This window comes from Pelophylax lessonae (genome assembly GCF_965119305.1).
Source record: "Pelophylax lessonae genome assembly, chromosome: 11".
NCBI classification, from domain to species: Eukaryota; Metazoa; Chordata; class Amphibia; order Anura; family Ranidae; genus Pelophylax; species Pelophylax lessonae.
Genome location: NC_138778.1, coordinates 146,304,428 through 146,592,785, shown reverse-complemented (window position 1 = coordinate 146,592,785; position 288,358 = coordinate 146,304,428). Strand labels below are relative to the sequence as shown.

General features: G+C 44.8%; 1 protein-coding gene and 1 pseudogene across 2 annotated transcripts; one reads left to right on the top strand and one right to left on the bottom strand.

Annotated features, from left to right (window-relative positions):
• Nucleotides 1–71,910: 71,910 nt before the first annotated feature.
• Nucleotides 71,911–216,445, bottom strand: LOC309567444 (proton channel OTOP2-like; the record flags this gene model as incomplete). The annotated part of the gene is made up of 6 exons (XM_082272836.1): nucleotides 71,911–72,180; nucleotides 90,336–91,198; nucleotides 108,082–108,230; nucleotides 121,571–121,629; nucleotides 200,525–200,661; nucleotides 216,115–216,445. 6 exons carry the CDS (start codon nucleotides 216,443–216,445, stop codon nucleotides 72,010–72,012), a joined length of 1,710 nt encoding a protein of 569 aa, XP_082128962.1. The 3' UTR covers nucleotides 71,911–72,009.
• LOC309566925 (deleted in azoospermia-like-B) lies at nucleotides 169,740–170,512 on the top strand (annotated as a pseudogene). The gene has a single exon. The product of its transcript is annotated as a deleted in azoospermia-like-B (transcript).
• Nucleotides 216,446–288,358: the final 71,913 nt, after the last annotated feature.

Genomic DNA, 288,358 nt, shown 5'->3' with positions numbered 1-288,358 from the left:
ATTTTAGTGCCTGAAAGTTCGGGTCCCCATTGACTTCAATGGGGTTCGGTGTCCGGGAAAAGTTCGGCAAAAGTCCGGGACATGGACCCGGACTTTTTTTTAAAGTTCGGCCGAACCCGCCGAACACGGACATCCAGGTGTCCGCTCAACTCTAATCGCTATATTTCACCTTGCACAGGTTCTGTAGTGAGAGACTGAACCAGAATCCGGCCCGGGTTTTTCCAATCTCCGTCACAGGCTGGGTTCCAGTCCGCAGGTTGTGGTTCACTTGAGTCCATGCTCAGGTGGACTTTAAATGAACAGGAAGAGAGCCCAGAATTGCTCTGGCCTGAGACTCAGAAGGGAATCGGAGAAAGGAGCTCTGTTTGGACTTTTAGGCCCCATGCACACAGGGCGTTAATGCAGCTGCTGTTAGCAGCGTCAGGCGTTTTTTCTGCAGTTGCTAAATGCCCATCCATGTTATTCTATGGCCTCATGCGCACACAGAGCTTTTAGGAGCTCCAAGTGGCATAGGCATTTTATAGCACCAAAAAAAACCCAGGACCAGTGCGTTCTGTAGCTCCAGCGTCAAGCTGCAAAAATGCCTGACGCTACCAAACGCGCCTAAATGCGGCATGATGCGCGTCAAGCGTTTTTTTTTTTAAATGTAATTGGTCACTGTAATGACCTGGAAACCAGGAAATACAGAAAAAATTTGATTTCCATGTGATTACAGTCACCAAACTGGAAATACATGCCCACATTACCCAAGAGACCTTTGCCCCTGTTGAGAAGTGTGGAAGAGAAGCATGGTTACTGATGTTCCTCAGGCAGAGCTGATTTCAGCCATTGAAGCAAATCCAGAACTGTGAGATTTAGCGCATCCGTTATCCAGAACTGTGGGATTTGGCGCATCCGTCATATAACGACCGCCTGCGTAAAACCAAGATTTGGAATGAAATTTCCATGGCGCTCACATCAGACTGGGCCCGGCTGAGCAATGCAGCCAAAAAGGACAGAAGTACGTTTTTTTTTTTCCAAGATATGTTTGCTATGTTTTTTTTAGAAAGCATATTAACCCTTTTTTCAATTTTCTGTAGACAAAACATTACAACGTCGGGGGAAATCCCTACGCGACAGAGTCAGGAGAGATCTAACCGAACTTGAGGAGTCTCAGCGGAGAGGAGCAGCAGCTCTGGCTAAAAAACAGCATTTGTTCTATAATCATCTTGCATTCCTGCGCCGATCCATGATAGAGAATGCAAGAGAGTAAGATTTTTTTTTTCTTTTTATTTTTTATGTTACTTATACCCTTTTGTGTATTGCTCTAATGTACCAAAAATTTAAAAAAATTAACCGTTTTCTCTGTAGCACAACATCAAACATTTCGGACAGCAGGGAGCATATTGAGGAGGAGGTGGATGCTCCAGATGCTGCTTGTGTCGAAACTGGCAGTGTGACAGATGCGGAGTGCTTCACCTAATCTATCGATTCTCCAAAGCCAATCCCCAGTACAGGTAATTATCCGTCCATTATGTCTCTTTCTGTCTGTCAGTCTATGTACCAATCTGAACATGTCCATTTCTGTTCACAGGAATCTCGGAGCCAGGTTACATTGGCCAGCAGCCTCCACCAGGAACCCGAATACCAAGGGGAAGTTCGTGGCCATGGCAATGGGAGTGCACGCGGTAGAGGCTGCAATCAGCGCCAGAGGGGTGGCATTTTCACACCTGAAGCTGAGGACAGGGTGGTAGCCTTGCTGCAGGAAGTGTGGCAGGAGAGGCGCAGCGTGGACCCATTTTTGGATCCTTTGAATCCGCGCACCTCATTCCTGCGAAACCTGTACCACATCCTGGAGGACATTGGTGGAGCCAAGGAGAAGCACTGTATGGATCGAATGTACGGTATTGCTGTGCAATACCGTAATGCAAAATTAAGTGGTGGGCCACCACATAGCGATCCATACAGTGCTTTTCAGGATCTCACAATGTCCCCCAGGACTGCAGCAACGCTACCACCTCCCTCATATCAGCAACCTAGACGGCAGCCACCACCCAGCCATTCCTATTCTTCCTATTACCCCCCACATTTCTCCACGGAATTTCCTCCTCCCCCTCCTCCTCCTCCAGGACATTCAACGTTCTCCAATGTTCCCACACCGGGACCCAAGGACCCTACTATCCGCAGGACATTGGATTCGGGGTGGGAATGGGTAGGTTGGGGCAGGCGCTCGTTCCCACTTTCCCCCGTTCCCAATCACCTCATCCAAGCCCTGCTGACCAATCTGCTCAATATCAGCAGTTATAAGTTGAGCTTTTTTGTTTTGTTACTCCAATTTGTTAATTTAATAAATCATTGTGAATTTAAAACATGAATTTGTATGTTTTTTTTTTGGGTTATGATACACTTCAGCAGTATGTTAGCATACGGGTATCATATACTTGCTTCAAGCAGAAGAAATGGACTCTTTTTTCCTCTGCCTGGGGCAAGCGTATGTGCAGCCCAAAAAGGGGTATCATACGCTTGCCTCAAGCAGAAGAAAAGGACTGTTTTTCTTCTGCCTGGGGCAAGCGTATGTGCAGCCCAAAAAGGGGTATCATACGCTTGCCTCAAGCAGAAGAAAAGGACTATTTTTCTTCTGCCTGGGCCAAGCGTATGTGCAGCCCAAAAAGGGGTATAATACACTTGCCTCAAGCAGAAGAAAAGGACTCTTTTTCCTCCTCCTGGGGAAGGCGTATGTGCAGCCCAAAAAGGGGATCATACGCTTGCCTCAAGCAGAAGAAAAGGACTGTTTTTCTTTTGCCTGGGGCAAGCGTATGTGAAGCCCAAAAAGGGGTATCATATGCTTGCCTCAAGCAGAAGTAAAGGACTCCTTTTCTTCTGTCTGGGGCAAGCGTATGTGCAGCCCAAAAAGGGGTATCATACGCTTGCCTCAAGCAGAAGTAAAGGACTCTTTTTCTTCTGCCTGGGGCAAGCGTATGTGCAGCCCAAAAAGGGGTATCATACGCTTGCCTCAAGCAGAAGTAAAGGACTCTTTTTCTTCTGCCTGGGCCAAGCGTATGTGCAGCCCAAAAAGGGGTATAATATGCTTGCCTCAAGCAGAAGAAAAGGACTCTTTTTCCTCCTCCTGGGGAAGGCGTATGTGCAGCCCAAAAAAGGGGATCATACACTTGCCTCAAGCAGAAGAAAAGGACTGTTTTTCTTTTGCCTGGGGCAAGCGTATGTGCAACCCAAAAAGGGGTATCATACGCTTGCCTCAAGCAGAAGTAAAAGACTCTTTTTCTTCTGTCTGGGGCAAGCGTATGTGCAGCCCAAAAAGGGGTATCATACGCTTGCCTCAAGCAGAAGTAAAAGACTCTTTTTCTTCTGTCTGAGGCAAGCGTATGTGCAGCCCAAAAAGGGGTATCATACGCTTGCCTCAAGCAGAAGTAAAGGACTCTTTTTCCTCTGCCTGGGGCAAGCGTATATGCAGCCCAAAAAGGGGTATCATACGCTTGCCTCAAGCTGAAGTAAAGGACTCTTTTTCCTCTGCCTGGGCCAAGCGTATGTGCAGCCCAAAAAGGGGTTTCATACGCTTACCTCAAGCAGAAGTAAAGGACTCTTTTTCCTCTGCCTGGGGCAAGTGTATGTGCAGCCCAAAAAGGGGTATCATGCGCTTGCCTCAAGCAGAAGAAAAGGACTCTTTCTACTGCCTGGGGCAAGCGTATGTGCAGCCCAAAAAGGGGTATCATACGCTTGCCTCAAGCAGAAGAAAAGGACTCCTTTTCCTCTACCTGGGGCAAGCGTAAGGGCAGCCCAACAAGGTAAAAGGCACAGCTGAACTAAAGAAATGGGAGACATGAAAAGAACTGCCAAATTTTAAAATGCTTTCTTTAAAAAAAAAAACAAGAAAGCTGAGCTTAGAAAGATACAACATTTTTTTTTAAATATAATCATTTTGCCATCAGGTGATAAGAAGAAATCGGCAAACTGATTATGAATGGCCATCACCCGTGCCGTTGACCACCAGTCCAAAAATTACACTCGTTGATTTGGGTTTCGGGGTTCCGGTTCAACGGTGCTCCTCTTCTTCTCCCGCAGGAAGTTGTGGAGAACACAGCATGCCAGGACCACCTTAATGGCATTCTCCACATCAAGCTGCATGCAGGTGAGTAACACTCTCCATTTTGCTGTGCAGACTCCAAAGGCACACTCAACAACGCGGCGTGCACGGTGTTGTGGAAATTGCATATTTATTACAGTGGCTCACTAATGCATTGTAATCTCTGGTCAAGAAGCCATATAAGGTCATACCTTTCTTTGTAAAGGCTTGGCTTGGAATGCAGTATAACAAAGCCTACCTCCCCCCTTTTAAGGTGAAGTCAAACAATGGATAAGTGAGCCCTTTTCTCCTCAGGATAAAGGTTGTTGTGTATAAGTAATATACCATCCCCCCAAAACAAGTCTAAATACTACTGCCCAAAGCTGCAAGAGCCAGTCTCACAGAAACATCCATGAGGCAAGAACTTGATGCTGATTTCCCTGAGCCATGTGCATGATAGGAAACGGGACTCCATGGCTACAAACTTCTTTTAGTTAAGTATTATATATTTGCTCTATCTTTATCTGTATCTGCCAGTCTTGTATTATGCTCCTAAATATTGTAATAGTCTTGTATGTACAGATTGCTTTTGCATAGTAAAAGCACATTTATACACCGCAAAGGTCTAAGTTTCCTTGTTTGTACCGCAAAGGAACCTTGCTAGATAGTCGCAAGCAAAACAGTTGGGGGCTCATGCCAGGATTGCGCTATAAATTCAACTGAAGCAGACCTGTTTTCTGTGGTGTGTTGTGTAGCTTGTGCTAGGTAAAAATGCTGTGTAAGCTGTTTAGGAAAAGCAAGGCTGCAGAGATTTCAGGTGTCCAGAAGGGAGTGTGCAGCTTACCTATCTGGGCCAGAGACAATGAGTGGGAGCCTGTTGCTAAAGTATTTGTTAAGTATGCTTCTCCCTTGAATAAGACTTGGGGTGAGAAAGTCTCAGATCATTTTGTAGATTTTAGCTTTAAGGGGTTGGATTTAAGTAAAGCAGAGAAGAGGACAGTGTCCACAGTGGGTTGGTACTTTCTACATGCTCTCTATACAGAATCACAGAGAAGGGAGAAGGCAGAGGCAGAAGTTAAGGTATTAAAAGGCCAACTAGCAGTTGCTTCAGAGTGTGTGCGGTCAACTGCTAGTCGGTCTGATGATTTGCAAAAGCGGTGTGCAGCCCTCATGACCAAATCAATTAATGCCTTAAGGAAAAGAAAGGGCTGTAAACCTGTTAGTAAAGCCAGGGTACGTGCCATTGTCACATCCCAAAACTGGGATTGTGAGGATGTCTCCTCCAATGATAGTGAGGATGAGGAGATAGAGTTTGAGGTTTCTGATGATGATCATCCAATGGGAAAGAAAAAGTGTGCCAGACCTCTCATTACTAAGCATAGGAAAAGGCAACATGATAGAGAGGATATGGCAGATAGGGAGGTGCACTATCGCAAACCCCAGAGATGTTGAATTTGAAGAAGTCAGGGAGTTTACACAAACTGAACTCCATGAGCTGGCAAAACAATACAAACAAAGGTCCGGGGAACCCCTATTGAGTTGGCTCTTACGTTTGTGGGATGAAGGGGCGCACAGTGTTGTTTTGTAAGGCAAGAAAGCAGTGGCTTTGGGAGTGTTAACCCATGATCCACAATTGCTTCAGGCCATGCGAAAAGCCAGAGAGTTTAGTGTGAATTTTTCACTCTTAGACCTCGTGAGAGATGGTATAGTCCGAGTATACGCTAATCCTAGTGACCTGGAAAATACCTACTCGTGGAGAACATTAGGAGAGGTTATTTCCAGGTTACGTGAGATGGGTTGTATAACCGGATTAAATACATTTCCAGAATGGATGGGTCCAGATATGGAACCCTTCACGTCTGCTCTGCGCTCTAAGCTAATGAAGTCTGCACCATTTAATCTCAGGGCTCCTTTATTGTCCTTGCTGGGAGGCCTGGGTTTAAACAGCAAGATTCATGAAGCAACAACCCTTTTAAGCCAGTTGGGGGAGCTAGAGGAGACTAAAACAAAACCTGTCAGGGCAGTAGATAAGGTCAGACAGGCAGAGAACAGGCTGAAAAGGACTTTTAAAGAGAAGAAAGGGAAGGTGGGAGAGAAGACAGGAGGTGAAAAGAAAACCAGGTTAGTTATCTCTAGGAAACAAATGTGGGTGGACCTATTAAAAGCAGGAATACCTAAAAGTGAGATGGATGGGATCGCTACTGCAGAAATGTTAAAGAGGTGGAATCATTTAGTGGGGAAAACTGTCAGGGTTAGAAACACTACTCCTAGTGAAGATAACATCAGCCTAGATTTAGAGACAACAGAACAGACCCCTCCTGTTAGCCCCAAACCCATTCCCAAAACTGCACATGGACCCAAACCCAAATCCCTTTATCCTGGGGAGGAGTTAGAGAGAATCAGAAAAGGGGATTGGGAGGTTCCTTATCCTTTATGAAGGGAAGGTGGGTCTCCTGTAATAGCAGTAAGAACAGTGACAGCAGGAGACCGACGCCCATATGCACCTGTCACTGTATGGTGGGGGAAGTCGTCTCCTCCTACACATGTCATGGCTTTAGTGGATACTGGAGCTGAAGTTACACTTTTGCAAGGAGATCCTTCCCATCCTTCCCATCACAAAGGAGAAGTGATTTATGTAGAAGGTTTGGGACGGCAAACCACACCAGCAGTTAGGACACGGGTGGAATTGGCTATTGGCAAGGGACCAGGATTTTGGACAAATGTTTTGGTATCAGAGTTACCTGAAAATATTCTTGGGATGGATGTACTTCAAGGTCAGTCTATTCAGACTGAACAAGGTACATTCACATTCAGGTATCCTGATAAAACGTATCTGGTCAGGGCGGTGAAGGCTGTGGTCAGAGGTCATGCAAAATGGACCCCTGTCTTTATTCCTCCACCAGAGAAGCCAGTCTGTCTCAAGTAATACAGACTTCCTGGAGGCCACAAAGAAATTGGGGAGACTATTCATGAACTGTTAAGAGTAGGGATCCTTAGACCTGCTGTAAGTCCATTCTCATCTCCGGTGTTCCCAGTAAAGAAACCTGATGGGACATATAGAATGACTGTGGATTACAGAGGTCTAAACAAAGTGGCACCTCCATTAAAGTCAGCTGTACCTGATATGATCTCAATCATTGAGAAAATTGCTAAAGAGGCAGGAGAATATCATGCTGTGATAGACCTGGCTAATGCTTTATTTTCGATTTCAATAGACCCAGTGTCAGAACCAGTTTTCCTTTGTGTGGGATGGCCGCCAGTACACTTTCACTGTCCTTCCTCAAGGCTACCTTCATTCTCCAACGATTTGTCATGGACTGATTGCCCGAGATTTAAGCACCCTGTATCTGAAAGTCACTGTGTTTCACTACGTTGATGACATCATGATCTCTGGAACAAAGGAAGATGTAACTGAAGCACTGCACCTGCTGATACAGCACATGGAGAACAGAGGGTGGGCTATCAACAGAGACAAAGTCCAAGGACCTGCCACAGAGGTGAAATTCCTGGGAATGATGTGGACTGGGCCACAGAGGAAAATTCCAGAGACTGTTGTGCAAACTATCCAGGCATTGTTACCACCTAGTACCAAAAAGGAGGCTCAGAAGTTCATTGGAGTTGTTGGATTCTGGAGATCGTTCATCCCACATATTGGACTGATTCTGAGGCCTATATACAATGTCACAAGGTAAAAGACTGAGTTCACATGGGGTTCAGAGCAGCGTACCGCATGCCTGGCTGCTAAAGAATAGTGATGTCGCGAGCCTAAATTTCGCCGTTCGCGAACGGCGAACGCGAACATCGGCAAATGTTCACGAACCGACGAACCGGGCGAACCGCCATAGACTTCAATAGGCAGGCGAATTTTAAAACACACAGGGACTCTTTCTGGCCACAATAGTGATGGAAAAGTTGTTTCAAGGGGACTAACACCTGGACTGTGGCATGCCGGAGGGGGATCCATGGCAAAACTCCCATGGAAAATTACGTAGTTGACGCAGAGTCGGGTTTTGATCCATAAAGGGCATAAATCACCTAACATTCCTAAATTGTTTGGAATAACGTGCTTTAAAACATCCAGTGTGTGAATACGATCAGGTATGATGTTGTATCGGTCAAGTAGTGTAAGGGTTACGCCCGCTTCACAGTGACAGACCAAACTCTGACAGACCAAACTCCCCATTTAACAGTCAGTCTGTCAGTCCATTTGCACAACCGCAAACTCCCCATTTGCACAAGGTTGGATACCAAGCTAGCCATGTCCCGTTCCTTGTCCTCACTGACATCATTGAAGGTCTCTTCCTCCACCCAGCCACGTACAACACCAAGGGTCCCCGAAAGCTGACAACAAGCCCCCTGGGATGCCTGCTGTGGCTGGTATTCCACCTCCTCAAAGCCACCTTCCTCCTCTGACTTCTCTTCTTCAGACTCCTCTCTCTGCGTTGCCACAGGTCCAGCAAATGACAACGACAAGGCTGCTTCTGGTGGTGATGGGGACCACAACTCTTCCTCTTCATGCTCATCTACAGCCTGATCCAGTACTCTTCGCAGGGCACGCTCCAGAAAAAACGCATATGGGATGAGGTCGATGATGTTGCCTTGGGTTCGACTGACCACCAGGTTTGTCACCTCCGCAAAAGGACGCATGAGCCTACAGCCATTGTTCATGAGCATTCAGTAACGCGGCCAAAAAATACCCAGCTCCGCAGAAAGAATGAAAGAAAATGAATGTTTTTTCTATGAAAAATTATCCCGCGGATCGCTTTTGGTCTGTTCACAATGAAGCAACGACCTTATCATCTGGGGTGTGCCAACACACTCCTAGAGGTGATCGCTTCATTGTGATACGCAAGCCCCTTCACCACGACAAGGTAACGATCACAAAGGGGAATTGACACATGTATGTGCCTTTTTTTTTGTTTTTTTGCAGCCACAGTGTAGCACCAGAGGCCAGAAAAATTAGGCATGTACACATGCATGAAAAAGCAGTTTTTTTGTGCAGCCGCTGCTTTAGCAGCGGCCTGAAAAATGGAGGTTTTCAAGGCAGAAAGTGCACTAAAACATTGCGGCTTGAACCGTAGTTGGTGGCGGAGACGTCACGTAAGTCATTTGGCATGCAGAGAATGAATAAATACAGCAGCGTGTGGACCATTTTTAGCCCAAGGCATATCAGTCATCACCAGGCCTTTTTTAGTCAAATGCATCCCCCACTGTCAGTCCCTTCGGGATCCATGCCTCATTCATCTTAATAAACGTGAGGTAATCAAGACTTTTTTGACCTAGGCGACTTCTCTTCTCAGTGACAATACCTCCTGCTGCACTGAAGGTCCTTTGTGACAGCACACTTGAAGCGGGGCAGGCCAGAAGTTCAATGGCAAATTGGGATAGCTCAGGCCACAGGTCAAGCCTGCACACCCAGTAGTCAAGGGGTTCATCGCTCCTCAGAGTGTCGATATCTGCAGTTAAGGCAAGGTAGTCTGCTACCTGTCGGTCGAGTCGTTCTCTGAGGGTGGACCACGAAGGGCTGTGGCAATGCGTAGGACTAAAAAAGCTCTGCATGTCCTCCATCAACAAGACGTCTGTAAAGCGTCCTGTCCTTGCCGGCGTGGTTGTGGTGGTAGGAGGAGGATTACTTTCACCTCTTCCCCTGTTGGATTCCCGTTGTGCTGTGACATAACCCTTATATGCTGTGTAAAGCATACTTTTCAACTTATTTTGTAGCTGCTGCATCCTTTGCGCCTGCCGGTAATTAGGTAACATATCAGAGACTTTCTGCTTATACCGGGGGTCTAGTAGCGTGGCCACCCAGTACAGGTCGTTCTCCTTCAGCCTTTTTATACGAGGGTCCCTCAACAGGCATGACAGCATGAAAGACCCCATTTGCACAAGGTTGGATGCCGAGCTACTCATGTCCAATTCCTCGTCCTCACTGATGTCATTGAAGGTGTGTTCTTCCCCCCAGCCACGTACAACACCACGGGTACCAGAAAGGTGACAACGAGCACCCTGGGATGCCTGCTGTGGTTGGTGTTCCTCCTCCTCAAAGCCACATTCCTCCTCTGACTCCTCTTCCTCAGACTCCTCTTCCAGTGTTGCCGCAGGTCCAGCAAGCGATGGTAAGGCTGTTTCTGGTGGTGGTGATGGTGACCACAACTCTTCCTCTTCCTCTTCACGCTCATCTACGGCCTGATCCAGCACTCTTCGCAGGGCACGCTCCAGGAAAAAAACATATGGGATGATGTCGCTGATGGTGCCTTCGGTGCGACTGACTAGGTTTGTCACCTCCTCAAAAGGACGCATGAGCCTACAGGCATTGCGCATGAGCGTCCAGTAACATGGCAAAAAAATACCCAGCTCCACAGAGGCTGTCCTAGCACCCCGGTCATTCAAATACTCGTTGACCGCTTTTTCTTGTTGGAGCAGGCGGTCGAACATTAGCAGTGTTGAATTCCAACGTGTCGGGCTGTCGCAAATCAAGCGCCTCACTGGCATGTTGTTTCACCGCTGAATATCTGCAAAGTGCGCCATGGCCGTGTAGGAACGCCTGAAATGGCCACACACCTTCCTGGCCTGCTTGAGGACGTCCTGTAAGCCTGGGTACTTCTGCACAAAGCGTTGTACAATCAGATTCAACACATGTGCCATGCACGGCACATGTGTCAACTTGCCCAAATTCAATGCCGCCAACAAATTGCTTCCGTTGTCACACACCACTTTGCCGATCTCCAGTTGGTGCGGGGTCAGCCACTGATCCACCTGTGCGTTCAGGGTGGACAGTAGTGCTGGTCCGGTGTGACTCTCTGCTTTCAGGCAAGTCAACCCCAAGACAGCGTGACACTGTCGTATCCGGCATGTGGAATAGCCCCTGGGGAGCTGGGGGGGTGCAGTTGGTGTGGAGCAAGACGCAACAGCAGAAGAGGACTAAGCCGAGGAGGTTAGCAAAGAGGATGGAGTAGGAGGAGTAGAGGAGGTGGCAGCAGGCCTGCCTGCAAGTTGTGGCGGTGTCACCAACTCCTCTGCAGCAGAGCCAAGCATTCCATGCTTGGCAGCCGCCAGCAGGTTTACCCAATGCGCAGTGTAAGTGATATACCTGCCCTGACTGTGCTTTGCAGACCAGCTATCAGTGGTCAGATGGACCCTTGCCCCAACACTGTGTGCCAGACGTGACATGATTTCATTTTCCACAATAGAGTACAGGTTGGGGATTGCCTTTTGTGAAAAATAATTTCGGCCGGGTACCTTCCACTGCGGTGTCCCAATAGCGACAAATTTTTTGAAGGCCTCAGACTCCACCAGCTTGTATGGTAAAAGCTAGCGGGCTAAGAGTTCCGACAAGCCAGCTGTCAGACGCCGGGCAAGGGGGTGACTCTGTGAGATTGGCTTCTTACGCTCAAACATTTCCTTGACAGACACCTGACTGTGGGCAGGTGAGCAGGAACTGCTGAAGGTGAGAGGCGGAGGGGCGGGTTGTTGATAGGGGGCATGGAGGACAGCAGTGGTTGACGTGGCTGAAGATGCTGGACCAGGAGGAGGATGGTGGCTTTCAGTTTGTGTGCTGCTTTTACTCATTTGTTGATCCCATAGGCGTTTGTGATGTGAGATCATGTGCCTTCGCAAAGCAGTTGTACCTAGGTGGGTGTTGGACTTCCCACGACTCAGTTTCTTTTGGCACAGGTTACAAATAGCTGATATCAGAGGCAGACACACAAAAAAAATGCCACACTGCTGAGCTTTGCAAGGACGCCATTCTGGTGGTGGCAACAGCTTGCGTTGATTGGCGTGCTGTCTGGCTGACCCCGGGTGCCGAATCTACATGCTGTCTGACTGCGCCACTAGCTCCTTGCGATGACCTCCTCCCCCTGCTTCCAACTCGTCTCCTCCTCCTCCTCTCTGTCTCCCCATCTGAACTTTCCCCCTCTTCTTCTGCTCTTCGAGCAGGCACCCAGGTGACATCCACAGACACATCGTCATCATCAGCCGCTTCACTTGACAACTCAGCAAAGGCAGCAGCAGCAGGTACAACATCATCATCATCATCACAATGTACGTCCATGTGTATAATGCTGCCTGACTGAGACATATCCCCGTTATCTACATCCTCTGGCACTAATAGTTGCGCATCCCTTATTTCTTCCAACTGATGTGAAAATAACTCCTCTGACGGATCAAGTGAAGCGGCTGTGGTGCTAGTGTTGGTGGTGGTGCCGGCGGGCTGGCGAGTGGTAAATTGAGAGGTGCCCGAAGCTGAGCTGGAGGAGGATGGTGCATTAGGGTTCCGAGCGGAAGCTGTAGACGATTGGGTGTCCTGTGTAAGCCAGTCAACTATGTCCTCAGAATTTTTTGAGTTCAGGGTCTGTGGTGGCCTCTGAACACTGGGCATTATTCTAGGGCCTAAGGAAATCACAGCACCACGACCACGACGGCCCTTGCGGGGTGGCCTGCCTCTGCCTGTCATTTTTTTTTTTTAATGTGTTGTACTATGAGTGCAAGGTGCTGTGCCACCCTATAGGAGTGTTGGGCAGTGGGTACAGTACACTCTGTGGACCTGACAGTCACTGGCACCCAGGCAACTGCAATTATAAAAAAAATATATATTTTTTTACTTTGCAAGCTGCTGTGCCACCTTATATATCAGTGGTGGGTGGGCAGTGGCACAGTACACTCTCTGTGGACCTGACAGTCACTGGCACCCAGGCAACTGCAATTATAAAAAAATATATATTTTTTTACTTTGCAAGCTGCTGTGCCACCGTATATATCAGTGGTGGGTGGGCACGCAGTGGCACTGCAGTGGGCACAGTACACTCTGTGGACCTGACAGTCACTGGCAGCCCAGGCAACTGCAATAATAAAAAATATATTTTTTTTTCAATTTGCAACAAGATGCTGTGCCACCGTATATATATCAGTGGTGGGCAGTGCACTGCAGTGGGTACAGTGCACTCTGTGGACCTGACACAGCACTCACTGCAATTATGACAGAGGAAAAAAAAAATATTTTTTAAAATGCAAGGTACTGTGCCTGTGCCACTCGAAATGAGTGTGGTGTGCACACAGTACAGTCTGTGATAGGTCTGTGGCCTCTCACACACAGCGGGCAGGCAACTGCAGTGTACAATAGATATATATATAAAGAAAAAACTCAATTACCAGCCCTTAAAAGGGCTTTTGGGGACACTATATATATATATATATATATATATATATATATATATATATATATATATATATATATATATATATATATATGTATATATATATATATATATATATATATATATATATATATATATAAATTAAAAAAAAATCCTCAATTACCAGCCCTTAAAAGGGCTTTTGGGGACACTAGATATATATATATATATATATATAAGAAGAAAAAACTAAATTACCAGCCCTTAAAAGGGCTTTTGGGGACACTATATATATATATATATCTATATATATAAAAAATTACACAAATACCAGCCCTTAGAAGGGCTTTTTGGGGTGCTGTCCTTACAGCAGTAGTGGACCAAGAACACTGCAAGACCAGGAACACTGACTAACTGTCCCTAGCTTAACAGCAGCAGCAGCTCTCCCTACTCTCACTACACACACTGCTTCAGAATGATCTAAGATGGATGCTGCCCTTGCTTATTTATAGGAGGTAGGAGGGTGTGGGAGGGAGGTATGCTGATTGGCTGGAAATGTGCCTGCTGACTGTGAAGTTCAGGGTCAAAGTTTGCTTCAATGATGTATTATAGGGGGCGGACCGAACATCGCATATGTTCGCCCGCAGCGGCGAACGCGAACATGCTAAGTTCGCCGGGAACTGTCCGCCGGCGAACAGTTCGGTACACCTCTACTAAAGAAGCCATTTTGCAGCATCAAGGATTGGGACCTGTGAGTACCATTTCAGTTGGATGTAGTTGAGCAGGATGGTACAATATCTTGGAGTCTGTGGCAGCCAAATGAAAAGAAGGGACTGAGAGCAATACCCATTGGATTTTGGTCCAAACAACTTACAGGGGCACAGAAGAGATACACGCCCCTAGAGAAGTACCTGTTTGGGGCCTACACAGCACTTAATTATGTAGAGACCATTACAGGAAAGGACACAGTCACCATCCATACTGCATTGCCAATAGCAGGATGGGTGAGAGATAATGGACTGGCCACTAGGGCAGCTGTAGCCCAGAACCAAACACTGATGAAATGGAAGTGGTACCTTCAAGAAATAGGGGGTATTGCAGCTGGGGATGTCAGAGACATTTCAAAGCAATTGGCTGGGCTTGTCACTTTTACCAGCACCCATACAGAAGAAGAAATTCATGTGCTGCAGTCATCCCCCATTCAGGAGGCTCCACCCTTTGAGTCTCTGTCAGATAAGATGAAGGAGTCAGCATGGTTCACTGATGGTTCAGCCATAGTCACCTCGTCTGGGCGTAAATGGACAGCAGCAGCCTACAACCCGAGTACAGACACAGTCCTGCAGGAGACCGGAATTGGAGGGTCCAGTCAGTATGCAGAGTTGAAAGCTGTAGTGATCTGCACAGGTTAGAGTAAATGGGGTTCTTTCTGACCCCTTTTCCATCAATAATGGGACGCGACAGGGATGTCCCCTGTCCCCTCTCATTTTTGCACTCACATTAGAGCCACTTCTGAACAGAATCCATTTGAATCCGGATATACAAGGCTTTCGGGTGGACATTATTGAACATAAACTGTCAGCGTACGCAAACGACGTATTGTTCTATGTGTCTAACCCTCAAATTTTGTTACCTAATATAATGGCTGAGCTAAAGGGGTTTCAATCTGTGTCCAATTTTAAAATAAACTATAGTAAATCTGAAATTCTCCCCCTCATTATATCTGATGACCTTCGAATTCAGCTGCAGAGATCGTTCCCTTTTGAATGGTGCCTTTCTTCCCTGAAATACCAAGGGATTAAATTGACCTCCCATATTCCTCTGTTCTACTCTCATAATTTTACATCTTTGGTCTCTTAGGTTAGGAAAGATTTACAGCAAGGGGACCGTACAACTTTTTCTTGGATGGGCCGAGTCAGTATAATAAAGATGAATGTGTTGCCGAGAGTGTTGATCTATATGCAGATGGTCCCGATCTCTCTTCCCAGGTCCTTTTTCTCAACCTTCAACAGCTTGTACTTGAAGTTTATTTGGCAGGGGAAACACCCACGCATAGCTCTTCGGGTGCTGCAGCGTTCTAAGGGGACAGGAGGTCTAGGGGTACCTTCGTTGCGGTGATATTATGAAGCTATTTCACTGCAACGGATTTTGGACTGGCATCATCATGTCAGATCCAAGGCATGGGTGCCCCTTGAAAAATCTTTGGCAGGTAGGAACATTCCCATGCCCCCTGGCTACCCCGTGACTCTCGAGGTTTTTCTAGTCTAGTATCTCCTACCACCCTCCATGCACTTAGACTATGGGATAGACTGTGCGAACGCGAGGAGCTGTCTCCATCAGTGTTCCCACTCACGCCTCTAGGTGGCTTCCTGTGGTTCCCTCCTGGAGAGCAGGTATCCTATTTCAGATCTTGGATGGAAGATGGTGAGGTGCGCTGTAGGAGGTTTGTGAAAGGTCGGGGCCTGGTGCCCCTGAATTGGCTTCGCGATCAATTTGGTCAGTTTCCAATGGATGAATGGCGCTATAGATAGCTGCACCATTTCATTACTAGCCTTCCTCAACTGGTTAGGCCCGCGTCCTCTATGACCCCATTCAAGAAATTGTGTGTATCAGCTGAACTGATTCCCCGTTCTATCTCGCTGCTCTATGGGCTTTTGCAGGCTTCAGATGCAGATGATAGATAGAGGTGTACCGAACTGTTCGCCGGCGGACAGTTCCCGGCGAACTTAGCATGTTCGCGTTCGCCGCTGTGGGCGAACATATGCGATGTTTGGTCCGCCCCCTATAATACATCATTGAGGCAAACTTTGACCCTGAACTTCACAGTCAGCAGGCACATTTCCAGCCAATCAGCATACCTCCCTCCCACACCCTCCCACCTCCTATAAATAAGCAAGGGCAGCATCCATCTTAGATCATTCTGAAGCAGTGTGTTAGTGAGAGCAGGGAGAGCTGCTGCTGCTGTTAAGCTAGGGACAGTTGTTAGTCAGTGTTCCTGGTCTTGCAGTGTTCTTGGTCCACTACTGCTGTAAGGACAGCATCCTGATAGCACCCCAAAAAGCCCTTCTATAATTTTTTTTATATATATATATATATATATATATATATATATATATATATATATATATCTAGTGTCCCCAAAAGCCCTTTTAAGGGCTGGTAATTGAGGATTTTTTTATTTATATATATATATATATATATATATATATATATATATATATATTTAGTGTCCCCAAAAGCCCTTATAAGGGATGGTAATTGAGTTTTTTCTTTATATATATATATATATATATATATATATATATATATATATATATATATATATTGTACACTGCAGTTGCCTGCCCGCTGTGTGTGAGAGGCCACAGACCCACCACAGACTGTACTGTGTGCACACCACACTCATTTCGGGTGGCACAGGCACAGTACCTTGCATTTTAAAAAATATTTTTTTTTCCTCTGTCATAATTGCAGTGAGTGCTGTGTCAGGTCCACAGAGTGCACTGTACCCACTGCAGTGCACTGCCCATCACTGATATATATACGGTGGCACAGCATCTTGTTGCAAATTGAAAAAAAAAACAAATATTTTTTATTATTGCAGTTGCCTGGGCTGCCAGTGACTGTCAGGTCCACAGAGTGTACTGTGCCAACTGCAGTGCCACTGCGTGCCCACCCACCACTGATATATACGGTGGCACAGCAGCTTGCAAAGTAAAAATATATATCTTTTTTTTATAATTGCAGTTGCCTGGGTGCCAGTGACTGTCAGGTCCACAGAGAGTGTACTGTGCCACTGCCCACCCACCACTGATATATAAGGTGGCACAGCAGCTTGCAAAGTAAAAAAATATATATTTTGTTTATAATTGCAGTTGCCTGGGTGCCAGTGACTGTCAGGTCCACAGAGAGTGTACTGTGCCACTGCCCACCCACCCACTGATATATAAGGTGGCACAGCAGCTTGCAAAGTAAAAAAAAATATATTTTTTTTATAATTGCAGTTGCCTGGGTGCCAGTGACTGTCAGGTCCACAGAGTGTACTGTACCTACTGCCCAACACTCCTATAGGGTGGCACAGCACCTTGCACTCATAGTACAACACATTAAAAAAAAAAATGACAGGCAGAGGCAGGCCACCCCGCAAGGGCCGTCGTGGTCGTGGTGCTGTGATTTCCTTAGGCCCTAGAATAATGCCCAGTGTTCAGAGGCCACCACAGACCCTGAACTCAAAAAATTCTGAGGCCATAGTTGACTGGCTTACACAAGACACCCAATCGTCTACAGCTTCCACTCAGAACCTTAATGCACCATCCTCCTCCAGCTCAGCTTCGGGCACCTCTCAATTTACCACTCGCCAGCCCGCCGGCACCACCACCAACACTAGCACCACAGCCGCTTCACTTGATCCGTCAGAGGAGTTATTTTCACATCAGTTGGAAGAAATAAGTGATGCGCAACTATTAGTGCCAGAGGATGTAGATAACGGGGATATGTCTCAGTCACAGCTAAAATCGCAGATAAAACACAAAAGCAAAGTCCATCTATAAGAGCCAGATCAAAGGTCGGGTAAGAAGAATCAAAAAAGGTAGTGGGTGTATTAGTCCTTATAAGGTGCAAAGATTCCTAATGAGTTCCCGAGGAGCCAGGTGCAGATAGCAGAAGACACACACACTCCCTCCACCTTCCAGAGTGGCCTCTCACCTTATTAAGGTATTACATGGGCATTGTAAACATAGACACATCACCAACTCCAACCTCTCGACGATCCTTCCAGTTATCAATGAAGGAAAACAATCTGTAGTAAGCATGAACCTACACAGCTTCGTACTGCACACTCCTGGATGTGTCTCCGATGACAGGGTATTAAAAGGAAAAAAACGCCAGGATAGTGTAATACTGATTTTTAATATGATTAAAATATCACAAAGTGGCCTCTTACTTGTAAAAGATGGACATCAGGCATATAACAATAGAAAGACCGGGACAGCGGGGCTCGCTCGGTGTCACTCGGTCTCCTCTGTGCCAGCGGGTGACGTCAGACGCTCGACTCCTCTTCCCTCCGCACGCGTATCGCTTTTTTTCCTTTTAATACCCTGTCATCGGAGAGACATCCAGGAGTGTGCAGTACGAAGCTGTGTAGGTTCATGCTTACTACAGATTGTTTTCCTTCATTGATAACTGGAAGGATCGTCGAGAGGTTGGAGTTGGTGATGTGTCTATGTTTACAATGCCCGTGTAATACCTTAATAAGGTGAGAGGCCACTCTGGAAGGTGGAGGGAGTGTGTGTGTCTTCTGCTATCTGCACCTGGCTCCTCGGGAACTCATTAGGAATCTTTGCACCTTATAAGGACTAATACACCCACTACCTTTTTTGATTCTTCTTACCCGACCTTTGATCTGGCTCTTATAGATGGACTTTGCTTTTGTGTTTTATCTGCGATTTTAGCTGCGATTTTATTCCATTGTGTTTTATTATTTTTAGAGCGCTGCACTGTTCTACTGTTTATACTTTTGCTACCCAGGTTTTGTTTCTGTGCCTGTTTTTAGTGTCCAGCTGCTATCTGATAGGGTTGAGCGCTGATATTTCTTACCATTTGTATATGTCTCAGTCAGGCAGCATTATACACATGGACGTACATTGTGATGATGATGATGTTGTACCTGCTGCTGCTGCCTTTGCTGAGTTGTCAAGTGAAGCGGCTGATGATGACGATGTGTCTGTGGATGTCACCTGGGTGCCTGCTCGAAGAGCAGAAGAAGAGGGGGAAAGTTCAGATGGGGAGACAGAGAGGAGGAGGAGACGAGTTGGAAGCAGGGGGAGGAGGTCATCGCAAGGAGCTAGTGGCGCAGTCAGACAGCATGTAGATTCGGCACCCGGGGTCAGCCAGACAGCACGCCAATCAACGCAAGCTGTTGCCACCACCAGAATGCCGTCCTTGCAAAGCTCAGCAGTGTGGCATTTTTTTTGTGTGTCTGCCTCTGATATCAGCAATGCCATTTGTAACCTGTGCCAAAAGAAACTGAGTCGTGGGAAGTCCAACACCCACCTAGGTACAACTGCTTTGCGAAGGCACATGATCTCACATCACAAACGCCTATGGGATCAACACATGAGTAAAAGCAGCACACAAACTGAAAGCCACCATCCTCCTCCTGGTCCAGCATCTTCAGCCACGTCTACCACTGCTGTCCTCCATGCCCTCTATCAACAACCCGCCCCTCCGCCTCTCACCTTCAGCAGTTCCTGCTCATCTGCCCACAGTCAGGTGTCTGTCAAGGAAATGTTTGAGCGTAAGAAGCCAATCTCACAGAGTCACCCCCTTGCCCGGCATCTGACAGCTGGCTTGTCGGAACTCTTAGCCCGCCAGCTTTTACCATACAAGCTGGTGGAGTCTGAGGCCTTCAAAAAATTTGTCGCTATTGGGACACCGCAGTGGAAGGTACCCGGCCGAAATTATTTTTCACAAAAGGCAATCCCCAACCTGTACTCCATTGTGGAAAATGAAATCATGTCACGTCTGGCACACAGTGTTGGGGCAAGGGTCCATCTGACCACTGATAGCTGGTCTGCAAAGCACGGTCAGGGCAGGTATATCACTTACACTGCGCATTGGGTAAACCTGCTGGCGGCTGCCAAGCATGGAATGCGTGGCTCTGCTGCAGAGGAGTTGGTGACACCGCCACGACTTGCAGGCAGGCCTGCTGCCACCTCCTCTACTCCTCCTACTCCATCCTCTTTGCTAACCTCCTCGGCTGAGTCCTCTTCTGCTGTTGCGTCTTGCTCCACACCAACTGCACCCCCCCAGCTCCCCAGGGGCTATTCCACATGCCGGATACGACAGTGTCACGCTGTCTTGGGGTTGACTTGCCTGAAAGCAGAGAGTCACACCGGACCAGCACTACTGTCCGCCCTGAACGCACAGGTGGATCAGTGGCTGACCCCGCACCAACTGGAGATCGGCAAAGTGGTGTGTGACAACGGAAGCAATTTGTTGGCGGCATTGAATTTGGGCAAGTTGACACATGTGCCGTGCATGGCACATGTGTTGAATCTGATTGTACAACGCTTTGTGCAGAAGTACCCAGGCTTACAGGACGTCCTCAAGCAGGCCAGGAAGGTGTGTGGCCATTTCAGGCGTTCCTACACGGCCATGGCGCACTTTGCAGATATTCAGCGGCGAAACAACATGCCAGTGAGGCGCTTGATTTGCGACAGCCCGACACGTTGGAATTCAACACTGCTAATGTTCGACCGCCTGCTCCAACAAGAAAAAGCGGTCAACGAGTATTTGTATGACCGGGGTGCTAGGACAGCCTCTGCGGAGCTGGGTATTTTTTTGCCACGTTACTGGACGCTCATGCGCAATGCCTGTAGGCTCATGCGTCCTTTTGAGGAGGTGACAAACCTAGTCAGTCGCACCGAAGGCACCATCAGCGACATCATCCCATATGTTTTCCTCCTGGAGCGTGCCCTGCGAAGAGTGCTGGATCAGGCCGTAGATGAGCGTGAAGAGGAAGAGGAAGAGTTGTGGTCACCATCACCACCAGAAACAGCCTTACCATCGTTTGCTGGACCTGCGGCAACACTGGAAGAGGAGTCTGAGGAAGAGGAGTCAGAGGAGGAATGTGGCTCTGAGGAGGAGAAACACCAACCACAGCAAGCATCCCAGGGTGCTCGTTGTCACCTATCTGGTACCCGTGGTGTTGTACGTGGCTGGGGGGAAGAACACACCTTCAATGACATCAGTGAGGACGAGGAATTGGACATGAGTAGCTCGGCATCCAACCTTGTGCAAATGGGGGTCTTTCATGCTGTCATGCCTGTTGAGGGACCCTCGTATAAAAAGGCTGAAGGAGAACGACCTGTACTGGTTGGCCACGCTACTAGACCCCCGGTATAAGCAGAAAGTCTCTGATATGTTACCTAATTACCGGCAGGCGCAAAGGATGCAGCAGCTACAAAATAAGTTGAAAAGTATGCTTTACACAGCATATAAGGGTGATGTCACAGCACAATGGGAATCCAACAGGGGAAGAGGTGAAAGTAATCCTCCTCCTACCACCACAACCACGCTGGCAAGGACAGGACGCTTTACAGACGTCTTGCTGATGGAGGACATGCGGAGCTTTTTTAGTCCTACGCATCGCCACAGCCCTTCGGGGTCCACCCTCAGAGAACGACTCGACCGACAGGTAGCAGACTACCTTGCCTTAACTGCAGATATCGACACTCTGAGGAGCGATGAACCCCTTGACTACTGGGTGTGCAGGCTTGACCTGTGGCCTGAGCTATCCCAATTTGCCATTGAACTTCTGGCCTGCCCCGCTTCAAGTGTGCTGTCACAAAGGACCTTCAGTGCAGCAGGAGGTATTGTCACTGAGAAGAGAAGTCGCCTAGGTCAAAAAAGTCTTGATTACCTCACGTTTATTAAGATGAATGAGGCATGGATCCCGAAGGGACTGACAGTGGGGGATGCATTTGACTAAAAAAGGCCTGGTGATGACTGATATGCCTTGGGCTAAAAATGGTCCACAGGCTGCTGTATTTAATCATTCTCTGCATGCCAAATGACTTACGTGACGTCTCCGCCACCAACTACGGTTCAAGCCGCAATGTTTTAGTGCACTTTCTGCCTTGAAAACCTCAATTTTTCAGGCCGCTGCTAAAGCAGCGGCTGCAACAATACCTACTTTTTAATGCATGTGTACATGCCTAATTTTTCTGGCCTCTGGTGCTACACTGTGGCTGCAAAAAAACAAAAAAAAAGGCACATACATGTGTCAATTCCCCTTTGTGATCGTTACCTTGTCATGGTGAAGGGGCTTGCGTATCACAATGAAGCGATCACCTCTAGGAGTGTGTTGGCACACCCCAGATGATAAGGTCGTTGCTTCATTGTGAACAGACCAAAAGCGATCCGCGGGATAATTTTTCATAGAAAAACATTCATTTTCTTTCATTCTTTCTGCGGAGCTGGGTATTTTTTGGCCGCGTTACTGAATGCTCATGAACAATGGCTGTAGGCTCATGCGTCCTTTTGCGGAGGTGACAAACCTGGTGGTCAGTCGAACCCAAGGCAACATCATCGACCTCATCCCATATGCGTTTTTTCTGGAGGGTGCCCTGCGAAGAGTACTAGATCAGGCTGTAGATGAGCATGAAGAGGAAGAGTTGTGGTCCCCATCACCACCAGAAGCAGCCTTGTCGTTGTCAATTGCTGGACCTGTGGCAACGCAGAGAGAGGAGTCTGAAGAAGAGAAGTCAGAGGAGGAAGGTGGCTTTGAGGAGGTGGAATACCAGCCACAGCAGGTGTCCCAGGGGGCTTGTTGTCACCTTTCGGGGACCCTTGGTGTTGTACGTGGCTGGGTGGAGGAAGAGACCTTCAATGACGTCAGTGAGGACAAGGAACGGGACATGGCTAGCTTGGTATCCAACCTTGTGCAAATGGGGAGTTTGCGGTTGTGCAAATGGACTGACTGACTGACTGTTAAATGGGGAGTTTGGTCTGTCAGAGTTTGGTCTGTCACTGTGAAGCGGGCGTAACCCTTACACTACTTGACCGATACAACATCATACCTGATCGTATTCACACACTGGATGTTTTAAAGCACGTTATTCCAAACAATTTAGGAATGTTAGGTGATTTCTGCCCTTTATGGATCAAAACCCGACTCTGTGTCAACTACGTAATTTTCCATGGGAGTTTTGCCATGGATCCCCCTCCGGCATGCCACAGTCCAGGTGTTTGTCCCCTTGAAACAACTTTTCCATCACTATTGTGGCCAGAAAGAGTCCCTGTGTGTTTTAAAATTCGCCTGCCTATTGAAGTCTATGGCGGTTCGCCCGGTTCGCCGGTTCGAGAACATTTGCAGATGTTCGCGTTCGCCGTTCGCGAACGGCGAAATTTAGGTTCGCGACATCACTAATGATAGACCCGTGTACATTCGGGAGTGGGAGAGAGACCTGCAGCATACATTCACAGAGGCTCAGTTGCGCCATTTATACGCTTCTACCCATAAAAGCTCAATGGATACCAAGATGCAAGAGAACAGCTGTAAGTTGTTAACAAGATGGTATAGGGTACCGACTGCCCTGACTAGAATTTTTCCGGCACTCTCGGACTCTTGCTGGCGGGGGTGTGGGCTTAGGGGCTCCTTCCTCCATATTTGGTGGGAGTGCCCTGGGCTCCGCCCCTTCTGGCAAGATATTAGAGAACAAATTAAGGTCATCTTGGATATAGAAATAGAGGACTCCCCGCTGTTTTTCTTGTTACATGTGCCACCCATTCCTCTGTGCCACTATCGAAAGTCGGTTCTACCTTACCTGCTAAATGCGGCCAGGCGCTTGATCCCTGTGTACTGGAAGTCAGCTCGGGTCACGGTACGATCCGAGTGGATTCGCCTGGTCAACAGCATTATGACAGCGGAAGAATGGGTTGTGAAAAGCAGGGACCGCTATGAGCAATTTCATAGTATTTGGAACACCTGGATTCACTACACCTCAGCCAAGGTATCCGAGCAGTCGCGTAGATGCGCTCCGGAAATGCCATTTACTTCCAATTAGTGGACCCTAGGCCTATACTGGACCAGTCCTTATAGTCTAAGTAAAATTTAATATCATTACGTCCCATATTACTATCTTTGTATCTTAGTGTATAGTAGACCTATAGGGGGGAAAATTTGGTATACTCTGCTGTTTCCTGCTGGTGACGTTCTATGACGTTCTATTATCGTTTTTTTTTTTTCTGTTTTTTTTTCTTTTTTTTTGTGTGTGTGTGTGTTCTCAAGTAGTACTCTTTTATTTGGTTGGTTTGTCTAACTTAGAGGAACCGAGCTATATTAAAGTGGAGGTTACCTTAGGTGGGCCATTGTATTCCTCTCTATATGCTTAGTATGTGGGCTTATATTTAATGGCTACCCTATGCACCGTTTTCCTAATGTGATTAAACTGGTTTGTGTCTTAGGTACCTTGTTGGTAGGGCCATGGGTTTAATTTTTTTTTTTTTTTCTCTCTGCCCTGCACGCCCAGCTTATTTGGTTGTATTAATAGAGATTTATGTTTTGTCCTTTTTTTTGTAATCTGTGTTATTTGTTTCTATTTAGGAAAAGAATAAAAAAAATAAATAAATAAAGATTAAAAAAAAAAAAGAAAGCTGTAGTGATGACTCTTCAGGAGGATTTTTTTTCCCATGTAACTATCTACACTGACAGCTGGGCGGTCTTTAAAGGACTGACAACTTGGATGCCCACGTGGAAGTCCAATGAATGGTTGATTCATGGAAAGGTGGTGTGGGGAGGCAAGGAAGTCCGGGACTTCATCTGGAAGGAAGCTCACTCCCGCACCATAAAAGTGGGGCATGTTGATGCACATGTGCCCCTGGTCCCAGACTTTGAGAACTATAACAGAGTGGCAGACGAAATTGCCAAGATGAATGCAGTTGTGCCAATCGATCCTGTCTTGATGAACTTGGCCAACTGGGCCCACAAGCAATCTGGACATTTGGGGCAGAAAGCAACATATGAATGGGCACAGCAAAGAGGATTGCCCATATCAATGGACATGATAAGGACTGTAATAGGGAACTGTACAGTGTGTGGAGAAGTGCGACAATTGCCATTGCAAAAGTACTCCACCGGGTCGATTAAGAGGGGAGAGAGGCCTGCAGAGATTTGGCAGATTGACTTCATCGGTCCCCTGGCCCGGGGAAACAATGGACTGAGGTATTGTTGCACTGCAGTGGACACCTATTCAGGACTTTTGTTTGTTCAATCTTGTAAACGTGCAGATCAAGCCGCAACACTTCAACTGCTACAGAAAATTGTTGTTGCACATGGCTGTGCTACAGAAAATTGTTGTTGCATATGGCTGTCCAAAACAAGTCCAAAGTGATAATGGCTCACACTTCACCGGATCGACAGTACAGCAATGGGCCAAAGATTCTGGAGTGTACTGGTTGTGCCACATCCCATACCATCCACAGGCAGCTGGTTTGATTGAAAGATACAATGGGCTATTGAAGGACCAGATACGCAAACTTACACCCACACGTACACTAAGGGGGTGGGATCGGGTCCTCACACAGGCAGTCATATTGTTAAAATCTAGGCCACTAGCCAAAAGCACACCATATGAAAGGATGGTTGGGGCTGGGCAGATTCCACAGCTAGAGTGCAGAGTTCAGTATTTACACAAGGTTCCTGAAAGAACAGGGTTTAACAGGTAGCAAGTTATTGCTTCCAATGACATAGGCTTCAGCTTCAGATACGTCACTCTTGGTTTCTATCTAGGAATGAGAGGGAATCTGGCAGGAAGGTTTGAAGTTGTATTTGCATTGGCAGATGAGCTTCAGGACAGTGGCTGGGACTCTAATTGGTTAGTGGATACTTCCCAGCAAGAGTGGAAGGTGAGGCTCTATAATATCAAACCTTCCAAAATAAACAGCAGTGTTCTTCTAGGAAATATCAGTATATTTCCTCTCCTCCCTATTGATGTTCTTTGGGAGGGTCAGAAGTGGATACAGGCAGGTGGAAAAGTGTTGGTCAGAGATCCGGGCAAGAAGTCAGTTAGAGGAGAGATTGTAGCTGAAGGGCCGGGGTCTACTGTATATGTATTATTAGAAGGAACAGATAATCCGCTTTGTTTTCCACTCCACAGGCTGTCTCCGATTTGATCCATAGGAAGACCAGAGAAAGTGGTTACATGATGGACAGAATGATGGAAGACTGCAAGAGCTATGGAGAGCAAGGCCTTTTTATGCATTACAAGCCTGGACTTGTTTTCTAAAGAACGTTAGATTGGACTTTTCTAATGAACTTTTAGCCAAAGACTGAAACACCTTCCCAGTTACAGGAGGGGGTTGTATTCAAGGCAAATTATTGTTTAGTTAGTTCCCCCATTGTTTTTTTTTTTTTTTAATTTAAGATAAACCAGGGGGTGGGAGAATTATTAGATGTTGTCTTTATGTAAAGTTGGAGGCATTATATGACATTTGTGAGCCAGGGGGTGGAGTGTTGTGGAAATTGTATATTTAATACAGTGGCTCACTAATGCATTGTAATCTCTGGTCAAGAAGCCATATAAGGTCATACCTTTCTTTGTAAAGGCTTGTCTTGGAATGCAGTATAACAAAGCCTACCCCCCCCCCCCTTTAAGGTGAAGTCAAACAATGGATAAGCAAGCCCTTTTCTCCTCAGGATAAAGGGTGTTGGTTTGGGGGGATGGTATATTCCTTATACACAAGTCTAAATACTACTGTCCAAAGCTGCAAGAGTCAGTCTCACAGAAACATACATGAAGCAAGAACTTGATGCTGATTTCTCTGAGACATGTGCATGATAGGAAATGGGACTCCATGGCTACAAACTTCTTTTAGTTAAGTATTATATATTTGCTCTATCTTTATCTGTATCTGCCAGTCTTGTATTATGCTCCTAAATATTGTAATAGTTTTGTATGTACAGATTGCTTTTGCATAGTAAAAGCACATTTATACACCGCAAAGGTCTAAGTTTCCTTGTTTGTACCGCAAAGTAACATTGCTAGATAGACGCAAGCAAAACACACGGCTGAGACGATAATTGAAAATCTTTTGGCCATCACTGAGACAATAGCCACTGTATGGCCTCATTAGATTTTCAGCCAGTCCAAAGGCCTCGTCTGCTACCATGACCAATGGTAAGCTTGGTTCCTCGGTACAAGGTAGAGGCCTGCTTTCTGGAATGTTGAGCCTTCCTTCATGTAGCCGACGTCCGAAGGCTGACTCGCGAAATATGCGGGCATCACTCTGGCTGCCATATGCTCCAACATCAACCACAATGAAGCGCAGATTGGCATCAGCCAATGCCAGGAGGACCACCGAGAAGTATTTTTTATAGTTATAATATGACTAACCTGAGTGCATGTAAGATTCTGGTACCTTCGGTACCCTTCCAGCCCATTTCTTCTGCATTGCGTCCCACCTTTTCAGCTAGGTGGAACGCATATAGCTACCTGTCCCTTTAAATCTCATGACGTCATCACTAGGCGCCGCTCTGAGCGGCTATTTCAATCGCCGGCTTTCACTCACAAGGTGTTCGTGCAAACCGCTTGTTACACAGCCTTGTCTGACGCTGCCGAAGCCTCCAGCTATTTCCTGTATCTCGCTACTGATCCTGTATCTCGCTACCTGATCCTTATCTCATTACCGGACCCCTCATCTCTCTAAACCAACTAGTGATAAGTACCCCACAGGGGATTCCTTCCTATCAACTTACACTATCTACTCTTGCATACTAAAGACTGTTGCTATCTATGCATTACTATTTCTATCATCTGCACTGTTACATAGATTGCTAGCTCTTGAGTCTACTACCATCTATATCCTTGCACTGAGTTAGTAATTCCTGTACACTTCATCTGCTGTCCCCTACCACCTGTTATTGTACATGATTGCTAACCTATCTGCATACTATCTATCACCATCTGCTAACACTCCAGAACATTACTATTGAGTGCCTATCATTGCTATCACTACTCACGCCTGTCCTTTCAGCACATCACCTCTATACTATCGTATACAACCTATCACTCCAGGAACATCTTATCTGAGTGTCTGTATATTTGCATGGTGAGGCAGGCTGGGCCACAATGATGAGTCTGGAGAGTTGGATATGGTAATTCAACACATCTGTACACGACTACTGAGTGGAAATTCTGCAGCTGCAAATCCAGTTCACTAAACAAACGCCGGAGCGTTACAGTGCAGAGCCTTCTTCACCCTGATGTGTTTGCCATCCAGGGCACCCAGACAATTGGGAAACTGAGTTTTTCCCAAAATTCGTCCACCACTGCTTCCCAGGGGTCTTCTGTTGGCTCCGGCATTACAACTTGATTCAGCTCCTTCCATATTGCCACACAGCTTTCTCTGACTATCTTGCCAACCGTCGAGACGCCAAGAAGAAAGTGGTGGTGCAAGGACACGAAAATCAATCCTGTAGCAAGGAACCTAAAAGAACAAATTGGGAGTGTAAAATCAATACAATACAATACATTTTGTACACATGCAATGCGACATAAGCCATGCAATCGGTTTGGATGAAATCGCAATGAACAAACATCGCTTGCGATTTGCTTAGCAGTGCGGTGCAAATTGCATGCAATATCATGCAATGTGTGACATTGCATATGTGTGAACAGGCCCTAACTCCCCCCTTCAAAACAAATATCACTTACCGGAGTGTCACAAGCAGTTGTTCCTCTGGTGACACACTGCTTCTCATCAAGGTGTCCATCCGTTCCAGCCTTGGCCTGAGCCTCTCCAGCAGGTCATCGAAGACAGGCACTAACATTCTTGTAAAATTATAGAATTTTTCAGGATGCATGCGAAGATGGGCGTACATGCTCTGAAAGTACCCCAACCAGACTTGTATAAAGTACTCGAAATTTCTACTTGAGTAAAAGTACAAGTGCTCGATCAAAAAGTGACTTGAGTAGAGGTGGAAGTGCTCGCAGAAAAAGTTACTTAAGTAGAAGTACTAAAGTATTCAACATTTTTTTTTACTTAAGTATTGCAAGTAGTTTTTTCAAAAAATTTGCTACTTAAGTACTAAAAGTAAAAAGTACCAGTAGTTTTGAAAAAAAAAATTCTACTCAAGTACTGAAAGTAGAAGTAGAAGTACTGTGTTATGTAGTTGTTAAAGAAAGAAGTCAAAAGTTTGAACATCATATTGTTTTTTATTATTTCAAATGATTTTTTCAAATGATTAACCTAAAGGACAATCACAATTCCTTAGGCTGTAACTTTTTGTAAACAAAAAACAGATAAAGTCCCTCCCTTCCCCTTTTAAAGCATCCACCTTTTAAAGCCAGGGGTGGTCTCCTTCCTGAGCTTCGTCACTCTCACAGCCAGGCAGATCACTTGAAGTTGAAGGGCCAGGGGTGGAAGGTGGTGTTTTTGGTTCATCCATCTTTTCAGCTGATCAAAAGGCAGAACAGGAGCATGCGCAGTCTTCTTAATTTGATTTGATTTGCTCAATTGATGATGATGTGCCAGGCCAGCTTCATCAAACCTACAACGCTTAAAGTGAAAAATGCATCAGAAACTACTAACAAAGTGGCTGTGCTAAAAATGCTAATAAAGTGCCTGCAATTATATATATTCTTCTTGTATTCAAAATCATCGCCCACAGTATCAAAAATAAAGTGACATGTCTGTGCTAAATGCAGTACAAATTATTCCCACAATGTAAATGTAATTCATATAAAATATATATGACAATACCACAATAAAATAAGTTGTGATTGTGAATAAGTTAGGTGCAAGTTTAAGTGTGTAAACTAAACTTTATAAGGAAAAGTCCATAACTGAATTCCAGTGTGCAATCTAAGAAGTGCTGTCACTTGCTGTCAGATGCTTCCACCTTTCTTCTGTGATCTGCTCAAGTAAAGTGGTGGACTGGATAGCCTCTCTCTCTCTCTCTCTGCCTCTCACCTTAGTAGCACTGGCACTGCACTGGTTCAAAAAGCTGTATATATTATTTTCATTATAAGAACTTGTCAGAACATGCTTCCACCACCTGTCCTTCACACTAGTAGTGCTCATTTGCTTTGCTCAAGTCAAGTGCCACTGCCAGTGGCCACTGCAGTGCAGGCACAGCCGCACAGGCAGAGGCAGGCCGCAGGAAGCACAGGCACCACCACAACACAACACTTATGGTCCATGGACCATGGATGGTCGGATAATCATCATAGCCGTCAGTCTCACTCTTCTTGGTTCAAAAAAGCCACCCATGACCCGTGTGTATATAATATATTAATATTTTATATTAATTATTTGATTCTCAAGATTCTCAAAGCGGTATTGTTGAGCACTACTAGCCACTAGATCTCCTGGCTGTCACTTTGTCACATGTTGGGGAATCACAGCGGCTCCCCTTAGAAGTGGCGGGTGTCCCCGTCATCCTGCCAGGGCCGCCAAGAAGTTCATCATCTAATTTTAAGTTATTAATATCTTATGAGGAGAGGACCTATGAGATTGAGAATTGAAATAATTAAATATATATGCCTTTTTGAACCAGTGCAGTCTGTGCCAGTGCCACAGTGCCACCCAGACACTATCCACCAGTGCCACCACCATTAAGTGTGTTGGTCGGTCACTCGAGCACTGAAGGAGGTGGAAGCATCTGACAAGTGAAGTGACACTTTAGATTTGCACACTGGAATTAATTTATGGACTTTTCGTTATAGATAGGTTTACACACTTCAACTTGTTGCACGCACCTGACCTAACTTATTTCATAACTTATTTTATTGTGATTTATTGTCATATTTTATATGAATTGAATTTACTGTTACATTGTGGGAATAATTATTTTCACTGCATTTAGGCTTTAGCACATTCATGTCACTTTATTTTTGATACTGTGTGGAGTGTGGGCAGGGCACTGGGGGCAATGATGATATTATATCGATTGCACAGGCACTTTATTCGCACAGCCAAGTTGTGTTTGTTAGTAGTTTCTTGATGCACTTTAAGCGCTGTAGCACCATTTATTTGTTTGTTTCATATTTTCTTTTTATTGGAAAGATTTGGTATAGCAGCTTTTATTATACACAGCCTTTATTTTCGTATGCGCTGATTTACAAATGACATTATACACATTTTTTTGAGCTTTATGTAACCTGCCATCTACTGTTCTGGCAGTGGTAATTTTTTTAAAAGTAACGAGTAACTATGCAGCACAAAAAAAAAAATATTGGAGTAGAAGTATCGAAATCATCGGAAAAATGTAATGAAGTAAAAGTAGAAGTAGGAGAAAAAAATTATACTCTAGGTGTTATGTTCCTGGTCCGTCAGGCCCGTGATGAGCATGTCATCTAACAGGCACTGTGTGAAAGGAATGTCCGCCAAAATCTCATCCATTTTGCGTTGCCAAATGGCTGGGGCGGAGGCTACACCAAACACCATCCGATTGTATTCATACAGTCCCTTGTGAGTGTTGATTGTTAGAAACTTGCGGGACGAAGGGTGGACCTCAAACTGTAAATAAGCTTGCCTGAGATCAAGCTTGGTGAACTTTTGACCTCCTGCAAGAGAGGCAAAAATGTCATCTACTCTGGGTAGGGGATACTGGTCTATCTCCAGTTGAGAATTTAGTGCCATGCGGAAATCGCCACAAATGCGTAAGTCCCCATTCGCTTTCTTTACTGGTACAACTGGTGATGCCCACTCGCTGTGCTCTACCTTTGAGATGACACCTTGTTCCTCCAGCCGGCTTAGTTCAGCTTCCACACCTGCTCGGAGTGCGAAAGGTACCGTCCGAGCTTTGAAGAACCTAGGCTGGGCATTGGGTTTCAGCCTGAGTCTCACACAGTCATGCTTTATTTTTCCCAAATGGTTATCAAAGACTTGCGGGAATCGCTGTTTCAGGGACTTCACCCATCCCTCTTCATCCCCTGATGGGATGGTCACGGTGTTGCAGGGGTTAATGGCGATGTCTGGCATGCCAAAGTGAGCAATCCAGTCTCTCCCAAAAAGAGGGGGTCCCCCATGTTCTAGGATATATAATGGCATTCTCTTTGTCTGACCCTTGTAGGATACCTGTACTTTCACGTACCCCAGTGGGTGGAGTATCTGCTTTGAATATGTCTGCAGTTTGATTGGTGTTGGACGGACAGTTGTTCGGATCAGAAGTTTTCTCCATTGTTTCTGGGTGATAACTGAAACTGCTGCTCCTGTGTCTACATCCATCTTGAGTTTCTTTCCTTCCACGGTTACCTCTACAGTCATTGCTGAGGGTGCTGAATGCATATGATGTATGTCCAATCTGTGGAGCACTTCCTCATCCTCTGATTCAGATGACGATGTATATCTTCCCACCATATATGCCTTTGTCCTGGGGTTCAGAGGTTGTTTATTTCGCACCTTCTTACTACGGCAGACTCGTTTCAGATGGCCTGCCTTTCCACAATTATGACAGAGCTGATCCTTAAACCGGCAGACTTTGTGATCATGGTCTGTATTCCCACAACGGTAGCAAGCTGACGTCCTGGTTGGTGAGGTTCTATATTTACAGTTAGCTGCAGTTTGCTTGACTGCTGTTCTGAAAACTTCCTCTTTAACCTCTTCCCTTCTGCTCTGGGGGTTCAAAGCTTCTGTATCTTTCACAGCCATTTCCATCACTGAAGCTATCTCAATTGCCTTTGTAAGGGTAAGGTCTTTCTCTGTTAACAGTCTCTTTTGGCTAGACTCACTATTCAGTCCCATGACAAACTTATCCCTCAGTGCAGTTGGTAAATACTCCCCAAAAGAACAGGTTGAGGCTAGTCTGCGAAGGGCGAGCACGTAAGCCTTAATATCTTCACCTGGCTGCTGCTGCCGCTGATAGAACCGGAATCTTTCTGCAATCTCTAGTGGTTTAGGCTGGAAGTGATTTCCTAACAGTGTCAGGAGCTCTGCCAAAGTCTTAGTTGCTGGTTTTTCAGGGAAAAGGAGATCCCTAAGAGTGTCATATGTCCTAGCACCAACCACTGTCAGAAACACTGCTACTTGCCTGTCGTCTGGGATGGCATTTGCACAGAAATATTGTTCTAATCTTTCAATCCAAGAAATCCACGTTGTCTGTTCGCCATCAAATTCACTTAATGTCCCGATCAATGACATTTTCCTGCTGGGCTCTGTGGGTGTTTGTATTCCTGACAATCCAGAGTTTTTTTTTCTTCCTTTCCTTTCTCACACGGATAGTAACCTTGTAAATCCCACCCTCGTCGCCACTGTTATATTCTCCGTGTTGTGAGAGACACAGGACTCTGGTCTGGAACAACGGTGGTTTATTCAGGACTCACTGTACAGCATTACAGGACAGCTCTGCATATCAATACATCTCTGCATGTGTCTAAAGATGGCCACTCTGCCCCTTGACCCTTGTCATCACTCCTGGGTGGAGCCAGCCTTAAAGTGACAGTACATGTGAAACCCTTCAGGTATAACACTAGGAAAGTACAGATACCGAATTTCGGTACTTAAGTACAGTACTTAAGTAGTTCTACTTTGTTACTATACATCTCTGACCCCAACGTAGGACGCTAGGATACAATGGGATGTATCCAGAATCTACACCGTCTGCTGCTTCTCTCCTCCTCCTCCATCTGTCTCCTTCGCCACATCCTACGCAGAACAATCAGCAGGATTGCCTCGTCGATTTTTTTAATCACAGGATCCATTTTCCTCAAAACAATCTCCCAAAACTCAGAACAATGCTCTCTCCTCAGTTTCTCCTCACAAAATGGCATAGTCATGTGATATTTCACACATTTTATGGAATTCTGGGTAATATGGGATCCTCAGTTTCTCCTCACAAAATGGCATAGTCATGTGATATTTCCCATATTTTATGGAATTTTGGGTAATATGGGATCCTCAGTTTCTCCTCACAAAATGGCATAGTCATGTGATATTTCACACATTTTATGGAATTGTGGATAATATGGGAGTGAATATATGTAAAAAGTTGTGTTTAGTTAAAAAACGCTGGTTAGCGCTGACGCGCCCGAACGTGCCTAAATGCGCTATGACGCCAATGCAAAACCCGGCTTGAGGTGCGTTTTTGACGCAGCTTTTTCCTGGCATCAAGAAACAGCTTTGGAGCTTGTTTTTATGACGCCCTGTGTGCATGGGGGCTAAAAGAAAAGGTTTGCTTTACCATGTGTTTTTGTGGGTGATGGGGACCAGCCCCACACTGTATAGTGAGAAAAACTGCTCTTTAGTTTAGCACCGGACGGGAAGGATTTATTTTACTGTTTTGTTGTTTTTGCATATTTGCAAACCTCTGCTAAATAAAGGTGGCAACCCACCAGACTTTAAAGAAATTACCTGCATGCTGGCCTTACTTTCCTGGAAAAGGTGATCCATGTGAGCTAATCTCCCACACTATATATATATATATATATATATATATATATATATATATATATATATATTGTGACAGGAAGTCAGGTAAATCTGGGAGTGTAGTCACAGAGAGGAGACACATTCCCACCTGGATTGGAAAGTTCACTAATTACTATAGGGTGTCGGTTGCAAAGGTAGCCAGAACTGTCTAAGGAAGTTGAAAGGCCTTCAGCTGTTCGGAATGAGGAAATGAAGGCCTCTATAATTTGTCCAAAGGAAGTCATATTGATTGCTGCCTCCTGTCGCTGTGTGAGCTGGGAAGAGAGAGGACAGTCAGACGTGTGCCTCCCAACGCCGTGTGGGCATGGGAGAAGGACTGCTGCCTCCTGTCGCCATGTGGGCTGGGAGAAGGAGGACAGTCAGATGTGTGCCTCCCGACAAGCTGGTGAGCATGGGAAAAGACCCCCTGAAGTGATGTGCGCTAAGGAGGGTAAACAAGTGTGAAGACTTCTCAAAGGTGAGGACATGGACTGTTTTTCTATGTGGAAAGAAAACAAAGGGACATGTTCTATATGAAGAGGAAAAGGGACATGTTAAATGAACTGTTTGCCGTGTGAAGAGATAAAACATGGACTATTGAGAGTCTGCTGTATGACCAGCCAAGTCTGCCTAACAGTAGGTTGGGGACAGACTTCATTAGTTAGGTTCCAGTGAGAAGGTAGCCGCCCACAGTGGCAAGGATTTATTTTGTTTTATTTTATTTTGGCTGTTTTGAGGCTTGCAATTGTGTGAAGTAAATTGCATGAATAAATCAGTGTTGTTTGCAACCACTGCTCGGCTATCTCTCTGTGAAAACGCACCCCCAAAGGGGTCATCCACGCCTACCACCGAGCTAATCCCTCACATATGGTGGAGGTATGCAGTGGGCAGAAGCAGAGATCCCTGCAAAGAAGTGCATATGTTTGATGAACTTTGTCTGGTGCATGAGATTGCACAATCTATGTGTGCAGGAGAGAAGATCCTGAAAGAAAAAAAAAAAAATATAACGTGTTTTAAAGAGACAGCGGTCTAAAAAATGTTTTGATGAATTGTGTCTGGTGCAAGGGACTGCACAAACTGTGTGTACAGGAAAGGAGATCCTGCAAGAGAGAGAAAAAAACTACTAAGTTTTAAAGAGACAGTGGTCTTAAAAGTTTTGCTGGACTGTGGAAAATTTATTGTGGAGTGACCGAAGATGGGGCGGTCAAAGCGCCTGAAAAATGCAAGGATCACTGAAATGAGAGACCGGATTCTATGGATGGAGGGGATGCAACCGTCTGAACCAACCCCATCCATGCCTAAAGAGAGTCTGCTAAAGAGGAAGGTTGTTGTCCCTAGCAACACTGATGAAACTGCTATGGAGACGCAGTGTGCTCAGATGAAAAGTAAACTCAAAATGGGGGAGATGCTGAAACAGCGGAGCTTTGCAGCTCAACAAAAGGCTCACCAAGAGAGCATGGCAGGCTGGAAACAGAGACGCCAGCAGCCAATGGAGGCCATCGGTTTGGAGGAAACCGAGTATGTGTGCAGGGCTGAGTTGGATGCCGTGCAACGGAAAATGGAAGAAAAGGAACAAGCCTTGGAATTGCTTAGGATGGAGCATAGAAACGTGCAGGCTCAGGTGTTCCAGTGGGAAGAATCCACTGCTCTTCTTTTTTCTGAGTTGCACAAACGCAGAGAGACTATAATGGAGAAAGATACCATCCTTATGGAAAAGGAAAGTGAAATTCAGACTTTGCAGAAGCAAAGTATGTGTGAAATGTTGGAGTTGCGTAATCAGCTGGAAAAAAGTCTTCAGTGTTTGGAGGCTACAAAAATAGACCTGCAGGGGGCGCAGGAACAGAATGTCGCTCTGAAAACAACATTGTCTCTCAGCGACAACGAGAAAAATGAAAGAGAGGCTAAATTACTGAGTACTGTGTATGAGCTCACCACTTTGAGCAATGTGGTAGATGAATTACGTGCAGACTGTGAAAGTTGGAAAGGTGAAACCCAACGTTTCCAGCAGCAGTTAAAGGAGAAAGAAGCCTGTGTGGCAGAATTACAGTCTCATTCCCAGAAGCTAGCCAATGAGGTGAAAGCTCTTATGCAGGGAAAAGGAGATTGTGAACATAAGAGGGAAAAAGTAGAGGCACAGCTTCTGGAATCGCAAGTCAAGGTGTCAGAAGGTGACCGAGTGTGTGCTAAGCTGTCAGAGAAGGCAAACCGATTGCAGGTTGAGTTGGACAATGTTACAAATCAGCTTTCTCAAGCAGACAGCAAATCTAGAGAAATTGCGGAAGATTTTTCTATTTTGGAATCGCAGCTGCAAGACACGCAGGAACTCTTACAGGAAGAGAGGTGTCAAAGGCTGAGTTTTAGCACAAAGCTCAAACAAATGGAAGATGAGAAAAATGGTGTCCTGGAACAATTAAAAGAGGAGGAGGAAGCAAAGAAAAACCCATCAGAGCAAGTCGCAACATTGCAAGCTCAGATAGCGGATATGAAAAAACGCATGGAAGAAAGCGTTGGTTCATTAGAGTGTGTTGAAGATGTGAAAAAGAAGTTTGATCAGATGCTTGGTGAGGAGAAGACTGTGTCTGCAAAATATGCAGAAGAACGCGACCGTGCAAAAACGGAGGCGCGTAATAACGAGAGCAAAGCCCTGTTCTTGGCTCGCTCCTTGGAGGAAGCTCTAGAGTGTAAGGTTGAACTAGAAAGAGTTAACCAACAGCTGCGTACAGAAATGGAAGAATTGGTCAGCTCCAAGGATGATGTTGTGAAAAGCGTTCAGGAGCTAGAAGAGTCTAAGCGAGCCTTAGAACAGCAAGTAAAAGAGATGAAGATTCCATTGCAGGAACTGGAAGAGGAAATACAGGCAACAGAGGATCTGTCCCAAAGAGGGGATAGTGTGCCTGATGTAGTTTTTAAAAGGATCAGTGTTTTGAGGTCTGTCCTGAGTGAGCCTCAGAAATGTGATGACATGTGGCTTGAATCACCCCTTTGGAATAAACTGTTCCTTCAAAAACTTCAAGCATTGGAAAATGTATCATTAGAGCTTCAGCAAACAAAAGAGTTGTGTAAGAAATGTGATGATTTCTCAGTTCAGGCTGAAAACCTAGTGGAGAAAACTAAAGCGGAGAAAACTAAAGCAAGTGATATAAATCTGGGAGAAAAAAGCAAACGCCACCTAGTGGAGAAAACTAAGGCTGTTGGTGAAAACGTGAAGCAAATGAATTTCAAGTGCCTTTCAGGGAATATTTCCAAAATGGAACTGGTGAAAGACAGGTGGCAAAAGTTTGATCGTGATCTTGAGATGCATTCCATGGGGAGTTCAGATAAAGAAAAGGAACTAGGTGACCTTGAGCGGTCAAATAGTTCAGCCGAAAGTGCATTGAAGAAACCTGTAATAGACTGTGTTGTTGCCTTTGACCCATGTGTTGGTGGAAGGAAAGTTGATGATGTCGCTGGAAAAATGAACAGGGGTCACTTTGAAGAAATGTGTGACCGCCTGTTGTCGCAAACGAAAGGCCCTCTGCACAGCATCTTAGAGCAAGCTAAGCTCAAGAAACAAAGAGTCAATGATTGTGTACAGCTGTATGGAGAGGCAACTCAAGTCACAGAGGGATGTCAAGAGTCCCTACTTGGAACAAAGCCAAGTGAAGCAGAGGTTCTCAAAGTGTTGTGGAAATAATTTGTTGATTGCAGAGAGAGGCGGCTCAAGAATGTTGAAGACATTAAGACTAGCCCAATTGAGTTGCCTATGGATCACGGTCCTCTATGGTGGATTGGACAGACGGTTATGAGGGACAAGCTGTCTGACATTTATGAGAAATCTGTCAATGAAGATGACAGAAACAGTTTCATCCGGAAGCTTGAGGATACTAAGAGGCGTATCAGTGAGTGTCAAGAGCAGTGCCTGACACATGCGTGTCTGGAAATATGTGTCCCAACCCTAGGGTTGAAACAAGAGGGGGGGGGGGGTATGTGACAGGAAGTCAGGTAAATCTGGGAGTGTAGTCACAGAGAGGAGACACATTCCCACCTGGATTGGAAAGTTCACTAATTACTATAGGGTGTCGGCTGCAAAGGTAGCCAGAACTGTCTAAGGAAGTTGAAAGGCCTTCAGCTGTTTGGAATGAGGAAATGAAGGCCTCTATAATTTGTCCAAAGGAAGTCCTATTGATTGCTGCCTCCTGTCGCTGTGTGAGCTGGGAAGAGAGAGGACAGTCAGACGTGGCCTCCCGACGCCGTGTGGGCATGGGAGAAGGACTGCTGCCTCCTGTCGCCGTGTGGGCTGGGAGAAGGAGGACAGTCAGATGTGTGCCTCCCGACAAGCTGGTGAGCATGGGAGAAGACCCCCTGAAGTGATGTGCGCTAAGGAGGGTAACCAAGTGTGAAGACTTCTCAAAGGTGAGGACATGGACTGTTTTTCTATGTGGAAAGAAAACAAAGGGACATGTTCTATATGAAGAGGAAAAGGGACATGTTAAATAAACTGTTTGCCGTGTGAAGAGATAAAACATGGACTATTGAGATTCTGCTGTATGACCAGCCAAGTCTGCCCAACAGTAGGTTGGGGACAGACTTCATTAGTTAGGTTCCAGTGTGTGAGAAGGTAGCCGCCCACAGTGGCAAGGATTTATTTTGTTTTATTTTATTTTGGCTGTTTTGAGGCTTGCAATTGTGTGAAGTAAATTGCATGAATAAATCAGTGTTGTTTGCAACCACTGCTCGGCTATCTCTCTGTGAAAACGCACCCCCAAAGGGGTCATCCACGCCTACCACCGAGCTAATCCCTCACAATATATATATATATATATATATATATACAATTTTTTTATAATATTATATATATACAGTGGGTAAGGAAAGTATTCAGACCCCCTTAATTTTTTCACTCTTTGTTATATTGCAGCCATTTGCTAAAATCATTTAAGTTCATTCTTCTTCCTCATGAATGTACACATAGCACCCCATACTGACAGAAAAACACAGAATTGTTGACATTGTTGCATATTTATTAAAAAAGAAAAACTGAAATATCACATGGTCCTAAGTATTCAGACCCTTTTCTCAGTATTTAGTAGAAGCCCCCTTTTGATCTAATACAGCCAGGAGTCTTTTTGGGAAAGATGCAACAAGTCTTTCACACCTGGATTTGGGGATCCTCTGCCATTCCTCCTTGCAGATCCTCTCCAGTTCTGTCAGGTTGGATGGTAAACGTTGGTGGACAGCCATTTTTAGGTCTCTCCAGAGATGCTCAATTGGGTTTAAGTCAGGGCTCTGGCTGGGCCATTCAAGAACAGTCACGGAGTTGTTGTGAAGCCACTCCTTCGTTATTTTAGCTGTGTGCTTAGGGTCATTGTCTTGTTGGAAGGTAAACCTTCGGCCCAGTCTGAGGTCCAGAGCACTCTGGAGAAGGTTTTTGTCCAGGATATCCCTGTACTTGGCCGCATTCATCACCACCATGCTTCACTGTTGGGACTGTATTGGACAGGTGATGAGCAGTGCCTGGTTTTCTCCACACATACCGCTTAGAATTAAGGCCAAAAAGTTCTATTTTGGTCTCATCAGACCAGAGAATCTTATTTCTCACCATCTTGGAGTCCTTCAGGTGTTTTTTTAGCAAACTCCATGCGGGCTTTCATGTGTCTTACACTGAGGAGAGGCTTCCGTCGGGCCACTCTGCCATAAAGCCCCGACTGGTGGAGGGCTGCAGTGATGGTTGACTTTCTACAACTTTCTCCCATCTCCTGACTGCATCTCTGGAGCTCAGCCACAGTGATCTTTGGGTTCTTCTTTACCTCTCTCACCAAGGCTCTTCTCCCCCGATAGCTCAGTTTGGCCGGACGGCCAGCTCTAGGAAGGGTTCTGGTCATCCCAAACGTCTTCCATTTGAGGATTATGGAGGCCACTGTGCTCTTAGGAACCTTAAGTGCAGCAGAAATCTTTTTGTAACCTTGGCCAGATCTGTGCCTTGCCACAATTCTGTCTCTGAGCTCTTCAGGCAGTTCCTTTGACCTCATGATTCTCATTTGCTCTGACATGCATTGTGATCTGGAAGGTCTTATATAGACAGGTGTGTGGCTTTCCTAATCAAGTCCAATCAGTATAATCAAACACAGCTGGACTCAAATGAAGGTGTAGAACCATCTCAAGGATGATCAGAAGAAATGGAAAGCACCTGAGGTAAATATATGAGTGTCACAGCAAAGGGTCTGAATACTTAGGACCATGTGATATTTCAGTTTTTCTTTTTTAATAAATATGCAACAATGTCAACAATTCTGTGTTTTTCTGTCAGTATGGGGTGCTATGTGTACATTCATGAGGAAGAAGAATGAACCTAAATGATTTTAGCAAATGGCTGCAATATAACAAAGAGTGAAAAATTTAAGGGGGTCTGAATACTTTCCGTACCCACTGTATATATATATATATATATATATATATATATATATATATATATATATATATTTGTATTATTATAATAAACTAAAATAAAAAATGTAATAAAAAAGCACTCTCGTTGCCAGTGGGCCTTTTCCCAAGACTGGCCATAGAGCTCGGCAAAAAAAGTGCAGCAATCTAAGGGCAATATGTGACTTGCATTACATTTGCTATTTTCAGTAGAGCCATGGCAATAGTACACAAGAAGAAGTTTAAAGCTAAGGCATTGCAAGAAAATATGAAAGGCTTGACGAATTTGCGTGTCATCCTTGCTCCTTCGCCATGCTGATCTTCTCTTTATCGTTCCAATTTTAGTGTATATCCTGCCGAAGTGAAGACACTTTAACCACTTACGGACCGCCCACCGTGTATTTACGTCGGTACTTTGGTGTTAAATACCGGGCTTATGGCATAACCCCCGGTATTAGAAAAAGTTGTCCCAGATGGTGAGTGACCCATAGTTGCCATCATCCCATAGAACATTGAAGATACACATGGTTTTTCTCCTCTTAAAGTGGGATGTTTGAGGCAATCAAAGAAAAAAAGAAGCAAAAAAATATATAATAAAATTCAAGTATTTATTGAGAACTGGTTAAAATAGTATTTAGCGCAAACATTGAATAACAACATTAACTAATCCTGATCATATGGTCAAGCTAGAGTAGAAACATAGTTGACCATATGAAGGTGGAACCACATACAAATGCTCTATTGAAGAAAAAATTGTGACAAAAAAGGAAAGAAGGGGAAAACATGACTCCCACCATGGGGAAAGGACCCCCAAGGGGGGAGAATGGTGAATCCGACGCGTTTCAAATAACTTGCGAACTTTAAGTTCAAATCTTCATCAGGGATATGTGCATGTTGTAATCCCCTTTCTATAGAGAAAAAAGAAAGAACAAACAAACAAAAAAAGAAAAACACATCACTGATTGACAAAAAATGGCTATAGACGTGAATCCTCCACATATTAGCACATGAACTGTTACCCACCACATTTCTTGTCTTGGTCATTAAAAATAGTTAGTATAATTCATCCATATTTTCTTCCAAGAGAATGTCATTCTCCAATACCATAATCATCTCAAACGAGGGAAGGGGAGGGAGAAGCCAAATGCCAATCCACAACGGATATGATGGATGAGCCCTTAATCCCAGTAGGACCATGAGGTACGAGGTTAAAAAGACCCCATATGTTGCGGTGCCTTAAAACAGAGAAAAAATATATATAATATTGGTATTTTGTCAGATAAGAAGGAGGGTTGGCTACTAGTCTTGGAGGGGTCAAAATGGCCTCTCCTTGCAAAGTCTGCACAACACCCAAGGATATACAGTAAAAAGCCAGACCAATGATTTTAAGATACTCACAGAAAAAGTGTACGCCTGTATCCTGGGTTGTTAAGTGCAGAAGTTGCCTTCATGAAATGGCCGTGAATCCACTCCCAAACTGCTTATTGACCTGAGGTATAGATATCCACCTCCTTCCATGGAGGAGAGTGGGAGAAAATGGCGCCAACGATGATCCATGGCGTCTCCTTTTGTTTGCCCATGCGCGGTGGGAAGACGAGCGCAGGGTGCCTCCCCCTTCTCGGCGAGACCCGGAAGTCATCGCCTCGAAGGCAACGGAGCGGAAGCACAACAACCAGCGCTCTGGAAATGACGCCGGAGGCTGTTCCGTTCCGTCATGAAAGGAGGGCAGAGCCGGAGACTAACAGCCACTGACACAGGATGAGCGATCGCTGAACAGGCCGGGGCCAAAGGTCCCAGCTGCTGTATCAGATGCATCGCTAATAGCCCGCCACACAGCTGCATATGCGGGCTTACCTGTGCCGGACCGGGAAAGGAGATCAAACATCATAAAAGGTTCCCCTATGGTTGAGTGGAATATATGTATAATGAATAATAATAAAAGGTTAACCCACTGTGGGGAGTCAAACACGAAGGGACTGAAGGACGTCAGTGAGTGCTGGCGCACGTGCGGGACACCCCACATAGGCGCACTGCACAAACCAACCGTCATGGCACCCATATCCTGTCCAAAATCCCCCAGTGGTAAATAAGAGGGATTAAAAAATAGAACATTTGTTAAATTTGTTTTGTAAAATCAAGAATCAAAAAATATATATACAGTAATGAACCTAACCTGAATGGTGGTCAATATCCCATGTGCATCCATACGGAGGATTCCTCACAGTTTCCAAGCCACAAAAATCAAACAATTGAATTACAATATAATTTTTATGTAAATAAACATAACAAGTTTGACAAATGAAACGCATTTGCGTGGCCATAAAGCACCACTCCAGATCAGGAACAATCCCAAAAAGGGGTGTTTCCTACCGGAGGGTCTAGCAGCCATAGCCTCACATGTGCTTTGTTCCAACAACAGAACATAGCATATACATACAAATTTGCAAATAGTATACAAAAAGGCCCTGCTTAAAAATAACATGTACAGAAAAAAGGGGAAAGAAAAAAAAATATGTGTATAAATAGGCGAAATAAAAATAAAACAAAAGTTGTAGAAAAACAAATATAGATTGAGATAAGTGATGGTTGAATGGGAAGACAAACAGGGGAGTTGTGAACAACACTCAATCTGTCTTCCCAGAACTAAACCCCTCTAGGAACGGTCTAAAGCTCTCAGCCTCATTGAGACTCGGCCGTACCGTGGCATTCAAGTTCCGGATCCACCGAGCCTCTTTTTGAAGCCAAAGCTTGTTCCAGTCGCCGCCCCTTGGTGGAATGTGAATGCGGTCCAAGACAGTGAAGTTGACCAGAGGCATGCAAAAGTGGTGGTCCCAGGCAACATGCCTGCCCAAGGGCAGGTAGAGGTTGCCTATTCTCATACTTGCTAGATATTTGTTAGCCCGTGCCTGAAATTCTTGCTTGGTCTTCCCCACATAAAAAGAACCGCGTTCACACTCCACCAAGTAGACGACCCCCCTCGTTTTGCAGTTGGCAAAATGGCGTAATCTTAATATGTCACCATTGGGAAGAGTGAAGGATAATCTTTTCTGTACATAAGGACAGAAGGAACACGTACCACAAGGGTACGTGCCCCAGGTTTTGCATGGATCATTTCTGAGATCCCCCTGGAACTCCCTTTTACTAACCTTTCTCCAATTGACCCTGCCCTTCTGAACATTACCGATGGCTTATTGGAGATGAATTTTGATAGGGTTTGGTCACACGTCAAAATATCCCAATGTTTGGTTAAGATTTTGGTAATGGCTTCATGTTCCTTGGAGTACCAGGTAATCATCCTGACCGTATGATCTTACCGTTGTTTCCCAGGTTTGAAAATTAAATCCCTTCTTTCTAGATTTTTAACTTTATTGAAAGATTTCCTAAGACAGGATTTAGTGTATCCTCTAGCTAAAAATCTTGTTGTGAGGTTGTCAGCCTCCATCTGGAAATCGTCAAAGGTCGAGCAGTTTCGTCTGGCTCTGAGAAACAGGCTGAATGGTATCGACCTCTTGAGCGATTCCGGATGGAAGCTGTCCGCGTGTAAAATGTTGTTTCCGGCCGTCTCCTTCCTGTATAGGCTTGATGAATTTGCGTGTCATCCTTGCTCCTTCGGCCATGCTGATCTTCTCTGTATCATTCCAATTTTAGTGTATATCCTGCCGAAGTGAACTTTAACCACTTACGGACCGCCCACCGTGTATTTACGTCAGTACTTTGATGTTTAATACCGGGCTTATGGCAGCAGATAGCTGCCATAACCCCCGGTATTATTTTTAAACAGCGGGCGGGTCCGCTTTAACATAAGGGTGGTCCAAGTAGCGGATTCACCGCTGTATCACCCTTATGGGAGGCGGGAGAGGTGTTCCTCATCCCCTCCTGACGCTTCCCGGTCCGCTCTCCTGTCAGGCCTCCCAAACAGGGTTCTAGAGGAGATCATTTTTCTCTGAGAACTTCCGAGAAGTGAACTGAGAGAAAACTTCTCAGTTTATTAAATGTACACCTCACTGAGGTATTACTCCCAGTCGCTACAGTACTCCTCCCAGTTGCTAAGGTATTTTTCCCCATTGCTGAGGTATTTTTCCCCATTGATAAGGTATTTTAACCGGTTGTTAAGGTATTTTTCCTGGTTACTAAGGTATTTCACCTGGTTGCTAGGGTATTTCACCTTATTGCTAAGGTATTTTAACCGGTTACTAAGGTATTTCACCTGGTTGCTAGGGTATTTCACCTTATTGCTAAGGTATTTCACCTGATTGCTAAGGTATTTTTCCCAGTTGCTAAGGTATTTCCCCTGATTGCTAAGGTATTTTTCCCAGTTGCAAAGGTATTTTTCCCCGGTTGCTAAGGTATTTCACCTGATTGCTAAGATATTTTTCCCCGGTTGCTAAGGTATTTCACCTGATTGCTAAGATATTTTTCCCTAAGGTATTTCACCTGATTGCTAAGATATTTTTGCCAGTTGCTAAGGTATTTTTCCCCGGTAGCAACCAGGTGAAATACCGTAGCAAAGGTATGTCACCTGGTTGCTAAGGTATTTTTCCCAATTGCTAGGGTATTTTTCCCGGTTGCTAAGGTATTTTCCCGGTTTCTAAGGTATTTCACCCGGTTGCTAGGGTATTTCCCCCCGGTTTCTAAGGTATTTTTCCCTGGTTGCTATGGTATTTCACCTGGTTGCTAAGGTATTTTTCCCAATTGCTAGGGTACTTTTCCCAGTTGCTAAGGTATTTCCCCCAGTTGCTAAGGTATTTTTCCCCGGTTGCAAAGGTATTTCACCTGGTTGCTAAGGTATTTTTCTCGGTTGCTAAGGTATTTCACCTGGTTGCTAGGGTATTTCACCTGGTTGCTAAGGTATTCTTCCCAGTTGCTAAGGTATTTTTCCCGGTTGCTAAGGTATTTTCCCGGTTGCTAGGGTATTTTTCCCGGTTGCTAAGGTATTTTTCCCGGTGGCTAAGGTATTTTCCCTGGTTGCTAAGGTATTTTTCCCGGTTGCTAAGGTATTTCACCTGGTTGCTACGGTATTTCACCTGATTGCTAAGGTATTTTTCCCCCGGTTGCTAAGGTATTTCACCTGATTGCTAAGGTATTTTTCCCAGTTGCAAAGGTATTTTTCCCGATTTGCTAAGGTATTTCACCTGATTGCTAATATATTTTTCCTAGTTGCTAAGGTATTTTCCCCGGTAGCAACCAGGTGAAATACCGTAGCAAAGGTATGTCACCTGGTTGCTAAGGTATTTTTCCCAACTGCTAGGGTATTTTTCCCGGTTGCTAAGATATTTTCCCGGTTGCTAAGGTATTTCACCCGGTTGCTAGGGTATTTTCCCCCCGGTTTCTAAGGTATTTTTCCCCCGGTTGCTACAGTATTTCACCTGGTTGCTAAGGTATTTTTCCCAATCGCTAGGGTATTTTTCCCAGTTGCTAAGGTATTTCCCCCAGTTGCTAAGGTATTTTTCCCCAGTTGCAAATGTATTTCACCTGGTTGCTAAGGTATTTTTCCTAGTTAAAGTATTTTTCTCGGTTGCTAAGGTATTTCACCTGGTTGCTAGGGTATTTCACCTGGTTGCTAGGGTATTCTTCCCAGTTGCTAAGGTATTTCACCTGGTTGCTAAGGTACTTTTCCCAGTTGCTAAGGTATTTTCCCGGTTGCTAGGGTATTTTCCCTGGTTGCTAGGGTATTTCCCCCCAGTTGCTAAGGTACTTCTCCCAGTACCAAGGTACTAGGTACTCTCAGATGAACTGCTTGTCTGCCCTGGTTACTTTCACTCGGGGTAACATTATCTTTCACATTATAGAAAAAAATTGGGCTAACTTTTTACCGTTTTCTTATTTTTTTAATTCAAAAAAGCGTATTTTTTCCCCAAAAAAATAGTGTGGTAAGACCGCTGTGCAAATACGGTGTGATAAACAAATATTGCAACCATCTCCATTTTATTCTCTGGGGTCTCTGCTAAGAAAAGAATAAATCAGAAAAAGGCCCGGTCCGGAAGTGGGGAAAAAAGGGGCTTTTCAATATTTTCCAATCTAAATCTCCAAAGAATAAAATAGTGAATTTAGGGAGAAATGGGAAATTTTTATATTTTCAGCTATAAATTCTATAAATGACTTTGTTCCTGAGGATTGAAGACCCCACCCACCAGCCAATCAGAAGTCGAAGGTCTCTGAAGGCGTGGTGCTGGTTGGTGGGCAGGGTCTGTTCTCCCACAATTCTTTCTGATTGGCTGGTGGGCGGGGTTTGTGGCGGCTCATTTGCATACAGTGATTTGCCTCACACGATATGCTGTATTCTTATTTTCTCTATGCTGTATTCTTATTTTCTCAATTTTAATCAACTTTTCATTTCACAGACATCATTCCTCAGGAAGAAGGTCATTTATACAATCAGTTTGGGATGAAAATATTAAAATATTAGAATTGTACGCTCTCCCTAAGTTTGTGATTATGTGATTTGAGAGCACATAAATAGCACTTAGAGTTCCTGTTATATTGTCTAGGTCGGGACATCAGCGGAAGCTGCGGCCAAAGACATACATAAAGTGGTAACAATACAGAGAAGTTTAGCGTGGCCCCTGCGTAAGGATGACACTTAATCGTGATGCGATACCACTCTTTTTATTTACACCAAATCAATTCTACCCAATCTTTCTTCATCCATTTTACTCTCATTATCAACTATTGCAAGAAATCTACAAATATCACAGGGGCCTGTGAGTGGTATTAGGTCTCCCGCACCCAGGGGGGCAATGTTCTCCATGTATAAATACATAGGGGGGGGGGGGTATTATCTCCATGTATAAATACATAGGGGGGGGGGGTATGTTCTCCATGTATAAATACATAGGGGGGGTATGTTCTCCATGTATAAATACATAGGGGGGGTATGATCTCCATGTATAAATACATAGGGGGGGTATGATCTCCATGTATAAATACATAGGGGGGGTATGATCTCCATGTATAAATACATAAGGGGGGTATGATCTCCATGTATAAATACATAGGGGGGGGTATGATCTCCATGTATAAATACATAGGGGGGTATGATCTCCATGTATAAATACATAAAGGGGAGGGGTATGATCTCCATGTATAAATACATGGGGGGGTATGATCTCCATGTATAAATACATGGGGGGGGGGTATGATCTCCATGTATAAATACATGGGGGGTGTATGATCTCCATGTATAAATACATAGGGGGGTATGATCTCCATGTATAAATACATAGGGGGGGGTATGATCTCCATGTATAAATACATAGGGGGGTATGATCTCCATGTATAAATACATAAAGGGGAGGGGTATGATCTCCATGTATAAATACATGGGGGGGTATGATCTCCATGTATAAATACATGGGGGGGGGGTATGATCTCCATGTATAAATACATGGGGGGTGTATGATCTCCATGTATAAATACATAGGGGGGTATGATCTCCATGTATAAATACATAGGGGGGGGTATGATCTCCATGTATAAATACATGGGGGGGGTATGATCTCCATGTATAAATACATAGGGGGGGTATGATCTCCATGTATAAATACATAGGGGGGGTATGATCTCCATGTATAAATACATAGGGGGGGTATGATCTCCATGTATAAATACATAGGGGGGTATGATCTCCATGTATAAATACATAGGGGGGGGTATGATCTCCATGTATAAATACATAGGGGGGGGGGTATGATCTACATGTATAAATACATGGAGGGGGGGGGGTTATGATCTACATGTATAAATACATAGGGGGGAATGTATTAGTGTCTGAAGTTGATATAACAGCAGAAATGTAGAACATAAATCAATGTGTCACACTGTTTATTAATACATTGTTTCATATTTTCTACTGTCACGATCGCCGCTCGGGGGCGCGCGAGAGAGGCTGTTCTGGTGCGCCGTCATATGACGGCGTCCCAGGATAATAGGTATACCGCTCCGCCGTCATTCGACGGCGGGCGGGTAGTAAGCGGTTAATCTTGGAAGGACTCTTCCAAAGTCCCATGGGCATTTTCTTTTTGCATAATTATAATAATAAACATCATTTATTATCATTGTCACATGACCTTATTATCATTATCACATGACCTTATTATCATTATCACATGACCTTATTATCATTGTCACATGACCTTATTATCATTGTCACATGACCTTATTATCATTATCACATGACCTTATTATCATTATCACATGACCTTATTATCATTGTCACATGACCTGTGTTGTCTGCATCAGTAAAAGTAATAATACTTTTTTTGCTTGTTTCAATCAATGACCGCCCCAAACCGTGATTATAAATACTAAAAACTATTTTTATTTTTTTTATTTTTGAAAAAAAAAAGTTATACTTACCTGCTCTGTGCAATTATATTGCACAGAGCAGTCCCTTACCTCGTATTCTGGTGTCCCCCACCAACACTGGCTGCTTTGCCCTGCTATGGGATGCCCTCCTCAGCAAGCTATGCATTATGGGGGCGCACTCTTGAGCAGGACTGTGTGCGTTCATGGACACACGTAGCACCGGTAAGCTGTGTCCATGTTTGACTGACAGCAGCAGGAGCCGATATCTCCCACCGCTCTCAGTGTCTCCTTTGATAGCAGGGAGTGAGGAGAGCCGCACTGGAGCTTAAACAACACTGGATGGGTGAGGAGGCGGCAGGTAAGTGTTTATAGATTTGGGGGCAGTTAATGGGGCGTTTTTTTTTTTTACCGTAATGCAAGGTAAGAAACAATTTACCTTATAAGCACACATACCCACTTTAATATATATATATATATTTTATATCAGTGCCTGTTGGAACAGTTTTGTTTTATTTTTTAGTTGATTTTTGTTTTTTTGAGTTTGACATTGGTTGACACGATCAAAGAAAGATTTTTACTTTTATATCTTACTGATGCAGACAGCACAGATCATGGGATAATATTAATGTTATATATATATATGTTAGGGATAGACCGATTATGGGCGTGGCCGATATGCACTTTCCCTGATATATCGATATCGGCCCCGCAACTGGCCGATATTTTTGTGACGTCATTTTGCCTTCTTAGGCCGCCTCCCTCGCCTTGGACAGCCTCATCTGGAGTCAGGACTAATCTCATGGGAGTGTATCACAGCCATACACCCACCCACAGCAGCCCGGTGCCAGCCACCCACATCCACAGGCAGACCAATGATTTTAAGATACTCACAGAAAACGTGTATGCCTGTATCCTGGGCTGTTAAGTGCAGTATTTATTAAATGTACACCTCACTGAGGTATTAATCCCAGTCGCTACAGTACTCCTCCCAGTTGCTGAGGTATTTTTCCCCATTGCTAAGGTATTTTAACCGGTTGCTAAGGTATTTTTCCTGGTTACTAAGGTATTTCACCTGGTTGCTAGGGTATTTCACCTTATTGCTAAGGTATTTTTCCCCTGATTGCTAAGGTATTTTTCCCAGTTGCAAAGGTATTTTTCCCCGGTTGCTAAGGTATTTCACCTGATTGCTAAGATATTTTTCCCCGGTTGCTAAGGCATTTCACCTGATTGCTAAGATATTTTTCCCAGTTGCTAAGGTATTTTTCCCCGGTAGCAACCAGGTGAAATACCGTAGCAAAGGTATGTCACCTGGTTGCTAAGGTATTTTTCCCAATTGCTAGGGTATTTTTCCTGGTTGCTAAGATATTTTCCCGGTTGCTAAGGTATTTCACCCGGTTGCTAGGGTATTTCCCCCCCCCCCGGTTTCTAAGGTATTTCACCTGGTTGCTAGGGTATTCTTCCCAGTTGCTAAGGTATTTTTCCCGGTGGCTAAGGTATTTTCCCTGGTTGCTAAGGTATTTTTCCCGGTTGCTAAGGTATTTCACCTGATTGCTAAGGTATTTTTCCCAGTTGCAAAGGTATTTTTCTCCGGTTGCTAAGGTATTTCACCTGATTGCTAAGATATTTTTCCCTAAGGTATTTCACCTGATTGCTAAGATATTTTTCCCAGTTGCTAAGGTATTTTTCCCCGGTAGCAACCAGGTGAAATACCATAGCAAAGGTAAGTCACCTGGTTGCTAAGGTATTTTTCCCAATTGCTAGGGTATTTTTCCTGGTTGCTAAGATATTTTCCCGGTTGCTAAGGTATTTCACCCGGTTGCTAGGGTATTCCCCCCCCCGGTTTCTAAGGTATTTTTCCCCCGGTTGCTACGGTATTTCCCCTGGTTGCTAAGGTATTTTTCCCAATTGCTAGGGTATTTTTCCCAGTTGCTAAGGTATTTCCCCCAGTTGCTAAGGTATTTTTCCCCAGTTGCAAATGTATTCACCTGGTTGCTAAGGTATTTTTCCTAGTTGTTAAAGTATTTTTCTCGGTTGCTAAGGTATTTCACCTGGTTGCTAGGGTATTTCACCTGGTTGCTAGGGTATTCTTCCCAGTTGCTAAGGTATTTTTCCCGGTGGCTAAGGTATTTTCCCTGGTTGCTAAGGTATTTCACCTGGTTGCTAAGGTATTTTTCCAGTTGCTAGGGTATTTTCCCCCCAGTTGCTAAGGTACTTCTCCCAGTACCAAGGTACTAGGTACTCTCAGATGAACTGCTTGTCTGCCCTGGTTACTTTTACTCGGGGTAACATTATCTTTCACATTATAGAAAAAAATTGGGCTAACTTTTTACCGTTTTCTTATTTTTTTAATTCAAAAAAGCGTATTTTTTCCCCAAAAAAATAGTGTGGTAAACAAATATTGCAACCATCTCCATTTTATTCTCTGGGGTCTCTGCTAAGAAAAGAATAAATCAGAAAAAGGCCCGGTCCGGAAGTGGGGAAAAAAGGGGCTTTTCAATATTTTCCAATCTAAATCTCCAAAGAATAAAATAGTGAATTTAGGGAGAAATGGGAAATTTTTATATTTTCAGCTATAAATTCTATAAATGACTTTCTTCCTGAGGATTGAAGACCCCACCCACCAGCCAATCAGAAGTCGAAGGTCTCTGAAGGCGTGGTGCTGGTTGGTGGGCAGGGTCTGTGCTCCCACAATTCTTTCTGATTGGCTGGTGGGCGGGGTTTGTGGCGGCTCATTTGCATACAGTGATTTGCCTCACACGATATGCTGTATTCTTATTTTCTCTATGCTGTATTCTTATTTTCTCAATTTTAATCAACTTTTCATTTCACAGACATCATTCCTCAGGAAGAAGGTCATTTATAGAATCAGTTTGGGATGAAAATATTAAAATATTAAAATTGTACGCTCTCCCTAAGTTTGTGATTATGTGATTTGAGAGCACATAAATAGCACTTAGGGTTCCTGTTATATTGTCTAGGTCGGGACATCAGCGGAAGCTGCGGCCAAAGACATACATAAAGTGGTAACAATACAGAGAAGTTTAGCGTGGCCCCTGCGTAAGGATGACACTTAATCGTGATGCGATACCACTCTTTTTATTTACACCAAATCAATTCTACCCAATCTTTCTTCATCCATTTTACTCTCATTATCAACTATTGCAAGAAATCTACAAATACCACAGGGTGCCTGTGAGTGGTATTAGGTTTCCTGCACCCAGGGGGGCATGTTCTCCATGTATAAATACATAGGGGGGGGTATGATCTCCATGTATAAATACATAGGGGGGGGTATGTTCTCCATGTATAAATACATAGGGGGGGGGGGGGTATGATCTCCATGTATAAATACATAGGGGGGGTATGATCTCCATGTATAAATACATAGGGGGGGGGGGTATGATCTCCATGTATAAATACATAGGGGGGGGGGTATGATCTCCATGTATAAATACATAGGGGGGGGGGTGTATGATCTCCATGTATAAATACATAGGGGGGGTATGATCTCCATGTATAAATACATAGGGGGGGTGGGGTATGATCTCCATGTATAAATACATAGGGGGGGTATGATCTCCATGTATAAATACATAGGGGGGGTATGATCTCCATGTATAAATACATAAGGGGGGGGTATGATCTCCATGTATAAATACATAGGGGGGGTGGGGTATGATCTCCATGTATAAATACATAGGGGGGGTATGATCTCCATGTATAAATACATAGGGGGGGGGAGGTATGATCTCCATGTATAAATACATAGGGGGGGTTATGATCTCCATGTATAAATACATAGGGGGAGGGGTATGATCTCCATGTATAAATACATAGGGGGGGGTATGATCTCCATGTATAAATACATGGGGGGGTATGATCTCCATGTATAAATACATAGGGGGGGGGGAGGTATGATCTCCATGTATAAATACATAGGGGGGGTATGATCTCCATGTATAAATACATAGGGGGGGGTATGATCTCCATGTATAAATACATAGGGGGGGGAGGTATGATCTCCATGTATAAATACATAGGGGGGGTATGATCTCCATGTATAAATACATAAGGGGGGGGGTATGATCTCCATGTATAAATACATAGGGGGGGTATGATCTCCATGTATAAATATATAGGGGGGGGGAGGTATGATCTCCATGTATAAATACATAGGGGGGGTTATGATCTCCATGTATAAATACATAGGGGGGGGGGGTATGATCTCCATGTATAAATACATAGGGGGGGGGGTATGTTCTCCATGTATAAATACATAGGGGGGGTTATGATCTCCATGTATAAATACATAGGGGGGGGGGGGGTATGATCTCCATGTATAAATACATATCGGTCAATTCATATATATATATATACCGTATATACAGTCAGGTCCATAAATATTGGGACATCGACACAATTCTAATCTTTTTGGCTCTATACACCACCACAATGGATTTGAAATGAAACAAACAAGATGTGCTTTAACTGCAGACTTTCAGCTTTAATTTGAGGGTATTTACATCCAAATCAGGTGAACGGTGTAGGAATTAAAAAGTGGGAGGCACATATACAAACTATTGTAAGGGACCAAAAGTAATGGGACAGATTAACAATAATAAATCAAACTTTCACTTTTTAATACTTGGTTGCAAATCCTTTGCAGTCAATTACAGCCTGAAGTCTGGAAAGCATAGATATCGCCAGACGCTGGGTTTCATCCCTGGTGATGCTCTGCCAGGCCTCTACTGCAACTGTCTTCAGTTCCTGCTTGTTCTTGGGGCATTTTCCCTTCAGTTTTGTCTTCAGTAAGTGAAATGCATGCTCAATCGGATTCAGGTCAGGTGATTGACTTGGCCATTGCATAACATTCCACTTCTTTCCCTTAACCACTTAACCCCCGGAAGATTTTATCCCCTACCTGACCAAGGGGTATTTTGCGATTCGGCACTGCGTGAATTTAACGGACATTGAATTTTGCGCGGTCGTGCGACGCTGTATCCAAATGAAATTGACGTCCTTTTTTCCCACAAACAGAGCTTTCTTTTGGTGGTATTTGATCACCTGTGCGATCTTTTGATCATGCACTATAAACAAAAAAAGAGCGACAATTTTGCAAAAATAACAATATTTTTCACTTTTTTTCACATGAAATTCCCCAAAAAAAAAATGTAAAAATCACAATTTTTTAACATTTTAGGCCAATTCGTTTTCTGCTACATATGTTTTGTAAAAAAAATCCCAATAAGCGTATTTTGATTGGTTTGCGCAAAAGTTATTGCGTCTATTAACTAAGGGAAAGATTTTTGTTATTTTTATTGTTTTATTTTTTTAACGAGTAATGGCGGCGATCTGTAATTTTTTTTGCAGGGACTGCGACATTGCGGCGGACAGATCGGACCCTTGATTGACATTTTTGACACTTTTGGGGGTACCAGTGACATTACTACAGTAATCAGTGCTATACATATGCACTGTTACTGTAAAAATGACACTGGCAGGGAAGGGGTTAACTTTATTGGAGAAGGAGGGGTTAAGTGTGTCCCTAGGGGCATGCTTCTAACTGTAAAGGGGCGTGGCTTTTCATGTAACAGCAGAGATCTACGGTCCTACATAGCAGGATCGTATGATCTGTGCTGTTACACGGGAGAGAATGACAGTCGGCTTTGTTTACATTAGCCGCCTGCCTTTCTCCCTCTGTAACCGACGATCGCGAGTGACCGGCAGACATCGGGTCCGCCGGTCACACGCGCGGGGATCCCAGTGAGCGAGCGGGGGCAGGAGCGCGCCTCTGGCGGCGTGCGCTCGCCCCCTATTGGCTCCCAGGCGAGTGACGTACCGTTGCGTCACTTTGCCTGCACGGGGCTGACCGCCACAGTACATGTACTTGCGGCGGTCGGCAATCGGTTAAAAAACTCTTTGGTTGCTTTCGCAGTATGCTTCGGGTCATTGTCCATCTGCACTGTGAAGCACCGTCCAATGAGTTCTGAAGAATTTGGCTGAATATGAGCAGATAATATTGCCCAAAACACTTCAGAATTCATCCTGCTGCTTTTGTCAGCAGTCACATCATCAATAAATACAAGAGAACCAGTTCCATTGGCAGCCATACATGCCCACGCCATGATACTACCACCACCATGCTTCACTGATGAGGTGGTATGCTTTGGATCATGAGCAGTTCCTTTCCTTCTCCATACTCTTCTCTTCCCATCACTCTGGTACAAGTTGATCTTGGTCTCATCTGTCCATAGGATGTTGTTCCAGAACTGTGAAGGATTTTTAGATGTTGTTTGGCAAACTCTAATCTGGCATTCCTGTTTTTGAGGCTCACCAATGGTTTACATCTTGTGGTGAACCCTCTGTATTCACTCTGGTGACTTACCCCCGGTGTCCTTAGGTGTGCCTGTGCCTCGTGCGGAACGCTGAGGCAGAGGGGCGCGGGCGCCATCTTAGGAGGCCGGGGCCGTGGCTGAAGCGGCGCCTTTATTCCCCTTCTTGGTCATCATGGGGCAAACCGGAGGGCAATTGTAAGTGCAGGCACTGCAGGGGGGCTCGAGGCAGCAGCAGTGGTTAGTACCGAGTAAGGTAAGAGGTGAGGAAAGGATCAATTGAGGAGATACAGCGGGAGCTCTGTGAAGTGCGACTACTCACATGCCAGTGCAGGCCACGCCCCCACTGGAGAGTGTTCTTGATCTGGCCAACTGTTGTGAAGGGTGTTTTCTTCACCAGGGAATTCTTCGGCCATCCACCACAGTTGTTTTCCGTGGTCTTCCGGGTCTTTTGGTGTTGCTGAGCTCACCTGTGCGTTCTTTCTTTTTAAGGATGTTCCAAACAGTTGATTTGGCCACATCTAATGTTTTTGCTATCTCTCTGATGGGTTTGTTTTGTTTTTTCAGCCTAATGATAGCTTGCTTCACTGATAATGACAGCTCTTTGGATCTCATATTGAGAGTTGACAGCAACAGATTCCAAATGCAAATAGCCCACTTGAAATGAACTCTGGACCTTTTATCTGCTCCTTGTAAAGGGATAATGAGGGAATAACACACACCTGGCAATGGAACGGCTGAGCAGCCAATTGTCCCATTACTTTTGGTCCCTTAAAAAGTGGGAGGAACATATACAAACCGTTGTAATTCCTACACCTTTCACTTGATTTGAATGTAAATACCTTTGTGTAGATGTCCCAATGTTTATGGACCTGACTAAATATATATATATATATATATATATATATGTATATATGGATATAGGTATATCTATGTATATATATATATAGATATACCTATCCTCGCAGTATGCTTCGGGTCATTGTCCATCTGCACTGTGAAGCGCCGTCCAATGAGTTCTGAAGCATTTGGCTGAATATGAGCAGATAATATTGCCCGAAACACTTCAGAATTCATCCTGCTGCTTTTGTCAGCAGTCACATCATCAATAAAAACAAAGAACCAAATCCATTGGCAGCCATACATGCCCACGCCACGACACTACCACCACCATGCTTCACTGATGAGGTGGTATGCTTTGGATCCTGAGCAGTTCCTTTCCTTCTCCATACTCTTCTCTTCCCATCACTCTGGTACAAGTTGATCTTGGTCTCATCTGTCCATAGGATGTTGTTCCAGAACTGTGGAGGCTTTTTTAGATGTTGTTTGGCAAACTCTAATCTGGCCTTCCTGTTTTTGAGGCTCACCAATGGTTTATATCTTGTGGTGAAACCTCTGTATTCACTCGGAGGATGGATCCCCCACAGCAGCTGCCGAAACAGAGAGTTGATTATGCAGAATAGTTTTAGTTACATAGTTACATAGTTAGTGAGGTTGAAAAAAGACATCAGTCCATCCAGTTCAACCTATAAGTTTAAGGGGAACCACCACCGAGGAGTTATGTAGTATGTATAGAAGTTGAGGCATCAGTATCATTTTAATAAGATTCCTTCTCCCTGCCAGGGACAATTTAAGTTTACTCCAAATATTAATCCGCAGTCGGGAGCGTTGCAACAGTGGTTGAAGGTTGAGGTGACGGTAATCCTGAACCACAGGGGAAACGTAAATACCCAGGTATTTAAAAGAAGGAACCAGAGGGATGGGACAATCTATTGCGACTGGCCTCCCCGGTGCGGGATCCAGCAGCATCAATGCGGACTTGGACCAGTTGATCGTAAGAATGGAAAAGAGTCTAAATTCAGAAATGATGTACATCAAACGGGACAGTGAGGACGAAGTGTCACCCAAAAACAGTAACATGTCGTCCGCATATAGCATGATTTTCTCATGGAGGTTCCCATATTGGAAGCCGGTTATGGGCTGCTCGGAGCGCACCAGAGCCGCCAGAGTCTCTATCGCAAGGGCAAATAGGAGCGGAGAAAGGAGGCAGCCCTGTCTCGTGCCCCGTCCCAAAGGGAAAGTGGCAGACAATCTGTCTGAAGCCCGGATGGCCGCCCAAGGAGAGTCATACAGCAGGCGTACCCAAGCGATGAATCGCTCCCCGAACCCAAATTTAGTCAGCACGGCCCAAAGATACCTCCAGCTGACACAATCAAAGGCCTTAAGTTAATAGCTGTCGACTTCTGCAGCATGAACCCAGCCTGTTAAGGATGAATTACGGACAGGATATACTGATTCACTCGCAGTGCTAACACCTTGGCCAAAACTTTGATATCCCTCTGCAGGATGGAAATTGGGCGATATGAGCCCGGGTCCAGAGGATCCTTACCAGGCTTCAGAAGGAGAACTACATTCGCCATAGTCATGGAATTGGGGAGGACACCCCGTTCAAGTGAAGCATTGAGGACCTCCAACAGTTTATGCAAAATGGACTCCCCAAAGGCCGTGTAGACCTCCATGGGCAACCCATCCCTACCCAGAACCTTAAAGTCTTGAAGGAATCGGCCGCCGTCCGGAGCTCGTCCAGAGTGATAGGCGCGTCCAGGGCTCGCGTAGCCCCCTGTGACAGAGTGGGCAGAGATACCGACTCTAGGTAGGCATCCAGCTCACCATCAGGGTAGTCATCCATGTTCCTATATAATGCAGAGTAGAAGGAAGCCAATTCCATAACAATCAAATCGGGGTCATTGACCACACGACCCTCTTGGGTACGAATGGCCCCAATCGCCGGAGATGACTGCTGTGCATTAGCAATTTTAGCCAATAGGCAGCCTGTCTTCTCCCCCTCCTCATAGTATGCCATTTTAGTAAAAAAGCGCTTACGTTCCACGGCGGAGGATCTCAACCGGTCAAGCGAAGCCTGAGCAGATATCCATGCCTCCCTCGCAGAATCAGAAGGGTCCAAAACATATGACAGTTCGAGCTGGCGCACCTGATCCTCCACACGTTCCAGAAGGAGAGAGGATTTGTTTTTAACCTCAGTTATTTCGGATATAAATACGCCGCAAAGGAAGGCCTTAAAGGCCTCCCATCGCAGCAAGACATCATCACAATGGTCATGGTAAGAAAAAAGTCCCCAATTGGGGAGGCTATGCACTCGTGGGAGGGAAACAATTTAAGCCAGAAGGCGTTCAATTTCCAGTGGGCCCTGGGCAAAGTGGAGGGGGGCCGAGTAACCAATTGAATAGACAATGGGGAATGATCCAATATCCCCCAAGGATGATATCGGACCTCCAGGATATGGGGAACATCCTGGGTGGAACCCACACAAAGGTCAATGCGGGATAGGGAGCCATGGGTTTTGGAAAAGCAGGAGAATTGATAAGTAGTGGGGTTCCGGTGGCGCCAGACATCCAGCAAACCCACCTGCAAGAAAAATTGGCTGAGAATGGTGCCCCTACCAGGAGGGAAGGAGAGGGGCGGGGGATGCCTGTCGAGGCTCCGATCCAGGGGACAGTTGAAGTCTCCCATAAGGAGAACCGGGAGGTCAGGCTTGCCAGCTACGAAGGACAACAGCAACTGTAGAACTTCCCTAGAAAAAGGAGGAGGGATGTAAACACATGCTATAATCAAAGTCAAAGTATGCAATTTGCAGTGCAAAAAAATATACAGACCACTATGGTCTACTAAGGAGTCCAGTTCCAGGTAGGCAATGGCCTTGTGAATCAAAATGCTCACCCCATGAGAGTACACGGATTGAGTAGAGTGGTAAGCCACCCCTATCCAGGGGTAATGAAAGGAGGACAGTTTGTCATGGGTCAGGTGGGTCTCCTGTAGGCCTATAATGGCTGGGTGAAATTTCTTAAGACAGGTGTTGATCATGGTCCTCTTCAGGGGGTCGCTCACTCCTCGAACATTCCACGATCCTCTTCAGGGGGTCGCTCACCCCCTCGAACATTCCACGAGATCAAAGTTGTCCCTACCATGGAGACAAAGGGTATGCATCAGCAAAAACAGGACCAAGAGGAGAGGGCCAGCCAGATGGAGATATCCGCAGCAAAAGTCCAGGTGGGAAGAGTGTGAACGGAGATGTCAGGCGGTTCTTCTGAAAGCTAGATTGGGGCAAATGGATAGACAACTTGCGCAACTGCGCTGCAGGTAGGTGGAGAAACAACTGGAGGAGTAGTGGGGGCTCCGCGGTAACAACCGCCGTACACTGCAGCCCTCCTGTCCCCTGGTAGAGGGATAGGGTACACAGGAGCATGAAGTGTAGGTGCCAACAGGGTACACCGAACTGAACAAGGTAAATAGGAAGTCCTGGCACTCTATGCAGATCCTTCACGGCCGAAGCCCTAACAGAAGGTGGCATGTTGGGCACTGGACAGCAAAAGCAAAGGCAAGTCAGTATTGTACGCTGAATGTAGAATAGGAGTAACAGTCCTCAAAGCACGGAACCCAGGCAGATAGCAACCGCCTCACTGTGAGAGTACCACAGGCTCAGGTGGTGAAGGATCAGTTACGACATGAAATTCCTGTTCATGCACATCCAGCCAGTCAGCAGCATCTGCAGCCGTTTCAAAGAATTCTTTCTTCTCTCTTTCGCTTGTTCTTTTTTTCTCCCCCATCCCTCTCTCTCTTTCCATCTGTCTCTTTATATCGCTCTATTTCCATCTCTCTGTTTCTTTCTCATCTCTCTCTCTCTCTCTCTCTGCCTGCCTACCTCTCTTTCTTTCCTCTGTCTCTTTCTCATCTCTCTCCTTCCCTCATCTCTCTCTCTCTCTCTGTCTCTCTCTCTCTCTCTCTCTCTACCTCTCCTTCCCTTCTTTCTCTATTTCTCTCTCTCTCTCTCTTACCTCCCTGTTAGGGTGCTGGTGGTAACCTGGCGACAGAGATAGGCCCCGATGTCCGCTAGAGGGCGGAGCTTGGATGGAACCCCCAAGGTAAGTGACACAGGCTAGCCTGAGGTGCGGAGTCTAAGTATCCACCGGTTTTCGCCAGAGCCTCTAGTGGTGAGGATGGAGTTCGCTGCGTGTGGATACCAGGTCGCGGTCCTCAGGGTCGCCCCACCAAGGGTGAACCGATCAAGGTCCGAAGGCGGGTAAACAGACAAGGGAGATCCGAGAGAATGGTCAAACAAGCCGGGGTCAGGACGGGCAGCAGACGAGCGGAGTCAGGAACAAGCCAAAATGTCAACAGGAAATCAGCAGCAAACAGGTCACAGGTTCAGGAACAACGGCAGGAGCTGAAGACAAGACAGCACTGAACCTGTGTGCTGATCCAGCTTAAATAGAGCTCTTTCTAGATGAGAGGGGTGGAGCCGGAATAGCCTGTGAGTCTTAACTCATCATCTGCTAGAGCCTTCCTGACAGGTTCCTAACATTGCCCCCCCCTTAAGGGCAACCTCCGGGTGCCCAACAAGCTCCTTTTTTGTGGATGAGCACGAAAAAATGCTTGGATTAGGTCCGCAGCATGGACGTTCCGTTCAGGCTCCCAGGAGTTCTCTTCCGGACCATAACCCTTCCATTTGATGAGAAACTGTAGCTGGTTGCCTCTCTTTCGACAGTCCACCACAGCCTCAACCTCATACTCCACATCTCCATCCATGAACACAGGTTCTGGGGTACCTGAACTTCTACCAGGGAAGTTATCGGGGATCACGGGCTTCAGTAAGGAAACATGAAATATTGGATGGATCCGAAGGGTATCGGGTAGGGATAGTTCATAGGAGACATCATTGAGTTTCCTTTTAACTGGAAATGGACCAATAAATCTGGGAGCCAGTTTCTTGGACGGACAGGCTAGGCGGAGATTAGCCGTGGAAAGCCAGACCCGATTGTCAGGTTGAAGAATCAACTCTCCCTTCTTTCTCTTGTCAAAGATCCTTTTGGACGCAGTTTGGGCCTTGGCTAAGGTCTCCCGCAGAAGGTTATTATTCCGGGAAAAGAAGTTGACGGTGTCTTGGACTGCAGGAACTCCGGATTCACATGGAATATCTGGTAAGAAGGAGGGATGAAATCCGTAATTAGCGAAGAAGGGAGATTGGCCAGTAACAGAGTGCTTGGAATTGTTGTAGGAGAATTCTGCAAATGGTAACAGGGCTACCCAGTCGTCCTGGACAAAGGTGGTAAAGCACCGCAGGTACTGCTCCAAGGTTTGGTTTGTCCTCTCAGTTTGTCCGTTGGTCTGTGGGTGGTAGGCTGAGGACATAGACAGCTCGATCTTTAACATAAACATAAAGCCTTCCAGAAGCGGGACGTAAATTGTACCCCTCTGTCAGAGATGATGTTCCTGGGAATCCCATGGAGTCTTATGATCTCCCTAATGAAGATCTCTGCAGTTTCCCTTGCAGAGGGAGTACCCTTGAGGGGCAAAAAATGGGCCATTTTAGAGAGTCGATCTACCACCACAAAAATGGCAGAGCACCCTGCAGAGGGTGGAAGTTCCACGATAAAATCCATGGCAATTGTTTGCCAGGGCCGATCAGGGATGGGAAGAGGTCTGAGAAGGCCCCATGCCTTACTTCTGGCGCTTTTACACCGGGAACAGGTGGTACAGGAGAGTACATAACTCCTGCAGCTCTCTTCCATGTCAGGCCACCAAAAAGAACGCTGCAGGAGGTCAAGGGTTCTATGGACGCCAAAATGACCAGCCAGAGGGTGATCATGACAGGCAGCCAGAATTGCCGTTCTGACCTCTTCCGGGACAAAGATCTTGTCTTTAACCCATAACAAGCCATTCTTGTGCACCAGGGGTATTCCGGGTGGACCAGGAAAGTGGGCAGAGGCTTGCTCAAGACGGGCCTTCAGATTTGTGAATAAAAGTAGGAAGTTCTTTTCGGATAGGATGGTGTCAGGTACTGAAGTTTTCTTCGGGCTATCAAACATCCGGGACAGGGCATCCGGTTTAACATTTTTAGACCCAGGCCGATAGGTGATATGAAATGAAAACCTTGAAAAAAAAAGTGCCCACCGTGACTGACGGGGTCTCAAACGTTTTGCAGATCTCAGATACTCAAGGTTTTTGTGATCCGTAAAAATAAGAATAGTGTGTACAGCCCCCTCAAGCAAATACCGCCACTCTTCAAGTGCGGCTTTGATCGCCAGAAGTTCCCGGTCCCCAACATCATAATTCCTCTCTGCAGAGCAGAGTTTCCGGAAAAGAAGGCTATCGGGTGTATCAAGTCCTTGGTTCCCTGTCTTTGGGAGAGGACTGCCCCGACAGCAACTTCAGAAGCGTCAACCTCGAGGAGGTAGGGTAAGGTGGGATCCGGGTGACTCAACACAGGGGCTGACATGAAGAGCTTCTTAAGGACCAAGAAGGCGGACTGGGCTTCGGGGGTCCATTGAAAGCGAACACTCTTCTTGGTGAGCTGAATAATGGGAGTGATGATATGAGAGAAACCCTTAATGAACTTTCTATAGAAGTTGGCGAAGCCAACGAATCGCTGCACTCCCTTTTTGTCAGATGGAGGTGGCCAATCCAGGATGGCAGAGACTTTTTGGGGATCCATCTCTATACCCTCTGTAGAAATTATTAACCCCAGAAACGGGATGCTGCTCCGCTCGAATTCACACTTCTCGGCCTTAACATAGAGACCATGCTGACGGAGGCGGCCGAGGACATTTCGAACATGCTCGCGATGTTGCTCCAGGGATGTAGAGAAGATTAGGATGTCATCTAGGTAAACTATGACAAAGATATCCAGCCAATCCCGGAAAATATCATTCACAAAGTGTTGGAATGTAGCTGGGGCGTTGCAGAGGCCAAAAGGCATCACAAGATATTCGAAATGCCCGAACCTGGTACGAAAAGCTGTCTTCCACTCATTGCCTTCTCTAATACGGACTAAGTTGTAGGCCCCGCGGAGATCCAACTTAGTGAACAGGACAGCAGATCTGAGCCGCTGAAAGAGCTCGGGAACCAGAGGGAGAGGGTAGCGGTTCTTAATGGTAACTTTATTCAAGTCTCTGTAATCGATACAAGGTCGAAGGGAGTGATCCTTCTTTTCTACAAAAAAGATACCTGCCCCTGCCGGAGAGGTGGAAGGACGGATAAACCCCTTCTTCAGACTTTCGTCCACATAGTCCTTTAAAACGTCCAGCTCACGTTCAGATAGTGGGTAAATTCGGCCAAATGGGATCTCGGCTCCCGGGAGCAAGTCGATGGGGCAATCATATGAACGGTGAGGAGGTAAGGTCTCAGCTCCCCGCTTACTGAAAACATCCAGGAAGTCGTGATATGCCTTGGGTACAACAGAACATAAATCAGGCTCAGATTCGAGACAGAACAGAGTTTGGGGGGACTTGGATGGAGCGGGTAGACAGGAGTTCCTGCAGTAAGGAGACGGGAACTGGACGGCTCCTGTGATCCAGTTGATTTGCGGGTTGTGTGCCTGCAACCATGGCAATCCCAGGATAATGGGAAATAAGGGAGATGCGATGACATCCAAACGTATCAATTCCTTATGGCCAGATGGAGAGACCATTGGAAGAGGAAGGGTTTCTTGGGTCACGGGTCCAGACTTGATGTGGGAGCCATCGGCCAGGAAGATAGTGAGGTCCTGGGTCTTGGTCTGGAGAGGTATGCCTTGCTTCCCCGCAAAAGAACGGTCAATGAAACAACTGCAGGCTCCCGAGTCAATGATTGCTGTAACCTGGACGGGTCCTTCTGGGAGTTGCAAAGACACAGGAAAGGCTAAGTGGGAGGTAGAGGTAACTGATGCCACACAACTGGAGGGCGAGACTGGCAAAGACTTATGGTGTTTCGCTGCGCAGGAGCACACATAATGGCCAGCTTCTCCGAAATACAGGCAAAGATTACCCAACTGGCGGCGACGTCTCTCCTCCGGAGACAAGACAGGCCGCATAACCCCAAGTTGCGTGGGTTCAGGAGCATCAGGTATGGCTCCGGCGGGAGCAGGGCTGGGAGAGACTGCCCCAGCGGAAGGGAAGTGTACAGGAGGTGCTACTCGTGGCAACATCCAGGCTGGCCGAAACTGCTGCGTTGATCGTTCCGCCCGGCGTTCTCGGAGCCGACGGTCGATTTGAATGGCCTGGGAGATCAAATCCTCTATTGCCCACCCGGGCCAATTCGTCCTTCAGTGCTTCGGACAAGCCTAGAAGGAACTGGTACCGGAGTGCAGCCTCGTTCCAGGAAGTGTCGGAACTCAGGCGACGGAAGTCCGTGACATAGTCTTCTATGGGTCTGCTCCCCTGCTGGAGAACGTGTAGCGCAGCTTCTGCGGTGGAAGATCGCTGTGGATCGTCATAGAGTTGGGCCATAGCCTCAAAAAATGACAATAGAGAGTTCAAATGGGGGCTACCCTCTTCAAGGAGCCGATGGGCCCAGGACGGGGGTCCGCATAGTAGCAATGAGATAACAAACCCCACCTTGGTGGCCTCCAGGGAGAAGGTCCGGGGTTGCAAGGAGAAGTAGAGCTGGCAGGCATTGCGAAACGCTCGGAATTTACCCCGATCTCCGGAATATATTTCAGGGGTAGGGACCCGAGGTTCCGGTGGCAGCATCACTACTGTGGGGCTGGAGGCTGGTGCTGCGGTTGCGGCTGCGGCTGCGGCAGCGGAGGAGGGAGCAGATGGCGCAGTGGAATCTGCTGTGAGGGTTACAGAGCGTAATCGTCCCTCTAACTGTGTATAGCCATCCTGAAGCGTCCTCACAGCTTGAGACAGGGCTGCTAGGTGTTGGCAGATCTCCTCTAACGGTGAAGCCTCTCTTGCAGGTTCCGACATGGCTGTCTTGTACTGTTAGGGTGCTGGTGGTAACCTGGCGACAGAGATAGGCCCCGATGTCCGCTAGAGGGCGGAGCTTGGACGGAACCCCCAAGGTAAGTGACACAGGCTAGCCTGAGGTGCGGAGTCTAAGTATCCACCGGTTTTCGCCAGAGCCTCTAGTGGTGAGGATGGAGTTTGCTGCGTGTGGATACCAGGTCGCGGTCCTCAGGGTCGCCCCACCAAGGGTGAACCGATCAAGGTCCGAAGGCGGGTAAACAGACAAGGGAGATCCGAGAGAATGGTCAAACAAGCCGGGGTCAGGACGGGCAGCAGACGAGCGGAGTCAGGAACAAGCCAAAAGGTCAACAGGAAATCAGCAGCAAATAGGTCACAGGTTCAGGAACAATGGCAGGAGCTGAAGACAAGACAGCACTGAACCTGTGTGCTGATCCAGCTTAAATAGAGCTCTTTCTAGATGAGAGGGGTGGAGCCGGAATAGCCTGTGAGTCTTAACTCATCATCTGCCAGAGCCTTCCTGACAGGTTCCTAACACTCCCTCTCATCTGCAGAGCTGATGTTTCCTGTATGGCTCCTGTGTCCTGTCACAGGCGGAGGCGGAGTACATTTGATATCACTCCGCCTGTGACAGAAGGCGGCGCTATACAGGAAGCATCGGCTCTGCTTCCTGTAGTGCCGGCTCAGTTTACAGTGATGCTCAGAGATGGCAGGTCAGGAACCCACAATCTGGGCTTACAGACCCGCCATCCCAGAGCAGGAGGTGGCGCTGGGTTTGTGTCAGGGCCCGGGGAGGAATGGCAACAGCGTTCCTGTTGTAGAATAAGTACAGGAACTCCGTTCCCATGCGTTCCCACAGGACTCGAGCCCTGGTGTCGAGGCACAGATCTGGGAAAGGATACATTTCTGCAGCATTGAAGGTCCCAATGAGCACAGTGGCCTCCATCATCTATAAATGGAAGAAGTTTTGAACCACCAGGACTCTTCCTAGAGTAGGCCGCCTGGCCAAACTGAGGAATCAGGGGAGAATCCCAGAAGAACGACACGCGTTGGGCAGCTGACTTCTCTAGGGCCACTTACACACGCCAGGAGCAGAGAGGATACCGGCGTCTACTGACTACTACCGTGACCCCTGGGAAATATCTTGGTATGAACAACAGGATCCAGACACAGCGGAGTTGTCATCCCTCTGGCTTTCCATGCTGTTACCTTACAGCTGTGAGGTAAGGATTTAGCACAGCCAGAATCACCAAGGATCATCTACTTATAGAGTACCTATTGATATAGCTTTCTGCTCTCTCCCATCCCCTGCATGGCTGAGGCTCTTCTATTTTGACAGAGACTATATATGTTTCTATTTTTCTACATCTAAACCGAACAGAGCCCTGTGAGGCTCTCCACCAGATAGGGACTTTATTTACCCATACTGACTGTTTTTGGTGATACAGTAAAGAGTTTCTGTGCTTTGCTGGCACTCATTATTCACTCAGGCACTGGGGTTTTATCACACATATTATTTATTTTCACAGATGAGGATTTGAGAAAATATTTATTGGTTATTTTTATTTATGCTTTACGCACTTGTTTTTATTATACTCAATTTACTCAACATTGGATGAGTCTTTTACCTTGTTATTTAGATCTATTTATTGGATGCTACAGCATTGTGCCATCTTGATAGATGTATTTATATATTTATTGGATGCTACAGCACTTTGCCACTTTGATAGTGTTTTTTTTTATATATTTATTTATTACTTCAAAATAGCGCAGCACCTCTATTTTTACATTACTTAGTCAGGGAGGTGACAAAGAACCCAATGGTCACTCTGACAGAGCTCCAGCGTTTCTCTGTGGAGAGAGGAGAACATTCCAGAAGAACAACCATCTCTGCAGCACTCCACCAATCAGGCCTGTATGGTAGAGTGGTCAGATGGAAGCCACTCCTCAGTAAAAGGCACATGACTGCCCACCTGGAGTTTGCCAAAAGGCACCTGAAGGACTCTCAGACCATGAGAAACAAAATGATCTGGTCTGATGAAACAAAGATTGAACTCTTTGGCCTGAATGGCAAGCCTCATGTCTGGAGGAAATCAGGCACCACTCATCACCTGGCCAATATTATCCCTACAGTGAAGCATGGTGGTGGCAGCATCATGCAGTGGGATGTTTTTCAGTGGTAGGAACTGGTAGACTAGCCAGGATCGAGGGAAAGATGAATGCAGCAATGTACAGAAACATCCTTGATGAAAACCTGCTCCAGAGCACTCTGGACCTCAGACTGGGGTGAAGGTTCATCTTCCAACAGAACAATGACCCTAAGCACACAGCCAAGATAACAAAGGAGTGGCTACGGGACAACTCTCTGAATGTCTTTGAGTGGCTCAGCCAGAGCCCAGACTTGAACCGGATTGAACATCTCTGGAGAGATCTGAAAATGGCTGTGCGCCGATGCTCCCCATCCAACCCGATGGAGCTTGAGAGGTCCTGCAAGGAAAAATGGGAGAATCTGCTCAAAAATAGGTTTGCCAAGCTTTTAGCATCATACTCAAAAAGACTTGAGGCTGTAATTGGTGCCAAATGTGCTTCAACAAAGTATTGGGAAAAGGCTGTGAAGACTTATGTACATGGGATTTTTTGTTTTTTTATTTTTGATAAATTTGCAAAGATTTCAAATAAACTTCTTTTACATCATTATGGGGTATTTTGTAAAATTCGAGGAAAATAATAAATGTAATCCATTTTAGTATAAGGCTGTAACATAACAAAATGTGGAAAAAGAGCTGTGAATACTTTTCAGAGGCACTGTAAATTATTATATAAAAAAACAAATAATACATTAACACCAAAACCTGAACAAAAAATTAATTAATAATAATATTAATAATATTAATAATAATAATAATAATTATTATTAGTAGTAGTATTATTATGTATTTATTTATTTTGTGTTATAGTTAGGGTGATTAGTTATTTATTATATATATATATTTTTTTTTTTTAAGAGTTAGGGGTTTAAGGTTAGGGGTTCATTATTTATTTACTATTACTTAGTATTCATTTATTACATTTATTTATTATTTATTTGATTATTTTTATTTATTTGTGTATTATTTTACATGTATTTATTAATGTATTATTATTATTAGTAGTAGTAGTAGTAGTAATAATAGTAGTAGTTGTAGGAGTATTAACACCCTAAAAAAAATTACACCCTAAAAAAATAAATAAAGAAATAATCCTATCTCCATACAACTGCCTATCAAATGCTGTCTGAAGAGCAATCCGACCATGAACTTAATCACCAGGCCATTTTTTGCGAGACGGCACTGCGTTACTTTAACTGACAACTGCGCGGTTGTGAGATGCTGTACCCAATCAATATTGATGTCCCTTTTTTTTCCACAAATAGAGCTTTCTTTTGTGCGGTTTTTATTTTTTGCGCTATGAACAAAAAATGAGCGACAATCCTGAAAATAAAAAAAAAGTAATGACGGCGATCAGCCAATTTTTGGCGGGACTGCGACATTGTGGTGGACAGACAAAACCTAACTGACACTTTTGGGGGGACCAGTGACATTACTACAGTAATCAGTGCTAAAAATATGCACTGTTACTGTACTAATGACACTGGCAGGGAGAGGGTTAACACCAGGGGCGATGAAAGGGTTAAGTGTGTCCCTAGGGGGAGCTTTCTGACTGTGTGGGGGATGTACTTACTAGATGAACATAGAGATCTGTGTTCCTGAATAGCAGGAACACAGGATCCCTGTGTTCATCTGTGACAGAACGGTGGTCCGCCTTGTTTACATAGGTAGACCGCCATTCTGTCTCTGTGGGAAGTGATCACGGGTGGCTGGCGGACATCGTGTCCACAAGGCCTGCTGATTGGTTCCCCCTCTGACCAATCGGTGCACACGTGTACAGGTACGTTGTTTCACGTAATAGAGCCAACCTGTCACAGTATAAGTGCGGCAGCTGGTCTGCAAGTGGTTAATGACTAACTGTTTGTGTTTTTTCAAAGTTTGCTTTGTGTGAAGTCATGACTCTGTCTGTCACTTAACTTTTCCACATTTATTGGGTACTAGGGGCATAGAGGAAGCCAGCTTGTGTTTATATACTCGCTTTAGTCAATGAAAATGTATACATTTTGGCTTTTTGAACGTCGCCTTTGTTTATGGAAGGAAAGAACGCTTTAAAAAAATAAAGGAAGAAAAAAAAACAAGAAAAACAGAGAATAGACAAATTTTAAGTGTCGAAACTGGAAGTGACGTGGGAGTCGCAACCCCGCTGTTCCGTCATACATGCTATTGCTTTTTTATCTTATGTAAGTGCTATTTTTATTAATAAAAGCATTTTACAAAGAAATATTACACTATGGGAACCCCTTTATTACATAAGTCAAAGCAGGAAGAAATTGCAATCTTTTAAAGGACCATATACCCATATATGTGGAATTGTGGCAACAGGAGGAGGTAATACAAGTGAGGCCTTAAAGCGGAGTTCCACTTGTTTTTTGAAGGTCCAATTATTCTCATGCCCATCCTGATTGCTGTAATTAATGGCAATTATTTTTTAAAATGTTTTATTTGTACATACCTTTTTTAACTTTTCTTCTGCAGTACTGCCGGCTGCGGCCGCCTAGGTGATTTGCAAGGGCTCCTGGGATAGTGGCATCATGTATCCCAGGAGTCCTTGCGGATTGGCTAAATCTTGCATTATTTCCAGACTGGAAATGATGCAAATGGGAGGATCAGGATGTCATGATTGACAGGTTGCTATAGCAATGGGGTGGGAACTTCCGCCGAAAATGTTACGCAAACCTGTCGGGAAGACAGAGAGCCGCTCAGTGCACAGGTGTGAGATCAGGAAGTGCATGCTGGGTAGCCAGCTGCAACAAATCACGGAAAAATTAATAGAAGAGGGCTTCAGATGCCCACAGATAACATGGAACCTGCCTGCTTCTGAGATCTGGTCAGTCTCCAAATATTTTAAAGCGGTAGTATGCTCTGCTTTTTAACTTTTACCTACAGGTAAGCCTATAATAAGTCTTACCTGTAGGTAAAATTAATATCTCCTAAACCTGCATGGTTTAGGAGATATTCACCCTGCATGTAGCCGCTTACACCAGCAATGCATGCACTCTGAAGGTCCGGAGGACCTTCAGAGCTCCTTGCCGGCTCCTTGGAAAGTGACATCATCGTGGCTCCGGCCACTCACACTCCGAACCCGGAGGAGACGCTGAGGGATGATGTCAGCTGCCTCAGCGGTGCCCTTGTGACCATGTCGGGGCTTTGTTCTAAGGTAAGTATTTCATAATGAGCTAGTATGCGATGCATACTACTGTAGCTCATTATGCTTTTGTCCTGCAGGGTTTGTTTGTTTTTTTGGAGGATACAACCGATTTAACACAAACCACAGGGACTACACATAGGACATGTTCTAAATGTTGCTAGATATGTTTAAACAATTACAGAGGAGTGTTTAAAAAAAAAAAAGGATTTGGGGGACTGGAACTCCGCTTTAACCAAGTGGAACCAAAAAACAGCCCCAAGGTGGGGAAAGCATTATTTGACCTGACGCATAGCAGGTCCACTGTTATGAATGCCCATTTGCTGGGACGTTCGCCACGGGCTACTGGAGGTGTGTGGAGGCCAGACTCCTGCCCACAAACTATGGGCCCTGTCTTGTAGGGGAGTGCACCTCTGTGTGGGGGGTATATGCTGGAGGACCATGGGAGTAGTGATACTTTGGACTCAAATCCATGTCACCCCAAGATACAGACTCTGAGACTAAGATCCATGTTACAGGCCTAAAACTGCCTGTTGCAGCAGAGGACTTCTCCACACAATGAGAGACTAAAGAGATGCTAACGACGTCAAACTCAGCTATTATCTACTGTGGGGATGTGTATTGACACTTATCATAAGGTATTTTGAAAACGGAGATAGGCAGTCTGCAAGTCTATGTCTTCTACTTTCATCTGTTTAGAGGTGGTTGTGTATTTACACTTCTAGGAATACGTATTTGGCTTTGTTTTGGGGGCTTGTTGTTAGTTGAGTTAATTATGATAATGTTGCAGTCTCATTCACCTATTGTCTCTTTCCAGGTGGCCAAAGTATGTTAACTATGTTCTGTATACCATTAGATTTGCATATGATAATGAAATCAAACACATGAGACTGTATATATTGGAAGTGAATTGTTGAATAAAGTGTCTTTTGTTTTACCCTTCATCGAGCTTAGGCTGATGTTTGGGGGGGAATTGAGAGGCCAGGTCACTGCATCACTTGAGATTCTGGAGACCTAAGACAGAAATACTTGGTCCAAGTATTGGGGATCTGTTACATCCACCATTTGAAGTGAACAGTGGTGGGAATCACTGTGTACCAAATTAATACAACGCAAGAGGTGGAATTTAAGAAGAAACATTGGATGCAAAGAATTTATTTATTTTCTGAAAAAATGTTATCAAGAGACTGTGAGATACACAAGGGGACAATTAAACACAGATATGCATTGGTGCAATTGCATGTTGTGATATTTGTAAATTGACACAATATTTATGGTTCATTGTGATATTTTGTATATAGACACACAATTCATGTTTTTATGTGTTTTGTTCTTTTATGTATTTTCCACGATACAGAGTTGGAGTACACATTTTTATGATCGTAGTTCAGGTCCACATATTGATGGTATACAGTTTATTGTATTTGGAGATATAAGTTGGTAATGAAGTAGGCACAGCAGTTTCTTTTTATAGAGTTTGCGGGAACACAATTTATTGCTTGCAGCCACGTATATCTATTAAATAACTTTGAATATACATGAGTATTTATAGGTAGTGCGAGATTGACATTTATGGAGTCAGGCAGGGATTCATATTGAGAGCAGATAAAAATGCAGGTATTTTTGTATTATAATATACACTCACTGGCCACTTTATTAGGTACACCTTGCTAATACCGGGTTAGACTTGCCTTCAGAACTGCCTTAATTCTCTTTTCATCTAAGCAGAATCTTCTCCTTTGAAACTTCAAGGTCTTTTGACATCTTAGCCATTCAAGTTGATGTTGGTACAGAAAAGACTTGTATTCCAGGCTCAAGGAAATATTGTAGACCTTCTAGGCCATGCTATATAGTTCCAGCAGACTGGCAGCAGCGTGCATCCGGTAAAAAATTCCAAAGGGAAGGCAAATATTGGTAATTATAGCCCACATAGAAAATCCATAAAATTTCACCTCCAGTCCTGTGTCAAACATGACTCGAGCTCCAAAGGCTGGCAAAATCCAGAACTGTGGGAATAAGATAGGCAAGTCAATAAATAACTCAGCTCTATAAGCAATGACCGACCAGTACAAAAAGTCATATATAGTAATATTAGTATGATTGCAGATTTGTTCTTATAGAATATTACAAATTCATTTAATGCAAACTAGGTGGATACAAAATGTAAGTATTACTAATTAACCCTTTATATCCTTCTTATCGCTTTATCCTCTCTTGAAAGGAATGAATTTCTGTCTTTTGGGATGGTGGAGCAGTTAGTAGGATTAAAGAGATTGTAAATAACAAACATCTTATACTCACCTCCTCTCTGCAGTTGGTTTTGTACAGGGCAAAAGGGAACTAAAAGTGCCAATCTAAGTGTAGTATGAAGACATTTTTAATGCAGGGTAAAAACAATGTTACTCCCAAGAGTAGCGTGTATTGAGCATGAGATAATAAAATCAAATGGTCCTGGGCATCAGGCATCTAGGGGGTCCCTCTGGTACTGGACACAGCTTGTGCTAAAGAATGGAGGCCTACTTTGTGCTAGCAGGAGGCTTTCCTAGTCCATAGGCTGCCGAAGCTCTGTTTATCCGTGCGTCCAAGGGCCATGAGGTCACTTCCTGGATGCCGAGCTGTAGACTAAGAGTGACGCGTTGAGGCGCATGCACTCCTTCAGGCCACAACACGTCGCCATTAGTCTACAGCTCGGCATCCAGGAAGTGAGGTCACAGCCCTCGGACGCATGGAGCTTCGGCAGCCTATGGACTAGGAAAGCCTCCTGCCAGCTCACAGGAGACCTCCATTCCTTAGCACAAGCTGTGTCCGGTACCAGAAGGACCCACTAGATGCATGATGCCCAGGACCATTCAACTTTATTATCTCACGTTCTATACACGCTACTCTTGTGAGTAACATTTTTTTTTTTATCCTGCATTAAAAATGTCTTCATACTACTTAGATTGGCGCTTGTGGTTCTCTCCCCTTTTGTTTTGATGACAGAGCCGCTTCTCTCTTCACTGCCAGCAGCCATCACAGTGTACAGATTCCCCATGGAACCCCATTGGAACCTTCTTGCCCTTCCCATTCCCTCCTTCTTAATTATTTATCATGGACTGCCTGAGTAATACTGGCTATCTGTCTTGTGCCAATAACCTCTTGTTTGTCATATTGCACAGGACAGCCTGGACCCTCCCCTTCTCGGGTCTCTGGCTGGAGCTCCTGGACCCTCCTTCCTGTTGAGTGCCCCCACAGCAAGCTGCTTGCTATGGGGGCACCCGAGCCAAGCTGCAGCTCCATGTGTCCATTCAGACATGGAGCTGCCATTTGGCCCTGCCCCCCCCCCCCCATCTCCTGATTAGCTAACTAACTTTGATTGACAGCAGCGGGAGCCAATGAAGCAGCGACTGTGTCTGAGCCAATCAAGAGGGAGAGTCCTGGAGGGCTGAGGGACTTGTGGATATGGCTGGATAAAGATGGGGCTCACGTACAGTAAGTATTAGGGGGTGCTGGGGGGGTTGCTACACACAGAAGTGTTTTTATCTTAATGCATTGAATGCATTACAATAAAAAAAAAAACCTTCTAACTTTACAACTCCTTTAAGTAAGAAAACCTTCCTAGAATACTTTCATCAGTGTTTTACCTTCCCCGTAATATGGATTTAGAGCCCAGCCTAAGCCAAAGATGTTTTTTACCTAGAGTAGGGAAAATTTTTTTCAGGTTTTTGTTTCCTTTTTTTGTAACCTTGCTGGAGTTATTTTCTCTTGCCTTCATCACACCAGTTCAAGAAATGGGACGACACAAGGACAGGAAGGCACAGACAGTAATAAAACATTATCTGAAGTTCTGATCCTTTTCCACTCTACTATTAGTGTCATAGGTGTGCACAGGGGGTGTGTCTGGCCACACCCTAACCACCACGCTTCAGGGTGGGGAAGGGGCTAGTAAATATGTAATTTACTGGCGCCTTCCTTTTCTAAATGAACAATGTAAACGAACAAATGAACAATGTAAACATATTGTGCTCAAGTGTAACTGAAGCATTATAACCTGTGTTTACTATGCTTCAGTTGTGGCTGAGTGCCCCTTTATCCACAGTCAGGTGCAGTCAGGTGCAGGTCCCTTTATTTCAAACCCCCACAATCCTCTGGACTCCCAGCATCCCCTGAGCTCTTGGATACGCCCAGGGGATAAAAAATTCCGGCTCCTCCCAGCTTCCTGTGCTCAGTGAGACCCTGCCTGATGGGACAGCAGTGACTGGGCAAGTGAACTGTCACCAGGTGCTGGGTTCTCCCCCATCAAGTCTGGTGTGCGGGTCACCAGCAGTGAGCACAAGAGCATGCAGCATCTATCTAAGCCCCAGTCACTGGAGAGGACTTTGCTACAGTCCAAGTGGAGAGGCTGTCCATGCAGTGAGGTGGCCCTACCTTCAGCCACCAAAACCTCCCGAGCAAAGACAACATATAGCATAAGGTTATTGCAAGGAGCATAGATTTCACAATTGTTATTATTAGAGGTCCCTGTATTTAGATAATACATTTTTGACCTAACCTAAAAATGCATATAAAGAGGTGTTCTGTGCAGCGGTCAGAACTAAAGTTGGTTAAATGGTCAAAACAGATATAGGGACACGGGTATTCTATATTTTTTTAAATAATAACAAGTTTATTAATGAAAAATTTGACTTATAATCATAACCGTACAGCATATAATTCTTTATGTACCAGTATATTCATGAGGAACAAGACATACAACATAAAACGATAAACATATAACATAGTACCGGCCGGTGCATATTAATTCGATCACAGGGCTAATTTTCACTGTTTTTGGTCAAATACCGGGAGTATATCTTCCTGCGATTCGTGTCTGTGGATAAACGGAGTGTAGTTCAAAAAAAGGGGGGGTGTTTTCAAAATTAAGATGTTCTGAAAAAATTGCGGTTTTGGAAGGTAGGTCTGATGGGATGGCTATTTTCCATTTAGCATCATTGGAAAGTAAGTTCTGGGGTGCCAGTGTGCAGTCCGGAGTCTGCCCTGATACTTTTGACTCCTGTGGTAATTACCATTGCTTCACCTTTTTAAATTTCCTCCCTTTTACTTTTCCAAATGCTGGTTGGATAATTGATTTCTCAGCAGTTTGTAGGTAGGAAGAAATAGGGATTTCCTGTGATTTGTTGTCACATATGGGTCCCTTTATTGCGGGTGTATAGAGTGGTGTCAGGGGTATTTAGCTGGTGGTTAATAGTACCGTATGTCTTTTGGGGACTATTCAGAGTGTATTTTGTAGGGCGGATAGGTGTTGGGTCTTTCAAAGTTATTTCTTATAGTGCATCTTTAATCCCTTCTCCCCACTCTGTCAGCTGTTGGCCGATACTTCACCCCTCTACTGATGTGTATCAGTGCGTTTGGGGACTATGCAGAGTGTGCTTTTATAGGGCGGGTAGGTAATGGTTACTTCAATATAATTCCTTCGGTACCCATCTATTCGAATGCACCGCTCACCTATTGTTTTTTCCCACTCTGTCAGCCATTGGCTGATTCTTCACCCCTTCTTCCAATGTGTTCCAGTACAGTCTTGCACTTACCTGACCTTCACTCTATAGCCGCTCGTTCCGTTTTCTACCTTCCGCTGCTTCCTTGTTGCGGTCGCCGAAGCTACGCCACTTGGAAGCGAAACGCGTTGACGTCATCATCACCGCCGGCACGCCCACCAGTGTCTCAGACACAGACAACGGAGAAAGCAAACGGAAGCAAGAGGTCGGGGATCGGCGACCGCAACAAGGAAGCAGCGGAAGGTAGAAAACGGAACGAGCGGCTATAGAGTGAAGGTCAGGTAAGTGCAAGACTGTACTGGAACACAATGGAAGAAGGGGTGAAGAATCAGCCAATGGCTGACAGAGTGGGAAAAAACAATAGGTGAGCGGTGCATTCGAATAGATGGGTACCGAAGGAATTATATTGAAGTAACCATTACCTACCCGCCCTATAAAAGCACACTCTGCATAGTCCCCAAACGCACTGATACACATCAGTAGAGGGGTGAAGTATCGGCCAACAGCTGACAGAGTGGGGAGAAGGGATTAAAGATGCACTATAAGAAATAACTTTGAAAGACCCAACACCTATCCGCCCTACAAAATACACTCTGCATAGTCCCCAAAAGACATACGGTACTATTAACCACCAGCTAAATACCCCTGACACCACTCTATACACCCGCAATAAAGGGACCCATATGTGACAACAAATCACAGGAAATCCCTATTTCTTCCTACCTACAAACCGCTGAGAAATCAATTATCCAACCAGCATTTGGAAAAGTAAAAGGGAGGAAATGTAAAAAGGTGAAGCAATGGTAATTACCACAGGAGTCAAAAGTATCAGGACAGACTCCGGACTGCACACTGGCACCCCAGAATTTACTTTCCAATGATGCTAAATGGAAAATAGCCATCCCATCAGACCTACCTTCCAAAACCGCAATTTTTTCAGAACATCTTAATTTTGAAAACACCCCCCCTTTTTTTGAACTACACTCCGTTTATCCACAGACACGAATCGCAGGAAGATATACTCCCGGTATTTGACCAAAAACAGTGAAAATTAGCCCTGTGATCGAATTAATATGCACCGGCCGGTACTATGTTATATGTTTATCGTTTTATGTTGTATGTCTTGTTCCTCATGAATATACTGGTACATAAAGAATTATATGCTGTACGGTTATGATTATAAGTCAAATTTTTCATTAATAAACTTGTTATTATTTAAAAAAAATATAGAATACCCGTGTCCCTATATCTGTTTTGACCATTTAACCAACTTTAGTTCTGACCGCTGCACAGAACACCTCTTTATACGAGCAAAGACAACAGCAGCAGTGCCAGTGTGAAGCCTGTGCCAGCCACATTAGCTTTCCTGAACCTTCCTTTGTCAATTGGACATGTAAGAAGAAACATTGAATTCTTTCTCTTACAGAAGCTGAACTGAACCCAGGAACTCTACTGCCATCTAGTGGCCATTTGTAAAATTGTTCTCATTTCTTCTGGTTCTTTTTTCCCTACTGTTAATATTAATGTTTTATGCTGCACCCTCCTGCTTAAATGATATATCCCCTATGCAATGTTATGTTGACCTCAATTGTTTAGTAAAGTAGAAACTGCATATCACCACTGGTCTGATCATATGGCTGATACCATTAAACAACACAGTTTGTGAATGAACAGGAAGCCGCTCAGTACAGAGCACTTCCCATTCATTCACTGTCCATTGCAGCTGAGGCTGCAAAGAAAGGCATGTGTGTTTGAGCTTTGGGGTGCACACCTATGAATAAGGTATTTTTGTCAATGTCCTTTTTTCCCTGATAGAAAGTAAGGAGATATCTCCCTAAACCGGTACAGACCGTAAGACTTTAAAGCAGAACTCAAGCCAAAAATGTGAAAAAAAAAAAAAAATTATACGCTATAAAAAAGATAAAAAACCTAATCCAGGTATGGTGTTCAATCCAGGGATTCAGACTCAGTCCAAGGATTTCTACCACAGTAGTTTTTTTTCTGCCACTAGATATCCTAAGTCTTTTTTTGAGCCCAGGTTACCCTGAACCTGCCCCAGCATATAACCAGACAGTGAAAGGAGAAGTAGCACAGTTATTAGCTCATCTCTCTGTCATTTTGCATTCTCTTCCTATCGGCATGTTTTTGTCAGCAAATAAACTGATTGGCTCCTTGTACTGCTTTTTTCATCTCACACTCCAACCTTGCTTTTCAGGTAATGCAAGAGGCTGATACCATATCAAATGTAGGTACTTCCGCTGCTTGTATATAAAAAACATTTTTTAATGGCAAATTAGTAATTATAGAGCTTCATCAATTTGTGTCTGCCTGATGTCCAGCTTTATCACTAAAATAAAATACATTTGGCTGGAGCTGGTCTTTAACACAATGTTTTTTGCCATTACAGCTCAATTGCATGTTCTGGAATAGGAATACTTGTCCATGAAATTATCATTTCATAAATTATTTTTGTTGGTATCTTTTAAGTGAACTCCCCGAGCAGAGAGCTGCTGGCTGTCAGTCAGCAGCTCTCTGCTCTGCCCCTACCCCCTGCTTTATCTCATGACCTCTCTGCAGCCTCCACTGACAGGGATGATGGTATAGGGAAGGGTGTCACAGGTCCTTGCAACACGTTTGATAGCAGCACACCACCAACTGAAGACTATAGGAGGCAAATTTCTCTGCTCCTGCCTTTCTGTCTGGTGGATTCTGCCCCTTCTGGGAATTTGCAGAATGTGCTGTACCACAATGGCAGGTTCCCAGTCACCATTTCTTTTCACGGAAGGCCATTACAGCTCTCTACCATCACATGGAAGGCAATGTTGTGGCATCGTTGGGCAAGGCAGTCAGCTGCAATGTCCACATTACTGCTGACACGTGGTCCAGCAAGCATGGTAACGGATGATATATTTTGTTCACAGCACACTGGGTTAACTCTGCATGTAACTCGGAAGGATACAGGACAGGGTTCAGTGCTGCAGCTTGTTTTGCCACCATATCTCCATACAGCTGGTGGTAATGATGCAAAATTTTTCAGCTTCAGCCCCTGCTCCTCCTTCTCCTTATTATTGTCCTACTATCACGTACCTGGTAGTAGACCCTGATATGATGAGGAAGGCTTCTCTTACACCTCTGGGCCCCTGATAGTGTAGAAAGGAGGCGCAGAAGTACAGAGTGGCACGAGTGCCTGTAAGTCTTGCTAGAAGCAGGGCAGGTGTCCATGCTGGGCAGGAGAAGTCACCAGAAGGCTTTAACAAGCAGGTAAGTAGGCAGACAGCAGGTCCTGGTGACAGCAGGCAGAGTAGCAAAGTCAGACTGGTAGGGTCATACACATAGAAGGTATAGACAGGAACGTGGTCAGGAGACAGGCCGGATATGGAACCAATCTGTGGTATAGGAGCCAAAGGAGCAGGCAGAACCAGAAGTCAGGGGTCAAGCCAAGGTCGATGCAGGTGGAGTTCAGAGGAAGGTCAAGACAAGCCGGGTCAGCAACTGGAAGCATGTTTATTAGCAAGTGCTGAATTCTTATGTGCACGAAAAGGTATAAGTGCTCAAGGGGCTATTCAATGAGTCAGGCTAAAGATGCTATGAAGTGCTTCAGCTGGTCTGTCTAAGGGACAGGGGCCACACAGGAGCAGAGATTCTTTCAACTCTGAAGAGGCAGGCCCAGAGATGGTTCACGTCATGCCAGCTGGAGCTAGGAATGGTTAGACAGTGAAAGTTGACACGTGCCATGCCTGGCACATGTCCTCAATTTGGTGGTGCAGTGTTTCCTTAACAGGTACCCAGGGTTGGAAGATATTCTGAAGCAAGGCAGAAGAGTCTGTAGCCATTTCAGGTGGTCATACACAGCCAGTGCTCTGGTGGGATGAAATTCAGTGGGAATTCCACCTGCCCATAAACTGCCTGGTTTGTGACATGCCTACCAGGTGGAACTCGACTTTTGCAATGCTGCAGCAGCTGCACATGCATCAGAGGGCTGTCAATGAGTACCTGTGTGAGTATGGCACGACAGGCTCAGACAAGCTCAGACAAGCTCGGGTTTTTTTTCCCCACACCAATGGCTGTTGATAAAGACTGTACTGTCACCATTTGAGGAGGCCACAAGGATGGTGAGCCTTGACAATAAATGTTGGGGTTTAACTGCGCTTAGAAATTTTCAAAACTTTATGATTGAATAATGTATGCTCTATACTAGCTCAGTGAGCTTGCAGGCTGCTGGTAATAAAAAGGACATAGATTCCTTACTCGATACATATAAATAAATATATCAGCGGTGCTCCCTATGTGAAATAAATAGTGCTCAATTTATAATAGAAATTGTAAATAATGTCTACTATGTGACTATAAATATGCTAATCCCATTATTTCATAACACAAACTTGATCAAGCATATACAATATGAAGTGCTCTTAAATGTGTAGTGTACACAATTACTAAGTAAATATAAAGTCCTAAGTGCAATCTATTCCTAAATAAATACCATGAATATTAATTAAAGTGCTCTTCAGAATAAATATATAATGCAAGCAATAGTTAAATAAATACAAAGTGACAGGTGCAATCCAATGAATATCAAGTGCCAACTTATGACATTAACTTGTACTGGTACTGACTAATAAACCAGTATTGTGCTACGTGGCAAATCAGTGTATATATTCTGGTTATGTCTTGATCCACATCAGCAAACAGTCCTGCAAAGTCTTTCAAATTATAACAATCTTGCAATGAACAGCGTGCTCAAAGTGCTCCACTCCGTGCTCCCCTCTCTCTTCCCCACTTACCGGACAGTAGAGAGATGGAGGCACAAATAATAAGCCACCATACAGCAATGCGCAAGGATTCCTCTATTTCTTCTGGGCCCCAATATCTCTAATCATTGAACTCCCACATGGGTGATACCAGAAAAGGAAAAGTGCTCCATAGTGTAGTATTTTACTCAAACATTTATTGGTTAAAAGATATATTGCACTTACAAAAGATAACCGCGTAATCTGGCTTCTTCCTGATCGTGCTGGACGCCGCACTCGGCTTGCGTTCCAACTACCGGATGCGGAAATGACGTCAGACGTATGAATGACAGCTTGTAAGCATTCAGTGCTGCTAGAGGTTTTGTGACAGATAAAAGTGCATATCTGTCCATTGACCGGCTGACATTTATCAAAATGAATCAATCCTGGATTAGCAGCAACTATCAAGTCCCTGATACCAATATCGCCAATTAAGTGTTTCTTGGATCTGGAAACTCTGCAAGACTGTCCATGTTTCCTATTTTTGTGGGTATTGATTTTTATCTGGAAGACATTTTGTTTGGTATGGGTTTCATAGGCACAATTACCACCCGAGGACCAATTTTCCGCACCTGTCTCACACATGCATATCATTTCAATTTTTAACAGCAAAGCCAATTCTTGCTTTCATTAAGAGTATATAGGTTATGCTGTAAAGGCAACTCCAACACCCAAAGCCCAATTCTTCAGCACCTGTTACTTCTATCCAAAGTCTGCGAAATAGACACCATAATTTATCCAAAAAAATCTATAATCTTGGTCCGAGTGCACTAAATTGTGGCCTCATCATACAGACAGGCTCCCCAAGCCATTGTTTATAAAATGAAGAAAGATTGAAGAAAGATGTTCGGACCATCTCTAATCATAACTTTAAAATATTAAAAGTACATAAGGAAGGCAGCGCATGAACCACACCGGGATGCAATGGATAAGAAAGTCAGGTGAACATCCAGTATAGAAAAGGTTAACAGTTTATTGGTATTGATAACCGAAAAACAAAGTACATAAAATGCTTACATCCCCCTGGGCTGGAGTGGATAAGGGCACCTGGCAGCAAGCAACCCAAGTGCGAGGAGGTCAGTCTCCCAGGACTGCTGAGCAGTGTGTGCACTAAGCCGAAAACCAGCGGGCGCGAGAATGAAAGGACTCTGCTGTAAGTTCCGTAGCGGTGACATCAGCCGGACAGGCGCCACTTGCGGGGAAGTACCAGGAACCAGGGTGGACCACAAGCTATATGGTTGCCATGACTACATGTTTCGCGCTATGCGCTTTATCAAGTCATGGAAAGGAATGGCAACAGGGAAATTTAAAGATAGGGGAAGGGGCGGGACTGTGATTACAAACCAGGAAAAGGTTTGATTGCATTTTTAACCTCTCGGTGCCCTTACCTCCCTCCTTGGTAATATAAACGTTTAAAATACGCACAAAATCTCTCAATTAAAAAAATATATAACAATATGACAATAATAATAATAACTGGAGGATGCATTATAGAAAGTATTGAATATAAAATATAAACACACAGTTGAAACATTAGAAATTAAATAGCACTAGAAATAGCAATACCAATAAACTGTTAACCTTTTCTATACTGGATGTTCACCTGACTTTCTTATCCATTGCATCCCGGTGTGGTTCATGCGCTGCCTTCCTCATGTACTTTTATCCATATCAGCACCCTTCCTATGCTCGTTGGCTAGCAGCAGAAAAAACGCTGGGGAGCCTCACAGGCTTATTTCTATCCCTCCACCCTAAAGGCACCCCAGGAGCGCCAGATTTGTGATTATTTCTTTGACTTCTGGACTGGAATTTTTCCTATGGCTGCCCTGGGTGCGAATCTCTTTACTGAGCCATTAGTTGGCTAACAGCAGAACAACCGCTGGGGAGCCTCACAGGCTTACTTCTATCCCTCCACCCTACAAGCATCCCAGGAGCGCCTGGTTTGTAAATATTGCTTTAAAATATTAAAACACTTTTTAATTGATGTATATATTAGGCATCATACTACGTAAAAGGACTCAATCACAATAAAAAATAATATTACCATGTCTATGTTTTACTGTAATACTTATAATAAGAAATAAGTATGTTTTATATTCTATATGTTTTCAGAAGTAAGATGGAGTATGGTACAAACTGTATACAAACATCTTTTAAAGAGTAGTAATCAATTCCTTAACATGAATTGCTGATAAAAGTACACACTTTCAGTCAATGTTACATCGACCACAGCGTCAGCCACTTGCTGCTTGAGGATGCACAGCCATTACTTGATTCTGATGTTGGTTCTGAGGTGGAAGAAGGTAGGAACATGAGCCTACAGTGAGGGGAGATTGGCAGTCATATTCCCCCAGCTGCAGCGTATTGCTAAGTTGGCTCCAGTGGTGAAGATGGAGGGGATGATGATGATGATGTCACTGACTTGACTTGGGTGCCTGATAGAACAGAAGAGGAAAGTGAGGGGGAAGAACAACCCCAACGAGGCAGGATGTCCTCCAAAGGGAGCCATCATGGAACAGTAGGGAGCAGCCACCCCATTCCAACAGATTGTTGGGTTCTTTGTCCCGACCCACTTCCCAGTGCTCAGCTGTGTGACATAATATTTTAGAACAGAGTCTAATCCTGCTTTTGTCAAGGATAACTGTTAAGGGTTATGGTGTGAAACCCAACACCAACACCCAAGGCCCAATTTTTCCGCACCTGTTACTTCTATCTAAAGTCTGCAAAAGAGACACCAGATTTTATCTAAAAAAAATCATTAATCTTGGCCAGGAGTATACTATAATTTGGCTTCTTCACATAAGGCTTGCTCACTGTGGTGCAAAACTTTGTTATTTATATCCAAAGTCTGCCAAAGAGACACCAGAATTTATCAAAAAATGTCTAATCTTGTTCTGAGTGCAATAAAATGTGGCCTCATACAGACTGGCTCCCCAAGCCATTGTTTACAAAATGAAGGAAGCTTGCAGCGAAAATCAATTTAACGCCCCTTCACACTTGTGCGACTTGTCCTGCGACTTGGGACTGCACAGTCCCATTACAAATCGGAAAGTCGCATTACATGATTTTCAATGAGTACCATTCATATCTGTGTGGCATCAAGTTGCAGTGACTTCAAAGTAGTCCCTGCACTACTTTGGTTCCGACTTGAGGTCCATAGACCTCAAGATTACACAGGCATTCCTTTAAGTCGCTTTGAAGTCACGTCAAAGTCGCGCAACTTTCAGGTCGTACGAGCAAGTTCTATACATGGTACAGATGTGTAATTTTACAGGCAGACCAAGGAGACCCCAGGCACTATATTTACAGGAATTTTTCATTTTTATTGTTTCACTTTAACCACTTCTGGACCGGAAGGATTTGCCCTCTTAATGACCAGGCCATTTTTTGCGATTCTGCACTGCGTTACTTTAATGGACAATTGTGCGGTCATGCGACGCTGTACCCAAATACAATTTATGTCCCTTTTTTCCCCACAAATAGAGCTTTCTTTTCATGGTATTTGATCACCTTTGCGCTATAAACAAAAAAACAGACAATTCTGAAAAAAAAAATACAATATTTTTCACATTCTGCTATATAACATTCCCAAAAACAAAAAATGTAAAAATAAAATTTTTCATCCTTTTAGGCCAATTTGTATTCTGATACATATTTTTGTAAAAAAAAAAATCCAAATAAGCGGATTTTGATTGGTTTACGCAAAAGTTATCACATCTACAAACTAGGGGAAAGATTTATGTCATTTTTATTCATTTATTTATTTTTTACTAGTAATGGAGGCAATCTGTGATTTTTAGCGGGACTGCAACCCCTAACTGACTTTTTTGACACTTTTGGGGGGACCAGTGATATTACTACAGTAATCAGTGCTAATAATTTGCACTGTTACTGTAATAATGACATTGGCAGGGAAGGGGTTAACACAGTGGTGATCAAAGGGTTAAGTGTGAGCCTAGGGGAGTGTTTTCTAACTTATGGGGAGGGGCTTGTGAAATGACCATAGAGACATGTGATCCTATATAGAAGGATCACAGGCGCTCTGTGATCATTTCAGAGAGAACAACGATCCGCTATGCTTACAACAGTTGACTGTCCTTCTCTCTCAGTGGGTAGTGATCACGGGTGCTCGCCCCACAGCACCACGCCTGCGACCGACATACCCCTACGTCGATTCATGCAGCCAAGCCAGCCTGCCGCAGTATATCTGCAGCGGGAGGTCGGTAAGTGGTTGACCCGCAAACCGACGTACCTGTACGTCGGCTTGAAGAAGTGGTTGCACCGGGATGATGCCTGCAGCTGCAGGTATCAACCCGCTACCATTTTTAGAGCCGGCGGTCGGCTTTCAGGAGATAACAACCGATGTGGTTCAGCAGCCGCTCGGCCGTTATCCCAGCGAGCCAGAGGGGACATCCCCCCCCCTCCCACCGCCTTCCACGGCTCTGCCCAGGTCTCCCGTCCCACTGGTTGAAGTCCCGAACGAAGCCAGATTCGGCTTCGATCAGGTCTCCGATCATGTGACCCGGAAGCGATATCACAACTTTCCTTCCGGTTTACTCGGCTGCCAATGGAGCTGATTTTAAAAAAATGTCAGTATTCAAAAATGCAGATTTGGGCATCTTTTAGACCTCCGATCACTCCATAAAGAGTACCTTTCACTACCTATTACTGTCACATGTTTACATTCCTTGTGACAGCAATAAAAGTGATCAGATTTATTTATTTATTTATTTATTTATTAAAAACAGTTTTAAAATAAAAAATAAAATAAAAATAAATAGAAAAAAAATAATTTTAAAGCACCCCCGTCCCCATGAACTTGCGCAGCAAGAAAATTGGCGGAGCCAGAGAGAGTAACATCAGCCCGCCTCTCTGACTCTGCCAATGTGAGCAGGCTTTGCATTTAATAATAGAATACATCGCTCACCATAATTGGCTCAGCGTGGTACACTGTATGTAGCCAAAGCTACGGTACACCGGTACAGGATTCCCGCACAGCCAGCACCTTGAGAGATTACATCTACCGGTAATACTTACACTTACTTACAGTACCTTGAATCTATACGATGGATTACATTTGCAGTACTTAAGGTAACTTGGAGATATATCAGAGATTACATTTACAGTACTTACAATACCTTGGAGATTAATAGGGCACAGACAGCCAGCGCTTTGAGAGATTACATCAAATACTTTCTTACAGTACCTTGGAGATATATGAGAGATCTGAGAAATCTGATGTTTTTCAATGGTGTTGCCTTGCTTCGGTAGTCTTATACAGTGAGTATAGCCCAAAACCTATGTTTTAACTTGAAAATGAGGGGGGTCGTCTTATACGCCCAGTTGTCTTATATGCCAGAAAATACGGTACATGTCCCCCAGGGCAGAACCCAGGTCCCCATACACTTTTTATGACCAATAACTTGCATAAAAGCCTTCAAAATGGGGACTTCTGATTTTTCACATTCAGGCCCTATAGACTTTAATGGGGTTCGGTTACGAACTTTTGCAATGTTCGAGAGTTCAGCCCGACTCTACTCCTGACAGTGGGTCTCACAGGGGCATGCATTGGAGGGGAGAGAGTACAGGCATGTACAGGAGACGCCTTGCGTACTGTGTAGGGGTTTTTATGTCTAACGCGCCTAAATTAGGCAACTGATTAATAATTTATTTTATATTGGAGGCACCGTCATATATTAATTGATATCACTGACTTTATTATTTGTTCAAACTTCCTGACAATATGTATATTCAACGATAATGCAAAAAGTGGTCACCGCCTCCACCTATAACTGGTCTTAATGGTAAGGAGCACTGGAAGGGCGGACGCGGATCAAAAAAACAAAGAGATTTCCAGTCACAACTTACCAACCAGCCAGCGACCAACCGAATTAAACTGTCTAACAGTATGCGTTAAAAACAGGGGTTTGGTGGCACACATTTGCAAATACATGCGTAAGCTGCAGGCCCCAGCAAGGCATCCTGTAGTCTGCAGTCTCTAACTCTACAATTTAAAGAGTCTCTACAATGAGAGCGCATGCATTCAATGGGATAGATGTAGGATAGGTGACTAGAGGGAGCCCACCCCTCCTTAAAGGCACAGGGTCACACTGAACACCCAGCACATCGCACAATGGCGGCAAAGGTGTCAGTGCGTTGCCTGGCTCAATATGTAGATATCATCGATAATGCAAGTTGATCTGCGTCCGCCCTTCCAGTGCTCCTTATCATTAAGACCAGTTATAGGTGGAGGCAGTGACCACTTTTTGAATTATCATTGATATCTATATTGAGCCAGGGAACGCACTGACACCTTTGCCGCCATTGTGCAAAGTGCTGGGTGTTCAGTGTGACCCTGTGCCTTTAAGGAGGGCTGGGCTCCCTCTAATCACCTGTCCTCCATCTATCCCATTAAATGCATGTGCTCCCATTGTAGAGACTCTTTAAATTGTAGAGTTAGGGACTGCAGATTACAGGGTGCCTTGCCGGGGCCTGCAGTTTACGCATGTATTTGCAAATGTGTGCAACCAAACCCCTGTTTTTAACGCATACTGTTAGACAGTTTAATTCGGTTGGTCGCTGGCTGGTTGGTAAGTTGGGACTGGAAATCTCTTCGTTTTTTTGAATATGTATATTCACCATCTTAGCAATAATAAAAATAAAGCTGCGCTAAAAGTGATGCATGTAATTGCAACAAATGTGTCTCATAAGATAGCAGTGAGCTATCAAACAAAATAAGAAATAAACATACAAGGAATATATATATATATAATGTGCTATCAAGCAATAAAGGATCACCCCCTAACAGCAATAAAAAATAATGTGACTCCAAATGCAGAGATAAAAAGTCCAAATATAGTGTATTAATGTGCAAAGAGACAGAAATCCTCCACCTCTAAAGTGAATTCTTGGATTGGATTGCCCGGACTGTCTCTATACACACCGTTGTGCATATCATCTAGCGGACCTGCAGTGGAGGTACGAAAGGGTTCTTAAATAAATGTATTTGTTCTGTGTTTAGCGCGGTTATTTTGGTTATATTCACCATCTTGTTTTGATTTACTTACTCACAACTTTGGAGCTAAAAATCAGAACTGTGAAGTACTCCAAGTCTGTTCTGCCCCCTATACTGAAAGGTGTGAACTCTCTGCTGAGTGTATGCCCCCTATACTGAAAGGTGCGAACTCTCTGCTGAGTGTATGCCCCCTATACTGAAAGGTGCGGACTCTCTGCTGAGTGTATGCCCCCTATACTGAAAGGTGCGAACTCTCTGCTGAGTGTATGCCCCCTATACTGAAAGGTGCGAACTCTCTGTTGAGTGTATGCCCCCTATACTGAAAGGTGCGAACTCTCTGTTGAGTGTATGCCCCCTATACTGAAAGGTGCGGACTCTCTGCTGAGTGTATGCCCCCTATACTGAAAGGTGTGAACTCTCTGATGAGTGTATGCCCCCTATACTGAAAGGTGTGAACTCTCTGATGAGTGTATGCCCCCTATACTGAAAGTGCAGACTCTCTGTTGAGTGTATGCCCCCTATACTGAAAGGTGTGAACTCTCTGTTGAGTGTATGCCCCCTATACTGAAAGGTGTGAACTCTCTGATGAGTGTATGCCCCCTATACTGAAAGGTGCAGACTCTCTGCTGAGTGTATGCCCCCTATACTGAAAGGTGCAGACTCTCTGCTGAGTGTATGCCCCCTATACTGAAAGTGCAGACTCTCTGCTGAGTGTATGCCCCCCATACTGAAAGGTGCAGACTCTCTGCTGAGTGTATGCTCCCTATACTGAAAGGTGCAGACTCTCTAATGAGTGTATTCCCCCTATACTGAAAGGTGCGGACTCTCTGCTGAGTGTATTCCCCCTATACTGAATGGTGCAGACTCTCTGCTGAGTGTATGCCCCCTATACTGAAAGGTGCGGACTCTCTGCTGAGTGTATGCCCCCTATACTGAAAGGTGCGGACTCTCTGCTGAGTGTATGCCCCCTATACTGAAAGGTGCGGACTCTCTGCTGAGTGTATGCCCCCTATACTGAAAGGTGCGGACTCTCTGCTGAGTGTATGCCCCCTATACTGAAAGGTGCGAACTCTCTGCTGAGTGTATGCCCCCTATACTGAAAGGTGCGGACTCTCTGCTAAGTGTATGCCCCCTATACTGAAAGGTGCGGACTCTCTGCTGAGTGTATGCCCCCTATACTGAAAGGTGCGGACTCTCTGCTGAGTGTATGCCCCCTATACTGAAAGGTGCGGACTCTCTGCTGAGTGTATGCCCCCTATACTGAAAGGTGCGGACTCTCTGCTGAGTGTATGCCCCCTATACTGAAAGGTGCGGACTCTCTGCTGAGTGTATTCCCCATATACTGAAAGGTACAGACTCTCTGCTGAGTGTATATAACAAATTCCCACAGTTAGGAGGAATGTAAATTAACGACCTATTAGTATTAAATATTCTACTGACAGCACTGATCATTTGTATGCAGAATACCCTAACAGGGGCAATACACAATTGATATCATCATGCTGAGTTTTGGACACTCTCTGGAGATTGCAACATTTAGAGACTCCATGCATGTATGTGTGTACTCCTTCCAATTCTAACAGCTTCTATATATTCATAAGCTGATCAGCCATACCATTGACACATGACTGCTGACAGGCAAACTGAATAACATTGATTATCTTGTTACAGTGGCATCTGAAGGTGAATGGGATGTATTAACCACTTGACCTCCGGATGATTTGCCCCCCTTCATGACCATTTTTTGTGATACGACACTGACAATTGCATGGTCATGCAAAGTTGTACCCAAATAAAATGTATTATACTTTTGTAAAAAAGATCCCAATAAGTGTATATTGATTGGTTTATGCGAATGTTATAGCGTCTACAAACTAGGGGATATATACTGGAACTTTTACTTGCTGCTCACTGTCCCAGAGATCTCTTGCTGGAGCTTCAGGTGGCTGTGGGGGGCGGGAACTACATCTCTGGAGGGGGCAGGGAGCTGATGTGATTAACCGGAGCCCCCAGAAGGAAAGGAAATCTGTCATTCCTGTGAAAGAGAGATATGTGATTCTAAGGTGAGTTCTGTGAATTAAGGGAGGATGGGAGTTAGAACAGCCTAGGGGGGACTTGTAAAGACTGGGGGGGACTTGTAAAGACTGGGGGGACTTGTAAACACTAGGGGGGACTTGTAAAGACTGGGGGGGGGGTACTCATACAGACTGGGGGACTTGTAAAGACTGGGGGGACTTGTAAAGACTGGGGGGGTCTCATACAGACTGGGGGGACTTGTGCAGACTGGGAGGACTTGTGGAACTTGTGCAGACTTGGGGGACTTGTACAGACTGGGGGAGGCTTGTGCAGATGGGGGAACTTGTAAAGACTGGGGGGGATTTGTAAAGACTGGGGGGGACTCATACAGACTGGGGGAACTTGTGCAGAGTGGGAGGACTTGTGGAACTTGTACAGACTTGGGGGGTACTTGGGGGAATTATACAGACTGTTGGGACTTGTGCAGAGTGGGAGGACTTGTGGAACTTATACAGACTCGGGGGGTACTTGGGGGACTTATACAGACTGGGGGAGGCTTGTGCAGATGGGGGGAACAAGTTGAACTTATGAACAAACTCCTGGAATGGAACTCGTTCGTAAGTAGGGGAACTACTGTATAGCATTGCACTTAATTTTAATCACCAACTTAAGTGAAGATTTTCTTTGCAGAGTGGAAGTTCTATATTCCTTTACTAAATCAGCAGGAAACAATTTCTAATTATATTTGTACTATTGAACTAAATGAGCCTGTTGTTTACTAGGATACAAAGACATAAATGACTTACTGTAATGTTACAGAGGAAGAGAAACAAGTAAATGTCCTTCAATGTTTTCCTTTTCTTCAGATGGCTCTTAATGCTTCCCTTCAGAGTCGATCTTCTTGACATTCTCAGATTTCCTGGAAGGCTCGTTATGGACAATCTGTTTTCTTTTTCTGGCACACTTCTATGCCGTATAAAATCATGTTGTTCCACAGGAATGGGGAAACTTGTTTCTGAATGAGCATTAAGTAAGTTGGGTGGGGGAAGACGGTGTAGGCCTTCAATTATAAAAGCATTTTGAAGAAAGTGTTGAAGAATCATCAGTACAGAATAGGAAAATGTTAAACCACACATGAGGCCAAAAGGAACTATGGATACCATGGCTATAATCGAATAATAAGAAATTTCATATTGACCTAATGTTGCCAACACGAGTAGTACCGTATCTAAGGTCCGACTTGGGTTCTTCTGATTGCACATGTTTCTCTTATCTACCTTGAAAATTGCAATTCCCACCACATTGGCCAGACACATAAAATAAAGACTGATCAAATGAAAGAAGTAAAAAGCAGTCAAAGATATCCAAAGTTTTTGAGGATTCTCTCTACCCAGTTCATACAAGACAAACATTACTAGGCCTGTAATTACAATGGCCAAACCCGAAAAAAGGCCCAGAAGTGGAATGTGTTGACGAACACCTGGCCCCAGTCCATGATGGAAAAAAGCATTTTCATCAATCTTGCGTCCAACATTCTTCCACATGATATAGATCATTGCTGCAGCAAAGAGGTTGTACTCAATATTAAATGGGTACAAGTAAATATACATTTTTTTGTTAATGCCACATTTATATGAGCATTCACATTTGTTTAAATCTTCATCACCATCTGTTGAGAAAAGTAATGTAGAATTGTAAGACAATATATTACGTCCAATTTCTTGTTAAAAACAGTTTTCAAAAATGAGGCAAAATTAACCCATAGGAAATGTACTTTCCTTTCTAACCCTATGACAGAAATAAATCAGTGGTTGTCCCTAGGACGGGAAGACAGAGAGAAAAAAATCACTAACTAGAGCTTCTAATCTCTACCCGATTTTACGGAAAAAAAAGTGTTGCAGTCTGTTTCCCCTACTGGAGGGATTTGCCATCATTCTCTGTTCTGACAAGAAAATAAGAGAAATCTCCCCAGTGGGGGCTACAAATTAAACCTTACAGATATACTAAACTTTTCCCACTCTGCCTAAATGTTCTTTACCTTCTAATGCCAAAATCATAATTCCACAACAACGGCAGTTCCACATACAATATACCATATAAATGTCATTAGAGCATATAGCATTGGACATAAACTCAAGTGGTAAGTAGGGATGATCGAACTTTTCAAAAGTTCGGTTCGGCCAGAACATCCGAACTTCCCGAAAGTTCGGCCCGGATTTCAGAACCCCATTGAAATCAATGGGACCCGAACTTCGGTAATCAAAAAACACCATTTTGAAGCCCTAAAACCCAATAAATGCCCCTAAAAAGTGCCCAGGGTTCTGGGTCATACCCCAGGGACTATTAATCACACAAAAAAAAGTTCTTAAAAATTGTCATTTTTGATAGAGAGCCAATTATTGAAAAAATAAAAAAAAAAATAAAAAATGTCTTTGGATTTAGTATCTGGAGGGTCTAAAAAGTGTACCTGTGAAGTTTCAGCTCTGTAGCATGTCCAGAACCAGAAAAAAAAGATTGTTTGTATTAGGTCACTTATAGAACAGGGATATGGCTCCGCTATTTTCACACCTTGCCGGTTTAGTAGCAGGCGTTTTTTTGGGCATTTTTTGGGGTCTTTTGAGGCAGGCAAAACATCTGAACTTGTGTATAGTGGTATATATACACACATACTTATATGTATATATACACCTAGACATATATAGGTGTGATAGTAGCAGAAATATATGCTTGCGCTAATGAAATAATTAACACTAATATGGCTCCGCTCCTATAGCACCTATATATGTGTATGTGTAAAATACATATAAGTGTGTGTGTATATATATCACTATACACAAGTTCAGATGTTTTGCCTGCCTCCAAAGACCCCAAAAAAATGCCTGCAACAACACACCTGGGCGGTTTTTTTTTTTGGTGCTAGCGTTTTTTTGGGCATTTTTTTGGGAGTCTTTGGAAGCAGGCAAAACATCTGAACTTGTGTATAGGGGTATATATACACACATACTTATATGTATATATACACCTAGACATATATAGGTGTGATAATAGTAGAAATATATGCTTGCGCTAATGAATTGCTCTGAATAAAAGCTGTATGGGTGAATATGTCAATGTACAGACTGAATCTGAATAGGAGTGACTTTTTTATTATTAATCAGATGATGCACTTGAAGTGTTCTAATGCGATAAGTTGCAGGCTCTGCATCCCTCTAGAATGAACCTGTCAGAGCCTCTCTGAATTAAAAATTATGATATTTGATTTCTCAAATTTTGAACCATGAAACAGGGTTTATCAGATAGGCCAAGGTCCAGTGTCACGTGAAATGTTTCCCAGTTAGGCCGGCCATACATAGTTCAAATCTCCTGCTAAACCGGCTGAAATTTAAACCATAAAAGAGGAAGTAAACTCTTCCTTTTTTTTTCTTGTTTTTTTCTTCCCTGCAAAGTAAATGCATAATGTCCCAGCTGGTGGCCGCATCCATCTTCGCCTGTCTTCCTTCCAAGTCTGCGGACTCTTGCTGTATTACTGGCCGGAGCCGCATGACGTCACTCCCGCGCATGCGCATGGGAGCCGCCAGTCACAGCACAGGGCTCTGAGGAAACGGCATGGGCAGCCGTTTCTTCAGAGCACAAGCGCAGATGATGTCATTGGCTGCATGAAATGTAAATATCTCCTAAACGGTGCATGTTTAGGAGATATTTACAGCACCTATAGGTAAGCCTTAATGAAGGATTACCTATAGGTAAACGTCCTAAAGGTGGGTTTACAACCACTTTAATGGGCAGGCTGAATGTACCAAGTTGATTGAACAATCAATTTCCTTATCCACATTGATCGATTTGAAATGAGGAATCTGCATACATTACCTGTATGCCCAACATTAGAAGGGTGGGTGGATGTGTGGAGGAAGTTTCTAATGGTGGGCATTAGTATATGCTTCAGCATATACTTTTTTTAAAAATTGGCAGAGGTTTCTTAACCACTTGCCTACTGGGAACTTTCACCCCCCTTCCTGCCCAGGCCAATTTTCAGCTTTTAGCGCTCTCACGCTTTGAATGACAATTGCGCGGTCATGCTACACTGCACCCATATGACATTTTTATCATTTCTTTCACACAAATAGAGCTTTCTTTTGGTGGTATTTAATCACCTCTGGGTTTTTTATTTCTTACCAAAAAAAAAGAAAAAAAAAAGTTTTTCTTCTTTTCTGTGAGTAAATTTTGAAAATAAATACATTTTTCTCCATCACTGATGTGCGCTGATGAGGCGGCACTGATGGGCACTGATGAGGTGGCACTTATGGGCACTGATGAGGTGACACTGATGAGGAGGTACTAATATGCCGCACTGATGGGTGGCACTGATGAGCACTGATAGGCGGCACTGACGGGTGGCACTGATGGGCACTGAGGGGTGGCACTGATGGGCGGCACCATCAGTGCCCAAAGTGCTGCCCTAGTCAGTGCCCATCAGTGCCTAGATGAGCAGGCACTGATGGGCACTAACTGGCAGTACTATGGGCACTGATTGTGGGCACTGATGGCGGGCACTGTGGGCACTGATGGTAGGCAGTAATTGACACTTTATTTACATTTTCTGTAATCAGGGCACTGATGATCAGTGCCCTGATTACTTGTATTTGTCTCCCCTATGAGGAGGAGCCGCTGATCGGCTCTCCTCGCCTCACACACTGACAGCGTGAGGTGAGGAGAGGCGAATAATGGCACTTCCTCATTACATGTGACCGGCTGTGATTGGACACAGCCGATCACATGGGTAAAAAGTCATCTCATTGACTCTTTACCGAGATTGGGATTGCGCTGTGTCTTAGCAACACAGCGCGGCAATGATCGCCGCTCCGCTCGCCCCCCCGGGGGCGCGCGAGAGAGGCTGTTCTGGTGCGCCGTCATATGACGGCCTCCCAGAACAATAGCTACACCACTCCGCCGTCATTTGACGGTGGGCGGGTAGCAAGTGGTTAATCCCCATTGATCAATGTGAATGGAGGAATCTGTTCGGTGTATGCCCAACATTAGGGATGTGGCAGAAACTCCAAATGTTGGCCATACATGTAGTGTTTTTAGAGGCCCTAAAATGCCAAAACACTTCAAACACCCCCACAAGTTGCTGCACATTTTTGGAAAATGAACCAAGAAAATATAAAATGTATTTTTTTTTTTCTAAAACCTTGTGACAAAAAATGAGATCTGCAAAATATTCACTATGCCTCTTATCAAATACCTTGGAGTGTCTACTTTCCAAAAAAGGGTTATTTTGTACTATTCTGGCATTTCAGGGCCTCTGAAACTGTGATAGGTAGTTAGGAAGGGAATCAAGGACATTGTGCCCTTTGAAAAAAGACTGGAATTTCTGAAAATATTTTATTTCTGCTATAAAACATATCCAATAGAAAAATTAAAAATAATCAAATTTCTTCATGAATTTAGGCCAATATGTATTGTGAGTATAATGTCACTTGCGCCTCTGGGATATTGTATATATGATGGAAAGCCGCAAGTTAAAACTATGGGTATAGTTGAAAACGATGAATGATTAGAAACTGCGCTAACCTCTGTTATAGGGCTATGAAACCCTACTGCATACAGTATATAGTGTAACAGAAAACTGTGTTAAGGTGTTGCTACCTTGTGCCCATATAAATCATATATATTATATGGTAAAAATAAAAACAATTACTAATAAAATTATAAATCCAAATCAGCAAAAAACTCAACAATAAATAAAGTGCAAATATAAATCAACAATGATCTCTGAGTGAATGGATAACGTCCATAAAGTGCAATATATGTGCTGGCAATTATTCGTATCTTATTCCGCAATAACTATAACATCCATAAAGTGCAATATATATTCACAAGAAAAAACAAAAATTGTATAGTCCGTGATAAAAATGTGCTGGGAGAAGGAAAGCGCAAAAAGTGCAAGAACTTTTTGCACTATTTGCACTTTCCTTCTCCAAGCACATTTTTATCACGGACTATACAAAAAAAATGACATTTTCCCTGCAAGCTTTTTATATTTTTTAACCACTTAAGCCCCGGAAGATTTTACCCCCTTCCTGACCAGGGGGTATTTTGCGATTCGGCACTGCGTGACTTTAACGGACAATTGCGCGGTCGTGCAACGCTGTACCTAAACAAATTTGGCGTCCTTTTTTTCCCACAAACAGAGCTTTCTTTTGGTGGTATTTGATCACCTGTGCGATTTTTTTTGATCACGCGCTATAAACAAAAAAAGAGCGTCAATTTTGCAAAAATAGCAATATTTTTCACATTTTTTTATATGAAATTTCCCCCCAAAAAAATGTAAAAATCAAAATTTTTTAACTTTTTCGGCCAATTTGTTTTATGCTACCTATGTTTGGTAAAAAAAAAAAATCACAAAAACCGTATTTTGATTGGTTTGCGCAAAAGTTATCGCGTTTACTAACAAAGGGAAAGATTTTTGTCATTTTTGTTGTTTTTTTTTTTTTAACGCGTAATGGTGGCGATCTGCGATTTTTTTTGCGGTACTGCAACATTGGGGCGGACAGATCGGACCCTTGACTGACATTTGTGACACTTTTGGGGTTATCAGTGACATTTCTACAGTAATCAGTGCTATATATATGCACTGTTACTGTAAAAATACACTGGTAGTGAAGGGGTTAACTTTATTTGGGAGGGAGGGGCTGTGTGTGTCCCTAGGGGCGTGCTTTCTACTGTGATTGGCTGTGGCTTGAGCTGTAAGGACACTGATCAACGGATCTACATAGTAGATCTGTGTGATCAGTGTCTTTGCAGCGAGGAGAATGACAGGTGGCTTGTTTACACAAGCTGCCTGACTTTCTCCCCCTCCCCCGACGATCGCCGAGTGACCGGCGGACATCGGGTCCGCTGGTCACACGCGCGGGGGGGTCCGTGACCACGCGGGAGCGGGAGCGCGCCTCCGGGGGCGCGCGCTCGCTCCCTAGACCCTCACAAGCTAGTGACGTAGCCCTACGTCACTTTGCCTGTGAGGGGCTGACCGCCGACGTAGATCGGCGTTAGGCAGTCGGCAAGTGGTTAAACAACGGCTGGGGACCAGTCTGTATGATGAGGCCACAAATTAGGTGCACTCGGAACAAGATTCGAGATTTTTTGGATAAAGTCTGGTGTCTCTTCTGCAGACTTTAGATAGAAGTAGCAGATGTGGAAAAAGTGGTCTTTGGGTGTTGGTGGTGCCTTCACACCCTAAGCATTGGTTCACACTACGGCGATCCGACTTAGGGGCGACCCGTGAAGTCGCGTGCACGACTTGCACGGACTTCATTTTATGAATGTCTATGCAAGTCGCTCCAGGTCGCCCCGAAGTAGCACAGGACCCTTTTTCTAAGTCGGAGTGACACAAGTATTAGAACCGGTCCTGTACTACACTATGGGAGCGATGGTGCGTGACTTGTCAGGCTGACCAAGTCGCCCGACAAGTCGTACCAGTGTGAATGCAGTCTAACCCTATAGAGGTACTGATGATGAAAGCAAGAACTGGCCTTGCTGTGAAAAATTTAAATAATATGCACCTGTCAAACAGGTGCGGAAAAATTGGTCTTTGGGTGTCAGTGGTGCCTGCAGGTACTCTTGATGAAAGAAAGAATTGGCCTTGCTGTCCACTGCAAAGAGCAGATACGTTTAACATGTTTGTTATTTTTAAACAAAAGCAACAAAAGAAATCTTGCAGAATGACCTGAACAAAATAACAGACTGGGCAACTATATGGCAAATGAGGTTTAGACCCCGTTCACACTGGGGCGACCTGTCAGGCGATCTGGTCGCCTGACAGGTCGCCGTAGGTCGCCTGCCATAGAGAAGCTGTGGACCCGTTCTAATAGGAGCGACACAAGTCGCTCCGACTTAGAAAAAGGGTCCGGAGCTTCTTTGGGGCGACCCGGAGCGACCTGCATTGACTTCAATGAAATGAAGTCCGTGCCGGCCGCTCCGAGGTCGCGGTGCGAGCTGCGCACCGCGACCTGTGAGGTCGCCCCGGCAAGTAGCATCGCCCCAGTGTGAACGGGGTCTTAAAGAGGTTGTAAACCCAATTTTTTTTTTTTCACCCTGCATACTAGCTCATTATAAAATACTTACCTTAGAACGAGCCCCCGCTGTGCAGCCCGCTTACCTCCATGACGTGCGTCATGTTCAGTCGCCCGTCTTCCGGGATCGCGGCATCCGGCCATCTGATTGGCCGGAGCCGCGGTGACGTCACTCCCGCGCACGCGCGCAGGAGCTGACGGTCACGGCACGGGACTCTGAAGGAACGGCACGAGCGGCCGTTCCTTCAGAGCGCATGCGCCAGTGACGTCACTGGCTGAATGTAAGGTAAATATCTCCTAAACGGTACATGTTTAGGAGATATTTACAGTACCTATAGGCAGTGGCGTACCAATAGGGGGGGCGTGTGGGCGGTCCGCCCCGGGTGCCACACATTAGGGGGGTGTCAGTGTGTCAGGGAAGATCAGGGTGACACCCGGGGCCGGCCGCCAGACTGCTTCCACCGCGGAGGAGGAGGAACTGTTTAAAGCAGAGAGGATGTGAGAGACTCACTGTCACTCCCGAGCCCTGAATACACAGCGATCGGCGCTGCCGCAGTTTACTATGCTGGTTGATGAGAAGGCGATTGGTTGCTAGGACCGCCTATCAACCAATCACCTGCTCATTAACCAGCATAGTAACTTCTGCAGTTCCCACCGAGGCGCCGACCGCTGTGTATTCAGGGCTCGGGAGTGACAGTGAGTCTCTCACATCCTCTCTGCTTTAGCCTCGGTTCACATTTATGCAATGCGGGAAGGCTGCGAATCCGCAGCCTGTTCCCACATCGCACACGCACCCCCGGCAGTTCACACTGCCATATGCGATACGCTGGGGGTGTCAATGTAATCTCAATGACACCCCCAGTTTGATTGCATATCGCAGTGCGATTGTGCAGTTCGCAGTGCGATTGTGCAGTTCGCACAGGATCGGATCGCACAAGTGTGAACCGCTGTGCGATCCGATCCTGATGCGGCTAGAAAAAAGGGTGTGTTTGCTGCGGCTGCAGTGCGAATTTAGCCATACAAACTGCATGGCTAAACTCGCACCGCACAGCCGATCGCATGTAATGTCGGAGCAGTGCGCTCCGACATTACATGCGAACCCCGCACACGCACAAGTGTGAACCGGGGCTCAAACAGTTCCTCCTCCTCCACTCTCCTCCTAAAAAGGTAGGGGGGGGGCTTTGTATTATAAAGGGGTTATTTTGAGGGGGGGGGCTTTGTATTGTAAAGGGGTTATTTTGAGGGGGGGCGGGGGGGCTTTGTATTGTAAAGGGATTATTTTGAGGGGGGTGACTTTGTATTGTAAAGGGGTTCTTTTTTTGCGGGGGTGGCTTTGTATTGTATAGGGGTTGTATGGGGGGGGCTTTGTATTGTATAGGGGTTGTATGGGGGGGGGGCTTTGTATTGTAAAGGGGTTCTATGGGGGATTTATTGTAGAGGGGTTCTATTGGTGGGGGCTTTGTATTGTAAAGGGGTTATATTGGGGGGCTGTGTAATGTAAAGGGTTGTATGGGGGATGGGGCTGTGTAATGTAAAGGGTTCCAATGGGGGGCAGTGTAATGTAAAGGGGTCCAGGGGTAAGGGGGCAGTGTAATGTAAAGGGGTCCAGGGGTAAGGGGGCTGTGTAATGTAAAGGGGTCCAGGGGTAAGGGGGCTGTGTGATGTAAAGGGGTACAGGGGCTGTGTAATGTAAAGGGGTCCAGGGGTAAGGGGGCTGTGTAATGTAAAGGGGTCCAGGGGTAAGGAGGCTGTGTAATGTAAAGGGGTCCAGGGGTACAGGGGCTGTGTAATGTAAAGGGGTCCAGGGGTAAGGTGGCAGTGTAATGTAAAGGGGTCCAGGGGTAAGGGGGCTGTGTAATGTAAAGGGGTCCAGGGGTACAGGGGCTGTGTAATGTAAAGGGGTCCAGGGGTAAGGGGGTAGTGTAATGTAAAGGGGTCCAGGGGTACAGGGGGCTGTGTAATGTAAAGGGGTCCAGGGGTAAGGGGGCTGTGTAATGTAAAGGGGTCCAGGGGTAAGGGGGCTGTGTAATGTAAAGGGGTCCAGAGGTAAGGGGGCTGTGTAATGTAAAGGGGTCCAGGGGTAAGGGGGCTGTGTAATGTAAAGGGGTCCAGGGGTACGGGGGCTGTGTAATGTAAAGGGGTCCAGGGGTACGGGGGCTGTGTAATGTAAAGGGGTCCAGGGGTACAGGGGCTGTGTAATGTAAAGGGGTCCAGGGGTAAGGAGGCTGTGTAATGTAAAGGGGTCCAGGGGTACAGGGGCTGTGTAATGTAAAAGGTGGTCTCCATACATTTTACACATGACATGTCAATGTTCGTCGCCTGGGGGGGGGGGGGTGCCAGATATAGGATCCCCCCGGGTGCCAAATGCTCTAGGTACGCCCCTGCCTATAGGTAAGCCTTATCATAGGCTTACCTATAGGTACAACTTGCAGAGGAGGGTTTACTTCCTCTTTAATGTGGATAAGTGTAAGGCATTGCACTTAGGGACCAATAACATAAAAGCAATATACAAGCTAGGGGGGGAACCTCTGGGGGAATCAAAAATGGAGAAAGATCTGGGAGTCTTGGTTGATGATAGATTAGGCAACAGCATGCAATGCCAAGCAGCAGCTGCCAAAGCCAGCAGAATATTAGCATGCATAAAGAAAGGGATGTATTCCAGAGATAAGACTATAATCCTTCCACTTTATAAAACTCTGGTCCGACCGCATCTGGAGTATTCTGTCCAGTTCTGGTCGCCAGTCCTCAGGAGGGATGTGTTGGAGCTGGAGAGAGTCCAGAGAAGGGCAACTAAACTAATTAGGGGATTGGAGGACCTTAATTACGAAGAGCGTTTAGAAGCACTAGATTTATTCTCCCTGGAGAAAAGGCGTGTGAGAGGGGACATGATAGCGATTTACAAATACCCCAACATTGATCAGAGCATAGAAAAAAAAACGATACAGTCGCAAGAATTGCATGAGGACATGAGGTCATACAATGCGTTTAGAGGAGAAGAGATTTAACCTCAGGCTATGCAGGGGGTTCTTTACTCTAAGGGCTACAAGACTGTGGAATTCTCTGCCACAAGTGGTAGTAACTGTGGGGAGTATGACTATTCTATTTTTAAAAGACTCTTAGACGTACATCTCAAGGATCAGAACATTCAGGGGTATGGGAAATGATCACACCTACACAGGTTGAACTGGATGGACTATTGTCTTCATTCAACCTCAACTACTATGTAACTATGTAACAAGACTTTAGTGTAACTTTAAGGGGGTAAAACCTTCCGGAAGTCAAGTGGTTATATACATCTCAATGAATAAAAAAACAAAAATCGATAATTTTGCCACAAAATCAAGTTTTACAAAATGTTCTAATTCATCCCTAGTGGCTTATAATAGTACAAGAAAAAGCTGTATCCAATAATAATCTACCTTTGAAACTTTATTTAGTTTTGGATAGAGTGGGGGTAGGATTAAACCCCCTTTTAATTTTTTTTTTTTTTTCTGTCATTATTCCATTGCAAATATTTTCCTTCAATTCTTGCCCCATAGAAACAGGAAGTGAAAGGAAATCGCTTAACTTTCTTGTACTATTGTCACTGAAACACTTTTCCTCGTTGAGAGAGGACACCTATTCCTGCTCTGGTCATTTAAATAGTAGATTTTACCACATTAGGGGAAATAGGGTGAATTGCCCCAGTGGGGTCAAAAAACAAAACCTGTCAGCTAGGGGTTCTAATCGTTCCCGGTTTGTTTCCACTAGCTTAGGTCAAGTACACACTATTCATTTTTTTTTTTCGTTCAAACCCAGGGGGCTGAACGAAATAAAAATCGAAGAGCTAGGGAGGAGTCACTGTACTAACTATTCAATGTTAGTACAGAGATCTCCACCACTGAGCTATTGTGTTCTGACAAAAAGAAAAGAAAAGTGGGGGAGGCGCCAACGGAGTGTAGTATTATAGTATTCCTTTTATTGACACAGGATTAAAAACACTTACAGGAAACAAGATTACAATGTGCTCTTAGTATAGGTATGAATGGAGTATGGACCCATCCTGCAGGCTCCACTGATGGATTCTTAGACGCTAGGCAGTGGATGGAAGAAGACAGATATCCTCTGTTGCAGTGGGCACATTCATGCGCACAACTCATCTCCTCTGTTGTTCCATTAGGTATCCGGAGCTGTGAGCATGCGCACTGCTGCGCTGCCCAGCTGTTCCTAGCAGGAAGTGACGAGGGTAGGTTTTTCTCACGGGGTAGGTAATTCTCACGTTACACCGGAAGTTCGGGCTGGTTACAGACAAGGCTACGCGCTCGGAGCCTGCAGCGCCTTCTACTGGCCTGAGGCTGCACTGGGAGATGCAGCTTAAATAGGAGAACATAGGGTGCATGGTCGTGGGACTACAGTGGCCAGCAGACCTTCCGAAAAAAACTGTATTATGGCTATACAATGAAAAATGATAGAAGATTCTAAAAATGTATTAAAAAATACTGAAAAATACAAAAAAAATTAAAAAAAATGTACCATGTATATGAGACAAGTTTCTATATAAAACTGGTAATTATTAACCGGTTGCCGACCGCCGCAACACGATATACGTCGGCAGTCAGCCCCGGCCAGGCAAAGTGACGTATATATATGTAACTAGCCTGTCACTTGCTTGGGAGCCAATACCGGGCGAGCGCGCGCCCGCGGAGGCGCGCTCCCGCCCCGGCTCGTTCCCCAGCAAGTCCGTGCGTGTGACCGGCAGACCTGATGTCCGTCGGTCACTCGGCAATCGTCGGTGCAGAGGGAGAAAGTCAGGCGGCTAATGTAAACAAGCCGCCTGTCATTCTCCCCTGTGTAGAAACAATGATCACACGGTTCTACTATGTAGGACCGTTGATCACTGTTCCTACACCTCAAGCCACAGCCAATCACAGTTAGAATCACGCCCCTAGGGGGACACACCACCCCTCCCTCTCAAATAAAGTTAACCCCTTCACTACCAGTGTCATTTTGCAGTAACAGTGCATATGTATAGCACTGATTACTGTAGTAATGTCACTGGTACCCCCAAAAGTGTCAAAAATGTCAGTCAAGGGTCCGATCTGTCCGCCGCAATGTCGCAGTACCGCAAAAAAATCGCAGATCGCCGCCGTTACGCGTTAAAAAAAAATAAACCAAAAATGACAAAAATCTGTCCTTTTGTTAGTAAGCATGATAACTTTTGCGCAAACCAATCAAAATACGCTTTTTGCGATTTTTTTCACTAAACATATGTAGTAAAAAACAAATTGGCCTAAAATGATAAAAAATTTTGATTTTTACATTTTTTGGGGGGGGAATTTCATATAAAAAAATGTGAAAAATATTGTTATTTTTGCAAAATTGTCGCTCTTTTTTTGTTTATAGCGCATGATCAAAAAATCAAACAGGTGATCAAATGCCACCAAAAGAAAGCTCTGTTTGTGGGAAAAAAAGGAAGTCAATGTCATTTAGGTATGGCGTCGTTCGACCACGCAATTTTCCGTTAAAGTCACGCAGTGCCGAATCGCAAAATAGGCCCTGGTCAGGAAGGGGGTAAAATCTTCCGGGGCTTAAAGAGGAAGTAAACCCTCCTCAGGAAGTTGTACCTATAGGTAAGCCTATATTAAGGCTTACCTATAGGTACTGTAAATATCTCCTAAACATGTACCGTTTAGGAGATATTTACCTTTAATGCAGCCAGTGACGTCACTGGCGCATGCGCTCTGAAGGAACGGCAGATCGTGCCGTTCCTTCAGAGCCCCGTGCCGTGACCGTCGGCTCCCGCGCGCGTGCGCGGGAGTGACGTCACCGCGGCTCCGGCCAATCAGATGGCCGGATGCCGCGATCCCGGAAGACGGGCGACTATACATGTCGCCCGTCATACAGGTAAGCGGACGGCACGGCGGGGGCTCGTTCTGAGGTAAGTATTTCATAATGAGCTACTATGCGATGCATACTAGCTCATTATGGGTTTCTCTTTCAGGATGTAAAGAAGAGAAAAAATTTTTTTCTCGGTTTACAACCTCTTTAAGTGGTTAAATATGAGAACATAGGGTGCATGGTCGTGGGACTACAGTGGCCAGCAGACCTTCCAAAAAAACAGTGTTATGGCTATACAATGAAAAATGATAGAAGATTCTAAAAATGTATTAAAAAATACTGAAAAATACAAAAAAAAAATACAAAAAAATGTATCATGTATATGAGAAAAGTTTCTATATAAAACTGGTAATTATTAAGTGTTCCAAAACATTTCTTACTACATCATCACAAATCAACAGCGGGCCTAAAAGTCTGGGTTATTGAGGCCATCCCTGGGAGTTTACCCTTGGCGGAATGTTTTAAACGTCTTTGCCAACAAGGAACTTACCTCTCGTCTGAATAATTTTATTTTATTACACTGAACAAAATTATAAACGCAACACTTTTGTTTTTGCCCCGAATTTTTATGAGCTGAACTCAAAGATCTGAGACTTTTTCTATGTACACAAAAGGCCGATTTCTCTCAAATATTGTTCACAAATCTGTGTAAATCTGTGTTAGTGATCACTTCTCCTTTGCCGAGGTAATCCATCCCCCTCACAGGTGTGGCCGAGATAATCCATCCCCCTCACAGGTGTGGCCGAGGTAATCCATCCCCCTCACAGGTGTGGCCGAGATAATCCATCCCCCTCACAGGTGTGGCCAAGATAATCCCTCCACCTCACAGGTGTGGCCGAGATAATCCATCCACCTCACAGGTGTGGCCAAGATAATCCATCCCCCTCACAGGTGTGGCTGAGATAATCCATCCCCCTCACAGGTGTGGCCGAGATAATCTATCCACCTCACAGGTGTGGCCGAGATAATCCATCCACCTCACAGGTGTGGCCGAGATAATCCATCCACCTCACAGGTGTGGCCGAGATAATCCCTCCACCTCACAGGTGTGGCAGAGATAATCCCTCCACCTCACAGGTGTGGCAGAGATAATCCCTCCACCTCACAGGTGTGGCCGAGATAATCCATCTCCCTCACAGGTGTGGCCGAGATAATCCCTCCACCTCACAGGTGTGGCAGAGATAATCCCTCCACCTCACAGGTGTGGCAGAGATAATCCCTCCACCTCACAGGTGTGGCAGAGATAATCCCTCCACCTCACAGGTGTGGCAGAGATAATCCCTCCACCTCACAGGTGTGGCAGAGATAATCCCTCCACCTCACAGGTGTGGCCGAGATAATCCATCCCCCTCACAGGTGTGGCCAAGATAATCCCTCCACCTCACAGGTGTGGCCGAGATAATCTATCCACCTCACAGGTGTGGCCGAGATAATCCATCCACCTCACAGGTGTGGCCGAGATAATCCATCCACCTCACAGGTGTGGCCAAGATAATCCATCCCCCTCACAGGTGTGGCTGAGATAATCCATCCCCCTCACAGGTGTGGCCGAGATAATCTATCCACCTCACAGGTGTGGCCGAGATAATCCATCCACCTCACAGGTGTGGCCGAGATAATCCATCCACCTCACAGGTGTGGCCGAGATAATCCCTCCACCTCACAGGTGTGGCAGAGATAATCCCTCCACCTCACAGGTGTGGCAGAGATAATCCCTCCACCTCACAGGTGTGGCCGAGATAATCCATCTCCCTCACAGGTGTGGCCGAGATAATCCCTCCACCTCACAGGTGTGGCAGAGATAATCCCTCCACCTCACAGGTGTGGCAGAGATAATCCCTCCACCTCACAGGTGTGGCAGAGATAATCCCTCCACCTCACAGGTGTGGCAGAGATAATCCCTCCACCTCACAGGTGTGGCAGAGATAATCCCTCCACCTCACAGGTGTGGCCGAGATAATCCATCCCCCTCACAGGTGTGGCCAAGATAATCCCTCCACCTCACAGGTGTGGCCGAGATAATCTATCCACCTCACAGGTGTGGCCGAGATAATCCATCCACCTCACAGGTGTGGCCGAGATAATCCATCCACCTCACAGGTGTGGCCGAGATAATCCATCCACCTCACAGGTGTGGCCGAGATAATCCATCCACCTCACAGGTGTGGCCGAGATAATCCATCCACCTCACAGGTGTGGCCGAGATAATCTATCCACCTCACAGGTGTGGCAGAGATAATCCATCCACCTCACAGGTGTGGCCGAGATAATCCATCCACCTCACAGGTGTGGCCGAGATAGTCCATCCCCCTCACAGGTGTGGCCGAGATAATTCATCCCCCTCACAGGTGTGGCCGAGATAATCCATCCACCTCACAGGTGTGGCCGAGATAGTCCATCCCCCTCACAGGTGTGGCCGAGATAATTCATCCCCCTCACAGGTGTGGCCGAGATAATCCATCCCCCTCACAGGTGTGGCCAAGATAATCCCTCCACCTCACAGGTGTGGCCGAGATAATCCATCCCCCTCACAGGTGTGGCCAAGATAATCCCTCCACCTCACAGGTGTGGCCAAGATAATCCATCCCCCTCACAGGTGTAGCATATCAAGATGCTGATTAGACAGCATGATTATTGCACAGGTGTGTCTTAGGCTGCCCACAATAAAAGGCCACTCTAAAATGCGCAGTTTTATCACACAGCACAGTCCCACAGATGTCGCAAGTTTTGAGGGAGGGTGCAATTGGCATGCAGACTGCAGGAATGTCCCCCAGAGCAGTTGCCTTGAATTGAATGTTCATTTCTCTTCCATAAGCCATCTCCAAAGGCGTTTCAGAGAATTCGGCAGTACATCCAACCGACCTCATAACCGCAGACCAAGTGTAACCACACCAACCCAGGCCCTCCACATCCAGCATCTTCAAGATGGTCTGAGACCGGCCACCCGGACAGCTGCTTCAACAATCGGTTTGCATAACCAAATAATTTCTGCACAAACTGTCAGAAACCGTCTCAGGGAAGCTCATCTGCATGCTCGTCGTCCTGACTGCAGTTGGTTGTCGTAACCGACTTGAGCGGGTAAATGTTCACATTTGATGGCACTTTGGAGATGTTCTCTTCACGGGTGAATCCCGGTTTTCTTAGATCTTTGAGTTCCGCTCATTAAAAATGGGGGCAAAAACAAGTGTTGCGTTTTATAATTTTGTTCAGTATATTTTCAGCGGAGCCTTACGGGGCTACTTAATTTGGATGTGGAATACATCTCTAATTTTTGGTGGATAATGCTTGTATAGTAAGTAATCACATGCTGCCCATGTATACATCCTCCCTACTTTTTCTATTTCCCTCTTTTACCTCTCTTCCCTTTTTTTTTCTCTCTTGCCCGCCTAGTATCTTCTTCTCTCCAATATATCCCCCCCCCCCTCCCTCTTTTTCTAGGTTGGTCCTTTTCTAATAAGAGTCTTGTTAATTTCTCTAACCATCTTTGAACAAACCCTTCTCCTATGTATCCATTGCCTCTTTTTATAGAATTTATTCTATGCTGATAATTTAAATGTAATATTACTAATCTAGACTTATTCTTAATAATTACCTGTTTTATATAGAAACTTGTCTCATATACATGGTACATTTTTTTGGGACCCTTTGGGGTACCAAGCACATTAGATCCATACCAACAGGGTGGAGCTACACTCTGCAGAACTTTGATTGGTTGAAAGAGAATCGTCGATCACTGCTTTCTGGCTACACCACGCCTATCATGAAAGGGTACTATTGGCGGTGGAAACGCAAGGTGTACCGTTCCGAACCGTACCGTACCACTCAGTGGAAACGAGGCATTAGAGCACATTGTAATCTTGTTTTCTGTAAGTGTTTTTAATTCTGTCTAAATAAAAAGGAATACTATAATGCTACACTCAGTTGGCGCATTCCCTCCTTTTCTTTTCCTTCATGTCTTACAGGGTTGGGCACACTCTCAGGATGGCTGCCGCAGTTTTTTAGTTTACACTGGGACTTTATTGCAGGGCCGGGACAAGGGGATGGCAGGAGGGGAAGTTGCCCTGTATGCAATGGTTTATTGCAGGCATGGGGGGGGGGGGGGTGCCTTGACCTTAACCCTAAGGGAAGGGGGGGGCGCAGTTTGGCATCCTTGCCCTGGGCGCTGGATGACCTTGTCCCGGCACTGCTTTATTGTATATCAAGTTATGAACTCATGGATTGAAATCTTCCTTTTCCCCCCTTGTTTGATTGCCTAAAGTACACCTCATAATTTGGCATACACTCTCCATGCACCAGAACCTTTATGCTTCATGTTCTGACAAAACACGTGTCAGCGCTCTTAGCCATTGGCTGAAAGCACTGATCAGATGCTGATCGGCAGACTTTCTTTGGTCATGCCCCTTCAACAGAAGTCAGACCAGCTGCCACACTCTTGGGCCAAATGTTGGCCCCTTCCAATTGAAACATGGGCCAATGCCGCCCGATTTTCTGCCCCTGTGTACAGCACTTTAGATCCAGAAAAACCCTTAGGTGTGAACGGTGTTGTAGCTCTGGGACAAGCGCTCAGACAAAGAAAAATGATGTTACATTAAATAAATGCTTGTACCTTCATCTTCATTATCTTCAGTGCTATTCATTCTTGAAGCCTTTTTGCTAAAGAATAACTTCAGTTCAGTTGTGTGATGTCTGGATTCTTCAGTAACCATGATAATCCATATAGTCATATTTACCATCAAGATCACCATCAGAAAGCATCTGAGAAGATAAACAGTACACTGATATAGGGGGGCACCTTTAAAAATCATATACAGTTGTATTCAAAATTATTCAACCCCCAATGCTGTAAAGGGTTTTAGGGAATTTAGTGTACATTTGTAATTGTATTCAGAATGAAATCCTACAAGGACTTCTTAAAGAACCATATGCAACTAAAATGACATCAATTGGTTTTGTAATACAGTAGTAAATGTTTCTTTTGTGAATTCCTCATTGACACAATTATTCAACCCCTTAAAGACTACCACTCTGAAGAACAGAGGTTCATTGAAGTGTTTTCAATCAGGTATTGAAAACACCTGTGGATGTCAGGGAGCAGCAATAAAGCCTAATAAGCACCAATTAGGCAGCTTTAAAATGACTGATACTCAGCTCCTTCTAGACATTTACTGGTGTGGTTACAAACATGGTGAAGTCAAGAGAATGGTCCAGGAAGACAAGAGAAGAGGTGATTACTCTTCACAGGAAGGGCAATGGCTATAAGAAGATTGCAAAGATGTTAAACATACCAAGAGACACCATAGGAAGCATCATTCGCAAATTCAAGGCAAAGGGCACTGTTGAAACGCTACCTGGTCGTGGCAGAAAGAAGATGCTGACTTTGACTGCTGTACGCTACCTGAAGCGTAGAGTGGAGAAAAGTCCCCGTGTGACTGCTGAGGAACTGAGAAAAGATTTGTCAGATGTGGGTACTGAAGTTTCTGCTCAGACAATACGGCGCACACTGCGTAATGAAGGCCTCCATGCCAGAACTCCCAGGCGTACCCCCTTGCTGTGTCCAAAGAATAAAAAGAGTCGACTGCAGTATGCCAAAAGTCATGTGGACAAACCGCAGAAGTTTTAGGATAGTGTTCTGTGGACTGGTGAAACCAAATTAGAACTGTTTGGGCCCATGGATCAACGCTATGTTTGGAGGAGGAAGAACAAGGCCTATGAAGAAAAGAACACCTTGCCTACTGTGAAGCATGGCGGGGGGTCAATCATGATTTGGGGCTGTTTTGCTTCTGCAGGTACAGGGAAGCTTCAGCGTGTGCAAGGTACCATGAATTCTCTTCAGTACCAGGAGATATTGGATGACAATGTGATGCAGTCATCACAAACCTGAGGCTTGGGAGACGTTGGACCTTTCAACAGGACAATGATCCCAAGCATACCTCCAAGTCCACTAGAGCATGGTTGCAGATTAAAGGCTGGAACATTTTGGAGTGGCCATCACAGTCATCAGACTTAAATCCGATTGAGAACCTCTGGTGGGACTTAAAGAAAGCAGTTGCAGTGCACAAGCCTAAGAATGTGACTGAACTGGAGGCTTTTGCCCATGACGAATGGGCGAAGATACCCGTAGATCGCTGCAAGACACTTGTGTCAAGCTATGCTTCACGTTTAAAAGCTGTTATAACTGTAAAAGGATGTTGTACTAAGATTGAATGTCACTTGGGGGTTGAATAAAACTGATAATGATGTGAGCACAGAAAAGACATTTGTGGTTATTTCATTATAAATGTTATGTTATATTTGTCTGGCCTACACGTGCCTCTTTGATTTAATTGTAAGCAGGATGACTGAATGATCAAAATCAATGTCAAACTGGCCAAAACAATCAATTTCAGTGGGGGTTGAATAATTCTGAATAGAACTGTAGCTCAAATAACTTTTTATAGGCAGAACCAAAATAACATTCTTGCCCATGCTTGAATGAAGTACTTGATGTTTAGGGTTTTATTGGAGGTATTTACTGTACATGATGTATCAGAACACTTACTGTGTGCAATATACAAGAAAAAACTTTGATAAATAATAGTCTACAAACTTTATATGTTATGGATTATGAGCTGAGAAAACAGTTTTTTCAGCTATCTTTGGACTCTTTGGGCTCCGTAGTTTGGAGATTTTGAAGTGTCTTGGGAGGAAAGAAATCTCCAATTGTGCAAAAAACAAACAAGACCAGGTGCACATCCAACCTAGTGTGATACAGTTTTTATTGAAAGGTAATAAAATTATTAAAATGCACTCACATGGTACAACAAGTCCTGGGCATGTAATGGCTCCTATCCCCTTGTTTAGCCTCTTCAAGTTCCGCACTATCCCAATCAGTGCCCCTTGTGAAACTGAAGGTCTCCTTCTGGTCTCTTGAGCGAGCGGTCCACCGCAACTCCAGCATCTCCGCCTGATGCGCCTACACCCAACTCAGCTGTCCCTGCCGTCACTCTCGCGCATGCGCACAAGGATCCAGACGGGAACCGATGACCACGGGGACGGGAACCAAAGACCGCAGGGACGGAAAACTCGGCAGGTGGTGGGAAGAAGGATACTGAGCCCAGCACTGGTTGCTATGACAACGCGTTTCAGAGGCGTGGCTTCCCTCTTCAGGTCATCTCCAACCCAGTGTCCAGGTTTTGTTGTAAACAATCTCCAAAGTCAGTGTCCAGGTGTACACAGCCCTTATAATGAAAGCCTGAGGATAGCTCAGGCCAGTTGACACCATTCACAGGCACAGCCATTGTGTGGTGTCCTACAGAATTGGGAAAATCAGGACAACTGTGTGTGTCTGGAGAGCTGAGGAAAGCTGAGGTGTCTAGTGAGTGCAGGAGAGGCTAGAGGGAGTCTGAGGTCCCGAGAAGTGTGAGAGAACCTGGGGTTCTGGGAGAACCCTATCTGGAGGCCAAGAGTGGGCCGGTACAGAGAGGCGCTGAGGCAAAGAAGGCTATGTAAGCCTGAAGGCTCTGTGGTCTGGGCGACCATTGCTATTACCAGCAGTGCTGCAGAAGTGTAGCCAGGCAATCTAGCATTTCTCATTGTGTATTGTTGCTGGAGAAAATACCCTATGTGGGCAACCAGTTGGAATTAAAATTGTTTTGGACTTTGTATTTTAATAACAGTGGTTTGCCGAGCACTTAAAGGATAAATTCACCTTTCTGAACTTGTTACATGTTACACCCATCTTTAACCACTTCTGGACCGGAAGGATTTGCCCCCTTAATGACCAGGCCCATATTTTGCGATTCGGCACTGCATTACTTTAACGGACGATTGCATGGTCGTGCGATGATGTACCCAAATATAATTGATGTCCTTTTTTTCCCACACATAGAGCTTTCTTTTGGTGGTTTTTGGTCACCTGTGTGTTTTTTTTTTAATTTTTTTACGCTATAAACAAAAAAATAGCGACAATTCTGAAAAAAAAAAACAATGTTTTTCACATTCTGCTATATAACATTCCCAAAATAAAAATTTGAAAATCAAAATTATTTAACATTTTAGGCCAATTTGTTTTCTGCTACATATTTTTGGTAACAAAAAAATCGCAATAAGCGTATTTTGATAGGTTTGCGCAAAAGTTATCGCGTCTACTAACTATGAGAAAGATTTATGTCATTTTTATTGTGTTTTTTTTTTTACTAGTAATGGTGGCGATCTGCGATTTTTAGTGGGACTGCGACATTGCAGCGGACAGATCGGACCCCTAGCTGACATTTTTGACACTTTTGGGGGTACCAGTGACATTACTACAGTAATCAGTGCTAAAAATATACACTGTTACTGTAATAATGCCATAGGCAGGGAAGGGGTTAACACAGGGGTGATCAAGGGGTTAAATGTGAGCCTAGGGGAGTGATTCTAACTGTATGGGGGCAGGGCTTTTGAAATTATCACAGAGACGTGTGTTCCTATATACAGTAGAAGGATTACAGGCACTCTGTGATCATTCCAGAGAGAAGAACGGTCAGCTGTTCTCAGCCGAGAACGATTGCGGGTGTAAGGCAGCAATCGGAGCCGCCTGCCTTGTGCATCCGAGTCCCCGCTGCCGAGTGGGGGCAGGAGCATACTCGCCCCCTAGCTGCAAGCGTGTGCCTGACGTATACCTATGTCGGTTCGCGCAGGAGGGGCTGCCTGCCGCAGTAAAACTGAGGAGGGCGGTCCGGAAGCGGTTAAAGTGTAACATGTAACATGTTCAGCATCCCTCTGATATCCTCCTCCCTGTGACAGTGGGCAGGGGATCCTCTCCCTGTATCCGCTGTCACAATTTGAAAACAGTGCGGCCACATGGACGCGCCATTCATTTACAGTTTCCTGAGAATAAATAGACTACAAGTACAGTCTTTCACTGCGGCTGATGGCTTGTAGTTCTCAATAGACTGCGAGGGCGCTGGTGAGCACTATCGTAGTTCATTGATCTTCTTGCTCTCAAGTAGCTGCCTGCCTGTACTAGGTATGGGCAGACAGCTATCCTGAGAGTCTGCAGGAGCCTGACATTGCACCTGTGATCTGCTGATCGTGGGTGCAATGCTCTGCAGGCTTCTTAGAAAAAAAAAATAACAAATGCACATTTTTTTCCCTGCAAACAAATGTACATTCATTATTTTTTTCAAAAGGTGAACTTATCCTTTAGCTATAGTTCCTTTTTGATGTGGGCTCACTTAAAAAAGCTCATCACCAGTCTAATCACCCCCCATATCACAATATGTACACACACCACATACACATGGGTTAATGTACGGGTTCGCCTTCCTCTGGATCATCTGTGGGTATAGGATTGTGTATATGGGGTTGTATGATTTGTATTTTTTCTCTTTTTTTGGTTGAATTAGATGGACTTGTGTCTTTTTTAAACCTGACTAACAATGTTACTATGTATGTAACTAAAGGCAAATAGGCTGCGCCCTTTGCAAAGTGCAGTTGCACTCTGCAGATGCAGGTGCTCTAGAGCTTAGTAAATGAGCTAAAGCTTCACTTTGCAAAGAATACCCAATCACATGCAAGGAAATTAAAGAAAAAAAAAAAAAACAGCATTTTTGCTTACAAATGATTGGATAATGGAAGCCAGCAGAGCTTCTGCTCATTTCGAGCAGGGATGAGCTTTGGCGTGTTCGAGTTCGTACGTGCCTGATCCCGCCAGGAAGCCGACACTGCACTCCGCTAATCACAGGCAGTGAGACCTTTCCTGGTCAGCAGCTGCACAGATCGGAAAATGTTTTACTGCCTGTGATTAGTGGAGTGCAGTGTCGGCTTCCTGGCGGGATCGGGCACGTAGCAATTCAAACACGCCCGAGCCCATCTCTACTCACAAGCAACAGCTCTTTCAGAGTGCAACTGCAGTTTGCAAAGTGCACAGACTTTTTGCATTTAGTAAATCAACCACACAGTATATTACACATACAAACACACACTATATATGTGACGGTACTAACTGTCACTATGAGTGAAAGACAGATAAGTAATGGTTTGGATTGCTTCAATATTTTTCAGCAAAATCTTCATATAGAAATATGAAGATTTAATACCACCTTACACAGTGTATTCCATGCTTGGCTGTGAGAGAGACACAAAGACTGTCATTCGCAGACTTCCCTATTGTTTGTGTATTGGAAGGGAATGTGGATTGTGTTAAAGTTTACCTGTCTGTTCCATTGTTAAATGTTAATGACCTCACATTGTTATGTCCAGATGGCTAGATAATTAGTTTAGTTCCTGTATACACTTTCATCTGTATACGCTACTGTAATCAGCCAGAGGGGAGGGATTGTGTACACTGTATGAGAGTGTAAAACTCTGTTGCTATTGGATTGTGAATGTTACGTCCAGTCTTCAACAAGGTCCACCTGGGAGGTAACCTTGTGGGTGAAAACTGTATATAAGTCTGTTTCTTGTTCAATAAAGTTGTTCTAGAGTTAGTTCACCCTCAATCTAGAGTCCTGTCTCTTATTGGGGGAATATGCTACAAGGGATTGCTATGGTCTTCCATACTCCCTTAGATAATCACTGAGCTCTTGTAAGAGCTTGTTCTGCTGCACTCTCTGGGGAAAGGACTCGGAGGTTCACCCACAGGAACCTGGAGCCTTGTCGTAGGTCCAGGGTGGGTAGGAGACGGCAAGACCCTAACCAAGCTGCTGGGGTTCGTGGGGTCTGAAGTGGTTACGGTGTCTGGTGGAGTGCTTGGAGTCCTCAGAAAGCACTAGGAGAATCCGTCAACGGAGGTACCCAGACAGGGGTGTCCTGTTCCGTTACAATATATATATATATATATATATACATTTTTTAATTATATATTTTATGATAACAAAATAATCTTAACTGATCACCTAGAGAATAATATTCACTTAGTATAGTAAATACAGTGAATCTTTGTTCACTTTAATTACTTAGTCATGTGCAAAGGAAAAAAAGACTAGGCATGCTCGGAAACGAAAAAATACATATAAAACAATTTAACACATGACATCACTTGTGAAGTAGAATTCTGTCGTATGAGAATTTTCATATGAAAGTAACCTCTTCACTTTCCATATGAGACTAGCATGCAACAAAAAACTAAAGAAAATTTGTCTGATAATCTGATCGTGCGGTGTGTACAAGGCTTCAGAGTGCCCTTCATAAACTCTGTAAGAGTCCAAAGGACTTTGTAGAGAAAGGAAGTTAGTAGGTTAACATGCAATTTTGAATGGAGCCTTTCCCAAGCATCTTCCAAATAGGTATGTCTATTGTCTAGCGACTTATTCTTTACAGGGCTAGTTAGCTTAGTCTTAGATCATGGATGCCTGTAGATTTACAGACTTTAGTGTTAGGGTGGAATTCTACTTTAAATGGAAGTGGAAGGGACTAAAAAGAATAAGCACTGTAACAGACTATACGAAAACCAGCAGTATAACTAACCATTATATTGGTGTAAAAAAATAAACATATAAGAATTTTCCACTACTGCGATGCATACTAGTACATTATAGTTTTTCCTTGTAGGATTAAAAAAAAAAAAAACATAAAAAAAAAAAAAAGCAGTTTACTACCGCTTTAATCTGCCAGCTGGCATGCTAACGGTGTGATTAGGAAAGGATGACAGAGCGCTCTGGTAATGAGGGGGTTTCTGAGTGCAACTCTCTCCCAAGTGACCGCTGCCCCATACCCGGGTCTGGACCTGTGTCTTGGAGCCCCCATGTATCTAGCTGTATGTCACAAAGAATGTGCAAGAGGACCCTCAATGGCATGTCACTGGGAGTGAGGTGGCAGCAAAGCCGGGCTAGAGAGTGGGATACAGACTCCGCGGTATCCTCTCATAAGAGCTGCACTATGGAAGGAAGACTGTGTAGAGTTAGTCAAGTGTACCCCCACTGTGAAATGCATGAGACACGAAAAGTTATTTGTGCCATTATATGTGCTCTCTAGTAAGCTGGAGGGCCAACCTAAAGCGGAGTTCTGGCCTCAAATACCTTTTTTAACTAAAAATACCCCTATAATACTAATCCATCGCCCTTTACAGAACCGCTATTCTCATACTTACAAAGTGTACGGGATTGGATTTTAGTCAAAATCTTATTTTTAAAAACGCCGTCGGCCATCTTGGATGTGGGCATCTGAAGCCGCAGTGTAATCTGCTGTGTTCTTCTTCCTGATTCCAGTTCATACTGGCTACCCAGAATGCACCTGACAATCTCGCGCATGCGCTGTACTATACAATCGGCATAGAGGAGAAGAGCAGCTGGCCAATCAGATCACTGCCCATTGCCTCCTGGGAGTGATGACAAACAGCTCCCAGGATGCAATGCAAAGGCGGAAGTGACGCCGGTGGCTGCAGAGGGAGGAGAAGGAGGAAGTACAATAAAAAATGCCCTGAAAATAAGGTAAGGGACCCCCCGAAAAAAAACTGTCCAATGGAGCATAGCGAGCACTCCAGGAATCAGTAAAGTTGAAAAATAGGCCGGAACTCCTCTTTAAGGCAGATTTATCATGACCGCAGCCTCCTCCTGCTTGGTTGAGCATTAGTGAGCAAAGAGTATAGAGTTCCACTTTAGGGTGCCCTAAAGTGATTGTAAATGATCACCTTGTAGAACAACCCATTCCGATTCAATTAGAAATGAAAGGCAAAACATTTGTGTATAAACATTATAAATCATTTTTATTTTTCCACTTTTTTTTATAAGTGATCACGTTCCTTCTGTTCCCTCTGTTTTCGGCTGCATAAGAGTTGGGGGAGGAGAAGCAACAGTGCACTGATCTTCCCAGTGTAAGGCTCTGCAGCAGTGTTCATTTGGACAGCAAATTTCGATTTAATTTTAGGTATAGTCTTTTGACTAAAATGCCATTTTAGTTTTAGTCGTGTTTTAGTCCTTTGACTAACTATTTTAGTTTTTGTCTTATTTTAGTCATCTGAATTGTTTTAGTTTTAGTCATATTTTAGTCGACTAAAACCTCATACATTTTAGTCAACTATGAATCGAATGGGTTTAGATAAATTGTAATGCATTATTTAAACATTTCTCTAGAATTTCCAAGCAAACTATATTCTCCTGGAGTAGAAATGGAATAATATGGTATTATTTATGGTATTAAGGGTTGAATACGCACTACAGACACAAATGTAGTCATTGTGATATATATAACGTCTTTATAAATAAAACTAAGTTTACTAAACAAACAAAAATATTGCTTTTTGACGAACAGAAGTGCAACTTTAACCACTTAAGGACTGCCCGCCGCAGTTATACTACGGCAGGCTGGCCCTCCTGCACTAATCGCCGTAGGTATACATCGGTCGCGCTCCTGGAGCTAGGGGGCAAACACCCCCACTCAGCAGCGGGGACTCCGATTGCCGCCTGACACCTGCGATCGCTCCCTGCTGAGAGAGAATGGTCAGCTGTTGTAAACACATCTAACTGTTCTTCTCCCAGGAATGATCACAGAGCGCCTGTGATCCTCCTATATAGGATCACGTGTCTCTGTGTTCATTTCACAAGCCCCTCCCCCTCACAGTTAGAATCACTCCACTAGGCTCACATTTAACCCCTTGATCCCCCACAATGTTAACCTCTGCCCTGCCAGTGTCATTATTACAGTAAAAGTGCATATTTTGTCTTTTTGCTGATGACACAAAGATATGTAACAGGGTTGATGTTCCTGGAGGGAAACGCCAAATGGAAAAGGATTTAGGAAAAATAGAAGAATGGTCAGAACTCTGGCAACTGAAATTTAATGTGGATAAGTGCAAGATAATGCACCTGGGGCGTAAAAACCCAAGGGCAGAATATATAATATTTGACACAGTCCTGACCTCAGTATCTGAGGAAAGGGATTTAGGAGTAATTATTTCAGAAGACTTAAAGGTGGGAAGACAATGTAATAGAGCAGCACGAAATGCCAGCAGAATGCTTGGATGTATAGGGAGAGGTATAAGCAGTAGAAAGAGAGAAGTGCTTATGCCGCTGTACAGAACACTGGTGAGACCTCACTTGGAGTATTGTGCGCAGTACTGGAGGCCATATCTCCAGAAGGATATAGATACTCTAGAGAGAGTTCAGAGAAGAGCTACTAAACTAGTACATGGATTGCAGGAAAAAACTTACCAGGAAAGGTTAAAGGACCTTAACATGTATAGCTTGGAAGAAAGAAGAGACAGAGGGGATATGATAGAAACTTTTAAATACCTAAAGGGAATCAACTCAGGTAGTCAGGTGATTGCCAGACCATTATTCTTGATCTTTAAGGATAGTTTACAGACAGGTATGGTGCCAGCTGATTGGAAAAAAGCCAACGTGGTACCAATATTTAAGAAGGGGCCGAGATATATCCCGGGTAACTATAGGCCGGTCAGCCTAACATCAGTAGTCTGCAAAATTTTGGAGGGGATGATAAGGGACCACATACAAGACTTTAGTAATGAAAACGGTATTATAAGTAGTAATCAGCATGGATTCATGAAAAATCGTTCATGCCAAACCAATCTATTAACCTTCTACGATGAAGTGAGCTGCCACTTAGATAAAGGTAAGCCTGTGGATGTGGTGTATCTGGACTTTGCAAAGGCCTTTGACACCGTTCCCCACAAATGCTTACTGTACAAACTAAGGAAGATAGGTATGGACCATAAGGTGAGTACCTGGATAGAGAACTGGCTCCAGGGGAGAGTACAGAGGGTGGTGATTAATGGGGAGTACTCGGATTGGGCGGGTGTGGAAAGTGGGGTCCCCCAGGGTTCTGTCCTGGGACCAATCCTGTTTAATTTATTCATAAATGATCTAGAGGAGGGGATATCTAGTACAATCTCAGTATTTGCAGATGATACTAAACTAAGCATGCCAATATCTTCTATGCAGGATGTGGAAATCTTGCAAGCAGACCTGAACAAAATAACGGGGTGGGCAACTACATGGCAGATGAGGTTTAATGTAGAAAAATGTAAAGTAATGCACTTGGGGGCCAGAAACCAGAAAGCAAGCTACTCACTAGGGGGGGAACCTCTGGGTGAGTCTAGGATGGAAAGGGACCTGGGGGTACTGGTAGACAACAGGCTTGGCAGTGGCATGCAATGCCAAGCTGCCGCAAGCAAAGCCAACAGAATACTGGGTTGTATAAAAAAGGGGATTCACTCCAGAAATAAAGAGATTATTCTCCCACTCTACAAGACTCTGGTCCGGCCACATCTGGAGTATGCTGTCCAGTTCTGGGCACCGGTCCTCAGGAAGGATGTGCTGGAACTGGAGAAAGTCCAGAGAAGGGCAACAAAAATAATTAGGGGAATGGAGGACATCGGCTATGAGGAAAGACTACAAGCACTGAACCTATTCTCTCTGGAGAAGAGACGCTTGAGGGGGGATATGATATCAATGTACAAATACTGTACTGGCGACCCGAGCATAAGGAACAAACTATTTAGAGTAAGGGAATACAATAAGACACGTGGCCACTCACTAAAACTAGAGGAAAGGCGGTTTAACCTTAAAGTGCGTAAGGGGTTCTTCACTGTAAGAGCGGTAAGGATGTGGAATTCTCTTCCACAAGCAGTCGTATCAGCGGGGAGCATTGATAGTTTCAAAAAACTATTGGATGGACACCTTAAAGACCACAACATACAGGGGTATACAATGTACGGTTAAAAGCAAACACACACACACATCATAGGTTGAACTGGATGGACTTGTGTCTTTTTTCAGCCTCACTAACTATGTAACTATGTAACGCGGTAAAGGAGGAGAGCATATTTAAAAGAAGAAAAACTACCACAAGAGGACACAGTTTTAAATTAGAGGGGCAAAGGTTTAAAAGTAATATGAGGAACTATTACTTTACTGAGAGAGTAGTGGATGCATGGAATAACCTTCCTGCAGAAGTGGTAGCTGCAAATACAGTGAAGGAGTTTAAGCATGCATGGGATAGGCATAAGGCTATCCTTCATACAAGATAGGGCCAGGGACTATTCATAGGATTCAGATATATTGGGCAGACTAGATGGGCCAAATGGTTCTTATCTGCCGACAAATTCTATGTTTCTATATTTTTAGCACTGATTACTGTAGTAATGTCACTGGTCCCCCCAAATGTGTCAAAATTGTCAGTTAGGGGTCCGATCTGTCCGCCGCAATGTCGCAGTCCTGCTAAAAATCACAGATCGACACCTAGTACTAGTAAAAAAAAAAAAAAAAAACAATAAAAATGACATAAATCTTTGCTGTAGATTGTAGACAAAATAACTTTTGCGCAAACCACTTTAACCACTTTACCACCGGAGGATTTTGCTGTCTTCCGTCCAGGCCACTTTTTGCGATTCGGCGCTGTGCGACTTTAACTGACAATTGCGCGGTCGTGCGACGCTGTACCCAAATGAAATTTACGTCCTTTTTTTCCCACAAACAGAGCTTTCTTTTGGTGGTATTTGATCACCTGCGCGATTTTTACTTTTTGCGCTATAAACAAAAAAAAGAGCGTTTATTTTGAAAAAATAACAATATTTTTAACATTTTTTTATATGAAATTCCCCCCCCAAAAAAATGTAAAAACCCATTTTTTTAAAAATGTTTGGCCAATTTATTTTCTGCTACCTATGTTTGGTAAAAAAAATCACAATAAGCGTATTTTGATTGGTTTGCGCAAAAGTTATTGCGTTTACTAACAAAGGGAAAGATTTCTGTCATTTTTGGTGTTTTTTTTTTTTTAACGCGTAATGGCGGCGATCTGCAATTTTTTTTGCGGGACTGCGACATTGCGGCGGACAGATCGGACCCTTGACTGACATTTTTGACACTTTTGGGGGTACCAGTGACATTACTGCAGTAATCAGTGCTATATATATGCACTGTTACTGTAAAAATGACACTGGCAGGGAAGGGGTTAATTTTATTGGAGAGGGAGGGGTTAATGTATGCCTGGTGCTTACTAACGTGTGGGGGGGGAGGTGACTGTGTGACAGAAGGACAGATCGGATGTCCAGCTATGCTGAACACTCCGATCTGTCAGTCCCTGTTTACACACAGCGGGCGGATCTCCAGACTCGATCCCCGACGATCGGGGCAGAGCAGCTGAATGAACACAGCGGGAGCGAGCCTCCGGCGGCGCGCGAGCGCCGCCCACAAGGGGCGGAGTCCAGCGACGTAGGTCTACGTCGCTGGACGGGATCGCGGCACTTTGCCGCAGTAGCCTCAATGTAAGCGGGGCTAAAGTGGTTAATGTATGCCTGGTGCTTACTGACGTGTGGGGGGGGAGGTGACTGAGTGAGTCATGGACAGATCGGATGTCCAGCTATGCTGAACAGTCCGATCTGTCACTCCCTGTCACTATGGAGATCCACCCGCTTGTGTTTACACAAGCGGGCGGATCTCCACACTAGATCCCCGACGATCGGGGGAAGAGCGGCGGCGATCGCCGCTGCTCCTCCCCTGGCCCGACTCCCGCTGTGACTGAATACAGCGGGAGCGAGCCTCTGGCGGCGCGCGAGCGCCGCCTAGAAGGGGGAGTGTCTGACGACGTTAATACTACGTCGTCAGACGATAACGAGCCACTCTGCCGCAGTAATATTACTGTGGGCGGAGGTAAAGTGGTTAAAAAACGCTGCTTGTGATTTTTTTAACCAAAAATATGTAGCAGAAAACAAATTGGCCTAAAATGTTAAAAAAAATTAGATTTTTAATTTTTTTTTTTTTGGGAATGTTATATATCAGAATGTGAAAATATATTGTTTTTTTTTTTCAGAATTGTTGCTTTTTTTTGTTTATAGCGCAAAAAATAAAAATTGCAGAGGTGATCAAATACCACCAAAAGAAGAAAGCTCTATTTGTGGGGGGAAAAGGACATTCATTTTAAACATCGCAAAATATGGCCTGGTCATTAAGGGGGAAAATCTTCTGATCCAGAAGTGGTTAACATTAAAACATTTCCAGCATTAATTCCTTCAGAATTTAGAGGGATTTGTGTAGTGGAAGTCAAAAAATGATTGGGAGGAGGCAGAAATTTGTGTATATATCCTGTCACCATGTCATTGAAGAATTAGCCCTGAAAGGAGTTATCAAAGGACTTGTCACACATTTTATTCTTCAAATAAAGGTTTTATAATTACTTACCTGGTCATAATCAAATGGATCTGGACACAATGTCTGCAGGAGATCCAAAGAAAACATGTCTGGAAGAAAAGCACAATTTGCTTATTGAGCATTGCATCATTCATTCAAAGAGTTTTAGAAGTGTAAAAAAGAGAATCATTTCCATGTAAAGGAGTTCCAGTACATTCCAGAGGAGAAAAAAATGCAGCGTGTTCAACTTTTTTTTTCTGGAATTGACTGCACTGGTGTGAACTATGTCATTGAAAAACATATAACCTACTTTCTATGCATTTTTGATGCAGACAAAAAAATGCACTGGACTGCATGTGGTGTGAACTGGCCCTCACAGTGTACTAATCCTTTTTTCTCCTACCTCCTGACCCAAACCAAACTCATTCTTCCCAGATTCATACTTAGGCCCCTTTCACACAGGCGGACCGTTCAGATCGGCCTGTCCGTTTTTTTAGCGGATCTGAACGGATGCCCCATGCATCTCTATGGGGCATCGGATGTCAGCGGAGACATGTCTGCTGACATCCGATCCGTCAAATCTGGACGGATGGAAACCCTATTTTCCATCCATCCAGCGGATCGGATTGGATGGGATCGGATGAGAATGGACCGACGGTCCGTTCCCATCCGATTGCCCCATAGAGAAGTATGGGGAACTGACAGCTGTGTTTCTGCACACAGCACAGAGACACGGCTGTCATCCTCCTGCTCAGCGGGGGATCGGCGGATCGATCCCCCACTGAAATAAATGGAGTCCGTCCAATGGACGGAGTGTGTGAAAGGGGCCTTACTGATATCCTGCAGTCACAGCCTCAGTGTTTACACCCTTTATGAAAAACTGACTGCAGCTGCTCATTCGTTTCCTATAGACTTCTATGGGACTGTCTCTTGTAGTCGGCGCTGCTCAGGAGATAACCTTGGAGGACTGCCTTGTAAAATCTATGGAAACCTCTGTATAGGTGCAGTGCAATCAGTGCCATCTTAAGAGCATTAAAGGGCTCCGGGAAATGCAATGCACTGGGGCCCTGCCTATACAATCGCCCACGAGAATAAAAATGCAAATTATTGATAAGGCGATATTTATTGGTACAGCAGTGCCAGGCTAATGACAGCTTCCAAGTTTGGTGGCTGGGTCCGATGAAAACATACCCGGACGTCAGACTCGACTGTCCTGTGTGTGCCTGTTAATTTGGGGGCGGATAAGCAATCCTGCAGTTGTGGGCTCCCTGTGGCCTGACAGCAGCGTAGGCCCACCTGCTAAGTTCGGCGGCGGGATGCACATGGGAATCAGGACTAATGCTTGGCTGGGGCTGGGTCGCTGGGCAGGTGGTGCCCCCCGGGCAAGTGGGGCGTCCCAGGCAACTGCCCAGCATGCCCATTCGGTAAGATCGCCCTGAGTGCAATGCATCTAGGGAGGGGATACTTTAGGTCAGGAGAAGAGGCACTAGAGGATATGCAGGTTTTATTTGAAATCTTCATCACCAGAAAATAAATGAAAAATGTCCAGAAAAGTAAAATGCATCATAAATTATACTGGCTTCATGAACACCTGTGAGAATGACTGTTACCCATCACAGCTAAGGCTCTCTATCAGTGCTAGTTTCAGGGAACAGTACACCTTTGCAGCATAGAGCATGGATGTGGCTGCACTAGAACTGCATGCAATATTTGACCAATAGCATCCTTCTGTGCTAATCTGAACCTAAGTTGTGTCAAGCAATGGCCATGCTACCTCATTCCCTTTAAATACATGGAAGTTAAATTGCGCAAATTAAAGTGTAGGTAGCACCCTGGTCCTTAACTGGGGCAACTTAGTTTTTGACTGGCCTGTAGACAGCTCAGACTGATTGTACAGTTCATATCTGGTCTTTCCTTCAAGTATAGCTAAAAAACAGGCAAAACTTTTATTTTTTTAGTTTTGGATAAAATGGAGATGGATTAGAACACCTTCATGAGGAAAAGGGAAGCAGCCATTTTATTCCTAAAACATTTATTTATAATTATCAAACATGTATTTATGATTAAGCAGATATATTGGATGTATATGTTGTGGGAAGTCGTATTGTATAACAGCTGTTGTGTTCAAAAGCCATTTACAGCTCCAGCTGTTAGATTGCTATCTAGCTAGACCTTCGAAGACCAGCTAACGAACTTTGGAAGTGACAAGTCTATGTGAAATGACCATCCGCATATCAAAGAATGTCACCAAAGACTCAGATGACTTCTAATTTGGAAGAGGGGATTTATATGATGACAGGCATGCTGACTCCGGAGTTATATATTGTTATTATTTGCGATCTGGAGTTCACTCTGGTGCCACAGAGGGGTAACTGCCAGAATCTCATTTCCTGTGTCACGGAGCATTAGTCTCAAGTACGAACAGCTTCCGGTGTCTGGGGTTAAGTGAAATAAGTACAGACCAATCAGAATTGCTTGTGCTTTGGTTTAGGCCTATAATAGATGCAGAGGCAGTGCAATCTCCACCCCTACCGAGGAAGTCAATGCTTATGGGCTGACGTAACGCGTATAGGGGGCGGAGCCTGCATGCCTGACATCATATCCTCTCAAGACTAGCATCCTGGATTGTTTAATACTGAATCTTTTATGCTGATTTTATCATTCACTCATGTAAGTGCAACTTTAATAAATACCTGGATTTATTTATCATACGAAGAGCACTAGATTTGTTCCTTTATCTCTATGTATTAGACCAATTTTGGATCTGAGCAATCTTCCATATATCCATTGATGTTACCCTCTCGTGCATACCCCATTAGAGGGAACAAGCTGTTTTAGACCCTTGGTGATACGGGGGTCTAAATGTGAGGTGAGAGGCCACATTTACTGGTGAAGGAATGGTGAGCACAGTCACAGTGGTGTCGTCAAGCACTGAAGATTTTTCCACTGATTTCTGTGGACTCTTTATTTTTCACCTGGAAGCACACTTTACCACGTTGTATTTAAAGCGGAATTCCGGGCACAAAAACATTTTTTCAATAAGCATACCCCCGGGACAGTCAGGGCTAGTACATTCCACAATGGCTAGCCTCTGATCTGTCCCGGTTCGCACTTACCTGCAAGAAGAAATACTCACTTATAAAATTTCTTCTCCAGCGTTGCCATCTCTGTTGTGGGCAGCTGAAGCCAGCGTGATCCTCTTCTGCGTCCTCTTCCGCGTCTTCTTCTACCAGAATGTGCCTTCACCGGCCCCTCTCGCCACTTCCGGCGCGGCGCCGCATTCCTACACAGCTTCTGGGCATGCCCAGAAGCTGTTTAACAGGGAATGCGGCGTCGCACCGGAAGTGATGAGTGGGGCCGGTGCAGGCGCATTGATTCCTGGGAGCAATGACGTTCAGCTCCCAGGAATCATTGCAAACCGGAAGTGACGGCGCGGGCCGCGGCCGCCGAGGGAGGAAGTAAGGTGAGTATTTCTTTCTACAATTACAAGGTAAGTAAAAAAAAAAAAATAATCCTAACTATCCAATTCCTTTTCAGGTGAAGCAAAGCAAGCGGATGGCCACAAAATCGATTAGGTCGATTTTGTGCCCGGAACTCCGCTTTAAGTGTTATTATAGATTTGGCGCAACACTGTTTGGGTTTTTCTAAAGACTCAGATGTGACTTCAAAGAAACTTTAGAAAGCTAGGTGCCACCCACTTCAGAATGTATAAATTGTATTAGGGGCCCTAGCTAGAGGGGGCAAATGATCTCATGCTTCAGAATGTAAATGTGATTGACTTGCTCTCCAAACATGTCTTTACCTACATGTTTGTCTAAATAAATATCATTTTCAATCTGGCTTCAACAGTCAAAATGTTACTGAAACCCGTGAGTTCTGGGGTTTCCCCTACAACCTCTTAGGTTTTTATTGCGGTCTGGACCCCCATTAGGGAGATTCATCCTCTGTATTTGTCCTGTTTACCTTTATCATCGAAAGCGAAAGTAAAAGGAAACCCTCATTTTGGGTTGTCCTCAAAAAAGTAATAGAGGTGAAATTTTCCAATGGGGACACTAGTTCTGGGGACAGTGGCGGAGCCAGAGGGCTAGCTGGGGTGGCAATTGCCCCAGCAGACGAAATCCTTGCCACCCCTGTTGCCACCCCACTCGCGCTCGCTTATGCTCATAGCATTACATTAGTTAAACGAGTGGGCGCCTGTGCAGCTAGTTCTCTGTGACTGTGACGTGCCTGCACACCTGATTGGTTAGCTGTGCAGCGGCTCACGGCGCCGCTGCTGCTCACCGCGCTCAGTCACAGAGAACTAGCTGCACAGGCGCCCACTCGTTCACTTCTTCTTCTACCTGTAACCTTAGGTAAGTCTCTCTGGTCTCTGCATGATTGAAGGGGACACGGCATGCTGGTCACTACATTGTCAATTGATGGGGGGGCATGCTGGTCACTACATTGATGGGTTGGGATGCTGGTCACTACATTGTCAATTGATGGGGGGGGGGGCATGCTGGTCACTACATTGATGGGTTGGGATGCTGGTCGCTACATTGTCAATTGATGGGGGGGGGCATGCTGGTCACTACATTGATGAGTTGGGATGCTGGTCACTACATACATTGTCAATTGATGGGGGGGCATGCTGGTCACTACATTGATGGGTTGGGATGCTGGTTACTACATTGTCAATTGATGGGGGGGCATGCTGGTCACTACATTGATGGGGGGCAATATTGTGCAGCCCGACTCGTAGGCGTGTGCACGAGGTGTGCTGGGTGTGCCTAGGCACACCCTAATCACCCTTGTGCAGTGCTTCTGCCATGGCTGCCGCCGCTGTGTCTGCTGCTCTCTGCCCCTGGCTGCTCAGCTCCCGAACCCAATCCTGTCGGTGCGGAGACTGAGAGGGACTGTCTGGGGGAGGACCTTGGCCTGCTGTAAGGGGGGAATCTATATAGGGGACCTCACCTCACCCTGGCCTGCTGTAAAGGAGGATCTATGGGGGACCTGCCCTAGCCTGCTCTAAAGGGGGATATATGGGGATCCTGCTCTAAAGGGGATCTATGCCATAGATCCCCTTTAGAGCAGGGTCCCCATAGATCCCCTTTAGAGCAGAGCCCTGTGATCGGTGTGCGGCCTTAAAAGAATAATGTTTACTTTGATAATTGTTTATTTAATTAAAAATGTTTTAATACCGCTTAGAATGTTTGTTTACATTTATTTATAAAAGTGTGTGTATATGTATATATATATATATACATACACGCACGCATGTATATTGACCCCCCAAAATAATACCTTGCCACCCCTTTGCCACCCCTGTTTTAAAAGTCTAGCTCCGCCACTGTCTGGGGACCTGGGGGTCCCCAAGGAATTTCTTGAATTTGCAGGAATTTTATCTCACTTCCTGTTTGGCTATAGGACAGGAAGTAATGGGAAATCCAGAAAGGAAGAGGGGAAGAGGTTACTCTAACCCCACATATATATTAGGCTTTTAAATGGTGACTCTCAAATGGAAGAACAACCATATCAATAACTTAATAGAAAAGTACAATAATGCATTTATTTAGTATCCACAGTCATACAGTATATTAACAACCTCATAGTATGTAGGGCCATGAACAGATATGGAGCCTGTAAAAAACATAATACATACAGTGAAATCAATAATGTATAACAGACAAAAAGTGCATGATGTGCCAACATGTTTCGCGGCCTATGTATTCCGCTTCTTCAGGGCTTCTGCCATCCGTATACACTTCACAGACATCACAAATAAGCAAAAAGGAAAAGGGGAGGAAAAAAGAACCAGGAAGGAAAAATTGTAGTCAGATGTGTTCCAGTAAGGGGGAGACCCATCCCATCAAACGCCGCAAATTCTCGGATATAGTTATCTGTCAAAGGGTGCGTAGGAGCTCACCACTGTAAATTATGGGGTTTATTATACCACCCATAATAAGAGGTAGAGAAAAGTGTCCTCCATAAGGTATATGGGCAAACTGCTCACCTAAAAACAGACAAGTATCTGTGGGATTAGCAGCATGATGCCAGGGCCGGACTGGGAATAAAATTCAGCCCTGGAAATAATTTCATACCAGCCCCATAGCATTATTATACCAGCCCAATAGCATAACACCATTATTTTCTTGTTCATAACATAACACGTCACCACGCATGCACTATCTGCCCGGGAATAGCCGAGCGTGTACGGGCTTTCCCGAGCAGCGGCGGCGCATGCGCAGTACTCATGTTGGACCGGCCGTGGCCATTTTTTTTACTGGTCCCTAGCAGCGCCAGGGCAGGGGGAAATTTCCCGGGAGCCCGGTAGGCCAGTCAGGCCCTGCATGGTGCCCAGGCCTCCCGAGACCCCACCAAATCACAAAAGCCCATAAAACACAAATTAAGGGGCAGATGGCAAAAAATAAACTGACAGGGATTACAGTATAACTGTTAAGATATATGACATTTTGTTTATATGCCCTTATACAGCTTATCCATTGATCTACAGTCATATGAATATGTTGTCTGTTTGTTAACCAGGAAGTGTTTAAATAAAGTTGCACTCACTAAAAAAAAAAAAAGACAGAAAAAAAAGAGGCAGCAGAGACTGCAGTGTGTGTTCCTGAGAAAACTAAAGCATGGTGCCTGTGTGAGTCTGTCCTCCATCAAAGATCTGCTATAATCCGGTTATCCTATCTCTTAAGTAAAAAAATGGCAACAGGTTATGGGCCCAGGAGAGAGGGAACAAGCCGATGGAACAGGCTGCTTTTCGATGGAGATGAGAAAAATTATGAGCTGTGGGAGACAAAATTCCTAGGCCATCTGCGCTTGATGAATCTTAAAGAAACAATCCTTCAGGAACCATCAGACGAAACAGACCCTGTGCAAGACAGGAATAAGAATGATGAAGCTTATGCTGAGTTAATACAATTCCTGGATGATAAAAGTCTATCTCTTATAATGAGAGAAGCAACTGATAATGGAAGAAAAGCGCTGAAAATCCTGAGAGATCATTATGCTGGCCAAGGTAAGCCACGTATCATAAATTTATACACAGAACTAACATCTCTTCAGAAGTCTGAATGTGAAAGTGTCACAGACTATATCATACGCACAGAAACAGCGATTACAGCACTTAGAAATGCAGGAGAGACCCTCAGTGATGGACTATTAGTGGCTATGATTCTTAAAGGCCTGCCTGAATCATTCAAACCATTTGCAATCCACATAACACAAGGTAAAGAAGATATGACGTTTACTGACTTTAAAACTCAGTTAAGGATTTTTGAGGACACTGAAAAATATCACAGCAGCACAAGCACTGATAATGTAATGAAAATCAGCACCCCTGTTGTACCAACAAGGGAGAAAGACATCATTGTCTGCTACAGTTGTCATCAGAAAGGTCACAAAGCTAATGCATGTCCATACAAAATGAATAAGAGGAAGACAAATTGGTGTAATTATTGCAAGAGCTCCACTCACAGTGAGACATTGTGCAGACGAAAGGCACGAGACAATGTAAAGCAGGTAGTGGATGATACAGAACAAACATTTGCTTTTAAAATAAGTGAAGACCAGTTAAACAATCCCAAAACAAAAAGCCTGATGGTAGATACAGGAGCAACATCGCATATTATCACAGACATCAAGAAATTTAAATGATTTGACACCTCGTTTAAGCCAGAGAAACATTACATGGAGTTGGCAGATGGGAAAAGAACTTCCGGTGTAGCACTCAAGAGAGGTGACGCTGAGGTGTACCTAATGGACAGTAAGGGAAGACAAAGGAGGACATTGCTACAAAACGCATTGTTTATCCCCACATATCCACAAGACATTTTCTCTGTTGAAGCAGCAACAAGAAATGGGGCGTCTGTTGAATTCAGACAAGATGACAGTATTCTGATCCATAAGAATGGTACAAAATTTGTTATAAAGAAATACAACAGGCTTTACTATTTGAACACCTATAAGGAATGCGATGACAGTTGTTACGGTTGTTATGATATTCAGACATGGCATGAAATCCTAGGTCATTGTAATTACGATGATATCTTGAAACTACAGAATCTAGTAGATGGAATGAAGATCCAAGGTAAGGTTGATAAGTCCAACCTGAATTGTGAGATTTGTATCCAAGGGAAATTTGCTCAGAGTAGAAACAGGGAGCCTGACACCCGTGCAAAATACCCACTTGAACTAGTACACACAGATTTAACAGGTCCTATAGAGCCAGTTGCAAAGGACGGATTCAAATACGTCATAGGATTCACTGATGATTATTCTGGTGCAGTGTTTGTATACTTTCTGAAAAACAAGAGTGACACAGTTCTAGCCACAGAGAAGTTTATCGCTGATACTGCCCCCTATGGGATCATCAAGAGAATGAGGTCAGACAATGGTACCGAATTCACATCGAATGACTTCCAGTCACTACTCATAAAGAAGAGCATAAGACATGAGACTTCAGCACCTTATTCACCACATCAAAATGGAACAGCTGAAAGAAACTGGAGAACACTGATAGAGATGGCAAGATGTATGCTAATAGAGAGCAAAGTACCAAAAGAGTTATGGACATATGCAGTGATGACAGCAGCTATGATTCGTAATAGATGTTTTAACAATCGTTTGAAGCAAACGCCATACAACATACTGACAGGGAAGAAACCAGACTTATCAAAAATGAAGATTTTTGGGTCAGAATGTTTTGCATACAAACATGATAAGAAAAAGCTGGATCCAAAATGCACAAAAGGAATTTTTGTAGGATATGACAAAAATAGTCCTTCTTACCTAGTGTATTACCCTGAAACTGGCAAAGTCTTCAAGCACAGACTAGTAAAATTCATTGAAAAGGATGTAATCGAGAAACAAACTCAGACTGAGCTGTTGGACAATAATGATGATTTTTATGAGGAAAGGAGTGTAATTCCTGTATCAGGTCCAATGACTAATGAGACCCCAGATTCTTTAGAGAAGATTGTAGAGGACAAAGATGAAGACCATGGTACAAGATACCCTACAAGAAATAGAAAAACTCCTCAGTATTTAAATGACTATGTACTAGAATCTGTTGGTGATGATCAGGTACTAATGAACATAGATTACTGCTATAGAGTACATGATGTACCTCAGACCTTCAGAGAAGCTATGGAAACACCCCAGTCACAAAGTTGGTTAAATGCAATGAAAGATGAGATGGGATCACTAAAGGAGAATGATACCTTCAAATTGACCACACTACCAGAAGGCAAACATTCAGTGGGGGGTAGATGGGTGTATGCAATAAAAAGCAATGCAGATGGAACTGAAACGTACAAAGCCAGATTTGTGGCAAAAGGCTATAATCAAGTAAAGGGAACCGACTACATGGAAACTTTTTCTCCAACTGCGAATTTTACTTCATTACGCATTTTGATGCAAATGGCAGCACAATATGATTTAATCTTGCATCAAATGGATGTGAAGACAGCTTACTTACATGCCCCAATTGATTGTGATATATATATAGACCAACCAGAAGGTTTTGAGATCAAAGATGACACAAATAAAAAGCTAGTTCTCAAACTAAAAAAGTCACTGTATGGTCTTAAGCAATCGGGAAGAAACTGGAACAAGATGCTACATGATTATTTATGTTCAAATGCATTTATACAAAATTCTGTAGACCATTGTGTTTATGTCAAACAGAACAGAGATGAACAAGCAATATTACTAATATGGGTGGATGATCTCATCATTGCTGCAAGCAATGAAAAACTACTCAATGATGTGAAGTCAACACTTGCGACAAAATTCAAAATGAAGGATCTTGGAAAACTGAACTATTTTTTGGGCATTGATTTTAGACAGACTAGTGAAATGGTGAAGATGAATCAGAAGAGATACATTTTGAAAATGATAGAAAGATTTGGTATGTCAGATTGTAAACCGAGATCTACTCCTTGTGAACAAAAATTAGATTTCGACGACAAAAGTGAACTTGCAGATGTAAAAAGCTATCGGGAGATAGTAGGCAGTTTGATTTATGTGGCTACGTGTACAAGACCGGATTTGAGTTGGACTACAAGCAAACTGTCACAACACTTTTCACAACCAAGTGTACAACACATGATCACGGCCAAACACGTACTGAGATATTTGAAAGGAACTGTCAATTTTGAACTATGCTACAGAAAATGTAAAGAGAAGTTAAAACTAGAGGCGTATAGTGATGCCAGTTGGGCCTCAGACCAGATTGATAGGAGAAGCACAACAGGATATTGTTTTAGCCTGACTGAAAATGGACCTCTGATTTCTTGGAAATCAAAGAAACAACCAACAATTGCACTATCTTCATGTGAAGCTGAATATATAGCATTAGCTGCAACCACACAGGAGAGTCTATATCTTACACAACTGCTGAGAGAATTGGACAGTGAATGTCAGTTTGAGCCAGTGAAGATTTTTGAAGACAATCAAAGTGCGATAGCTCTCGCAAAGAACCCAGTTTACCATCAAAGATGCAAACATATTGACATTAAATTCCATTTCCTTAGGTCTATTCTGAGTGAAGGCAAGATAGATCTTGAGTATTGTTCTACGGATAAAATGGTAGCTGATGTTATGACTAAACCAATAACAAAGTTTAAGCTTGATAGATTTGTGAGTTATATTTTTGGAGTATAGAGAGTAAAATGATGTAACTATACTAAACTATTTTTCATAAGCAGTATAAGAGCAAGTGGGGGTGTTAAGATATATGACATTTTGTTTATATGCCCTTATACAGCTTATCCATTGATCTACAGTCATATGAATATGTTGTCTGTTTGTTAACCAGGAAGTGTTTAAATAAAGTTGCACTCACTAAAAAAAAAAAGACAGAAAAAAAAGAGGCAGCAGAGACTGCAGTGTGTGTTCCTGAGAAAACTAAAGCATGGTGCCTGTGTGAGTCTGTCCTCCATCAAAGATCTGCTATAATCCGGTTATCCTATCTCTTAAGTAAAAAAATGGCAACAATAACCCTTCATTACTCTATCCAAACGAAAAAAAAATATGTTTTGCCTATAGTTCTACTTTAAAGAGTAACTCCACTTTTGTTGAGGAAAAAACATTCCCCTCTGGGTGATCTCTGTACATTACAAGGATTTTAACAAACTTTGTTGCAGATTCTTCCCGTTTGTTATTCTGAAGAAATCATTGTTTGTTCCTCTGTGCTGAGTGGGTCAAATGGGAGCGGTTTCATAATTATCTGTCAGCTGTGGCAGTTGCAAGGCTCTAATGAGGAAAGCTGCAGGGTCTGCTTCCCTTTAGATGTGTTCCTATTGAGAGTTTCTCACCAAAAACGACATTTTTGCTGCAGGGGATGCCAGAAATCTGACTTGTATCTCAGGCAGACTTCTGGGGAAATCAGTGAGCCAATCACGCAAGGAGCAAATTATGTTTCTGGGGTGTGGTCTTTCTGTGTACAGAACAGCTCCAGGTAGCCATATTGCATTGCATTTTCAGAAAATTACATCAGCTGCAGATTGAAAAGGAAAGATCATTTTTAATAACATTCAACCACAATATGATTTGTGTGGCAATTGTATACGCTATATTGTTTTTTCTTTATTTGCTATTTTTTGGTTACCCTCAAAGCGGTAGTATACTCTAAAAAAAAAAAAAAAAAAAAAAAAAACCCCTGCAAGACAAAGGCATAATGAGCTAGTATGCATCCCATACTAGCTCATTATGAAATATTTACCTTAAAATGAACGGACGCTCGGACGCTTCCAGGTTCGGCGGCTCCGGCGCTGTGAGTGGACGGAGCCGCAATGACATCACCCCACGCGTTCGCGCGGGGTGTTAACTTTCCGGCAACTTCCCGGCAAGGAACTCTGAAGGTCCGCCGGACCTTCAGAGCGCATGTGCCGCTAGCGTCAGCGGCTGCATGCAGTGCAAATATCTCCTAAACCGTGTAGGTTTAGGAGATATTATTTGTACCTACAGGTAAGCTTTATTATAGGCTTACCTGTAGGTAAAATTTACAAAAATCGGTATACTACCGCTTTAAAGATTTAATCCGGTTGTGCATTTCTTACTGTCGCCAGTAGGTGTCACTGGTACCACAGGCCAGTATGAGACAGTACAACTAGGTTGAGTTGAATATTTCTTTTTCTTCCAGTCAGCCCAGTAGGAGGTTCTGAGCCACTGGTTTATTTTGGGAGAGGATATATATTTGAGCTGGCCCCTGGCCTGGGGAGATGCTGCTGAACTGAGCTCTGTGTGTAGGTCCAGAAGCCTGTCTGGGGCCTACAAATTCTGATGTGGTCCTTAGGCTGTCATGCTCAGCCTGGAAGAAGCTGAGGTCAAATAGAGGAGACCCAGGGGTGCCTGGATGAAGGCTGGTCCCTCAGAAGGGCCTGGTGACTCGTTTGGAGGACAGAACTGAATGTAACAACGTGCTTACAGTGCTGCCGGGTCGTCTTTAATGTTCTGACCCTGTGAAGCTGGATCTTGTGCTACAATCTGAAAACGTGTTTGCAGTATCGCCGGCCTGGATTAAAGGTCCTGGTACTGTGAAGATGTACTTTTGGATCCAAGGAGTCTGTATGTAATCTGCTGCTGGTATTTGAGACCCCTAATCCTCTCTCCTACTACCTTCTTCTAAGTTCTACATAAAAGCTTTGAAAAGATCAAAAGTGACTAGCGTCCAATTTTTGTTCAAAACTCCCCATTATATCCATGTCATACTTGCCAACTGTCCCTTTTTTCCAGGGACAGTCCCTGCAAATAGGAGCCTGTCCTGGGTAATTTATATTGTCCCTGGAAGCGCCTGTTAATCAGGCTGCCCATAAATGTTAGGCAGAAGTAGTGCAGCTGAATGGGAGAATTATTCCAACTCTGCTACTGTGGCCTTAAGTTTAAAATTCCCTTTTTAATTTCCTGTAATTCTCTCTATATTGAGTAGACTATATAGTCTGATAAGTAGGCGAGATTAATTATGCAGAGTGGGCGGAGCTTCAGGGAAGTGGGTGTGGTAATTGATAGCTGTGCTGCAAAGTGTCCCTGGAATTTTTTTTTTAAATGTTGGCAACTATGCCACTGTTCAGGGGTGATTCCCGGGTGGTACCGGTGGTCCCCTACAGCAGTGGTCCTCAACTCCAGTCCTCAGGGCCCACTAACAGGCCAGATTTTAAGTATTACCTTGGGGAGATGCAAACTAGAATACTGCAATCACTGAGCAGCAAATGATATCACCTGTGATGTATTTCAGTTATCTTGCAAACCTGGCCTGTTAGAGGGGCCTGAGTAGGGATGTTCGATATTCGGCCGAATTCCAAACTTTTTGCGGTAAAAATTCGGAATTCGGCCACCAGAACCGCCCAAAATGCACTGGGACAGGAACTGGGCTTTAAAAGCCCGTGATTGGCCCAGAAACGTCAGCAAAAGCCAATGAGGGGGCAGGAGTCTCCTAGGAACGTGATTGGAGTGACTACGGGGACCAGAGGCCAATCAGGAGTGAATACGCCCCACAGTATATAAGATAGCCCCGCCTAAACCCTAGCACAGTGATACATACAGAGTCTGTTGAAGAGAGTTGAAGCATTTCTCTGACTCCTGCTTTGCTACACTACGTTTTCTGCATAGACGAGTGGTTCTAAAGCACCATATAGCAGAATTGTATTTAGCTTACAGCCAGTGTAGTTAGATACAGCGATTGTGCTGGTTCTTAGAGTTACAAAAAAAAAAAAAAAAATTTAAGGGACAGTGTCAGTCTTCTGCTGTATGGAGCTTTCTATTTAGTGTGAGGAAAGGGATATCTAGTGTAGTTAGGGAACTTTGTACCACAGTAGTTAGATGTAATAATTGAGTTTCTGTAGGGAAAGTGAAAGTGAAAGTGTGAGGGTTCTGTGTAGTGAGCACGTTGCACAGTGCTGCTGAATTGATATATCTACAGCAGGTATACGTGCTTGCTAGGCAGCAAAATACAGTAACAACGTTACGCCTGTTCTTGAAAGCGTTTGGTCCACTTTACAAAACGCTTTGCAACTGTGCGTGACACGCATCTGCTGTGCTGTATCCAGCGACAACTGTGGGTCGCATAGCAGTGTGCGTTTTCCACCGCACACAGTTGCCAACGCCTCAGTGACAACCTAATGCCTGTTGTTCAAAGCGTTAGGTCCACTGTGCAAAAGGCTTTGCTACTGTGCGTGACACGCATCTGCTGTGCTGTATCCAGCGACAACTGTGGGTCGCATAGCAGTGTGCGTTTTTCACCGCACACAGTTGCCAACCCCTCAGTGACAAATATGCCTGGTAGACCAAGAAAAGGCATACGTGGCCCTGCTGCGGAATGGGGCACAGCTTCTAGGGTGTCTAGAGGCCGGGGTGGACGTGGTGGTCAGTCCTCAGCCAGGCCACCATTTGGATTGTTCTCCGGCAGTGGCCAAGCTATACGTCCACAGTATGTACAGGAGGTGGTGGACTATATGACCAAACCCTCATCATCGGCATCATCTGCAACTACAGTGACCCAGGCAGAGAAAAGTGGTCAGTCTTCTGCAGTTGTCAGAACAAATACAGATGAGTCCATGTCCACCTCATGTCCTCCCTTAGACCCAACTTCAGACATGGCAGAGGAGTCAGCTGAGCTGTTTGACCACAGTGTCAGCCATCTACTCCAGCCTGATGCTCAGTCCTTTATGGAGTCTGATGTTGGGTCTGATGTTGAGGAGGAGGCAGAGCAAACAAGAGGGGAGAGCAGACGGCCCACTCCATCTAAGGCCGCACCTGTTGTCTCCCGGGCCAGGCCTGATGCTCAGTCTTTGATGGAGTCAGATGTTGTGTCTGAGGTTGAGGAGGAGGCAGAGCAAGCAAGAGGGGAGAGCAGACGGCCGGCTCCATCTAAGGCCACACCTGTTGTCTCCCGGGCTAGGCCTGATGCTCAGTCCTTGATGGAGTCAGATGTTGGGTCTGAGGAGGAGGCAGAGCAAGCAAGAGGGGAGAGCAGACGGCCGGCTCCATCTAAGGCCGCACCTGTTGTCTCCCGGGCCACTATACAAACTCTTCTTGCTGGGCCTTTTTTGAGACATCTCATGCAGATCGAACAGTTGCGATCTGCAAGATTTGTCATAAGGGAATAAAACGTGGCAAAAATGTCAACCACCTGGGTACAAGCTGCCTAAACAGGCATTTGACAACCCACCACTCGGCCCGTTGGCAGGAGCATTTGAAGAACCCACAAAAGGGCCAAAGATCGGTCAGTCGGCCTCCTAACGCTCCTCCTCGTGCTCCACCTGCACATCAGTCTGTCCCTGCTATAGTCACTCGTCACCTGTTGGCAGCCTCCACTGACAGGGATGATGATATAGCAGGCAGTGTCGCATCTACCTCCAGCACACCACCAGCTGTAACATCTAGACGCCAAATTTCGATTCCACACATGCTGGAACGGAAAAAAAATGTATACTCCCCGCCACCCACATGCCCAGCGTCTAAACAGTAGTTTGGCAAAACCACTGGCTCTGCAACTCTTACCATTTAACCTGGTAGAGTCTGCTCCCTTCCGCGACTTTGCAAAATGTGCAGTTCCACAGTGGCAGGTGCCAAGTCGGCATTACTTTGCCCGTAAGGCCGTGCCATCCCTATACCAACATGTGGAAGGCAATGTAGTGTCATCCCTGGCCAAGTCAGTCAGCCGTAAGATACACCTGACGGCTGACACTTGGTCAAGCAAACATGGTCAGGGACGGTACATTTCTGTCACTGCTCATTGGGTGACACTGCTTGCCCCCACGTCTGCAAACAGCTGGTGGTGTCGCTGATCCGGGTAGATCGATCACTTCTACCCCCTCCTGTTCCTCCTCCTCTACCTCCTCCATGCCCTCCTCTGCAGAATGGTCCTTTGAATATGATGAGGTACCACGTAAACGTTCAAAGGGCTATTCTATGTCTCAGGCCAAAAGGTGTCATGCAGTGCTGCAGCTTGTGTGTCTAGGGGACAGGCAGCACACTGCCCCTCAGATTCTTGGGGCTCTGCAGGCACAGGCCCAGAGGTGGTTGACACCACGCCAGCTGCAGATGCAGGATGTGCTAAGGATGGCAAGAAGGGTGTGCAGTCACTTCAGGCGGTCGTACAATGCCACTGCACGTTTGGCCGAAGTGCAGCGCGAGTTTCACCTGCCGGTACACCGCCTCGACTGTGACATGCCCACCCGCTGGAACTTTACCTTGGCTATGCTGCAGCGCCTGTACACGCAGCAGAGGGCCCTCAATGAATACCTATGCGAGTACGGCACCAGCACTGGCTCTGCGCGCCTGGGCTTCTTTTCACCACGGCAGTGGCTTTTGATTAAGGATGCATGCGCTGTCCTCTCGCCATTTGAGGAGGCCACAAGGATGGTCAGCCGGGACAGCGCATGCATCAGTGACACCCTACCGGTACTGTTTTTGTTGGAGCACACTCTGCGTGGCATTATGGACAGGGCACTGGAGGCAGAGCAGCAGGAGGAAGAGGAGGACTTCCTTGCCTCTCAAGGCCCCCTTTATCCTGAGAATCCTGACCCCATTATGCCTAGCTCCCAGAGGCCCGAGCAGGATCCAGGGGTGGAAGAGGAGGAGGAGGACGATTCTGCGGGAACTTTTGCAGGGTTTGAGGAGGAGGAGGAGGAAGACATGCGGCAATCTGCAAGGCCTAGTTTGACTCCCTCGGGACACTTTGGAGTAGTACGTGGCTGGGAGGAGGAGGAGCACGTTCAAGATAATGTCGTTTTGAGTGACCCCGAGGAGTCAGCTTCTGAGGCCCTCGCTAATTTGCGACGCATGGCAAACATCATGCTTCAGAGCCTGCGAAAGGACCCCAGAATCAAGGCCATTAAACAGACTAACCACTATTGGTTGGCCACCCTACTTGACCCCCGGTACAAGTCTAAAGTCTCTGAGCTTTTCCCATCCACCCAGAGAGTCCACAGGATCAAATCCCTTGAGGACAGTCTCAAGAGGATTCTGGTGAACACGTTCCCCGACTCCCGTAGGGTGCAGGGGCGGGGACAACCTACCATGGATTCTACTGCTGGTCACGAGAGGAGCGTTGGAGAAGGCGTGCGGTTGACGGATGCCTTTCGGCCTTTTTTTAGTCCTCACCGCCCAGGCCTCTCAGCTGCCACATTGCATCGACAGCGTCTGCATCACATGGTGGACGATTACGTCAGAGCACAAAGTGACACAGAGGGCTTTTCATGTGACGAAGCCGATCCACTGGCATACTGGGTCTTAAGATTAGACCACTGGCCAGAACTGGCCCAGTATGCCATGGGGTTGTTGGCCTGCCCTGCTTCCAGTGTCCTATGGGAACGGGCATTCAGCGCAGCAGGAGGATTCGTCACAGACCATCGAACTAGACTCTCCACCGACTCAGTCAACCGTTTGACATTCATTAAAATGAATCAGTCGTGGATATCAAGCTTTGATGCACCTGATGCAGACCTTGTAGACTAGGCTATCGTTGTGATGTGGCTGCTGAGCCTCAGTTTAAGCCTGGACCATGGTGCCACCCTCAAACCCTCCTCTCATTCTCTTTACGTTCACAGAACCTCATTTTGGTTATAACAAAAATACCATGTTTGCGCACCTGTTCCACAGGTGCACACCTTTATAATTTTTGGGCCTCCTTCAACACCAGCTCTTTGGGGTTAAGGTGGGGAGGCTACGCTAAACAAAAACTACCATGTTTGCGAACCTGTTCCACAGGTGCACACCTTTACAATTTTTGGGCCTCCTTCAACACCAGCTCTTTGGGGTTAAGGTGGGGAGGCTATGCTAAAACAAAAACGACAATGTTTGCGCACCTGTTCCACAGGTGCACACCTTTACAATTTTTGGGCCTCCTTCAACACCAGCTCTTTGGGGTTACGGTGGGGAGGCTACGCTAAACAAAAACTACCATGTTTGCGAACCTGTTCCACAGGTGCACACCTTTACAATTTTTGGGCCTCCTTCAACACCAGCTCTTTGGGGTTACGGTGGGGAGGCTATGCTAAAGAAAAACTACCATGTTTGCGCACCTGTTCCACAGGTGCACACCTTTATCATTTTTTCGCCTTCTTCAACACCAGCTCTTTGGGCTTACAGTGGTATGGCTCCGCCAACACCCAAACAACAATTTTTGCGCACCTGTCACACAGATGCATATCATTGTAATTTTTTTCCTTACAAAGGCAATTATTGCTTTCATTACCAGCACTTTCATAGGGATATGGTGTCAAGGCATCGTCCGCACCACCAAATGCCCAATTTTTAAGCATCCTTTACTTCTATTCAAAGTCAAGAGACAACAGTATTCATCCAAAACATCTCTAATCTTGTTCACTCTGCACTACATTGTGGCCCCTACCCCTAACCCTCAATGTATCCGTGCATATATGTCTGTTTCTTGTGAGAATTCAAGTTAAAGTGCACCAAACACCATTTTACATGAAATAAAGTGCAATTACATACATCTTTGGACTTCTTGAAAACATTTGGTAATAATAGCCCCATTGTGGAAATACACCCGTTAATTATATGCACATTTAAAGAGACAGCACCTTTTTCCAAAAAAAACTCTAATCTTGTTCCCATTGCACTGCATTATGTCCCCATCATACACATTGGCTGAGCCGTTGATTAGGAGCAAAAGAAAGGTGCGGTTAAGCAAAAAAGTCATTTTTGAAGGTTTGGTATGCTGTAATTCTGGTTCTGGACATGCTACAGAGCTGAAACTTCACAGGTACACCTTTTAGACCCCCCAGATGCTAAATACAAAGAAATCTCTTTTTTTTTTTTTTTTTTTTTTTTTTCAATAATTGTCTCTTTATCAAAAACGAAAATTTTTAAGAACTTTTTTTTGTGTGATTAATAGTCCCTGGGGCATGACCCAGAACCCTAGGCACTTTTTAGGGGCATTTATTGGGTTTTAGGGCTTCAAAATGGTGTTTTTTGATTAACGAATCTGGAATCCGAACCAAACTTTCGGGAAGTTCGGGTGTTCTGGTCGAACCAAACTTTTCAAAAGTTTGATCATCCCTAGTCCTGAGGACCAGGGTTGGGGACCAGGGCCCTACAGTGTGTATGCTGAAGGGGAGAGGATAGAGCACCAGGTGTGGTGGAAGCAGCACAGATCTTCTGATTCCTAAGGAAGTCACTTTATAAGCAGACGGCGGATTTATTTATAAAAACTTTTTTAACAAAATAATGTTTTAGCGCTACTAATGTGGTGATTAATTGTGGACTATTTTATGGACTATTTATTTCTTACTACATATTATGAAATTCTCTGTAATGACTGAGCTTCACTTCTGCTCTCTCCAAGGGTCACCACACTCACATTACATTCTAACCCTACTGTCATGCCTTCCTTAACCACCTCCCGCCCGCGCTATAGCCGAAAGACGTCTACAGCGCGGGCTCTAATTTCCGGGAGGCCGTCTTTAAACAGCCTCCCAGTGACAGGCTCCCCGCGCGCTCCCGCATCGGGGAAAATCTGTGTCAGCCGTGTCCCTTGGACACAGCCAATCACAGATCGTGGTGAATGGCCAATCACAGCGGCCATTTGCCACGCGATTGGAACATCCAATGAGAGATGATCTCAAATGTAGACATATGAGATCATCTCTCATTGCCAGCTCTCCTTCCTCACACAGAGACTGCAGTGTGAGGAAGAGGAGAGCCGATCAGCGACACAGAGAAATGTAATCATGGCACTGATCACCAGTGCCCTGATTACACAACGGAAATAAAATGCCATAACTGCCCACCATCAGTGCCCGCCATCAGTGCCCACAATCAGTGCCCATAGTGCTGCCAGTCAGTGCCCATCAGTGCCTGCTCATCTAGGCACAGATGGGCACTGACTAGCAGCACTATGGGCACTGAGTGTGGGCACTGATGGTGCCGCCCGTCAGTCTCCATCAGTGCCACCCGTCAGTCTCCATCAGTGCCACCCGTCAGTGTCCATCAATGCCACCCGTCAGTGCCCATCACTGCCGCCTCTCAGTGCCGCCTCTCAGTGCTCATCAGTGCCACCTATCAGTGCTCATCAGTGCCACCTATCAGTGCTCATCAGTGCTGCCTATCAGTGCCAACTATCAGTGCTCATCAGTGCGGCATATTAGTACCTCCTCATCAGTGCCACCTCATCAGTGCCCATAAGTGCCACTTCATCAGTGCCCATCAGTGCAGCCTATCAGTGCCCATCAGTGCCACCTCAACAGCGCACATCAGTGAAGGAGAAAAATTTATTTATTTTCAAAATTTACTCATAGAAAATAAGAAAAACTTTTTTTTTTTTTCAAAATTTTCTGTCTTTTTTTCTTTTTTTTTGTAAGAAATAGAAAACCCAGATGTGATTAAATACCACCAAAAGAAAGCTCTATTTGTGTGAAAAAAATGATAAAAATGTCATATGGGTACAGTGTAGCATGACCGTGCAATTGTCATTCAAAGTGTGACAGCGCTGAAAGCTGAAAATTGGCCTGGGCAGGAAGGGGGTGAAAGCGCCCTGTACTGAAGTGGTTAATAAGGCTTGCAATCTTGTTGACTTTTGGTTTAATTAGATTAATCAATGCTGCCATCTAGTGGCCATTTTGTATAACTGCTATATCTTTTTCAATGTATTCATTTAGAATAGCTGGTTAGATTTGGTACATGCAAGCCTCCTTACTTTCAATCCCATCAGGCCTTGCATCAGCTTTTCAGCCATTTCCAATTCTTCTTCTCACCCTGGAAGCAGGCACATTGCTGCTCAGTTCTACGCGGGCCATCTGGATCCATTTTCAGGTATGTTTACTATCTGTGTCTTTAGCTAGATAGATAGGAAGGTACTAATTGTATGATTGTTTATTAATTGCATTTTGTCTGTATCTGTTACAGTTTTACTCATACTTGCAGACTGTCCCTTTTTTCCTGGGACAGTCCCTGCAAATAGTAGCCAGTCCCAGGTAATTTATATTGTCCCTGGAAGCGCCTGTTAATCAGGCTGCCCATAAATGTTAGCCAGAAGTAACGCAGCTGAATGGGAGAATTATTCCAACTCTGCTACTGTGGCCCTAAGTTTGAAATTCCCTTTTTTAATTTCCTGTAATTCTCTCTATTTTGAGTAGACTCTATAATCTGATAAGTAGGTGGAGATTAATTATGCAGAGTGGGCGGAGCTTCAGGGAAGTGGGTGTGGTAATTGATAGCTGTGCTGCAAAGTGTCCCTGGAATTTTTTTTTTAAATGTTGGTAACTATGCCACTGTTCAGGGGTGATTCCCGGGTGGTACCGGTGGTCCCCTACAGCAGTGGTCCTCAACTCCAGTCCTTTAGGGCCCACTAACAGGCCAGATTTTAAGTATAACCTTGGGGAGATGCAGACTAGAATACTGCAATCACTGAGCAGTAAATTATATCACCTGGGATGTATTTCAGTTATCTTGCAAACCTGGCCTGTTGGTGGACCCTGAGGACCAGGGTTGGGGACCAGGGCCCTACAGTGTTTATGCTGAAGGGGAGAGGATAGAGCACCAGGTGTGGTGGAAGCAGCACAGATCTTCTGATTCCTAAGGAAGTCACTTTATAAGCAGACGGCGGATTTATTTATAAGAACTTTTTTAACAAAATTAATGTTTTAGCGCTACTAATGTGGTGATTAATTGTGGACTATTTTATGGACTATTTATTTCTTACTACATATTATAAAATTCTCTGTAATGACTGAGCTTCACTTCTGCTCTCTCCAAGGGTCACCACACTCACATTACATTCTAACCCTACTGTCATGCCTTCCTTAACCACCTCCCGCCCGCGCTATAGCCGAAAGACGTCTACAGCGCGGGCTCTAATTTCCGGGAGGCCGTCTTTAACCACTTTACCACTGGAGGATTTTGCTGTCTTACATCGGGGCCACTTTTTGCGATTCTGCGCTGTGCGAATTTAACTGACAATTGCGCGGTCGTGCGACACCGTACCCAAACAAATTTTACGTCCTTTTTTTCCACAAACAGAGCTTTCTTTTGGTGGTATTTGATCACCTGTGCGATTTTTACTTTTTGCGCTATAAACAAAAAAAGAGCTTTATTTTGAAAAAATAACAATATTTTTCACATTTTTTTATATGAAATTTCCCCCCCCCCCCCCAAAAAAAAATGTAAAAATCTAATTTTTTTTAATTTTTGGCCAATTTGTTTTATGCTACCTATGTTTGGTAAAAAAAATCACAATAAGCGTATTTTGATTGGTTTGCGCAAAAGTTATTGCGTTTACTAACTAAGGGAAAGATTTCTGTCATTTTTGTTTTTTTTTTTTAACTAGTAATAGCGGCGATCTGCGTTTTTTTTTTTTGCGGGATTGCGACATTGCGGCGGACAGATCGGACCCTTGACTGACATTTTTGACACTTTTGGGGGTACCAGTGACATTACTGCAGTGATCAGTGCTATATATATGCACTGTTACTGTAAAAATGACACTGGGAGGGAAGGGGTTAACTTTATTGGAGAGGGAGGGGTTAATGTATGCCTGGTGCTTACTGACATGTGTGGGGGGAGGTGACTGAGTGACACAGGGACAGATCGCAGGTTCAGCTATGCTGAATCCTGCAATCTGACCCTGCCTGTCACTTAGGAGATCCGTCCGCTTTGTTTACACAAGCAGGCGGATCTCCAGACTTGATTTCCCGATGATCGGGGAAGAGCAGCGGTGATCACTGCCTCTCCTCCCCTGGCCCGACTCCCGCTGTGACTGAAAACAGAGGGAGCGAGCCTCCGGCGGCGCGCGCTCGCCACCGAGAGAGGGGAATGTCTGGTGACGTAGGTCTATGTTGCCAGACGATAACGAACCACTGTGCCGCAGTAGCAGCACAGTGAGCAGTGGGGAAGCGGTTAAACGGCCTCCCAGTGACAGGCTCCCCGCGCGCTCCCACATCGGGGGAAAATCTGTGTCGGCCGTGTCCCTTGGACACAGCCAATCACAGATCGTGGTGAATGGCCAATCACAGCGGCCATTTGCCACGCGATTGGAACATCCAATGAGAGATGATCTCAAATGTAGACATATGAGATCATCTCTCATTGCCAGCGCTCCTTCCTCACACAGAGACTGCAGTGTGAGGAAGAGGTGAGCCGATCAGCGACACAGAGAAATGTAATCAGGGCACTGATCACCAGTGCCCTGATTACACAAGAGGAAATAAAATGCCATAACTTCCCACCATCAGTGCCCACAATCAGTGCCCACAATCAGTGCCCATAGTGCTGCCAGTCAGTGCCCATCAGTGCCTGCTCATCTAGGCACTGATGGGCACTGACTAGTGCCCACAATCAGTGTCCATCAGTTCCACCCGTCAGTGTCCATCAGTGCCACCCATCAGTGCCCGGCATTGCCACCTCTCAGTGCTCATCAGTGCCACCTATCAGTGCTCATCAGTGCGGCATATTAGTACCTCCTCATCAGTGCCCATAAGTGCCAATTCATCAGTGCCTATCAGTGCCGCCTCATCAGTGCACATCAGTGCAGCCTATCAGTGCCGCCTATCAGTGCCAACTATCAGTGCTCATCAGTGCGGCATATTAGTACCTCCTCATCAGTGCCACTTCATCAGTGCCCATAAGTGCCACTTCATCAGTGCCCATAAGTGCCACTTCATCAGTGCCCATAAGTGCCACCTCATCAGTGCCCATCAGTGCAGCCTCATCAGTGCCCATCAGTGCAGCCTCATAAGTGCCCATCAGTGAAGGAGAAAAATGTATTTATTTTCAAAATTTACTCACCGAAAATAAGAAAAACTTTTTTTTTTTTAATTTTCTGTATTTTTTCTTTTTTTTGTAAGAAATAAAAAACCCAGATGTGATTAAATACCACCAAAAGAAAGCTCTATTTGTGTGAAAAAAAATGATAAAAATGTCATATGGGTACAGTGTAGCATGACCGCGCAATTGTCATTCAAAGTGTGACAGCGTTGAAAGCTGAAAATTGGCCTGGGCAGGAAGGGGGTGAAAGCGCCCTGTAGGCAAGTGGTTAATAAGGCTTGCAATCTTGTTGACTTTTGGTTTAATTAGATTAATCAATGCTGCCATCTAGTGGCCATTTTGTATAACTGCTATATCTTTTTCAATGTATTCATTTAGAATAGCTGGTTAGATTTGGTACATGCAAGCCTCCGTACTTTCAATCCCATCAGGCCTTGCATCAGCTTTTCAGCCATTTCCAATTCTTCTTCTCACCCTGGAAGCAGGCACATTGCTGCTCAGTTCTATGTGAGCCATCCGGATCCATCTTCGCTATGTTTACTATCTGTGTCTTTAGCTAGATAGATAGGAAGGTACTAATTGTATGATTGTTTATTAATTGAATTTTGTCTGTATCTGTTAATGTTTTACTCTATCTTGTATCAATAAAAGTTCAAAAGGATTCTGCGCCTACTGGAATGCATTGGTATGAGAGGAGTTAACAGTGTGCCCAAATACACCCCAATCACGTGTAGTGAGGGGTAGTGTGCCCAAATACACCCCAATCACGTGTAGTGAGGGGTAGTGTGCCCAAATACACCCCAATCACGTGTAGTGAGGGGTAGTGTGCCCAAATACACCCCAATCACGTGCAGTGAGGGGTATAACACCTACAATCCTTGTACGATTTTTAGGTTTACTAAAAGTCTATAATATGAGGATCTACCTAATCTATCCAATTAATTTGTATCCAATCAGGGGGGCCCTGGCACTGTATTATTGTTGGTAGACCTAACTGATCAGATTGTAACGTGTGGTGAGCTTTAGAGCAAGTCCATGGGTCAGGTCTGTTCTATCTGAAATCAGTAGACTTTTTAAGGAGTTTTTTTCAGCAATTGTTTTTTGGAACAGATTCGCTCTAATTTGGAGTTCATCATTATTTTGAAGTTTAACTGTATAAAATCAAATTCAAATGATCAGTTCTAGGTGGAGTTAGCTCTGTTATGTCCACCATACTCCAGTTTAGCAGTTCTTTCTGTTCTGGAGGTTTCATTGCCAATAGAAATAGGCAGAATAATATGACTTGTAAGGGGATGGGGTAATAACATTTTTTTCTTTTTCTCTTTCTAGAAGTAAACTTGACAACATCAGACCAAAGAGAGGAAGACGTATCGACCACAACCGAACATCTACTGGGTTCCCTAAGTCCAGAGAGCTTCATCCTTCATGGAGTTCTTGGAGAAGGAGGATATGGGAAGGTAAGTGACCAAAGACGACCATCCTTAACCACATCCCGCCTGCCCTATAGCAAATTGACGGCGGGATTGTGGTTGTATTATCCTGACTGGACGTCATATGACGGCGGCAGGATAATACAGCTCTGCGCGCCCCCTGGGGGCGATCGGTGATGCGAGGTGTCACTCTGACTCCCTGCATCTCCGATCTCAGTAAAGAGCCTACTGACGTACCACTAGAACCACCAGGGATGCCCACCCATGACCCCAGGGATGCCCACCTATGACCGCAGGGATGCCCACTATGGCCACCAGGGATAGCAATCAGGGCTCAGGGAGCCCCCATTGCCCTACCCGTCAGTGCTGCCCGCCAGTACCCTCCCTATCAGTGCTGCCCACCAGTGCCCATCATTGCCAGCTATCAGTGTTGCCCACCAGTGTTCATTATTGCCCACCAGTGCCACCTATCAGTGCCCACCAGTGCCGCCTATCAGTGCCCATCAGTGCCCAGCAGTGCCACCTATCAGTGCCCACTAATGCTGCATATCAGTGCCACCCCATCAGTGCCTCCTAATCAGTGCCTGTCAGTGCAGTCTCATCAGTGCAGGAAAAAAATGTATTTATTTACAAAATTGTATAACAAATGAAAAAAAAAATGTTTTTTTCAAACTTTTCGGTCTTTTTTTATTTGTTTAGCAAAAAGGAAAAAACCCAAAGGTGATCAAATACCACCAAAAGAAAGCTCTATTTGTGGGGGGAAAATGACATCAATTTGGTTTAGGTACAGTGTTGCATGACCGCGCAATTGTCATTCAAATTGCAACAGCGCTAAAAGGGGAAAATTGGCCTGGGCAGGAAGGGGGTGAAAGTGCCCTGTATTGAAGTGGTTAAGGAAGACTATATGACCCTTAGCTCAGCTTAACTTTTGGGGGAAGGGAGGATGAAGTGCTGAGCGAGTGGGGCTGTACACCCTGTATACAACTCACAGTTTAAAGCTGAAAACTTTACATGTGTAGTGAGTCCTCCTCTGCACTAGAAGGGTTAGGTACTCATTTTTCCTAGAGGGTGATGATGAATCAGGCGATAGCCTTAGCCTATCCTAGGCAGCCAGCACTCTCCTTCACTGTCCCACGACCCTCGGCATCCTCCCATACAATGCAGGACTGCTGATTCTGCACTATATGGTATGGTGATGAAAAGCTATGACCGGTTAGGCAGTGAAGGGAAGAGGCTTTGGGAGAAGCGGTCATGCAGCGTGGAGAAAGCCTGTGGGTAGTAAGGAATAAGGTCAGTTTGTTACGGTATTCAGTATTACCTAGGCACAATGAGCAGGTAACCCTTACAATGTGGAGGGGGATTGCGTTCAGCTTTAAAAGAGAAGTGCGGGAATTAAAAATAACAAATATGCATACACACCTAGATGGCTGCAGCATTGGATCCCCCCGTTGGCTCTACACAGAAAACGAAGCAACAAAAGACCGCTAATCACAATTTCACAGGTTCAGTCTGAGCACAGAGCGGGGACTGACAGTCACGGCTCTGTGCTCTGCTCCTTCAGTGCTCACTGGAGTGCCGGACTGTGCAGGGGGAGGGAACGGCTAGCTCAGGCTCTCAGCTCAGAGGCTGAGCCAGCTGCCAGTCAGGCATCTGGGTGGATCCCAACATTAAAGTTGGGATCCCTCGAGAGTCTGGACTGGCTCTGTGATGTCAGCCAACAGCGGGCTCTAGCCCACTGTCGGCTGAAGGTGGGTCACAGGGGTGCAGAACTAAGTGCACTTTTGTGACCCACAGGAAAAGTATGGCCAAAAAATCTTTGGCCATATTTCTCCTTTAATAATGTGCCTGCCAGTGCAGCAACCAATCAGAATCCACCTTTTACAAGACTGACTTCTATAGGGTGAATTCTGATTGATTACTCAGGGTGATAGTGCCTATGAATCAGACTGCTGTGTTGAGGACACTTAAAGCGGAGTTCCGGCCACAAAATCGACATAATCGATTTTGGGCCATCCGCTTGCTATAGGTCACCTGAAAAAGAAATGGGTAGTTAGGATTTTTTTTTTTTTTTTACTTACCTTGTAATTGAAGAAAGAAAATACTCACCTTCCTTCCACTTCCTCCCTCGGCCGCACAGCCCGCGCCATCACTTCCGCTTTGCAATGATTCCTGGGAGCTGAATGTCATCGCTCCCAGGAATCAATGCGCCTGCACCGGCCCCGACGTCAGTTCCGGTGCTGGCGCGTCATACCTTGCTAAACAGCTTCTAGATATGCCCAGAAGCTGTGCAGGGATGACGCTGCAGACCCGGAAGTGACGGCGGGGCCGGCGCAGTGCATCGTGGGACCGAAGAGGACGCGGAAGAGGATCGCGCTGGCTTCAAGCTGCCCACACCTGAGATGGCAGCGCTGGAGAATACTTTTTCAAGGCAAGTATTTGTCCTAAAAGGTAAGTGCGTACCGGGACAGATCACAGGCTATCCATTGTGGAATGCACTAGCCCTGACTGTCCCGGGGGTATGTTCATTGAAATTTTTTATTTGTGGCCGGAAATCCGCTTTAAGCCAGCAATACATGGATAGAAATTCAGCCAGTTCAGGAGGGACCAGCTGAATTTCAATCCATGTATGGGCTGGCTGGTTGTTCATAAGTCGATCTGTTAATTGACTTTTGCACAACCAACCTTTTGGGTTTTCCCTGAACGATTAGTGCCACCGGCTGTAGACAGCAACACTACTCATTGTGTTCTGTCGGTGGGGAAGGCTACCTGTCAGCAGAACACAATAGAGCAGTGGGAGGGATTCCCCCATCAACACTGATTGTGTTGATGGGAAGAATCAAGCAATTTTTTTGCAAAGAAAATTGCATAATCTATGGCCGGTTACATATTGACTTATATACTGACAAATGGCAAGGCCAGCAAGACAGAAAAAAGAAAAAGAATTCAGAACATTAGGATTATCTAGTATTGATGTTAAGCAAGAGCACATGGAAAAGATTATGTACTAATTGTGTCTCTCCTATAGGTGGTGCTGGCGACTCACCGTGCTACCAGCTATCTGGTGGCAATTAAGATGGTAAGAAAGGACTCAGTGATTTATCACCCGTCCTCCGTCCTAATAGAACGCCAAGTCATGGAGATGGTTGGGAGCAACTCTTTTTTTACCCACACCTATGCCACATTCCAAACCGACGTAAGTGTGTTTTGTGGAAAAGTTAAAAATACAAAAAATATCAAATGAATATAATTTATAAAAAGTAGTATATAGCAGCCCTAACATTGCTTTATGGCACCTGCATGTTCACATTTAAAGGTAAACTCTTGTGATTAAGGCCCCTTTCACACTTGTGGACCGTTCAGATCCGCCTGTCAGTTTTTCAGGCGGATCTGAACGGATGCCCCATGCATCTCTATGGGGCATCGGATGTCAGCGGAGATATGTCCACTGACATCCAATCCGATCCTGTCCGTCAAATCCGGACGGATGGAAACCCTATTTTCCAACCGTCTGGCGGATCAGATCGGATGAGAAGGGACAGAGGGTCCATTCTCATCCGATTCTCCCATAGAGAACAGCAGGAATCTGACACCTCTGTCTTTGCACACAGAGCGGAGACAGGAACTGTCATCCGCCTGCTCAGCGAGGGATCGGCGGATCGTTCCTCCGCTGAGCAGAACGGACTCCATCGACGGAACAAAGCCGTGTGAAAGGGGCCTAAGGCAAACTGTGACTTCACTGTAGTCAAACAATTAAGCTTGGTCACCTGCCCTATCCCTAACCACCTGATAGGACGGTGCTGGACCACATGATAACTGTCATACTGCATTAGGCAAGGGTAGACTGACTGACTGGCACTGCTATCTGTCCCTGTCCTACTCTGAATCCTGTTGCAAGGAAGGAGACACTAATACAGAAACAGCTTTGGGTAATTCTACTAGCTGTATTTAAGAAATAGGTTTACTATATATATGACTGGGAACACATAATGGTTTACATTATATCTGACTTGGGGTTCATAGATCATTGTATTAGGTTAAACAGATGTACAGAAGACATAGCTGCCAACTGTCCTGTTTTTGCCAGGACAGTCCCGGCAAATAGGATCCTGTCCCGGGTAATTTACTCGGCTACTTTGACCTTAAGTTTGAAATTCCCTTTTCAATTTCCAGTAATTTTCTCTTTGAGTAGACCCTATAATCTGATAAGTAGGCAGGGATTAATTATGTGGAGTGGGCGGGGCTTCAGGGAAGTGGGTGTGGTAAGTTATTGATAGCTGTGCTGCAAAGTGTCCCTGGAATTTTTTTTCAAATGTTGGCAACTATGCCATGGGTTCAGCCCTGGGGTAAATAGTAGCTTGCCCCCTGTCTCTGGAGGTGACACCATGCCTTTAAAAGACCCAGGGGGTGCTAATATGTACCTAAAGCCCAAGCTTTACATCTTGGATAATGTGGAAGAGTTAGAACCTCTGAGTTTTTATTGCTGGCTATATGCTAGGTAAAGAGACTTACCCTCTCTATTCCTATTGATAATGTCTGTTGCCTGTAGTAGGGATTAGCATATCTGCAAAGGGTTCAATTTGCAGGGTGTTAGTTGAATCATGTTTGAAATTTGTGAAAGTGGATTTAGGCAGGGCTCGACAAACCCCGGGCGCCAGGTCGCATTGGCGACTAGAATTAGTGACCTGGCGCCTGGGGTGCCCTGCAGGAAGTGTCCTGTCCCGTTTGCGCCCCCCCACCTCCTCCCCGAGTGCACGGACTACTGCGCCGCCCAAAAATTGAGGCCTCAGCTTTTCGGCCTTCTGTGAGATGAGAATGGCTTCTAACGGGGAACTGGCGCCCTCTTGTGGTGGCCGGGAGATTCACAAGCAGTCAATGACTGTTTCCACTACCTGTTCTCAATGCCTGCCCATCTCCTTCCCAAGAGGGGATGAGATGGAAGTTTTTGCAGGCTTCATCTCCCTGTCCACTTACCTTTTTGCTTAAAGGTAAGTGGACAGGGAGTGTGGTTATTATTTGTTTATTTTTTTCAATTATTTAAAAAATAATAATAATTTTTCTTTTTTTTTTTTTTTCAATTATTGAAAAATATATATATATTTTTATCATCTCCCCTGCCATGCCACACAGCCAAAGCCCCTTTCACACAGGCTGTCTGATCAGGTCCGCCTGTCAGTTTTTCAGGCAGACCTGATCGGACCCTTCAGTCTCCTCTATGGAGCGGTAATCTGCCGCCATCTGATCCTGTTCGCCAAAAACAGATGGATGGTGGTTCTATTTTCTATCCATCCCGTGGATCGGATCAAGATGGCATCGGATTGAAACAGACAGACGGTCTGTTTCCATCCGATTGCCCTATAGAGCAGTGGTTCCCAAAGTGGGGGTCGCGACCCCCCGGGGGGTCGCGGAGTGGGGAGCGGGGGGTCGCGAGATGATTTACAGAAACTTTTTTTTATTATTTTTAATGCGAGTTAATGCGAGACACGGCAGGCAAAAACATTGTTTTTGTTTTTACTGGTCAATTTTGAGATTTTTGGATATTTGTCTTCAATAACATGTCTTCTTTCAGACTGTGGTGAAAAAAAAAGTCCGAAATACACATTTAGGTCTTTATTTTATTACACTTTGTCTGTTTGCGTCTGTAGATTTCGCGTAAATAGGAAATAGAAAACCTTTATTATAAAAAAAATAGGTGGCTCTTAACGTTTTTCTGGCATAGCGGTGCACGGCAAATATTTAATGCATTCAATGAAAATATTCAATGGTATTCAGTGCAAAACAAAAATGAAAAATACAATTAGCCAATAAAATAAACAAATTATTGTGGCATTAATTAGCCCATAAACAATATTTATTGTAAAGCCTAAACGAATTTGTTTAAAGAAAGAGGCCGCTCACTCTAACGTTAACCAGATAAATGTTAGCTTTTATGAAGCGCATATCCAAGTGTTTGTGCGGAGTGGAGCGCGCACTATATGACATGGATAGAGGCGCCGCTGCCATCACTCGCATTTTCCTATCAACAGTGGAAACAACTTAAAATACTTCATTTCTGGTCGGCAGCTTGTTCGTATTCTGTCTGTAAGCATTTCACAGTTATGGATGTATTTGTTTTTGTCCATAATTTGTTAATAAAATAGCCTGGCTTAGAGATTGTGTTCCTTTTTGTTTTAGCTCTGTCAGTATGTAACCAAATCGCAAATCTTACATACGAGGGGGAGGGGGAGGGGTCGGGGTCGCGGGTCGTCAGCAATCTAATATTGGGGGTCGCGGTCTGAAAAGTTTGGGAACCCCTGCTATAGAGGAGAGTGGGGTTCTAGTCGTATTTATGTGTAAATTTAGTATCAGTTTTTTTTTTTTTAAATAAAGCTTGGTTGTTTAAAAAAAAAAAAAGAGAGAAAAAAAAACTGGCTCCTAACTTTTTTAGCTGGCTCCTAGATTTCAGGCAAATTTGTCAAGCCCTGGATTTAGGAATAAATCTCATTGATGTCTGGGGGGGGGGGGGGGGGGATTCTATAAGTAGATTATGGCCATTTTTAGAGCTAAGCAGCAAACCTTAAAAAAAAAAAAAAAGACATGAAAAGCTGGGTACCACCATGGGGATTCCAAAAATGTAAATCAAAATAAAATAAAAGGAAAATGACAGTAGGGACATGTTTCTGTTCATACGGCTTTGAGGGCAATGTGGAAAATACACAAACTTTTCAAATAAGGGGTTTGATGGATGGTGTAAAGCTGTACATTGTCTTCCAGCATGGGGCATTGTCTGTCTGTGAATTTTGGCAGTGTATTTTTGGCTGCAAAACTGCATGCAGTATGTAGGCAGGTACAGCTACTACGTGGCTCTGCATCTGAATAGTGTCTGGTACAGCAGATAGTGACACCAGCAATATCAGGAGTGAGTTAATACCCACATGTAAGCTAGGTGGGGAGGAGAAGACAGCCTGTTGGGGCAATGGAGCTAAACACCCCACACCTGTGAGGCTGTAGCCAGCACATGTAGGCCCTGGACAGGGCAGCAGGCCGGGAGGAGTGGACTTGTATGCAGAAGGAGCCGGCTGAAGTCATTCTGTCCTTTATGGAGGTAGGGGCTGGGGCAAATTGCAAAAGGCCTTTTATGCCAGGCTGGAGATCCCTGCATGAGGCTGCTTCGCTTAAGAGTTCCCAGGAGAAATGTGCCTAGCAAGGAGGTGTCTTCAGAGAGCACAGTCCTGTGGGTTCTAATGACCCGGAGCAAAGGAGAGACTGAAGGGAGATGGCTGCTAAAGTGCTGCACGTGCTTTCACTTGTGACTACACTAAATGTGACTGACTGTGTATGTCAAGGGACTCCAGAATGTACTGTATGTCCTTGTGATGTAATGCCATTTCCTGAATACCATGAGTAAAGTGCAGTAAACGTAGTGCAGTAAACATTCCTTCTTTGGGATATAGAGGTCTATGGTTGGCAATGTCATGTGGGGGCCTATGGCAAGAAGCAAGGCACAAGATGGTGAAGGCTTTGGTCTCAGCAGGAGGTCCAGTTTTCTAGAAGGGCTGGAGCGAAGGGTAGAGACTTGTGCTTTGGCACCAAAACCAGCCATCCATGAAGCCCATCTTATACTTGGCGATAGTTGGCAGGATAGAACACACCCCCTCTGCCATGTGATTGGTCCAAAGTTTTTACAGGAGGAATATGGGCAAAGAAACTGGAGACCAGTGATGGAAGTAACTGCGTTTAAGTAACGTGGGTAACGAGGGTAACGTGTAATCTAACTGAATACTCGTGCCCTCCCTGTAACGCCGTTGCCGCTACTTCGGCTGCGTTACCACAATTACATCTACCGCCACTAGATGGCAGTAGTGTAATTGTAATTCCCCCTCTCCTCTATGACCACGGCCGACACTGTCCGCAGTACTGGAGAGAGAGAGAGGAGGAGGAGAAGCGAGCGGCAGAGCACAGTGCGCCAGGCCCAGGAGGGCAGAGCATTTCCACTTTGCCAGCCAATGGGTGGCCGGCGGCCATATAGATTTTATTATAAAAATATAGTCCAGGACCAGGAGTCTCCAGGGCAGCAGCAGGAAGTCCACCACCAGTCAGCCAGCCCAGAAGAGAAGAGAGAGGCGCAGACAGATGGGCCTGGAGGAGAACGGAGCCAGACGGACCCGAACCACAGTGTGCCAGTGCCTGGGCAGGCCTCACCACTACCAGCAGCCAGCACAGCAGGTACCAAAAAAACAATAACCTCACAGTCACAGACTCAGTCACAGTCAGGAGTCAGGACTCAGACCCCCACCACCACCACCAGGCACACCACCACCACCAGTGTGCCACACCGCCACCACCAGTGTGCCACACTGCCACCACCACCACCACAGTGTGCCACACAGCCACCACCAGTGTGCCACACAGCCACCACCAGTGTGCCACACAGCCACCACCAGTGTGCCACACAGCCACCACCACCACCACAGTGTGCCACATCACCACAGTGTGTCACACCGCCACCACCAGTGTGCCACACCGCCACCACCAGTGTGCCACACCGCCACCACCAGTGTGCCACACAGCCACCACCAGTGTGCCACACAGCCACCACCAGTGTGCCACACTGCCACCAGTGTGCCACACCGCCACCACCAGTGTGCCACACTGCCACCATCACCACCAGTGTGCCACACCGCCACCACCACCAGTGTGCCACACCACCAGTGTGCCATACCACCACCACCAGTGTGTCACACCACCACCAGTGTGCCACACCGCCACCACCAGTGTGCCACACTGCCACCATCACCACCAGTGTGCCACACCGCCACCACCACCAGTGTGCCACACCACCAGTGTGCCATACCACCACCACCAGTGTGTCACACCACCACCAGCCAGCCACTCCAGGCAGCAGGTACCAAAAAACAAAATACAGTTACTCACAGTCAGGAGGACTCAGGACTCAGACCCCCACAGTGTGCCACACCGCAACCACTATTAAAGATCTCATAGAACGTTATAGAATAGTAAAAAAAGTCGCAGTTACTTTTCTGAGTAACTAATTACTTTTTCAATGTGGTAACTGAGTCAGTAACTCAATTACTTTTTGGGAGAAGTAATTTGTAACTGTAACTAATTACTTTTTTAAAGTAAGATGACCAGCACTACTGGAGACTATTGCAAATCAGTATCTGGCAAGTCATGTGTGTGTGTGCACTACAGCAGCAGGTTTCAGCTATGCAACCCCATCGCTAAGCTGTGGCTCAGATACAATGGCTCTGTTTCAGCTACCCAGGCATTCGTTATGTGTCGCTGAATACAGGGTTGTGTGTTCATGCCCAGGAGTGGTCTGGTAGCAGGGGCGTTGCTAGGTGGGAAAAAGACCAGGGGCTTCAGCCCAAAGGTAAATTTGATAAGCCCTCCCACATTTTAAAGTCCCGCCCAAGCTCCTCCCATATTTAAAAAGTACTGCCCATACTCCACCCAATGCCCCCCCTCAGTCAAGGGTCAGACATGGGGTGCTATAGAGCGGAGTACAGGGGGTCAGGATAGGAGAGGAGAGAAGAGGAGAACAGGGGGTAAGGAGGAGAGGAGAACAGGGGGTCAGGAGGCCAGGAGAGGAGAAGAGGCTGTCAGGGGGAGAGGAGAACAGGGGGCCAGGGGGAGAGGAGAACAGGGGGTCAGGAGGAGAGGAGAACAGGGGGTCAGGAGGAGAGGAGAGGAGAACAGGGGGTCAGGAGGAGAGGAGAGGAGAACAGGGGGTCAGGAAGAGAGGAGAGGAGAACAGGGGGTCAGGAAGAGAGGAGAGGAGAACAGGGGGTCAGGAGGAGAGGAGAACAGGGGGTCAGGAAGAGAGGAGAGGAGAACAGGGGGTCAGGAAGAGAGGAGAGGAGAACAGGGGGTCAGGAAGAGAGGAGAGGAGAACAGGGGGTCAGGAAGAGAGGAGAGGAGAACAGGGGGTCAGGAGGAGAGGAAACTGACACCTACACTGCCCCCCCCGACACTGACACCTACACTGACCCCCCCACATTGACACCAACACTGAGTCCCCTACACTGACACCAACACAGACACCCCATACACTGACACCTACACTGACACCCCTACACTGACACCCCTACACTGACACCCCATACACTGGCACCAACACTGACCCCTCCTACACTGACCCCTCCTACACTGACACCCCTACACTGACACCCCAACACTGACACCCCAACACTGACACCCCAACACTGACACCCCTACACTGACACCCCTACACTGACACCCCTACACTGACACCCCATACACTGGCACCAACACTGACCCCTCCTACACTGACCCCTCCTACACTGACACCCCTACACTGACACCCCAACACTGACACCCCTACACTGACACCCCTACACTGACACCCCTACACTGACACCCCTACACTGGCACCAACACTGACACCAACACTGACCCCTACACTGACACCCCTACACTGACACCCCTACACTGACACCCCTACACTGACACCCCTACACTGACACCCCTACACTGACACCCCATACACTGACACCTCCCCCCACTGACCCCTCCTACACAGACACCCCATACACTGACACCCCCCCCCCACTGACCCCTCCTACACAGACACCCCATACACTGACACCCCCCTTCCCCCCACTGACCCCTCCTACACTGACACCTACATTAGTGTCATCCTTACCTTAAGCAGCATGGCTGTAGTGTCACAGATTGGAGGAGGAGCACAAGTGTGTACTAGGGAAAGTTCTGTCCTCCTCTGGGAGCTGGGGGGGGGGTGGGGCAAACTGATGATGTAATTTGATATTAGGACCAGACAGACCCAGCATCCAATAACTAGAGGGGAGCATGGAGATGTTCAGGATGTCTCCGTCCTATCTTAGGCTTTGCAGTGATCACAGAGAAGATCTTTCAGCTGCTTTTGTCACTGTCTGCTGCTCCTAAAAGATCATTACTGCAAATCCTGGGAGATCAGCTAGGAGAGCATTTCTTGGTGTGCACTCAGCTCAGGCTGCAGGACACACATTATAACTACACAGATAAGAGAGAGAGAGATAAGGCAGAGTGAGGATCTACAGTGCCCTGAATGAGGGAGAATCACTCCTATGTCATTGAGGCAGAGAACTGTGGAAGCTCCCAATGCGCCCTCCCCCTCCCTACATATTAACCACTCTACAACCGCTCACAGTAATATTACTGCGGCAGAGTGGTTCGTTATCGTCCAGTCACGTAGTATTAACGTCGTTGGACACTCCCCCTTCTGGGCGGCGCTTGCGCGCCGCCGGAGGCTCGCTCCCGCTGTTTTCATTCACAGCAGGAGTCGGGCCAGGGGAGGAGCAGCGGCGATCGCCGCTGCTCTTACCCGATCGTCGGGGATCGAGTCTGGAGATCCGCCCGCTGTGTGTAAACACAGCGGGCGGATCTCCATAGTGACAGGGAGTGACAGATCGGACTGTTCAGCATAGCTGGACATCCGATCTGTCCATGACTCACACAGTCACCTCCCCCCACACACGTCAGTAAGCACCAGGCATACATTAACCCCTCCCTCTCCAATAAAATTAACCCCTTCCCTGCCAGTGTCATTTTTACAGTAACAGTGCATATATATAGCACTGATTACTGCAGTAATGTCACTGGTACCCCCAAAAGTGTCAAAAATGTCAGTCAAGGGTCCGATCTGTCCGCCGCAATGTCGCAGTCCCGCAAAAAAAAATCGCAGATCACCGCCATTACGCGTTAAAAAAAAACACCAAAAATGACAGAAATCTTTCCCTTTGTTAGTAAACGCAATAACTTTTGCGCAAACCAATCAAAATACGCTTATTGCGATTTTTTTTACCAAACATAGGTAGCAGAAAACAAATTGGCCAAAATTTTTTAAAAAAATTGATTTTTACATCTTTTTTGGGGGGAATTTCATATAAAAAAATGTGAAAAATATTGTTATTTTTTCAAAATTTACGGTCTTTTTTTGTTTATAGCGCAAAAAGTAAAAATCGCACAGGTGATCAAATACCACCAAAAGAAAGCTCTGTTTGTGGGAAAAAAAGGACGTCAATTTCGTTTGGGTACGGCGTCGCACGACCGCGCAATTGTCAGTTGAAGTCGCACAGCGCCGAATCGCAAAAAGTGGCCTGGACGGAAGACAGCAAAATCCTCCGGTGGTAAAGTGGTTAAGACACCGTCCAAGGTGTCTCTTCACTGCCCACCTCTCCTCCCATCCCTGCTGCCTATATAGGAAGGTATCAGGGGGTGGGACTGATTGTAACTACTGTATGTGTACCCACAGCGTGTATAATAAACCTGACTTATACACTGTTGAGTGTCCACATACAGCAGTTACAATCAGTCCATCCCCCTGCTACCTTCCTCCCCAGCAATGTAACGTCCGCTGTTTGTCTGTGCATGGGCTGTCTGACAAAGGGGGCGGGTCTGCATATCAGTTCCGCCCATCCCCGACATCAGAGCTACAATTTGACAGCTCTACTCTCTCTCCTTGCAGCTGCCTGGCTTCCCACCAATCACTGGATAGATTTTTGCACAGTGCTGAGGTATGTAGCCTGAGTTTCTAGCCAGCTCCAGGTCTTGGGACTCGGGGCTGATCATTCTAAAGTAGCAATACAAGACCCGGGGCTTTACAGGGGAACACTCGGGGCTATAGCCCTGGTCAGCCCCCCCCCTGCCGACGCCACTGTCTGGTAGTGTGCTGCACTGGGATCGTGGACACCCTGGTCCTACTGTGCGCTAAGTGGGCCCTGATATCAGCTCTTACACCCTGGGCCCATAGTGGGGGGTGCTTGGCTTTCCTGTATGAGGTGCTCCCAGTCAGGGGACACTGTGTGACCACCTACTACCTTACCGAGAAGATGCATCCTGGCCAGTTGCGAAAATCATTGCAGAGACCCCATAATCGGTAGATTGACATCCGGGCCCTCTAGACCTCGAGAAGGAGGAGGACAGTACCCACCAGGGCTCCCCCAAGAATCACGGGGTCAAAGGCTCCCTCAGAAGAGGAGTCTGTGATGCCACCCCCTACAACAGCTACATGCAGCAGAGGCCAGCAGTTCTCCGATACCATCTAATGAGCAGCTGTCTGTTTTGCCACCTATGGAGCTGCCACAGTCGGTGGTGGCCTACGTGCCTTCAGCCTCTGGGTAGAAGCTCACAGAGTGACCTGTGGCTTTATGAAATGCCCCTAAAGGTACTGTCACAGCAGAGAAACCAGGAAGATCAATGGCTCTTTCTGCATTACCTGCATCATTAGCACCAGTGCCCGCCACCGTATCACCTAAAAGGGGGCACTATCACAAGGTCCCCAATCCATGGGGGACCTGGCACCCTCCCTACATAGAGTTGGAGAAGGAAGAGAAAGTAGAGGAGACTCAGCAGTGCCCCAGAGAACCCCTGAAGCCCACCTTCCTACTTACCCCCAGGACAGGGGCTGTCAAGACTCCAGTGCTGAATGATTAGAGATATGAGGGAGCTCTATGGACTTGAGTTCCCCTATATTCCAGAGACTCTATTTCATCCCTTGGAGGCACAAAGGCAGTGGTGGCGTGAGACTGCTGTCTGGGACCATCTTAGGATACCGAAGCAATGGTAGGAGCTTGTAGATGAGAAGACACAGAGTTCCACAGGATCTATTGAGATTGGAACTATGGAGGCCCCATTTATGTGGATAAGGTGGTGCTGGCTCATTCCAACTCTGAGGACATTCATTATTATGTTGTCCAGCAGGTCCTGGAGTGAAGGAGGGAGTGGAGGGAGTTCCCGGACTCCAAATATTATACCTGAATTGTTTTAAGTGGTATTTAATGTCCTTTTTTGCTTCATACTATTTATATGCATTGTTTCTATTGAGATACTGTCAGTTGAGCTTGTTGCCCGTTTTATATTTGTATTAGGTAACCTTGAACTATCTATTAAGTTAGTGCCAGGCATTTGGGACTTTAATGCATCAACCTTGTTTATTTATTTGTAACATTTAAGTCTGCTCCAGGTATATGGACATTTATACCTTGTTATGTGCATTTTGTTTATGTTGCACTTTGCTACTGTATTGTTGCTTAAGGTTGTGCAATCCATCTCCCGTATGTGGGTTCACCTCATGGCACAAGGACGTCCCACAATCAAATGGGAGGGGGGAGTTTAGGCAGGTGCAATTAGCTACTTTGCCACTAGGTGGCTCTGCACCAGAATAGTGTCTGATACAGCAGGTAGTGTTTGATCCCTTTTAGGTAGGGTCCCTCTCACAGTGATGTCGAGCATAGGTCAACACCCACATACAAGCTAGGTGGGAAGGAGCACACAGTCTATTTGGGGCTTGGATGTTGTAGCCAGCACATGTAGGTCCTGGACAGTGCAGGAGGATGGGAGGTGTGGACCTGTATGCAGGAGGAGCTAGTCTATGGCTGTGAATTTTGTGTGGATGCCTATGGCAAGGAGCAAGGCACAAGATGGTGGAGGATTTGGCCTTGGCAGGAGGGACAGTGTTCTAGCAGGGTTGGAGTGGGAGGGGGGGGGTACAAAGGCCCTCTTACAAGTACCCCAATCTACTTTTTTGGGTTGATATCAGTAAAAAAAAAATATTTTCACGTGGCTTGACTGGCAGAAGCCCTAAAGTCCTATAATTCGTTTTTGGTCATTGCTTATGCACTCTAATCCTCCTCCTGACCTGGATTCTACCAGAACCTTTGAAAACTGGAACTGCATCCTATTCCTCATCAAAATAACAGCTGGTGATTCTAATATAAAGGTCCTTACTTGGGGACTTTATGTCATGCATTGACAATGCACTGCCCTGTCTCCTGTAATTTCCTGCCTCTATGTCACCCTGTCACATGCCCTCCCAAAGGAAAGGTTAAGTTGCTGTGCAGATGCATATTGCTCAGGCACATTACACTGATGTCACCGTTACAAAAGCTCTGTAAAAAAATAATTGCAGTCGGCAAAAATTAGGAAATATACCCCCTGAAAATAACACACATACACACATGCCGCCTGCATATACACTATGTTGCCAAAAGTATTGGGACGCCTGCCTTTAAATGCACATGAACTTTTATGACATCCCAGTATTAGTCCGTGGGGTTCAATATTGAGTTGGCCCAGCCTTTGCAGCTATAACAGCTTCAACTCTTCTGGGAAGGTTTAGGAGTGTGTGTTTGGGAATGTTTGACCATTCTTCCAGAAGCGCATTTTTGAGGTCAGGCACTGATGTTGGACAAAAAGGCTTGGCTCACAGTCACCACTTTAATTCTTCTCAAAAGTGTACTATTGGGTTGAGGACAGGACTTTGTGCAGGCCAGTCAAGTTCCTCCACCCCAAACTCACTCATCCACACTATACTGCCAAAAGAATTGGGCCACCCGTCTAAATCATTTGGTGGAGGGAGGATTGTGGTGTGGGTTTGTTTTTCAGGGGTGGGGCTTGGTCCCAGTGAAGGGAACTCTTAAGGCGTCAGCATTCAAAGACATTTTTGGCAATTTCATGCTCCCAACTTTGTGGGAACAGTTTGGGGATGGCCCTTTCTTGTACCAACATGACTGTGTACAAAGCAAGGTTCATAAAGACATGGATGAGCGACTTTGGGGTAGAGGAACTTGACCTCAACCCAACAGAACACCTTTGGGATGAATTAGACCAGATACTGCGATCCGGGCCTTCTTGCCCAACATCAGTGCCTGACCTCACAAATGAGCTTCTGGAAAGAATTGTCAAACATTCCCTCCTAAACCTTGTGGACAGCCTTCTCGGAACAGTTAAAGCTGTTATAGCTGCAAAGGGTGGGCCAACTCAATATTGAACCCTATGGACTAAGAGTGGGATGTCATTAAAGTTCATGTGCGTGTAAAGGCAGGCGTCCCAATACTTTTAGCAATAAAGTGTAGACAAGCTGTAAAGAGTTTGCCAAAGATCTGCAGATGTAACAAGGGATAAAACCCCCACTCCCCTATTCTCTAGGACAGGGCTTCCCAAACTTTTTTGGACCGAGACCCAGTTCTGAATACAGTTATTTCTCTTACGTCCTCCAACAGTCGCCGCCCCTTCCCAAGTCTTCACCAATGGGTATTGACCTTTGCTCCGCAGGAGTAGCTAGGCAACAAGATTTGTTAATAACAAAAGCTTTTAGCATAGACACACCCCTAGGGGCTGTCCCCTTAGTCAATACCTCCCTGCACCAGCATTCCCAACTCAGTTTGATCTTGCCTAGCTTAGGAGTAGCTGGCTTTCCTGTGCTGGGGCTTCAGTCTCAGCCTTCTACCCTTTTTTGATTTTATTTCAAGCATTTTTCTTTTCTTTACTAGCTGTTATTTTGTCAGCTTTACTTTAGGGATCTTCGGATGAAGAATCATCATGCGGAGCTGGGTCTCGGACTGGCCGCCCTGGATCCCAGGGCTGAGGGCCAGATGGATCCCCAGCCTGCCATCGAGCGTTCAGCTACGGTTCGCCCTGGCGCTATGAACGACCCATCCCTGTTCGCTGCAGGGATGCTGCCTGTGAGGTGGCTACCTCACTGGACGCCATTCTGCGGTCTTGTGCTGCGGTCCACTGCGTCCTGGCTGCGGCACTCCCTGTCATCCTGATAGCGGTTTGTCACTTGAGAAGGCTCCCCACGCCATCCGGTACGGTAAGCACCTTCTATGTGGGGACCATCTGTGTGGGTGTCAGTCTGTGGCTGTGTGTACCCTCATGTCTGTGTGCTATGCGGGCTCCCTGTCAGATCCCTGTATGGATGCATGCCTTTGGGGCTGCTAGGAGTGAGCGGCGACCGCTATTGCGGCCCGCCATTTCCTTTTTGCAGTACTTGCTATGGATGGCCCTGTCCTGTACAGCGCTGTGTTTTGGCGCCGATTGCCGCGCTCGCTCGAGCACATGTCGGCGCCATTTTCTTGTAGCCTCGATCCCTCAGCCTGAGCGGCCATTTTTGCGGAGCCTTCATAGGCTATATAAGTCAGCCGGTTATTGCATCACTTCCTCTTTCTCTGGGACAGCGATCGGTGGCAGCAGCCTGTTTGTGCTCTCTCCAGGTTTTTTCCTTCTTTGTCCTGTCATTCCTTGCTCAGTGTTCTCTATCCCTGTGGGATCGGTGCATGCAGTAGTGTTCGGTGGGCTGCGCTCGCCGTGGTGTTAAAGGGACAGTACCCTTTTTTGCTTTTATTACTTTGGGCATGGATTCTCAGGATAGCAAGTTTCCCCCCGCCCTGGTGGGGGATCAGGGGGCTGCTGCACCCCCCAAAGGGGCTGATCTGGCCACTGTAGTGGCATCCTTAGTGTCTCAGGTGCAGATGCTGATGGCTGAACGATCCGCAAAAAGGGCCAGGGAATCCATTTCCTCTGATTCAGAGGGCGATGTGGCTGCTGGGGCTGGCGTGCCCTTCTCAGGGTCTCGCTCATCTCTGGACCTCGTGGGGTCTGAGGGGGAGGCGGAGGTTGAAGGGGTTGATACTTCTCCCCCTGGCTCGCCTGAAGAGCTTGCACTCATGGATGAGCTGATCGCCTCCATTAAGGATACTTTGCACTTGGAGGATGGGCCCGCTCCTCCTACTAGGGTGTCCTCCTTTGGGACGCAAAGGACCCGCAAACCTGCCCTGCTGAATTTCACCATACGGTTAATGAGCAGTGGCACAATTTAAAGAAGCCCTTTACAGTGCCGAATAAGTTTAAACTGCTTTATCCATTCGTACCATCCACCGACGAGCGTTGGTGTGTGGCGCCCTTAGGTGGATCACGCGGTAGCCGTTTTAAACAAAGCTACTGCGATTCCTTCTGAGGATACCCCGGTTTTCCGGGACCCTACGGACAGGAGATTGGAGTCTCTTGCCCGTCATGCCTACATGGTTGCTGATTCTATGCTAAAACCTATTTTTGCTTCGGTTATGGCGGCCCAGGCGGTTGCCGATTGGACGAAGGTGCTCAGGCGCACCCTGGTGGCTGCTTCGGCTCCGCCTACCACATTGGCCATGGTGGATCAAATCCATCAAGGCGTCATGTACTTGTGTGATGCGGACTTGAATTTGGCTCCTTTGGCTGCACGCCTGTCTGGCATGGCGGTGCTCAACCGTCGCCTGATATGGCTGAAGAATTGGTCTGTGGACCAATCTTCTCGCAAGACGTTGGCGGATTTTCCCTATGTGGGATCTCGCCTCTTTGGCGAGGCTTTGGATACTCTGATTAAGGGTGTTACTGGGGGCAAGAGTACTCTCTTACCCCAGAATCCCAAGCACAAGTCTTTCCGTGGCAAACGGAACCCCTCGTTTAGGCCCTCCCGGGGTCCTTTCGTGCCTTTCGGTCACAATCCAAGGGCAAGCCCATCAAGGGCCAGGGCTCCCAGAAGAAGCCGTGGGCGGGTAAGCAAAAATCCGGCCAGTCCGGTTCCACTACCCACGCTAGTTCCGCCTGAAGGGACGCCCTCACCCGTTTCTGGGGTGGGGGGACGTCTGCGCGGTTTCCTCCAACCTTGGCTGATCCGCATTCAGGACAGATGGGTTCAGGAAATCGTTCGATCTGGTTACAAGATCGAATTTCTCTCTCGGCCGGCGGGCAGATTTTTTCCCTCAAATCTTCAGCTGTCTCCGGAGCGGTTGCGGTATCTGCACCTGGCGGTGCGGGACCTGCGGAACCAAGGAGTGGTGGTCCCGGTGCCTCATCGGGACAGGTTTCGGGGGTTTTACTCCAATCTGTTCACTGTGCCCAGAAAGGAGGGCAAGGTGCGTCCGATTCTGGATTTGAAAGCTCTAAACCGCTTTGTGCGGGTGCGCAAGTTCCGCATGGAATCCCTGCGCTCAGTGGTGGCTGCCCTGAGTCCGGGGGAGTTCATGGCCTCCATCGATCTGAAGGATGCGTACCTACACATCTCCATCTTCGAGGGTCATCAACGGTACCTTTGATTCGCCATTGCGGAGGAACACTACCAATTCGTGGCGCTACCTTTCGGTCTTGCTTCGGCTCCACGGGTTTTTACCAAGGTGCTGGCGCCGGTCCTGGCCCTGTTGCGGGCACAGGGTATTGCGGTCTTGGGGTATCTGGACGATCTCCTCATACGGTCAACTGCCAGCCAGAGCCTGATGGCCGACCTGTCCACCACGGTGCAGACGCTGCAAGAGTTCGGTTGGACCATAAACTTTCCGAAGTCGACTTTGTGTCCTTCGGTTCGCCTTCCCTATTTAGGGATGGTGCTGGACTCTGTACAGGCGAAGGTTTTCCTTCCGGAGGACAAACTTCGGACGCTTCAGGACGAGGTCGGGGCCCTCAGGGCCAACCACAGCTCGTCCCTCCGGACATGCATGAGATGTCTGGGGTTGATGGTCTCAGCCTTCGAGGCGATCCCCTTTGCCCAGTTTCACACGCGGGGTCTCCAGGCGGAGATTCTGGCGAAGTGGGACGGGCGTCCGCAGTCCTTGGATCTGCGGATCTCGTTGAGCCACCGCACTAGACAGAGTCTTCTGTGGTGGCTCCAGTCCCCGGCAGTGTCGGGTGGCAAGTCTTTTCGTCCATTGCTGTGGACGGTGGTCACCACGGATGCCAGCCTGACGGGCTGGGGTGGTGTCCTGGGCAATCTGTCCGCCCAGGGGACATGGTCAGAGGAGGAGTCCTCCCTTCCGATCAACATTCTGGAATTGCGAGCGATAAAGCTTTGCCTTCTGCAATGGTCGGAACGGCTTCAGGGCCGTCCGGTTCGGGTTCAGACGGACAATGCCACCGCGGTGGCCTACATCAACCATCAAGGGGGCACCAGGAGTGCCCAAGCGGCTCGAGAAGTGGCCGACATTCTGTCTTGGGCCGAGACGCACGTCCCGGCGATAACGGCAGTTCACATTCCGGGGGTGGAGAACTGGCAGGCGGATTATCTGAGTCGCCAAACCCTGGACCAGGGAGAATGGTCCCTTCACCCGGATGTCGTCCAGATGTTGTGCGCGAAGTGGGGTTCCCCAGATGTGGACCTGTTCGCGTCTCGTCTAAACAACAAGGTGGAAAGGTTCGTGGCAAGGATGCGCGATCCTCTGGCGGACGCCTCAGACGTGTTAGTGGCGCCCTGGCATCAGTATTGTCTGATGTATGCCTTTCCACCGATTCAGCTGCTGTCCAGGCTCCTTCGCAGGTTAGCCTCGGAACCGCTCACGGTGATTCTGGTGGCACCGGACTGGCCTCGCCGGTCTTGGTACGCAGACCTCGTAAATCTGGCAGTCAACGCTCCGTGGCGTCTGCCGCTTCGAGAAGACCTCCTGTCTCAAGGCTGGCTTTAACGGCCTGGCTGTTGAAAGCCAGGTCCTGAAGGACAGAGGTCTCTCCCCTGGGGTCATTCCTACTTTGATTAAGGCTAGGAAAGCCTCTTCAGGAAAGATTTACTACCGTACTTGGAAAGCATACTTTGCCTGGTGTGAGTCCAGGGGGTTTTCCCCTCGCTCGTACTCGGTGTCCAGAGTGTTGGCTTTCCTCCAAACTGGAGTGGACCAGCGTTTGGCGTTGGCCACGATTAAAGGCCAGATTTCTGCTCTGGCCGTCCTTTTTCAGCGCCCTGTGGCGTCAAACTCGTTGATCCGCACTTTTGTTCAAGGGGTGCGCCATTTGGCCCCTCCGCGGAGGGAGCCTTTGCCTCCATGGGACTTGAACCTGGTTCTGTCCACGTTGCAACATGCTCCTTTTGAAAAGATCAGGGAGATCTCATTGCCTCTGTTGTCCAAAAAGGTGGTCTTTTTGGTGGCGATCACTTCGGCTCGCAGGGTGTCGGAGCTGGCGGCTTTGTCTTGCAGCTCTCCCTACTTGGTGATCCACAAGGATAAGGTGGTCCTGCGACCTATCCCGTCCTTTCTGCCGAAAGTGATCTCAGATTTTCACCTTAATGAGGAAATTGTCTTGCCTTCGCTCTGCGCGAAGCCAAAGCATCCTAAGGAGGTTGCCTTACATTCATTGGATGTTGTCCGGGCGATCAGGGTTTACCTGTCGTCCACTAAGCGATTTCGCAAGGAGGATTCCCTCTTTGTCCTTCCTGAGGGACCTCAGAAGGGCATGGCGGCGTCGGCTGCGACTATCGCCAAATGGATTAGACAAACCATTTTACAGGCCTATGCCTTGAAGGGGAAGGTCCCTCCCTTCCCTGTGAAAGCGCACTCTACCAGGTCTTTGAGTACATCTTGGGCTTTCCGGCATCAGGCTTCTGTGGCCCAGGTGTGTAAGGCGGCGACTTGGTCGTCCGTTCACACCTTCTCAAAGTTCTATAAGGTGGATGTTCAGGCATCGGCTGATGCCTCCTTTGGCCGTAAAGTTCTCAGTGCGGCAGTGCCTTAGGGACCCCTGTTTTTTGGGTCTTTGGCTGTTGGGGTGTTTTACCCCAGGGTTACTTGTTTTTTTCCTGGGTTGTTGCTCCTGTTGAGCACGTTTTCCTGTTGCCCAGTTGGTTCTCTTACTGTGTGTAAGGTTCCTTTCTCTGATGTGGGTACTGCGTTGCTTTTCTGCGGCTGTGTCTCCCACCCCTCAGGTCTACACTGCTTTGGGACATCCCATTGGTGAAGACTTGGGAAGGGGCGGCGACTGTCGGAGGACGTAAGAGAAAACGGAATTTTTGTAAAATCTTACCGTAAAATTCCTTTCTCTGAGTCCTCCGACAGTCGCCGCCCCCCGCCCCTCTTTTGGGGTTTTTGTGTACTCTTACTGCTATGCTACCAAACTGAGTTGGGAATGCTGGTGCAGGGAGGTATTGACTAAGGGGACAGCCCCTAGGGGTGTGTCTATGCTAAAAGCTTTTATTATTAACAAATCTTGTTGCCTAGCTACTCCTGCGGAGCAAAGGTCAATACCCATTGGTGAAGACTTGGGAAGGGGCGGCGACTGTCGGAGGACTCGGAGAAAGGAATTTTACGGTAAGATTTTACAAAAATTCCGTTTTTTCGGGACCCACTTGCTTGTAATTGAATATTGTAAAGCGCTACAGAATTTGTTGGCGCTATATAAATGCAAATAATAATAATGCATACTTTAAAGGGAGGGGGATGTTAAATAAAAAATATCAATTTACTACTTTTTAATTTTATTATTGAATACACTTAATTAATATATAAATAAATATAAGGCTACATGGCACTTGTTTGCCCTCTCCAGGGCCCAGCACACCTCACCCAGAGTCTCCATGATGAGGAGCTCTATGCTGGTCTTGGTGCCCTGGCTCTTCTCCTTCAGATCCTCTACTGGGGTCACAGAAACTGCCATGAACTCCTGACACAGCCGGGCCACCTGGTCCTCCTATGACACCAAGGCTGCCGTTTCTGCCCACTATAGCTGAGAGAATCCCGCCGCCAGTCTAGCCACCACTGCTGCCACCAGCAGGACCGAGGAGCTGGCTCTGCACCCCATGAACATATCCTACCTGCTGCATAACAACCCACATACGTACTCACTGATGCAAGTATCCTCCTCACGGGAAATGCAGACCAACCTCCATAAACTGCATGGGCGGGGTCCTCAATCCATCGTGATTTGACTGCTCTGGCTCTCTGTAATTTGCGTGGGCTCACACAGCATTATTTAAGCGGGCCCGCTCTCAGTGATTTCTAACTCATTGTGACCCACTCAAACGCAGCTCGCGACCCACCAGTGGGTCCCGATCCACAGTTTGGGAACTCCTGCTCTAGGAGACTGTATTTTGCTATTGTAGCTGGGTACTCCTCAGAGAAATGGATGCAGCACTGGGACTCCCGTGTGTGTGTGTACAGTTACAGGCTTCTTTTCTAACCCCCCCTGCACTGTATCATAGTGGACTGCACTTCTAAGCCCACTCTCCTCCCACCTCCCCCCAACCCTGCCACTGTGAGCAGTGACAGAGTGACTGTGCCGTTATTGGAGAGTAATAAGAGTGATACAAAATGGCGCACAAGTACATAAATGCTGACTATATGGTATAATAAAAGCAGAGAAAAATCTAGTCTAATAGTGTCCATAAAGGTTAACACACTAGTTGCAGCTTGTCGGAGACTGAAATAATCTCTGTAGATATACAGTATAAATGAGCACAGAGAAGTTGTTCCCTCGTTCTCTCTTCAGTTGTTATTGGTTTAGTAGAAGTTGTGACGATGTCGGATACATGAAGTCCCATGAAAGATCAGCCATCCGGTTATGTGCTTCCTGAGGGGAAAATTGCACCCAATACTGTTTTTGCTGGGGACATTGACATCCGGATTGATCAGCATGAAATTAAAGACTTTTTTTCCACGTTTGGTTGAGTAAAAGAGGTGAAAATAATCACTGATCGCGCTGGTGTCTCCAAGGGATATGGTTTTGTCTCCTTTTATGACAACTACATTAAGAAGATTGTAGATTCTCAGATCAGCTTTCATGGCAAGAGACTAAAGCTTGGACCAGCTATAAGAAAGCAAAGTACATGTGCGCACATTCAACCAAGAACTGTGGTGCTTAACACCCAAGTGCCACAATATCAGAGCATGTGGAACACCCCTGTCACTGATTTATATGTTCAGCCTACTCCCATGTTTAGCCCTATGGCATCTTATATTCAGGTTTGTCCTTACCAAGCTCACCAGTCATGTTGCAGCAAATACCCTTTGCATACCAGCAGCCAGGATATTTCCAGGTGGCTCCACAGTGGTCTGGTGGAGATCGGAGAAGCTATGTATTACCTCAGGCTTTAACTTGGAATTATACAGGAAATGGCTTTGAGACAGCCTGTGGTGAAGTGCTGCAGGCAGACAATACAATTCCAGAGCAAAATGCCTTAGATTCAACAAGTCCCCAAAAGAAAATTAACCGAAGCATGCAAACTGCTGTATCCTATCTGTTTTCTGGCGATGGAAGGTTCCACAAGCCTTTCTTTCAAGACGATTTCATGAAGGAAAGAAGAGTACATTAGTTTAAAATAAGAGCCATGTTTAGGTCCACCATGGAGAAACCTGGATTGTAAAACTGCACCTAACACTAATGGGGGGGGGGGAAGGGGGTATGCCTGTCTTAAGGCCCCCCTTTTCCTTATGGGATCATGGCAGTTAGAAGATTTTCAAGGCTCCCCTGTTGTTATTAATAAGCAAACAACAGGTGAGTTGTGGATAGGTTGTTATAGGTCAGATGACTGGTAAAATTCTGGAATGTTTGGATATTTCACAGGATAGGTCAGTTAGGATCAGATGACCTCCAGAATGTTCTGGAATTCCTGGAGGATCCCTATAGATAGGACCAGCTCGTTGGGTATGGGGCCAGTCAGCTGAAGAAAATCGTCAGCAGAACTTCCCCCTTCCCCTGTTGCGGCTTTTTTATGTGGTAGGGTCCCCCTGTTAACAAAAGATTGAGAGGGGACAATTTTTTAAGTATGGTATTCATTTCATAGTTTATTTGGCTCGAGTCTTAAGCCCCGTACACACGCACAGATTGTTGGCCAACTGATCGGCCAACTTTTGTCCAGTGTTGTTTGTTGGTTGAAATGTGCTCTAGACTTGCACTGGACTTTTGTTGGCCAACAAAAACCAACTTCAGAAGTGATGTCATGTTCTGGTTGACTTTCCGTGTGTTTTTTCTTCTCTGAGCATGCCCAGTCTTGCTCATCTGATTTTTGTCTGCCGAAATCTGTACTGATTGAGGAACAATCGGCCGTTCTTTGTTGGCCAACAAAAATTTTATAGCATGCACACCAGATTTTTTTCGGCCGAAAATTCGCAGTTGGTTGTCGGAAGCATCATACTAACAAGCCTACAATCGGCAGATCGGACGTTGGCCAACAATTTACGGCCAACAATCTGTGCGTGTGTACGGGGCTTTAGTGGCTGAGCTGTTATTTATGGTTTTAATATATGTAATTTTATTTTAATTGCTATTTTAATATATCCTTCTGTATTTATACGAATAATAAAAGCCGCGGCAAAAATATTTATCCAATAAATATGTTAAATTGATGAATTTCATTGTATCTGTTTTATTTATGTCCAGGCATTACTGCCTAGGATCCCATTATGCTCACAATGTAGCACTTGTAGTTTACCTCCTAAGAAGATCAGACCGTACCATCCAGCTCAAGTTTTGGTTCATGAGGGGGTATGTAACGGCTACCCAGGTGGTGAGAGGGTATCAGCCGTTGGGGACGTCCTTTTTCCCGGCAAGTCCCTGTGTAGTAATGGAGTAGTATAATCCCAACCATAAGATCCAAGAGGAGAGTCAGGTGTTGAACGATCGGGTAATAATACAGTAAAATCCCCCTCCAGGAACGAGACGCGGCTACGTTTTGAAGGGTCAAGAAAAAAACTGTTTATTGAAACAAGAATACAGGCTTTTATACACCTGGGGAGTATATCAGACACTACTTAAATAATGGCCCGACATCCACCCAGACAAATAGGTAAGGTCATTACCACACTTAACAAAAGCTGCCTCAGCCCAAATCAACCTAATGTAGACAAAAGTGCATCGTTAATCAGCAGACATTCCGTCTCTAGGCTGGCCATACCTTGGCTTCATGGAATGTCCATATAAGGAGTCACTTCCTGGGGCTCACAGTGCAAAGAGAGATATGATAGCAGGGAGTGTAAATAACGGAAATCCTTCACACACATGAACCAGGTAAGCACAAATATTCTCTGTCAAAGGTAAGGTTCTGTTACAGGGTACATTTTTAGAGGTTTATTATGAATCAGAGCATCAGCAACTGGCAATGATACCAATTAAAAATAAGATAGCGAAGTGCGGTGATATACTGTAAAACACTCCTCCTCTCAAAGGTTTCTGAGTTTTGTTAGATATAAGCTTTGTTTAACTGTTGTGCATTGTTTTACACATTTGACATGATTTTAAGAAAAGAGCACATTTTAATCTTTCTAATTGTTGACAGTTTTTTTTGTCACTTTTCTCAAACATTTTCTGTTTTAAAAATATTCTTTGTGTTATCCCTGTTTTTGTTGCCATACTTTTTCACTCTTCATAGTGTGACGCTCATATCTTCACTCTTCATGTGCTTTGTCCCCAGAGGTTTTGCTTTATGCACTCACCTTATACCAGGGTTCGACAATCCCCAGGTCGCATTTGCGACTAGAATTAGCGACCTGGGGTGGAGCTGTCATCCACCGGCTCAGTGGGGATCGGCGGATCGATCCCCGCTGAGCAGAGCACGGTCCGCAACGGAATGCGGACTATGTGAAAGGGGCCTTACTTTAAAAATTGCATTTTGTAATCTCCTTGCAATGTGTTGATCTTTTGTTTTGCATTAAAATCCCTTATTCACAATAAATCTTTTATGGAAAAAAATAAAATAAATTATTATTTTTCATCATCTCCCTGCCCTGCCATGCCACACAGCCGATGGCCCCTTTCACACTGGCTTTCTGATCAGGTCCGCCTGTCAGTTTTTCAGGCGGACCTGATCGGACCCTTCAGTCTCTATGGAGTGGCAAGCCGCCGCCATCCGATCCTGTCCGCCAAAAACACACGGATGGTGGTTCTATTTACCATCCGTCCAGTGAATCGGATTGGATGGCATCGGATGGAAACAGACGGTCCGTTTCCATCTGATTGCCCCATAGAGGAGAATGGGCTGTGTCTGCATAGCAGAGCGGACAGGACTTGTCATCTGCCTGCTCAGCGGGGATCAGCAGAGAGATCCCCACTGAGCATGCGGATTCTGCTTAGCGTAGGCACCCGTGTGAAAGGGGCCTAAGGTGGCATATGTTACTCTTGGCCCCAACCTTGCTGCACTGTTTAAATTTAAGATCGGTTATTTTCGTCATTGAAAAAAAAAAAAAAAACTGGCTCCTAACTTTTTTAGCTGGCTCCTAGATTCCAAACAAATTTGTCAAGCCCTGCCCTATACCAATCACTTGTATATTGTCCCTACAAATGTTATATTTTTGACAATTTGGATTCTAAGGAATGGTTCCAATATTTTAATCAAGCTGGTCTGAATCTGTTGAATTTTATGTTAACTAAAAAGAGACAAAAGCTATTAAGGATGGATGAGGAGATTAATAGCATTAAAGAGAAACTGGCCAGCTATAAAAATAAAGAGCAATATATTAAGAAATCAGATCTTCTAAAGAAACATCTAGAGAAGGAAGATTCTAATCAAAAGGTTAAAAAGAGGAAGAAATTCCTCAGGGACATACATGATTATAAACTCGCCAAGGTGTTTAAATGGCAGATTAATGCTGCCGCTAGGGAGGGCTTAGGCACTGAGGCAGCTACAGTGACTGAACCACGTATGGTTCCTCAGAGTGCTTCTCCTCATCTGAGCTATGTTGATGATGGTTTCTTCCCCTCTCCTCACCCTCCACCTCCCCCAAATGGTTGGACTCATCGTGGACGAGGTAGAGGACGTGGTAGGGGAGGTACAAATGTTATTTTTGCACCTATTTATACCACTCACTTGTATATTGTCTCAATAGTGGTTTTTATGCATCCCTTTGTACCTTTTACAAGTGTATGATCCCATAAGTTTAATTTTAGGTACTCATTTCACTCATGTATGACCCTATAAGTGTTACTTTAGGCACTCCTTTCACATTTTTTTCGGTTTGAGTGATGACTTGTTGGGAATGTGGGGAAAAGGGGAGCTGTTTCTAGCGCCCCTTTTCCTCGTGGGATGGCGGCAGGAGCAGGGCAGTTTCAAGGTCCCCTATTGACCTTGAACACGGTGAGGGGAGTGACGTCGCTATCTCTAAGGAAAAGGTTAGTTGACCTTTTTCATGGGGTTAAGTGACCTCCTTTCCCGCCCAAAAGTTTGCTCTATCTCTGGGGAGAATAGGTTATTTGACCTTTTTTATGAGGTCAAGCAACCCCTTCCCGCTCAAATTCCCACCTAAATGTCCCACCGGAATACTCCAGAACCCTGGTACAGGGGTATTTAAGGGGGTTCCTCAGCAGCTCGGGCTCAGTCACCTCAGAAACGGAGCTGTGGTGTTCTAGGAGTCTACATCATTGAGCAAACAGTGGTTTCTGACTCCAGAAGATGAGCTTGCTGAGGCGATTAATCGAGAGGACAGGAGAAGAAGGCGGCAAAGACTGGGTCAGGTGGTGTCTTGACTTACCTCTGACATTGGGTCAAGAAGCTCTGGTGGGAGCTGCAACAGCTGCGGTCTCTGTCATGGGGACCGCAGCCGAAGACAGAAACATGGCAGAAGAGGAGAGTGACTGGGACGGATGGATGCCGCAGCCGGAAATTGAAGAGGAGGAGCGGCTTGAAGACTATCCGCGCAGATGCGAAGAACACGTCAGGTCCGGGTCGGAAGAAGGGTCGGCTAAGAGATGACGCATTCCGTGCACCATAGGTATTCCCCCGCAACGTCACGCCGGGTCTCTGCTAAAGGCGCGGGCGGTCTTCTACGCTTAGGCGCCGGGAGAGCAGGGATCCGGCGGAAGGCACTACAGAAGGCGGAGCGAAGGCCAGGGGACTGTATCTCGGTCCCCAGGGCAACAGAGGATGACAGCAACCAAGCCAGCTCACGAAACTCTTCAGATCATCAGGCAATCCCCCCAGCAAGTACAGTGTCTCCTGCTCAGTTGGATGGATCCTCAGCGCAGCAGCCTGTTATAGGTGGTGAGTGCTCTTCTCTTGTAATGAATATTGACTTATCTGTGCTTCTTGAAACCTTTGTTAAAGATTATCAATCTATCTGTAAAAGTGATCTGGTTAAAATGCCTGTCATTTCTTCCACTAGCAGTTCAGCAGTTAATGTTTGGGCACCATCTAGTGACAATTTTGAAAACAGCACCCACAGTTTACAATTAACTAATGATACTAATAACCAGAAAAGATAGTCTGTGTAGGATCTGGGTGAGGGATCCTTAACACTGGGACTAAATTCTCAAAATAAAGGAAAAGGGGAAAAATTAAAGGCAAAGGATCCAGTGGGTATAGAAAAAGGGGAGAGAAGGAAGGAAAAAAGGGGGGAAAGAAAAACAAAGAAAAGAAAGGAAAGAAAAAGTGGGATAAGAAAAAGAAGAAAAGGAACAAAGGAAAGAAAAAGGGGGAAATAGGATAGGGAGAAAAAAGAGGGGAGAAGTACAAAGTATAAGAATAGCTAGAAAGATGAGAAAAGAGGGCTGGTGGGATTTTGACGGTACTGTAGGTCTAGAAAGTATATAACTTGTTTATAAAAAGTACATATTTATTTATTTTAGCAAGGTTAAAAGCGCAGAAGACATACAATGGTACATACAATTGGAATGTAAAAACATTATTGTATCCAATGTTGACATACAAGTAAAGGAACAGGCAGTAGATATAGACACATGAAACAATAACCGGTGGTCAGATGAGCACCTGGCATCTACCCAACATGTTTCGCGGACAAATGGGTCCGCTTCTTCAGGGGTTTGATACAAAATAGTGTTGTTTTTGCCTTTAAGATCCTGTGTAATAGAAGATATATATTAGAATACAGCATATAAATTGATTGATGCGTCTCAGAGCCACTACATGCACACCAGGGTCCCATGTCTATCAAACCCCATGCAGATGCGGGTCACCACCCAGTGAACGCCTCACCAACGGATGTGGAGGGGATATTGGCATGCAGAAGTTTGTGAAAGAAAAGTTGTTTAAAAAAAATATATAAAAAGAAAAGAAAGGAAAACCTTCTTACTATAAGCGTAAGTACCTGTATGTAGACAATAATGGATATAGTTGTCTGAGATGCTCAACAGAGTAGTGTAAGTTATATCACTCTCTGTAGAAATCAAGAGGTTCTAGATTAGTGCTCATAAATAACAGGCAGACCTTTGTGGTTAGAGGTAGGGGTTGAGCGATATGAAAATTAGACTTACCAAGCCTTAGACAGTATATCATCTGTCAGGCCGGACTGAATGGACACTTATAACCTGAGACGCTGTTTTGGGGTGCCGGGAGTCTTAATTCTGATTACAACAGTGCAATACTGGGGTAACTTGCTCAGCCAACAGAGAGAGGGAAAGGAGATAAGGGGGGGGGGGAGGGGGAAGAGAGGACGGGAGAGGAAAAACGGAAGGGGGGGAGATGTCTCCCTGGCGTCACCAGCAGCGTACGGTCTAGATGGATATACAGAGGAACAAAATCAGGGACGGATTTGTAAATGAAGTCCGTGTTAGAGTCACACATAGTAACTCAACACTCCTTACCTCTAGGTCGTCTGTTTGCATGGACAACGGCATCTGAAATGATGATGCCGATGTGCTGTTTTTAAGCCAACCCTCAACTCGGCGCGGTGACACACCTCCGGGCGGAAGTGACGTCAGCATGCCGAGTCAGGTCCCTAACGGCGTAGTCCGGGTGACGGAGCATGCGCCGTGCTGTGCACCAAACAGCCGCGATAGCGGCAGTGTACAGCCACCAGACCAGATATGAATGAGTGATATAACTTACACTACTCTGTTGAGCATCTCAGACAACTATATCCATTATTGTCTACATACAGGTACTTACGCTTATAGTAAGAAGGTTTTCCTTTCTTTTCTTTTTATATATTTTTTTTAAACAACTTTTCTTTCACAAACTTCTGCATGCCAATATCCCCTCCACATCCGTTGGTGAGGCGTTCACTGGGTGGTGACCCGCATCTGCATGGGGTTAGATAGACATGGGACCCTGGTGTGCATGTAGTGGCTCTGAGACGCATCAATCAATTTATATGCTGTATTCTAATATATATCTTCTATTACACAGGATCTTAAAGGCAAAAACAACACTATTTTGTATCAAACCCCTGAAGAAGCGGACCCATTTGTCCGCGAAACATGTTGGGTAGATGCCAGGTGCTCATCTGACCACCGGTTATTGTTTCATGTGTCTATATCTACTGCCTGTTCCTTTACTTGTATGTCAACATTGGATACAATAATGTTTTTACATTCCAATTGTATGTACCATTGTATGTCTTCTGCGCTTTTAACCTTGCTAAAATAAATAAATATGTATTTTTTTATAAACAAGTTATATACTTTCTAGACACTACAGTACCGTCAAAATCCCACCAGCCCTCTTTTCTCATCTTTCTAGCTATTCTTATACTTTGTACTTCTCCCCTCTTTTTTCTCCCTATCCTATTTCCCCTTTTTCTCTCCTTTGTTCCTTTTCTTCTTTTTCTTATCCCACTTTTTCTTTCCTTTCTTTTCTTTGTTTTTTTTCCCCCCTTTTTTCCTTCCTTCTCTCCCCTTTTTCTATACCCACTGGATCCTTTGCCTTTAATTTTTCCCTTTTCCTTTTTTTTGAGAATTTAGTCCCAGTGTTAATGATCCCTCACCCAGATCCTACACAGACTATCTTTTCTGGTTATTAGTATCATTGGGATGTTGGTACATTTTACAAACTTACAACAAACACCAATTTTGGTAACTAATGATAATGTTAAATCTTTTAATTTAGCAAAAGCTCAGAATTTACCGGAAATATGTCTTAAAGAATCTTTAACGTGTGAATTGTTTCCTTTAGGTTCATCTGTCAGAGACACTAAAGGAAAACATTTGGCAAGAGGCATTTGTTGATATTTTATCACTCTTGCCATCTGCCAAAGAATTTGTGTATAAAACAAAAAAGAAAGAGGAGGATGAGAGAAGGTCCATTACTAAATCCTTTAATAATTGGTTACAAGCATTTTTTATTTTTTCTGGGGTTATGTGTAAAACATTTCCTGGAAAAAAGTGTAGGTCTGTTTCAGCATTTAAAGGGGAGGGGCAAGGACGGACGGAGCGCTTTGCCGAGGTACTGGTGAGACTGTCAGGCTGATTTTACACAGAAGGAAGGACACAGCTGCGGCATCTCCCACTACACCACAACAGTATTCTTATGGTTGTCAAACCTTATCTTATATGGCGGTCTAAAGGTGCATGGATGCCCCATTACATGTGAGTGCATTACCTTATGTTTTTATATGAATTAAAGGTTTTAAAGGTATAAGCACTATTGTAAGTTTCTTTATTCACATGATACGTTGGCTGTTGGGTTGAGATTTGCTGACTTGATCTGTGATATTGGGATGGAACCACCCGGAAGTGTCATCTATAAGACCCCCCTGCATTTGAGCCTAACTGAATCAGTTTTAAGGTGAGCACCCACTCACAAGGGGGTGCACGGATAAGATTGAGCTGTGACACGTTGGTCACTCACTTTGTTTGGGAAACACCAGCCACATCCAGGTGGCTTGAGCACCTATTGAAGATTTTTTACCACTTTGCACTGATCATCACTAAAGACTTTTTTGGATTACTCATCATCATTTTATTTTACAAATTGCATGGATTGATATATATTCTAATCACTGGGACTTGTTGCAATATTTATTAAGCTTCGCACTTTTCACTTTTTTGTCTTCTAGCACTGTATTTTATTAATGCTATATTGTCATATATTTTTACACATCAATTTTTTACTTGTTGGTTGATATGTATATACACCTTTTTCCATATTTAATATTTTATTTCATTTTTAATACGTATTTTCACAGATTTTTATTTGTGCAACACTATTATAATATTTATTTGTTCTTTGCAGGTGAGGTGTTTCCGGCATTTAAAATCTGATATAGGTAGGATGCTTGCAGGAATCTTTGTTTGTTTCAGCATTTAGATACTGTTTTAGAGGCTTATAAAAATTTTGGGGGTTCTGCTTGGTTCAAATATGACGTAGCATTTCGGTTCACACCACTCTAAAATGGGGTACTAAAGATGTTGGCCTATGGTTGGATCTTTTTCTCCCACAAAGATCTTTTACCCCAGAAAAACGTTTAATACACAACAGCCATATAATGTCTCACCCAATTTTTAAAAAGGGATCTGTTTTTTGTCCCTCTACCAGTCGCGGCAGTGTTGTTTTGAACAGGGTGATCGTAATGGTCGGCTGCTGGCTCAGCTCTCCCATCATGATACCCCTCTGACTTTGGTACCTGAGCTTACATCTTCCACGGGAGGGGCCATCACTTCTCCTGACGAAATTTTGTCAGAATTCTGTGCCTTCTACTCACATCTATATACCACCACTCTACCATCAGGCCTTCTTCCGGAGGATCTGTACCCCCTTCTGGATCTGATTGCTCTGGGATGGCTGTCCGATCATGAGAGATCCGGTCTGGTCCTGCCGATCACCTGACGAGGAGGTGAAGGCGGTAATCCGCTCTATCCCTAAAGGGAAGGCTCCTGGCCCGGATGGGCTGCAGATTGAAATTTTATCGGGCCCATTTAGGCCTCCTGGCCCCCTTGCTAGCCGCACTGTTTAACGATTGTTTGGCGGAGGGGGTTTCACCTCCTTCCATAGCGCAGGCGCACATAATCCTAATCCACAAATCTTCTAAAGACCCAAAATTGTGTGCCTCCTATCGGCCTATTGCCTTACTCAATAATGATCTAAAAATCCTCACTAAATTGCTGGCGGCCAGACTGCAACCTCTACTCTCCTCTGTTGTTGACCAGGACCAGACCGGCTTCATGGCCCACACATCCACCGATATCAATCTTCACAGGCTGTAAACTAATTTACAAGCGCAACACGCTAACTCTGGCTCCAGGGTTGTCGCCTCTCTCTACATCGAGAAGGCGTTTGACTCGGTGGAGTGGCTTTTCCTGTGGGAGACACTCTGCAGACTATTTACACCTCCCCCATGGCTGCCATTCGCTTTGGAGGTAGATTGTCACCTATGTTCACCTTGTCTCGGGGTACGCGGCAGGGCTGTCCTCTCTCTCCGGCCCTTTTTGCCATCGCCATGGAGCCACTGGCGGAGGCCCTATGGGTCTCTCTGCATATTAAGGGCTTGCGGGTGGCTTGGCTGGAGGAGAGGGTGGCCCTGTACGTGGACGACCTCCTGTTATATCTAAACGATGCTGGCCCGTCCCTAGAGGGCGCCCTCCGGATCCTTAATGCTTTTTCAGAGGTGACGGGTCTCAGGGTTAATTGGTCCAAATCACAGTTGCTGGCAATAGATCCAGGGATGTTTCCCTTCAGTGGGTGGATAGCTTCACCTACCTCGGGGTGCGGGTGTCGCGGGACCCCTCTGACTTTATTGCCTTGAATCTAGATCCGGTTGTCACGGTGCTTAGGGCCAAGCTGAAGGCGTGGGAGAATCTCCCACTTTCCCTGCTAGGCAGAGTCAATCTGATCAAAATGAAACTCCTTCCCAAACTTACATACTTGTTTCGTCATTCACATCAGTGGATCCCAAAATCCTTTTTCTCTGCACTCAATAAGCTTTTTTTCTGGCTTCTTATGGGGTCCCCGCCCTCCTAGATACAAGCTTTCCACCCTCATGCGCCCCCTTTCTCAGGGGGGGTTGGCTTTCCCTGACTGCCACAAGTATTTTTTGGCTTCGCAATTGTTTATGGCTGTCTGGTGGTTGGCCCCAGAGGCCTCTAATTCCGCTGTGGTGGTGGAGGCCACGGTGTTGGGGTCGATGGAGGCATTATCCCTCCTCCTGTTTAGGGGGCCTCGAGCTCCCTATGACTTGACTACCTCCATGAAGACGACACTCCGGGTGTGGCGCCAGGGCTGCTCTTGGAGGCATACCCGAACACCGCGTCCTACCCGAGTACCCCCCTGTGGATTAATCCCTCCCTGCCCCATCTGTATCGTTTACCCGACCCTGTACACTGGGCCAAATACCCATATCAAGAAGGTCTTGGACCTCACGTCAGACCTGACCCTTCCGTCTTTCACACACCTAGTTGCTGAACGTAATATCCCGCCCTCGCATTTCTTCCACTACCTGCAGTTGTCCCACGCCTTCAGAGCCCAGTTTCCTCCTAATGTTTCACAGCTGGTACAGCCGGATCTGGAGCGGGTCCTGCGATATGACTGCTCTAGTCGGGCGGTCTCGGCGCTACACAGGCATCTCCTCCGCGTCTCCTCTCCGGAGCTCTCGGGCCTACACTCTCTTTGGGCCCGGGATGTGCCGGATCTGGACTCGGTGGACTGGCTGCATATCTTGGATTCCCCCTTCAAAATTTTGTTCTCCATGCAAGACCGCTTAATTCAATATAAAATTGTGCACAGGGCGTATCTCACTCCTCACCGATTGCACAAAATTTATCCTGCTCAATCTCCGGAGTGCTGGCGCTGCGGGCAAGCTCCGGGGGATTTCTTCCATATTTTTTGGACGTGCCCGAAGCTTGCCGCTTATTGGTCCCGGATATTTGAGGTGTCCTCTGCTCTCTTACAAATAACCATGGACCTCCCCCCCCGGTTTGGTCTCTTGGGGCTTTTGGATGAGTTGGTGCCCAGGGTGGCGGACCGTACCCTCCTGGGCCTACTGCTATTTTATGCCCGAAAGAATATTGCCCTTCACTGGCGCCAGCAGGCTCCCCCCACGCTTCTGCAGTGGAGGGACCTGGTGGACAAGGTCATACCCCTGTATCGAGATACATACTTCCACAGAGGCTTCCCCAAAAAACATGATCGAGTTTGGACGAGATGGTTGGAGGGCTCCTCAGCTGTCTTGCTTGCATGATTGTTGTGGTCGGTGGGACCCCAGCCTGCCGCCCTGCTCACCTGGGTTGAGTTATCTCTATTTTGTCTCTACTGTTGCTTCTATTTCTTGTGTGAGGGCCTAATGTGCTCATCTTGTGCCTTCCCATTTGCCCTGTGGGCGACAGCGTTTCGATTGTTTCTCATGTGCCTTGTACACCAAATCTTTTGCACCACCCTTGTTGTTGTGATTGTGTTATTGTTCTTGTGTTTTAATATACCAATAAAAAAAAAAAAAATTTAAAAAAAAAAAAGGGATCTGTTTTAACTACAACGATTCACAATGTAAATGGCCGGGTTCCTGCAGATACAGACATAAACGTGCCTTTTGTGCAGGAGCCCACCCGGTTTCAAAATGTTTTAAACATATGTCAACAATTAGTCAGCAGCCAGGGGGTATTTCAAAAGGATATAACCCCATTGAGGTGGCAAGAAATGCTCCTGTGGCTCAGAATTTGTCCAGACAAAATGAAGGCTCAGCTCCTAATTGAAGGTTTCAGAGATGGTTTTGTTTTGCCAAAATTTAAAGGCCAAGGTTGTACTTTGGTAAATAATTTAAAATCCGTTGATAATTTGCAGGAGTTAGTAGCTTCAAAAATGAAAAAGAAGTCAAAGATGGGAGGTTCACAGGTCCTTTCCAACACCCACCTTTTATTGCTTTTGGAATCTTTAGGTGTAGTGCAAAAGAAAGAACCTAATACTTATAGATTAATTCATCATCTCTCATATCCCAAAGGTGGTTCGCTTAATTACGAAATAGATGAAAATTTGGCATCAGTGAGATATGCAACGTTTGAGGATGCTTTGATCAAACTTAGATGTTTGGGTAAAGGGGTCCTGTTGGCAAAAACTGACATAAAATCTGAATTTCGTCTTTTACCGATCCATCCAGATTGTTTTAATTCTATGAGTTTTTTCTTCTCAGGTCAATTTTATTTTGATAAATGTTTACACATGGGGCTGTTCCCTGTCCTGTTTTTTATTTTGAATGCTTCTCTTCCTTTCTGGAATGGGTACTAATTTATGAAACAGGTTCTCATTTTGTTGTCCATTATTTGGATATTTTTTTGTTTATGGGATCAGCTGGATCTCTTGATTGTTTTCAATTATTAAACACTTTTTTCAATATTTGCAAAAGATTTGGAATTCCGTTGGTGCATGAGAAAATGGCTTGGCCTTTCACTTGTGTAGATTTTTTAGGTATTACTTTAGATAATGTCCAAATGGAATTCAGGTTATCAGAAGAAAAAAAATGAAAAGCTAAGAAGATTACTGCTGCTGATCATCCGCAAGCAAAAGGTTTGTTTAAAAGAGATTCAATCGCTATTAGGCCTCCTGGCTTTTGCAACAAGGGTGATGCCCATAGGTCAGATATTTACTAGAAGACTTTATCTAGCAATTTCTGGCCTGAAATCCCCCTCGGCTCATGTGAGGATTTTTCATGATATGAGGGAGGATTTACTACTAGTTTGGTTACAATTTATTTTTCATTTTAATGGTAGGGCTGTATGGCAAGAAGATTTTATTTTAGACAAAAACTTTTTTCTCTTTACCGACACAGCTGGTTCTTAGGGATTCGCCGCCATCTGGCGCACTCATTTGTGCGCAGAAAATTGGTGTGACAGATGGCGGAGTAGGGGCCATCTTCGCAACATAGTGCTATTGGAGCTTTTTCCTATAGTTGTGGCTTTGGAAGTCTGGGGCCACAACTTTATGAACAAGCGCATTATGGTCAGAACAGATAATAAAGGAGTACTTTTTGCAATTGTTTATCATTCAAGTCTCCGCCAGTCATTGTCCTTTTATGTTATTTGATCTTCAAATGTTTGTCTTTAAATATCTGGATTAAGGCCACTTTTGTGTCAGGTAAGGATAATGACTTGACGGATTATTTTATCTCGATTCCAGATGGACCGCTTTTTTAATCTCTTTCCAGGGGCGGAGCAGGTGGGATCCCCATGTCCTCCTCACCTATGGGATATTATCTAAACTTGATTGCAACCAATATTAGGAAGTCATTGGCTCCCGCAACTTGGGCTGGATATCAATCAGCCTGGTTTTTATGGCTTTCCCATTTAAACTCAATTCAGCAGCCCAGTGCAGCATTTTCCGAAAATGTTGTATTATTTATAAATTTTTTATTTGAGAAGCAGTATTCTTGGTCACATGTCAATAAAATATTATCCGGTGTGTCCTTCTTTGCCAAGTTGCATAATTTACCTCCTTGCTTGTCTTATTTTTCCGTGAAGCAAGCTTTAAAGGGTTATAAAAAGAATAATTTTCATGCTGATGAACATAAGCCTATTACTCTGGATATTCTTGCTAGGCTTTGTATAATTTCAAGTTGTTAAATTTAGGTCATGCTAAGCTTACGTCGCATTCGTTTAGAATTGGAGCAGCTACAGAAGCGGCTAGGTTAGGTTTAGATGGAGACCTGGTAAAAAAGGTGGGCAGGAAATCTAATAGTTATCTTACTTATATTCGCCCTCATTTTTCTTAGTAACTAATTTCAGGAAGCAAGCATACGGTATGGATAATTGGCCACCAATTGGTTTGGTGATAGGTGGGTTTAGTCCCACCTGTCTTGTGGAAAATTATTTTGAGTCAATATGGTGTTTTATATAACCTGAGTTGTAGTGACTAGGTTGGTTTTTGTGCTTTTTATGAATAGTTTATAAAATAAGTTGTTTATTTATGATTTACTTTGAAACCAATAATAAACGGCCGCGGCCTTATTTATTCCAACCCAATGTCTTTGTGGTTATTTAAAAAAAAAAAATGTGTGTGAGTGTGTAATTTTAATTTAGATGTTATTTATTATTATAATTTAAATATTGGGTTTAAATTTCTGCCTGCTGTCCCATGTATATTCTTTTCATTTATTCACCCTTTTCTTCTCTTCATTCTCATCACACATAAATTTCACAGTTCTGAATGTTGTTGTTATTCTATGTAAATTGTGGTTATAAGACATAATTAGCTTGCCAGAATTAGTAGATGGCCTAGAAAAGTCAGATTTCAGCTGCAAATTTTATTTTCCAGCTAAAAAAAACCCTTGCTACATGAGTAAACTAAAGCCCCGTACACACGTATCGAATGTCGGCCGAACGATCGTCCGTCTTTTGTCCGGTGCTGTCCTGTCGGCTGAAAAGTGCTAAAGACTGCACACGAATTTTGTCGGCCAACAACAGCCGACTGCAGAAGTGATGTCATGTGATGGTTAACTTTCCGTGTGTTTTTTCTTTTCTGAGCATGCCCAGTCTTGCTCATCTGCTGTTTGTCGGCCGAATTCTGTACTGACTGGCGAACAATCGACCGTTCTGGTGACGGCCAACAAAAATTTTAAAGTCTGCACGCCAGATTCTGTTCGGCCGAAAATTCACTGTCGGTTGTCGGAAGCATCATACTAACAAGCCGACAATCGGCCGATCGTTAGGCGGCCGAATATTTACGGCCGACATTCGGTACGTGTGTATAGGGCTTTACACTTTGCATACAAACTTTGTACCAGATTCCGTATTAGGCTGTTTCCTGATAGCTGAAATAGCCAAACCAAAAGCAAAGGAGTGGAAAAGTGGTTCTGCTGCACCATGTAAAGCTTGTTCTCTATAGAAAAGGTTTATCTGATAGCAAGCAAGTATGGCAGGGTAAGGTAAAATGCTACTGTTATAGTATTGATCCCGTATTTCTTGTATTGACTTAGATGCTGAGCTGAGAACGCCTGCTTAGCTAGTAAACACCTTTGGCACAAGTGAGGTGCTTCCACAGGCACAATGTCACGTTTTGCTCATTTTGATCACTTTGTAGTGACATTGGTTTTAAACTCCCTGGCAGTATTCCCGAGTGTGGCTCTGGGTTAATTTTCAGTACCAAAAGCGGTAACCCTGAGCCACACTCCTGATTACCAAGCAATGTTACTCACCTTCTCTGCGATTCCCCCGCTGCGATTCCCTGCCATCCTCCCACCATCCTCACAGTCTCTCCCCGCTTTGTGCACAGCCGATTGCCGGCACTTGCCTTCGGTTCCTTCCCTGTGAGCGCTTCGACGTAGGGGGGTGGAACTGATGGCAATTTCAAAAGTGTAAATACACTAAATGTGATGATACAAAGCTGTGATCGGTAACGGATTACATTGTATCATGGCATTTCACCACAGGATTTCACCTGGTGACTTTTCCAGTGCCCTGCCTGTGCTTTTCCAGTTCTTTGTGCCTGGAAAAAAGCGCTTTTAGACGAACTGGAAAACAGCGACAGCGAAACGGAGTTAATTGAAGAACTGAACGATAGCGAATCGTGGGGATGTGCCAGACAGAGACATTAGAATCGTCGCTGTCGTCACTTTCTGTACCTGATGACAAATTTTCCCACCAATCGCTATCGCTCAGTTCTTCAAGTAACTCAGTTTCGCTGTCGCTGTTTTCCAGTTCGTCTAAAAGCGCTTTTGCACAAAAAGAACACTTTTTGGACGCCATGGTCGTTCTCTATTTCCCAGGCACAAAGCACTGGAAAAGCACAGGCAGGGCACTGGAAAAGTCACCAGGTGCAATCCTGTGGTGAAATGGAATGATACAGTGTAATCCGTTAGGATCACAACTTTATATCATGTCATTTAGTGTATTTACATTTTTGAAATTGCTGCCGGTTCCACCCCCCTGTGTCACAACGTTCACAGGGAAGGGAACCGGAAGACAGGTGCCGGCATCGGCTGGGAGGACAGCGGGAGGATGGCTGGAGGACGGCGGGGGATCACAGGGGAAGGTGAGTTTTAAAATATAAAACAGATTTCTATGCAAAACAATGTACCGCTTTTAGCACAGAAATTCTGACATAATTAGACCACTAGGGAGGTTAAGTGTATTTTGACTAAGCGGTGTGTATGGCACCTTATTTTAGCAGTATTTTCCAGTAAATTCATATTAGCAATACAGCTTTTAAGCCTTTTTTCTTTTCAGTATCCCTGCTATTTTTTCCAAGGACATGCATTTTATTTCCTGCATTGTAGCTGCAAATTATGTTGATTTTAATTAGATTTTACTGTAGTGTGCATTTCCCTAAAAAGTTTTGAAGGATAATTATTTGGACAACAGTTGCATGTTTTTTTATGCTCAGCCATTTTTTTTGTTGGTATAGACACTCATTGCCATGAGCATATTTTACCATTTGTCTATCCCCCACAAATTATGGAATTGAATTTCAGCCAGCAAGGTTAAGTTTTTCTCAATTATTGTAAATCCATGAGAAATGACATTCCTGCATTAAAATTTACTGGTCTATAGATTTTCTTTGCAGTGTGGCATAGCTTTAGGGTTGTCAGTACAATATAGTACTCTACAGGATGTGACACTACAGTGCAAGCACCTACCAGTGTCTAAACATACCTGATGTCCTCCCCAGCATTCTGGATTTAATACAGGGAATGCAGAATTATTAGGCAAATGAGTATTTTGACCACATCATCCTCTTTATGCATGTTGTCTTACTCCAAGCTGTATAGGCTCGAAAGCCAACTACCAATTAAGCATATTAGGTGATGTGCATCTCTGTAATGAGAAGGGGTGTGGTCTAATGACATCAACACCCTATATCAGGTGTGCATAATTATTAGGCAACTTCCTTTCCTTGGGCAAAATGGGTGAAAAGAAGGACTTGACAGGCTCAGAAAAGTCAAAAATAGTGAGATATCTTGCAGAGGGATGCAGCACTCTTAAAATTGCAAAGCTTCTGAAGCGTGATCATCGAACAATCAAGCATTTCATTCAAAATAGTCAACAGGGTCGCAAGAAGCGTGTGGAAAAACCAAGGCACAAAATAACAGCCCATGAACTGAGAAAAGTCAAGCGTGCAGCTGCCAAGATGCCACTTGCCACCAGTTTGGCCATATTTCAGAGCTGCAACATCACTGGAGTGCCCAAAAGCACAAGGTGTGCAATACTCAGAGACATGGCCAAGGTAAGAAAGGCTGAAAGACGACCACCACTGAACAAGACACACAAGCTGAAACGTCAAGACTGGGCCAAGAAATATCTCAAGACTGATTTTTCAAAGGTTTTATGGACTGATGAAATGAGAGTGAGTCTTGATGGGCCAGATGGATGGGCCCGTGGCTGGATTGGTAAAGGACAGAGAGCTCCAGTCCGACTCAGACGCCAGCAAGGTGGAGGTGGGGTACTGGTTTGGGCTGGTATCATCAAAGATGAGCTTGTGGGGCCTTTTCGGGTTGAGGATGGAGTCAAGCTCAACTCCCAGTCCTACTGCCAGTTTCTGGAAGACACCTTCTTCAAGCAGTGGTACAGGAAGAAGTCTGCATCCTTCAAGAAAAACATGATTTTCACGCAGGACAATGCTTCATCACACACGTCCAAGTACTCCACAGCGTGGCTGGCAAGAAAGGGTATAAAAGAAGAAAAGCTAATGACATGGCCTCCTTGTTCACCTGATCTGAACCCCATTGAGAACCTGTGGTCCATCATCAAATGTGAGATTTACAAGGAGGGAAAACAGTACATCTCTCTGAACAGTGTCTGGGAGGCTGTGGTTGCTGCTGCACGCAATGTTGATGGTGAACAGATCAAAACACTGACAGAATCCATGGATGGCAGGCTTTTGAGTGTCCTTGCAAAGAAAGGTGGCTATATTGGTCACTGATTTGCTTTTGTTTTGTTTTTGAATGTCAGAAATGTATATTTGTGAATGTTGAGATGTTATATTGGTTTCACTGGTAAAAATAAATAATTGAAATGGGAATACTGTATATTTGATTTTTGTTAAGTTGCCTAATAATTATGCACAGTAATAGTCACCTGCACACACAGATATCCCCCTAAAATAGCTAAAACTAAAACCAAACGAAAAACTACTTCCAAAAATAGTCAGCTTTGATATTAATGAGTTTTTTGGGTTCATTGAGAACATGGTTGTTGTTCAATAATAAAATGAATCCTCAAAAATACTCATTTGCCTAATAATTCTGCACTCCCTGTAATTTAATGTCAGCAAATGTGATAGCTTTTCACAATCATCCTCTGCTTACTGCATGTGCATTATTTTTACTGGTTAATGCAGAGGCGTAACTAGAACCTTCAGGACCCCGGTGCAAGAAACCATGAAGGCCCCCCTGGATCCCTGGCCAGGGCCCTTCCCTTCAAGCCTGGGGCTCTTCCCCCTGATCCTGGGGTACTTTACTCTCATTGCGGGGCCCTTTATTACGGTCCAGCAGCAGGACCCTTTAACAAGTTCTGCAATGGGCCCCCTTCCTGCCATCTTGGGGCCTCCCCACGGTGGTGGAATGCCAGGGCTCGGTCGCAAGTGTGACCTTTGCAATCCTGAAAGTTCAACCACTGGTGTCAGTAGTTTTTATTTTTTGGTATTTTCATTGTATTATTTTTTATCATTTTATTTTATTTTTTTTACATTGTCACTGACTATGACTCTGTCCATTCAGAAAAGGAAGGAGCTGGTAAATTACATATTTACCGACCCCTTCCTGGTTCTCTATTGTGACACATACCCTGCAGCAGCTGGCAGGAGAGGGAAGGGAGCACAGTGGGGGGAGGGGCAGCACAGTGGGGGGGGGGGGACCAGGGGAGCACACAGGGGCCCAGAGACAGCAGAACACAAGTTATTTGGATAGGAGGAGAGGCAGGGGCAGCTACATGAGGAAAAAGGAGGACAGTAATTTCTCTACATGCTGCCCCTCCTATCCAGGTGTACAGAGGAGCTGCACAGGTCCCATGGGGCCCGGCTGCAATTGCAACCCCTGTAGTTACGCCCCTGGGCTAATGGAAATGATTTGATGGAAGGTGGGAACACTTAACACTTCAAGAACATTTTTCAGCATTCTAGCATTTGGGGCATACAAAATGCTTGGCATGTCATGGAAGGAGGTGCTAGTGGTTGCCCGGTGATTGCACTGTAGTGCTGCAGGCTGCCCAACATATTTTATACTGACATGTTTACTTTAAAGGGGATCTCCATTTTAAGAATATCCTACTCTTGACTGGCAGCTTCATATAGTAACATAATACTGCTTCCTGCAGCTTCTTGGTTTTACTAGGTGCTGAAATTGGTTTTCATCATTTGTGCATCAACTTGTAAAATCTGGAATATGTTTTAGGCCTTGTGTTTGTGTCTGAATAAAAATGTCTCTACTACATGTGTCTGCTTCTTCCTTTCCTGTTCTAACCTTTCTTGATTTGAGTGAAAACTGTTCACTAGTCATTCTGCTATGAGATCAGTGACACTTCACTTTGTGAAAGTTTTAAACCCAAAACTGGTGCGCTGTAAGTCAAATGCTGGTGGTGGATTTCATTTTATAGCTGGAATTCTGTTCCCGCTTGGTGCTAGAAGTCAGAGCGTATGTCTTTTTACGCTCCAGGGGTGTCCGTGTCAGAGGGAACAGAGCATTTCAGAGTCGTGGCAGAGAATGGAAACCCCAAGTGGCTCTTTCAGGAGTAAACTCTACACTATCTATATGACTTTTGGTAAGGGTTTACACAGGCATTCCTCATACTCCCCCCCCCCCTATACTTGCATCACTTGCAGTGCCCCCATTAATGCAGAGTGACCAGTGCCCCATCCAATGCAGAGTGACCAGTGCCCCCATCCAATGCAGTGTGACCAGTATCCCCATCCAATGCAGAGTGACCAGTATCCCCATCCAATGCAGAGTGACCAGTGCCCCCATCCAATGCAGAGTGACCAGTATCCCCATCCAATGCAGAGTGACCAGTATCCCCATCCAATGCAGAGTGACCAGTGCCCCCATCCAATGCAGTGTGACCAGTGCCCCCATTAACCACTTAAGCCCCGGAAGATTTTACCCCCATTCCGACCAGGGGGTATTTTGCGATTCGGCACTGCGTGACTTTAACGGACAATTGCGCGGTCGTGCGACGCTGTACCTAAACAAATTTGGCGTCCTTTTTTTCCCAAAAACAGAGCTTTCTTTTGGTGGTATTTGATCACCTGTGTGATTTTTTGATCACGCGCTATAAACAAAAAAAGAGCATCAATTTTGCAAAAATAGCAATATTTTTCACATTTTTTATATGAAATTTCCCCAAAAAAAATGTAAAAATCAAAATTTTTTAACATTTTCGGCCAATTTGTTTTCTGCTACCTATGTTTGGTAAAAAAAATCACAAAAAGCGTATTTTGATTGGTTTGTGCAAAAGTTATCGCGTTTACTAACAAAGGGAAAGATTTTTGTCATTTTTGTTGTTTTTTTTTTAACGCGTAATGGCGGCGATCTGCGATTTTTTTTTTTTTTTGCGGTACTGTGACATTGGGGCGGACAGATCGGACCCTTGACTGACATTTGTGACACTTTTGGGGTTACCAGTGACATTTCTACAGTAATCAGTGCTATATATATATATGCACTGTTACTGTAAAAATACACTGGTAGTGAAGGGGTTAACTTTATTTGGGAGGGAGGGGCTGTGTTTATCCCTAGGGGCGTGATTCTAACTGTGATTGGCTGTGGCTTGAGCTGTAAGGACACTGATCAACGGATCTACATAGTAGATCAGTGTGATCAGTGTCTTTACACCGAGGAGAATGACAGGTGGCTTGTTTACACAAGCTGCCTGACATTCTCCCTCTCCCCCGCCGATCGCCGAGTGACCGGCGGACATCGGGTCCACTGGTCACACGCGCGGGGGGGGTCTGTGACCACGCGGGAGCGGGAGCGCGCCTCCGGCGGCGCGCGCTCACTCCCTAGACCCTCACAAGCTAGTGACGTAGCCCTACGTCACTTTGCCTGTGAGGGGCTGACTGCCGACGTAGATCGGCGTTAGGCAGTCGGCAAGTGGTTAATGCAGAGTGACCAGTGCCCCCATCCAATGCAGAGTGACCAGTATCCCCATCCAATGCAGAGTGACCAGTATCCCCATCCAATGCAGAGTGACCAGTGCCCCCATCCAATGCAGAGTGACCAGTATCCCCATCCAATGCAGAGTGACCAGTATCCCCATCCAATGCAGAGTGACCAGTATCCCCATCCAATGCAGAGTGACCAGTATCCCCATCCAATGCAGAGTGACCAGTATCCCCATCCAATGCAGAGTGACCAGTGCCCCCATCCAGTGCAGTGACCAGTGCCCCCATCCAATGCAGAGTGACCGGTGCCCCCATCCAATGCAGAGTGACCAGTGCCCCCAACAATGCAGAGTGACCAGTGCCCCCAACAATGCAGAGTGACCAGTGCATGGGGATTAGAGCACTGCATGATTACAAAAAGCCAAGTTCTTCTGCTTACCCGGCGTTGGCGCTGTCATACGAAGTCCCGCCTCCTGGACCGTCTCCTATGATAGACGTCACCAGTGTTCTGTCTATCATAGGTAGGAGCTGGTCCAGGAGGCGGAACTTTGTATGACAGCCTCCCCACCAGTTAAGCAGAAGAACTTGGCTCTTTGTAATCAGGCAACACTCTAATCCCCATCTCCCCCCCTCACTTCCCCTCCAGAGGCAGCCCAAGTGGAAACTATGACCCCCCTGCTCCAGTTCACGATGCACCGTGGACGTCTAGTCACCCTAGGGTGGCAGCCAGGCTAGTAGGGAAAACAGTGGCTTTGGCTGCTCCCCCTAAGCAGCAGTGCGCCCTAAGCGGCTGCCTAGTTCGCCTAGTGGGAGCGCCGACCCTGGGTTTACATCTACTTTAGGAGACCTTCCAGCATGTACAAGGCCTACATTAATCTCTTCCTATATGTCAGCAGCATTCCCTATCATTGATAAAACTTTTGTCAATACGGCTGCTGTGACCAGACTCTTTTCTTATACTGGGGGGGCTAGCTTATAAAAAAACCCTTATTGACTCTTCTAAGCCAGTTGGCCTAAGTTTAAAGGCCAGATAGTGCATTATGTTTACATAGAATTAGGTGTGATAAATTTCTGCAATAATGCAAATTTTGAACCTACAAGATCTGCTGTAAACCCATGGTAAGCACTGAACTTAAAATACATCTGTAACCAATAATAATGAATTACAACATTTCACCAAAATTTTCTTTCCTATTGTCCCTCATGCAATTTACTGAAAAAAATTTTGCCAAAATAATATTTGTACCATTTGGCGAAATGCACTGCAATTCAACGGGAGGCCGAATTTTGCCAAATTTCACTGCTCATTATTCAAATTTCTACAGCTCTAATCTTCCAATGGGGACACGTATCAGGGGACAACTGTCTATGAAGGGATATCACCATATTTTAACCACTTGCCGAAGGGCATCCGCAATCTCTCCCCGCTGAGAGAGATGAACAGTCAGTTGTTGTAAACACAGCTGACCATTCTTCTCTCTGGAATGATCATAGAGCCCCTGTGATCCTTCTATATAGGAACACAGGTCTCTGTGTTCATTTCACAAGGCCACCCCCCTCACAGTTAGAAAACACTCCCCTAGGCTCACACTTAACCCTTTGATCACCGCTGGGATAACCCCTTCCCTGCCAGTGTCATTATTACAGTAACAGTGCATATTTTTAGCACTGATTACTGTAGTAATGTCACTGGTCCCCCAAAAGTGTCAAAAATGTCAGTTAGGGATCCGATCTGTCCGCCGCAATGTCGCAGTCCCGCCAAAAACCGCAGATCGCCGCCATTACTAGTAAAATAAATAAAAAATGACTTAACTCTTTCCCCTAGTTTGTAGACGTGATAACTTTTGCACAAACTAATCAAAATGCACTTATTGTGATTTTTTTTTTTTTACCAAAAATATATAGCAGAATATAAATTCTAAAGGGATGAAAAAATATGATTTTTACATTTTTTTTTGGGAATGTTATATAGCAGAATGTGAAAAATATTGTTTTTTTTTTTTCAGAATTGTCGCTCTTTTTTTTTTTTGTTTCGTAGCGCTTTGTTTCTCACTCTTCTTTCGTTTCTTTGTATCTTTTTTTTTTTTTTTTTTGTTTATAGTGCAAAAAATAAAAATCGCACAGGTGTTAACATACAACCAAAAGAAAGTTCTATTTGTGGGAAAAAAGGGACATCAATTTTATTTGGTTACAGCAACGCACGACCGGGCAATTGTCCGCTAAAGTAACGCAGTGCTGAATCGCAAAAAATGGCCTGGTCATTAAGGGGGCAAATCCTTCCGGTCCAGAAGTGGTTAAAGAGTTTTCCTGGTGCCTCCATGGCAGCATACTAGTGATAGAGCTCCGCCTCGACTCCACCTTCAGGATCAGTGAATAGCATAAATTAAAAGGTATAGCCCCCCCCATCATTCTCCTTTTTTTCCTCATACCTCTTGAACAGTGAAGATTGCAGCAGTATGTCCCTACCTCTGCCTGTGAAAATGGGCAGCTTCCACCGGGTTCAGCCTCTCCGTGCAGTCCCTGTTCTTGGGCCGCTAAACGCGCTAATAAGACTGGGAACCCCTTCTGTGGATCTTCTGGGGTCTGTGAGTAACGGCGTTTCCTAACGTGGAACAAATATGCCGTCTTTTCTAAAAATATATATATATATATATATATATAGACACATATATGTTGATTTGTATATGTACATTCATAAATATTAAAATTATGACATATGAGGTGGGGATTTATGGTGACAGAAGGATCAGCAGTCTGTCTTGGCTTTTCTGTTTTCTCTGCTATAGTTTGTGTTTCCTGTACTGGCTCCCCTTTTTCTTCAAGTAAAATCCCCCACTGTTTTCTGCCTGTTAAGATGTTCACTTTTATTGTGGTGTACCTTGAGTTTTGCCTTTTGTCTTGTTTGCCGAGTATTTCCCATCACGCCGGTTCCTGGGGCCGTGGCGTCCTCGTGTCTGTTCGCGGCGGATCGCGCCGTGATGACGCGACGCATGCGCACTGACTCCCAATGCGGCCATTTTTTCGGTGGGAGCAGCGGTGCGCCGACACGTCGGGTTGCGGGGCCGGCGCATGCGCGGTAAGTCCGCAGCGGCGGCGCATGCGCGATTGAGATCACGGCGGCCATTTTGCCGTGGTCTCGAGAATTAAAAAAAAAAAAAAAAAAAAAAGAGAGACAAGTTAAAGAAAAGAGATTCTGCACTTAAAAAATAAGTCAAAATAGACAAGTGAAGCCAGTGGAGAGCATTATAATATAAAACAGATATGGGAGATTATATTTCGGAATGTATTAAGGACAGCATACTTGGCTATTCTCTTAAAGGGGCGGTGCTGGTTTAAAAAAAAAAAAGGGGAAGGGATCCAATCAAAGGTTTCCTTGTCTCCTATTGGTACATCGTCTCAGGTGAGGGTGGAGCCGGAGGTATTTAAGTCAGGAGGTTTTGAGAGGTGGTGTCTTCGGTTTCAGCTAGCCTTGCCCTGCAGACCCTTTTTGTTTGCTCTCACTCGGTAGGTGGTGTCATGCTGTCGTCCTTACCCTTACTCTGTATATATGTATATATATATATATATATGTATACATGTCTTTCTATTATAAATCTTTCCTTTTTCAGCTGATCCTCTTGCCTTACCATGAGTCATTCCTCACGAAACCAAGATCCACCTGATCGTAATAGGTATGGGACCAACTTTTCGTGAGTATGAAAAAAAAAAAAAAAAAGAGTGCGCCACTGACATCCATTATTTTTTGGTTTGTCACAGTCCAGTACCATCGAAGAGATCTCAAAAGTCATCGGGAAGACGGGATGACCACAGTCCTGATCGCAGGTCACATTCCTCAAGATACCCAGAGAGATCAAGATCCAGAAGCCGTTATCACTCTCCTTCACCACATTATTCTTCAAGAAAAAAGTGCTGGTCTTGTGGCGCGGAACCCCTCCCGAGAAAGCTGGTCTGTAAAGACTGTCTCAGGGATTATGCGGCCAGTTGTGACACGGAGAGCCGCCAAGTAGTTGACCTACTTAAACAAACAATGAAGGACTCAATTGCAGAGTTGGTGTCCACCATCCCAGCTCGTCCTATACCACAGGCTTCTCAGCCACAGTAATCGGATCCGGTGATCGCAGGTCCTTCCTCTATCACTGTTAGCGCAGTTCCAGCCGCTAGAGATCCTTCCTCGGAGGAACATTCGGATAAATCCTCAGATGAAGAAGAGCCTTCAGGTTTCAACTTTGCCTTAGTTCAGCCGTTTATTCAGGCGGTTAAGCAGGTCATCGCCTGGGATGAACCAGCGGAACCACGGCCTAAGTCAAAGTCATATTTCCCTTTCCTCAAGAGGAAACAAGTCGCTTTCCCTTTAATGGGAGAAATAAGGGAAGTTATTGAGAATGAATGGAGTAAGACAGATAAAAAATTCTCCTTCAACAGAGTGAATAAATTTTATCCGTTGCCGGAAGAAGGAATACAAGCCTTATCCTCCATGCCAGTAGTGGATGCAGCGGTGGTGCGTCTAGCGAAGAACATGACCCTTCCAATGGAAGATTCAACTTCATTTAAAGATCCATTGGATAGGCGCATTGATCTTGACCTAAAAAGATGTTATCTGGCCGCAGGGGCAGCTTGTAAGCCCGCTATTGCGCTGACTTCAGTCTCAAGTGCCATTCATTCCTGGACTGACAACGTTGAGACAGCTCTGCGACAGGAAGTCCCTAAAGAAGATATTATCAAGGCACTTGAGGAATTGAAGTTAGCGGCAGACTTCGTGGGAGAAGCCGCCATTGACACAATTAGGTGTGCCTCTCGTTCAATGCTCCACTCAGTGATGGCTAAGAGAGCACTATGGTTGAGGCCTTGGACGGCTGACTTGGCATCAAAGCAGAGCTGGTGCAAAATACCTTTTGATGGTAAATCGCTATTTGGTGAAAGATTGGAGAAGGCCATTTCCAGGGTCACTGGAGGAAAGACTGGTATTCTTCCACAAGATAGGAAGGAACGTAGAACAAGGGGTTTCCTTTCAAGGTTCCGCCAGTCAAATTCTAGAGGCTACAGACAGACCCGTCCATTCAGGGACAATAAGAGGCCCTGGAAAGGTACCCAGTCTTTCTTTCTGGCATCCAGAAAAAATAAAAATCTCACTACCCCACAAGGGGAGACAAAGTCCTTTTGACGCCAGAAAAGAAGTGACCGATACAGTGGGAGCCCGACTTCGCCACTTCTTACCAAATTGGATGACAAAATGCCAGGACCCTTGGGTCCTTTCTACCATCCGTTACGGTCACTTCTGGACATTCCAACAGCAACCACCTCGGGCAACTTACAAAAAGACGACACTACCATCATCCCCACAGAAGGCACAGGCCTTAAAGGACTTTCTAGTTTCACTTCAACTTCAACAAGCGGCGGTACCGGTACCCTATGGGGAACGCTTCACAGGTTTCTATTCAACCCTGTTCCTGGTGGAGAAGAAGACAGGGGGTTGGAGGCCGGTTATAGATTTGAAAGGTCTAAACCGCTATATTCATCTGGAAAGATTCAAGATGGAGTCCTTACAGACAATAATCCAAACAGTACAGCCTATGGATTGGTTGATATCTGTGGATCTGCAAGATGCCTACCTACACATTCCTATACTTCCCGCCTTCCAAAAATATCTAAGGTTCGCAGTAGGTCATGTCCACCTACAATTTCAAGCTCTGCCTTTCGGCCTGTGCACATCCCCAAGAGTCTTCACAAAGGTCTTGATATCGGCCCTTGCCCCCCTAAGGGAGAAAGGATTAAGAGTATATCATTACCTGGACGATATCCTCCTCCTAGCCGACTGTCCACGGAAATCGATTCTCCACAGGGACATTCTACTACAAACCCTGAAGGATCTAGGGTGGTTAGTAAATCGGCAGAAGAGTCAACTATCTCCAACCCAGGTGATGGTATACTTAGGGGCAGAATTCAACACGGCCAGAGGCACGGTCTCTCTACCCCAAACGAAGGCAACAGCAATAATTCAAAAGACACTTCATGCCATAGGAAGGGACTACATGTCAGCTTCACAATGTATGAGTCTGATCGGCTCAATGTCTTCCTGCATCCCTCTAGTGCCATGGTCACATTGGCACCTGAGGTTCTTTCAGTCGGGATTCCTGTCCCAGTGGCGCACACGTCAACTCTCGCAAACGATCCAGATAACATCGATAATGCGCAGAGGCCTTCATTGGTGGACAGATCCGGAGAATCTCGCCAAACCTCACCATCTGGGTTCTCATTCCTGGACCATGATCACATCGGATGCGAGCAGCCAGGGATGGGGAGCGCATTGCGAAACAATACAGATTCAGGGGAGATGGTCCTTTCCGGTGAAAGACTTGGTTTCCAACATTCTAGAGCTGAGGGCGGCATTCATGGCACTAACCTCACTAGCTCCTCGGGTGAGGGCGCAGAGGGTCCTACTACGCCTACACAACAGGGCAGCGGTTTCATACATCCAGAAGCAGGGAGGGACCCGCAGCAGGACCCTCCTGAGGGAAGTAGAGCCCATTATGATCTGGGCAGAAAGGAATCTGGTGGCCCTCAGAGCAGCCTATCTACCAGGCAGATTGAACACAGTGGCGGATCATTTATCAAGAGATTTCGAGGACACCAACGAATGGGCAATACATCCGCACATTTTTCAGCAGATCCTCAGCCTATGGGATCTCCCACAAGTGGATCTATTCGCAACTCCAGAGAACTCCAAGCTCCCGAGTTTCTTCTCACGTCTCCCTTACCCGCAAGCGGAGGAAGTGGATGCTCTGTCCTGCCCATGGCGGTTCACGACAGGCTACGCCTTTCCACCACGTCCCCTAATTCACAGGTTCTTACTGAGATTGACGAGGGAACCAGTACAGATACTGGCAATCCTTCCGTATTGGCCGAAGAGGCCTTGGTTTCCATTGGCCCTACGCATGAGCGTATGCTCCCCGATCAAGATTCCTCCCTTTCCTCACCTACTATCACAGGGGGGGAGGTTCCATCCAAGACCACAGACTCTGAACCTTCGAATATGGCTGTTGAGAGGAGGCGGTTTGAATCCTTAGGATGCTCCCAGCAAGTCATCAATACTCTCCTCAAAGCCCGAAAGCCAGCAACCAATTCCGTATATGCTAAGATCTGGAATAGGTTTGTGTCCTACGCGGAAACAGAAGAATTTGATCCCATCACGCCTTCTGTTTCAAACGTATTGGCCTTCCTTCAGTCTGGCCTAGACAGGGGCCTTGGCTTGAGTACACTTAAAGTTCAGGTGTCAGCGATTTCAGCGGCAACCAGCATCAGATGGGCAGATAATCCGCTGGTAATCACCTTTCTCAGAGGAGTTCTTAAGATTCGTCCTCCAAGTAGAAGTCCCTTTCCTCAGTGGGACCTTCCTCTGATTCTGGAGATGCTGTCCAAACACCCTTTTGTGCCGGTGGAACAAATTTCGCTATGGAACCTGAATTTGAAGACAGTTTTTCTAGTGGCGATCACGTCCGGCAAAAGAATTTCAGACTTGCACTCCCTGGGAATAGGGGAGGAGCATATATCGTTTTTTCCTGACAGAGTGGAGCTACGGCCTCTTCGAGGTTTTACTCCAAAAGTGACTACGCCAGACAACTTAAGTGAACCATGGGCATTACCAGTCTTCTCAGATTCGTGTCAGGAACTAGATGTTCCCAAGATACTAAAAGCCTATCTGGAAATGACAGCAGCCTTCAGGAATTCGGAAAAGCTTTTCGTGATTCCTTGGGGTAAAAACAGAGGAAAGGAAGCCTCAAAAAGGACCTTGGCATCCTGGGTAGTCAAGACCATTCAAAAGGCCTATACTGCACAAAACATGGATGTTCCTTCCAGAGTGAACGCACACTCAACAAGGGCAGTGTCAACTTCATGGGCAACGAGAGCAAACGTCTCATTGGAGACAATATGCAGGGCGGCGTCTTGGTCGTCACAGCACACGTTTCTCAGGCACTATAGAGTTGATCCAGGGGCCCTAACGACAGTTGAATTTGGAAGACGAGTTGTTCAAGCAGCAATGTCTGTCTAATTAAACTTTATTTTTTGATTAAGCATTATCCCACCCGTGTAAGCTAGTTATTTATCACTAGTATGCTGCCATGGAGGCACCAGGAAAACGGAAAATTGTATCATACTTACCGTAATTTTCCTTTCCTGGTGCCTATCCATGGCAGCATACGATCCCTCCCTCGGTTTTCCTATTCACGGAGAATGATGGGGGGGGGGCTATACCTTTTAATTTATGCTATTCACTGATCCTGAAGGTGGAGTCGAGGCGGAGCTCTATCACTAGTATGCTGCCATGGATAGGCACCAGGAAAGGAAAATTACGGTAAGTATGATACAATTTTCCGTTTTTTGAACATGGCCTGTTGTGCAATCAACATAAGAAGTGAGTGAAAACTGATAGAGACAGCAAAAAACTTGGAATCTGACAATTTCCTATTTTTAAAAAAAAAAAAAAAATAGAAAAATAGTTTGGGTGATAGATACTCGAACACTTTTACGTATGAATTTTTGATAAAAAAAAATAAAATAAGAATGCTGGGCAATGAAACTGCATACACCAGGCTTTTGTAAATTTGGCTGATACTGCAAAGTGAAAACTGGAAGTTTATGCATTTCTCATACCTGAACAATGATGAACAAAGCCTGCATGACAGGTTGCATAATTTTTGTGGGCGCTGCGCAATCCGTGTACTCAGCTGTGTATGCAATCTTTAAAGAGGTCATAATAAGCGAACCGACGCCAAAGAGAATGATTCCAGCTGCAAGGATAATAAATAATAAGGAATAGTTATTATGCAAATTTCATGTACAAAGGATTTATTACGTTTCATCATATACATATTGCCGTATGTATAGTTGGCGCACACATTTCATTTCTTTCCACAAGGAAAAATTTGCAACAGCTAAGATAGTTTGGTACAGGTAAATCTACTTATTATAGATCTATATTACTGGAAACAAAGTACACAGCGCTCAATACAAATTTCTCAATCTCAGCCAGTGCCTGAGATAATGATACACAATAAATGCAACTAAAGCCCCGTACACACGTAGCGATTGTCGGCCGTAAATATTCGGCCACCGACCGATCGGCCGATTGTTAGTATGATGCTTCCGACAACCGACTGCGACTTTTCGGCCGAACATAATCTGGTGTGCAGGCATTAAAATTTTTGTTGGCCAACACCAGAACGGCCGATTGTTCGCCAGTCAGTACAGATTTCGGCCAACAAACAGCAGATTTGCAAGACGGCATGCTCAGAGAAGAAAAAACACACGGAAAGTTAACCATCACATGACATCACTTCTGCAGTCGGCTGTTGTTGGCCGACAAAATTCGTGTGCAGTCTTTAGCACTTTTCAACCGACAGGACAGCACCGGACAAAAGACGGCCGATCGTTCGGCCAACATTCGGTACGTGTGTACGGGGCTTAAATCTATAGGTCAATATAAAGTCCATGAGGAGAGGAGTTCACCAGGTGATGAAATTGAAGCGATAACCTCCACCAGACACCAACAAGTGTGGCCTCTTACCGAAATCATATGATCCCCATTACAGGAATCTCAATGCGCCTTTAAAGGGAGCTCCTCACACCCCGCAATGGATGGATGGATGTGCAATCTTCTCCTACAGGAAAAGCTTCTGCATGCTCAAAGATGATCCTCTCATAGGAAATGGTATCAACCCAAATGTCATATGAATGAAGAAGAAATAATCCTCATGGTGTAGTATGTTCAACACAAACACTTTATTGCTTAAAAAGCCAATATAACACTCACATTTAGTCTGGGTAAACCGAGCATCAACAGTCCGATCTATATTACTGAAGGACCTCAGAGCTGTATTTCTGAGTTCAGTCTTTCAAAGAGCCTACTGTTTGAACACAATCTTACTTAGCAAATAAAATTGCTAATTCATGTCTGAGCAAATGTTCATACTTACAGAACAGCTGTCACTTGATGATCTTTAACCACTTAAGCCCCGGAAGATTTTACCCCCATTCCGACCAGGGGGTATTTTGCGATTCGGCACTGCGTGACTTTAACGGACAATTGCGCGGTCGTGCAACGCTGTAACTAAACAAATTTGGCGTCCTTTTTTTTCCCACAAACAGAGCTTTCTTTTGGTGGTATTTGATCACCTGTGCGATTTTTTGATCACGCGCTATAAACAAATAAAGAGCCTCAATTTTGCAAAAATAGCAATATTTTTCACATGAAATTTCCCCCAAAAAAAATGGAAAAATCAAAATTTTTTAACATTTTTGGACAATTTGTTTTATGCTACCTATGTTTGGTAAAAAAAATCGCAAAAAGCGTATTTTGATTGGTTTGCGCAAAAGTTATCGCGTTTACTAACAAAGGGAAAGATTTTTGTCATTTTTGTTGTTTTTTTTTAACGCGTAATGGCGGCAAACTACGATTTTTTTTGCGGTACTGCGACATTGGGGCGGACAGATCGGACCCTTGACTGACATTTTTGACACTTTTGGGGTTACCAGTGACATTTCTACAGTAATCAGTGCTATATATATGCACTGTTACTGTAAAAATACACTGGTAGTGAAGGGGTTAACTTTATTTGGGAGGGAGGGGCTGTGTGTGTCCCTAGGGGCGTGCTTTCTTCTGTGATTGGCTGTGGCTTGAGCTGTAAGGACACTGATCAATGGATCTACATAGTAGATCCGTGTGATCAGTGTCTTTACAGCGAGGAGAATGACAGGTGGCTTGTTTACACAAGCTGCCTGACATTCTCCCTCTCCCCCGCCGATCGCCGAGTGACCGGCGGACATCGGGTCCGCTGGTCACACGTGCAGGGGGGTCCGTGACCACGCGGGAGCGGGAGCGCGCCTCCGGGGGCGCGCGCTCGCTCCCTAGACCCTCACAAGCTAGTGACGTAGCCCTACGTCACTTTGCCTGTGAGGGGCTGACCGCCGACGTAGATCGGCGTTAGGCAGTCGGCAAGTGGTTAAAAATGGCACTGTCTCCAATGACTGCAGCTAGAAATTACACTAAGGCTCCATTCACACCCTGGCATTCCGGATCAAGGGCGGAATCGCTGTGATTCTGCCTGTGATCCCAAATCGCTGAAAATCGCGGGGCATGCTTGCAATCCCTGCTACTTCCAATGGCACCCCAATTGCGGTGCAATTTTGCCGCTATTGTCGCTAGACGAATCGTGACAAAATCGCATCGCGATTGGGTTGCCATTGGAAGTAACAGTGACACGACCGAGTACCGCGATTTGCGGCTAATCGGGATCGCGGGCGGAGTCAAAGTGATTCCACCCTCGATCCACTATGCCATGGTGTGAATGGAGCCTTAGGCAGGCCATACACGATGCGAATGTCGATTGATTTATCGTGCGATAAACGCAAGCGGCACTCGTGTACATCATGCGAGTATACCATCAATGTGATCCGAAATTCGTACTACCAAACACTATTTTCTTGTGCCAGTATAGGAAGGGATGCAATGTTGTCTTGACTTTTTAACCACACCTCCACTGGGCACTTCCCCTACTGTAAAAACTCTCAGGTGTGAAAAGTCAATTAGCAATACACATACTTTTGTGTAAAAAAATATACAGAGTATATTCCACGCGCCAAGGGAAAGGGTGTATAATTCTGTGCAAATAACCTATGTGCCTAAGAATAAATAAATAAATGAAGAAGCAGCTGCTGTAGAAAAAAAGGGTATACTGAAAGATGAATGGTCTTAACCACTTGCCGACCGCCGCAAGTACATATACTGTGGCGGTCACAGCCGCTCACAGGCAAAGTGACGTACCGGTACATCACTAGCCTGTGAGGCTCGGGGAGCGAGAGCGCGCCGTCGGAGGTGCGCTCCCGCGTGGTCACGGACCCCCCCCCCGCGCGTGTGACTGGCGGACCTGATGTCCGCCGGTCACTCGCGATCATCGGGTGGAGAGGGAGAAAGGCAGGCGGCTAATGTAAACAAAGCCGTCTGTCATTCTCCCCTGTGTAGAAACACTGATCATACGGTTCTACTATGTAGGACGGTTGATCACTGTTCCTACAGCTCAAGCCACAGCCAATCACAGTTAGAATCACGCCCCTAGGGACACACTTAACCCCTCCCTCTCAAAAAAAAGTTAACCCCTTCACTACCAGTGTCATTTTACAGTAACAGTGCATATGTATAGCACTGATTACTGTAGAACTGTCACTGGTAACCCCAAAAGTGTCAAAAATGTCAGTCAAGGGTCCGATCTGTCCGCCCCAATGTCGCAGTCCCGCAAAAAAAAAAATCGCAGATCGCCGCCATTACGCGTTAAAAAAAAACAACAAAAATGACAAAAATCTTTCCCTTTGTTAGTAAACGCAATAACTTTTGCGCAAACCAATCAAAATACGCTTTTTGTGATTTTTTTTTTTTACCAAACATATGTAGCATATAACAAATTTGCCGAAAATGTTAAACATTTTTGATTTTTACATTTTTTTGGGGGAATTTCATATAAAAAAATGTGAAAAATATTGTTATTTTTTTTACAAAATTGTCGCTCTTTTTTTGTTTATAGCGCATGATCAAAAAATCGCACAGGTGATCAAATACCACCAAAAGAAAGCTCTGTTTGTGGGAAAAAAAGGACGTCAAATTCGTTTAGGTACAGCGTCGCACGACCGTGCAATTGTCCGTTAAAGTCACGCAGTGCCGAATCGCAAAATACCCCCTGGTCAGGAAGGGGGTAAAATCTTCCGGGGCTTAAGTGGTTAAAGAAAGGCCAAGTACAGCGCTTGCTATTAAATAACTAAAGGATAGCAATATCCATGCCAATCTCTGTGGTGAGTGTAAATATCGATAAACAGAGTACAATCAGCGCAGACAGGTGGGTGTAGCTGAAATATAGATGGAAATGCTGGCTGAACACCGACCCGGGATACACAGCAGAAATCCCAGAAAAATATGACAAACAAAATGATGCAGCACAAATCCTAATGATGATGGTACATAAAGAAAAGAGTCCCTAAAAAATAAATGAAACAGATCCTTAGGTCCAACTGGTGCTGAAAGAGGATATAGGAGACAGCGACTCCAAACAGTGATCTCCCTCCACCATAAAGCACACATATGCCCTCACCTCATAATTTGGACCAAATCCCCCAGATGATGACATTCACAGAGATTCCAAGGGATATAATGAAAGAAAAACGGGACCTCTAAGTGCAGATTGCCAGTACTAAAACTCTTTTAATGAATAAAATTGCACTTACAGTACATTCAGAACGACAGAAACAAGCACATCGATAAACTTCACATCGGTCAAAACCAGTGATATTTTACTTCTGTTCTACATTTTGAACCCAACATATGGGTAGTAAACTATTTGAATTCTAATATTACTACACTATTTGGTGCCTTCTTTTTCCTTCCCTATCACATTTGATCATTTACCCCAGAGCCTAAAGGAGCCGTTACCAGCCCATAGGACCACAAAGGGGAACCTATCTAACCCAGGGGGCTATTAAGCTCGATTGGTTCTAATGCCATATGGCATATAGGACCCACTAGATCCGGTAAGTGATCCAATTTATTCATTCACTCGAGACAAGAAATCGATGATATGGCCAATCAAGTCAGAGCACTTGCACCTTCGAATTTTGAAGACACTTTCACTAAGGACATTAACTTTTTGAGCACAAAAGTCAACGTTTACTCTGGACTGTCCATAACTCATTTATATTTTAATACTGTCGATTGCATCTATTTTATACCTATAATTTTATATGTCATACCCCAAGTCACTTATGCACTTTATGGCCCCTTTTTAATTATTTATTGGGAGTTTTTGATGATTTATATGTATATTTATTTATTGATTTTATTTATGACATATTTATTTGATTATATATTTACACTCACCACAGAGATTGGCATGGATATTGCTATCCTTTAGTTATTTAATAGCAAGCGCTGTATTTGGCCTTTCTTTAAGACCATTCATCTTTCATTACACATACTTTTGTGTTTATTACACTTTTCATGCAGACATATTGGCCTCTCAGCAGAGTTTTCTGTAACCTATAGTATTTGATGTATTACGTTATGTTGCAGACGAACACTCGTTCGTGTTATTACTTTTGTTGTATTTTCTTTCCGGAGCGACCTTTTCAGGAATCATGCGTAGTTGTGTGTTGTTCTGTGGAATCGCACGACTCAACCACTAATGATAAGAAATTTGGCCAATTTTCTCAGAAAAACCCAACATGTTGGATATGTGAATTTTTGCTGTCGTACCAAAATCGCATGTCGCACATACCACACTAACGATACGAAAATCGCTCGAATTCACTGGCGATTTGGATTTCTGTTCATAATTCACATCGTGTATGGCCTGCCTAAGACACAAGAAGCAGTGTTTTTCTGGCAGGAAGCTATTGCCCAAAGCCCCATTCACACCTTCACGTTTAAACTCACGCGTTGTAAGGCATAACAACACGTGTGTCATAAGAAGCGAAGGTATTCAATAGGGCTGTGAAGATCTACATGGTGCCATTTAAAAAATAAGGCATATCAGTTTTTCTGTGCTTTTTCATGCACCACAATTCCCGATAGAATAATGTAAATGCGTGAAAATCTGCAACAACACACAATCAAAAAGGATGAAGAAAAATGGACAAAAGACGACATGGATACATGGAAGCCTGACCTAAAGGGAAACCTTCTTTATTTTTTAACATCTTCCTACCCGGCCTATAGTAGAATGATGGGATTTCCCATTCTGAGTGGACGTCATTTGACATCCTCCAGAATGGGCTGCTCGTGCGCACCCCTGGGGGCGTGCAGTGATCCATGGTGTGGTGTGTCCTCCCTATAATGTAGGCTCTTTACCATGGGATCAGCTTTGACCAATCACAGCTGATTACAGTGTATAGGAAATGCCGGTTATCAGAATTCCTCTCCTCACACGGACAAGTAAGTAAGGAGAGGAGAGCCGATAAGAAGCTTTTCTTCCAGGGCAGATCTGCCCCATCACTAATGTCTGTCAGTGTCCACCAGTGATGCCCACCAGTGCCCAGTGATGCCCAACAGCGCCCATCAGTGCTGCCTTTCAGTGCCCATCAGTGATGCCTGTCAGTGCCCATCAGTGCCTCCTCATCAGTTAAACCTATCAGTGCCCATATGTGCTGCCCATCAGTGCCCATTAGTGCTGCGTATCAGTGCCACCTATCTGTGCTGCATATCAGTGCCACCTATCTGTGCTGCATATCAGTGCCACCTATCTGTGCTGCATATCAGTGCCCATCATTTCTGTATATTAGGGCCTCCTCATCGGTGCAGCCTCATTAATGCAGCCTATCAGTGCCCATTAGTGCAGCCTCATCAGCGCACATCAGTGAAGGAGAAAAATTACTTATTTACAAAAAAAAAAACAGAAACTAAACTTTTTTTTTTTAAATTTTCAGTTGTTTAAAAAAAGAATAAAAAACCCAGGGGTGAATAAGTACCACCAAAAGAAAGTGCTATCTGTCTCAAAAAAAAAAAAAAATTTGTTTGGGTACAGTGTAGGGATCGACCGACTTCTTTTTTTTTTTCAGGGCCGAAGCCGTTTATCGGCCACCCTTCAGGCTGATAGCAGATATTAGGTGCCAATATTCTGCACATTTAAAGTTTTATTTTTATTTTTTTGCACTGTCCTTTTAAAAAATGTAAACATCCTGTGTTACAGTAATAGGCAGTGACAGGTACTCTTTATGGAGGGATCTGGGGTCTAAAAGACCCCAGCCCCCCCCTCTGTATTTAAAAGCATTCGAAACACCAAATTTGGCAGGTTTGAATGCTGTCATTTTTTTTTTTAATTCTGGAGACTTTAAGGCACCAGTACCCAAAAGTGATGTCATGACATGGCTCCGGGGTTTTTACATAGAGCCGAATGCAGCTTTGTTCGGGTCTTGCGCTGGCTGGTTGCTCAGGTCACCCAGTGGGGAGACCCGGGTGAGCTGCGAAAGATGGCGGGGGGGGGGGGCGGTGCATCCCCTCCCACTCCTTGTAATGACAATTGAGTGGCTGCTCAGCCGCATCAGTTCTCATTACTAGAAAGCCGACCGTTGGCTCTGATCAATGGTACTGGGGTGGTGCCTCTAGCTGCAGGCATCACTCCGGTACAACCACATGAAGAAATATAGTTCGGGAGAGAAGTAGAACAACAGTCTGCCTGTGTAAACAAGGCAGATCACTGTTCTGTCAGTAGGGAAGGTAGTGATCCTGTGTTCCTGCAAAGCAGGAACACAGATCTTTGCCTTCCTGTAGTACAAGCAACTCCCCCACAGTGGAAAAGCACATTTTAGGCAAACATTTAACCCTTTGATCGCCCCTGATGTTAACCTATTCCCCTTGGAATAGATATTGGGCTAAATTGATGAAGAAATTTGATATTTTACATTTTTTTTATTGGATGTGTTTTATAGCAGAAAGTAAAAAAAAAAAAATAAAAAAAAAAAATATATATATATACTTTTTTTTTTTTAAATTGTCGGTCTTTTTTTGTTTATAGCACAAAATATAAAAACCGCAAAGGTGATCAAATACCTCCAAAAAAAGCTCTATTTATGGGGGGAAAAAAAGGACATCAATTTTATTTGGGTACAGAGTCGCACGACTGCAACTGTCAGTTAAAGTAACGCAGTGCAGTATCACAAAAAATGGCCTGGTCATTAAGGGGGGTAAACCTTCCGGAGCAGAAGTGGTTAAGGTTACTTTGCGGTATATGCCAAGAAAGCGACTAAAACTCTGTAGTGTATTAATATTTGCCTTTCTTTCTTTTTTTTTTTTGAAAATGAACATATTATTTATGATTTTATATATATATATACATTTTTTTTTTTTTTTTGCCTTTCTAAACAAAAAAAAAAAAATGAACAACAAAATGCATAACAAAATATGCATACAATATACACATGCCCAAACTATCTATCCTTCCCAACAAATAAGCATGGGCTATGTATCTCATAAAAGAAGCAAATGTTGCGCTGTCGAAAATCCATACAAATACAAATTGTGTAAAATTCCAAAGAAAAAATAAACAGTACAGGAAGTTATTGAAACTTCATGCTATGTGCCATAAATTCTTAATCTGTGATACCACTCTTCAAATTGCTATATCACACATGCTAAAATATTGGAAGTAAGAAGGAAGAAATCAAATCCAAAACGTGATAGTGCACAGGTGCCCATACTGTATATTCTTTATTCCGAAGTGTTCACACACCAGTGCTCCCCCGAATATAGGAAAGATTAGCCTCTTACTAGAAAATTAGACCTCAATTAGGTCCATCCATGCCCTAGTGAGTTTCACCCCTCACTCCAGGTGTATATGGCAATATCCTCTGGTAATGGCTATAGTTACAGCTGGATGCTGAAACCAGATAGTGTGGAATATGACAAGAGGAGAGCTCTTAGTCCCCGTTCACACTGGGGCGACCTGTGAGGCGACCTGGTCGCCTCACAGGTCGCCGTAGGTCGCCTTCCATAGGGAAGCTGCGGACCCGTTCTAATAGGAGCGACACAAGTCGCTCCGACTTAGAAAAAGGGTCCGGAGCTTCTTTGGGGCGACCCGGAGGCGACCGCCATAGACTTCAATGTTATGAAGTCCGTGCCGGCCGCTCCGAGGTCGCGGCGCGCTGCTCGCACCGTGACCTCGGAGGTCGCCCCGGGAAGTCGGATCACCCCAGTGTGAACGGGGCCTCATTGTTCAATGTAGTATAAAATCAATGATTATTTATTTAAATAGTTACTCACAAGATTCCAGTAATGAAAGGAAGTTTGTTAATATACTCGTCTACAGCCCTGGCGGGTGTGCTGACGTTACCGCTATTTCCCCCACCAATGTGATAGGCAAAAGTATACTAATCAGGGTTTCCTGGTGATGGAATCTTATCATGGCTCCTTGCTGACTGCTGAATGTAAAAAAAAAAAGATTTGCCGGCATTAAAAAGCACAAAAAAAAACATTGTAGGATCCCCCCTATCCATACCAGGCCCTTATCTGAGCATGCAGCCCAGCAGGCCAAAATAAGGAGGGGGGGGACGAGTGAGCAGCCTCCGTCCTGAACCATACCAGGCCATATGCCCTCAACACAGGGGGTGCTTTGGGGCAGGGGGGCTCTCCCCCCCCCCTCCAAAGCACCTTACCCTATGTTGATCGGGACAAGGGCCTCTTCCCCACAACCTTTGCTGGTGGCTGTGGGGGTCTGCAGGTGGGGGGTTTATTGGAATCCGGAACCAGCATTAATAAGAGGACCCCCAGATCCCAGCACCCCTCATGTGAATGATTAGGGGTACATACTCATTCACCAAAAAAGTGCCCAAAAAGTAAATAAAAAGGCAGACACAGTTTTTGCAAGTCCTTTATTTAAAAAAAAAAGTGTCCGCCAATGTAGATCCGTCATCAATCACGATAACTGCCACCACCGCCGACCCCAAAAAAAAAAAAGATATAAAGAGAGAGGGCCGCATCAGATGCTGGCTCATGTGATGTCATGAAGGGGTGGGGCCACTGGTGATGTCATCAGGTGGCCCTGCTCCTTCTTTTATTTGGCGGTTGGAGATGGCGGAGCTGTAAGACGGTGGGAGCCAGCATCCAGTGCTGACCTTTTTTTCTGCTCAGCAGTGGTGGCAGTCATTGTAATTGATGGTGTGTCTACACCAGGAGACATTTTTTATTAAAATGAAAGGACTTGTAAAAAACTGTGTCTGCCTGTTTGGTACTTTTTAATTTTACTTTACCCCATATTCATTTACATGGGGAGCAGAATCTGGGAGCCCCCTTTTCAACCACATTAAGATTTACTGCGGCAGGCAGCCTCTCCTGCAGGAACCGACGTAGCTCTACGTCAGTCGCGCACGTGGTGCTGAGGGGCGAGCGTGCGCCGCTGGAGGCGTGCTTTCGCCCCCACTAGGCAGCTAAGATGCCGATGCACGGGACCAGCGGCACTGATTGCCGCCGGCTGTCCGCGATCGCTTCCCGCAGAAAGAGAAGGACGGTCAGTTGTTGTAAACACAGCTGACCGTTCTTCTCTCTGGAATGATCATAGAGCCCCTGTGATCCTTCTATATAGGATCACATGTCTCTATGATCATTTCACAAGCCCATCCCCCCCACAGTTAGAAAACACTCCCCTAGGCTTACACTTAACCCTTTGATCACCCCTAGGTTAACCACTTCCCTGCCAGTGTCATTATTACAGTAACAGTGCATATTTTTAGCACTGATTTCTGTAGTAATGTCACTGGTACCCCCAAAAGTGTCATAAATGTCAGTTAGGGGTCCGATCTGTCTGCCGCAATGTCTCAATCCCGCTAAAAATAGCAGATCGCCGCCATTACTAGTAAAAAAGAAATAAAAAATAAAAATGACATAAATCTTTCCCCCAGTTTGTGGACGTGATAACTTTTGCGCAAACCAATCAAAAAGTGCTTATTGCGATTTTTTTTTACCAAAAATATGTAGCAGAATACAAAGTGGCCTAAAAGGATGAAAAATTTGGATTTTTAAACTTTTTTGGTGGGAATGTTATATATCAGAATGTGAAAAATATATATATATATTTTTTTTATGTCTCTCTTTTTTTGTTTATAGCACACAAAAAAAAAAAAAGCGCACAGGTGATCAAATACCACCAAAAGAAAGCTCTGTTTGTGGGGAAAAATAGGACCTCAATCTTATTTGGGTACAGCGTTGCACTAACACGCAATTTTCCGTTTCAATAACGCAGTGCCGAATCGCAAAAAATGGCTTGGTCATTAAGGGGGCAAATCCATCCAGTCCAGAAGTAGATGAAGGGGGATTACGGATTCTGATAAGCCCCCCCACCCACAGCACCCTACAGCCATTGGCCATGGAAGTGGGGAAGAGAGCACAACCAATGTGACAACTAGCCTTTCCGGCATTCCGGGAATATTAACTGTTTTTTGAAACTATCACATTAAAGGGGTTTACTTCCGCTTTAATTACCACATGCATATAATTATATATTTCCTTCTGTGAATTGAGTTTAACACCTGTTCATGTCCATTCACCAAGCATTTTCAGCGTTTTGTGGTAATTACCACAAAACCGTACAGTGACAATTGTAGGATCACATGCAATATATAGGCAAAATGTGGCTGGACACCTAAATAAGACGTGCAAGATGTTTTTGTGAATAGAGCCCATTGTCCGTGAACTGTGATTGACCTAATCTTGTACTTACTCATTTATGTGCATAGTGCTATTTACTGCAACCTGTGACAATATATTGGGTTCATTCATCACTTTACCAGTGTAATATTTGCTTTTTGATACTAAACCTTAAGAGTCGCAGAAGAACAGAGAACCAACCTACCAAGCCGCTTTTGCAGGGACAGTGCTAAATCCCTAATATAAATAAATATATATATATATACTATACAGTGCCTTGCGAAAGTATTCGGCCCCCCTTGAACTTTGTGACCTTTTGCCACATTTCAGGCTTCAAACATAAAGATGTAAAACTGTAATTTCTTGTGAAGAATCAAACACAAGTGGAACACAATCATGAAGTGGAACGAAATTTATTGTATATTTCAAACTTTGTTAACAAATAAAAAACTGAAAAATTGGGCGTGCAAAATTATTCAGCCCCTTTACTTTCAGTGCAGCAAACTCTCTCCAGAAGTTCAGTGAGGATCTCTGAATGATCCAATGTTGACCTAAATGACTAATGATGATAAATAGAATCCACCTGTGTGTAATCAAGTCTCTGTATAAATGCACCTGCACTGTGATAGTCTCAGAGGTCCGTTTAAAGCGCAGAGAGCATCATGAAGAACAAGGAACACACCAGGCAGCTCCGAGATACTGTTGTGGAGAAGTTTAAAGCCGGATTTGGATACAAAAAAATTTCCCAAGCTTTAAACATCCCAAGGAGCATTGTGCAAGCGATAATATTGAAATGGAAGGAGTATCAGACCACTGCAAATCTACGAAGACCTGGCCGTCCCTCTAAACTTTCAGCTCATACAAGGAGAAGACTGATCAGAGATGCAGTCAAGAGGCCCATGATCACTCTGGATGAACTGCAGAGATCTACAGCTGAGGTGGGAGACTCTGTCCATAGGACAACAATCAGTCGTATACTGCACAAATCTGCCCTTTATGGAAGAGTAGCAAGAAGAAAGCCATTTCTTAAAGATATCCATAAAAAGTGTCGTTTAAAGTTTGCCACAAGCCACCTGGGAGACACACCAAACATGTGGAAGAAGGTGCTCTGGTCAGATGAAACCAAAATCAAACTTTTTGGCAACAATGCAAAACGTTATGTTTGGCGTAAAAGCAACACAGCTCATCACCCTGAACACACCATCCCCACTGTCAAACATGGTGGTGGCAGCATCATGGTTTGGGCCTGCTTTTCTTCAGCAGGGACAGGGAAGATGGTTAAAATTGATGGGAAGATGGATGGAGCCAAATACAGGACCATTCTGGAAGAAAACCTGATGGAGTCTGCAAAAGACCTAAGACTGGGACGGAGATTTGTCTTCCAACAAGACAATGATCCAAAACATAAAGCAAAATCTACAATGGAATGGTTCACAAATAAACATATCCAGGTGTTAGAATGGCCAAGTCAAAGTCCAGACCTGAATCCAATCGAGAATCTGTGGAAAGAACTGAAAACTGCTGTTCACAAACGCTCTCCATCCAACCTCACTGAGTTCGAGCTGTTTTGCAAGGAGGAATGGGCAAAAATTTCAGTCTCTCGATGTGCAAAACTGATAGAGACTTACCCCAAGCGACTTACAGCTGTAATCACAGCAAAAGGTAGCGCTACAAAGTATTAACTTAAGGGGGCTGAATAATTTTGCACACCCAATTTTTCAGTTTTTTGTTTGTTAACAAAGTTTGAAATATCCAATAAATTTTATTCCACTTCATGATTGTTTCCCACTTGTTGTTGATTCTTCACAAAAAATTACAGTTTTATATCTTTATGTTTGAAGCCTGAAATGTGGCAAAAGGTCGCAAAGTTCAAGGGGGGCGAATACTTTCACAAGGCACTGTATATGCCCAATAGTATTAGGTGAACGGTTCGGCCCGAGCACGATTTCCCCATCTTTATTACATTTTCTTAATAAGCCCCCCCATCAAGTCTGGGAGGCCAGCAAGGAGAGACAGACGTTCCCATGACTTACTAAACCATCCTCATCCTCCATTACCCAACCAGAGACTAGTGCATAGTCCACCACAGCTTTGGGAGCCTAGCTGCGTATGGGGGCCCAAAATCCATTCGGACTTTCATAGGGCGTAACCTGCGCATTTTATATCCTGAATACCTATCACAGTTTTGGAGGCCCTAAAATGCCAGGATAGTACAAACACCCCCAAATGGTCCTTTTTGGAAAGGAAACACTCCAAGGTATTTGTTAGGAGGCATGGCAAGTATTTTTCAGATTGCATTTGGTGCCACAAGTTTTTGGAAAATGAAGACATAAAACAAACATTTTTATTTTATTTTCTTTTTTCATTTTTCAAAACCTTGTGACAAAACATGAGATCTGAAAAATACTCACCATACCTCTTATCAAATACCTTGGAGTGTCTACTTTACAATAAAAGGGGTAATTTGGGGTGTGTCGTAACTGGGATTTTAGGGCCTTCAAAACGGTAATAAGTAGTCAGGGTGCAATTCTGCATACTGTATACCCATGGCATGTGTGAGAAATATATCATTAAAGTGATTTGTTATTTTCCAAAAACTTGTGGCAAAAAATAAAATCCTCCGTGGACTGAACATGCCTCTCAGCAAATACCTTAGGGTAGCTACTTTCTTAAAAAGGGTCAGTTGTGGGGTGTTTCTACTGCCCTGGGGTTTTAGCACCTCAAGAAATGTGAGGCAGTCAGAAAATAATTACTGCGTAAATTCCATTATATATATATATATATATATATATATATATATATATATATATATATATACACCATAGTTTGTAAATGCTTTAACTTTAAAGCAAACCTAATAATTTATACACTTATTAGCTTTTTTTTTACCAAATACATGTAGCAGAACACATTTTGGCCTAAATTCATGAAATCCATAGATCCATATTTCATGAAATCATAGATGAAATCAATAGATCCATATTTGCTTATGAATAATCTAATTGATTTAGTGCCGGTTCACACCAGCATGACTTTGAAGCTGAACTTCTTTAACAGAAGTCAATGCAAGTCCTGCTGAAGTCATCCCAAAGTAGTGCATCAGACTTGAGTCGCACAGATTAGAACAGTTCTATTGCCGTTAATGGAGAGTGAGTTGTCGGTCACAGCAGTGCAGTGGTGTATTGTGGTTTTGTGCTGCCCTAGGCAAGACTAAAATTGGGCGCCCCCCCATGTAAATCTGCCTCACTCCTTTTTTAACGGATGTGACTCCCTCCAAGATTGAAGGACTACAAGGCCCAGCATCAACCTCTGAGATCTCACGAGAGGGGGGGGGGTGAGGGGGGGGGAGAGAGGGAAGGGGGTGGGAGAGGGAGGTGGGTGAGGGAGAGAGAGAGGGGGTAGGGGAGGGAGGGAGAGAGAGGGGGGATGAGAGAGAGAGAGAGGGGGGGTGAGGGAGAGAGAGGTGGTGGATGAAAGAGGGAGGGGTGAGAGAAAGAGAGATAGGGGGGATCAGAGAGTGAGAGGATGAGAGAGGGGATGGGAGAGAGAGGGTGAGATTATAGAGAGGGGGGATGAGAGAGAGAACAAGAGAGGGGGGGTGAGAGAGAGAAGAGAGGGGGATGAGAGAGAGAGGGGAGATTAAAGAGAGATAGAGAGAGAGAGTGAGAGAGAGGGGGGATGAGAGAGAGAGGGGGGATGAGAGAGAAAGAGGGTGATGAGAGAGAAAGAGAGAGGGGGTGAGAGAGAGAGGGGGTGAGTGAGAGGGGGTGAGAGAGGCAGCTCTAGCAACCAGTGGACAATAGAGTCTCAGGTGGAGGGGGGGTGGCTTTTTTGCTGCCCCCCTGCAAAGTGCTGCCCTAGGCCTGGGCCTTGTTGGCCTAGGCCAAAATACAGCACTGCAGCAGTGTGAACCAGGGTTTAACCATTTAAAATGGTATTAGCAAAATGTTCATAATTCTATGAAATACACCTCTAGATACAAGATATAACTTTTAGAAACAATTTTAAAACAAAGAAAGAGAAGTAATTAGCAATTACAAATGTTGACTATCAGGAGTAGTTTACTGACCTCTCATCCATATTGGACCTGCCTGGCAATCCTTATACAGAACTGCATTTTTGTTCTTCCAGGTGAAGAACATTTGGAAAAGCATCCACAAAATACAGATGGCCATCATGAAAGTGAGGAATATAAGAAAGTCTTTCTCGAAGATGTCAATGTCCTCACTGAACACGCAGGTTAGCAAAGCACAGCTGAAGAGAAGGACATTGGAGCCCACCAATGCAGAGTGTAGCCTACTTCCTTTTTTCCAGTCCCTCTTCTGATCTTTCTCCTGGATTACCCATCTTCTGTTCTGTAGAGCATCATCGGTGGTGTTCAACTCTAGATTATCCTCCATTATAGCTTCAAAATGAGTCAGTCTTCTTGTTTGAGCACAATCACCCACTGTGCATCGTCTACAACATTCAAGGCATAGACAAAACACATTCAGGTCCTACATATACGTCAAGTCCTTTCCTTGGGCTGCTGTTTAGTTGGTGGATAAAGGCCCTCTTCCTCTGTACCAACTTGCTCTGTAGGTTTATTTTACATACCTGTATTCTGTGGCTTTCTATACCATTTTGCAATGGCACAAGGCAGTGTGATAGGAATTCCCAAAGAGAAAGGAGGAGGGAAAATAGAAAGTTTCAAAGCGTCTGTGCTACCAGGTGATAAGGAATGAGGCAAAGGCGTGGTGACTTCATGTTACACCATCCACCTGACGTGTTTTTTTTAACCACTGGATTCCCAGGGTCTTTTACTCCCTTATTCCAGTTAAAGTGGAAGTAAAGTCTTATTGTTTTAATTGTACCTACAGGTAAGCCTATAATTAGGCATACCTGTAGATACTATAGACTAAAGAGGAAGAACTCCAAGATAGTCACAAGGGGACACACAGGTAATAAAAAGGCTTTATTGAATAGAAAAAATACACCTCTGTATTCCAAGTAACTCAAATAACGACCTTCACCACCACCAATTAAAATGACAAGGTTGTCAGTAAAAACTGGGATAGGGCAGCTGCTTATTCAATCCAGAAGGTGACGTCTTAAATTAATAACTATAATGTATGTGATGGATACTTGGGAGTGAATACATTGGAATAAATAACATAAATGGCACGAGATGGTGACTAGTCCCAGATGGAATATGGAGTTAATTCCCAAAGCATTCTGGACTGATTCACACAGCTGTGAGTAAGCCATCCTCAAACTGACAGGCTATTTAAGGGCCATCCGATGAACTCCTCCCCGTTCCGAAGAAGTTGGTGTGATTGGCCAACTAAACGCATCAGCGTAACGTCACTATCTGTGTTGACCAATGGGATAGGAGATGACTGGTGCACACCCATAATCTCAGCTGGCTATGGTAGCGAAGGAACGAACTGTTATATTCTCCGTGTTGTGAGAGACACAGGACTCTGGTCTGGAACAACGGATGTTTATTTAGGACTCACTGTACACTCCAACATGCATTACAGGACAGCTCTGTATATCAATGCATCTCTTACATGTGTCTAAGATGGCCACTCTGCCCATTGACCCTTGTCATCACTCCTGGGTGGAGCCAGCCTTAAAGTAACAGTACATGTGAAACCCTTCAGGTATAACAGGAACACAGCGGGAACTTGAATTGGACTGAGCAGGCCTCCAATGCACCGATGAGCCGCTCCAGCAATAGCAACAGGATTGAGGCACTTGGATGGTGGTGAGTCATTCATCCCTTTCTACCTTGTTGGTAGTGGCTGTAGTTCACCTCCCCCAAAGCATGTGCTACACACAAGCTGCATACACTCAGTATTGAGTCAGCAGCTTATCACACTGGAAGCCGGCAAGTGCGGATTGCCTATGCTCTATCACCACAAACATACAGGTTCACCGTTACAGTTACTCTTCACCTGCTACCTCTGCCCACAGTTTTCCATCAGGATCTATAATCACCGTTTGATGCATGTTGAACTGAGGCCATATATACTCCATTATAAAATATGGGTATAGTTGCGCTAAAAAACTTAAAAAGTAAGCGATTGAACGCACAATAAAATAATTAACAAAGCAGCTACACTCAAATCATACACTGAGCATATGTATATAACAAAAAAGAAATAAAATATGTAGCGCTAAAACATTATGAACAAAGTCCATAAATGAAGTCCATTTCCACCAGTGATATTGCACGGCACCAATTTGCAGTAAAGTGAAAGGAATCCACCACCAAAAGGAGTGTTCAAAACACGCTTACCAGATAGTTATGTATATTGGGCCTTGAACTATCATAGAACTGCAACACACTCGGTGACGAATTGGACCGGACCTCTTCACAAAGATGAATCCCAGAATTGATACCTTGACAGTATACCTTAAGGGAGCCACTCAAAAGAAGGAAATAAAACCCCTCATAGTGCAGTAATTTCCATAAACTTTATTGGAAGTAAAGCAGAGATATATAGCACTCACATTTGAGAAGGGTATAGTGTGCGAATCACACGCCGACCTGCATGGTTCCAAATCGGTTAGCAAGGTAGCAGCCAATGTCCTCTATTGCATGTAGGCGTCCAGCAAGGGCGGCCCGACGCGGCATTTCGTCACATATGACTGACGTCTTCAGGGGCGTGGCCCCACTGCTGAAGTACACCTATTTATGTCCATAAAGGCGATCCAATTGGTCAAGGTATCAATTCTGGGATTCATCTTTGTGAAGAGGTCTGGTCCAATTCGTCACCGAGTGTGTTGCAGTTCTATGATAGTTCAAGGCCCAATATACATCACTATCTGGTAAGCGTGTTTTGAACACTCCTTTTGGTGGTGGATTCCTTTCACTTTACTGCAAATTGGTGCCGTGCAATATCACTGGTGGAAATGGACTTCATTTATGGACTTTGTTCATAATGTTTTAGCGCTACATATTTTATTTCTTTTTTGATATATACTCCATTGACGGAATTGCCTACCAACATTTGATGTGCTCTGGATGATTGTGTGACAGCTGTGGGTAATGAATGAGCCCTGCCCTATCCCAGTTTTTACTGACAACGTTGTCATTTTATTTGGTGGTGGTGAAGGTCATTATTTGGGTTACTTGGAATACTGAGGTGTATTTTTTCTATTCAATAAAGCCTTTTTATTACCTGTGTGTCCCCTTGTGACCATCTTGGAGTTCTTCCTCTTCAGTCCATGTGCTCATATAGTCACGGGACTGCACCATCCTGTAATCCATACGGCGTTGCTGATAAGATTGATTAAGGCATTGGAAATACATTGGAAATTTCCATGTTTTTCCTGTAATACGGTGGTTGATCCGGTGAAGGAAACAAATCTTTTTCTTTCTTACCCATAGATACTGGGAATATCTCCTTAACTTGCACAGTTTAGGAGATATTCAGAGTGCATGCAGCCATTGACGTCATCGGCCCATGCGCTCTGAAGGTTCGGCTTACCATGCCGAGCCTTCAGAGCCCGTGCCGTAGACAGCGGCTCCCACGCACATGCACGGAAGCTCCGGCCCCTTACAGTGCCAGAGCCCGTAAACCCAAGAGAAACACCGGGGAAGACGTCAGCTGTCTCAGCAGTGTGCGGGTGCTGCTGGAGGGCTTTGTTCTAAGGTAAGTATTTCATAATGAGCTAGTATGCGATGCACACTAGCTCATTATGCCTTTGTCTTACAGGTTTTTTTGTTTGTTTGTTTTTCCCCCTGGGGTTTACAATAGCTTTAATGCTGAATTCCAACTTTCTTGTCACTAGAACTGAAGGGAATGATCAATACCTCTGTTGCTCAGTTGTCTGCAGATCCCCTGGTATTCTGAGTTTAGTTGTGGCTTTGTTCCATGTGACACTCTGTATATGAAAAAGATAACACTTATGGTGTATCCCCCGCGCCTAGGGGAATAAATTAACGGAACGTAGATGAAGATGTGAGCAGCAGTTATAGGGGTAGGGTTAAGGTGTCACAAATAGTCTTGTGAATCAAGACTAGCTACAGCGCTTGCTATTGGTACTATGTGCAATATTCAAATAAATAAATAATTATATATAAATAACTTGTGTTGATAAGTTGATGTGCAAACAATTAAGTGTCACCATTGAAAGTATGAATAAATAAATAAATAGGTTGCATAAATGTATGCATTATACAGGTGGGTATTCCAGCGTTAAACCATACAATGGTGCAATGATCAATAAATATGACTATAGTGCAAATTAATGATAATAAAATATAAAATAAATGGTTAATTAAATAGAGTGCAATTGATTGAAAGTCCATCAAAATAGTGGCAATGGTTAGTAGAGTCCAAATGATTTCTTATTATGGAAATCTTCCAGTTCTTAAATCAAAGTGCAGGTGCTCTTTGCTTAATTTATCCAATATGGCTTGTGACTGAGGTGGCATTGGTTCCTTTTTCCAGTGATATTGTAAAGAGGTCCTTGACCTTTGATAACGTCACAGAAAGTGACGAAACGCGTCAGATTGGAACGCATGGCGTAATGTAACCGCGCAGCTGGAACGCAAGCCAGAACACTCCACTCGCCACTCTGCATGATAGCGGTTGTATGTCACAGAGCCTGTATATTGATGCTGTTTTTATACTCATGGATGGGGAATAAACTTTTTGAATTATACTACACTATGGAGCACTCTTTCTTTGCATTCCCTGGGCCATGCTGATGAGAGGAAAAAGGTGAGAAGGAATCCATCCTTTACCCCATTGTAGGAGCAGCACAAGGGAATCCATCTTGGCCCTGAGGGCCTACAAGCGTGATCAGTCTTAGTGCTATATGGCACATTAGACCCACTACTTGTGTAAGTGATCCATCTTCACAATATCACTGGAAAAAGGAAACCATGCTACCTAAGTCACAAGCCATATTGAATAAATTAAGCAGAGAGCACCTGCGCTTTGATTTAAGACCTGGAAGATTTCCATAATAAGAAATCATTTGGACTCTACTAACCATTGTCACTATTTTAATGGACTTTCAATCAATTGCACTCTATTTAATTAACAATTTATTTTATATTTTATTTTTTATTATCATTTATTTGCACTATTGTCATATTTATTGATCATTGCACTATTGTATGGTTTAACGCTGGAATAATGCAATAATAAGCGACCGTTTTATTTATTTATTCATACTTTCAATTGTGACACTTAATTGTTTGCACATCAACTTATCAACACAAGTTATTAATAGATCATTTATTTATTTGAATATTGCACATAGTCCCAATAGCAAGTGCTGTAGCTAGTCTTGATTCACAAGACTATTTGTGACACTTTGTATAGCCTGTTATTAGGCTCTGTTCCTTCCACAGCCACTTTCTGCAGTGACCAGAGTCTGTACTCCCTTTTCAGACACTGCAAATGAAGTCATTTCCCTCACAGCTCTGATGGTGGCATTGAACACTTCATGATTAGCATTCAATCCCACCCAGTCCAAACCTTCCAAGTCCCACCCAGGGTTGGCAACTGTCCTTAAATTTAAGGACAGTTTGTAAATTTCGGTCAACTTACAAGCTGTCCATTAATGTCCAATACAAATGACAGATGCCCGTAGAAAAATGGCTTTCGACTGATTCTGACGCTGGCTGGGATTGGACAGGCTCAGCTGGGCTCGGGCAGGCATGCGTTGACGTCATGGCGCAGCTTGGCACCATTTATGTTTCATACAGTAGCAGCAGCCTCCAGAGTTGGTTTCTATGTGTGCAACACTGAAAGCCGTCTCACCCCTGTGCACACGGAGAGCAGAGCTCAGCTTGAACCCACCATGGCTTCTGGGGAACTCTACAAGGTAAGCGACCCTACACCCCCTTTCCCACCGTACGCATGCAGGGTGGGACTCCAGGCCAGCTCAGTGCTGACACTTGACTCTAAACTTTCCCTGCCTGAAAAATAAGTTTTTAGAGTGCTGCTGAAAGCTGAGATCCCTTGAATTACAGGATTAATAGAGAGATGTGATAACAATATAGAGCAGCTTGTTAGTCCCCCATTTCTCTGTGCTGTCATTGCATCCCTCATCAACGGCCACTCTCCCTGCTGGGGTGTACAAGCAGCATACTCTTTAACTGTTTCTATGCTGAGCACATTTAGCTTATTTCAATACATTCAATGCAAAGATCTAACGAGCAATTTCTCTTAATAGCATGAATTGAGTTTACTGTGATCAGATGACTCTGACTTTCTCCTGTAGCATGTCTGCAGTCTCTGACCCTCTCCTGTAGAATGTCTGCAGTCTCTGACCATCTCCTGTCGTATGTCTGCAGTCTCTGACCGTCTCCTGTAGTATGTCTGCAGTCTCTGACCGTCTCCTGTAGTATGTCTGCAGTCTCTGACCGTCTCCTGTAGAATGTCTGCAGTCTCTGACCATCTCCTGTCGTATGTCTGCAGTCTCTGACCGTCTCCTGTAGTATGTCTGCAGTCTCTGACCGTCTCCTGTAGAATGTCTGCGGTCTCTGACCATCTCCTGTCGTATGTCTGCAGTCTCTGACCATCTCCTGTAGTGTGTCTGCAGTCTCTGACCATCTCCTGTAGAATGTCTGCGGTCTCTGACCATCTCCTGTAGTATGTCTGCAGTCTCTGACCGTCTTCTGTAGTATGTCTGCGGTCTCTGACCATCTCCTGTAGTATGTTTGCAGTCTCTGACCGTCTCCTGTAGTATGTCTGCGGTCTCTGACCATCTCCTGTAGTATGTCTGCAGTCTCTGACCATCTCCTGTAGTGTGTCTGCAGTCTCTGACCATCTCCTGTATTATGTCTGCAGTCTCTGACCGTCTCCTGTAGTATGTCTGTGGTCTCTGACAATCTCCTGTAGTATGTCTGCGGTCTCTGACTTTCTCCTGTAGCATGTCTGCAGTCTCTGACCATCTCCTGTAGTATGTCTGCGGTCTCTGACTTTCTCCTGTAGCATGTCTGCAGTCTCTGACCATCTCCTGTAGTATGTCTGCGGTCTCTGACCATCTCCTGTAGTATGTCTGCAGTCTCTAACCATCTCCTGTAGTATGTCTGCAGTCTCTGATCATCTCCTGTAACATGTCTGCAGTCTCTGACTGTCTCCTGTAGCATGTCTGCAGTCTCTGACCGTCTCCTGTAGTATGTCTGCAGTCTCTGACTGTCTCCTGTAGTATGGCAGGATGAATTTGTAATGACGAAATGCGTCGGAACGTGGCTGCACAGCAAGTGACGTAATACGCAGCACCGGACGTGATGTTCTGGTGGAGTAAACAACGGCCGGGTGAAACACTGCCTAACACACGCTGCGTCCGCTGCGACATGCCAGTCTACTGCTGCTATATATGCGATTTTTCACTGTGCATAATGTGAATGCAATATGTGTAGGCTTTTCATTTTGGTTTTAATAAATTGTGTTCAACGTTATTGCACTACTGGAATCTTCTTTTGTTTCACATATATGGAGTGTCTGTGAGTCACTATTGAGGAGTGGAGATCATTGCTAGATATCTTTAACCCTAGAGGGGTACATGCCTATTTTACCAAACATGAGAATGTGAGGCAATAATATTTGGTGAGTTGATACCCTATGGCACATGTGTCAAACACAAGGCCCGCGGGCTGAATCCGGCCCCCCAGACCATTCCATGTGGCCCTCGCACTTCTAGAGCTCCAGTCCTCCTTTGGGCCTCCTGAAAGACTCTGCACTTTCTGCTTCCCAGCTCAGACCCCAGCCTCTTCCCAGCAGCAACACAAGGTAGGGGGTGCACTTTGATGTAAGGGAGGGTAGGATGGGACCTTTGTCATCTGATGTAAGAGGGGTGGGATACTCTGGACATCTAGTATTACAGATACAACCGGCCCTTTAAGGGCAATTATATTGCGGAAGCAGCCCTTGATGAAGTTGAGTATACACCCCTGCCCTATGGGGAGAGCTATCATGACCTTCACGTGGTGTGGTGAGAGAACTTTAACAAGACCAATTCATCACGGATCCACAATTTTAATTTTGATTTTTATGTTTCACATTTCTTTTTCTTTTTTGAATATTTGAGGCCTCACTTTCACTGGACTTTATTCACATATTTTTTTTTTCACTGGGTGTGATTATTTGTTTACCTTGGCACATGCCTACATTTGTTTAGCGCTACGTTGTGTTGGGTTATACTGTATTAATCTGACCTTCATATAAATGGAGAAACATTTTTTTTTTACCTTTTGTTATACTTCTGGATCGAGACCATTTCTGACACATGTTGTTTATAAGTTAAAATCTGTATTTTTAGCTAGAAAATGACTTAGAACCCCCAAAAATTATATATATATATATATATATATATATATATATATATATATTTTTTTTTTTTTTTTTTGCAAAGACTCTGGAAAATAAAATGGCGGTTGTTGCAATATATTTTGTCACGTGGTATTTGCGCAGCTGTCTTTCAAACGCCATTTTTTGGAAAAAATTAATTTCACTGCATTTAAAAAAAGCTAAACAGTAAAGCCCATTTTTTTGTATATTGTGAAAGATGATGTCACACCGAGTAAATAGATACCCAACACATTATGGTTTAAAATTGCGCACACCATTGCACAATGACGACAAACTATGGTACATAAAAATTTCCATAGGCGGCTTTTTAATTTTTTTAGCGGTTATTAGTTTAGAATTAAAGAGTAGCTCTTTATTTAGAATTATTTTCCTGCTAAAGACCAGGGCCTATTTAGCGATTCGGCACTGCGTGACTTTAACGGACGATTGCGCGGTCGTGTGACACTGTACCCAAATTAAATTGACGTCCTTTTTTTCCCACAAACAGAGCTTTCTTTTTGTGGTATTTGATCACCTGTGCGATTTTTATTTTCTGCGCTATAAACAAAGAAAAAGCGTCAATTTTGAAAAAATAACAATATTTTTCACATTTTTTTATATGAAACTCCCCCCAAAAAAATGTAAAAATCAAAATTTTTTAACATTTTAGGCCAATTTGTTTTCTGCTACATATTTTTGGTAAAAAAAAATCGCAATAAGCGTATTTTGATTGGTTTGTGCAAAAGTTATTGCGTTTACTAACTAAGGGAAAGATTTATGTCATTTTTATTGTTTTTTTTCTTAACTAGTAATGGCGGCGATCTGCGATTTTTTTTGCAGGACTGCGACATTGCGGCGGACAGATCGGACCCCTGACTAACATTTTTGACACTTTTGGGGGTACCAGTGACATTACTACAGTAATCAGCGCTAAAAATATGCACTGTTACTGTAAAAATGACACTGGCAGGGAAGGGGTTAACTTTATTAGTGATCAAGCAGTTAAGTGTGTTCCTAGGGGCGTGATTCTAACTTTCAAAGGGCGTGGCTTGTGATGTAAGAACAGAGACATACGATCCTACATAGCAGGATTGTATGATCTCTGCAGTTACATCAGGGAGAATGACAGGCGGCTTTGTTTACATTAGCCGTCTGCCTTTCTCCCTCTCCAGCGGGAGATCGCGAGTGACCGGCGGACATCGGAGTGCGCTCGCCCACTACAGGCTCCAGGGCGAGCGACGTAGTACTACGTCACTTTGCCCAGGAGGGGCTGACTGCCGCAGTAAATGTACTTGCGGTGGTCGGCAAGTGGTTAAACAGTACAGTATGCGTCCGCTAAAAATCGATATAAGACCGCGCATGATCAGAAACACTAAAATAGCACGGAAAAAGCCTGGCTGCCATTTTTTGTTTTGCACCATCTGATACGTATCTATGCAAGCCGGAAGCTTTTCCGGAATCGTACGAAAAAAATCCTACGTTTATATGCATTGTTGAATTCGATATTAGTATCATGTAACAAAATGAGAACGATAAGTCGTCCGATTATCTGAACGTGTGAACGAGGCATAAGTGTATTACTTTATTATACAGAGATAACAGCAGTGACAATTGGCAGGTCACGAGATGAGAGCAGATAAAAAGCCCATTAGATAGGATGGGAGGATCTCCTACAGGTGAAGAGTGCAGCCATACTGATCCAACTATGCAGAGACCGCGGTCAGGACAGGAAGAGATGCCAGCAGCATCCTAATCGTTCCGGGTTCTGTGTTGAGCCGCAGGGTGGAACGCAGCATGAGAACAATGTGTGACCTCACCAAGGCTCCAGGACACGACACGTTTCTGAGCATGCACGCTCCTTTATCAAGTGTACCATAGAAGAGTGAAGACCACATATAAATACTAGAGGCAATTGATCAATTGGCGGGGAAAGAGGCAATGGTGTGCAGGCAATATGTGGGGAAGAACAAGATCAATATGGGAAAGAGCTATAATACTAGAAACAATGGCTAAAACTTATACTTGTAAAACCATACATAGTACAAAAATGAAAATTAAAGCTCTAAAAAATAGGAGAATATGAAATCAAAAAACAGAACTGAAATAAACAGTGAAAATAAGATAAAAATAATAATAATAATAATAATAATAATATAAAAATAAAAATAGTAATAACCATAAATATAGAAAATAAAAATAAAAAAATAAAGAATAAATAAAATATATAAATCAAAAGATATATAAATAAATAAATATTTATTGTATCATCTAGGCTTAATGTCTTCTATGATTATAAAGAGTAACTCCAATGCAAAACTAAGGTGTGTTTTTCTCCTCCAATGTTCTTTCTAGACCCTCATCCAGGATTAGGGTCAGCTATAATTATGAAAGAAAACTCTGTGTCCAAAATTAAAAATCAGTTGGGGTTCCCCTTTAATACCCCAACCCTCATCTAGGATTAATTTATGCTATGATTTCAAAGGGTAACTATGCTGCAAAACTAAAGTGTGGTGTTCCTCTTTAATATCCATATCAGACCCTCGTCCAGAAATCATTTCTGCTATAATTATAATAGGACAAAACTAAAGTGTGGGGTTCTCCCCCAATATCTAGACAAGACCCTCATCCAGTATTTGGATTCATTATGAATATAGAGGGTAACTCCACCACAAAAATAAAGTGTGGTCTTCCCTTTAAAACCCACACCACAATCCCATACAGGAATAGGGTCTGCTATGGTTAAAGAAGGGAACTACATGTCAGAAATTAAAAGCTGGTGGAGTTCCCCTTTAATAACCCAAACCTCATCCAGGATTCATTTATGCTATGATTTCAAGGGGTAACTACGCAGCAAAACTAAAGTATGGTGTTCCCCTTTAATATCCATATCAGACCCTCTTCTAGAAAAAATGTCTGCTATGATTATAATGGGAAATTATATGGCAAAACTAAAGTGTGAGATTCTCCCCCAATAACTAGACCAGATCCTCATCCAGTATTTGGACTTGATATGAATATACAGGGTAACTCCACCGCAAAAATACAGTGTGGTTTTCCCATTTAAAATCCCTGCTACACCCCCATAAAAGATTAGGGAACTCTGTGTCAAAAATAAAAGCTGGTGGGGTTCCCCTTTAATAACCCATACCTCATGCAAGATTAATATCTGCTATGTTTCTAAAAGGTAACTGTTAGTGTCCTCCTTTAATATCCCTACCAGATCCTTATCCATCATTAGTGTCTGATGAGAATATAAAGGGGAATCCTGGAGCTGGTAGATCCCCCCCCCCTTAATATTCATACCTGTCCATCATCTAGTATTAGGGTCTGCTATGATTATAGAAAGGAACTTGCCACGTCTGCCCGGGAATAGCCGAACGTGTACAGGCTTTCCCGAGTGGCGGCGGCGCACGCCCACTTCACCGGAGAACAGGTAAGTGGGACCCTCACTCGAGTATAAGCCGAGGGGTCCTTTTTCAGTATAAAAAAATGTGCTGAAAAAGTCGGCTTATACTTGGTAGATACCTAACATGTCATGCTGTAAAATTTGCGTATGCAAATTGGAATGGCAGCAAACTATGGTGCTTAAAATTCTCCATAGGCAACACTTTAAATGCCTTTACAGGTTACCGGTTTAGAGTGACACAGGAGGTCTGGTGCTAGAATTATTGCTCTCGCTCTGACATGTGTGGTGCAATCACCATTTACATATACGTGCAGGAGTAATGTTTGCATTCGCATTTGTAGAAAAAAGACTTGACAGAATCTGTTTCCTGTGGTTTTTACTTTTGTACACTTTTTTGGTGAATGGGTAGGGGTACGATGTACCCGATACCCATTCACATGGGGGGGCTGGAATTTTGGGGGGCCCCTTGTTAAAGGGGGCTTCCAGATTCTGTTAAGCCCCCCACCTGCAGACACCCACAACCACAGCCCACCGTTGTTGGGAAGAGGCCCTTGACCCCATCAAAGCGGGGACAATGTGTTTTGGGGGGCATCCAAAGTACCCTCCCCATGTTGAGGGCAAGTGGCCTGGTATGGTTCAGGGGGGGGCGCTCACTTGTCCCCCCCCCCCTTTCCTGGCCTGCCAGGCTGCATGCTCAGATAAGGGTCTGGTATGGATTTTAAGGGGGAATCATGATCAGGGCTGTGCCGATGCTTCCTCCGACGCCGTTCTCTTTTCACTAGCAGAGCGGAGTGAGAGGCAAAACAGTGCTGGATGGAGGATGGGAGCATGGCAGTTGCTTTAGTTAACTTTGCAAGTTAACCAGCAGGTGATTGATTGCTATGCGATCCTAGCTACCAATCATCGGCTTGTTAACATAAAAGTTACCTAAAACAGCTCCCGGTCCTGCCCTCCATCGAGCATTGTGCTGCCTCTCACTCCTCTGTGATGTACAGCTGCTGTAGTAAAGTAGGAAAGAGCTACCTACAGCTGTGTGTTGCCATCACTACTTTAGGAGTTACAGAGGAAACAGCTATAGAGGGGCAGAGGACACTACTGGGGGGGGGGGGGGGAAAGACACTACGGTGGGGAGAGGGATGGCAGAGGGCACTACAGTGGGAGGGATGGCAGAGAACACTGCTATGGAGGGGGCAGAGGACAATACAGTGGGGGGGGGGGGGATGTCAGAGAACACTGCTATGGGGGGCAGAGGGCACTACAGTGGGGGGGGGATGTCAGAGAACGCTGCTATGGGGGGCAGGGGGCACTACAGGGGGGGGGGGAAGGAGGGCAGAGGACACTACTGTGGGAGGGAGGAAGTTGCAGAGGACACTACTGTGGGGGGAGAGGGGCAGAGAACACTGCTTTGGGGAAGGTACAGGACATTGCTGTGTGTGTGGGGGGTCAGGGGACACTAGTGTGTGTGTGTATGTGAGGGAAAAGGGGGGGCGGTCGGAGGACACTACCATATGTGTGTGTGGGGGGGGGAGGTGCAGAGTATATTACTGGGGGGATGATGTGAAAGGGGGAAGAGGACACCACTGCTAGGGGGGTAGGTCGCAGGGGATACTACTGTGTGTGTGGGGGGGGGGGTGATTTAAAACAGTTTTGTTTTTGTTTTTTTGAGGCTTTATTTTTAAAGGATGACGACGCACAAATGCCAACCACCCCCCAGGGGACCATTGATTTCCTCTATGTTGTCCAGGTAGATCTCAACCTCTGAAAGGTTGCCTATCCCTGTTTTAGAGCTTATTAAAAGAGGGGAAGCTCTGCTGGATTGCATCTTTGAATCGTGTGCATTGAAAAATGCTGTTTCTCTTTCGTTCATCGACAGACACAGTTCCTTATCTTCTCAACCATTGGGTCATACTGCCCCCCACAGCAGTAGGACACTAGGCAGAAAGATTGACTATGCCTATGGGTAGTGATGGACGAACATCGGCCGGGGCGGTTGCGAACGTTAGCTGCAAACTTTCTCAAATGTCCGCGAACCCGCAAGTTCGCAGCAGGCCCCATTGACTTTAATGGGAGGCAAACTTTAGGTCATATTTGCAGCCACAAAAGACTTACTAGCTGTGAACAAATAGTCCCACAACATGGACAATGTCATAACAGAAGTATTGCAATTGGAAAAGTTGCCCTAAAAAAATTTTTTTTTTTTTCTATAGCAAACATTTTTTTTTTTTTTCATAAATCAGCCAGAACTGACAGCAGCCGGTAAATGCATGTCAAATACATATAGGGTCCATTCACACATCTGTAAAATGGGTCCGCATCCATTCCACAATTTGGCAGAACGTTTACAGACTCATTGATTTTCAATTCCAGTCTGAAAAACTAGGCATTCACAGGATAAAGAAGTAAGTGTCGGCCATTCCAGCCCCCATAAATTAGCCCACATGCATTTACCTGACAGCTAAGAGCGTTGTATTCTGTGGCTGAAGGTACATTAGGCATTCACAGGATAAATAAGTAAGTGTCGGCCATAAAAGGCCCCAAAAATTAGCCCACATGTGTTTACCTGACAGCTAAGAATGTTGTATTCTGTGGCTGAAGGTACATTAGGCAACCACAGGATACAGAAGTAAGTGTCGGACATAAAAGGCCCCAAAAATTAGCCCACATGGGTTTACCTGACAGCTAAGAGCGTTGTATTCTGTGGCTGAAGGTACATTAGGCAATCACAGGATACAGAAGTAAGTGTCGGCCATAAAAGGCCCCAAAAATTAGCCCACATGGATTTACCTGACAGCTAAGAACGTTGTATTCTGTTGCTGAAGGTACATTAGGCATTGACAGGATACATAAGTAAGTGTCGGCCATAAAAGCCCAAAAAATTAGCCCACATGGGTTTACCTGACAGCTAAGAACGTTGTATTCTGTGGCTGAAGGTACATTAGGAATTCACAGGATAAATAAGTAAGTGTCGGCCAACAAAGGCCCAAAAAATTAGCCCACATGGGTTTACCTGATAGCTAAGAACGTTGTATTCTGTGGCTGAAGGTACATTAGGCATTCACAGGATACAGAAGTAAGTGTCGGCCATAAAAGGCCCCAAATATTAGCCCACATGGGTTTACCTGACAGCTAAGAACGTTGTATTCTGTTGCTGAAGGTACATTAGGCATTCACAGGATACAGAAGTAAGTGTGGGCCAGTATAGGCCCCAAAAATTAGCCCACATGGGTTTACCTGACAGCTAATAACGTAGTATTCTGTGGCTGAAGGTACATTAGGCATTCACAGGATAAATAAGTAAGTGTTGACCGTAAAAGGCCCCAAAAATCAGCCCACATGGGTTTACCTGACAGCTAAGAACGTTGTATTCTGTGGCTGAAGGTACATTAGGCATTCACAGGATAAATAAGTAAGCGTCGACCATAAAAGGCCCCAAAAATTAGCCCACATGGGTTTACCTGACAGCTAAGAACATTGTATTCTGTGGCTGAAGGTACATTAGGCATTCACAGGATACAGAAGTAAGTGTCAGTCATAAAAGGCCTCAAAAATTAGCCCACATGGGTTTACCTGACAGCTAAGAACATTGTATTCTGTGGCTGAAGGTAGGTACATTGGGCATTCACAGGATACAGAAGTTAGGCTGGCCATACATGTTCAACTTTTGTTGTACAATTTTCTGTTAGATTTACCACAAACCACATAATATAAGGTCAAAGCTAAACAACACTTTCACTTGTATCTAATTAGGCAGGCCTTTGTACTACATAGTTGAAGGTAAATTTCAAGAAAATTGTTCAGAAAATTGTAAGAAAATTGTATCGTATATGGCCAGCTTAAGTGTCGGCCATAAAAGGCCCCAAAAATGAGGCATTCAATGGACATAAAATGCCTTTTCTGCCGCTGTATTTACCGAAGAAAAGGACCATGAATTGTTGTGGGTAGATGGCTGTCTGGCGGATATTTGTGGCCTGTCATGAGGAATTGTAATCAAACATGGTCTACTGGTCACATGTGTTGGATTCCTCAGAAATCCATGCCTCATTCATTTTTATAAATGTGAGCTAGTCAACACTGTCATGAGCTAGGCGAGTGCGCTTATCGGTCACGATCCCCCCTGCTGCGCTGAACGTCCTTTCAGACAGGACACTGGATGGGGGGGCAAGCCAACAGTTCCATTGCAAATTGTGCAAGCTCTGGCCAGAGGTCAAGCCTGCCCACCCAGTAGTCCAGGGGTTCATGACTCCTCAGAGCATCCACATCGGCCATTAACCCGATGTAGTCAGACACCTGTCAGTGTAGGCGTTCCCTTATGCTGGATCCGGAGTACAGCTGTCGATGGGTCGGCTGAAAGAAGGATCTCATATCTGAAGTGACCAACACATCTTCAAACCGCCCTCTTCTTGCAATTGCTGTTGGATTGCTACCCGCAACTGTTTCTCTGTGAGTGGAAATTCCTCTACCAATGCACGCAAAAGCAGAATGCAGCAAGGCCTGGAAGTGCTGCATTCTGACCGCCCTCTGTGATGGTGGTAACATTTCTGCCATTTATTTGTATCGGGGGTCTAAATACGTTGCCACCCAGTACTGGTCCTTGCCCTTTATGCTTTTTATATGGGGGTCCACCTTAAAACACTGGAGCATGAAGGCCCCCATTCGCACTAAACTGGACGCGGTGTAGTGGCCTGGCTCCAGCTCATCATCCAGGATAATCTCGTCCTTGTTCTCCTCCCCCCATCCACGGACAACACCAGGGATCCCAGACAGGTTTAAAGCATGCTCTTCTTGCTCCTCCTCATCCGCCCCGACACCATCCTCCTCTGACTCAGATTCCTGTTGTTGACTTGTCTCAGATGGAGTAGCACCCCCTGGGAGTTCTTCCAACATTGCGACTTCCTCATCTTCCTGCTCCTCGACGGCTTGATCAATGACATGACGCAATGCACGCTCCAGAAAGAAGGCGTAAGGTACGATGTCACTGATGGCGCCATGGCCTTGACTGACCAGTTCGGTGATCTCATCAAATGGCCTCAGAAGTCTGCATGCATTGCGCCTGAGCAGCCACTGGCGAGGTGAAAAAAACCCAAGCTCCCCAGAACCTGTCCTGCCGCAGGGTTCGTACAGGTAGTCGTTAACTGCACGTTTCTGCTGGAGCAGCCTATCAAGCATGTGCAACGTTGAGTTCCATCGCGTCGGGCAGTCACAAATAAGATGCCTGATGGGTAGGTTGTGTCGCCGCTGAATGTCAGCAAGATCTTCTGAAATGGCCCGAGATTTTCCTGGCCTGCCGCAAGACGTCCTGGACCCCAGGGTATTTGGCAACAAATCACTGCACGACCAAGTTCAAGATGTGTGCCATGCATGGCACGTGTGTAATTATGCCCTGTTTCAGCGCGCTCAGCAGATTGGCACCGTTGTCGCACACCACTTTACCAACTGTCAAATTGTTTGGTGTCAGCCACTGATCTGCCTGTGAACGCAAAGCTGAAAGGAGTGCAGGACCAGTGTGGCTCTTGGCTTCCAGGCACAACAGATGCAGCACAGCATGGCAACGTCTCACCTGGCATGTGGAATAGGTTCTGGGGATCTTGGGCGGCGCACCGGAAGAGACGGTGGCAGCGGAAAAGGAGGAGTCAGCCGAGGAGGAGAGGGAGGTTGGAGAAGGAAGAGGAGAAGAAGAGGCAGGCCTGCATGCAATCCCGTGGCGGTAAAACCAAATCTACACGGGTGCCACGATCTACATGCTTAATGGCCGTCAGAAGGTTCACCCAGTGGGCAGTAAAAGTTACAGTATATACCTTCCCTGCCCGTGTTTGCTAGACCATGTGTCTGTGGTCAGATGTATCTTGGCACCGACACTGTGTGCCAGAGATACAATCACTTGCCGCTGAACATGGCCATACAGCTCTGGAATGCCCTTCTGCGAGAAATATTTACTGCCTGGGACCTTCCATTGTGGTGTTCCAATGGGCACAAATTTCTGAAAGGCCTCCGAGTCCACCAGTTGATATGGCAGTAGTTGGCGGGCTAGCAATTCCGACAAGCCAGCAGTAAAACGTTGGGCAAGAGGGTTATCCGGCGTCATCATTTTTTTACGCTCCAACATTTGGGCCACGGAAGCCTGCCTTTTTCCAGAACAACGTGAGGACGGCATGATGGAAGGTGGAGTGGAGAACAATTTTGAGGAGAGAGGAGAAGCAGAAGGAGAAGAGGCTGGACGGTGAGAGCCTGGAGTGTGGCTTTGTGGGTTCTGATGGCGTTGCTCCCACTGGGCTCGGTGATGGGAGTTCAGGTGCCTTCTTAAGGCGGTCGTCCCTAGGTGAGTGTTGGGCTTACCGCGACTTATGCGTTGACTGCAAAGGCTGCAGATGGCAACACTGTTGTCAGCAGCGGACACATTAAAAAAAACCCATACTGCGGAGCCATGTGCCGCCGTCCTGGGAGCGCCAGATGTGACTGTACATGGTTGATGGCTCGCTCCTGATACATTTGCAGTCTGCTTTGTCCCTCCTGTGCAATGCAAGTTCTGCCTGCTTCTCCTCCCTATCTGCTGGTCTGTCTCTCCCTCTGAATTCCCCTCCTCTTCCTCTCTTGTGGCCACCCATGTGACGTCCATAGAAACGTCACCTTCTTCCCCACCACTAACATTCGAGATCTCGGAGTAGGCAGCAACAGCGGGGACCAACCTCCTTGGGCTGATCTGGGTACTGTCGTCAGACTGCTGAGTGGCGGCTGATGCTACCTCCTCTTCCTGATCCGATGCCAACAATGTCTGCGCATCGCAAATGTCTTGTGATGGATCGGAAAATAATTCCAGTGACTCAAGCGGAGGGTATATGGTGGTGGTGGTGTTGGTGTTGGTGATGGTGTTTTTGGGGGTGCACACAGCAGAGAGTGAAAAGGGGGCAGATAGAGAGGATGAGGAGGGTGCAGAAGAGGAAGGCTGAGTGAGCCACTCAACCAAGTCTGGCGTCCTTTGACGTAATCGAACGCACCTTCTGAAACTTCACACATTGGCTCCGGCCTGCTGCTCCTGCCCTACCCCTACCACCCCTGCGTAAGGGCCTGCCTCTTCCTCTGCCTGTCATTTTTTAAATTACCCTGTGACAAAAGTCTCTAAAGAAGTGTAGTATATGTGGAACAAGGTATATAACACCCGCTTCAATCTGTGGTATTGGGGGCCCACTGGTTTATCACACCAGTTCTACAAAAAAAATTGGCCAGTAACTGTTGTCACTGTGTGTAGCACAGTTAATGCAGCAAAAGAGGCCAAATTTTTGCAGGACTAAAATAGACTGTTATAAAAGCATACTGTTAAATAACACCCCACTTCAATCTGTGGTATTGGGGGGCCACTGGTTTATCACACCAGTAGTACAAAAAATTGGCCAGTAAGTTTGGCACTGTGTTTAGCAGAGATAACGCAGCAAAAGAGGCAATATTGTTGCAGGACACAAATACACTTATAAAAGTATACTTAGATAACACCCCACTTCAATATGTGGTATTGGGGGGCCACTGGTCTATCACACCAGTTATAATACTTTTTTAAAAGTGCTTTTGTCACAGTTTGTAGTATTGCTGCAGAAACGCTCAACACACCAGTCACAATGCTGCACAGTGCACAATACAAATCCACTATAATATGCTTTCTATATTAGAAAGTATATTACAAGTGTATTACACACCTATATAGTGCACTTCACACCTATAACAAATACCAGTCCTTAAAATGACTTTTGTGGACCTTAACATAGCGATTTGTGTCACTGACGATCTGTCCCTGATCTGTCCCTGGTGCACATAGCAAACCTCTCCCTACACTGACAAAAGAGACAGTACACCTATACCAAATATCAGCCCTTAAAAGGACTTTTGTGGACCTTAAGAGAGCGATTTGTGTCACTGACAATCTGTCCCTGGTGCACACAGCCAACCTCTCCCTACACTGACAAAAAGCAGAATGTGAAATGGCCGCCAGGTCAGGTCTATTTATAAGGTAGGGGGTATGTCCATGTGCTGAAATGTTTCAATTGGCTGTCCCGTTCCACCTGATGGCTGTGTCATGGGTCAATGCCCAATGTAAACTAATATGACCACCGCGAACAACGCCATATGTTCACAAATTTAGCGGACTGCGAACGAGCAAAGTTCGCCACAAACCGACCGCTGGGCGAACCGCAAGGCCATCTCTACCTATGGGCAGTCCCAGTGGGTATACTCTCCCTCTCTGCTATAGGTACTCAGTTTTTTTCTGCTTAGTCAGGAGTAAGGACCTAGTTCCTTGCTGGGATCTTTGGTCCTGGCAATTTTTTCCTTTTAGATAGATTTTCTTTTTCTTTTTTTTTTCCCTGAAAGATCTAAAATAATCTGCCGGACTGGGTGATGGGCTGGATAATCTAGATCCAGTGGTCACCCCAGTCTGGCCAGTGAGTGTGTGCAGACCACAGCTCCACGCTAGGTCGGCCGCGACATAGCCCCACCGGACTGGGGCTGGCCTGCGAGTTAAATGCCTCCCGAGGTCGCATAAGACCCAGTTTCAGCCTGAGTAGCAGTGTTCTTCTCCTGGCCAACTGCTCCCCCCCCCCCATTTTGATGGATCTTATCATTAAGGACTCACGGGGAGGAAGAGTACCTTTTTTCCGCAGGCTAGTAAGAGCAAGGATCCTCGTCGTAGACGTGGCCCGTCCTACTTGGCTCACAAGAAGTTTTTTCGTCCCTCAGGGTCGACAGAAAAGGGATCAAAGCCTTTCAGGGCCTCCTCGGGAGGATCCAAGCGACCTTGGCCTGGCAAGTAGAAAGCGGGCTTCTCCAGACCCACAGGCAAGGCTCTTTCATAATGAAGGTGCGCCCTCACCCATGTCTGGGGTGGGGGGGAGTCTTCGCTGGTTCCCAGACCCGTGGGCTTCCTTGGTACATGACAAGTGGGTCCACGAAGTAATATGGTCCAGCTACAAGATCGAGTTTCGTTCTTACCCTCCCGAAAGGTTCTTTTCTTCCGAAGTGCGCCTGCCCCAGGACCGCTTACAGGCTCTCTTTCGGGCAGTGCAAGACCTGGTGCTTCAAGGGGTGATTGTTCCGGTTCTGACTTTGGAATGTTTTTCAGGGGTTTTATTCAAAGCTGTTTACAGTCCCCAGGAAGAAGGGCAAGGTGCATCCATTCATGGACCTCAAGGCACTGAACTGCTTTGTGCGGGTACAGAAGTTGAGAATAGAGTCCATTCGCACGATGGTGGCATCCCTGCATCAGGGGGATTTCCTTACCGCTATCGACATCAAGGACGCTTACCTACACATTCTAATATGTGTCGTCACCAGCGCTTCCTCCGCTCTGCTGTGGGAGAGGAGCATTATCAGTTTGTGGCATTACCCTTTGGTCTCGCCTCCGATCCTCGGGTCTTCACAAAAGTGTTGGACTCAGGCCTATTTAATCAAGGGTCAGGTTCCTCCTTTCCCTGTCAAGGTGCCCTCTGCTCTGGCGCTCAGTGCTTCCTGGGCCTTCCATCATCAAGTCTCAGTGATGCAGGTTTGCAAGGCATTTGTGAACTGTAAGACGAAGGGAGTGGTTTACCTGCTTAGATGTGACTGCTTCTATTTAGGTAAAAATCAGCTCCCTGTGATTGAGAGTGGGGGGATTATTTTACTATTTCTTTGCTCTTTTCTGTTCTTTATATTTTATTCTTCCATTATCTGTACAATGTGATTTTGTAAAATATAAAATTATGGTTAATTACTGACTACAAGGATGTCAATCTCCTCAACTTTCGACCATGACCAATGTTTTCTGATTATTTATTCTCTTTAGGTAATCATAATTTTTTTCTGATATCTCTTATCTTTTCAGATTTTCCTGATGACTCCAAGGCATTTGGGGACGCTATGTGTAATTGCATTCAGATTGCTGCCATGTTCCTCCATAGTCCTCCTCTAGGTGGTGCTCAGAGCCTTTCTGTCCTCTCCCCACCCGGTACACCGGGGCCATAAGTGATGGTATTTTACATTGCTTTCAACCTCTACATAGGTCTGGCAGACCGGGCAGCGTCCCAGTTGCCATGCGACCATACGTGAATCAGTGGACTGCCGACGCATGATGCCACTCCTCGGACCGGCAGGCTCATGCCTGGGCCGATGGATGACGTCAGCGCTGTCAGAGTAGCTGGCATCAGTTACACTTGACAGCATCACTAGCGATGGGAAGTTCGATTCTTTTATGACAAGCAAGTGAACCGAAGCTCTGACTCAACCTTACTTCATACAGCAACCCCTGTATACCATATACATAGAACTAACCCACAGAGCTGACACTCTAATATACATAGAGAGGTTACAGTATATAGAGAGATGTGTGTCGCAAAGGCCTTTGACACCGTTCCCCGCAAACGCTTACTGTACAAACTAAGGAAGGTAGGTATGGACCATAAGGTGAGTACCTGGATAGAGAACTGGCTCCAGGGGAGAGTCTAGAGGGTGATGATTAATGGGGAGTACTCAGATTGGGCGGGTGTGGAAAGTGGGGTCCCCCAAGGTTCTGTCCTGGGGCCAATCCTGTTTAACTTATTCATAAATGATCTAGAGGAGGGGATATCCAGCACAATCTCGGTATTTGCGGACGATACTAAACTAAGCATGCCAATATCTTCTATGCAGGATGTGGAAACCTTACAAGCGGACCTGAACAAAATAACGGGGTGGGCAACTACATGGTAGATGAGGTTTAATGCTGAAAAATGTAAAGTAATGCACCTGGGCATCAGTAATGCGAAAGCAAGTTACTCTCTGGGGGGGAAACCTCTGAGTGAGTCTAGGATGGAAAAGGACCTGGGGGTACTGGTAGACAACAGGCTTGGCAGTGGCATGCAATGCCAAGCCGCTGCAAGCAAAGCCAACAGAATACTGGGATGTATAAAAAAGGGATTCACTCCAGAAATAAAGAGATTATTCTCCCACTCTACAAAACTCTGGTCCGGCCACATCTGGAGTATGCTGTCCAGTTCTGGGCACCGGTCCTCAGGAAGGACGTGCTGGAACTGGAGAAAGTCCAGAGAAGGGCAACAAAAATAATTAGGGGAATGGAGGACATCGGCTATGAGGAAAGACTACAAGCACTGAACCTATTCTCTCTGGAGAAGAGACGATTGAGGGGGGATATGATATCAATGTACAAATACTGTACTGGCGACCCTAGCATAAGGAACAAACTTTTCAGAGAAAGGGAATACAATAAGACACGTGGCCACTCACTAAAACCTTTAGATGGGCACCTTAAAGACCACAACATAGAGGGGTATACAATGTATGGTTAACAGCAAACACACACACACATCATAGGTTGAACTGGATGGACTGATGTCTTTTTTCAGCCTCACTATGTAACTATGTGTCCTGCAGAGCTAACACTCTATATACTGTATCCTCTCTGTATATTAGTGTGTTAGCTCTGCATGACACACATCTCTCTATATACTGTCTTTGAATCCTTTCTGTATATTAGGGGGTCAGCTCTACAGGACACATCTCCCTTTATACTGTATCCTCTCTGTATATTAGAGCGTCAGCACTGCAGGACACACACCTCTCTATATACTCTATCTGTATCCTCTCTGTATATTAGAGAGAGGTGTTTCCTGCAGAGCTGACGCTCTAATATACAGAGAGGATACAGAGACAGTATATAGAGAGATGTGTGTCCTGCAGAGCTGACGCTCTAATATACAGAGAGGATACAGAGACAGTATATAGAGAGATGTGTGTCCTGCAGAGCTAACACTCTAACTGAAGGGTTAAATAATACATCTGAATTCGTCCCCACTGTCTGTGCCTTATCATTGCTGCCACCTGATCATTTATGGTGGTGAATGATTCTTTCATGCCTCATTTCCACTGAGCAGGACGGTTCGGGTCGGTACAGTTTGGAAGTATTAGAATGGTCCGGTGAGCGTTTCCACTGCAAGTCGGACCCCCAGGAGCCATCTGGGGTCTACACCAAATGTCTTTTGACGTGAGCACTGAGGTTTTTTCTGTCCGCCAATCAGTGGAATGTATCGTGTGACGCCAGTAGCTCCGCCCTAACCGTACCGTACCATTTCCTCTGAAGGAGGACCAGGAATGGTGGGGTTTGGTTCGGTTGTATGGGCCACTTTCATAATGGAAACACCCAAAATAGCGTACCGTACCGAACCGACCCGAACCGATCTGCTCAGTGGAAACGAGGCATTAGTGTACTCGGTTCTAATGTAAACAATTCTTTCACTGTGTTCGGTTCTAACCGAGACTGACTCATATGTGACGGTTCGTTGACTCAGTAACTGGTCTGCTGTACTGAGTACTCTTGACTCGGAACTGTGATAGGTTGTTTCCAGCATGTCAGTGTGCTGGGAGCCGTCTGATTGGTTGCAGGGCGGAGCCAAGCTCTCACTCTAGGATCATATTACCAGACCTGTCTCTCCTATTGAGTGAGTCACAAGTGATCTGTTTCATACCATCACCTCTCTGCCGTTTCTGGGTGCTCAGAGGTGACGTGTTGCGCTGTAAGTCCAGGGGGCATGAGGGATCACCAGCTGACTTGAATTAATTTGACATATGAGCTGCCAACAACATACCTGACTGCTGTATGTCTATAGTGGACAATACTAGGTAAACACTGATTGAGGATGCTCGTTATATGGACCTATACTCCTCCTTCTATGACCATGAGACATTTTACAATTGTATTTATGGGTTCCTCATCTCCTTATTTACAGACGGACCTGACTCTATCCCTGGTTGGGGTCAGAGTTGTATAAAGTACTCGAAACCCATACTTGAGTAAAAGTACAAGTGCTCGATCAAAAAGTGACTTGAGTAGAAGTGGAAGTGCTCGATCAAAAAGTGACTTGAGTAGAAGTACTAAAGTATTCAACATTTTTTGTACTTAAGTATTGCAAGTAGTTTTTTTAAAAATTTTGCTACTCAAGTACTAAAAGTAAAAGTACAAGTACTGTGTTATGTAGTTATTAAAGAAAGAAGTCAAAAGTTTGAACATCATATTGTTTTTTATTATTTCAAATGCAGCTTTTATTTATACATACAGTAGCATTTATTTTCGTATGCGCTGATAATACACATGTTTTGAGCTTCATGAAACCTCCCATCTACTGTTCTGGCAGTGGTAATTTTTATAATAGTAACGAGTAACTATGCAGCACAAAAAAAAATATCGGAGTAGAAGTATTGAAATCATTGAAAAAATGTAGTGAAGTAAAAGTGGAAGTAGGAGAAAAAAATTATACTCTAGGAAAGTACAGATACCGCCTTTCAGTACTTAAGTACAGTAGTGAAGTAGTTCTACTTAGTTACTATAAATCTCTGCTTTCAGGTAAGAATGGTCCCAGCGGCGGATTCGCCACAGGGTCACCCTTCCAGTGCGGTGGAAGAGGTGCCCTCCCGCCGTGTCCCGGCCGTTTTCCCCGCTTACTGGACCCACCAGCAGCGGGGAAAACGATCTCTTAGACAGCAAGATGGCCCTCACTCGACTCTATGGTCTTGGAGGACCAGAGCGATGTCAAACATCGTTGCCTAGCAAACGGCTTGAAGAGCCGATTTTTTTTTTAAACCATTTTTTTTTTTAGTGTCCTTGTGAGATCTGAGGTCTTTTTGACCCCGGATCTCACAATAAAGAGGTCCTGTCATGCCTATTTCTATTACAATGGATGTTTACATTCCTTGTAATAGGAATAAAAATGATACATTTTTTTTTTTAAAAAACTGTGTAAAAATCAAGAATAATAAATAAAATAAATAGGGGAAAAAAAAATGTAAAGCACCCTGTCCCCGTTAGCTCGCACGCAGAAGCGAATGCATACGCAAGTCCCGCCCACATATGTAAACGGTGTTCAAACCACACATGTGAGGTATTGCCGCAATGGTTAAAACTAGAGCAATAATTTGAGCCCTAGACCTCCTCTGTAACTCTAAGCTGGTAACCTGTAGACATTTTTAAAGTGTCGCCTATGGGGATTTTTAAGTACCAAAGTTTGTCGCAATTCCGCGAGCGTGCGCAATTTTGAAGCATGACATGTTGGGTATCTATTTACTCAGCGTAACATTATCTTTCACATTATGGAAAAAAATTGGGCTAACTTTTCTGTTTTCTTATTTTTTTATTAAAAAAAGTGAATTTTTTTCCCAGAAAATTGCGTTTGGAAGACAGCTGCGCAAATACGGTGTAATAAAAAATATTGCAACGATCTCCATTTTATTCTATAGGGTCTCTGAAAAAAATATATAATGTTTGGGGGTTCTAAGTAGTTTTCTAGCAAAAAAAAAAACAGATGTTTAGCTTGTAAACACCAAGTGTCAAAAATAGGCCTGGTCAGTAAGTGATTAAGATATAGACCCCTATCTGTGGCACTGTGCTATTAATATTATTATTAGCCATTACCAATACATAAATGACACAGACCTTTCTGCTTAATTTTGGCAGACTGATATTTTGGAGACCAAGAGACATTGCTGGTTTCCTTCCCTGTAGCCCCCTGTGGGTGGAGTGACGAGGGCTTAGTACAACTACAAGTGGGATTTCTGGCACCATGCAGCGGCAAATTCATTGTGAAGTTTTTAACCACTTGCCGACCGCCGTCAGTATATTTACTCCGGCAGTCAGCCGCTCCTGGGCAAACCGACGTAGATCTACGTCGCTCGGCCAAGAGCCTGTAGGGGGCGAGTGCGCGCCGCCGGAGGCGTGCTCCTGCCCCTGTTCATTCACGGGCATCCCCGCGCGTGTGACTGGCGGCTTCGATGTCCGCCGGCCACTCGCGATCTCCCGCTCAGGAGAGGGAGAAAGGCAGGCAGCTGATGTAAACAAAGCGGTCTGTTATTCTCCCTGGTGTAACTGCAGAGACTACAGGATCCTGCTATGTAGGATCGTATGTCTCTGTGGTTACATCACTAGCCACGCCCCCCACAGTTAGAAGCACGCCCCTAGGGATACATTTAACCCACTGATCACCAATAAAGTTAACCCCTTCCCTGCCAGTGTCATTTTGACAGTAACAGTGCATATTTATAGCACTGATTACTGTAGTAATGTCACTGGTACCCCCAAAAGTGTCAAAAATGTCAGTCAGGGATCCGATCAGTCCCGCAAAAAAAAAAAAAAAAAAATCGCAGATTGCCGCCATTACTAGTTAAAAAAAAAAAAACAATAAAAATGCCATAAATCTTTCCCGTAGTTAGTAAACGCAATAACTTTTGCACAAACCAATTAAAATACGCTTATTGCGATTTTGTTTTACCAAAAATATGTAGCAGAAAACAAATTGGCCTAAAATGTTAAAAAATTTAGATTTTTAAAAAAAATTTTGGGGGGGGGGGGGATGTGAAAAATATTGTTATTTTTTCAAAATTGTCGCTATTTTTTTATTTATAAGCAAAAAATAAAAATCGCACAGGTGATCAAATACCACCAAAAGAAAGCTCTGTTTGTGGGAAAAAAAGGACATAGATTTTCGTTTAGGTACAGTGTCGCACGACCACGCAATTGTCCATTAAATTCACACAGTGCCGAATCGCAAAATAGGGCCTGGTCTTTGAGTAGCCAAATTCTCCGGGGCTTAAGTGGTTAATTAATACGGTTCTCACAAAAGTGACCTATCAATACAGTGTCAGCATCTTTATGCTCATGCAATGTTGTATTTTGTTGATTATAATGTCATTATATCTAATTGTGTGATTTTTCTACATTTGTAGATGAACTCTGTATAGTAACCATCTACCCCTGAAGAAGAAGAATTTGTAAACTATCGAAACACGTTGGATTCTCTCCTGTCATAAGTATCTTTGACAGTGGAACTTGGTTGCTTTTTTTATTTATCACTTTATTTGATTGAACCCCTGTATTTTAGAATGTATAACATGTTCTATGTTTTTCTTTCTCTGTTAAACTGACAATAAACTACATGTAAACTTTTTAAACTTGATTATGTTTATGCCCCTTCGAAATCCCACCAGAGGGTATTGGGTCTATGCTTTGTAGCTTTCAGGGATGTGGGCATCCTTTATATCTCCTTGTAACAGCCTAACCAATTCATTTTAGGTTTTCAAGGTGGCCATGTGGTTGTCGGTGCACACTTTCACAAAGTTTTATAAAGTGGATGTGTTGGCATCTGCGGATGCTTCCTTTGGCCGCAAGGTTTTGCAGGCCGCTATTTAGAGGACCTGGTCCTCTTTGAGGGTTTAATGTTTTTCAGGTGGGCTCCAGTTTTTTTGGGTTGAGTCCTTGTTACCTGGTTGGCTATGGTTTAGCCTTGGGAATTTTTTCTTGGTGTTCCCACCCCTCATGTTTGACACATACATTGGGACATCACAATGGTTAAGATCAGGAGCCGTGTTCGTCAATGAAAGAAAGTGAAAATGGGATTTCTCTTACCGTAAAATCCATTTCTCTGATGTTCATTGACGGACACAGCACCCACCCTTCTATGGAACTGTAATACTCATGACACTGCTTGTAACAAAACTGAGCACCTATAGCAGAGAGGGGGAGTATACCCCCTGGAACTACCCATAGGCTTAGTCAGTCTTTTTTTCTACCTAGTGTCCTACTCCTGTAGGGGGCAGTATAACCCATTGGTTAAGAAGGTCAGGAGCAGTCAGTCAATGAACATCATAGAAATGGATTTTACGATAAGACAAAAATCCTATTTTTGCTTGCATGTGTTTGGCTCAAAGCCAAGCCTAACCAGTCTTCTTAGTTAGCATTTGTGTTTTTTTTTCTTTTAACCACTTCCGGACCACTGGCCACCTTTTTACTGCGGCAGGGTGGCATGGACAGGCAAAGCAGTGTAGGTCTACGTCGCTCTTCTGAAGGACGCTAGGGGGCGCACGCGCCCCCCTGATCATCAGCTGGAAAGCCGATGCGGGTGTCAGACGGCTCCAATTGCCGCCTGACAGCCCTGATCTCTCCCCGTTGAGAGAGAAGAACAGTCAGCTGTTGTAAACACAGCTGACCGTCCTTCTCCCTGCAACGATCACAGAGCTCATGTGATCCTGCTATGTAGGATCACATGTCTCTGTGATCATTTCACAAGTCCAACCCCCATACAGTTAGAATCACTCCCCTAGGGTCACATTTAACCCCTTGATCACTAATACTGTTAACCCCTTCCCTGCCAGTGTCATTATTACAGAAACAGTGCATATTTGTAGCACTGATTACTGTAGTAATGTCACTGGTCCCCCCAAAAGTGTCAGTTAGGGGTCCGATCTGTCCGCCCCAATGTCGCAGTCCCGCAAAAAAAACACAGATCGCTGCCATTACTAGTAAAAAAAAAAAAAAAATGAGTATGACATACTATAAATCTTTCCTGTAGTTAGTAAACGCAATAACTTTTGCGCTAACCAATCAAAATACGCTTCTGGCAATATTTTTTTTACCAAAAATATGTAGCAGAAAACAAATTGGCCTAAAATGTTTAAAAAATTAGATTTGTACATTTTCTTTTTTTTTGAGAATGTCATTTAGCAGGATGTGAAAAATATTGTGTTTTATTTTCAAAATTGTCGCTCTTTTTTTGTTTATAGCGCAAAAAATAAAAATCGCAGAGGTGATCAAATACCACCAAAAGAAATCTCTATTTGTGGGAAAAAAAGGACATCAATTTTATTTGGGTACAGTGTTGCACAACCGCGCAATTGTCTGTTAAAGTAACGCAGTGCCGAATTGCAAAATAGGACCTGGTCATTAAGGGGGAAAATCTTCCGGTCCAGAACTGGTTAAATAACCAGCATGTCATACTTGCCTGCTCTGCATAGTGGTTTTGGTGGTCAGGTCCCCCACTGGTGCTTCTTCCGTCCCCCCACGTGCTCCCATATCAAGCCATTTTCTATGGGGGCACTTGTGCATGCTCATTCCCGAGCACCGCTCCTCCCTTACTTGCTCACAGCTTTTGACTGCTTTAGGAGCCAATGGCTCCCGCTGCTGTCTAAACCAAGGAGTGGGGAAAGAGCAGAGAGGGATCTTGTGCACATCACTGGATTTAAATCAGCATCAGGTAAGTATAAGGAGCAATTGAGGGGGAGCTGCATGCTGAAGGTTTTTACCCTAATTTCCTGCCTACCTTCAGGATTTAGAACCACTTTCAACTCATTTACCAACTTTTTTTTCAAAGTGAAGTCTCTTTGCCTTTAGTCAATCCACCCTAATTGTTACTAATTACACAATGTTTGTTTCTTGTGTGTTTGAGAATTAAACCTTGGAAACGGTGTTCTAGTCACATTTTTTTGATCATATGATGAATGTGTAGTCTTCACACCCCTAAACCCTATACCATGTAATGCTTTTCTAGCACTGCCCCATAGGGCTTGCTGTGTGATGACTTCTTTGGTCTCCCTCTGATTACCTGCAGACAGTTACTAGGGGATTTTTCACACATCCATCCTTACTCCCGTTTGCTCGTTACTCAAACAGTCCAGGGTATTTGGCTTTATATTTTTATTGTGGAATTTGGATGGGAGAAGAGAATAGTGGGATACTCCAACTGAAATATTCACAGTAGATAAGGATAACTTTCACTTGGCTTCACCAGATTATTTGTGGAAGCAGTCACACTGCATTAACCATATTGCCACTTGTATGGAAGAATTAAGTCCTCTTGCTTTCTCCAGCAACAGACTTGATGCAACTACTTTATCTTCAGGACACTTTCTAGCATGCCCTTGACTGACACCCGTCCACTGACTCTTCCTCTGAAGGGATGGCCCTCACAGGACAAGCCCCAGGACACAGATCTTTACTCACTGTAGGCAGAATCAGATCCTTTCCGGTGTCTCCCTTCCAGTCGGCTCTGCAGGACATCTGGGTTCAGCTCCTACCTGACTTTCAGGCCCTCAGGTTAACCACCCGAGGCCGCATGGCAGCTTCTACAGAGGAGGGGCAGCCACCCCATCTCTCTGGTAAGCAGAAAAGATCCAAAAACTATACTCTCCAGCACCTACCTAAGAGGATGCTACACTTTGTCAACCTTCCAATAATCACACTATGAAGTCATAAACACAACAAAAACATACCCTCTCAAGAGTGGGCCTTTTTACTTTTACACATAATTTAATTCATCTATGGTGTAATGTCACTGCTTTTGGCAAAGTCTAGTATTTCTGTGTTCACTATTAGCTTCTGTGAAGCAGAAGACACATTAACCATTTCAGCTCCGAAAGGTCTACCCCCCCCCCCCCCTCATGACCAGGCCATTTTCATGCGATATAGCACTGCATTAATTTAACGGACAATTGCGACGCTGTACCCAAATAAAATTGATGTCCTATTTTCCCCCACAAATAGAGCTTTCTTTTGGTATTTGATCACCTCTGCGGTTTTTATTTTTTGCGTTATAAACAAGACAGACCATTTTGAAAAAAAAAAAAAACAATTTTTACTTTCTGCTATAAAACACATCCAATAAAAAAATGTAAAAAATTTAATTTCTTCATCAATTTAGGCCAATATGTATTCTGCTACATATTTTTGGTAAAAATCCCATTAAGCATATATTGATCGGTTTGTGCGAAACTTATATCGTCTACAAACTATGGGATATATTTATGGAATCTTTATTTTTTTTACTAGTAATGGCGGCGATCAGCGACTTATAGCGGGACTAAGATATAGCGGCGGACAAATCGCACACATAGTGACACTTTTTTGGGTCACTGTACTGATACTGGTTAGGAAGGGGCTAACATCAGGGAAGATCAAAGGTTTAAATGCGTGCTTAGGGAGTGCTTACTAACTATGGGGAAGGTGCTTGTACTATGGGAAGACAGAGATCCATATTCCTGCTTAGCAGAAACACAAGATCACTACCTTCCTTACTGAGAGAACGGCGATCTACCTTGTTTTCATAGGCCGACCGCCACTATGCTTCCCTCCCGAATGATCACTGGGTGCTCAATGTCCCCGCTGATTGGTTTCCACTGTGATGCATGCACATGCAAGCTGGAGTGCAAGCGCATCCTCAAGCTCCCAGAAATTCATCATCACACTTCCCGAATAATACACTACTCAAAAAAATTTAAGGAACACTTTGAAAACACATCAGATTTCAATAGGGAAAAATTTGCTGGCTATCTATACTGGTATGGACTGGGTAATGTGTTATGTCGGGGTTATTGGGGGTTATTAAAATAATAATAGGTAAAAAGAAAAATGATTTTAAAAGCCATGTATATTTTGTATTATGCATAAGAGATTCAGAATGGTGCTGCATGGCGTCCATCTTGTTTTTAAGGTGAAACAAAGTTCATATATACTTGTTAAACAAAATGTCTCTCACAGGCTTACAAAGGGTCTATGGTTTCAACAGAGATCTTTGTATTTCTATGTAATCGTAAATAAGATCCCTTTTGACATCTCGATCAGATAAAACTTAGTCAGTCTGACGCTATGTTAAAGGGGGTGATATCTCAGTCTGTCTATAGGTATTTAACAATAGACAATGGCTCAGTGTTTTTCATCAGACATATAAAATATAAATGTTAAAGATACATTATTATATGTGAGAAGATATTAGCTATAATTATATCATTATATTATGTAAGGCATATACATATATATTTAGGAACATTGTATCACGTTTTAGGTTTATATTCTCATAGTAGTATCTTGCTTAGACTTAAAACTAAAGTGAAAACGAATTACTTCATGTTAAGGCATGTGGTAGGAGTGTTTATATAAGAATTGCTTTTGGCTAGTTTAGTGCTCAAGGTGTCGTAAATATACCAAACTAGTCTATGTCTGATAGCCCTAAGACATGGTCAAATAAGTAATGGCTTCTCACTAGCCGACAGGTCAGTAGGTCATCAGATAACATGGTGGAAATTATGTTACATACAGAATCTAATGAACGGTACGATACTGCCCTCTGGAGGCGAAATACCAGGTGCAGTCTTGAGATAATTTGAGATATTCCAATATAAAAATATTATATTGTGTTAAATAATATAATTATTGAAATGGCATTACTTGCCAAGATGAATGATGGAAATACAGGTGGACATTTATGTATGTACTGGTAGTCTGGACAAAGTTTTATGTTGTGTTATATGATTAATCTTACATATAGAGAAATCATCATTTAATTTTATTATCCAAGTATGGGGTTAATTATTTAAAGAGGTGTGTCTATGATCTCACCAGTTTAGGTATAGAATATCCAAACCAATTGGGATAATGTTTCATCCCTCTGGGTTTTACTTATGGTAATTTTTATAGCTCTTTGTTCTTACCATATAAAAGACCAACCCAGATGAGAGAGGACACAACACTTTACACTACTGACAACACACCTCACACTTACACCACACACGCTATTACATTTTTCAATAGACTCATCCAGACATACTCCCTGATCCACATCATTCATCTGAAACTTGAAGGGAATCCACCATCTTAAGAAAGGCATCCATCTTAGGACTCTAGTAACACCATCATAAGTGTGGTAAATATGCCTTGCTATGTTATTTGATTTTATTCAACAATTGTTTATTCTTTCCTTATATGTTTTATATTGCATATTTAAGGGTAATGAGATTACAATCCCAGCCATGGTAGATTTTTCTCTAAAAAGCTGATTTTTGTTTTTATACATTTTTATTAATATCAGATTCAGTGCATTATTTGCAATTCTAAGTCTTCCGTTTTGCATGGCTTATTCTCATTCCTTCTGCAGTGGAATGACTTTCAACTATGCATTACGCAGACCATTGTAGTCTGTTTATATAGAACATTCATTTATGGCTTATACTATACCTGGGAAGAAATGGTAATCTTGCTTTCGTTTTGGTTTCACTTTGTTTCACTTTGTTTTAGTTTCACTTTCATTATTGAGCTAAACATCACATTGCATTGATTATTTGAAGTTAGTATTTTTCTGTAGAAGTTATCTTTTTGTGTCATTTCTTGTTTGATCATATATCGTGTTTGCATGTCTTGAGAATAAATATTTTTATATATATTCCATGCTGTAGACTGTACTCACTAAGATTGGTATATGCTTTTAAAAAGAAATTAATCAATTAAAAAGAATTCACGACATTGATTTATGGCATAAGTGAAGACTCTCCTTTTTCACAGATCTTTGCTTATTAACCATAAATAAATACACTGCTATATTCAGAGCAGTATAAATATTCTGACATAAGTACGAGCGCAAGATATTTATTATTAAATATTCTTACAGTTAGGAAGGAAAGGATGTCACATTGTTTGATGGAAATTAAAATGATCAACCTACATAGGTCTGAATTCAGAGACATCCCGAAAAACAAAGTGAAAAAATGATGCAGCAGGTTAGTTCATTTGGCTGAAATTTCATTGCAGGAACTCAAAATGGTACTCAGTAGTTTTATGGCCCCCACGTGCTTGTATGCATGCCTGACAATGTCAGGGCATGCTCCTAATGAGATGACGGATGGTGTCCTGGGGTATTTCCTCCCAGATCTGAACCAGGGCATCACTGAGCTCCTGAACAGACTGAGGGGCACCCTGGCGGCATCAGATGGACCAAAACATAATGTCCCAGAGGTGTTCTATTGGATTTAGGTCAGGCAAGCGTGGGGGCCCTTCAATGGTATCAGTTTCTTCACCCTCTAGGAAATGGCTGTCTACCCTCGCCACATGAGGCCGTGTATTGTTGTGCACCAGGAGGAACCCAGGATCAAATACATTTTTAATACTATACAAAGATAACCCAAGTAAATAGAAAATGCAGTTTAAATTATTTCATTTAATAAGGGGAAAAAAGCTGTCCAAACCTGCCTGGCTCTATGTGAAAAGCAATTGCCCCTAAACCTAATAACTGGTTGTGCCACTCTTGGTGGCAACATCTGCAATCTAGCGTTTGCAATAATGGGCAATGAGCCTTTCACATCACAGTGGAGGGATTTTATATCACCCTTTGCAGAATTGTTTTAATGCAGCCACATTGGAGGCTTTTGAGCATGACCGGCCTGCTTGAGGTCATGCCACAGTTACATAGTTACATAGTTACATAGTAGGTGAGGTTGAATAAAGACAATAGTCCATCCAGTTCAACCTGTGTAGGCATGTGTGGCTGTAATCATCTCCCATACCCCTGAATGTTCTGATCCTTGAGATGTAAGTCTAAGAGTCTTTTGAAAGCCACCATACTACCCGCAGAAACCACCTCTTGTGGTAGAGAATTCCACAATCTTGTTGCCCTAACAGTAAAGAACCCCCCGCGTTGCCTGAGGTTAAAACGCTTCTCCTCTAATCGCATTGTATGCCCTCGAGTCCTCATGCAATCCCTTCGAATGAACAGCTTTTTTTCTAAGCTGGGATCCCCATTAAGATATTTATAAATTGCTATCATGTCCCCCCTCAGACGTCTCTTCTCCAGGGAGAATAAATCGAGCGATTGTAGACGCTCTTCATAGTCAAGGTCCTCCAATCCCCTAATTAGTTTAGTTGCCCTTCTCTGGACTCTCTCCAGCTCCAACACATCCCTCCTGAGGACTGGCGACCAGAACTGGACGGAATACTCCAGATGCGGTCGGACCAGAGTTTTATAAAGTGGAAGGATTATAGTCTTATCTCTGGAATGCATCCCTTTCTTTATGCATGCTAATATTCTGTTGGCTTTGGAAGCTGCCGCTTGACATTGCATGCTGTTTCCTAATCTATCATCAACCAATACTCCCAGATCCTTCTCCATTTTTGATTCCCCCAATGGCTCCCCTCCTAACGTGTATTTTGATTTTATGTTTTTAGTCCCCAAGTGCAAAACCTTACACTTCTCCACGTTAAACCTCATTTGCCATGTCGTTGCCCACTCTGTTATTTTGTCCAGGTCATTCTGCAGGATATCTGCTTCATGTTGTGAAGTTATTGCCCTGCCCAATTTTGTGTCATCTGCAAAAACTGATATCGAACTACTGATCCCGACCTCAATGTTGTTTATGAATAAATTGAACAAGGTTGGTCCCAGGACTGAGCCTTGGGGGACCCCGCTTACCACCTCAGACCAGTCTGAGTATGCGCTGTTTATTACTACCCTTTGGACCCGCCTTTTTAGCCAGTTCCGTATCCAAGAGCAAACCCTGCTATCGATACCTGCAGACCTTATTTTATAAATTAAGCGCTTGTGGGGAACTGTATCAAACGCCTTAGCGAAATCTAAGTACACCACATCTACTGGTCTGCCCCTATCTAGCTCACAGCTCACCTCCTCGTAGAATGTAAGGAGATTGGTTTGACAAGAACGCCCATTTGTAAACCCGTGCTGATTACTGCTGATGATGTTGTTGTCCTTAGCAAACTCTACAATATAGTCCCTTACCATCCCCTCCAGAAGTTTACATACTACTGATGTCAAACTGACAGGCCTATAATTTCCCGGGATATGCCTCTGGCCCTTTTTGAATATTGGAATCACGTTAGCTTTCTTCCAATCCCCTGGTACATCTCCTGTCCTAATACTGTCAGCAAAGATCAGGAACAGTGGTCTCGATATAACTTTACTGAGTTCCTTGAGTACTCTCGGATGTATGCCATCCGGTCCTGGTGATTTGTTTGTGTTAAGTTTATCCAGCCTTTCCCTGATTTCCCCCTCTGTTAGCCATGGTGGCAAGTCCTGTTTATTACTACTAACCATACAGTCATGGTCAGTGTACCCCTCCTTTTCCTGTGTAAAGACTGACGAGAAAAAAGCATTTAGCACGGTTGCTTTTTCAGTGTCCTCTGTAACCATCCTCCCATCATTGTTAATTATGTGTGCAATATGCTCTGCCTTAGTTTTTTTGCTGTTGATATATTTAAAGAATTTCTTTGGGTTTTTTTTACTATCCTCCGCTATTTGTCTCTCAAAGTTGATTTTAGCCATCTTGATTTCTTGTTTACTTTTCTTATTTGCCTCCTTGTATTGCTCGAAAGCCGATACTGTGCCCTCTGATTTATACTTCTTGAAGGCCAATTTTTTCCCCCTAATAAGTTTTATGACGCTACAGTTTAGCCAGCCAGGTTTGGCTTTGTCTCTTCTAAATTTATTTCCCATAGGAATGCTCTGCAAGATGCCTTTGCCTAATATGTTCCTAAAGCATTCCCATTTTTCCTCTGTGGTCAGGGATCCCAGGGTTTGGTCCCAGTTTACCTTTTCCATCATTGAGTACAATTTTGGAAAGTTTGCCCTTCTGAAGTTTAGGGTTCTTATGTTCCCCACTTGTCTTGTTATGTTGTTATTTACACTAAATGTGATCATCCTGTGATCGCTAGAGCCCAGGTTGTCCTGGACTCCTACCTCCGAGATTATGTCTGGGTCATTAGTGAGCAATAGATCCAGGACTGCGTTTTCTCTGGTGGGGGAATCCACCAACTGTGACATGTAATTATCCAGTAAGGTTTCCGTGAATAGGCGGGCCTTCTGTGAGTGTGCAGTCCCCTCTTCCCAGTCAATGTCGGGGTAATTGAAGTCCCCCAATACGATGACTGATCCCAATTTTACCACTTTACCCATTAGTGCTAAAAATTCCAGCTCTACCTCCTCCCCTTGGTTAGGTGGCCTATAGCAAACCCCCACAATTACTTTCCCCTTTTCTCCTTCCCTATGGAGTTCAACCCACACAGATTCTAAATCCATGCTCATCCCATCCGTAATGTCACTCCTTTCTGTCACCTTTATATTGTTCTTGACATAGAGACATACCCCTCCCCCTCTTTTTCCTACCCTGTCCTTCCGGTACACCGAATACCCTTGGATATTGGCCAGCCAGTCCTGTGAGTGGTCGAACCAAGTCTCTGTTATTCCCACAAGGTCTATGTCCTCCTCATGTACTAATATTTCCAACTCATCCATTTTATTAGCTAGGCTCCTGGCATTAGCATATACACCTCTTAGTTTTACGGAAGTTAAACGTGATTGGCGGTTATGTTTATTCCTGTTTGGTCTGAGGTTCTCCCGCACAGACCTGCCAATTGACCTTGTGGACCTACTGTCGCTGCTGACACTACAGCTGCCTTCAGTCCTCTGCTTCCTCCTGACTGACTCTACTTCTGAGCCCTCCCCCCCGTCTCCTAGTTTAAAAGCCCCTCCAACTTGGTGGCCATCTTTCTCCCCAAAAGAGCTGTACCGTCCCCATTAAGGTGCAGCCCATCCTTACTAAAGAGCCGGTAGCCGACTGAGAAGTCAGCCCAGTTCTCCAGGAACCCAAACCCCTCCTTCCTACACCAATTCCTCAGCCACTTGTTAAGTTCCCTAATCTCCTTCTGCCTCTCCTGTGTGGCTCGAGGTACAGGCAGTATTTCAGAGAAAACCACCTTGGAGTTCCTTTTCCTCAATCTATTACCTAAGTCCCTGAAATCGTTCTTAAGGATCCTCCACCTACCTTTAACTTTGTCATTAGTGCCCACGTGCACCATGACCGCTGGGTCATCCCCAGCCCCGCCCAACAATCTGTCTGCCAGATCTGCGATGTGCCGAACTCGGGCGCCCGGTAAACAGCAAACTGTTCGGTTCACGAGATCTTTTTTACAGATTTCCCTCTCTGTCCTCTTGATAATTGAGTCCCCCACTACCACAACCTTTCTAACCTTTCCTGAGTTACGGCCCCCCTTCTTCCTGGAGCCGTCCCTCCCCTGGCAGCTGGGGGAGGGTGCATGCTCCAGCTCTGCCACCCCTGAGCTGATATCCCCCTCAACCTGCAACTCGACAGATTTGTTAGGGTGTACCAACTCAGGATTGGCCTCCCTGGCTCTCCTCCCTCTACCCTTCCTAACAGTCACCCAGCTGCGTACCTCTGCTTCTTGCGTCTCCTCTGTTCCTCCCTCCTCTATGCTGGCCCCTACCAGCGCCTGATAGGTAATGTCCAAGCTCCTTTCCAGGTTGTTGATGCCACGCAGTGTTGCCACTGTGTTCTGTAGGTCCAGGATCTGGTCTACCAGAGCAACAAGTTGCTCACATCTTGCACAGCAGTATTCGCCCTCGAATGGTTCATCAAGGAACGCATACATGTAGCAAGAAGTGCACTGAGTGGCATCCGCAATCCTGTCGGACATTATTACCCACTACTCTATGGGGATAATGTTAACGACCTGCTCTTCCTTACCTACCCTACCTCTAACTTCCCTGGTACTAAACCTGGGGTACTCACCAGTCGCTAATATACTAACCAGTCGCTAAGATACAACAGACGCAAGATACTCACCAGTCGCAAAGATCCAACAGACGCAAAGATACTCACCAGTCGCAAAGATCCAACAGACGCAAAGATACTCACCAGTCGCAACGATACTCACTAACCGCAACGATACTCACCAGTCGCAAAGATCCAACAGACACAAGATACTCACCAGTCGCAAAGATACTCACCAGTCGCAAGGATACTCACCAGTCGCAAAGATACTCACCAGTCGCAAAGATACTCACCAGTCGCAAAGATACTCACCAGTCGCAAAGAATCTCACCAGTCGCAAGATACTCACCCGATACACACCAGTTGCAAATATACTCACCAGTCGCAAGATGCTAACCCTCGCAAGATGCTAACCAGTCGCAAAATGCTCACTAGTCGCTAAGATACTCACCAGTCTCTAAAATACTCACGGTCGATCAGTCAAGAGCGCCGTCGGTCGGTCGCAGAACGGTCTTGTCGGTCGCAGAACGGTCTTGTCGGTCGCAGAACGGTCTTGTCGGTCGCAGAACAGTCTTGTCGGTCGCAGAACAGTCTTGTCGGTCGCAGAACAGTCTTGTCAGTCGCAGAACAGTCTTGTCGGTCGCAGAACAGTCTTGTCGGTCGCAGAACAGTCTTGTCGGTCGCAGAACAGTCTTGTCGGTCGCAGAACAGTCTTGTCAGTCGCAGAACAGTCTTGTCAGTCGCAGAACAGTCTTGTCAGTCGCAGAACAGTCTTGTCAGTCGCAGAACAGTCTTGTCAGTCGCAGAACAGTCTATCGGTCGCAGAACAGTCTTGTCAGTCGCAGAACAGTCTTGTCAGTCGCAGAACAGTCTTGTCAGTCGCAGAACAGTCTTGTCAGTCGCAGAACAGTCTTGTCAGTCGCAGAACAGTCTTGTCAGTCGTTGACGGTCGCAAGCAAGGTCAGTCAGTCACAGATCCCTATGGTCAGTCAGTCACAGATCCCTATGGTCAGTCAGTCACAGGATGGTCTGTCAGTCCGTCAGTCACAGGTCCCCAAAGCACGTCACACAGCTGCAGGGAGATACTCACCAGTCGCCGCTGCTCCTCCTCCCCTGCTTCCGTGAACCTCCCTCCTCAATACTGTGTGGTGTCCGTTCACCGCCGCAGCCGCCGCTCCGCCGTCTACGGCCGCGGCTTCCAGTCCTGGTCCTTCACGTCCCGGTCCCGCTCTCTGTTCCGGTCTCTCTGTCCCCTGCACTCGCGCCGGCTTCTGGTGACCTAGTGCGGCTCCCCCGCACGTGTCACCCGGCTCTCCTCCACGCTCTCCTCTACACACACTCCTCCGGCTGCTCGCTGCTGCTTGCTCCTCCCACTTCCGGACCGGATCACAGCATCTCAATCAGATTTAAGTCCAGACTTTGACTTGGCCAGTCCAGAGGTAGACTTGCCGGTGTGTTTCAGATCATTGTCCTGCTACAAAACCCAAGTGTACTTGAGCTTGAGGTCATGAACTGATGGCCAAACATTCTTCTTTAGGATTTTCCGATAAAGCGCAGAATTCATGGTTCCATCAATTATGGCAAGTTTCCCAGGTCCTAAAGCTGCAAAGCAGCCCCAGACCATCACACTACTACCACCATGTGTGATTGTTGGTATGATGTTCTTTTTATGAAATGCTGTGTTCGTTTTATGCCAGATGTAAGGGGACGCACACCTTCCAAAAATGTCAACTTTTGTCTTCTCAGTCCACAGAATATTTGCCCAAAAGTCTTGGGGATAATCAAGATGTTTTTTTGGAAAATGTGAGCCGAGCCTTTGTTCTTTTTGGGCAGCAGTGGCTTTCGCCTTGAAACTCTACCACTGATGCCATTTTTTGCCTAGTCTTTTTCTTGCTGCTGAATCATGAATACTGACCTTTACTGAGGCAAGTGAGGCCTGCAGTACTTTAGATGTTCTGTGTTCTTTTAGGACCTCCTGGGTGAGTCGTTGGTAGGTTGGCCACTCCTGGAAGGTTCACCACTATTTCAAAATTTCTCCAGTTGTGGATAACGGCTCTCATCCTTTGCAGACTGATACATGTCGGGTCCACCCTCCATCTCTAGCAGCCTTCTGGGACACCTCACAGGACCCAGAAGACTGTAGCCCATTCATAGAGTGCCACGCGCTTCACCCATGCACAGTAGGAAACCTTGGGTTTCCCTTAATCAAGATGGCGGCGCCAGCACTCGATCGCTGATTGAAAAATCGGCTCAGGTGAGGACACCGCTGTATGCCTGGACAGGTAAGTGCCCTAATATTAAAAGTCAGCAGCTATAGGATTTGTGGCTGATGACTTTTAATCTTTTTGTGGGGAGAGCCCGGAGTTCGATTTTTACACTGTATATTTGTAGTGTTATATTTTGACCACAAAGAAAATGGCCTCTGCCCCCACCTATAACTGGCCTTCATAGCAAAGAACACATGGAAGGGCAACGCACATGAAAACAAAGATAAAATTCCCAATTCAATTTGCCAACCAGTCTGCTTACCAACCAAATTGGCCTGTCTAACAGTTTGCGTCAATACAGGGGTTTAGTTAGCACACATTTGCAAACGCATGTGAAAGCTGCAGGGCCACGTCAAGGCTCCCTGTTACCTGCAGTCCTAACTCTAATGAATTTTAAAGAGTCTCCACAGTGGGAGCACATGCAAGCTAATGGATAGATAGGGGGCAGGTGAGCCTGGAGGTGGCCCATCCCTCCTGAAAGGTAATTGGGGGCATAATGGAAGCCCAGCTGATAGTATTACAGCAAAGGCACCCAGTATGTCCACTCAACAGTACACATATACAACAAAGAAAATGGCCTCTGCCCCCACCTATAACTGGCCTTCATAGCAAAGAACACATGGAAGGGCAACGCACATGAAAACAAAGATAAAATTCCCAGTTCAATTTGCCAACCAGTCTACCACATGTGTGTTAACTAAACCCCTGTATTGACGCAAACTGTTAGACAGGCCAATTTGGTTGGTAAGCAGACTGGTTGGCAAATTGAACTGGGAATTTTATCTTTGTTTTCACTTATATTTTGACCAATTAATTTGTCTTCCCTTTTAAGGATATTTTATAAATCCATTAAGTTTCCCAAAAAAGTATATAGATATACAGTATATGTTTTTGGTCATAGCTATCTCTCTATCTATTGTGACATTATGAAAGGCGAGGTGATTGAGGGACGCTGTGTATCACCTCACATGATTTCATATGTGGGGAAACTAGGGTGGTATCCGGTTCGGGTTTTCTGGGCCACCTTGGCATTGTGGGTCCTTAACAGGTTTTGCTTTCAATTTGTAACCAGCAGCAGTTGGTATACATGATGAAGGACTGGAGCAAGTGGTTGCTCTTGGCCTGGGACAAACTCTGAGTGAGCGCTGGATGTGAAGATTGCTTTTGTAGGAGAAAGAAAAAGGTTTGCAGAACATTTGGTTTGTTGGTGACTGGGAGAAGCCCTTCATCTGTGAGTTAGCAATCTCTTCTTCTTAACCAGTGCCTGGATGGCAAGGATTTATTTTCTTTCTTTCTTCAGTTTTGTTTGTTTTCCATGCAACCTTTTAAATAAAACTGGCTACAAGTCAGACTTTTAAGCCCCGTACACACGTACCGATCGTCGGCCGACAGAACGTCCTACAAATGTTCGCGGCTGGTGTGTTTGTTGTTTGTCTGTTGAAAAGTGCTCTAAACTTGCCCAGGACATTTGTCTTCCGACAGAAAATGACGTCACTATGTTCCACGCACGTTCGCCGCTACAAAAGAGGAAGTGAGTGTTTGGCCGTGACCCTTCTGGGCATCTCGCGCTGATTTCGGTAGCATTTGTTTGGTTGACGACATTTCGCTATTTTCCGAGACATCGTTCGAGAATTTATTATGGCGACCGTGAATTCGTCCGTTGCTGTCGTTAGTGTTGGAGTTTTGGCTCTGAGATGACGTACGAGCAATAGGAAGAAGAAGCGGACCTCCTGGACGAAAAATTGGTTGCTTAACCGTGATCAATTTTCTCATATGTCCTTGCTGAGGGAGCTCCAGGAAAATAATCCTGATGACTTCAGGAATTATTTGAGGATGACGGATCCCATCTTTTACCGTCTTCTTGCCCTGGTGTCCCCCTATATTCTGAAGCAGGATACTTGTATGCGGCTTGCAATTACTCCTGAGCAAAGGTTAATTGCGACGTTGAGGTATCTTGCAACAGGGAGAAGCCTGCAGGATCTGAAGTTCACCACAGGCATCTCCCCCCAAGCACTTGGTATCATCATCCCTGAGACCTGCTCTGCCATCATCAAGGTCTTGCAGAAGGACTATATCAAGGTATGTTTGATTTTTTACATTACATTACATGTATCACTAGTTTCACCCGAATTATGATGTTTTTGGATGTACAGCAATTGATACAGGCCATTATTTGTAAACTACCCTCTGTCCGCATGCACATAGTAGTAAAGATGTAGATTATCTTTAACCATTTGTAAAATTACCCACTAACCACCCCACCATTCTCTCCTATGTGTCCCTAAACGCATTGCCTGTTAACAGTATTTTGAATTTGGGTCATTTTATTGCTTTCCCTCAAACAATTATTCCTTGGCCAATGTTTTAGTACCTAGTTAATGATTTATCTAAAATACATCAGTCCATCCATTCCCACCTATGATTCTGTATGTTTATGTAATGATGTTAAAACCTTCACTGACCACAAGCCCTTATTGATGTATAAATGCCCAGTTTTACTTACCCATCCCCCACCCACATGCTAAATCTCAAAGTCAGCATATACCAAAGCTCAAGTTCAGAGGTCTTCAAACTATGGCCCACCAGTTGTTCACGAACTTCAATTTCCATCATGCCTAGTCATGTCTGTGAATGTCAGAGAATTACAAGGCCTCATGGAATGTGTAGTTCTGCAACAGCTGGAGGGCCGTAGTTTGTAAATCTCAGCTCTAGCTGGTGAGTATAATGGGCCATACACACTAGAAGATTGTCAGAACAATTTATCCTTCCGATTTACCAAAACCAAATAATATGAGGTCCAACAAACACTTTCAAATCCTATGCAATCTGGTAGGCCCTTGCACTACATAGAAAAGGTAAATCTGCACGAAAAAGTCTTCAGAGAATCTTCTAGTGTGTATGGCCCTTTACAATATAAGAACAATAGGAGGTTGAAAATAAATGTATGTAGATGTTACATCCCCATATCCAAACCTTTGCCTTCCTGTATATTTTTTTAGCAAGTTGCATAAGCATTTAACAGACAACTGTGTGTGTAATTAATAATGTGATGTGCTCAAGCACTAATTTTATTTTTTTTATTTTTTTTTATTTTTTCCCCACAGTTTCCTTCAAACGCAGAGCAATGGCTGGAGATTTCTGATCAATTTCTGGAGAAGTGGAATTTTCCCAATTGATGGGAAGCACGTCCGCATTGTCCCCCCTCCGAATTCCGGCACATTTTATTATAATTATAAAGGTTTTTTTAGTATAGTCATGCTAGCCATAGTTAATGCAAACTATGAGTTTATTTTTTTGGATATTGGCAAAAATGGCCGCAATTCGGATGGGGGAGTTATTGATCAGACGGAGTTCGCTCGTCGTCTAAAGAACGGCACTCTGAACCTGCCATCCAGGGAGCAAACTGTTGAGGGTATGAGCTTTGTGTTTATCGCAGATGAGGCTTTTGCGCTTGGGGAGCATCTCATGAAGCCCTACCCTCAGAGGAACCTCACCCCAGACCAAAGGATTTACAACTACCGGTTGTCCAGAGCTCGCAGAGTTGTGGAGAATGCCTTCGGGATAATGGCCAACCGGTTCCGGATATTCCTGACGTCCATAAACCTGGCACTGTACAAAGTGGATAATGTGGTCTTGTGTTGCTGCATTTTGCACAACTTCCTACGCAGGAATGCACAAAATTATGTATTGCAGCAACTGGATACTGACCCTGCTATGCCAGGTACAAGTGGAGAGGCCCAACCTTCTAACCAAGTGGAGTCCATGCCGTCAATGGAAGTTGGACGGTCAGCATTGGCATCACACAGGGCCCGTCAGATCCGCCAGGAATATCTGGACTATTTCGTGGGGAGAGGAGCTGTGTCCTGGCAGCAATCACTGTCACAAACACATTAATCTTGTTAAAGATTGGACACACAAGATAAATGTCAGAGATATATTATTTTTCAACACATTAAACAAAAATTGCAATGATTCTGTATTGTGGATTATAATCATTTGGGCACATATGCCAAACACAATTATTTGGGTTAATCATGTGTTATATATGTGTGACTTTGGAAGGGTTAATACATTTATCAGTGTGTTTCTTGACTGTAGTCTCTCACCAGCTGATCCAAAGTGATGATGGCCATGTGTTATTTTTTAGCCAGTGGTGTAAATACAAGGGCCTTCTGCACCCCACAAAATGTACACAAACCCTGTCACATTGAGAACTAGGTCACACCCAAGGTTCATCTAATGTCACCTTATATTGGTGTTCATTGTCCAGAAGTTGCCCATACTATATATTTCAGATAATACATTAGGGTATTAACAAAGTACCTACACCTGTTATGTTGTGTTCATTTATTACATCCTTCTCACTGCCCACCAATGTTAGGATATGTCAGTGTTATGTGAAACTTGATCATTGTTCATCTCAAAGTGTTATATATATATATAGGTAATGGAAAGTGAACTAGAGCAACGAACAAGCAATACACTATAGATTACACTGATCTCCCTACACTGATTGCTACTGGCAATATCAATGCCATATTGAATCCTAGGACTGCTAGTACCTTGAGTGTTGAGTCACACTTATGCGATGCGGGAAGTCTGCGACTTTGCAGCCTTCCAGCATTGCATAAGGGTGACCCGCCACTTACTTTTTCCACAGGATTGTATTCCACAAGTGTTAAGCACTGTGCGATCCAATCCAGATACATCAGAAATAAAGGGTCATGTGCGACTTGTATGCGTGTTCAGTGCGAATGTAGCCATACAAAGTGTATGTCTCAATTCACACTGCACATCTGATGGCATGTAATATCGTAGCGCACTGCTCCTTTATTACATGCGATCAGATGTTCATGCGAAAATCAGCTATACAGTTTGTATGGCTCAATTTGCACTGCACTCGCACAAAAGTCGCACATGATGCATTTATTCAGCCGCATCAGGATAGGATCGCACAGTCGTTCAAACTTGTGTGATCCGATCCTGTGTGAAATGTCAGATCGCACTGTGATATGCGTTAAAACTGGGGGTATCTTTAACATTTCATTGACACCTCCAGCAACTTGCATATGGCAGTGTCCCAAATGCTTTCATTAACATGTAAATATGTGAATAGGACAGCCATCATACATTTAGTGCTTCTTTACACAGCTTTAGACCTCGACCCCCCAACGAAAGTCTAATAAAGAATTGAACACACATTGTTGAATGTAAAAATGTTTTAGTATCAAACATTCACAGGGTTAGGGTTAGGGTTAGGGTTAGGGTTAGGGTTAGGGTTAGGGTGTTGGAAAGTGCTTTTCCCAAACTTGGGTACACTCTTTAACATCTGAGTGTCATAAAACTGGCATAAAATATGATATAAAAATAGGACCATCCCAAAACAAACAGTAAAAAATTTTAAATTAATTTTTTTTAAAATTTGGCAAGCATGTCCACAAAATCACGCATCTTTCCTTGCAATGCCGTTGCAGTCTCTTTTATTTGCTCGAGGTCTGAGCAGCATTGAAGAGCCTCACGGGTCAATTTGGCCAATGTGCAACTATGTAATACATGATCTGGAAAATAAAATACAACGGAGTCAATGTGAATCACCTACATGAGGTCATAATATAGAAACATTTGGTGTGCAGGTAATCTTTAAATTCCTCTCGAGTTAATACCTACCCTGTTCTTATGCTCTTTTGCCCTAGGCTCTTCATCTTCCTCCTGACCTCCTCCAATGCTGTTGCTGATGATTCTGCCGGTCTCCTGAGCTTACTATATATTCATTAGGGGTGTGAACGCATGATGACGTCATTGTGAGGGCATGGTTGTAATGTATATATATTAAGATGCAGAGACCAGAGACGGGCAGAATGCACGGCAACAGCATTGGAGGAGGACAGGAGGAAGAAGAAGAGCCTAGGGCAAAAGAGCAGACAACATAAGAGCAGAAGATTGGACAGCAGAAGACTGGAGAGGAGAAGATCCAAAGAGCAGAGTGGAGAAGACCGGACGAAGATCTTTAAGAACATTTCATAAACGTCTCCTGTCGTTATTCACATACACTTCCATTTATGTGGTTAATGTGTAGGGGTACTATGTACCCCATACCCATTCACATAGTGATTGGGGTCTGGGATCTGGGGGCCACCCTTTGTTAAAGGTTGCTTCCAAAGTCCTAGGAACCCCCTGGCCGCATGACCCCCCAAAACCACCAGACAGGGTTGTGGGGATGAGGCTCTTGTCCTCCTCTACATGGGAGTAAGGTGCTTTTGGGTGTGCGGTGCAGAGGCCCCATGGCCCAAAGCAACAAAACCCCCCCATGTTGAGGGCATGTGTCCTGCTGTGGTCCAGGGGGTGTTTGGTCCGCTTGCTCGTTCTCTTTCCTGGCCTGACAAGCTGCATGCTTGTATAAGGGTCTGGTAGGGGTTTTGGGGGTAACCCACGCTGTCTTTTTGTTGTGGGCATACCCTCAAACTCAATACCACACACAAAAGGCCTGGTTGTGAACTTGGGGGGACACCCACGGTGGGTTCTTCAATTTTTTGGTGTAGTTCCCCCTCCTAAATCTTCACAACGCAAGTGGCCCCGCAAGTCAGAGCATCCTGATCCGACTTACGGTGCGACTTCCATTCAAATAAAGAGGCTCCCATAGGGAACTAGTGTTGTAAATTGGAGGCTAAAAATAACACTGATAAAAATCATTCTGAAAAAACCTACGTGGGCACACAATTGGCTCTTGGACACTTGGTCCAGGATCCTCCACATTTTCTGAAGTGGCTTCCATGCTGCTTGGCAAGTTGCCAGGAGATATTGGTTCAGACCTGGCTGGGGATGCCACATCCTGGCATGACGCAACATCTGCAATGTAAATTTGTAAGGGAATACAAGAATATAAGGTTAAACAATCATTGCAAATACACATATTTCTATGATCCCACTACACAAAAATCTGTGACTACCAACCTTCTTGTTGCTCTGGTGTCTGGTCACTTGTAGGCTCCACCAGAATCACCTCAGGCATAATGTCTTCATCTACATAATACAAAACATTGGCCATATCATAAAAGTCACAAGAGGTACATTTGTTAGGACATGGTGCCCTGCTTGATAGCTCTTTTAGTAACAAATATGAAGACATGTACATGGTTATCTACGAAAAATATGGTACATTAATGTTTGACAGTGCATAGGAACCAATTACCTTTAGTCGAATCTGTGCCACCATCTGGGCCCATGTCCTCCTCTTCTTCCACAACTGCCGATGGAGCTGCCAAACCTCTCCTCCTCCTTTCCCATTGTTTGGCACGGAGTTTACGTTTTTCTCCTATTTAAAGGTTTGAATAATAATCTGTGATTAATAGGAATGTTTGCTGAGAAGATTCGTGCAGGAAAGAACGTTCGTTGCAACACAATACATATATTTTTAACTATGGCTTCCTGACTTTTAATGTCATATACTAAAACATCAACAATAGATCGATCAAATCACGACATGACAACTAAAATGAGTAATCTAACTTTTTACATAGACATTATAATCTAGACATGTTAATACAACATACACAAAATTATAAAAAACATATTGCATGATTAAAAAAAAAAAAAAAAAAACTTACTTTTTTTCAAAATCCGATGGATTTGGGAAAGCTGATCCTGCTCACGGTGTTTCAGGTCAGACCACCGTTTCCGAATCTGATCTTTCGATCGCTCCACACCGAATTTTTTTACCAAACAGGCCACCACCTTATCCATGATGCCATCTTTCCTGGCATTGGGCCGATCGTAATTTGCCAACTTGCCATCATAGTCCATTTTTTCTAAAATGGAGACCATCTCCACCATTTCTGGCTTTGACATGGGTGTAGCCCTTGATTTTCGGGTGGCCCAATCACTTCGGCCCACACTAATTGAGCTCCCAGATTGTTGAGACATTATTCTTGATTACAAGATTTTTCCACTGCTTCAGGTGTGAGTGTCGCATGTAGGCCTGATCTTCGGCACGTACACACCCCTGCACAAGCCCGCCACTGGAGGAGGAGTTGACGCCTGCGCTGTATTTAAAGGACGCCAGATCGTTCGGCCGACGATTCGCTAGCGGACATATCGAGAGTTGGAGCACGATCGAGCGGCGAATCACGACTTTTCCCCACAAACAAAGGTACGACTCTTTTAATAGAAAGTGTGTGTTTTGGGCCCTATACAGCTTTTATTAGGAATATCTTTATTATGTGCCAAAATACATGCTATTTTAATATGTTTTGTGTTGTGTTGTGTCTTGCAGGCATATACTGTCCTGCAATATGGTGGACAATTTCACCACCCACAACTTTCTCATCAGTTTCATTGATGAATTCAGGCAACTGCCGTGTTTGTGGCAAGTCAAGTCCGCAGATTATAAAAATAGAAAACTCAGAAAACAGGCCATGGAACATTTGGTGGCCTTCTACAAGCCCGTCTGTCCTGGGGCAAATTTTACTTATATCCGCAAAAAAATAAACAGTATTCGCACTGCCTACAGGCGGGAGTTAAAAAAAATAGAGGAGTCCACCCAGTCTGGAGCAGGTGCACGGAATGTATATGTACCACGGCTGTGGTACTATGATAACATGCGATTCCTGGCAGACACCATGGAATCCAGGCCGTCAATTTCAACACTGCCTTCTACATCGGTAGAGGGCTCAGTGTCGGTTGATCCAAGCCAGGATGAGGATTTCCTGGAGGAGAGTTTTACTCAATTATGGCATTTCACAATATATTGTCTGCTAAAATGTAATCATGTAACAAAATTATAAGCTAAACCATAATTGACCCTTTATGTAAACGGGCATAGCAAGGGGTTGGCATGACAGGCAACCGCCAGGGGCGCAGGCCAAGGGGGGTGGGTCACAAAAACATTGGCATTGTTTTATTGTTTATTTTAACAATCCACTCAGCCTGCACACCCCAGAACCCCCAGTTTGCAGGTGGATTCATGCAGGTGTAAAACATTGAGAGCTGCTTCATGCAGGTGTAAAACATTGAGAGCAGCTTCATGCAGGTGTAAAACATTGAGAGCAGCTGAGCCAAAAGACCAGGAGACTGAGACTGCCTCTCACTGCATCCCCAGCACCCCTCCGGTCTTACAAACACTGCTGCATCCCCAGCACACCTCTGGTCCTAACAAACACTGCTGTAGCCTCAGCATTCCTCTGGCTCAACCTTTTTTAATACAAAACTAACAGCTCCTGCAAATGATCCATCCATCCTTGCTTCCATGTCTCTGGTCTCTCACTCTGGGTCAGCAAGGCAGGTGGCTTCCTTATTCCTGTTTCCCTGCACTGCTTCACCCTCAATGCCCTACATCAAGCCCTCTGCAAGTTCAGGCCCCTCTCTCTCTCTGCAACCCCCTCCTCTCTCTCTCACACCCCCTCTTTCTCTCCCTCTCTCTATCTCTCAACCCTCTCTTTCTTTTTCACACCTGAGACAATGATTGCCCACTAGAGAGCTCTACACTGGGCAAACAAGGGGCAAATAAACAAAGGAGCCTGGGGAGCCTGTGGAGCCTGAGGAGCCTGAGGAGCCTGCGGAACTATTTCCACCACCACCTCCTCCTGCCAAACGGAGGCAAAAGAGGAAACACATCGACGACATCACAGATGAATTCATACAGGAGGCCACCATAGCCCTCCGTAGGAAACCGGAGGCAAATGAGTCCTTCGGGAATATGACTGCCAAAATTTTGGATAAGGTGGACCTCAGGCAGTGTCAGTATGCCAGAAAAATTATTCTTGATGTGCTGCAAAAGGCTGAAAACGGCATACTTACTGAGCACAGCCATGCATGCCAGGAGCACCCGTGCCCTCCACCTCCACCTCCACCTCCACAACACCCACCACCTCGCCAAATGCCACATGGCCAGTGGCAATATGGCCAGCAGGATCCAAACCTGCCCTCATGGCAACCTGATTACAGTTACCAGCAACTTTAATTTTTGTAACCCCCTATTATTTATTTTACCCCTGTTTGCCAGTTTCTATTTTAATTTTGTCCAAATGGACCTTTTTTATGTTTAGTTTATTATACGGAAAGTATTGATGTTTGCTTTGGTTTTTTTTGCTGAGATACAAAAAATAAAGAAAATGAAAAAAAAAAATGGCCTATCTGAATTTGTTAACATGTTTAATATTGTGCATAACCTGAAAAATATGCTTTAGACATTAATTCATACAAGAATAAAGGGTCATATCAATAGTTAGATCTTTGATGTGAAAATACAAAAATAATGGTGAAGAGTTCAAATTATTTAATTCTAAAATTTGATAGAACAGATAGAATAGACAAACATTATCTTCATCATAACAGAACACATGCCTTTTTATTAGAAAAGTATGGCATTATGAGCAGCATCTTCCTTCTTCTCACATTTATCAAGATGAACATGTGCTCCGCATTTCACCTATTTCTTGGACTTCCGCGAGCCGAAAGTTCTTTCTGAATAAAATGTTGAGTTTACTAGAGAAAATTCTTCCGGGAACTCATTTGGTTTGATCATGCGTGTTGGGATTTGTAGCTGTGTGTCGGCCGAATTGTGTACTGACAGGCGAACAATCGTCCGTTCTGGTGTCGGCATACAAAAATTTTCATGTTTGCAAGAAAGACTTTTGTCCGCGGATTGTGCGCAGACATCTGTCGGAGGCACCATACTAACACGCGTACAATCGGCAGATCCTTCGTCCACCGACGTTTGTATGCCGACGATCGGTACGTGTGTACGGGCCTTTAGGCTTGGTTGACACTAGTGCGGACGGTGCTTTCACCCCTGCAACCACCTGCAGCAGAATAGCACTGCTCTTGCGAGATGAGCAGGGCGAGTGTCATTCTGAATGGCACCCCCACGCATCTCAGCCCGCAGTGCAATCGCGGGTGGGGGAACCGCATGGTCAAAAAGACTATGCAGCTTCCCTGCGGCCACATTTCTTTTATAAAGGCGTGTGCACCTTTTTTGTGTGTGTCACGTGGCACAGCAGCCTAATAAATGAATGGGCTGCCATGCCCGAGCAAATGCGGGGCGCATGACCCACACTAGTGTGAACCGAGCCTTAACCACTTGCCGACCACCTCCCAACTATATACGGCGGTAGTCAGCCCCTCCCAGGCAAAGTGACGTACCGGTACGTCACTAGCCTGGGAAGGAATAGCGGGCAAGCGCGCGCCGCCGGAGGCGCGCTCCCATCCCACCGCTCGTACCCGACGAAGCCGGCGCGTGTGACCGGCGGACCTGATGTCCGCCGGTCACTCGCGATCGTCGGGCAGAGAGGGAGAAAGGCAGGCGGCTAATGTAAACAAAGCCGCCTGTCATTCTCCCCTGTGTAAAAGCACAGATCACTCGGTCCTGCTATGTAGGACCGTTGATCTGTGCTATTACACCACTAGCCACATCCAATGACAGTAAGAAACACGCCCCTAGGGACACACTTAACCCCTCCCTCTCCAATAAAGTTAACCCCTTCCCTCCCAGTGTCATTTTTACTGTAACAGTGCATATGTATAGCACTGATTACTGTAGTAATGTCACTGGTAGCCCCAAAAGTGTCAAAAATGTCAGTCAAGGGTCTGATCTGTCTGCCGCAATGTCGCAGTACCGCAAAAAAGAAATCGCAGATCGCCGCCATTACGCGTTAAAAAAAAACAACAAAAATCTTTCCCTTAGTTAGTAAACGCAATAACTTTTGCGCAAACCAATCAAAATACGCTTATTGTGATTTTTTTTACCAAACATAGGTAGCAGAAAACAAATTGGCCAAAAATTTTAAAAAATTTAGATTTTTACATTTTTTTGGGGGGGAATTTCATATAAAAAAATGTGAAAAATATTGTTATTTTTGCAAAATTGTCGCTCTTTTTTTGTTTATAGCGCATGATCAAAAAATCGCACAGGTGATCAAATACCACCAAAAGAAAGCTCTGTTTGTGGGAAAAAAAGGACGTCAAATTCGTTTGGGTACAGCGTCACACGACCGCGCAATTGTCCGTTAAAGTCACGCAGTGCCGAATCGCAAAATACCCCCTGGTCAGGAAGGGGGGTAAAATCTTCCGGGGCTTAAGTGGTTAAGAAAGACCTGCCGTCTGGACTGCCCTTTTCTCAGGGAATGTGATCCCCATTTGAGCTAACCCACACAATATATATTTATGTAAATATACATACTGTAGAGAGTATCTCATTCGTAATATAGGGTTCTGTGTGTTAGGTTTGTTATATGCATTCATAGGTGTGCGCAGCCTATTGCATTAGGGTGTGCACCCCAAAGTTTAAATACACATGCATGTGTTTACCTACATGTATATGGCCCCGGTACATTACTCTCCCTGCTGGCAAAGTGAAATAGAAGTGTGTGGCACTTCTCTTATGGCAGAGCAGATGCGAGGGAGATCTTTCCCATCTCCTCACTGGCAAACAGAGCGATTATGCTAATGTGCCCTAGGTGATTAGGGTGTGCCCAGACACACCGGCACACCCTGTGCGCACGCCTATGTATGCATTCCTTGTGAAGGACACATTCTTATTCTTATATTGGCTTTGGGGGTGAGATACAGATTGTATTGTACATTTTTTCTAGGTTTGGAGAACATCTTTTTTTTTTTTTCCCCCATATTTTATTTTTTACACAGATCCTACTTCCCTCCTGCCGCTATGTTCAACAGCAGTCCATTTATACCAAACATGACGTGGAGGGCATCTGTGACCAGCTTAAGAAACAATTTCTACAATTGCAGCACTGCTGGAACGACTTGAAGAGGAGGAATTCTGATTTCCTCCAAAGAAATCCTCAGGAGTCAGGACGATTGTTTGTAAGTCAGTCTGATAGTTGGGGTATAATCATGTTTGGGGGTGAGGGAAAACCTTTGAAGTGTATTCTGAATCTTTTATTTGTAAATTTTTTTGCACTTATTAATGTTTTCGTTTTGTGCCCCCAATTTCTAGCTTGAGCCGGCCAGACACGCCCCCAGAATCCGCTTAATTAGGCAGCGGTGGAGGAGGTATGCCATATTTGTGTCCTCCTCTTCCTCAGAAGCAGAAGAGCAAGAGGAGGCTCAAGGTGGCTCTAAGGAGCCGGGCCAAGATAGAGACCCACATCCACAGACCCAAGAACAATTGTACTACCCATGTCACCCATATAATAGAGCAGTGACAGGGGGACATTTCTGCTCCGTACATATATGCAAAATGATGGTTGTTATATTTATAGGTTTTTTACTGTAGCTCACACACTCGCATGGAGAGGAGGAAGTCGAGGAGGCATTCTCACCTCATGAGCCATGTAAGTACAATTGTGCTATCCATGTCACACATACTGTATAATAGAGCAGAGACAGGATGACATTTCTGCTCTGTACTTATATGTGTAACCAGGGTCTAGCACAAGGGTTCCTCTCTGGGGAAAATAGGATAAAGACAACCTTTTTTAGAGTTATCATGCGATAACTTCCAGCTGGTTGAAAGCTAAGCACCATTGACTTCCTATGCCCACTCCAAATTGGCCAACCTCAGAGTAGAGCAGTGTTTCGCAACCTTTTTTTAGTCAAGGTACCCTTTAAAATTATGGGCAGTCTCGAGGCACCCCATTCTAAAATGTAAAAAAAAAACTATTCTAAAAGTTTGAGCCAATGCAGCAACATCCACACATAGGACACCCAACCTTAGAGGTGATTTTTTCTTCCAAAGGAAATACACTTTTGCACACTGGTATTGACTAGTATTCAAATGTTTCTCTTCTCCCTCAATTTCTCTTTATCAGTCAACTAATGTTACCCCAATGCTGAGGGGAATATTCAGAGGAGGGTCAAACTAGGATGCTGTGGCGGCAACAGACATCCTCCTTATCAACTGATGACATCATTGGTTCTTAGGATACCAGTGTCTAGAAAGTCTTATTGGTGTATAATGAAAATCTGTAGCTTTGCGCAACTAAAAGGCAGGCTTGATCCACCTGCTTGCTTGTATTCACTTTTTGATCAATTTTTAGGCATTTTGCCAAGGCACCCCTGAAGAAGCCTCAAGGCACCCAAGTTGAAAAAGGCTGGACTAGAGGGAGGAAGAGTTGTTAAAGAGGAGCTCCAGGCTCCCCCCAAAAAATAAAAGTCCATAGCTACAAATACTATAGCTGCTGACTTTTAATATAAGGACATATACCTGTCCAGGGATTCAGCGATGTGCTCACCTAAACAGACTCTTAAATCCGGTGCACACACTAGCATAGCAAGTAAGGGAAACAGAAAGTGAAGCCTTGCAGCTCCACAGCCAGTTTCCTGCTGCACCTTGTGAATGGTTCTGTAGTTTTCTGGGACACGTGATGTGTCCCAGAAGACTGTGGGGGAAGGAGGGGAGGGGGGGGGCGCGAACTTCCAGCTCAGATCGCTGTGGTGAGCTGAGCAGAAAGTGGGAGTAGGTACCTGTGAAAACCAGGAACCCACTCCCCCAACATCCCCCCCCCCACAGTACAAGTGGCACTGTCTCCTATCTGTAAGGAAACTACAATCTCTGGGGAGCTATGTGGCCCAAAAGGAAGGGTGGAAGAAAATTCAGCAGGCTGCTCGGGAGGATCAGGGCATATGGCACCAGACCGGGGAAGAAAGCAGGCATCCAAGGAGAGTGTTGAGTCCTCAGGTCACTCACCAGTGCAGCCTAATCATCTGTATCCACGGACATGCAGAGCTGGTTCACTGGTCATCATCTGCATCCACGGCAATACAGAGCGGGGTTCATTGGAGCTCAAACCACCGGTCCATGAGTGGCCCCTCTGCCATTGGTATCCACAGCTGAAGAAGGGCAGGATTAGTGAGAGGGTTGCCAACCCACCAAACACTTTGCACCACAAAACAAAGAGACTCTAGGTAACACATTTTGACATCCATTCCCTTAGACACTGCCATGCTTATGCTGCTTACCACTGAGAAGTGCCATACCACCTGTTCTGGATTACTCTAATAGCTGAGGACCACTTAACTCTTCTCTGCACTTGTTGCTGACCTTTCCATTGCTATTAAGCCCTGTTTAAGTTCTTCCTACCAGAACTCTTCATCAAGTTCCTACCCCCCTACACTGAGGGGTTACCAGAAAGCCACATAGCATCATTGTTAGGGCACCAACGAAAGGGCCTCAACCACACCGGTAGAAAAAACTTTTTTTTTCTCATTTTTTTTGGAGATGATCTCTCCCTGTTTCATAGCCTTTAGCAATTTCCCTTCTTCCTGAACACCGAAGTCCTGCAGGCAGACTTTGACCTAGCAGAGTTACTCCAGGGCTTAAGGCAGCGTAGCCTCCAGAGGGTTTATACTATCCATTTCTGGCTACCCTTAAGGGCCATACACACTATAAGATTTTCTGAAGACTTTTTCCTTCAGATTTACCTTTTCTATGTAGTGGAAGGGCCTGCCAGATTGCATACAAATTGAAAGTGTTTAGGTTTGACCTCATATTATATGGTTTTGGTAAGTGATGAGGAAAAGGGAAGCAGCCATTTTGTTTATCAAATATTTACTTATGATTATCGGGCATGGATTTGTGATTAAGCAAATATATTGGATTTATGTTTTGTGAGAGGTCGTATTGTATGGCCGCTGTTGTGTTCAGCCCTTCATTTGCAAGATTGCTATCTCAAGTCTTTAAAGATTTGTTCAAGGAACGGAACTGGAAGTCACACATCTATGTGAATGGCCATCCGCATACCAAAAGACTCCAAAATGTCACCAGATGGGACTTCAAAAGAAATTAGATAGCTAGGTTCCACCCACCTTAGTGTATAAAAGTGTATTATAAACCCTAGCGAGGTAGAGCAATGTTCATTAAGCCAACAGAATGTAATGTGATTGACTTGCTCTCCAAACATGTCATTTTATCTACATGTTTGTCTAAATAAATATAATTTTCAATCTGGCTTCAACAGTCACAATGTTACTGAAACCCGTGAGTTTTGGGATTACCCTTACACAAGTCTAAAGAAGAAAAATCTAAAGACAATTGTATAGCATGTATGGCCCATTAAGCTGGATACACACTATCCAAATTTTGTGGTTAGATTTTCTTCAGATTTACCTTTTCTATGTAGTGCAAGGGCCTGCAAGATTGCATACAAATTGAAAGTGTTTAGGTTTGACCTCATATTATATGGTTTTGGTAAATCTAAAGGAAAAAGTCTTCAGAAAATCTTATAGTGTGTATGGCCCATTACATTACTCTAGGCGACTCAGTTTAAGCTGGTTGGTAAAAATCTGGACCCATTTACTTGTAGTGTTGTTTCTTGCACACAACTCTGATCTAGAAGTGCTTTGTGTTGGAGTATGGTATCTTATCTTGGTCACAGTTTGTACTACCCTGCTTCATTTAACCAGTTTACTATCAATACAGATAGTGTTTACCTAATCTGGTGTTCATTCAATAGAGAAGGTGTGTCAGAGAGTGGTAAGGGTGGAGGCCCACTGTCTGAAGAAAGGGACTTCTTAGGGGGTGTACTACATATGGAAAATGATGGTTGTTGCTGTGTGTGTGAGGAAGAAGAAGTGGAGGAAGCATCCTCGCCTTATGACCTAAGTAAAGCAAAGTTAGGAGTGAACATTACACATGCTAGAATTAATAGAGTAGATAAAGCCAAGATTACCATAGGGTACCTAGTTCTGGGGAGAAGTAAGGCTTGTGTCACTTTGTTGACCTAGCCTTTCCCTCCCGGTATTGTCTAGACTCTATGGGGAATGGGTGTGTTTTTGTCTTTTTGTGAGTGCGTATCTATAGAGATTATAGATTTTATTTTATTTGTTAGAGGAATCTACTAAGCAGTATGGTAAGGAGGATCAAGTGGAGGAGCTGTCTCCACCTCATCATAAAGTTAAAGCGGAGTTCCGGCCACAAAATCGACATAATCGATTTTGTGGCCATCCGCTTGCTTTTCTTTACCTGAAAAGGAATTGGATAGTTACAATTTTTTTTTTTGTTTACTTACCTTGTAATTGTAGAAAGATATACTCACCTTTCTTCCACTTCCTCCCTCGGCGGCCGCGGCCCGCGCCATCACTTCCGGTTTGCAATGATTCCTGGGAGCTGAACGTCATCGCTCCCAGGAATCAATGCGCCTGAACCGGCCCTGCTCGTCACTTCCGGTGCGATGCCGCATTCCCTGCTGAATAGCTTCTGGGCATGCCCAGAAGCTGTGTAGGAATGCGGCGCCGCACCGGAAGTGACGAGCAGGGCCGGTGCAGGCGCATTCTGGGAGAAGAGGACGCAGAAGAGGATCGCGCTGGCTTCAGCTGCCCACATCAGAGATGGCAACGCTGGAGAAGAAATTTTAAAAGTGAGTATTTCTTCTTGCAGGTAAGTGCGAACCGGGACAGATCAGAGGCTAGCCATTGTGGAATGTACTAGCCCTGACTGTCCCGGGGGTATTTTTATTTTTTTTGTGGCCGGAACTCCACTTTAAGCCCCGTGTTGCTGGGGCCATCACACAAGTTGCCCTTTTGCCATTTTTCTATTCACAGTGCATCTAGAAAGTATTCACAGCGCTTCACCTTTTACACATTTTGTTATGTTACAGCCTTATTCCAAAATGGATTAAATTCATTATTTTCCTCAAAATTCTACACACAATACCCCATAATGACAACGTGAGAGAGGTTTGTTTGAAATCTTTGCAAATTTATTAAAAATGAAAAAAAAAAAAAAAACACCTGTACATAAATTTTCACAGCCTTCATATGACACTCAAAATTGAGATCAGGTGCATCCTGTTTCCACTGAGCATCCTTGAGATGTTTCTACAATTTGATTGGAGTCCACCTGTGGTATGTTTCGTTAATTGGACATGATTTGGAAAGGCACACTCCTTGTCTATATAAGGTCCCACCATTAACAGTGTATGTCAGAGCACAAACCAAGCCATGAAGTCCAAGGAATTGCCTGTAGACCCCTGATACAGGTTTGCATGGAGGCACAGATCTGGGGAAGGGTACAGAAACATTTCTGCAGCATTGAAGGTCCCAATAAGCACAGTGGCCTCCATAATCCGTAAATGGAAGAAGTTTGGAATCACAGGACTCTTTCTGCAGTGAGCCGCCCAGCCAAACTGAGCAATCCGGGAAAAAGGCTTTAGTCAGGGAGGTGACCAAGAACCCGATGGTCACCCTTAAAGAGCTCCAGCGTTTCTCTGTGGAGAGAGGAGAACATTCCAGAAGAACAACCATCTCTGCAGCACTCCACCAATCAGGCCTGTATAGTAGAGTGGCCAGACGGAAGCCATTCCTCAGTAAAAGGCACGATAGCCCGTCTGGAGTTTGCCAAAAGGCACCTGAAGGACTCTCCGATCATGAGAAACAAAATTCTGTGGTCTGGTGAATCAAAGATTGAACTCTTTGGCCCGAATGGCAAGCGTCATGTCCGGGGGAAACAAGGCACCGCTCATCACCTGGCCAATACCATCCCTACAGTGAAGCATGGTGGTGGCAGCATCATGCTGTGGGGATGTTTTTCAGCGGCAGGGACTGGTAGACTAGTCAGGGTGGAGGGAAAGATGAATGTAGCAATGTACAGGGACATCCTTGATGAAAACCTGCTCCAGAGCGCTGTGGACCTCAGAATGGTTCATCTCTCAACAGTACAACAACCCTAAGCCAAGATAACAAAGGAGTGGCTATGGGACAACTCTGTGAATGTTGAGTGGCCCAGCCAGAGCCCAAACTTGAACCTGATTCTACAACTCTGTAGAGATCTGAAAATGGCTGTGCACCGACGCTCCCCATCCAACCTGATGGAGCTTGAGAGGTCCTGCAAAGAAGAATGGGAGAAACTGCCCAAAAATAGGTGTGCCAAGCTTGTAGCATTATACTCAAAAAGACTTGGGGCTCTAATTGGTGCCAAAGGTGCTTCAACAAAGTATTGAGCAAAGGCTGTGATCTGTATGTACGTGGATTTTTTTTCGTTTTTTTTTTAATTTTTAATAAACTTGCAAAGATTTCAAACAAACTTCTTTCACGTTGTCATTATGGGGTATTGTTTGTAGAATTTTGAGGAAAATAATGAATTGAATCAATTTTGGAATAAGGCCGTAACATAACAAAATGTGGAAAAAGTGAAGCGCTGTGAATACTTTCCAGATGCACTGTGTATTAATTGTAACATTTTACAGTCTAAAGTCTTCCTAAAGTATTTACCTTTAGGCCCCTTTCACACTAGTGCGACTTGTCCTGCGATTTTGGACTGCAGAAACGTATGACAAGTCCTTTCGTCATTATTTCCAATGAGTACCGTTCATATCTGTGCGACTTGAAGTCGCACCGACTTAAAAGTAGTCTTTGCACTACTTTGGCCAAAGGCGTTTTGAGGTCCAAAGACATAGGCATTGCTTCAAGCCCAGTCAAAATGCATCAAAATCGCAGTAGCAAAATTGCGGTAAAATTGCACAAATTTTAAGTCGCACAAGTGTAAAAGGGGCCTTACAGAACAATCAGAAATGTTAACTAAGCCTTGATACCCTACCCACCTCCTGGATCATTACTGTACTTGCCCCTGGGTTTTCTAAGCGGTCAGCATTTTTTCAGCTATTACAGTAGCCCAGGAATATGAAATCCCTGCTCTTCGGTCTGACACAGATTTATTCAATGTGATGGTGTTGCCCAATGTGAATGTTTCTTGAAAGTTAGGGAAGTGCTGCATGAAGAAGAGGGTCAGGAGCTGGAATTGGACACAACAGACTTGCTGTTGGGAGTTGGGAGGGAGCCTGTGTTGAGGTCACATTTACATGTGTTATGTCAAGGTGAACTAACACTTTAACCATTTAATGGCCGCCCGCAGGTGGCTTGTACAGACACAATCACATACCTATACATCAGCACTGTCTTCCGGGGTTCAGGGAGCGTGCATGTGCCCCTCCACCCCCCTGGGCATAGGGCTGTGTGTACAGAGGGAACAATCTGCTTGTTTCTGCTACCTGCAAAGCAGAGAGAAGGAACGAAGATTTTTAGCAAAAATCAGCACATATTACAAATGCTAACATTTGTTAGGCACACACCTAAAGCAGAGTTACCCCCAAAAGTGGAACCTCCACTTATCTGATTCAACCCCCCCACCCCGGTGCCACATTTGGCACCGTTTGGGGGGGGGGGGGTACCTGTTTTTGACAGGTACTCTGTCTCCATTTTTGACTGACCTTGCCGTGGTGAGGTAGGTCACCAGTTCGGCCCCCTCCCTCCTTTCCCTGTTGCCAGGCCAGTAAGAGCGCAGCGCTCTTCACGCATGCGCAGTAAGGAACCGGTGGCAGCACCCGACAGCCGATGGAAACATGGGCTGGTGTGCCCACATCGCTGGATTTCAGGACAGGTAAGTGTAAAAGTATGTGTGGCTGCTGCCTTTAAAATTGTTGCAGGGGAGGGTCAGAACTCCGCTTTAACCCCTTGATTACCCCGGGATGTTATCCCCTTCCCAGCCAGTGTCATTAGTGCAGTGACAGCGTAGAGTATTACTGATTACTGTATTAGTGTCACTCGTGATGTTAGTGTACCTGTCAGCCACTGTAGGTTAGTGTGGCGGGAAATCTGACACTATCACAGTCCCACTATAAGTCGCTGATCACCGCCAATACTAGTATTAAAAAAAACTAATTCCAGTGTATATACCATAGTTTGTAGTAGATGCTATAAATGTAACACAAACCAATTAATATACCCTTCCTTTTTTTTTTTTTTTAACAAAACAGAAGTGCTTTATTGGTATCATAATAGGATAGCATTAATTATACACACTGACATGGTACATGCTTAGTGTATTATACAGTATTAAGAACAACAAACAAACTATATATATATATATATATATATATATATATATATATATATATATATATATATATATACACACAAAAGAAACTTACATGTATACTCAAGGTACTTTTAGCCTAAAGGGTGTTTCAGACACTAGTACAATTCCGAACATGATGAGAAAGGAAGGAAAAGGAGGGGGCAGGGAGGGGGAAAGGGGGGGGAGTAGGGGGCAGGATACGTTTCCCATCATTCCAGCATCATACCTGATGTATCATTATATATATATATATATATATACATACAGTATATATGTATATATACAGCCCTCAAATTTTCCACTCGCCTGCTCGCATTTTGCGAGTGGAAAATTATGTAGGGCGAGCTCCGGGAGCGAGAGGAGAGGAAAGCCGGCCAGCCGACGGACTGAATAATTTCAGAGCGTGGATCATCCAACTGTAACAGCTTTAATTGTAATTGCCGGGCGCTCGCTGACACACACAGTCCCGCCTCCTAGCCCGGCTTCTTTGATAGACAGAACTCCTGGCCAACCAGGACGTGTGACGTCTATCAAAGAAGCCGGGCTAGGAGGCGGGACTGTGTGCGTCCGCGAGCGCCCGGCAATTACAAATAAAGCTGTTACAGTTGGATGATCCGCGCTCTGACATTATCCGGCCAGCAGTGGCATACCAATGGGGGGTGTCAAGCCGGTACTCGCGCCAATCATCTTCTCATGTTAAGGCAGCTGCTCCCTCGGTCTGTGCTGCGCTGCTCGCGGGGGCTGGAAGAAGGTGAGTGCCCAAGGATTGAGCAGCCTCCCTGTGTGACTGGATAGGAGGAGCGGTGGGGCAGCTGCATATAGAGGAATTGATCTTTCCATATTCCTCCTGCAACCGCAGGCATTCAGCGGTTGCAGGAGGAATATGGAAAGATCAATTCCCCTATATGCAGCCGCCCCACCGCTCCTCCTATCCAACTTCTTTTTTTCTTTTGCTGGCCCCCCAGTGCTGTACAGCCCCCCTCTCCAGCCCCTTAGTGCTCTTCAGCCCCCCCCCCCGCTTCAGACCGCCCAGTGCTCTTCAGCCCCCTCACTCTAGCCCCACCAGTGCTCTTCAGCCCCCCTCCAGCCCCTTAGTGCTCTTCAGCCCCCCCTTCAACTCCCCCTCCAGTGCTCTTCAGCCCCCCTTCCAGCCCCCCAGTGCTCTTCAGCCCCCCCTCCAGCCCCCCCAGTGCTCTTCAGCCCCCCGCCCTCCAGACCCTTGATGGGCACTGATGAGGCTGCACTGATGGACACTGAAAACGTTGTTATTAATATTTATTTTTGTAACTTCTGCATTAATGCAAAAACATTTAACAGTGTCATTTTATGAGATAATTTATGAGGGCGTGTTTAGGGGCTGAATTAGGGGCGGGGCAGGGTAGGAGTTGGGTGGGGCAACTGGTGGCGAGTAACCCTTAAGGCCTGGCTAGTAGCTCAGGACTTTAAATTTGAGCCCTGTATATATACTGTGTATATATATATCCCCCACTAATAGTCTCAGGCGGAGGTCCAAGGTGACCATACCTCGTCATGTTGCCACGCGCACCCTCTGTTCATATAGGTTATCTTCTACATGGGCAATGCTGAATCTATCATTGCTTCCCAGGAGGATAGGACCAGGGGGAATGAGGAGATCCATTTCATGAGGATCTCCTTCATAGAACAGAAGATAGGAGATCAGCAACTTAGTATGGCGAGACCATTGAGTATTGTCATGAACCCCAAAATAAGGTCAACTCTGGTAAAACCGGTAAGGACATTTGCAATCTAAGGTTAATCTCTGAAAAGACTCCCGCCAATAATTTGAGATGACCGGGCAATCCCAAAACGTATGGATAAATGACCCAAAATGTGTTTTACATCTCGGATATGTGGGGTCCTTGTCCGGAAAAATGCAATTAATTCTTTGGGGGGTGTAGTAGACTCTGTGCAAGAATTTTAACTGAATTGGTTTATCCTGGGAAGGAATAACTAACCTGGGGCCCTGTTCGAGAAATTCCTCCCAACCCTCTTTGTCTAGTGATGGAATGTCATTATGCCATACTTCCCTTGGCCCATCCAACTTAGGGGAGTCTGTTTCCTGGAGTGCTCCATATAAAGTCGATAAGGGTTTTCATAGGTCTCCTGGAGATAATAGCTTTTCTATAGGATCATAGAAAATATGTATACTAGTGCGCTGCCCTGAATGTAAAAGTGAGGTGAAATATCACAATTACACCTAATTCCTAACTTTTCACAAAAGCAGGATAAGTGCAAGTACAAATATTAATGATAAAGGTGCTCGTGCTCTCTTATCAAACTAATAAGTATGTATACATTATAAAAAGTGCATATGATAGACAAAACAAATCACTTCATGCATACATAAAGTGCACAGTGCTTGAATACGGAAATTATTCAAGTGTGAATTTAGGTCAAAGGTCAAGAGAGGCACAAGCTTAGGTATGTAACCTATCCAGATTTGGGCAGGAAACCATGTTAAAGTCTCCCAATAATAGAACCATATCAGTGTCAAATTGTATAAGAATTTTCATAATTGTATGAAGGATCTGGGTAGAAGCTGGAGGTGGAATGTACACCCCAATGATCACCGTATTTTTACAATAAATACAAGCATGCAGGATAACGGATCTTCCCTCCAGATCCATTTTGACCTTAAGGGCCTGGAATGGAAGAGTTTTTCTAACCAGGATACTGACCCCACCCATGATCGTTTGAGACTGATTGTTCTGGATCCTTGGAGGTGTGTCTCCTGCAGAATACATATGAGGATTAGGTCTCTAAAGGAAATAGAAAACCAAGGAACGCTTGACAGCCGAATTTAGACCCCTGACATTCCAGGAGATTACCGTAACCTGGGACATTGGGGAATTAGGAAAAAAAAGGTGGAACAACGAATGGGCACATGAGGACAGCTCCCCAGAAACAATAATATTAAGGTCAGAGTCAAACGACCAGGGTATACCTTGGCTAGTCATATACATCAAGCATTGGTTACAAAATCCTTTTCCCACGTCAGGTACAAAGAACCAGAAGAAAGTGCCTTTAAAACTAAAAAAACATATTGAACAACACCCCCCCCCCCCCCACACACACACAAAGAACAGTAGCATATGATTAACCCACCTCGCATCCCCAACCGAGGAATGTATATGTCCCCAAACAGTTAAACACCCAATGAATGGAGGCGTACACCAATGGGTGTAATCCTGTAACTAAAATATACAGGTACAGGACTAAAGCTGTACCCGCATCATACTAACTCAATGTAACGGAACCACTGACCCACACTGTACTTGTGGTCTTCCGTCAGTATACGGCTTCCTTGCAGTCATGAACATATATACCAAAAAATACAGAAGCAAAACCAGGACTGAAGTCCTGTCCCACCCACTCAGCGCTTATGTCCTAAGCAATCCCAAACAAATGGAAAATCACCACTTGTTGTTAAGACAAAATAATGGATAACAATATATAATATTCTGAAAAAGCTGCTGCTATACCATCAAATAATATCTTAAAAGGTGCGTATATAACCACAGGCCCATATATGCACTAGCAGCGCTAATACGCCCTTGCTTCCAAGAGCAATGAATATGTCGGAAATTCAAATAAATGAATAAAATAAAGTATGATCTTAATCAGCATAATGTCCTGTTGGCTAGTCAGCATGCAACAAATGGTAATACAAGTCTCTTTGTCCAAGGCAATGGGAAAATTGAAATAGTGTGGGATAGACCCAAGACAGATCCTCTTCAATTCACCAAAATACCACCAAGAGCCTTCACCACACCGCCGTGCCCCCCCTAGGTATTGAAAACGTACCCTTGTTACAAGCTAATGCCAGGATCTGGAGGTGGATCGCCATTGGATAGTGGAGGATCACTTGATTAGTTCCAAGTGCTTGATCCTTATAACAAGGGTACATTTTCAATACCTAGGGGGAGCACGGCGGTGTGGTGAAGGCTCTTGGTGGTATTTTGGTGAATTGAAGAGGATCTGTCTTGGGTCTATCCCACACTATTTCAATTTTCCCATTGCCTTGGACAAAGAGACTTGTATTACCATTTGTTGCATGCTGACTAGCCAACAGGACATTATGCTGATGGATTAAGATCATACTTTATTTTATTCATTGATTTGAATTTCCGACATATTCACTGCTCTTGGAAGCAAGGGCGTATTAGCGCTGCTAGTGCATATATGGGCCTGTGGTTACATACGCACCTTTTTACATGAACATTTATACCAGATTTTCCCAGCCGCCCTCATACAAAGCTAAAGCGATAAATTATTCAGCGCTTAATCAAAAACCTAACATGAAAGCAGCTGAACACTGAAACAAGGTCAAACCAACCAAACCTTAAAACTTGAGCATAAAAGAAACAATAGCGCAGCGCTAGAAATGATAACAATTACAACATAACACACAATGTGGTATGAAAGTCCATAAAAGTCCAAAGAAAAGGGGATGCCAAATAGAGATGCCTTCAGTGCAGAAAGGGTAAAATAAAAAACACCGTTACTGTGAACCTTTCCACCAAAGAGTATTACTATCTCTCACCTCCAGCAATCGACCACTAGGGGTCATCAGGCCAAAGAGCAGGGCTGCAGACACCAATCCTCTGTGTATATCCACGACTTAGTATGGGCATGTCATTTATTCAAGAAAAAATAAGGAACACTCTAAGTGCTCTCCATCTTACTCAAACTTTAGTTAAAAGAGGTTAAAAGAACTTACGAACAAAGCACTGACACAGTGCATAATGCAGGCTTTTCTGATCAAGCTTCTGCTGTGGGTGGCCGCGGGTGACGCCAGACTCCTCCCCTCCGTACGCGTTACGTCAATGGGCTTGACTTCGTCAGCGGGGCTAGAGAAGCGTCTAATCCACGCTCATTGAATATACTGTAGCCTAGCAACGGGACGCTACAATGGGTTACCAGGAAGTCAGGAGAGCAGCTCCTCTGCGCCCTCCCCATATCAGGACCTGCCCTATTTCCTGTGGCCTCCGGATACTAAATGTAATGAGAAAGCCTGCTAACGAATATAGTTAACCCTCAAATGCTTAAAATACAAATAAATAAAAGGAGGTTATTAAAATGACACAACCGGACGCCTGCTTACCAGAAGCAGGGCATCCCACCCTATATAGGTATATGGGTCTCCTTACCTAAAAAAACAGTGTATATAATATAGATTGTATTTAAAATACATAAATCTATAAACCACTGAGTATGACGTAAACCACGGCCACCCAAATCACTTCAATAAACATTCAAGCAGAATAACAATTAATCAATATTAATTCATAAACAATTAATAATCATAAAAAAATATTTTTAAATTAAAAAAATACTAAATATACTAAAAAAGTATATACTGAAAAATAAAAAATAATAATAATAATAATATATGACACCTATTTCAAAATAACACTACCTGTTGGAAATAAAGCAATTTAAATCAAAATCTACATTTAAACCCCCAGGTGACAATACATGTGTGCGGTAAATCCAATAGGATTCTCTCTGGCTCAGCTTGCATATGAAGTTCCCACCCCTCCAGTGACGCTCCACCTTCCAATTTTTAACCGGTTGGGTCACGATGGTGGCAATTTTTGAAATACCAGGGAACACTGATTAATTTTACCCCGTCTAATTTTGCTTATGTGTTTCCCCACTCATACATGGAGAGCCCTGGAGGTTCTCCCGATGTATTGTAACCAGCATTTATACTACGCCTTGTGTGGTGCAGGTTATGAAATCTTTAATCAGGTGCACCTCCCCAGTGGCAGTGGCTGTGAATTCCTTCCTGTTCTTCACGTTGTTTTTGGAATTCCTGCATGCTGCACACTTGCCGCATGCGTAGAAACCTTTTAACAGGGGAAATAATCTCTTATCCACAGTCACCGGGGGGTCAACCACCCCTGGTGCCACACGATCCCGTAATGAGGGGGCCTTCCTGTATATAAATTTGGGCCGTATCGGGAGAACAGGGCCCAAAATACGGTCATGCTTTAATCTGGACCAATGTTTAACGATTATGTTTTCAAACTTTCTCAGTTCTCGGTTCCATTGAGAGGGAGGAAATTCTTGCAGGGACCCATAGGACAGTATCGAGCAATGAATTTAGCTTGATATTGGACTATAATGTCCAGTACAGAAAGTTTGAAAACATCGTGGGCACTCTGTATTGAAAGGGGGCACGCTGTGGGCACTCTGCATTGAAAGGGGGCACGCTGTTGGCACTCTGCATTGAAAGGGGGCACGCTGTTGGCACTCTGCATTGAAAGGGGGCACGCTGTGGGCACTCTGCATTGAAAGGGGGCACGCTGTTGGCACTCTGCATTGAAAGGGGGCACGCTGTTGGCACTCTGCATTGAAAGGGGGCACGCTGTTGGCACTCTGCATTGAAAGGGGCACGCTGTGGGCACTCTGCATTGAAAGGGGGCACGCTGTGGGCACTCTGCATTGAAAGGGGGCACGCTGTGGGCACTCTGCATTGAAAGGGGGCACGCTGTGGGCACTCTGCATTGAAAGGGATTTCCCTTTGGAAATATCTCAAAAATGCAATTTTGTGCTGCAGGGGATGCTAAAAATCAAATTTCTATAATTTGTATCTTAGTGTAGACTTCTGGGAAAATCAGAAAGTCAATCACACAAGCAGAAAATGACATATCTTGGGGGGCATTCTGTACACCATCTGTGTACAGAACGCCTCCAAGTAGCCATATTGCATTGGATTTTACAGAGAGTTATGGCTGTGCACATTGAAAAGGAAAAGTCATTTTTAAAAAATAATTTACAATACGACTTGTGCAGTAATTGTATACGCCTTATTTTTTACTTTATTTGCTCTTTTTTTTTTTCCCCACGAAAGTGGAGTTACCCTTTAACCACTTCAATACTGGGCACTTTCACCCCCTTCCTGCCCAGGCCAATTTTCAGCTTTCAGCACCGTCACTCTTTGAAAGACAATTGTGTGGTCATGCAATGCTGTACCCAAATTAAATTGTTATAATTTTTTTTCACACAAATAGAGCTTTCTTTTGGTGGTAACCGCTGCTGGGTTTTTTATTTCGTTCATTGACGGACACAGCTCCATATCTTCTTCATGAACATCCTCTGCTTACTCTGTCACAGAAGGTGGCTTTCTTGGCAGCTATTACTTCTGCATGCAGGGTCTCAGAGCTGGCTGCATTGTCCTGTTGGTCACCTTGCTTTGTGGTCCACAGTGACAAGGTGGTACTACGTCCCCTTCAGTCATTCCTTCCTAAGGTCGTCTCGGGTTTCCACTTAAATGAAGACATTGTATTGCCTTCATTGTGTTCTAAGCCTAAACATCCTAAAGAAATTGCATTACATTCCCTGGATGGGATCCGGGCTATCAGGATGTATTTGGTGGCGACTATCGGATTCCATATTTGTGCTTATAGATGGTTCTCGTAAGGGGCAGGCCGCATCTGCTGTGACTCTTTCAAGATGGATTAGGCAGACGTTGGTGCAGGCCTATTCCATCAAGGGTCAGGTTCCTCTTTTCCCTGTTAAGGCGCATTCTTTGAGGGTGCTTAGTGTCTCCTGGGCCTTCCGTCATCAGGCGTCAGTGGTCCAGGTTTGCAAGGCGGCCACCTGGTCGTCTGTACACACGTTCACAAAATTTTACAAGGTGGATGTGTTGGCATCTGCAGGTGCTGCTTTTGGCCACAAAGTTTTGCAGGCCGCTGTTGCAGAGGCTTCTGCCAGTTGAGGGTGTATTTATTTCCTGGTAGGTAAGCTCCACTTGTTTCTGGTTGAGCTCTTTGGTTACCTGGTTGGCTACGTTTAGCCCTTTTTGGGAATTCTGTTTATTGCTATGTTTTTCCCACCCCTCATGCTGACACTGCTTTGGGACGTCCCAAGGGTCAAAGATCAGGAGCTGTGTCCGTCAAGGAAAGAAAGAGAAAATGGGATTTTTGTCTTACCGTAAAATCCTTTTCTCTGATGTCCATCGATGGGCACAGCACCCACACCTCTGTGGAGTTGGGGTTATGTATTCTTGTGGCACTGCTTTTTACAAAACTGAGATCCTATAGCCGGAAGTGGGAGTATACCCGCTGGGACTGCCCTAGGGGCGTAGTCAAGCTTTTTTAACTCATTTCTGCCTAGTGTCCTACTCCTAAGAGCAGCATAACCCAAGGGTCAAAGAAGATATGGAGCTGTGTCCGTCAATGAACATCAGAGAAAAGGATTTTACGGTAAGAAAAAAATCCCATTTTTTTTTTTTTTAAAAGACAGAAAATTTTGAAAAAAAAAAAAAAAGGTTTTCTTAGTTTCTGTCCGTAAATTTTGTAAATAAGTTATTTTTCTCCTTCACTGATGTGAGCTGATGAGGCAGTACCGATAGGCTGCACTGATGAGTTAGCACTTATGGGCACTGATGAGGTGGCACTGAAGGGCACTGATGAGGAGGCACTAATATGCTGCACTGATCAAATCAAAATGACCCTTCCTGCTCTCAAATGGCTCATTCCTGATCTCCCCATTCGTAAATGGCCTAAACATGACTCCCTACGTGTGCCAGATTTGGTCCTAGATGCCCAGATCAAACCCTTCCACTATCCTAAATCGGACATAGTTCTTGGTCCAGAATTTTATTATCAATACCTAAAAATACCACATTGCCTTAAAAATAACCCACATCTCCTGATCTTTATTCCTACAGCAGTGCAGTCCTACTGCTCACCCAGTTCTCCAGGGGTAAAGGGATTTCTCTAACATCCTTCAAGAAAAGATGCACTTTTACCATTACCTAGATATTAACCATTGGGAACAAGATCTAGGCCAGGCATGTCCAACCTGAGGCCCGAGGGCCGCATGCGGCCCAGAACCGTAGGCAATGCGGCCCACTGCCCCCTGACAATTTTTTTTTTGCTGGGGGAGGAAGGAAGTCGGGTCGGGGGCACAGCCACAGCAGCTTCCAACTAACGGTAGGCAGAGGCTGCCTCAAAGGGGAGCATGTGCAGTGTTTCTGACTCCTACCACCATGACCACTTCAAATCACTGAAGTGATCATGGTGGTTAGAGTGTTCCTTTATTATCTCTCAGAAGAAGTAAACCTCTGTATACTGATTCCATTTCATTTTATCATCCTCTAGTGGTGTTAAATTAGTGCTGGGGCACGGGAAGGGAGCGGAGGCATTTTATTAATTTATATGCGGCCCGAGAAAATTTCTCTACACTCAATGTGGCCCAGAGAAGCCAAAAGGTTGGACACCCATGAGCTAGGCAAAGACTTCACAGATAAGCAATGGCAAAAAGCCCTTCTGTCCATATATGAGCCTACAAAATGTACTGCCCTATGGGCACTCACACAAAACATAGTACAAAGGAGTTAACTAACCCAGAATAAGGTAGCAAAATTTGATCACCACACTTCCCCGAATTCCTGGAGGAATTGTGGTGCATCGGGTACTCTAGTCTATATCCTATGGGAATGCCCACAGTTAACACATTATTGGCAAGGGGTTTCTCCCTCCTTTCACAAGTTACTGAGATAAACATAATGCCTTCATCTGAATTAGCCCTACTGAACGTAAACCCAAATACATAGGAAAATAATAACACACCTTTTACTTGCTGGTAGACCCAACATTACCAAACTATGGAAAAACACTAAACCTCCAGAACTATTAGATTCCATTAACATGGTTTAGACTCATCATACTTCTAAGATCCTGTTAGTAAAAGATAATAGGTCATACAACAAGCTGATAGGAATGTGGAACACTTGGTTTGTCTGGTACAACTCATTCATTATGAAATGAGACACCACCAGCTTTAAGTGTATGTACCTTTATTCCTTTTTCACATCAAACATTATCACCATCAAACATTACCTGTGCACTTCATTATGATAGTCCGCTATGCCACAGAGACATTGTTATAGAAATATCTTTGTTTTCAAATACTATATGAAAATATTTTAGCCTATATGTTTTATTTTCTAAGTTTTTTCTGATTATTGTTAACTACTTTGCTTTCCTTATATTACTCTAATGGGCCATACACACTAAGATTTTCTGAAGACTTTTTCCTTTAGATTTACCAAAACCATATAATATGAGGTCAAACCTAAACACTTTCAATTTGTATGCAATCCGGCAGGCCCTTGCACTACATAGAAAAGGTAAATCTGAAGGAAAAAGTCTTCAGAAAATCTTATAGTGTGTATGGCCCTTTAGACTAGTAATAGGTATCAATCTACCATGACAATGTTTTTACCTTTTGATATTGCACAATAAACATACTGAAAGGAAAAATCTTTATTTCAAGGTTTTTCAGTACACATAGTCAATGAAAAGGGAAACAGTAACATAACTTTAAACAACAGCATAGACTGTTGTCTCAGATAAGAGATACATAATCTAACATAGTGCATGAAT